The 256,391-nt window shown below is 44.4% G+C and overlaps 10 protein-coding genes and 2 pseudogenes across 14 annotated transcripts; 4 read left to right on the plus strand and 8 right to left on the minus strand.

Annotated features, from left to right (window-relative positions):
* Positions 1–450: 450 nt before the first annotated feature.
* Derpc (DERPC proline and glycine rich nuclear protein) lies at positions 451–2,886 on the minus strand. The gene has a single exon (XM_057754407.1). The coding sequence runs from the start codon at positions 2,884–2,886 to the stop codon at positions 1,261–1,263; it is 1,626 nt and encodes a 541-aa protein (XP_057610390.1). The 3' UTR covers positions 451–1,260.
* Positions 2,883–10,644, minus strand: Chtf8 (chromosome transmission fidelity factor 8). Its single transcript, XM_057754408.1, has 4 exons — positions 10,533–10,644; positions 3,887–3,942; positions 3,504–3,621; positions 2,883–3,107 (listed from the first exon to the last, which is right to left on the minus strand). Exons 2-4 carry the CDS (start codon positions 3,907–3,909, stop codon positions 2,883–2,885), a joined length of 366 nt encoding a protein of 121 aa, XP_057610391.1. The 5' UTR covers positions 3,910–3,942; positions 10,533–10,644.
* A 15-nt stretch (positions 10,645–10,659) lies between these two features.
* On the plus strand, positions 10,660–42,582 carry Utp4 (UTP4 small subunit processome component). The gene is made up of 17 exons (XM_057754403.1): positions 10,660–10,736; positions 11,403–11,563; positions 15,526–15,717; positions 17,343–17,427; positions 19,554–19,643; positions 23,066–23,277; positions 25,435–25,606; positions 25,677–25,768; positions 28,529–28,625; positions 30,088–30,152; positions 30,928–31,050; positions 32,811–32,967; positions 34,918–35,024; positions 36,550–36,645; positions 38,333–38,518; positions 41,621–41,731; positions 42,339–42,582. Exons 2-17 carry the CDS (start codon positions 11,405–11,407, stop codon positions 42,453–42,455), a joined length of 2,061 nt encoding a protein of 686 aa, XP_057610386.1. The 5' UTR covers positions 10,660–10,736; positions 11,403–11,404; the 3' UTR covers positions 42,456–42,582.
* Positions 42,583–53,286: 10,704 nt separating this feature from the next.
* Positions 53,287–136,791, plus strand: Sntb2 (syntrophin beta 2). The gene is made up of 7 exons (XM_057753549.1): positions 53,287–53,866; positions 97,876–98,089; positions 110,076–110,286; positions 114,502–114,644; positions 120,064–120,260; positions 127,730–127,914; positions 129,245–136,791. The coding sequence occupies exons 1-7, from the start codon at positions 53,347–53,349 to the stop codon at positions 129,335–129,337; spliced, it is 1,563 nt and encodes a 520-aa protein (XP_057609532.1). The 5' UTR covers positions 53,287–53,346; the 3' UTR covers positions 129,338–136,791.
* Positions 127,463–127,562, minus strand: LOC130864225 (U6 spliceosomal RNA; annotated as a pseudogene).
* A 5,340-nt stretch (positions 136,792–142,131) lies between the features above and the next one.
* Vps4a (vacuolar protein sorting 4 homolog A) lies at positions 142,132–157,907 on the plus strand. The gene is made up of 11 exons (XM_057753473.1): positions 142,132–142,322; positions 148,835–148,946; positions 149,269–149,416; positions 150,465–150,526; positions 150,619–150,738; positions 152,923–153,079; positions 153,988–154,136; positions 154,433–154,514; positions 154,727–154,946; positions 156,609–156,749; positions 157,243–157,907. Exons 1-11 carry the CDS (start codon positions 142,302–142,304, stop codon positions 157,342–157,344), a joined length of 1,314 nt encoding a protein of 437 aa, XP_057609456.1. The 5' UTR covers positions 142,132–142,301; the 3' UTR covers positions 157,345–157,907.
* Positions 157,908–158,200: 293 nt separating this feature from the next.
* Cog8 (component of oligomeric golgi complex 8) lies at positions 158,201–168,757 on the minus strand. Of its 4 annotated transcripts, XM_057753472.1 has the most exons (6): positions 168,331–168,757; positions 165,771–165,978; positions 163,682–164,509; positions 162,609–162,777; positions 160,679–160,855; positions 158,295–159,131 (listed from the first exon to the last, which is right to left on the minus strand). In XM_057753472.1, the coding sequence occupies exons 1-6, from the start codon at positions 168,723–168,725 to the stop codon at positions 158,974–158,976; spliced, it is 1,935 nt and encodes a 644-aa protein (XP_057609455.1). In that variant the 5' UTR covers positions 168,726–168,757; the 3' UTR covers positions 158,295–158,973. The 4 variants fall into 4 exon arrangements, with proteins under 4 accessions (XP_057609454.1, XP_057609452.1, XP_057609455.1 ...); XM_057753468.1 differs by lacking the exon at positions 158,295–159,131 and having other exon boundaries at positions 160,373–160,855; XM_057753471.1 differs by lacking the exons at positions 160,679–160,855; positions 162,609–162,777; positions 163,682–164,509; positions 165,771–165,978; positions 168,331–168,757 and adding exons at positions 158,201–158,260; positions 159,739–160,355 and having other exon boundaries at positions 158,945–159,131.
* A 190-nt stretch (positions 168,758–168,947) lies between these two features.
* Positions 168,948–171,500, plus strand: Nip7 (nucleolar pre-rRNA processing protein NIP7). The gene is made up of 5 exons (XM_057753846.1): positions 168,948–169,072; positions 169,179–169,265; positions 169,361–169,499; positions 169,995–170,135; positions 170,310–171,500. Exons 1-5 carry the CDS (start codon positions 169,017–169,019, stop codon positions 170,427–170,429), a joined length of 543 nt encoding a protein of 180 aa, XP_057609829.1. The 5' UTR covers positions 168,948–169,016; the 3' UTR covers positions 170,430–171,500.
* A 2,205-nt stretch (positions 171,501–173,705) lies between these two features.
* Positions 173,706–180,024, minus strand: Tmed6 (transmembrane p24 trafficking protein 6). Its single transcript, XM_057754434.1, has 4 exons — positions 179,812–180,024; positions 178,037–178,163; positions 176,972–177,120; positions 173,706–173,933 (listed from the first exon to the last, which is right to left on the minus strand). Exons 1-4 carry the CDS (start codon positions 180,022–180,024, stop codon positions 173,706–173,708), a joined length of 717 nt encoding a protein of 238 aa, XP_057610417.1.
* Positions 180,025–184,647: 4,623 nt separating this feature from the next.
* On the minus strand, positions 184,648–211,381 carry Terf2 (telomeric repeat binding factor 2). 2 transcript variants are annotated; one of them, XM_057754259.1, is made up of 10 exons: positions 211,003–211,381; positions 210,810–210,905; positions 209,614–209,744; positions 200,638–200,724; positions 198,616–198,762; positions 195,990–196,096; positions 193,171–193,563; positions 189,329–189,414; positions 187,459–187,499; positions 184,648–185,900 (listed from the first exon to the last, which is right to left on the minus strand). In XM_057754259.1, the coding sequence occupies exons 1-10, from the start codon at positions 211,379–211,381 to the stop codon at positions 185,742–185,744; spliced, it is 1,626 nt and encodes a 541-aa protein (XP_057610242.1). In that variant the 3' UTR covers positions 184,648–185,741. The 2 variants fall into 2 exon arrangements, with proteins under 2 accessions (XP_057610242.1, XP_057610243.1); XM_057754260.1 differs by having other exon boundaries at positions 211,041–211,170.
* LOC130864203 (U2 spliceosomal RNA) lies at positions 202,666–202,843 on the minus strand (annotated as a pseudogene).
* A 29,723-nt stretch (positions 211,382–241,104) lies between the features above and the next one.
* On the minus strand, positions 241,105–241,579 carry LOC130863903 (60S ribosomal protein L32-like). Its single transcript, XM_057754240.1, has one exon. The coding sequence runs from the start codon at positions 241,510–241,512 to the stop codon at positions 241,105–241,107; it is 408 nt and encodes a 135-aa protein (XP_057610223.1). The 5' UTR covers positions 241,513–241,579.
* Between the last annotated feature and the right edge of the window lie 14,812 nt (positions 241,580–256,391).

Below are 256,391 nucleotides of genomic sequence, written 5' to 3' on the forward strand. Positions count from 1 at the left end.
TCCCAGCAACTCCATGGTGGCTCACAACCACCTATAATGAGATCTGGTGCCCTCTTCTGGCCTATAGTCAGGACACTGTATAAATAAACAAATCTTTTAAAAAAAGGAAGCGGGAAGATATTAACAACTAAAATGCTGATTTAAAAAAAAATTCAAAAATCGGGCAAGTTGTCACACTTGCATCAATTTCGGGAATTAAGTCTCTTAGGCCACCCTAACACGGCACATGCATGAATGCTCATGCATACGCAGTGTCAGTGAATCTCAGTCTCCCAACCAAAAAATGCCAGCACTCCTCCAATTACTCCACAAAACAGAAACAGAAGAGTGACGGCTAAACCAAAGCTTACCGGGATACAAGGTTGTTGTCGCACCAAAACAAAGACAAGCAGAGGTTAAACGTGCCCACCGTGGAAGAGAGAACAAAATGGAATGACCGCAACAGCCCTCTCATCCCATTTATTAAAGAAACAGTAAGAAAAGAGACAATGCAGGAAAAACACCAACCATCCTTCACATCAGGCCGAACAAAGCACAGTGATTCTCCCTTTCATCCCTCCACCCCCACCCTAATTCCCCAATTCCCATCCACATCAGTTTAAGTTTTGAGGTTCTTTGATCGGGAGTACCAGTGGAGAGGGAGCTGGATGATCAGAGGAGCCTTAAATCTGGCACCTAAGTCCCAGGAGAAAGGAGCTGCAGGTCCAGTCAAGCAGAAATGTGTGGGTCTGTGACGTGAGTGTCCACCTCCCCGTTCTGTGTTCAAGCCCTCAGGGAAAGGTCTGGCAGTAGAACATGACCAGGTCCAGGGTGACCAGGCCAGAGTTACTGAAGCATGGTCCGCTCACCAATGCAGCATCACTAGACAGCAAGTGAGCCAATTCTCCAGTGGTGAGCGGGGGAATTAGGACCTGCAGGCCAGTGTATCCCTGAGGAAAAGTCCACAAGAACAAGTCAAGAAACTAGTTAAGAAACAAGGGGCAGAAAGCTGTGGGACAAAAGCACAGCAGGCGTCCAGAAGGCCAGAGATCCTTTTTCTTGAGGTCAGGATCATTCGATCTGCCAAAGTCCGTGTCTCACAAATAATAGTTTGCCTTCAGTCAAGAGAAAAAGCAGAGGAAAAAGAAGGCTCATTTGATCTTGAGCCCCAGCTATGTTCTTCAGACTGTAACTCCAGATCTACTCCTGTATCTAAGAGAGAGTCCCAGACCAGAACCACAGTATTTGAAAAACGAAGTGGCCCTGGAAGAAAAATGGTATTTAAGGGGGTAACATTCCATTTGGGTACATCGCAGCCATGGGACCCCCAGGTCTGGGGAAAGCAGCTGGATTTGAACCAGGGAGGCTGCCTACCCTAGGAAATGGGACCAAAGTCTTGGTTACAGGGCCATTCATCCTTGGAAAGGAAGCTGGGTTAAGACCCAGGGTTCCTGCTGGCCTTGCAAAAGGAGCTGGGTTGACACCCACAGGGCCTGCTGGAGAAGAGCCCAGGTGCCCAGCAGCTGACCTTGGGAAAGCAACCTGACCCGGGCCTAATGGGCCAGCAGACCTTGGGAAGGCAGCTGGACTTGGACCCTGCGGACCAGTGGCCCTTGGAAAGTTAGCTTGGTTGGGACCTAGTGGCCCAGAGGCTCTAGGGAAAATTGCTGGATTTGAGCCCTGGAGACCAGCAGACCTCTGAAAGGTACCTGGATTTGAAGCCAGTGAGCCAGAAGACTGAGAAAAGGCAGCTGGGTTCAGTCCTCCTGATCCTGTCCCTCTTGGAAAGGCTCCAGCATTTACCCCCATTGGGCCACCTGGCCTTGAGAAATGAGCTGAATTAGGGCCCATGGGGCCAGGAGCCCTTGATATGGCAGAGGGATTTGGCCCCGGAAGGCCAATTCCTCGAGAGCTAGGACCTGTGTTTGGTCCTATGGGGCCAGGTACTCTTGTCATGGTAGGTGGGTTTGTGCCCATGTTTCCAGAAGCCTGTGAGAAAGAAGCTGAATTTGCTCCTAAAAGACCTGCTGCCCTTAGAATGGGAGCAAGATCTAAGCCTTGAGGTCCAGCCATTCTTAAGTTAAGACCAGATCCTGTACCCAAGAGGCCACCTGCTCTGGTATCCAGATTTGGGCCTGGGCCTAGGCCCCCAGCTCTCGGGTTGGGTCCAAGGCCTGGACCTAAGCCACCTGCTCGCGGATTGGGTCCCAGACCTGGGCCTGGAAACATACCCGACCTAGGAGCCGGGTTTGTACCTAAAAAGCTTGATCTCAGATTAGGACTTGGTCCAGGGCCCAGGCCAACTGGCCTAGGATTGGGAGGACCAGTACCAGAGGCTAAAACACCTGCCCTCAGGTTCGGTGCACATCCAGGGCCCATAGGGCCACCACTTCTGGGGTCAGGACTTGTTCCCAGGAGCCCACCTGCCCTTGGGTTGGCCATATGACCAGGGCCGGAAAGGCCTCCTAATCTGGGGTTAGACATAGGTCCTGGGCCTGGAAGACCCCCTGTTCTAGGGTTTAAACCTGGTCCTGGTCCCGGTCCTGGTCCCAAAAGGCCACCTGGCCTTGGGAAGGAAACTGCACCTGTACCAGTGGGATTCATCCCTCTTGGAAAAGAAGCCATGCTTGGGTCACGAGCACCAGCAGGAAAATGTGCTGGATTTGAAGCCAATGAGCCTGATGAACTTGGAAAAGAAGCTGGATTCCTTGGAAATGGAGCCAGGTTCCCCCCAAGAGAACCTGCTGCCATAAGGAAAGGATCTGAGTTCACGCCCATTGGGTGGCCTGTGTTCATAACAGGTCCTCCCTGTGGTCCCAGGGAACCGTCCAGCCGTCCTCGAGGTGGCAATGGAGCACGAGTCCAAGGAGTTGGCCGCTCTCTAAGGAAAATCCGGGGTTCTTTCATACTTTCTTGGGGACGTTGGTGATAATAGGCTTAGGGCGAGTTTTGAAGAGGATCTTGTTTTTGATGAGTGCTGTCACCAAATACCGAGTGCCAGTCTCTCGGCCAAGCTCATCACAGTCCTGCTCCCCCGGAGTGTGTTTGACAAGGACTGCAAAAGGTTTCTCCAGGCGGATGATTTTCCCATACAGGATGTGGTGCCCCACGATCAGCACAGGGATTCCCTTTGGCAGAAGAAAGAGATGCCTGAGGTTGAGGGCAAGGCCATTCCTCTCAGGTGCCTTGTAAAGCTGCTCTTGGCAGCAATGCTGGCACCTCACAGTCCCTAATCTGGCTCTATCACTGTTAAAAAACTGCACTGGACAATCCACCCTTGTGCCCTTTTTATTCTTTCTAGCCCTAAGTAAAGAGCATTTCTATTTTTAGGACCCTTGCGGATTCCCCAAGGCTCCACTGGCCTGCTACTGCGAAAGTGGTGGGACAGCAAGCAGACAGTTCTACAGACTGGCTAAACCTCGAGCAACAAACCTGAGGACAGTCCTCACACTGGGTCCTGGGAGCACCACCTTGGTGTAGCTTGCTTTACTGAGGCATAAGGTAGGGAATAAAAGCCCCCTCACCTCAGTGGTGTAATGTAGGTCTCCCAGGAGGTTTCCAGCTAATCCGGTGCTGTAGCGAGCCTCGATCTCCCCCTGTAGTTCCATCAGCACCCATTCTGCCAGGCCTCCAGCCCCCGCACTGCAAGCAAAGGGCTGGTGGTTACAATATTTTTGAGTGGTGAAGGATGAGTAGTGTCCTACAACTACACCACCATTAGAGGCCCAAAGAAACTCTGGGATGAATACAAGTGCTTGGGAAATTGGGCAGTGCTGAGAACTGAAATAGAGATCTTAATGCAAATAGTTATATAAGATTTACCTGAGGACCCTAATGCTTCCAGAACAGTGTGAAACCAGTACAGCCCTTGGCACTCAAGCTAAGTAAAATCTTAAAACATACTCACCTAGAAATAACAATTTGCACCATGAGCCTTCCTTCTTTAAAAAAGCGACTGAAAAACTGGAGGAAAAAAAAAAAGAAAAAAAATACCTTTAGGGCAATAATAATTATAGCTAATATTTATCACTTAATTGTGTGATAAGTACCTTTTCCCTTTGAGAAGGGATCTCTAGACTAGGTTGTTCCTGAGGTAGGCGAGGATGACCTTGAATTTCTGATTCTCCTGCCTCTACCTCCTGCTATGTGTTGCTAGAGACCTCACCCAGGGCTTCATACATGCTAGGCAACACTCTGCAAAATGAGTTGTATACCCCCGTCCAGTGTGTGGCAGGCACTTTTCTTTTCTATTGTTTTTATTGAGCTATATATCCCCCTCCCACTACCCTTTTGCCCTCTCCCAGTCCCCATGCTCCCAATTTACTCAGATCTTGTCCTTTTCTACTTCCCATGTAGTTAGATCCATGTATCTTAGGGTCCTCTTTATCTAGGTTCTCTGAGATTGTGAACTGTAGGCTGGTTTTTCTTTGCTTTTATGTCTAAAAGCCACTTATGAGTGAGTACATATGATATTTGTCTTTCTGGGTCTGAGTTACCTCACTCAATATGTTTTCTAGATCCATCCATTTGGCAGGCACTTTTCTAAGTGCTTTTAGGTATGTTCTCTACTGCTTAGCAAGGCCTAAAGGGCTAGGTTTTCTTGTTGATTCTGAACACATAGAGTACAGTTGCTATTGACAACAGTGAGACTGATGATACACTCAGGTGTATTCCAGCAAATCACAAGGTTATTTCTTTTCTCTCTTTTGAGATAGGGTTTCACTATATAACTCAGGCTATCCTGGTATTGTAAAGAGCATACTGGCTTCAGGATCCATCTGTTTCTGTCTCCTGAGTCATGGAATTAAAGGCATGTGCTCTTCTAATATGACTCTCAACTAGTGACCACCTTCCACTTAGATCAGGAAAACACTCTATACTTTTACATTATCTAAGAGTGCCACCTGGTGGCAATTCTGCGTACCCTAAAAGCTGATGCTATCTAGCTTCATTTGCTCTTGTGACTGCCATTCAGGGAGAGAGGAGACTGGATTGGGGGGGCCAAAGCTACAACTTCTGGTTGTCTTTCGAATGAGACAATATATAGTGTTACCAACTGTGATATAATTGGTCAACATGTTTTATAATTGTATTCAAACTTGGCAAAAACACACCAAAATTTTTTTCCTGTTTTTTTGTTTTTTCCTGTTCAAGCTAAGGACTTGCAACACAACCAAGGCTGGCTTAGGACTCCAGGTATACTCTTGCCTCAGCCTCCAGATAGTTAGGACTATAGCTGATTCCAGCATGTCATTTAATAGGCTTCTGACTGGTTATCATCACTCTGGACCTCCAGTAGGATGACAGAACCTCTTTCCAGAGCACCAAAAACACTGGGTCAGCAGCTAACATATTCTGAATTTTCACTATGGACCGTATGCTATCTACATGTGAACATGGCATCTTCAATCAACATGGCAACTCTAGTAAGAGGTACTTATTCCGATTTTGAAGTTGAGGCTATTGGGTCATACACAGATAAAACCACTTATTCATACGTGGTACATATTCAGCTGGAGTAAAGATAGTAACGCTGAGACAGGAAACTGGGTCATCTAGTTACTTAAAAGTCACTACCTAACTTTCCCTTCCCAGAGGACAAAACCAAGAGCCAGCAGGAATGAAAAAATTAGGCAGCCAGTGACAATATATTTAAATGCTGTTCACAACAGCAAAAGGGCATCAAGACTTGTACCACCTTGAATAAGTTAGGTCTCTGGACCAAAACAGGTTGTGGTCCCACCCAAGAAAAGGCAATTTATCAACTTCAAAGGCAAAGATCTTTGTACATATAACAAGACTAGTCACAGGCCCTAACCTGAGTGGTTTTTGAGACAAGGTCCATCTTTGAACTGGCAATCCTGTTTGAACCTCCTGAGTACCGTACGTATCAAAGGCATGTGGCATTAAGTCCGGCCTCCAAAGCACTTCTGAAGTGAAAGGATACCAATCCCAATTCAAAAGGCCGAGATTCAGGTTCTAGCTTGAAAGTGGAAAGCTACTGCATGATCATAGTAAGTGACTACAGGCTAACACGTAGATTATGACTCACTTGTATCATGACTAAATATAACACATGCAAGATTGTTTAGACTCATAACCTATTGAGAACAGCTAATTTTTTAGATTAATGTAAAGAAAGAAGTTCTGCATTTTGAAAGTCTCTGACTATAGTTCATCAAGTATGTAGTATACGGATTGTAAATGGCCAATGCTGCACAGGTGAAGTTCTTTCAAATAAGCTTTAATGACTGAAGATGCAGCTAGTATATGATGATGAGTGCAAGGTATAACAAAATAAGATGGTCTAAGGAAACTGACATGTAAGTCATATAAGTGAACATCATAGTCTAAGCATAGGTTAGAAGATAAAACCTACTTCCTGGAACTAGTGAGATGGTACAGTAGGTTTAGCCATGCAAGTATGAGCACCTGAGTTCAAGTCTCTAGAACCCATGAAAACGGCAAACATGTAGCATTAGCACCTGTAACAGCAGTGGCCTCATGAGAAGGAAGAAAAAGGAAAATCCTTAAAAAGTCTGAAGGTATACAGTGGAATAACCACCAAGACATGGACTCAAGGCAGAAGGCATGAACTGCATCTAAGGTTGTCCTCCATATTTATATATGCATATATGCATCATACATACGTACCAAAATACCATACTTCAATTTTTATGTGCTTTTATCTGCAGGAATGAGATAGACAATGTGGATGTAAGGTATTTTCAGTGCATGCTCTGTTTCCTGGATAGTCTCCTATCAAACAAAAATTCACAACAATGGACTAAGAAGTGGCACTTGAATACCTACCTACCAATGGGACTTCAGTTGAAGACATACATTTTTACACAAATGCAGGAGGCCTTGCCTGAACTATTTCTATTAATACTGGCAAACATCTGGCAATCCCCTGGAAAATAGTAATTCTACGGGCTGCAGCTTGGACATTCTGTTACTATGCCCCACCAAGCCTGTAAAAACTTACGCTAAATCTACTTAGGTGTTTTACCTATGTATAAAAAGAATGAAAGCTCTATGGGTCAGTCTAGTTTAGATGCACCTATGTATTGATATGATTATGTTTGTATAATTTGTGTATATGAGGGTATATTTGCCAAATAAGAAACACTGGGGATGTTTAAATTCTTTTTAGTAAATTTTAAAATTATACTTTCATGCCTTAAAATTTCCTGTAGCATCTAAATTCTATTATTCCTTTGCTTGCTCCTTGAGCTCACTAGAGAACTAGCCAAGGGCTAAACTAAGTGCTGAACTGAGGACACAACCCATGGGGGCGACAGGAGAAAGAGCGTGGATTTTACTCAAAAGGACATAAAAAGCCAGGTGTGCTGGTATACACCTGGAATCCCTGCATTTGGGAGGCTGAGGCAAGAAGACTGAGTTCCTGCCCAGCTACACAGAAAGATCCTGTTTCTAAAAACAAAAATGGGTAAGAAAATGATCATCTTAATCTGTACCTATCTCCTTGAGACTAGGCAGGAGGAAAAAAAACTATAAGATGAGGAGGCCAAGTATAACACCTCTAAAACATGAAATGCTTTCAAATATGAAAAATTTAATTTATATTAGGTAACTTACTAGTATAAAATTTTAAGTTTTTCAGTTTCATCAGTTTAAATGTGCTCATCTGCTAAGTCAATGCAAATATTCCAAAATCTGAAGCCCTTCTTGTGTGAACTGAGTAACGCTTAACCTGTAACAAGCCAAATTCTGTTAGTAGTAACAAAGAACAAAAACACCACAAAGAAATTTTTCTGTAAGGCATCAATTTCTGAGTCTTCAGTCTCACTTCATTCTAACACTAAGAGACAACTACCATTTCTAGGTTGGCCTAAGATTTGGCTTGTTTAGAAAAGCAGCAGTGTTACCAACACAAAAAGAGTTTATGTTGCTAATCTTCAGAATGTTTACTGCATTATCTCATTTTATCCTGACATGGTCATCACACTCTTTATGATAAGGAAACAGGTTTAGAAAGGCTAAAGGTTAAGCAACTGATCACATAGCTGTAAGAAGCAGAGGTAATGCGACACTGACCACTGCACAGTACGGTCCTTCGCATACAGTACTTCTGAGATATGCAATTGGCCTTATTCTCCTACAAAACTGCTAGCAACCTTGTAACTTGTCTCGAAAGTAGCTAATAATTCAACCTAATACATCAAAGTAGTTAACAATTAAGCTAGCTATTATCCATGTCTAGCTTTTTGAAACCTTTAAAAGTCAAATTCAATGACACCTTCAGGATTCAAAATTATACCCTAATCTCTGCCCCTCATTGAGGAAGAGAGGTCATGAGGACTGAGAACATTTCATTTTAATATCTGACCAAACTCAATTCTCATCCTCTGCTTTCTATATCATTACATATTACAGGGTTACTAATATCTTAGAGATCAGTGACCCTCACAATGGTAACTTCCCAAAATAATGTGGTATGATATATACCTAATCATACAAAGAGAAAAACAAAGGTTTGTGATTCAACAACATACAAAATTTTCTAGGACTAAACAATGTTTTATAAATGTCCACTTTACCAGCCTGGTCTAGATCATGTTCCAGGACAGCCAGGGCTACATAAAGAAACCCTGTCTGGAAAAAAGTTCATTATAACATATCCAAACAGCTAGTGTTGTCTTTTGCTTTTTCTGCTGGATTAAACCAATGTACAAGTTAGGCACTAGTTCTTCCAATATTTTTGGTTTTCCCTGTTTCAAACGGAATCTCTTGTAATTTTCCAAAACTACACTTTAAAATTCACTTCTTTAAAGTATAAAAAAGTTAAACATATTTCTTAGTATATGTCAAGTAGAATATCACTAATACCACATTGCCAATGTTTACAATGAATAAAAATAGCCAATAAAAACAGGAGATCATCAAGTCAACTTTCTAACTGGAGAACAGTTCAAACACTAAAATCAGGGTTTACCAAATTGCCTCAGAATTAAGCTGTTCTAGGTCATTTCTCTAAACATGCCAACTACTTCTCTATGTGTCTTTCTGCCAAATGAACAGCCGAGGACGTTTTATATATGACTGAATACAAATCACTTTTATTACCAGTGTCATGGTGGTTCTGTGACTGGAGGGAATGTTTGATCCTAACTTCTAAGGGTGCCTTGTCTCTTGACGGGGTTAAAGACTAAACTACTTTAAATGAGACACTTGTTCCCCTGCAAAAGGGGCTGTGGAGGGAAGATGGAACTGAATGCTTCCGAACTTTAATTAGTGAAGAATGTTTTCCAAACGTGTTTAGACACTATGCACACACGTGGTACGTTCCCATCACGTGGTAGGCTTCCTCCATTGGAGGGAATCAATTACTGTTATTTGTAGACAATGGGTAGAAAAGATGGCTTCGGTCGATTTGAGTTATTCCGGTTTTCTCCATCTTCTGCTACTCTGCCACCCCATTTCAACCTTTCCTCCACTTCCTGGCATCACTGCCTCTTCCTCCCAACCCTTTCTGGCGGAGCGCGCGAGTGCGCGCTGCAGTTGGGAGGGAGGTCCCCTCTCGGCTGGATTCTTCTCCCATTTTCTTCTATCTTCTCCACCCTTGGTCCCCCTCCCACTCTTTCGCCTAGACAGACTCTACTTGAAGTAAGCCCACCCATTTCCTGGAAACCCCCACCCCCTGCTTCTCCAACTCCCTTCAAACTATCCAAGACTACTATTGGAACTGTTTTACCACGGTGTCTAAACCACCATCCACCTCCCTAAGAAACTACCCCGACTCTTATTTAAATTGCTTTTCCTTCCACGTGGGGCCCCCACCGGTCTTCAAACCCTCCTCCCCCAAAAAATCCTCTTTCAACTACCTTCCTCTACCATTCAATTCAGCTATCTAAAATTGTTCCTAGTCCCGCTCTCTAGGCCACCACCCTCTCCTCGACCCTAGGCTCCACTCCACCCACAAAGCCCCCGAGATCACTTTGCAACCACCTTCCTAATATTGTCTCCCAGAAGATACCCCCCACACACACACACCATGATTTAAAATAAATGTCCCCTGGAACAAGCCTCACATTTCTGTCAGCTCCGCCCAACCCCCCATTTAAGCCTCCTTCTGACATTCCCGCTACTTTCTGGGTTCCAGGTCCATTCGACTCCAGCAGGCCTCCCGACCGGGGACTGAGCCCCTTTCCCCGCACATACCTCGAAGATCCGGCCCGCGCCGCCCCCTGCTCCGTCCTCCGCCCGCGCTCCGCCAGTCTTTCCACCTTTCTCCCACTCCGCCCAGCTCGCTCGCTGCCTTCCTTCCGTCCCTGTCCAAGCTCAGCGTCCCCAAGCTCCCCCAGCCCGCTGCGGGCTAGCCTCGGCCCCCGCGGCCCTCAAGCTCCCTGGCCCCGCATGCGCCCCTCCCCCGCCCGCTCCCCGCCCCTCCGCTCGCCATTCTTCTCCCCGAGCCGCGCGCCCCGCCCGGCCCCGGCTCCCTAGCTGGCCGCTCCTCCGCACTCTCGCCCCGGTTCCCGCCTCCGGCCTCATTCCCCGCGGCCTCCCGCGCCCCCCACCCGCGGCCTGACCTGCAATGGCGGCCGCCGAGCGCGGCGCCGCGCGGCCAACGGGCGACAACCGAACCTCCCGCCGCCGTCGCCGCCGCCGCGAGCATTGCCTGCGCACTTCCGGCCTCGCTCCGCCGAGTACTTCCGGGGTAGAGCTGGAGGGCGCGCGCGCACGTGGGGGCCGGGGCGGAGAGAGGTGAGGTCCGGGCTAGCGAGTGCCGGGCGGTAAGTTCGGGAAGAACCTCCGGAGGCAGCTGGGACAGTGGGTTCTGAGGGGGTGAAGCTCGCCCGGGGTCGGGGACCCGCGAACATTGTCAGATAGCCGGTTCCAGGGGGTGGAAGTCACTCCTGGGACCTAGCATCGGGCAGGGGGTGGCGAAGCCTCTCGCTCTTCAAAACGTGCTCTCTCTGCTTGTGGCTTCTTAATCTTGAGGGTAGACGAGTGAGGGGCAGATAAGTTCCACTCAGTAGGTGTGTGCGGGGTAACTGCTAGACGAGGCAGTCGGGAAAAATCACCAAGTCTTGTCGCTGCTCACTTGTGCTCTGGGTGTCTCCCCCCCCCCATCAGCCTCACGTCCCTGTCTTAGAGTGGATCTGTCATTTGCAAACTTAGTAAAGTTAAGAGTTTAGCATTCTTGCTAAAATGCCGATTTTCAAACTCTCCTCCTCCAGCAGGCTAAAAAGACAAGGACTGGAGTAGGCCTTTGGGGGTTAATTTGTTGAAGCATCCGTGTTGAGGGGAGGTCGAGCCTTGCTGGGACATGATATCATTATTAGAAATGAACGTTAGTGAGAGATCGTTGGAATCTCTCATCCAGCAGTGGTGATAATAAATTGAATGCCTGTGAGATTCTCCAGTTAACGTTTAACGATGTCTTTTTGTCCCCCCAGGAATGGGTGAATTTAAGGTCCATCGAGTACGTTTCTTTAATTATGTTCCATCAGGCATCCGCTGCGTGGCTTACAATAACAAGTCAAACAGATTGGCTGTCTCACGAACAGATGGCACGGTGGAAATTTATAACTTGTCAGCAAACTACTTTCAGGAGAAAGTAAGTCTTTAGGGAGCTTGGTGTGGTGGTCCTGATGTTAATTCCAAGTTCCAAATCTACAGCTTACATGTCCTATCTTAAGATAGATGGAGTGAGTGCACCTGCGATGGAATTGCCTAGAACTACGGAGCTTCTGTAGCATATATGAAATCCTTTGGTTGACGAAAGCAGGTCAGGGTTTGTCTAGCTGAAGTTGTGTAGAAAGATCCTACCTCGGAATCCTGTGTCGTGCCATTTGGGGACTGAAGTGTGCTGGGTCTCTTTTTGGCCCCTAGAAGAAAGGAAATTGTTGAGATCGTTGTGATTTTGGTAAAATAACATTTCCTGTTGTATGCATTCTATTGCCAATCAAAGGTCTTCAAACGTTGTAATACCAGAAAACTCTGGAACATGATAGCAGGTAGCATGATAACAAGTTCACCGGTCTCCAAGGATGTGGACTAATTGTCTATATTTGGGAGTAGAGGAAAATTTTAATTAGATGAAATGTCTTTGGGCACACATCAGGTATCATTTATTTTGTGTGCAGCAGTATTCTGCCTACGTGCATATATGTACACCTCAGTTGTGCCTAATGCCCATGGTGGTCCAGGGAGAGCACTGGATCCCCTAGAACTGGAGTTGGAAGGTTATGAGCTACCATTGGGTGCTGGGAACCCTTTGCAGGAACAAATGCTCTTAACTGTTGAGCCATCTCTCAAACTCCGAAGACTTTCCCTCCAAGGACATTGGTTACTAATTTTCTTCAGATGCAAATTCCGCTCAGTTCAAGAGAGAAGAGCCGGGTAAATGAGTATCCAGTGTCCAGCAGCCTGGCATTTGAGATCAGGCATTCTGTAAATGTTTCTAAGAGACTGAGTACGTGTCCGGTACCGATGTTAAAACAAGAATCAGAGCTTTTTACATTCGTGAAGAACGATTTCTGAGCTGTGTAATAAAGCAGCGAGAAGCAGTCTCAACAGGAAGCTTTAGGGACCATCCGTGGAGTTGAAGTGCTGAAGAACAAATGTGTGTTTAACAGTTGGAGTTCCTTGCCCACAACAAATGGGTCATTGCCAGAAACAGGACAAGAATGCTTGCTTGGGTGTACACTTGTTGCATGTTGTGACTTTTCTGTTTGTCATTTCTAACCACTGTATTCGGCATAATTTGTATATTTGCTTAATGGCCTCTTCACTACTTAACTTCAAATTCTGTGAGATGGGGACTACTAGGTCAGCAATGCTGGTGACTATTTCAGCTCCTTGCTGCTGAGTAACGTTGAGTGATAAGGCCTCCATTTCTTACCTGCCCTCCCTCATTTTCTTCTGTCACTCTCCTGTAGGTATTTTTAACAGCTAACTAATTCAGTCTCATCTTCTGTTTTCCCCATGTCTCCTTTCCTATTCATTAAAATTTGGTCAGGATGGCCAGGCGGTGGTGGCATACACCTTTAATCCCAGAGGCAAGGAGATCTCTGAGTTCAGGGACAGCCTGGTCTACAGAGTGAGTTCCAGGACAGCCAGGGATACACAGAGAAACTCATCTCAAAAAAAAAAAAAAAAAAAAGCAAAAAAAGATTACTAAACCCTGGCTGGGTAAGCCTGACAACCTGAGTTTGTTCTCTGCCACCCATGTGGTAGAAGGAGAGGCCAATCCCTACCAGTTGTCCTTTGATCTTCATATATACACGTGCATGCACATATACATACACATTGTCTTTGAGAATTAAGAGTTACTGACCTTAGTCATGTCATTAGAGAAAGACATGCTTAGTGAATCAGAATGAAGAGCCTGGGAGTAAGGAGACCTGTGTTCTCTTCAGTCCATTGACTTCAGCCCTTTGGACATAGCCATTTAACCCATATGTCTCTTGGTCTTGCAAGTTCAGATAGGAAACATAGTCTGTTTGTGTCAAACAGGCATAAAATTAAAATACTTTGACATATATGAAAATATTGAATATCCAAGAAAAATACTTAAAAATTTGAGGCTATAGCCATGTGGCTGTGGTGCTGGTAGTGCACACCTTTAATCCCAGCACTCAGAAGACAGAAGCAGTTTATCACTATGAGCCCTGGGCCAATCTGGTCCATATAAAGAGTTCTATGGCAGCCAGAGCTACATGGTGTAAGGCCCTGCCTCAAAAAGGAAAGAGGGAAGGAAGGAAGGGAAACTTGAGACTTGAACAAAAAGCTGGAGTGAACTGTATCGTAGACAACTCTTTACAGGTAAAGTGGATACACTGGCCTTCAGCATGTGTACAGTCATGCATCTCTTCTGTTTGTCATCATGTTGTATCTCTTGATAGAGGTATGTTTTGAGATATGTATTAGTGGATATCATTAGAAAGTTGGTTTATGCAACCCAGCCATTGTATAGCCTTATTCCTAAGCTATAGACGTCAAAAACATGTCACTGTATTGGAATGCCCAGGCAGTTGTAACATAGTGTTTAAACACAGAAAAGGCACGGTAGAAATAACTAGAAAAGATTAGCAATCATAGGCCTGCATAAAGGCATTTAGTTTGAATGGACCTTGCAAGACTTAAAAGTTACTGTTGGTTAGTAAGCAAGTGATCAGTGATTTCTGGGGTCTAGGATAGTGCAGCACACTGTTTCAAATCTTCTTAACACTGTACATTAGGCTGCACTAAATTGACTGGCATTTTTCCTTTGGGTGTGTATGTGTCATACGTCCCTGTATAAACTAGAGGACAGCCTGGGGGAGTCAGTTCTTTCCCACCATATGGGTCCTGGGTGTTGAATTTGGGTCCTCAGACTTGGTAGCAGGCACCTTTACAAATTAAACCATTTCCATTCCCTTTGTCCTTTATGTCCTGTTCCATATACTGTTGTATTTTACTTTTAAAACCTAGTTGGTTTTGTTGTTAAAAACTAAGTCATCCATTGTACAACATAGCTGTGGCTGCTTAGTTAAATAACAAGATAGAAAAATTGGTTTTGTGGGGCAGGATTGGGAATGACCGTCAATTCTGGGACTCTCTGTGATTTTCACAGGCCTACAGAGAGATTGTTTTATGGGGTTTTTTTGGGGGGGAGGGGGGTTATTTTTTATTTTTTGGTTTTTCGAGACAGGGTTTCTTTGTAGCTTTGGAGCCTGTCCTGGAACTAGCTTTTGTAGACCAGGCTGGCCTCGAACTCACAGAGATCCGCCTGCCTCTGCCTCCCAAGTGCTGGGATTAAAGGCGTGCGCCACCACCGCCCAGAGAGATGGTTTTTGAATAGCAAGAAGAAGGCAGTTTGGTTTGATACAGCTCCATCTGATGTTAGCTCAGACTTCTGGAGTCTAACCCCCAAGTAGTTTATTTTTGGCATATTTTAGCACGGCACAATTTGGTGATGATTAACTCATTCTGCATATACAACAAAGCATACATAAATCCCCCTGAGGAACATGCAGATCAAACGTGACTACACAGAAACTCCTTGTAAAATCCATAAAAATGGGTTCTATAGATTGACTGAGAGAAACAAGCTTATGAAAGGGTCTGGGGCAAGATCAGATGCCTAAAAATGTCTAGCCACACGGCTAGCACAAAGGCTTGTAAGCTCCCTTTCTGGGTGGATAACAGAGTGTGTATTCCTTCCCTTGAAGGAACAGCCATGTGTACTAACATTCCCGGTTTCTCTAATGCACATCTGTGAGCACAGAGACCTCTGTGCTTCCTATAACCAACAGTCAAGAAGTTTGCAATAGTTTTAAGAAATTATATATCTCATATCCAATTAGAAAGAGAGAATCAAGCATATAACTTAAAGTACAGTAATATTAAGTAACTAAAATTTGAAGCTGAAAGAAATAAAAGTGTCTAGTAGGCACAAATGTTTGATAGTGAAAACCTATACTAGCTGTCTGTGGGGAAATACTCGTCAAGTGTTGATGGTTGCAAGTTGGGGTGTTACAGCGTTTCTGTAGTTTTGAATTCATGGCAGGTTGGAAAGTTATGATGTTTCTTTAGTTTTTCCCAGGTCATGAGTCTCGGGCTACAGAAGCCCTATGTTGGGCAGAAGGACAGCGGCTCTTTAGTGCTGGACTCAACGGAGAAATTCTCGAGTATGACCTACAGGCACTAAACATAAAGTATGCTCTGGATGCCTTCGGAGGACCTATTTGGAGTATGACCGCCAGCCCCAGTGGCTCTCAGCTTTTGGTCAGTAAGCAACTATTGGTTATTCCAAATAGAGTAGTTTTATGCCCACTCAAATTTCCTTCCTCATGTTTATAGCATATAGAAATTCCAAGCTTAGCTAGGTATCAAGACTCATAAGACAAAATATTAGAATTGGCAATGAAGGTTAAAAATCCCTGGTCATAGCCGGGCGGTGGTGGCACATGCCTTTAATCCCAGCACTTGGGAGGCAGGGGCAGGCGGATCTCTGTGAGTTCGAGTCCAGCCTGGTCTACAAGAGCTAGTTCCAGGACAGACTCCAAAACCACAGAGAAACCCTGTCTCGAAAAATCAAAAAAAAAAAAAACCCCTGGTCATAGGCTGGAGGGATGACTCATCGGTTGAGTACTGACTGCTCTTGCACAGATCTTGGATTGATTCCCAGCATCCACATGGTGGCTCACAACTCCAGTTCCCAGTAGCCAGACACCCTGTTGTAGCCTCTGTGGGCACTACACAAAAGTGGTGCACACGTATACATAGAGTCAAAGCTCATACAAGCAGACAATAATAGATCACTGCTCACTTTGCCCTTATGCTATTAGCTTGGTTTTATGGAAGATTTGTACACTGTGAAGATGTGTTGCTGTGATTGGTGTAATGAAAAGCTAAATAGCCAATAGCTAGTCAGAAGGAATAGGCAGGACTTCCGGGCAGAGAGAGAAAGTCAGAGGAGACACAGAAGCAGGATGGGCAAAACATAGATTAATAGAAATGGGTTCATTTAAGTTGTAAGAGCTAGGTAAAATCAAGTCTAAAGTAAGGCCAAGTTTTCATAATTACTAATAAGTCTTTGTGTCATTATTTGGGAGCTGGCTGGTGGGACAGAAGAAGACTTACTACATCTTGGACCTTGTTTATTCCTTTGTGAAATGTCAGGGTTAATTAATTTCAGAATTTTCTAAACTTCTTTGGAACTAAGAGATGTGGAGACTAATTTTGTTTTGATATAGTTTGTATTTTAATAGTAACTTTTGTTTCAGAAATATGGGGTGTTAAGTCCTTCTGTAGATTCACTGCACTTGCATGTGTGTGTGTGTGAAGTCACACTTATTATTTGGGATGGGGTGAGCATCTGTGCTGCGGAGTGCTTGTGATGGTCAGAGGACGACTGTGCAAGTTGGTTTTCTCCTTCCATCTTGTACGTCTTTGGGACCAAACTTAAGTTATCCAGGCTTGGCAGCTAGCCTTTTCCCAGTGAGCCATTTTTCTACCCTGACATTTAATTTTTTGCGATGTCTTTTTTTTTTTTTTTTTTTTTTAATTTTGCTTGTACTAACTTGTATACTATCTTATGTTTCCATCTGGGTTTAAAGATCAGTAGATCTTTTATTAGGTCATGGGTCTCTGGCAGATATGTGTGAAATCCTACTTTTATTCTATGTCATATGCAGAAAGTTGGCCACTTCTGACTAGACTGTGTAGTCAACAGGAGTATACATACCAATTTCTTGAGCATAGGTCCCCTACCCCCTCTGACAAGGTGTTTGGTTGGTTTAGTTTTAGGGTAAGTGATAGCTTTTAGAGAAGAAACAATGTATATATTTGTGTGAATAGTAGTCCTATAGCAGACTCATTTAGTCTGTTTTCTCTCTTTCTCTCAATAGGTCGGTTGTGAAGATGGCTCTGTGAAACTATTTGAGGTCACTCCAGACAAAATCCAGTTTGCAAGAAATTTTGATCGGCAGAAAAGTAAGGGTTGTTTTTGGTGAGGTGACGAGTAGTCTCAACAAGAAGTTATGTTATGTTTTTGCGCCACTAGGGAGAGGGTGTTTTCCTGCTGCTATAAATAATGTTTTGTATATATACTTCTTGTGTGTGTACAAGGAAAAGTTCTGGGAGTTCAACATCTCATTATGTTGCTTAGTTGTGATTGCCTGGTTAAGCAAAGTACAGAAAATCAAAGTAGAAAACTAGTGTTTGTGTGGAAGTCAGTGTTATAGTGTACATCTTGTGGTTTCTGTTGTGATAAACGCCATGTTTGTGTGAAAGTCAGCGTTAGTTATAGTGTACATCTTATGGTTTCTGTTGTGATAAATACCATGACCAAAAGCAATGCAGAGAGGAAATACTTTATATCAGCTTATAGCTCCACAGACAGTCCATCGTCAAAGGTAATCAGGGCAGAAACTCAAGCAGGTCAGGAACCTGGAGGCAGGAGCTGGTGCAGAGGCCATGGAGGGGTGCTGCCTTGTTCGGTCGGCTTTCTTATAGCATCCAGGACCTCTCATCCTGGGTGGGCCCCTTCCACGTTAATTATCAATCAAGAAAATGTACCACAGCTTTCTTACAGGCCAGCCTGGTTGGGGCTTTTTTTTTTTTTTTTTTTTTTTTTTCAGTTGAGGGTCTCTCTTCCAAAATGACTAGCTTTGTTAAGTTGACATAAAATTAGGCAATGCATCCCTACAAAAACTCCTGTTTTGTGAAATTTAAATATTTGTATGGAGAGTCTTAACTGATTTTGTTTTGTTTTTTATCATTAAATGATGTTGCCCTTGAGGCTGGTTCTGCTGTATAGGCCTGCCTCTACTTCCTGAGTACTGAGATTACAGATCTGCACAAGAACTGTGATTTCTTTTTCCCTTTTCTTCTGGTTTTTATGAGACAGCTTCTCACGCTGTAGCCCGCACTTGCCTGTTACTCTGTGTAGCCCTGACTGCCCTTAAACTCCTGCAATCCTGCCTTAGCAGTGTTATTACAGGCATGCACCTCTAAGCTTTGCTGGCCGTGATTTGTTTTTATTGTTTGCTTGTTTTTCAAGACAAGGTTTCTCTGTGTAGCCCTCGCTGTCCTGGAACTCACTCTCTTGACCAGGCTGGCTTCATACTTAGAGATCCACCTACTTCTGCCTCTCAAGTGGTAGATTAAAGGCTAGCTGTGGTTCTTAACCCTACTAGCCAATTTAAATGTCTTGATGAGTGTCATGAGCAACTGCTGCTGCTTGGGCTCTGGGTTGTAAAGTACTGAGCATCATGGTACTTGAGGCTTTGAAGGTAAAATAGTCCCTGCTATCTCTACTTGTAGCACAGAAACCGTCAAACACAGTGCATGAACAGAGATTTGTGATTGTGTGCTGGTAAAACCTGATTTACAAACCAACAGCAGACTGTAGACTGCCGATGCCTGTGCCTGTTTTGGAGAGTAGTGAGCATGCTGTGTGTTCTGGGTCCTTTAGTAATAGCTATCCACTGGAACCAGATTTCTGTTGTTTCTTAATTGGAAAGGTGGTACAGTACTTTTCGGTAGATGTCATAGAATTAGTCTAGTCAAGTTGACAAAAAAACTAATCAGCACGACCACCAAAGAAAGAAAGACAGAAAGACATGCTTAATTATGGTTGATTAACAGCAGGGATCTGTTCTGAAAATACAGTGTTAAATCATCCCATCGTATGAACATCATCAGGTATGCTTACACAAACTCAGATGGCTAATGTCACTAGATGATATGGTCTTAGTCCATCATCCTGTAGTCAGTGCATCCTTGTTTGTAATCTTAATACTTGTGCATGACCATGCATGTATTTGGGCATCCGTGCAAGTATGTCTCTTTAATCTGAAGTCAGTGTCTGTGCACATTGAAATTCTTTTAGGTCACCACCAAATCGTTTTCAAAAGGATGCATTTATTTTACATATTTTCTTCAACTATTTATACATTAGTAAAACAAGTTGTCAGATACTCCATTGTGGGACCCAGGACAGTACATCTGCTGCGGGGAATGAGAAACTAACACTGAATTGCAGAAGCCATGTAGGTCGCTGTGGGAGGAGAGCTCAGTTTATATGTCACCTTTTTTCTTGTTTTATTACTCCTAAGGTCGGATCCTAAGTCTCAGTTGGCATCCTGCTGGTACCCACATTGCAGCTGGCTCCATAGACTACGTTAGCGTGTTTGATGTCAAATCAGGTGACTGTTTTCTATTTGGTACATTTGTGTTGTGGGATCTACATTTCTCAGTTACTAAGAGCTCGACTTTGTCACGTTTTCAATGAATGTGATGACCTAACTTCTCATTAATCTCTCCACATGTCCACCACAAATTTTGCCCGTTTTCCATGTGTACTCTGTATATAACTGTGTGTAAGTCTGTCTATCTCTGTCTATTCTGTGTTATATGTATATATGTATACATGCCTTCATAGGTAGTGACAAGAGAAGAACTTTAGAAGGACTCGGGCTCTTTCTGAGGCACAGTCTCTTGTGAACCCAGGGCAGGGGTGAGTCTGGTTTTTGTTTTGTTTTATTTTGTTTTTAGAATAGGCCAACAAGAAGCTAGTTCCGGTGATCCTCCAGGCCCCAGGTCCTCCATGCTGGGATGACAGGCCTTAAGGGACCATGTCCAACCTTTACACGTGTCCTGGGATCCAGATTCTCTCTATTTTTTTTAAACCTGTGTAGTAAGCACTCTTAACCACTGAGCCATCTCTTCAGCCTCTCATTCCTGTTTTTGATTAGCACTGCTGTATTTGGGGGAATCTTCATTCTTCCGTAGGATACGGCACATTCTTCGTAAGAGGATATTACAGTCCCATTTACTCTCAAGTAATACAGCATTTAATGTGAGTGTTAACTAGGATGTCTATGTATCTGGGAAAAATGGAATATAAGGTAGAGAACCATGACTTCCTTTTTCTGTTCTTGGCCTAGAAAATTGGCTATTAGACCCCTTCAGTGGTGACGTTCCCTTTAACCTCATATTTGTACATGTTTTTGTACAGAGACAAGCCAGTGATGGTGCACACCTTTAATCTCAGCACTTGAGAGCCAGAGGCAGGTGGATCTCTAAGTGTAAGGCCAGCCTGGTCTACAGAGTGAGTTCCAGGACAGCCAGAACTAAACACAGAAACCCTATCTCAAAAAAACAAAAACAAAAAAACTTGGGTAGTAGTTTGAGGCCAGCCTGGTCTACAAAGTGAGTTCCAGGACTGTAACACAGAGAAACCCTGTCCCAAAAAAAGCAAAGAGAGTGTGGTGGTGATGGGGGGGGGGGGGATTGGTGTGTCTCTGTTTTTCTTTTTCCTCAATACCTGGTTTGTATGTTTCTTTGTTTTGTTTGCCTTTAGTTACACATGCCTATAGCCACAGAGTTCCTTAGGGCTTATTACCAAAAGAGGAATCTCCTATGCCCTTCTCCTGATCCCCAAAATAAACCACTTCAACCCTCAGCTGATTCTTTTGGGATTTATCTCTGCTGTACATGGCATATTTATAATTCTACATTGTGACTTTTTTTAAAATTGTAGACATTATTGAATTCAACATCAGCGTCTTCCCTGTGTGCATTCTGCTGTCGTGTCCGTCACACTGTCTCCTGGTCTTTGTGCTTATTTGTAGCTGGGTCCCTACCATCATGGCCAAGTGAACTGCTCTCAGAGGAAGTTACTTTCCTTCCTGCCTGCTTCCTGTCGAATATTCCCATTCTCCCTACATCTCTGCCACTTCATCCATAAAGTCTTTCAGTTGTATAAATTGATACAAACACATCTGAGTATTTCGATGTTTTTTCGTGCTATTTCTATGTCCTTAGAAATGAATCTCCTTGTTTTAACTTCTTCTGATCTGGCTTAGCCACTTGGGTCGTGCTGCACAAGGTGAGAAAAACTTGTGTTTCAGTCTTTCTGGGGTCCCTTTTGCTGCTGTATTGTTTAGGATTCTTCCTTTCCCTGTTGGGAAGTGTGGTGCCATTCTGATTATTGACCCTTTGGCCATACAGAGAGTTAATCTTTTGTTTGGTTTCTAGAACCTTTGAGCATGTGCCTTTTTTTCCTTTCCTTTTCCTTTGTGGGAGTTTTCTTTGCTTCTCTGCTGGAGCTTTAACCCAGGCCTTTAGGCACTAGGTGAGCCTCTGCTCCTGAGCCCTGTTAGACATTAGCTAAAATTTTGGTTATTCTTGTTGTATTAGTCTGTTTGTTGTAGATGTGGTTGTTTTTTTGTTTTTTTCTCGTGTCAGTCAGTTGTGCTAGATATGTAGGAGATTGCTTTAATTCAAGCCCTCTGTTTGGGGGAAATTCTTTTAATTACTTTGTAGATCAGTTTCTGTTTTCTCTTTCTCGAATTTTATTACTTCAGTGTTGGGTCTTCTTTCTTAGCCACTCTTATTTTTCATCTTTTTTACTTTATTTTATTTATTGTTCGCTAATATAAATTTGTCATCTTCATATCTTAATGTTTGTAGTGAAATTTTCACTTAGCCACCTCCAAAGGTCTTTTCTGTTTTTAGCTGCTGGAGCCTGTGCTAAGTTTGTGTTCTGTGTTTAGACCTGCAGCCTCTGAGGCTGTTCATTTCTTTCTAAGAGTTGGGGTTTTGGTTTTTGGTTTTTTGTAGCTTTGGTGCCTGTCTTGGAACTAGCTTAGCTCTTGTAGACCAGGCAGGCCTGGAATTCACAGATCCATCTGGCGGGGGGGGGGGGGGGGGGTTGATTGTGTGCATGTGCAGGAATCTGCTAGAGCTGTAGTTAAGTGCTGTGTGGGTGCTAGGAACCAAACTCCAGTCCTGCAAGAGCAGAAAGTGCTCAACAGCTGACCATCTCTCCAGCCCCCCACTCTGAAGCTGTTAGTGATAACATTCTGCAACTGTTTTGCACCCTTCCTGGCCCACTGTTCATTTGTTTGACGTTTCTGTTAGTATCTTTGGCTTTTCTTGTTAGAGGAAGCTTTCTCCGTCCACGTGTGTACTGTTTGTTCTTGTTCCATCAGTGGAACTCTTGAGCATGGTCTTCACTGAAGAGTCATCTGGGTTGCCTGTTTGGGGAATCTTAAAAATAATTTTTTCTGTCTTGTGTGCCTTGGTTTCCAGAAATCAATCAGTCAGTTGGTTTTTGGTGCTGGGAATTAGACAACCCTGGCATTGGCATTACACATCTCTGCCCTGAGCTGCATTCTCTTTTTCCAGTCTCCTACCTGGTTAAGTGCAGGCCTCGCTGTCCCTGCTCTGAGGAGAAGAAATCTTTGTTCTCCGTGTTCTTACCAGTTTTAACTTGACCCTGTTTTCCCTCTAGACACCCTGTCCCATACCTAGTTCTCCATACCTTTTACCTAAGATTCTTCAGTTGAGACGGTGTTTGCGTACTATCCGCTGCTTACTCAGGAGATTGCTACTTCAAGGGTTCACAGCCTCATAGAGTAACTTTCAACTGTCCCACCTTGGGGCCCCCTCATCCTCTCGTTTCCTCCTCAGGTCCCCATTCAGGAGTTTTAAAGCACAGCTGTCATTCACTGACTATGGATGTCCGGACCTCTGACTCATCACCTTAAGCTTGTCCGGGCAGCTTTGGGAAACTGAAACTGAACTGAACACCTTCTACATGTGTGCCTTTCTTATTTTTCAGGGAGCATTACTCGTAAGATGGTTTTAGATAGGCAGCACCTGGGAGTGACGAAGTCAAGGTGTGTTGTGTGGGGCGTTGCCTTCTTGTCTGACGGAACTGTCATAAGTGTGGACTCTGTTGGAAAGGTGCAGTTATGGGACTCAGCTACGGGGACACTTGTTAAGAGCCATGTCATCGCAAATGCGGACGTGCAGTCTATTGCTGTCGCTGATGTGAGTATGCTCCCAGCCCAAGTGGTCCTTGGACTTATGGTCCTCCTGCTGAGCCTCCTGAGTAGCCAGGAATATGACCTTATATCCTCAAGCCCAGCTTTCAAGTCAGCCTTAGGGTCTGGTCTGTCTTTTCTCATATATTGCCTATGTAGTTTAGAAGGATTCAGTTTTTTCTCACAACTAACATGTTCCTTATTTAAATCTATTTTAGATATTTTATTTCTTGTACTGAGCATAGTTTGTATATAGTTATGTCACCTAATGGCAGGAGCACATTCTGAGAAATATATCAGTAGGTGATTTGAACATTGTGTGAGCATCAGCATATACTTAGGCAAACAGGTAGCAGGAAAGCTACTATGTTGCACAACTAATGTACCAATTGTATGTGCTGTTCTTTTACACAGCCAGCAGCAGAGAAATCTGATTCCTTCTAAACCACATAAACAATGACCTAGCACCTACCATGTTCTTTAATAGAAATGTTTAGTTCTAGGACAGGCTCCAAAGCTACACAGAGAAACAGTGTCTCAAAAAAATAAAAAACAAAACAAATTTAACTTCATAAAGATGTTATTGCTAGGCTATAGCTCAGCAGATGATGACATTTGTCACCAAGTAAGGAGATTAGAACAGCCAGGACTACAAAAACAAAGAAACAAAGAAACAAACAAAAAACCCAATAATACTAAGGAAATTTATGTTTTATACAATCAAATAAAAATACTAAGTGCCTTACTTGAAACTGTAAGTTTTTATTTTTGTTTTTTTTTTTTAAGAATTAGAACCAGGCAAAGAGAAACCCTGACACAAAAAGAAAAAAGTATAAATTTAATGTTTGTGAGGGTTTTTTTTTTTTTTTTTTTTTTTTTTTAAGACAGTTTCTTTGTGTAGTCTTGTCTATCCTGGAACTTGTTCTGTAAACCAGGCTGGCCTCAAACTCGGAGAGATCTGCCTATCTCTGCCTCCTGAGTGCTGGGATTAAAGGCGTGAGGCGCCACTGCCCAGCTTTTTTTTTTTTTTTTTTTTTAATATTTATTTATTTATTATGTATACAATATTCTGCCTGTGTGTATCTCTGCAAGCCAGAAGAGGGCACCAGACCTCATTACAGATGGTTGTGAGCCACCATGTGGTTGCTGGGAATTGAACTCAGGACCTTTGGAAGGGCAAGCAATGCTCTTAACCATTGAGCCATCTCTCCAACCCCTGCCCATCTTTTTTTAAAAATGTGCGTTGTGTTTTTTACCTGCATGTGTGTCTGTTGGATCCCCTGGAACTAGGGTTACAGTTGTGAGCTGCCTTGTGGGTGCTGGTTGAACCTGGGTCCTCTGGAAGAGCAGCCAGTGCCCTTTTAACTGCTGAGTCATCTCTCCAGCCTTTTTCTTTTAAAGTTGGGTGTGGGTATGGATAGTGCACTGGAGTGTAAACGTCAGAGGCTTCAGATCCCTTTGGAACAGAAGTTATTGGAGGTTGTAAACTGCATTCTGTGTGCACTAGAAACCGAGCTCATGCCCTCTGAATGAACAGTAGTGCCTAACTGCTTAGCCATCCCTCCAGCCCTTAAGATCTTAGAGCAAAATAAAAATTTCCAACCAAACCAAACTTAGCGTACAATTAAAGGGTGTGTGATCGTGTGTTCTACAGCAGCAGCATTGTGAATAATGTTTTGTACTACATTTTGGCAGCTATTGTATCACTGGGTAATAGGAACTTTTGGCTCATTAGACTTTTATGGACCATGTTTGGTTTGTCATTGAATGTGTAGCATGTGACTGTATAACACATTGGCAATACTAAGTGTTAACTTTGTCAGCAGGGGACAATTGCTGCCTATGTCTGAGCTTGTTCCTCTGATGGAACTGCCTTCCCTGGAAACTTCCTTCTTTCTTCCCCTTCACCAGATATGGTTTCTCTTTGTAGCCTTGACTGCCCTGGAACTCACTCTGTAGACCAGGGTGATCTCAGTCTCACAGAGTTCCACCTGCGGACTGGGATTAAAGGCATGCAGCACCTCGCCAGGCAGGAACCTCCTTTCTAATTCAGGGCATGAGTTTTCTTTTCCCCTGAGCTGCCCAGATAGAAAACCGGAAAGAATATTTTTTCCATCTGTACTTGTTATTTTGACATCTACCCTGTCCTGATTTAATTTCTCAGCAAGAAGACAGTTTTGTGGTGGGCACAGCCGAGGGCACAGTATTCCATTTTCAGCTGGTCCCCATGACTTCCAGCAGCAGTGAAAAGCAGTGGGTGCGGACAAAGCCGTTCCAGCATCACACTCACGATGTGCGCACTGTGGCCCACAGCCCGACAGCTCTGATATCAGGAGGTAGGTCCTCCCCCAGCTCTGGCTGTTTCTCTTCGGGTAGCATTTCTCTCATTGCGTACCTTTGTTTCAGGCACAGACACCCACCTAGTTATTCGTCCTCTCATGGAGAAAGTGGAGGTAAAGAATTATGATGCTGCCCTCCGGAAGATCACTTTTCCCCATGTGAGTACCCCCTCTCGCCTTTAGTATCTCCCCATCCCTCTGTCCAGTCAGACTGAACAGAGCTTACACTTCCTAAAGCTGTCTTCATTCTTTTCTGAGGCAAGCTTCCTTAAAAACAACAACTTGCTATGTATATATGTGCATGCATACTGTGACAATGAGGTAGACCCAGTTTAGATGTTAGGGGAGGTCTGCTCAACTGTGGGGGATGATACCATTTACCTTGAAAGGAACACTACAAGCCTAGCTTCTCCACCTGAATAATAGAGCCCACCCTTAAAAACAAGTTCATGTACAAGAGCTAGTTCCAGGACAGGCTCCAAAGCTACAGAGAAACCCTGTCTCAAAAAACCAAAAAACAACAACAACAACAAAAAACAAAAACAAGTTCATGACATTTCTATAAAGTATAGTTAATAGGAGAGGGAGGGGTCAGAGATTCCTTCATATGACCTGGGCTCATCTGGCAGCTAGTACCACCAGTTCAAGAAGAGCCGACACTCTGTTCTGGCCTCCTCAGACTGCATGAATGTGATGCCCGGAAGTTCATGCAGGCACAACATCTATATACATACATTTAAAAATATTTTTATGAATTACCCACATATTTCATACATGTGCTTTAATGACGTTGGAGACATAGTCCTCATTCCTCCCCCACCTCTCTTTAAGACAGGATTTCACTTTGTAGCACTGACTGACTTTGAACTCCCTGTGAGGCCAGACTATTTGAGTCACTTCTGTGCCGCCATTATACTACCTTGGATCAGTGTCTTTTCTCCTGAATTCCTTTTCAGCGATTTCCTCTTTTTTTCGTTTGTGAGGCAGGGTTTTTCTGTGTAGCTCTAGCTGTCCTGGAACTCACTATGTAGACCACACTGGCCCAGAACTCGCCTGCCTCTGCCTCCTGAGTGCTGGGGTTAAAGTTGTGCACCACTCTGACCAGGTTTATTGTCTCCTTATACTAACATCTGTGTCATTGCAATGTGTTCTCCATTGGAGCTCTTTGTTAGGGCTGGAGAGATTGCTCAGTGGTTAAAAACACTGACAGCTCTTCCAGAGGTCCTGAGCTCAATTCCCAACACCCACATGGTGGCTCACAATCTGTAATGAGATCTGGCACCCTCTTCTGGCCTACAGCCATACATGCAGACAGAACACTATACATAATAAATAAATATTTATTTATTTTTAGTGATCTTTTCTCATTTTACATACCTACCCCAGTTCCTACTCCTTCCCCTCCTCCCATTCTCCCTACCTTCTCTCTATCCTACCCCCCATCCACTCCTCAGAGAGGGTAAGACTTCCCATGGGGAGTCTACAAAGTCTGACATATCATTTTGAGGCAGTACTGAAGCCCTCCACCCATATCTAGGCTGAGCAAGGTATCCCTCCAAAAAGAATGGGATCAAAAAAGCCAGTTCAAGCACTAGGGATAAATCCTGGTCCCACTGAAGTGGGAGCCCCCAGACTGCCCAAGCCACACCACTGCCACCCACATTCAGAGGGCCTAGTTTCATCCTACGCAGGTTTCCCGCTATTAATCCAGAGTCAGCTCCCACTAGCTCGGGTCAGCTGTTTCTGTGGGTATCCCCATCGTGGTCTTGACTCTTTGTTCATATTATTGCTCCTTCCTCTCTTGGACTGGTCTCCAGTAGCTCAGCCCAGTGCTTAGCTGTGGATCTCTGCATCTGCTTCCATCAGTTGCTGGATGAAGGTTCTATGATGACATTTAAGATAGTCATCAATCTGATTGCAGAGGAAGGGCAGTTTAGACACCCTCTCCACTGTTGCTTAGGGTCTTAGCTGGGGCCATCCTTGTGGATTCCGGGGAATTTCTCTAGTGCCAGGTTTAACACTAGCTCCCTAATGGCTCCCTTAATCAAGATGTCTCTTTAAGAAGAAAAGAAAAAGAACTTTGATTATTCCTCTTATTTAAAAAGCCTTTGGTTATTGTCTTCAACTTAAAGCCCCAATTGTTTTTCTTTCTTTCTTTCTTTCTTTCTTTCTTTCTTTTTTTTTTTTTTTTTTTTTTTTTGAGACAGGGTTTCTGTGTAGCTTTGGAGCCTGTCCTGCCTCTGACTCCTGAGTGCTGGGAGCTCTAAATTCTTAACATGGCTCTAGATCCTGTGTTGATCTTGGACTGGCCCATTCCCCCAGCCTGTCAATTCTAAAAGTTACTCTCCTCAGTGTTTTTGCATCTGACCTGTTCTGCGTGTTCTTTCTTCCCTGCAACTTCTTACCCTGCCTTCTCTGCTTGACTAATCTTTGCCAGTGAGCTTCATCTGTGTTTGTTCCACAAGGCTAGGGTAGGCGTCCTTTCTGCTCATCCTGTGTTTATCCATGTTAAATCTTGTGGCATACTTGTCACTTTTTTAGAACCATCTTGAGATGAGTGGCTATTTCAGTCACCATTGTGTTCTCAAATCCTAGTACAGTGGCTAGACTGCGATAGGACTTGGGATATATCTACCAAAATGGGTTTGGAGGGGTTGTTTGTTTTTGTTTTGCGGGAGGTGGGGGGGTAGGCCTGGGTCTCACTATTGTAACCCAGTCTACCTTGGAACTCACTATGTAGACTGGCCTTGAACTCACAGAGATATACCTGCCTCTGCCTGGGGGGTGGGGGGGTGGGGGGTGGCCACAATGGATTTCAGCAATAGAGAAGAGGCTGTTAGGATGCTGCTCTTGCCTTTGGAACTGAAGCAGCAGATGACCACATTGGCCCATTTATGAGATTTCAATTCTTGAATGCAGCGTCGTCTCATTTCCTGTTCAAAAAGAAGGCAGCTTCTCCTCTTCCAGTTTGCTCATCACTTGGAGCTTTGGAGACTAGGATCTACAGCTGCAACAGGTAAATTGGCAGAAAGGTTTGTGGGAGTTTTTTGGTGTTTGTTTTTTGTTTTTGTTACTGACTGGCAAATTTTTAAAAACAGTAAAAGGGGGGGGGAATACCAAGATGGGCTGGTATCTACCTCAGAAGTAAAGTGGGCTGGTGCCTGCCTCAGAAGTAAAGTGCCTACCTGGGAAGCACAGGTCTCCAGGTCTAAGCCACAGCGTTATCCAGCGCCTACACAGAAGGAAACTGGGAAGAGAGTGAAACAAGAGAATCAGAAGTTCAGGACCAGGGAAGCAGGGAGAGCCTGTGTCACAAAGTAAAGTGGGACTGGCCATGGTGCGTGCGCCTTTAGTCCCAGTCTCAATACTGGGAGTTTCAGGGCCAGCCTGGTCTACCTAAGGAATTCCAGGCCATCCAGAGCTACATAGTCAGACTTGAACTGTGAAAAAACAAAGTGGAGAGCAATTGAGGAAACACCTAATGCCAGTCTGACCTGCACACACGTGCACACATTTAGAAGGATGGACTTTGTGTCTGGGAAATTACAATTTTTTCCACATACAAGAAAAAAATTATTGAATGTTAAAACTTTGTTTTGGTTTTCTGAAATAGAATCTCATTCTGCAGTTGAGATTGGCCTTGAACTCAGCAATCCTAAATGATGAGATAACCATGAACCATTGTGACTATCTAAAATCTTAAGATAGATATCAGTTTTTTTCTTTCTGTCCTAGAACTCAGTCTATAGACCAGGCTGAGTTCAACTAGGCCTTGAGCTCACAGAGATCTGTCTTCATGCACAACCACACCACCTGGCCTTTTGTTGTTTTTCCTTTTTTTTTTCTTTCTTTCTTTTTTTTTTTCTGAGACAGGGTTTCTCTGTAGCTTTGGAGCCTGTCCCTGGAACTCACTCAAACTCACAGAGATCTGCCTGCCTCTGCCACAGCCTGGCTAAACTCTTAAGAGACAACAGCCACGCCGGATTTGAGGCCAGCCTGGTCAACAGAATGAGTTCCAGGATACGAGGACTACACAGAGAACCCCATCTCAACCCCCATCCCCCCAAACAGAGTTTAAGCTTCTATTAGACGTGTGTAAGAGCTAGTTGAAGTGATGGTTGTGGAGTCATACTCTGCCCTGGCCTGACTTCTGTTGAAAGCTGAGAAGGTGGAGTGATGTACAGAATGGAAACAAAGGCCCCACGACCTGGGGAAGACTAGCCAGTTTAGGAAGGGTTTAGAGTGTACTAAAACCTGCCTCTGCCCACTGCGAGACGGGGAGAAGCTATGGCAGACTGCCTTAGAGTCAAAGTCTCTTTGCTGCTCCTCACTTGGCTCTTCAGATTGTGATTGCGCATGTGGGTAATGTGGGTAAACCTGACCTCCTGGTGGCAAATTCTGTTACTCAGGCTTGGCTTTAAAATGAAAAAAGTACAAATTTTCTTTGGTGAGAGAAAGCTCAAAGTTTCTGTTTTTAGGCAAGAACGGAGATACTCTTCCACTCTCTAAAAACGCAGACCATCTGCTGCACCTCAAGACAAAGGTGAGGAAGGTTCATGCTCCGCACAGGCCCAGAGCCCTTCTCCATTCTGAATCTGAGCAGCATTCAGTCTGAAGCCCAGACTTTGTCATTTTATCTGAAGGATTGTGTCAGTGGTGTTTATAAGTTAGATACTGAGAATTTGAGAAGTGAGTACAGGAAATTGGGTTTTCGTTTTATATTATAGAAATAGCATGTGTGTTTCTAGTAATTAAGGCAGTGAAAAGTTGTGTGATCAAGTGGAGCTTCAAGCTCACCCCACATTTTACTCTTTTGCTGTTCACAGATAAGCAGTTCCACAGTTTCTTGTATATTCTCCCAGAAAGACAAAGAATTTGTGCTCATTTGTATGTATATGTTTCCTTTTTATGTTAGTAACATACCATGTAAATTGCTTTAATCATATTATCTTTTATAGACATGTCTTAGGTGCTTATGGTAATCCTACTGGTAATCCCAGTACTTGGGGTGCAGAGGCAAAAAGTTTAGGAGTTCAAGGCTGTTTTGATTAGTAGGGAATTTGACTAGCCTTCAAATTAACACACCTTGGGCTGAGTTAAATCCTGTCTCAAAAATGCATTTGTGAGAATGTGAGAGCACCGTGAGCGCAGAGTCCTGTCATGGGAACCTGGTCACAAGAAGCTTTCCCAGGCCTGACGGCTCACTCCTGTGAGCCCAGTTTGCCATCTACTGTAGGGAGATTGTAGTGAGACAGAGTGAGACTTTGCCTAAAAAACAGTTGGGTTTTTTCACTCATGTTGCTTCCTCCGATTGCCAGGGCCCTGAGAACATTAGCTGCAGTTGTGTCTCCCCGTGTGGAGGTTGGATAGCCTATTCTACAGCCTCTCGGTTCTTTCTCTATCGGGTGAAATATGAACGTGACAACATCAGCCTCCAAAGAGTAAGTGAGGACAGGGTGGATTTCCGTAAAAGAGTGAACTTCCTAAATGTGTGCTTTGGTTTGAAGTGGAAATGAATTAGATAAGAATCCTTAGGGCTGCACAGAGGGCTCAGCAGTAAAGAGCACTGGCTGCTCTTGCAGAAGACCTGGGTTCAGTTCCCAGCACCCACATGGCAGCTCACAACAGTCTGTAATCTAGCTCAAAGTGATTTGTCACCCGTATACAGACAAATGCAGGGAAAACACCAATGCACATAAAGTAAAAATAAATGAATCATTTAAAATCATTTTAAAAATAAGAATCCTTAGTGAAAAGGATTTTTCTTTAGCTGTTACAGAGCAGTCTATCAGGGACCGCTACGTTTGACAACCCGAGTTCCATCTTCAGGACCTACATGGTGGAAGGAGAGACTCCCACAGGTTAACCTCTGACCTCTACACACACACACATTTTTAAAAATGTTTTATTTACACGTGTGTATTAATGTTTTGCATGTATGTGTGTGTGTATATATATATCTGTTTACCGTGTGTGTGTGGTGCTTCCAGAGTCCAGAAGGGGACAGGTCCCTAGGAATAGAATTACAGGAGGTTGTGAGCTGCCATATAGGTACTGGGAATCAAATCGCTGTCCTCTGGAGAGCAGCCAGTGCTCTTAACCACTGAGCCATCTCTCAAGCCCCTACACACGGTTTTTATTTGTTTGGTTTTTGCTTTGTTTTTAAATCTTTTTTGTTTTTTGTTATTTTCGAGATAGGGTTCCTCTGCATAATCCTAGCTATCCTTTTTTTTTTTTGATTATTTACATAGAGCACTTGAGCTGTTCTCGAACCCGGGATCTCGGGAACAGCGGTCCCGGCATTCTTAGCCTCTGAGCCACCTGTGCAGCTGCTAATCCTAGCTTTTCTTAAACTCATTCTGTAGACCAGACAGGCCTTGAACTCACAAAGATATGCCTGTCTCTGCCTCCCAAGTGTTGGATTAATTCCTACCGTTGGTTTTTGTTTTGTTTTGTTTTTTAAGATTTATTTATTGTGTATGCAGTGTTCTATCTGCAGGTATGTCTGCACACCAGAGGAGGGCATCAGGTCTCATTATAGATGATTGTGGACCTCCATGGGGTTCCTGGGAATTGAACTCAGGACCTCTAGAAGAGCAGCCGGTGCTTTTAACCACTGAGCCATCTCTCCAGCCCCCAGCTTTGTTTTTAAATCTTAGAGAAGGTTCTAGATTCAATCTTCAGCACTACAACTGCAATGCTAATTACTTGTTTTTGCTATTTTGTTTACTTTTTATACATTTTTAATTAAAATAGAATTACATTCTTTTCCTCCTTCCATTCCCTCAGGTCTCCTCCCCTAACCCTTCTCATAGCCTCTCCACTCTCAGTAGAGTGTGTGTGTTTGCACAAATATATAAATACAACCTGCTGAGTCTGTTTTTGTTGTTAGTGTGTGTATGGTTTTAGGGCTCATTTAGTTATTAAATACATAAAATGAAAAGAAATAGGGAAATAATCCTAACAAAAAAATGGTATTTCTTCCCATTTTAAGTTATTTCCAAGGTGGAGAATTGAGCATTGCAATCTGGATGAAGAGAAAGCTAGATAGGTTATAGGAAGCATGGCAGTATTCTAGGCCTTTTGTGGGTACTTTCTTGGCAATTCCAAGAGTTAATGTAAGCTAACCTGACTTACAGGTTGTGTCAGGTTGTGGCATGCTGCTTTCTCTCACTTGCTTTCACTGTTGATTTACCCAAAGGTTTCCAAAATGCCAGCATTCCTTCGCTCTGCCCTCCATATTTTGTTTTCTGAAGATTCGACAAAGCTCTTTGTGGCATCAAATCAAGGGTCTCTGCATATCATTCATCTGCTGGAAGGAAACTTCAAGCATTTGCATACTTTCCAGCCTCAATCAGGTGGGATTTCTAACTGAGCAGGGGATTCTCTGTCTCTGGTGACTTTTTCTCTTTAGACCTCAGTGCCAGGGTGCCTGCTACTCTTTCTTACCTTGCAGATACCCTTGCTCACATGTTTGCCATTTGAAGTAGGAGGAGATCTCTGGCAGATGAAGACTCTCGATGAGCTATGAAATGTTCCTCACACCTACTTCTTTCTCACTGGGCTTTTGATTCCTTATTTGGACCAGAGGAGTTTCATCATCCTTAGGTTTGTTGGCAGAGTTAGGAAGAAAGTAAAAGTCGTCTGCAGTCCTGACACCAAATGACTCCCCTTAGTGTTTGGTGTTTTCTGGTGCTACTGTGTAGAGATTTGGGGAACATGCTACCTTTGTTTTTATGAGATGTTTATTTAAGATGAAAATATTGTTAGGCATATAGCTTTATTTGGGGTCTTTTGTGCTTGTGACTTTTTCATGTTCACTAAGAACATAAGATTGCATCAGTAGGGGACTATATATACTAGCCAATGCTGAGTTAACTGTTGGCTTCAACTTCGTATCTAGTTTACATTAGTAGTTGAATACATTCCACGGTCCTCTCCTTTGTTCTTACCCTGGCATATAGCTACTTCATTACTGTTTTAGGTTCCCATCAGCCTGGACTGTAAGTATTTAACATTAACTCATTGAAAAGCTGCTTCATGCCAGGCCTGGTGGTCCACAACTCTAGTCCCAGCCCTTGGAAGGCAGTGTGAGGCCAGCCTGGTCTACATAGTAAGTTTCATGATAGCCAGGACTACATAAAGAGACCCTGTCTCATATTCCCTCCCCCCCAAAAAAAAGACAGAAAAGGTGAAAAAAATAGCTACATCAGGGCTGGAGAGATGGCTCAGCGGTTAAGAGCACTGACTGCTCTTCCAGAGGACCCAGGTTCAATTCCCAGCACCCACATGGCAGCTCACAACTGTCTGAAGATCTAGTTCCAGGGGATCTGACACCTTCACATCAATGCACATAAGATGAAATTAAATAAATCGTTAAAAAATTAAAAAAAAAAATAGCTACATCAGAAGAAGCTGACCATTCAGGAGTCAGATGAGTTAAAACAACAGTATTTTTATTATAAATCTTAGACTATCTTGCCCTTACCTTCTCTTTTCCCTCTTTCAAGAGATGGTTTATGACCTGTTGTAAGGCTTTTCTCATTATTTGGGATTGTTAAATGCAGCACATATTTTAGCATATAATGTCAGTGTCTGATTTTCATTTTGTCTTAATGTTACAGATTGATTCAAAACCCTTTGACAGAGGTGTCTCATCCGTGCCCCATAGTGTTAAACAGAGAGCAGGCACTTAATAAATTAAATATGTGCTTCAAGTCTGTTAAACATGTATCCCTAACTGTAACTTTAAAACATTAAGAAGGAAAAAGTAGTCTGAAATAGTTAACTTAGGGTGTGGTTTTAGTGCTTTACTCGGGTCTGAACCAGTGATGCCTCTAGTTTTACCTTTCTGGACTTTGTTCACACGAGAGACAATAGTATTTATATTTATAACATTTATATTTTCTCACACCACATCTCATGATGTAGACCTAACTGACCTTAAAGTTGCTGTATAGACCATGCTAGCTATTCATATTCTTTGCCTCCTGGGTCCTAGGATTAAAAACTTGTGCTACCATGCCCAACAATCACTAATTAAGTTTAAAAAGTAGGGAAAGCATAGTTACCTAATATTTGGAGGCTGAGGCACATGAATCCTAAATTTAAGGCTGTCTTGGGCTACAAAAGTAATTTCCTGTCTTAAAAAAATATATTAAAAATTGGTTAACATTTAGAACTAATTTGCAAAACGCTAGTAAAGTCTTCTATAAATGATTTATAGCCATGTGGGTTTCTCATTGATTTCTCCAGGGCGGGGCAGGCTGTGGGTTCCTAATTCAAGAACTTGTTTCTTCTGTCCTCAGGGACAGTGGAGGCCATGTGTCTTTTGGCAGTCAGTCCAGATGGGAATTGGCTAGCTGCATCAGGTACCAGTGCTGGAGTCCACGTATACGATCTGAATCATCTAAAGGTGAGCATCAGAGTTCATAGCCATACAGGAAGCTGCTGCTAGTCATGTTAAGATTCAAGGCAGAGCAGAATGACCTGGAAATTTACTAGGCTTTTTTTTTTTTAAGAAAGAATTTTTTCTGCTTTAGATTTCTGTTTTAGAATTCTTTAGAACCGCCAGGCGGTGGTGGCACATGCCATTAATCCCAGCACTCGGGAGGCAGAGGCAGAAGGATCTCTGTGAGTTCGAGGCCAGCCTGATCTACAAGAGCTAGTTCCAGGACAGGCTCCAAAGCCACAGAGAAACCCTGTCTTGAAAAACTGGGGGGGGGGGGGCGTATTCTTTAGAACTGCAACACTGTACTAGCGTAATATTAAAATCACAAAATATTAAAATTGAAAGAATGGTGTAAGCTATACTCAGACTTACATTTAGGGATTTAGGAGTGATGACTCCATTTCCTGGCTAGGGAGATATAGCAGAGTACTTACCTAGCATTCATGGTACCCTAAGGTCAGTCCCCAGTACCATACAGCAGACAAATAACAACAACAAAAGGGACTCAGGTTTCTGCTCTGGGGAGGGAGTTCTGATACATAGATACAGCGCTGGAGGCCATAACAGGTCTTGTGAATTCAGTGTGATTTTAGATCAGATAGAACCAGAAATTTAAGGCGGATATCACAGTTGGGGAATCCTTCTGACAGATGGGTAATAATACATTGAGTCATATATCACGGTTCTGTCCCTAACATTGACAAAAACCATGTTTCTTTCTAATGCTCACAAACATGTTTTATAGTTGAACCCAAATGTCCATTCTTTGGCAATACTTTTTTTTTTTTTAAACCAACCAATGTAGAGCTATGTGTTCTCAGTACAGTGGTATATTTGAGTGATTCATATTGACACATTGACTCAGAGAAAACTGCTCTTGAGTTTTCTGGAAATGCTCTATTTTGTAAGCAGTTGAGCATAATCTGTTTGTTTCTTTGAGAAAGGGACTTCACTGGCCTAGAACTCACTATGTAAGCATGTAAGCCATACTGACCTCAACTCAGATCCACCTGCCTCTGCCTTCCAAAGGAGGATTGAAGGCCTTCGCCACTACACCCAGCCAAAATTTTCTTTTTAATGAAATTAAAGTTCTTTGTTGTTGAAATGTCTGAACTTCCATAGGATGCTTTTGAGTTCCAAAGAACCTTATTTCAAGCACCTGACTTGGGCTTAGGGTTTTGTGTGGTAGTGGAGTTTAGGACTCAAAAGCCTGGTCCAGAAAACAACGAAGGTGCAATAATAAACTACAAAAGTTGCTGACATCTAGCTTCCCTTTGTTCTGCTTTGTCTGTGTGTCTGTGCATTTGTGTGTGTGTGGTGTGGTGGTTGTTTTTGAGATAGGCTCTCACCGTATAGACCTGGAACTGACACCGCCTGCCTGTCTCTGGAGCGCTGCCATTAAAGTTGTCATCACCATGTCCCGCTCATCTAACCTTTCCTGAAGGAAGATGAGATGTCCTATAATCTTGTCCCTTGTCTTTCTCCCCAGCTCCACTGCACAGTACCTGCTTACAACTTTCCAGTGACTGCTCTGGCCATCGCCCCCAACACCAACAACCTTGTCATTGCTCATTCTGACCAACAGGTAAGAGATTCTAGTGCTTTCTTCCAGTTCCCTTCTGCTAGATAGTTTATGTGAGTGAGGCTTCCATGTGTGGCTTGAGCCCGTCATAGGCCAGCTGTACCCACTGGTGTGATGGGCACAGCTTGCATCACCATTCTAGAGCTAAGAAGCACAAAGTGATGGGAGAATTTTGAAGCATTCTGCTAGTCCCTGCCACCGCCGCCACTACCCACACACAAGATTTCTCTGTGTAGCCTTGGCTGTCCTGGAACTAAGCAGGTTGGCCTTGAACAAAGAGATCCACTACCTCTGCCTCCTGGGTGCTGGGATTAAAGACGTGTGCCACCACTATCTGACTACACTCTACTAATTTAAACTAGAGATAACATGGGCCCAGGTATTAAACTAGATATGAGATGTAATAAAATTGTGGAAGTGACCTAAAAATGTTTGGTTTGCCTTCATGAGAAAATCAGACCTTACTAAAATTCAGGTATCTGATCTCAGCCAAAGTGAGAGCTTCCTTCACGGCACTTTTTATGCCAAATTGGGACGAGGTAATCTGCAGATAATTGAGCTGTAGAGCACATTATGAACTAACTCATCAGTGCTTGTGTATCCTCGTCTGTCAACTACACCGCACCGGACTGTTGGAAAGAGTCAGCGTATCTGGGAAGCATATCTGATTAGATTCTTAAGCAGATGAGGCTTACTGTTTTGAAACGGTTTTTACTTTTCGTGCATGCACACGATATCCAAAAAATGCTCTCTCACTTTCATGGGTTTTCATTCTTGACCAAGACTATTCAAAGGCGGCACCTAAGTGTCTTTGTCATTGAAACTGATGCCCTCTGAATTTAGTGGCAGTGACCTATGACCCTATCATGTGGAATGTTGAGGCAGGAGGATCACAAGTTTCAGGCCAGCCAGAGCTGAACTGTAAAGCTGTGTCTCAAACAAAAATTTCAGGTGAGTTGTTGTCTATAACTTTAAAAGAGTCTTTTTAAGTGATGGTAAAATGTAATGCTGAGGCAGGCTGTGGGGCACGCCCTTAATCCCAGCACTGGGGTGGGGGCACGTAGATCTCTGTGAGTTTGAGGCCAGCCTGGTCTACAGCAGTCAAGGCTACACAGAGAAACCTTGTCTTAAAAAAACAAAAACAAGCTGGGCGATGGTGGCATGCACCTTTAATCCCAGCATTTGGGAGGCAGAGGCAGAAGGTTCTCTGTGAGTTCAAGGCCAGCCTGGTCTACAAGAGCTAGTTCCAGGACAGACTCCAAAGCCACAGAGAATCCCTGTCTCGAAAAACCAAAAATAAATAAATAAATAAAAAGAACAATAACAACAAAATGTAATGTTAAAATATGGCGCCTTGAGGTTTGCTAATATTTGTGGTTAGGAAAACCCAGAAGGAGGGCTGGAGAGATGGCTCAGCGGTTAAGAGCATTGCCTGCTCTTTCAAAAGTCCTGAGTTCAATTCCTAGCAACCACATGGTGGCTCACAACCATCTGGAATGAAGTCTGGTGCCCTCTTCTGGCCTGCAGGCATACATGTAGGCAGAATATTTATACATAATAAATAAATAAAATTTAAAAAAAAAAGCTTCTTTAAAAAAAAAAAAGAAAAGAAAAAGAAAATTCAGAAGGAGCAGGAGCCTCTGAACTTCGTGGGTACACATGTGCACTTGCTTGGTATTGTGTTCTTTAGGTATTTGAGTTCAGTATCCCAGACAAGCAGTATACAGAGTGGAGCCGAGCTGTCCAGAAGCAGGGATTTCACCAGCTATGGCTCCAGAGGGATACTCCCATCACACACATCAGCTTCCATCCCAAGAGACCAATGCACATCCTCCTTCATGATACCTACATGTTCTGCATCATTGACAAGTCCTTGGTGAGTTCTGAGACTTCTTTATTTAGGAATCTGTGTGTGTCTGTGTTGCCCACAGAGGCCAGAAGATTGTTTCAGATCCCTTGGAGTTGGAATTAACAGATGGCTGTGAGCATCCTGACGTGGCTATTAGGAGCAGAACCCAGACCCTCTGCAAGAATAGCAAATGCTCTTAACTGCTAGGCTATCTTTTCCAGCCCCGTTTTGTTTTGGTTTTTTTGTGACAGGATGTTATAGCCTGGCCAGCCTGACATTAAATTTGCAGCAGTCCTCCCGCCTCTGCTTCCTGAGTGCTACTGGAGTTAGTAGCACACCCTGCCTTTACTTAGGAGTTTTTAAGTTTAAATAATGACTGATTAGATGGAGGAAGGAGCCTCCGAATGAGAACTGCTAGTGTGTTCTTCAGAGGATAGGATAGGCCCTTCTGTTTGGCGCGCTCCTGGGTAAGGGGCTAGCGTTATGGACTAGATTTTGCTGCTGTAGTTATTTTTCTATCTGGCTATTCAACATAGAAACCTAAGTAGAAAAGTGATTAAGTTGGTATTCAGAAGATGACCCTTGTCAGGGAATACCTTTGAGCTGACTGACTCACTTTTAACTTCCATTGTCGCATTACTGAGTTAAAGTAGTTTCATTAAAGGAGACACCCATGGATGTTTTGTCCACCCTACCCCTTAGCTGAAAAGTCTAGTTGGGAAAACTCTAGCATCAATGACTGTTATTTAGGTAGGGACACAAGTGTTTCCTTTAGTTTAAAATGCTGGCTGCTGTTTTGATTCTTCCCAAATATACATGTCTTTTCTGGGTAGGGCCTTTCTTTCCTAGGAGGCCTGTGGACCACAGCCATGGCTGTACTGCACTATGGGTTTCAGTTATACCCAACAGCAGCTGTTGTGTGGATCTGTGAAGGTGGGGGTGGAACGTGCGTGGTACCGCAGCAGATGGCTCTAAAGGAGGTGTGCACAGGGATGTGTCACTGCAGCTCATCTCATGGGCCCTGTGTCCTGGGATGTGGGAAGCAGAGCTGGTGACAAGTCACTGCTGTGAGTGAGTGGCCCAGGAAGAGCCTCCCACTCCCTCACTTGTCTCTAACTCAGCCCAGAGGCTTTCTCCCAAGTGCTGCTGATGAGTCCCTCATGCCCTTGTGTAAGCAGAGCTGGTTCCCAAGGAAGTGAGAGATGAAATGCATCATTTATTTGGCCATCTCTTGAGGTGTCGGTGACATCAGTGGGGGTGGTTTATGGTATTTTCCCTGGGGGAGAACTGGATATGGCCGTGGGGGGGAGAGTAGAGAGTGCAGTGTCTGTGGGCTAAGATCCTGCACACGTCCATGTGTTCTTGTCTTACAAAGGGCTACTGACAAAACTGGCCCAAAGCTTGTGTGTCTTTAATTTTGCCATGTAGTATGAAGCCCGTTCTTGCTCATTCTGCCCATGCATGACCCCTTTTGCCTGAGACATTTTTACATGACCTTAAGTATATTGAAGAACTATTACCAAAAGTAAATCATTTTTTTAAAATTTGTGTGTGTGTGTTGTGGGGGAGGTTTGAGACAGGTTTCTCCGTGTAACAGCCCTAGAACAGCTGTCCTCTTGTAGATCAGGCTGGCCTTGAACTCACAGAGATTCACTTGCCTCTGACTCCCAGGTGCTGAGATTAAAGGTATGTGCCCCCACCTTATAAAAAAAAGTTTTTTCTTTATACATATAATTTTCCATTTATTAAAGACTAAAGAAGGGGGTTGGAGAGATGGCACAGAGGTTAGGAGCACTGCCTGTTCTTCCAAAGGTCCTGAGTTCAATTCCCAGCAACCACATAGTGGCTCACAACCATCTGTAATGGGATCTGGTGCAGAATATAGTATATGTAATAAATAAATAAATTAAAAAGACTATAAAGAAGTGGGGTTGTGGTCCCAGCACCATTGTGATGGTTTATAACCATCCATAACTCCATTTCCAAGGATCTGACTGCTATGGGCACCAGGTACACACATGGTACAAATACATACATGTAAGCAAAACATTCATAAACATAAATCTGTTTTAAAAGTGGGCTGGTGCCGGGCGGTGGTGGCGCACGCCTTTAATCCCAGCACTTGGGAGGCAGAGGCAGGTGAATCTCTGTGAGTTCGAGACCACCTGGTCTACAAGAGCTAGTTCCAGGACAGGTTCCAAAGCCACAGAGAAACTCTGTCTCGAAAAACCAAAAATAAATAAATAAATAAATAAATATTTAAATAAAAGTGGGCTGGTGAGGTAGCCCTTCGTTAATGGCACTTGCCACCAGACCTAACAACCTAGTTCTGTGCCCCTTGATCCTAAATGGGGGAAAGAGAGAACTGACTCAGTGTGTGTATGCATGACAGGGTTGGGCTGTGTGTGCCCCTGCATGTGTGGAAGTCAGAGGTCAACTTGTGAAGTTGGTTCTCCTTTCAGACCTTTATGTAGATTCTGAGGTTTGAACCTAAGTGTCCAGGCTTGCATGAGAAATACCATGCAATCTTACCAGTTCACATGTTTGATTTTGTATTAAATTTTGGTTATTTTACATTTGGAAACCTTTCCTTTGTCAAGTTTTCATGATCCTACATCCAGTTTATATGGCCCTCCTATGGGATAGTGATCCATGGGTGAAGAACCTGCGGGCCTAAGACATACACAGTTGTGCATGTCTGTAATCCTAGCCCTCAGGAGGATCAAGAGAACTACAGTGATACTTTGTCTCAAACCAAACCAAACAAAGAAACTAGTGAACTGGGTCCATAAAGGCAATGAAAGTATTTGCTCTTCTGTTTTTATGGTGCTAAGGATCAAACACCTGGTCTTAAAAATGCCAGACAATAAAGTAATAGTTCAAGTAGCATGTCTTGTTGGGCCTTGTGGTTCAAGCCTGTAGTCCCAGTCACCACAGAAGACTGGGGCAGGAGCAACACAAATTCAAGGGCAAAGAGTGAATTCGTGGGCAGCCTGGGCACCTTAGTGAAACTCTCATGAAGTAATAAACAACTGAAAGATTGGAGATGTCGTTCAAGTACTCTTGTGTGTGAGTACCTAGGCTTGACCCCTTATACTACCCAAGCAAATAAATATCTTTGTCTTTTAGCCACTACCAAACGACAAAACTGTGCTCTATAATCCACTTCCTCCCAAAAATGAATCCGATGTCTTCCTGAGGCGCACAGCCCATGCATTTAAAATTTCTAAGATATATAAGGTAAATAGTTCTTTTTGTATTTTGGATGGTTGCTTCCCTGGGATGTTATCAAAATATAATAACTAACAATTGAGAAACTAGTGTATTTTCCTTTGCATGTAGAGACCCTGACTTGGTGGAGACTAGTGGCCTTGAAGTTATCTGTATCTGTAGCTATGTTTCATTGTTTTTGACTCAGTAAGTTAGAGGCAGGCAAATCATACTTCCCTATGTAAGAGAAATTTGTAGTAATCTTGGTGCTCATGTGGGGTTTCTTAATATGAATATTGTTCTCGGTGAAACTTCTGATTAAAGAATGTTTTAAGGATTAAAATAAAAGTAATGGAAATTATTGAACTTCCATGATTTTCTTTTTTCTGGTGAATATTCTCAGTGTCTATAAAACCAGTTGTCCATTGAGCTTATGCTACTACGGCTGTCTGGCCCAACTCAGGTTCCGCAGTCATACTCCTTATAAGCCAGCTCCACTAAAGTGCTGAGTCCAAGAGCAGGGAGGATTGGCAGGGATTTTTGTCCTTGGACTCTGGACCAGCACTCCAGTTACTCTGTTGAGCTGGTGGAGAGCGATGATGATGCCATTTGTTGATGTCACTGTTCTCTTCTGCAGCCCTTACTCTTCATGGATCTCTTGGATGAAAGGACACTTGTGGCAGTAGAACGACCCCTGGATGACATCATTGCTCAGCTCCCACCACCCATCAAAAAGAAGAAATTTGGAACTTAAAAATAGGGCATTGTGTGTGTCTTTTCTTGAACTGTCTACCCTGTTGTTGTTGTTGTTTGTTTGTTTGTTTGTTTGTTTGTTTGTCTTCCCCAGAATCATGATAATAAAGCAAACTTATTCTTTAGGACTAGTCACTGTAAACATTATTTTCCAGAATAATGGGCAGGAATGTCCTGTCATTGAGTGAAACAGAATGGAAGGTCTCTATAAATCTCCAAAGTAGGTCCAGCTGCTTGGCTGTCAGTAAAGGCTCTTGCCACCCAAGCCTGATAACACCATTAGATCCCCAGAACCTATGGTTGAAGGAGAGAACCATCTCTGGAAAGTTGTCCTCTGACTTTTAGTGTGTGCTCTACACAGGCGCACAATAGTATTTGTAGCTGCGGTAATGAGCTGAACTGAACTAGCTACAGACTCATACTGCCTTTTTGGAATCTTGTCTGTTCTTGGACTGTAGTTTCAGGAAAGAAGCTAGTCCATGCTGTCTGTTCTGAGGTATCCAAGAACTGGGGTATCACTGTCTACTAGCCTGCAGCCTTCCAGCATCACCCTGGAGGGTGCTAACAGCCATGATCCACTTCATAGTTCAAGGAATAATGTCAACTGCAGCATCATAAATTCTCCATCTGAAAACTAGATGCCATTGGAGTCACAGCTGGGGGTCTACCGTGTACAAGGCAAGGCTCAATCCTTAGTGCCACGTCCAGCAAAAAGATGCTACTAGCCCTTTTGTTAGCCATACGGCAGCTTCAGAAGGTAAGAAAGCATTGGGCAGGGATTTTGCTGGAGAGTAAGAATCAAGGTGGGGACCTGCGAGGCAGCCAGACATGTATGTCACTCTCTCTGCTCTGTCCGCTTTGACATTGTTATTCCCAGGGGTGTTCTCAACTAACCAGTTGTGACTGTGCTCTCTAAATTAGAACGTGAAGAACAGTAGTTAACCTGAGCCAAGCAGACGGATCTCTTCACCATCTCAGTGGTTGTATGTAGAGTTTGTGTTGTTAGGTATGGGCTCTGGCAGCATCACGTAAAGTGCTGGGGGAAAGCATTCTGCTGCAATGAACCCCACTCTCTAGTCTGAAAAGAAAAAAGTGAGAATTTAAGGCAGATCTGTGGGGAGCAGTTTAACAGGTTAGAAGAGATCATGTACAGTCACCAGCTTCTGCTTAGCCTGTTTAGGGCTTACAGTCAGTAGGTTCTCTTTGGTTGGTTGGTTTGGTTTTTTGAAATGGGACAGGGTTTCTCTGTGTAACAGTCTTGGCTGTCATGCAGTAGACAAGACTGACCTCAAACTCACAGAGATCCTGAGACAGAGGCAAGGAGGAGTGCAAATTCAGGGCTAACACAGGCTGAAGGATGAACGCCTATCCCACAAACGAGATACAGAGGTGTTCCAGGCTAGCCAGGGCTATGTAGCGAAACATTGTGTGTGTCCCCCCCCCCAAAAAAAAGTGTGGTTAAGCCAAAGTTCAAAGTGGGTTGTAGTGGCACACACCTTTAATTGGAGGCAGAGACAGATGGATCTGAGTTTGAGCATGGTCTACAGAGTAAGTTCAGGACACTGAGAAATACACAGAGAAACCCCGTCTCAAAAAACAAGACCAGAGTTCAAAGCTGGGTGTGGTAATGCATGCCTTTAATTTTAACATGTATCAAGCATAGTTCTGATTTGAGGCCAGCCTGGTCTACTTAGTGAGTTCCATGATAGCCATGGTTACACAGAAATCCTGCCACAAGAAAGACCAGAGTTGAAGTTACTAGTCGGCACTGAATGTGAAGAGTCAGGCTAGGATGCTGCAAGACTAACCTCACTTGGTTCCCTCTGGCAAGGAGTCCTTGTCAACTGGAAGCTAGTTTATGGTTCAGCCTACTTAACTGTCACTGTGGTGCTGGGGCTGGAACCTAGGGCCTGAACAGCTCGGAATGTGTAGTAAGTACTGCGCCACTGAGCTATACCCCCAGCCCACTGACTCGGACTTGAAACCTCTTGATTGTAGAGGATCTATTTCTGGTGGAGAGGGCTCAGAGTGAAGTAATACTTGTGAAAGTGGCAAGCATTCCTTTGCAAGGTTTCCAGCCAGCGATTTGAACTTCCATAAATGGTATGGGAAATAAGAGCTTTAGGCCTTGAAAGTCTTCCTAAGTAGAGAACTGGATACAAACAAATGAAGCCCAGACGGATTGGGGCAAGTCAGAGAAATTAGGCGAAGGCAAGGTAAACCGGTGTTATATAACATTAGGTGCACATTTCCCACACAGGTTTTGTGTGACCAGCTGTTGGAAGAGTTTCATCTTTGGCATCATTTGTAACTTGCTGTTTTTACTTGAGTTCTACAGAAAAATTTTGACCAGAGACTGGCCTAGACATGATCTTTTTTGCCAACACTACTCAGATGGTTTAATAAAAAATAAATATTTAAAAAAAAAGAAAAAAAAAGAGTTCCACAATAGCCTGAATGGAGTATAACAGGTTTATTCAGGGACAAAACTCACAGCAAGGTAGAGATCCACGGTCCTCATTTCTTCCATATAGTGGCAGGTAATCTGATCTCTTTGCCATGGAAATAACAAAACATAGACTAAGAATAACTAAAACTTTGGAATATGGAATACTGAAAGTTAGAAACCATCCAGTTCTGGAGTTTTAGTAAGCTTATTTTTTGGCATCAAAACTTTGTTCAGGCCAGGCGTGGTTGTCCACCTGAAGGTAGGAAAAAGAAAATCCAGGATTCAAGGCCAGCTTCTGCTGCTCCTAGAGATGGCCTGTTTCTGCCAGTTGGGTGTTAGAATTTTTTCCCTTTAATGTGTCATCATGCAAATGATTCCCCAAAGACATCCATGATCCTGTTTTGTTTTTTTATAAGCTGTAGGGAGAGATGGCTCAGTGGTTAAGAGCATTGCCTGCTCTTCCAAAGGTTCTGAGTTCAATTCCCAGCAACCACATGGTGGCTCACAACCATCGGTAATGAGGTCTGGTGCCCTCCTCTGGCCTGCAGACATACACACAGACAGAATATTGTATACATAATAAAAAATAAATATTTAAAAAAAAAGAAAAAAAAAGAGTTCCACAATAGCCTGAATGGAGTATAACAGGTTTATTCAGGGACAAAACTCACAGCAAGGTAGAGATCCACGGTCCTCTGTGTGCCCTGGAAGCTGAGAACCAAACCCAACAGGAAAAAAAGGGGGCCAAACATGCTTTATATCTGCACTTATAGTGCCTCAGATCACACCTGAAATGGGCCGATATCTAAAAGGCTCTTGGCTGAAGGAGTTCCCACAGCACCAAGTGCTTAAAAATCCAATAAACTTTAGATTTATCTTATGAGTGTCTTGCATGCATGTATGTCTGTGCCACATGCGGTTCAGTGTCTGTGGAAGCCCGAAGAGGGTGTTGGAGGCCCTGGACTAGAATTACAGGCAGCTGTGTGCTGTCATGTAGCTGCTGAGAATTGAATCTGGGTCTTTTGGAAGAGCAGCGGTGCTCTGAATTCTCTCCAGCCCCATGATCCTGTTCTAACTTTATTTTCCCTTGGAAGACAACTTACAGGAGGAAAGGTTTCTTGTGGCCCACAGTTTTCAGTCCTTGGTCCGCTGGCTCCACTGCGGGGGTCCTGTGAGGAGGTAGAGCATCATGCTGGCAAGAGCAGGTTCACGAGCAAAAATATTCACCTCATAATGACCAGGAAGCAAGAAGACAGGGAGAAAGTCAAAGGATGTCATGCCCCAGTGACTTCCATCCCTGTTCACTGAAGAATCTCATTCCCATCACACCATCTCAGAACAGCACCACTAGCTGTTTCCTCTAACTCGGGAACTCTCATGGGACATGCCTATTACGCAAACCGTGACACCCCAACTGCACTAGCTGAGACAACATAGGCACCACTAGCTGTGGTGGCACATGTCTGTGCTTATCCTCCCAGTACTCAGGCGCTGGAGATGAGTCCAAGGTCATCCTCAGCATTGTGGCGAGTTCAAAGCCAGCCAGGACCATTGAGAACCCTGTTTTAAAACACGTTGGGGCTGGCAGGATGACTCAGTAGGTAGAGGTGCTGATGGGCAGACTGGATGACATGAGGAGTTCAACCCCTTGGGCACACGATGGAAGGAGAGAAGCAACTCTCATGTTTGTCCTCTGGCTCCCACATGCGTTCTGTGGTATGCATATGCCCCCCAAATAAACAAGTAAAACTTTAGAGTTGTAAAAAAAACAAAAAGTCCAGTGACAGGCAAATATCACAAGTTCAAGGCCAGGAGGGGGTGGCTACACAGTGAGTGCTAGCTTGATTCTGGTTTTTTTGTTGTTGTTGGATTTTTTTTGTTTGGTTTTGAAATAGGCACCCACTATGTAGCCCAGGCTGGCCTCAGACTTGCTAAGATTCACCTGCTTTGCAGACGCTGAGTTTAAAGGCATGTGTCACTATACCCTCCTGGTTTTCATTTTGGGGTGCATTTTTTTTTTTTAACCAAAAAAATAAGCCATCAAGATAGCTCAAGAGACAGGTGGTGGTGGAGAACGCCTTTAATCCCCTGCAGAGAGGCAGGCAAATCTCTGAGAGGTGGAGGCCAAGCTGGTGTACAGGGCGAGTTCTAGAACAGCCAAGGCTACACAAAGAAACCCTGTCTTGGAAAAAAAATGCCCAGGAGGTAAAATATATATCACACATGTTGACTCAGTGGCTGCTGGGGAGAGAGAACTTCCTGAGTTACGGACTGTGAAGTGTGTGAGGCACTGAAAATGATTAGGACTGATGAGGAGGGGAAAGTGGACATTTATTTTTAGATCTTATTTGAATTTCATGGCAAATTATGTAATTTCCATAATTGTCAATAAAAAGCACTGGTGATTTTCCATAACTAAGTGGATTGAACGAAACTAAATTGCTCAGCCTGTCCTTGCTAATATTTTCCTATAAAGAAAGTCACAGTTACAAAACTGTCCCCAGCTGCTTCCCATTGGGAATGTGGTTAGCAGATGTGGGTTTTCACAGTCCTGAGGCAGGAGATAGTTAATCCATTTTTGTGGGTTTCAGATGGCTAGTGATTTATCTTGGTGGGATGAATCTTTAAAAAATGTGCCTGCATTGGCTAAAGCGCCTTTCTCTTAGTGTGTTTGTATTGGAGAAGAAATAGATTGTAGAACAGTTCTAGCGAGGGCAAAGTAAAATTACCTTAAAGGGGACACTGACCTCACTGTCTTCCGAGGAGGAACAGTTCTGTGTGGATGTTGGGATGATATTTTTATAAGCTTATTTCTCCCTTGGCGACTTCCTTGATAGTACTTAGGTTACTTTCTTGCGGCTTTTGCTTCCCCCCCCCCACACACACACACATTGGGGGAAGTGACCTTCAGGCTTGCTGAAAAGCTGTGATTTCGCCTGGGGCCCTCCTTTCTGGTGAAATTACACAACACTCAAGCCTTGGAAAGCAGCCTCAGATCCACTAATTCTTTTCTTTGACGGCTCTTGGCAAAGTGTGTTTCCTTCCAGCCCGTGTAGCTTTATACCAGATCTCTTTGTCACCAAAATTAATTTGGTCATTTGTCCTTTATGCCTAGAATCAAACGGTGTTATGGCAAACTCATTCCTCAAGAAAGGAGAAACTCCAGGCAGAGCCTTGAGTTTGAGGCCAGCCTGATCTACATAATGAGTGCCAGGACAGGCTTCAAAGTTACACAGAGAGCCGGGTGGTGGTGGCGCACGCCTTTAATTCCAGCACTCGGGAGGCAGAGGCAGGCGGATCTCTGTGAGTTTGAGGCCAGCCTGGTCTACAAGAGCTAGTTCCAGGACAAGAACCAAAAGCTACGGAGAAACCCTGTCTCGAAAAATCAAAAAAAAAAAAAAAAAAAAGTTACACAGAGAAACCCAGTCTCAAAAAAACAAAAGAAGGGCTGGAGAGATGGCTCAGTCGTTAAGAGCACTGGCTCCTCATCCAGGAGATCTGGGTTCAATTCCCAGCACCCAAATGGCAGCTCACAACTGTCTGTAATTCCAAAACCTGATACCCTCATGCAGGCAAAAACACCAATACACGTTAAATAAATATATTTTAAAAAAGAAAGGGAGACTCTTGACTGGAGTTTCTCCACCACAGATTTTATCATTTGCCACTGCTGAAGGCTAATTGGTAACAACAGCCGGTGCTTTTTAATATGGCTCTGTATACTTCACCTCTCAACCCTCCAAGTGCCCCAAGAGGCAGAAGTAATCTGAATTGTTTTGAAAAAGATACTAAGGTTCATGACCTCATCCCTCTTTGACCATTGTACAGTTAGTAAGTGACCAAACTGGGTTTTGGTTTGGGTTTGTTTTTTGAGACAGTCTCGCCATGTAGAGGCTAGTCTGGAACTCGGAAACTAAACTGGTCTTGAACTCAGAGATCTGCCCGTCTTTGCTTCTTGAGTGCTGGGATTAGAGAAATATGTCACCACCCGGTCCAAACTGGTCTTCAAATTCTTAACCATCAAGCTCTGCATAGTCATTAGGTTTTGACGCAGCATCCAATCAGAGCCTGACTTGAATTAGGATGGAATTACAGAACCCGAGGAGCTACTGACATTCCCACATTTTGTAGTAATGAGCGCTGCGTGTTCTGAGAGTAGTCGATAACAGTTGCTAGCAGAGAAGGGCTATTGATATTGGTGACAGGAATGAAAGGCTGCTGGAACTACCTCAGCGTTTCCTCTTTTAGAGGTAGGTAATAGAATAGGCTTGCCAGAAGAATTCTGTCCTTAGGAAGCAAGGGAACAGATGTGTACTCTATGTCAGATTTCATGATCCCCAGTGAGTAGATCTCACCGACTGCTTGAGGTTTCCTAGATGGTAATTTTCACCCTGCAAGGAACCCATAACTTCCATAAGGATTATTCGAAAAGATGACAGCACAGGAAACACGGAGGCCAATCAGTCGCATGTTTAATGAGTTTCCTCTCTCCAAGGCAGTATTTTTCAAATAGTGGGGAGCAAAAATAATTGATAGGTAGTCTTTGCTCTCCTGGAAGATATAACTTAGGCATTCCAACCTAGGCATAGAATTACATTGTTCAAAGGAAAAGTCCCAACGAATTAGGGAGTCACAGAAAGCTGGAATGAGGTCTTGCTGGGCGGGAAAGAAGTTCAAAGGTACCAGAGGTATTCGGAAGGGCCCGGTGGGAATGTGTGAGGCGTGTGGGGCCTCACTGGAAGGTACTGGCTGGGTGAGTGTCTGAGCTGCAGGCAGTGCTAAAAGAATCTGGAAAAGCAGCTATGAAGATGAACTTTATGTTGGAAGCAGGAAACAATTCAAGGTCATTCTTAGCTACACAGCAAATTTGGAGCTAGCTTAGGTTGCATTGTCTGGGGGCAGGGGACATAGGGGCTGGAGAGGTGGCTCAGTAGGTAAAGTTCTTGCTGCATACATATGAGAACATGAGTTTGGATCTCTAGAACCCAAACTAAGCACAGTGGGGTGGCTCATGCCTGTAATCCCAGGGCTCCTATAGCAAGATGGGGGGCAGAAACAAGAACCTCTGGAAGCTCATGGCCAGCTAAGCTAGCTTGGTATACGCAGCAGTGAACAAGAAACCTGTCCCAGAACATGATGGGAAGAAGACTGACAACCTGAGGGTTTTCTCTACTGCTGTGTGTGCCATGTCTTCTGTGTTACCTGCACTCACACATATATGCACATACATACTACACACACACACACTTTACTCAATAGGTAGAGACAAAAGGGTTCAATGCCAAACAGGCCTATGAGGGGAGGTCTAGGCAAAAGACACTGTTTCAAAATAATTTTTTTTAAAGGAAATACTCCCAAGTAATCTCTTACCTTCCCTGTTCCCAGGTTTAAATATTTTGTTATATAACTTGCTATCTTACATAAGTGTCCTCACCAATAATTTGTGACTTCCTCTAACTCTATTGACGAAAAGTCCTTCATACTCTTGGAAAGAATTTCTGGCACTTCCCTTTTGCTAAGAAAGGTGTCCTCGATTGTCTAAGCCCCTGATGATCACGTATGCAAAAGTGTTAAAATTAGTGCTCAGACCCGGAGGAATCAGCTGCCAAATGCTCTCTAACAAGCAAAAATTTCACATAACTCAGGCCTCTGGGGGCTCTGGCGCGGCTGGAGTGAAGCCAGAAATGCCTGTGACTGCAGGTGCACTCGGGCACACTGGGACCTGCTGGAACAACAAGCCACCTTTACTGCAGTTGATTTAGGAGAAGGCCAGGGGCTGAGCTTTCGCTGACATTTGCAGCTTGGAAAATCGTGCCCCATGCACTGCAAAGACCTGTCGGAATGATCTTTTTCTTTTGATAAAAAGATACATTTCTCATTTTGAATTTTTTATTCACGCAGGCTCTGAATGCTTAGCATCTGTGCCAACGACTCATTGGAGTTTGTCTGCACGTGGACATGCTTCGATAGAGTTGTGCGTGGACAACTTCGGCTTGTCAGCACGTTCCCTGAGCAATCCTTTGAACCTCCTCTTTCACGGGAATTGGTGCACATTCCCCCTCTCTGCCCAGATGAAAGCATGGGAACTTTACATCAACTGCTGAAGAAAGTCAGAGGGTATCTTGGTCCCAACGATTTTGTTGAGAACTTACCTTCTCAGTAGCATTGTTTCCGGACATTTTTTTTTTAAGACAGGGTCTTGCTGGGCAGTGGTGGTGCCCACCTTTAATCCCACCACTTGGGAGGCAAAGGCAGGCAAATCTCTGTGAGTTCAAGGCCAGCCTGACCTAAAAAACGAGTTCTAGGACAGCTAGGGCTGCACAGAGAAATCTTGTCTCAAAGGAAAGAGAGAGAGAGAGAGAGACATGGCCTTACTGTGTTTGTTCCAACTCACCTGGAACTTGCTTCTGTCTCAGCATCCTGAGTACCCTGAGTCCCGGGATTTCAGGTGTGAGCCACAATTCCTGGCCAAATCCTCCTTTTTGAGGTATGAGGTGGATAGTAAACCGCACACTGAACCAGATGTGTCTTCTCTCGGTTTTTGGTTGTGTACTCTGTTATGTCAGAGTCTTTAAGCTGGAGTCTTCATTCAGTTCTTCTACCCTATGGAGCTGGAAGAAACAGTGGATTGTAGTCTTTGGTTATTGGCTCCACAATTAGACAAAATCACAAACTTTAAATAACAAATCTTTATACAGTTTCTGGGATGTTCATCTACATATACTCAAAAAAATGGAATCCAGACAATTGGTGAGCCTACAAAATCAAGACCGAACTTTTCAGGATTTGGTTATGTGAAGATTTTCACACATACTATCCCTTCCTAGGGAACGATCATAGATGGTTAATTTTTTTTTTTTTGTGTTCATGAGACTGGGCTACAGATGCCTGGACAGACAGCTGTAAAACATTTTTGGGTGTGTCTGTGGTTTCTGGAAGAAATCATTTGGCTGGTGACCTGAGTAAAGAAGACGGTCCTCACCAGTGTGAACAGGCATTATCCAGTCAGGTGAGAACTACACAGAACAGTAAGGCACAAGGTAAATTCACTCTGAAAACTGGGCCACACTCCTGGTTTTCCACAGGACTGGGCCGGCTGTTTTACTTAGTAGCTTTCCACTCCCGTGCCCTCCTCAGGCCTCCTCCAGTCTTCTGACGTCTTCAGACTCCTACCATTGGCTCCTCTGGTTCTCAGGTCTCTGGATTTGAACCCAAAGGATATCAACTAACTTTTCTGGGACGGCAAATGCCATGTTGTGGAATTTAGACTCCATAATATTGTGGCTAATTCCGCACAATCTACTTTAACTATATATTCATCGGTGTTTCTCTGGGGAACTCTAAAACATCACTATACTGTAAATGTATTTGTTCCTGCACACTGAGGCTTCCCAGGGCTTAAGAAGACATGGTCCCCTCTAATTACAGGCAAGTAAAGAGGTGATTTAAAAAAGGATGCAGACAGCAGGGCCATAGTCTCACAAGCCTTTAATCCCAGCACTTGGGAGGCAGAGGCAGGAGGATCTTCGTGAGTTCGAGGCCAGCCTGGTCTACAAGTTGAGTTCCAGTGCAGCTAGGGGCAGTTACACAGAGAAACTCGGTCTCGAAAAAAGCGAAAACGACAGCATCAAAAAGAACTCTGGCTGCTCTCCCAGAGGACCGGGTTCAACTCCCCTGGTAGCTCACAACTGTCTTAACTCCAGTTCCAGGATCTCTGATGCCCATACACATAAAATAAAATTAATTTTAAAAAGTGACAAAGCCTTGGATTTATGCCTTTGGACCCACGTTCACTTGTGTTGCATCCTCTGTGCTACTCACCCAAGGCTAACCAAATACTCTTCTTATCCTGTCCTAGGGACGTTTGTACAGTACAGTCTTTTAACCACAGAGAATCGCACCTAGTTAGCTGCCTCTATTTTTCTTTCCCACTAGACCACAAGCTCTCTCAGCTGCGGTGCATTTTGTTCAGCCAGTCTCCAGGGCCTTAAAAGGAGCCCCAGCACACCTCTGAGCGCTTAGAGCTTTTGCCAAGAACCAATCAATGCATGAATGAATGAGCCGCCCGGCCCCGCAGGGTCGCAAAGTGCCTCTCCGTCCTGACTTTGCCCTCCGTGCTCGGGCAGCTCTCGTAGAAGAAGTCAGGAGTTCGAGGGGGTCACGGAGAACCCACGCGAAGGACTCTGAGGAGCCTCGCTGCGCTAGCTGCTGTCCACCTATTGAGAGCTTTCCGCGAACCGGGACAACTTCACCTCCCTCCCGGAAGCCGCCTCGCCGGCCTTCCCCCGCCCCTCCGGAAGGTGGGCGTGGCCCTCATGAATAATGAATCGCCGGGGGGAGGGGAGGGGTCCGCCCCCCTCGGGCGGGAAGGGGGAAGCGCCGAGGCTGCCTGACTGGAATCCCGGGAGCTGCAGCGACGGCGGCCGCGGGAGCAGGGCCGGCCATGGCGGTGTGGACGCGGGCCACCAAAGCGGGACTGGTGGAGCTGCTTCTAAGGGAGCGCTGGGTGCGCGTGGTGGCCGAACTCAGCGGCGAGAGCCTGAGCCTGACGGGTGACGCCGCGGCGGGCGAGCCCGAGCCGCCGGCTGCTGCCTTCAACGGTCTCCCGAACGGCGGCGGCAGCGACTCGCTGCCCGGGAGTCCGAACCGCGGCCTGGGGCCGCCCAGCCCTCCCGCACCGCCTCGCGACCCCGCGGGGGAAGCGGGCGCCTCGCCGCCCGTGCGCCGAGTGCGAGTGGTGAAGCAGGAGGCGGGCGGCCTGGGCATCAGCATCAAGGGCGGCCGCGAGAACCGGATGCCGATCCTCATCTCCAAGATCTTCCCGGGGCTGGCGGCCGATCAGAGCCGGGCGCTGCGGCTGGGCGACGCCATCCTGTCGGTGAACGGCACCGACCTGCGCCAGGCCACCCACGACCAGGCCGTGCAGGCGCTGAAGCGCGCGGGCAAGGAGGTGCTGCTGGAGGGTGAGCGGGGCCGGGCGGGCGGCGGCGGGCGGCGGCGGTGGCCTGGGCTCGCCAGCGCGCACTTTGTTTCTGCCACCCTGACGCCTGTGCGGGGCGAGCCGGTTCCCTCCGCTTCAGCCACCAGACCTCTTCTGCTGGGGCTCTGGAGTGTGGAAAAACTGATGCGCGCGCCCTGCGTGGAGAAAGTTGGGCAGTCTCCGAAGTGTGGCTTTGCCGCCCCTCAGCGAGACTTAGCGGAGATTTGGGGGTGGGGGGGAGAGCAGCAGGCGCGTGCGAAGCTCACCCCTCTTGCAGGATAAGCTGACACTAAGTACTAACTACGGGGAGGGCGATCGGGGAGGGGGAGTGCTGTAGTCTCCTTTTTGCCTGCTGAGAAGCGTCGGTTGGGCGCTTTCTCCAGTCACCCCGCGCTCCCGGGGCAGGCGGGTCTATTAAATTCATCCACACCGATGCCAGCAGTTTGCTTGGGCAAACCACCAAAGCACTGGTTAATTTATGGGAATTTAACCCATCATTGGCTCTCAACAATAACCAGAGGAGATCATAGCACTTCATGGAAGGCAGAGAGCTGAAACAGCAAGTTTGTGTGGTTAATGAGCCTTGTTTAACAGTGGAGGCTCACGTGTTGGAGCATTTTACTGCCAACTAGAGTTTCGCCCCTTTTGCAAGAGACTAGTGCCAGCTTCCTACCGCTCGCAGGCGTGCTGCCTCAAGACCAGTAGGCATTTTATAAGAATCCAGAAACCGTACCATCTAACCAGTTATTCTTTACCTTCGATGTAAATGTGATCTGTGTGCTGTGTTTCATATGAACTGATGCAACTGAAATAGAATTAAATCTCATCTCCAAAGACTCTTGCATGTTGAAGATGATGGAGTATTGTAGATGAAAAACCAGTTGCTTGCTTTAGAAATAATTGCACGTCCAGCTTCATTTCCTCTGTTGAGTCAGTCATCCAGGGGCATTTATTGCTGCTAGCTGTATAATAGAGAATATGAAAGGTGCTGTCCCCATTTTATCTCTGTGTGGGGAAATGATAGGGAACGCAAAACAACTTCTTAAGAGGAAAAACATTAAATACTTGATTTCGTAATACAAACTCTGAGGGGCTAAAGGATTACAAATTTAAGAAGTCATGGTAGTTCACACCTTTAATTCCAGCACTCAAGAGGCAGAAGCAGGCAGATCCTCAATGAGTTGGAGGCCAGCCTGGTCTACATAGTGAGTTCCAGGCCAGCTACTTCTACACAGTGGTGCCCCCCCCCAAAAAAAAAACCAACAAGAGAGTATTTGATGGAAATGAGCTTAGTCCAGGCTTCCCGAGGAGCCAGATTTTGAGCCAGATTACAGATTCAAGGAAGTGATGATCTTAAATGTGCAGAGATGAGTCAGAAAGGGGAAGGATTACTGGTAGGAGAACCAAAGGGAAGGATTGGGGTTGGGTAGAAAATCATCAAAGAAGAAGCCCTAAGAATATAACCTGACAAAATCATTTTCATCTTTTTATTTATTGTTGTTGACTTGGAATTCACAGAGATTGGTCTGCTTCTACCTTCCAAGTGCTAAGATTAAAGGCAAGTTACACCATGCCCAGCGTGTGTGTGTGTGTGAGTGTGAGTGAATGGGGGGGGGCCTGGCCTCAAAGAGGTCATCTCACTGACTCAGCCTCATGAGTGTTGGAATTTACAGGCATGTACCTCCATATCCAGTTCAGTTTTCACTTAAAATTGTTTTAGTTTATTATTTTTACATAGAAGTGTTCTGCCTACCTGTCTGTGCCCCATGTACATCCCTTGGAGGCTAGAAGAGAGTGTCAGATCCCCTGGGACTAGAGTTATCCATTGCGGGTAATGGGAATCAAACTTAGGTCCTCTGTAAGAGTGGCCAATGTACTTCGAGGCAGTGGTGGTTCATGCCTTTAATCCCAACACTCGGGAGGCAAGAGCCTAGAGGGATCTCTGAGTTCGAGGCATGCCTGGTCTACAAGACCTAGTTCTAGGACAGGCACCAAAGCAGAGAAAACTCTATCTCAGAAAAAAAAAAAAAAAGAGCGGCCAGTTTACCTGCCGAGCCACCTCTCCATTTATTTATTTATTTTTAGGCAGAGTTTCTCTTTGTAGCATTGGAGCTACGTAGGGAAACCTGTAACTCGCTCTGTAAACCAGGCTGATCTCAAACTCAGAGAGATCCACCCACCTCTGCCTGCTGAGTACTGGCACTAAAGGTGTGTACCACCAGCACCGGCGCCATCTCTCCTTTTTATAAATTTGTGATACTTGGGGAAAAATAGCTTATAAAGAAATAACATGGGCCAGGTGATGGTGGCATACCCTTAAATCCCAGAGGCAGGTGGAAATTTGAGTTCCAGAGCAGCCAGAGCTACACAGAGAAACTGTCTTGAAAAACCAAACAGAAAGAAGTAACATGGGCTGGAGAAATGGCTGAGTGGCTAAGATTCTGTCCTCTTTGTCAGAGAAGCCCAGTTCAGTACCCAGCATGCACATCAGATGGCTCACAACCACCTAGAACTCTAGTTCCAGGGCATCTGACACTTTGTCTTCCAAGGGTACCTGAACACACATGCACATGCCCACACACAGACATGTATACTTAATTGAAGACTGTAAAAACTTTGTGATTTTTAAAAAGTGCTCTAATTGTGAAATTGCAGTGCCTCACTTTTATAATGTCTTATTTATAAGTCTTGTTTAGGTAGGGCCAGACACTGCCCAGACATTAGTGTTGATGAAAGGAGTGAAAATACAGCACAGTGTGCATAGGTTTGTAAGAATAAAGTACCTTGACACTGGTCTAGGTGAGTATTCAGGTGTAAATTTTTAGAGCCAGAATATTGAATTTCATGGTATGCAGTAGTGATGGATAGACAGTTCAAGTCTTCATGCCATATTAAAATGCAAAACAGCCGGGCGGTGGTGGCGCACGCCTTTAATCCCAGCACTTGGGAGGTAGAGGCAGGCGGATCTCTGTGAGTTCGAGGCCAGCCTGGTCTACAAGAGCTAGTTCCAGGACAGGCTCCAAAGCCACAGAGAAACCCTGTCTCGAAAAACCAAAAAAAAAAAAAAAAAATGCAAAACAAAAGGTTTTTGTTTACCAGTGGCTTGAACCTGGTATTATTCATGGCTGTAAAATGACAGCCGTCTAGTAAATTCTTCCCAGTAGTCATTAGTTCAGTCATAGGCCTTATGCGCCTTTAGAAACAGGTTTACAGATGGTGGCTTAGTAACATTTATTGAAAACCTTTTTACCTAGCCTTGTTTTCTCATTTTGTGTAAGACAAGCAGTTTTTGTCTATATAGGTGTGGGTAAGTCAGTATGGTGAGTTTGTGGTGTTCCCTTTTTAAACCAAGGAATGTAAAAATAGAATTGCTCAAATACTACATCCCTAGAAGAGTCATTTAGTGAGCCAGCTAAACTATTTAAAATGGAGAGGAGGTGCCTCCTCCAAACAGGCTTTTCCCTTCCTTAAGCCAGAGTTTCCTGTAGCTGTGCTCTCCTCAGACATATAACCGGTGAGTTTGATCTTGAGTTTGTGTTCCTCCTGCCTCCACTTCCAAACGGCCGCAGTTATAGGCCTGTGCTAACATGCTTGGTCACTCTTCTCAGGGTGCTGCTCCATGTCCATAATCCCCACACTGGACGGGTGGGCCATGACAGCCTAGGGAGTATGGAGTGGGGGACATTACTCCTCCGTTAGATGCCTGAAGCCTTGTCTTGACATAGCATAATAATATTCTTTTCGTGGTGTGGGCAGGAATTTCAGGCATATTTTTGCCACCCACATGTCAACAGCAGCCTTAGTGTCTGGTTGCGTGAGGTTAGAGAATGGAACTAAAGGATTCCTTTTTTAATCTTGAAGAGGTGAAGAGATTGTCCCTCCAGTCTCTTGTCAAACATTTACTCAGCTCCTTTTCTCTTACCCTCCCCAGTCTCAAGGAGAAAGGCCTGTTAGTTATTTTATTTTATTTTGTCAGATCATTATGTAGCTCTGACTGGCCTGGAACTCCCTGTGTAGAACAGGATGGCCTTGGACTTAGATCTGCCTGCCTCTGCATATGCCACCATGCTCAGCTTCATATTTCTTCATTAATCTCTTAAAGAACAACCAAATCAAACAAATTGTCATCAGACACCACTACCACCACCCCTTTCATTCCTGATTTTTGAGTGGGGTCTCCTGTAGCTAGCCTGGCCTTGAATAGCCAAGGATGACCTTGAATTCCTCCTGGTTTATCTTCTACTTTGCAAGACATTTCTGACAGAGGCTCCTTCATGCTAAATATACCCTCTAAAAATTATTATCATTATGTGGGAAAGTAATTAATTATAATAGAACAGTAATTAAAACTTCTTGTTTTTGTTTGTTTGGTTTGGGGGGGCAGCAGACAGGGTTTTTCTCTGTGTCCCTTGCTGTCTTGGAACTCACTCTGTAGAGCAGGCTGACCTCAAACTCCATATTCGCCCCCCTCTGTCTCCCCAGTGCGGGATTAAGGGTGTGGTACACCACTGCTGGGCTCAGTCATGAAACTTCTAAGAACATTTTCCAGGAACCATAACCAAGCTATAATTTAGGTCTCAACTGATAACTTCAACTGCTAACTTTCTACCATACATTACGTTCTGGGTGAAGGTTACTAGACTTTTCCATCAAAATGTGTCTTTTGTTCATGACGGTGAGATGTAGCTCGTGGCTAAGAGAACATTCTGTAGTTTGGAGCTGATGTTAAAGAACCAGTTAGTGTTCTCGACTTGATCAGTACATTGTGCTAACCAAACAAAAAATAATACCCTATGTATGAGGGGCTTTTCACATAGACAGTGTTTTTCTTTGTAGTCCTGGCTGTCTTGGAATTCCCTCTGTAGTCCAGATTTTCCTCTAACTCAGAAGTCCTGCCTGCCTCAACCTCCCGAGTGCTGGGATTAGAGGCGTGCACCAGCACCGCCTGTTTTTCGTTTGTTCTCCCTATGTCCCTTTAAAGTAGGGTGTTTATTTTTGTTGTACAGCTAACTAAACTGAGGTTCACAAAGAATATCTTTTGACTTGGTCGGGGAGTGTTGATGGGGGAGATTTTGTTTTCTTTAGGCAAAATTCCTCCCCTTGAATTGCTGTTGTTTTAATTTATTTTTATTTTATGTGCATTGGTGTTTTGGCATGGGTGTTGGGTTACTTGGAACTAGAGTTATAGACAGTTGTGAACTGCCATGTGGGTGCTGGGAATTGAACCCCAGTCCTCTGGAAGCGCAGTCAGTGCTCTTAACTGCTGAGCCATCTCTTTGGTACACCCCCCCCCCCCGCCAGAATTCTTTTAAAGATTTATTTAAGTGTATTTGTACATGCAGCATGGTACATGTGTAGAGGTCAGATGGCATCTTATGGGAGTTAGTTCTCTTCTTCACCATGTAGGCCAGAGATTGAACTCAGGTTGTCAGGGTTGGTGACAGGCACCCCTACCCACTGAGGTACCTTACTGACTTTTCCCAGGAATTTTAAAAGCTGAAGTCTATTCTGCAAAATAAGGAGCAGGCAGTCCATGACATTAAATGAGATGGTTGAGGATACCTAACAGCCTAGTGGTGGAAAGGGAGTAAAACCTATTCCAGTGCCTTCTCTTCTCTACAGTCCACTTACAAACTGGCTCCTGTGTCTCTGTGTCCTGAGCCGTTTGTGTGCAAAAGTAGCTGAAGATTATTCTTGGCATCAAAGAATGTAATGCAGTTGAGAGAACTAGGTGTGCTGGCACATGCCTAATCCGAGCAATCAGGAGGCTGAGGTGGGGAATTGCAAATATAAGACCTGCCTAAGGCCATATAAGCAAGATTCTGCCTTTAAAGGAAAAATAAGTTGGGGAAGCAGAAGACTATCAGTTAGAGAATAATTGCTAAAATGTGTAATCTGCTGAGGTTTCTCTGAAGTGGGTAATCAGTTGGGGGATGTATACTTGAATGTGACTTGTGGAGGGAAGGGGAATTTGATCTCAGGCTTGACATCCAGACAGCTTCTCTGGAGATGGAAGTCAATCCAAGTTGAGAGAGTAGTTTGAACAAAAGCCAAATGAGCATGACATGTAGTAGGAAACAGAGTAGAGAGCTGACCGGTACAGACCCACGGGAAGAAAGTAAAACCAGTTAGGTTTATGCAAGACTTTGAAAGAGCCAGAGGAACTGGATCTTTTTTGTTTTGTCACTCAGCATTTAACAGGTGCCCATAGCAAACAAGGTAAGTGGTAGATGCTAGGAATTCCGAATTGGGAGTGGTCCCTACCCTTTAGGCTAATAAGGGACAATTATAGCTTGGGATAAATACTTTCACAGGGGCAAGAGTCTGCCATGGAAAGAGATAGATGTGTAAAGGAGACCACATGGAGGTCATAAAAAAGCTGGGGTTGTGCTCATGTGTGCAGACACACATTCCTTCACAAAGCATAACCAAGTGGTCGTTTTGAGACAAGATCTTGTTCAGCCCAGCCTTGATCCTGCTGCTTTAGTCTCCTGACTGAGATTACAGCCTGGAGTTAACACATGAGAAGGATTAGGAAATGTGTGCTAGGAGTCAGCACAAAGTAGGCAGAGACAGATCATCAGGGCTGTGGTTACAGTGCTAATTGGTGGTCTCTAACATAGAAAAGGAAGTTGAGCTTTGTGAATAGTTAATAAAGTAATGTGCCAAGGGAAGAAAGGAAGCTTCATAAAGGAAGAGGGGTTGGTCCTGGTGACCTTACTCATACGCTTGCTGCTGTCAGGTTGGAACTTCTCTTGTTGAGTAGCTTCATCTTCTATCATCTGCCCTGAACTAATCTTCACAAGATGAGCATATGACTTGCAGCAGTTTTCAACCTGTGGATCATGACCACTTTGGGGGATCGAATTACCCTTTCACAGGGGTCTCATATCAGATATATACATTATGAATCATAACAGTAGCAAAGTTACAGTTATGAAGTAGCAATGAAATTATTTTATGGTTAGGGGTCACCACAGCATGAGGAACTGTATTAAAGGGTCGCAGCATTAGGAAGGTTGAGAACCACTGGCTTAGAGGTTTGTATGTAGGGGACCATAGGTTTGGAGATAATTGTAACACTGCAAACTATAACAAAAAGACTGAGCTGACAAGCACCCCCCTTTTTAAATTAAAGACAATTCGGATTTATTTATTTATTTAGGTTTTTTGAGACATGGTTTCACTGTGCATCTTTGGAGCCTGTCCTGGAACTTGCTCTGTAGACCAGGCTAGTCTGAACTCGCAGAGATCCATCTGCCTCTGCCTCCTGAGTGTTGGGATTAAAGGCGTGTGCCACCACCGCCTGGCTATAATTTGAATTTTTATTTGTTTGTTTTGTTTATTTTTGGCCTTTTGAGACAGGATTTCTCTGTGTAGCCCTGACTGTCCTGGAACTCAGATTCGCCTGTCTCCTAAGTCCTGTCTCCCAAGTGCACCACATACCCAGCTTCAGACTTTTATTGTGTATTCATGTTTTACCTGCATGTATACCTGTATACAATGCATGTACAGTGTCCTCAGGAACCAGAAGAGGATATCAGATCCTCTAGAACAGACTTACAGACAGTTGTGAGCCACCATATGGGTGCAAGAAAAGCCAGTGCTCTTTTTTTTTTTAAATTTTTTAAAAAATATCCCCCCCCCCTTTTTTTGAGACAGGGTCTCTGAATATTCCTGTCCTGTCCTGTCCTGTCCTGTCCTGTTCTGTCCTGTCCTGTCCTGTCCTGTCCTGTCCTGTCCTGTAACTTCCTGTGTGGGTAAAGCTGGTGAATGCAGAGATCCTCCTGCCTCTGCCGCCCGAGTGCCTGGATTAAGGGTATACACCACCATGCCTAGACCAATATTCCCATCTTAAAACTTTTTTAATAAATTTACTTTTATTTTGTGTGCATTGATAATTTACCTGCATGTATATCTGTGTGAGGGTTCCAGATCCCCTGGAACTAGAGTTACAAACAGTTGTGAGCTGCCATGTGGATGCTGGGAATTGAGCCAGAGTCCTCTTCAAGAACAACTAGTGCTCTTAACCGCTGAGCTATCTTTCCAGCCCCCAATATTTCCATCCTAATATGAGCTCTTTGCCACATGATGAGGTCATTAGATCTGTCAGGAAGTCTATCAGGAAAGTAAAACAGTCAAGGAAACCATTTGAAATACAGATATTGCTCACATTATCATTAATAATGAACTTCACCCTAATATATATTGCACTCTGAGTCACTTAGCTGCTGATGCTCGAATGACTTCATGTAGTTTTACTTCCTTTTTTACTCATTTGTTCTTGACTTCTGTATTTTATTTATTTATTTTGGTTTTTCGAGACAGGGTTTCTCTGTGGTTTTTGGTTCCTGTCCTGGAACTAGCTCTTGTAGACCAGGCTGGTCTCGAACTCACAGAGATCCACCTGCCTCTGCCTCCCAAGTGCTGGGATTAAAGGCGTGTGCCACCACCACCCGGCTATTTTGTTATTATTTTATGTGATAGGCACTTTGGTTGAATGTATGTCTGTATACCACATGTGTGCCTGGTGCCTACAGAAGCCAGAAGAGGGTGATAGAATTCCCCTGGGACTCCAGTTACAGATGCATGTGAGCTACCACATGGGTACTAGGAGCCATCTCTCCAACCCTATTTTTGTATTTTTATACGCTTTTATAATATATAGCACTAAAAGATACTCTTGAGAGTCTGCTCAAATTGTTACTGATTAGAGATGTATTGTCAAAAAGGCTTAGGCCTGGGAAGCTGCACATGTTCTTTAAATGAGGGAGGGTTGTGGAAGGGTGAGGGCAGCAGATGAAGCTGAGAAGCTCAAGTTCTGAGGCTTTCCCAATACTATTAAGTTAGAGACTAGGTGGGATAGTGTGAACCTGCGGGGTTGATATTGGTCAGGGTGGTGGCACAGCCCGGAAGTCCGAGCTATCTGGGAGGCTGAGGAGGGAGGACACAAGTTCAAGGCCTTCTAGAGCTACCTACAGAGTGGTCAGCCTTGGCCACTTTAGCAACACCCTGTTTGAAAACAAAAGTGAAAAGGAAGAGCTGGTAAGCAGGCCAGTCTCTGTGAGCTAGGGGCCAGCCAGAGCTGTCACACAGAGAAACCCTGTCTTGAAAAACCATAAAGAAAGAAAGAAAAAAGGAAAGAAAAGGGGGAAATCTGGAGATACAGTTTATTGCTAGATCACTTGTCTGGCATGTGTGCTGTAGGTTTAAAAAAAGAAAAAAGTTGAACTGACCAGTTGTGATGGTGTTTCTCCTTAATCCCACCTCGCCAGCCTGGTCTACATAGTGATTTCCAGGACAGCCAGGAATATGTAGAGACCCTGTCTGACAAACACCAATTAAGAAGGAAAAAAAAAAGGTAGAAATAGGAGAGAAAGAAATGGAGCAAAAGTCAAGATTTCTGTCTTGGGAAGCTGGACAGTTGCGAAACCAGCAAGAAGAGGGAGCACGCCTCACATGCTCACATCCTTGGGAGTCAAAGGTGGAAGACTGAGACTTCAGGACCTTGTCTTAAATAACAAAAGAACACATAAAAGGGGGGAAGCCCCATAAAATGAACATGAAAGAACTAGTTTGAGATAACAATAAAGAGCTTCATTTTAGCCCGGCAGTGGTGGTGCAAGCTTTTAATCCCAGCACTCGGGGGATCTGTGAGCTGGTCTACCGAGGGAGTTCCCAGGACACGTAGAGCTGTTTTTTCCTGTCTCGGGGAGATAGGGAGAACTTCATTTTAGGGTATGTTGCACTTGAGTTACCTGTGTGATATCCTGGTGAAAAAGACCAGAAGCTGGTTGGAAGTACATCCAAGTCTGTACTCAAGGGAAATGTCAGAACAGCATTGAATATTTATGAGACATCAGGGTAGAGGTAGTAATTGTGGATGAAGTCATCGAGAGTAATGCAAATGAGAAAGAAGTAGAACGGGGTGGAATCCTGTAGAAACTCTGCCTTTAAAGCCAGGGTAGAGGAAGAATCTAGGAGGTGATGGCACAGGAAGGTGGGGTTGCAGAGAATGGCATAACGGCGTTCTAACAGGCATACACATTTACAAAGGGGAAAATTGTGAAATAGAAAGTCCACTAGGTCTGACAGAGAATAAGATCGTTAGTGTCCTTGTCCCCTGCTTCATCAGGATGCAGGGAGCAGAGGGCAGCAAGTAGGCTATAATTTTTAAAGCTCAGCAAAATGAAAGAAACAAAGGTGGTGACAGAACTGACTGATGTATATAGTTTCACTTTCGGGGTTGTTCCTATATTGTTTTAAGTAGGGAAGCATTGGCATATCTGTGTGAAAGGACAGTAGAGTGAGGGAGAGGTTGCAGAGATGGAGGGGTGGTGCAGTCTGTTTGTGAGCCAGGAAGTGACATGATGGGAACAGAATTTTAGGTTGGCAGCAGTGGATGCACTGGAGGCTGTGCAAAGAGGAAAGAACAGAGCTAGGAGAAACTTCAGCTGTTGCAGGAAAATCATCCAAAACATAGGTGACAGCCATGGAGTGAGAATAGAGGGAGACTCTTGCCAAAGACATAGCAGAACACACTAGGGACCTTCTCCTGCCCAGATAGCCTCTTCCTGGCTGTCTGTGCACCTACGGATTTGACACTTGGGATAAACTCCTGCAGCGAGTTTCTGTTAACTAAGCACTGGCGCTTTGATCCCAGAGATGCTTAGTCAGGAAAATAAAGTCATCATTTCAAAGGAAACTAGGACAGGATATGGTGACAAGTGGACTGTGACTTGCTGTGAGAGTTCCACAGGAACAGTAGAGGAATGGTTTGTTGGCAGTGAAGAAATGGAGGCTATGGCACTCATACTGTTCAGCTGTGTTCTAAAGCAGGCAGGCAGTGTAAGTCTACTGTGTGGCATTTGAGAAGGAAAGTTTCGGTTTACAAATAATACAAAGGGAAGGTGGAAGCAAGTTTACCATTGGCCTGATCCTCACAGTGAGTTCCAGGCCAGTAAGATCCTCTCAGGGAAGAGAAAGAAAGGACCTGGAGAGATGGCTTAGCAGTTAAGAACACTGGCTACTCTTCCAGAGGACCAGGGTTCAATTCCCAGGACTCACGAGGCAGCTCACAACCATCTGCAATTCTAGATCCAGGAGATCTAATGTCTTCTTCTGGTCTACAGAGAGTACTGGGCATGCATGTACTGCACAGACATACACACAGACAAAACATCTATCCATATAAAAGAATTTTGGGGTTTTGTTTTGTTCTTGAGACAGGGTTTTGCTCTGACTGTCCTGGAACTCTCTCTCTGTAGACCAGGCTGGCTTCTAACTCATAGAGATCCGCCTACTTCTGCCTCCCATGTGCTGGGATTAAAATTGTGCATTACCACTACCACCTGGAATAAATTTGTTTTGTTTTGTTTTGTTTTTTTCAGACAGGTTTTTCTCTTTGTGGCTTTGAAACCTGTCCTGGAACTCTGTCTCCAGACTGGCCTCAAACTCAAAGATCCACCTCCCAAGTGCTGCAATTAAAGGCGTGCTCCACCAATGCCTGGCTTAGAATAAAATATTTTTTTAAGTTTATTTTATTATTATTTTATGTTCATTGGTGTGAGGGTCAGATGCCCTGGAACTGGAGTTACAATTGTGAGCTGCCATGTGAGTGCTAGAAATTGAACTCAGGACCTCTGGAAGAGCAGCCAGTACTCCAGTACTCTTAACTGCTGATCCATCTCTCCAGCCCCATAAAGTAATTTTTTTTTTTTTTTTTTTTTTTTTTTTTTTCGAGACAGGGTTTCTCTGTGGTTTTGGAGCCTGTCCTGGAACTAGCTCTTGTAGACCAGGCTGGTCTCAAACTCACAGAGATCCGCCTGCCTCTGCCTCCCGAGTAATTTTTAAAAGGAAAGAAAAGAGTAAAGTTATCTAGCTAAGGAGATGGGAACATTTATTGAGTTTGTTACTGACAGCATCTCACTGTGTAGTCAAAACTGCCTTCTAATTTGCTGTTGTAGCCAGACAGGCCTTTTTGTTACAGAAATGTGGGCTTAAATTTCCTGTGTAGCTGAGGATGACCTTGATATCTGATTCTCTGCCTCCACCTCCTCAGTGCTGGGATTCCAGGTGTGTGCTGCCACGTCAGTTTTTTTCTGGTTTTATTGGTTTGCAGGGACTTTTTTTCTGTCCTCTCCCCTGGGGTTTTTCTGTCTTTTTAGGAGAACTCCTTTGCAGCAGCTTTGTTTCAGGCTTTCTATAGGACTGATACACTGCCAGCTGTGCTAAGGAGGCTGTGTTCTAATCTCTAAAGTTGTTTTGCATTTACATTTATTTACTTCTTGGTTGGTTGATTGTGTATGGTGTTTGTGGGGCGTGTGTGTGCCATGGGGGTGTGATGTGTGTAAGAGTTCATGGGAGTCAGTTCTCTTCTACAATGTATCAAACTTGGGTTTATCAGCTGGTGGCTAGGGCCATTTTACCAGCCCTGGTTTCTTCCTTTTATAGTTTCTTTTCTGTTTTCTTTTGTTTTTCAAGACAGAGTTTCTTTGTGTAACAATCCTGGTTTTCCTGGAACTCAATTTGTAAACCAGGCTAGCCTTCAACAGAGATCCACCTACCTCTGCCAGTGCTAAGATTAAAGATGTGCATCACCACACCCAGCTAAATGGTTTCATTTTTTTATGTTTTAACTTTTAAAAAAAATTGTATTGGTGGAGTGGGGTGGTGCTTGTGGCGGTCATTGGAGAACATAAAGTCAATTTTCTCCTTCTACCTTTAACTTCAGAATGCGAACCAGGTCACCAGCCTTGGGAGACAAGTACCTTTTACCAGTTGAGCCATCTTTGTTGGCTCTGTTTAACTCTTTATGCACACAGTGGAGTGAAAATCTGGAAAGACCTCATTTTTTCAAATAGTCAACTGATTATCTCGGTGTTATTTGTCAGTCCTTATGTAACTAAAGTGTGATAATTGATGGTGGTTACCCCGAGTGCCATGTGGAGAAAGACAGGTCAAAGCCATATTTGTTTAATTAGTTCTGTCACCTGCATTTTTATCATTGATATGACATATATCTTTTATTTAATTTTATCATCATCATTATTATTTTGAAACAGTGTCTCTGTGTAACCCTGGAAGTCTCTGTGTAGACTAGGCTGGTTTAAAACTCTAGAGATTGTCTTACCTCTTCCTGGGATTAAAGGTGTGCTACAGCTACACTGTGCCCAGCTATTGCATCTTTCTTTGTGTATGTGGACTGATTCTGCTGATTCTGGATTTTCTACTCTTTTTCTAATTTTTTTTTCTATTTGAATTTTTAAATTTAGCACATTGTACTGTATGTTGTAATGTAATATTTAATATCTAGCACTTAAAGTACTTTGTAATGGCCAAGAAATTTTGAAAAATAATAATTTTTTATTGTTGTTGAGACAGGATCCCATGTGGCACAGCCTGGGCTGGCTTTGAATTCATGAGGTAGCTAAATCCATTATTTACTTGGAGAAAACAAATTGTTTTGTAATAAACTTTCTATCATATCAACAAATAGTTTGTAATATCCCTTTTCTTTTTCTTTTTTCTTTTTTTTTTTTTTTTTTTTTTTTTGGTTTCTTTTGAGACAAGGTTTCTCTGTAGCTTTGGTGCCTCTCCTGGAACTAGCTCTTGTAGACCAGGCTGGCCTCGAACTCAGATATCCGCCTGCCTCTGCCTCCCAAGTGCTGGGATTGATGGCGTGTGCCACCACCAGTAATATCCCTTTTCAATAAAAAACAAACACTAGGCCTTAATCGTTTATCTCTCCATCAGATGACCAATGAATGTTCTATATGATGATTGACAGGTCAGAAACTTACCTTATATCTGGAAACACATAAGCTGGGGGTGAGAGTTTCTGAAAGGATAAAGGTGGTGCTACCAGAATTGAATGGATGGTTGCAGCTATAAACAGTAGATAGCCATTACGTTGTTCTAGAACCATCAGAAGATGATAGTAGAGATTTAGGAGTCTTTTTTTTTTATGTATACAGAACATGGATACATAATATACATATGTATACTATATGTATGTCTGCAGGTCAATAGAGGCACCAGATCTCATTATAGATAGTTGTGAGCCACCATGTGGTTTCTGGGAATTGAACTCAGAACCTCTGGAAGAGCAGCCAGTGTGTTTAACCTCTGAGCCATCTCTCCAGCCCCGAGATTTAGGAGTCTTATAGGCAGCTGTGAAAGGAAAGTAGAATAGATTTGCTGGAGTACAGCAAATAGAGCTTTTGAAAAAACCCTTACCACTCTAAGTTATTCTCAACATTTATTTTAATTGTACTTTTTTTTTTAATTGTACTTTGAACATGATTTTCTATGGATTTCTAATAACTTTACAAATATTCATTATCTACTTTCCAGCTAGGCCAACCAAAATATATAGCATCTGGGCCAGGGATATAGCTCAGTTGGTAGTACTTGCTTAGCTTGAACAAAACCCTAGTTTTTTCCTAGCATTCCATAAACCTGGTGTGGTGGTACTTGCCTCTAGTTCTAGCACTTGGAGGCAGAGAAAGTTCAGAAATTCCAGCTCATCTTCATCTACATAACAAGTCTGGCCCTGGTATATGAGATCTGGTGGAGTGGGAGGAGCACTCTTAGGCCTTTGAGTCCGAAATAGATTTAGATAGAAATACTTGTTTATCAAAATAGAATATACACGTTTATTTTAGCAAGAACTATTTGGTTACAGAAAACCAAAACACACTAATTTAAGCTGAAGTGGTATGTGTTACCTCAGGTAACTCCTAAGACTGGGGGTGGCACTAGGTTTAGATTCAGAAGAATCCAAAAGCTCAAATTACCTTGTTTGGCCATCATAGTTCCTGTTGTGGAGAGTCTAATTCTGTATAGTCAGCTAAAATGGCACTAGCAGTTCTAGGACTATCTAGCCCTAATTTTTTTTACACAAGATCTCTCACTGGATAGCCAGGTTGGCCTTGAACTCTCTGCCTCCTGAGTGCTGGGATTATAGGCAAGAGACACGACACTCAGTTATATGTCATCCTGATTTAATAACTCCCACCGGATACGTAACTTCCTACTTGTCAGCTTCAGGAAAGGATTCTGATTAGCTTTACTTTGTCTGCTTCTTGGACTATGCCATTGTAACCGAGATGATAGAGACTGGTCTAGGCCTGGGTTGTGTATGTGGAGATTTGAAAAGTCATCAGACTAAAATATTAATGGGGTGGCTGCTATACAGATCTATATACACTGTAACATCACAGACAGTGAAACAAATAGGAAACTAAAATCCTACATTTTATACCTAAATTTTATTTTAAATTTTTTTTGTCTTTTATATTGTAAATTTTTAAAAATTAAAAGATGGGGATGCATGTTGTGTATATAATGAGTGCAGACAAAGCATTCATATATATATATAATAGGTTTTTCTTTTCTTTTTTTTTTTAATTAAAACAGGACCAGTGAGATGCCTCAGCAGGTAAAAGTACTTGCTGCACTAGCCTGATTGAGTTTTTGATCCCTAGATCCCAGTGGAAAGAAACTGACTTCTGAGTTCTTTGATCTCCTTATTTGGGTCATGGCATGTACATTTGCATATATATATCATATATATATATATATATACATACAGTAGTGATATAAATAGAAATTAAATGACTTGCTGAGAACTCCTGTCGTAATTTTATGCATTATAACAACTTTAACAACTCATGGAACAATGGACATCATCCTCTTTTTTTTTTTTTTTAACATACCAACCACTGTTTCCCGTTCCCCTCACCTCCCATATAACCCCCCCCCATTCACTCCTCCTCCATCTCCATTCTGAAGGGGTAAGGCCTCCTGTGGGAGTCAATAAAGCATGGTATGTCGAGTTGAGGCAGGATCAAGCTCCTCCATGCATCAAGGCTGGGCAAGGCAACCCACCATAGGGAATAGGTTCCAAAGTCCCTCATGCATCAGGGACAGGTCCTTGTACTGCTGCCAGGGGCCCCACAAAAGACCAAGCTACATAGCGGTCACCCACATGCAGAGGGCCTAGATTGGTCCTAGGACATCATCCTCTTTAATTATATCATTATTATACGAGACAGGGTCTCCTGTATCCAAAGATTATCACCGTGAACTACTTTCTTCCTCTTCTACCTCCCAAGTGCTGGGATTGCAGACATGTTCAGTTGATGTGTGCTGGGGATCAGTCCAAGGTTTCGTGTGAGTTAGACAAGCACTCTACATCCTCAGCCCTGTTTTTTGTTTTGGTTTGTTGTGGTTTATTTTTGTTGTTGTTGCTGCTTTTTTTTTTTTTTTTTAATTTTGTCTTTCAAGTCAGAGTTTCTCTGTGTAACAGCTCTTCCTGTCCTCTAGCTCACAGAGAGGTTAAAGGCATGTGCCACCATTGTCAGGTCCCAGCCCTGTTTGTTTGAAATGGAGTCTCACAGTGTTGCCCAGCTGGTCCCAAACTCCTTGATTAAAGTGGATCTTCCAGCCTTAGATTCTAAGTAACTAAGATTAAAAAGCACATGGTTAGTTCCAGGACAGGCTCCAAAACCACAGAGAAACCCTGTCTCGAAAAACCCAAAAAAATAAAAAAATAAAAAGCACATGGTACCACCATTCCTAGCTCCATGCACTTTAAATATGAAGAAATTGAGTATTGGAATCTTAAAGTACTTGTCTAAGGTTATAGCACTGGAAGGTGACAGAAACAAGATGCACTAGTTCCATCAGCTCTAACCATTGTAATAGATTGCCTCCGTGGTGGACAAGTGGATCAAGAAACTAATAAATGCCAATGCATTTCCTGTTAGGTAATATTATACCCTTCTGGAGTCTTTGATGGAGTTTAAGAGTAGATAGTAATATAGCTTTCCTTAGTTATAATAAAAGGTAAAATAGATGTAAATATTATAACTAATTCTTGCTTGATAACTGTTTTATGTAATTTTACTCTGTTAAAGTTAAAACTTTCCTTTTTATTTAAACAGAAAAGGGGAGGTGATGGATTCCCCTCTGTATGCTGTGATTACCATTAATGAATAAAGAAACTGCTTTGGACCTATAGCAGGGCAGAACTTAGCTAGGTGGGGCAAACTACACTGAATGCTGGGAGGAAGAAGGTGGAGTCAGGAGAAGCCATGTAGCCCTGTCCGAGACAGATGCCAGAACTTTACCCTGAAAGCAACAGCCACGTGGCGATACACAGGTTACTAGAAATGGGTTAAATTAATTTGTAAGGACTAGCCAATAAGAAACTAGAGCTAATGGACCAAGCAGTGATTTAATTAATACAGTTTCTGTGTGGTTATTTTGGATCTGAGCTGCCAGGCAGCCGGGAACATACTAGCAGCCTCCTACTACAGTACCAGTCTTCGATTTTTAAATAATAATAATAATAATAAAGTAAAAATAATTATTGTGGCCGGGCGGTGGTGGCGCACGCCTTTAATCCCAGCACTTGGGAGGCAGAGGCAGGCGGATCTCTGTGAGTTCGAGACCAGCCTGGTCTACAAGAGCTAGTTCCAGGACAGGCTCCAAAACCACAGAGAAACCCTGTCTCGAAAAACCAAAAAAAAATAAATAAATAAAATAAAATAATTATTGTGTTGAGAGCATGTTTGATATGTATGTACATGTGGAAGTCAGTATGTTATTTAAGTGTTGGAAAGCAAGGTATGCACCATCTGCATGCCTAACACCCAAGGAGGTCAGAAGGTTGTTGAGGGAGCTGTGGGCTGCGTTCCTGCCACCCAGCTCCCAGCTACCTGGCTAGCTTATGCCCCGGAATAACAACACACAAATTGTATTCTTTTAAACACTGCTTGGCCCATTATATCTAGCCTCTTCTTGGCTAATTCTCACGTATTAATTTAGCCCATTTCTAATGATCTGTGTAGCACCCCAAGGTATGCTTACCAGGAAGATTCTAGCCTACATCCATCCTGGGTCGGAGCTTCATCGCATCTGGCTCTGAGAGGAGCTGCCCTGCATCTGAGCTCACTTCCTCTTCCTCCCAGCATTCTGTTCTGTTTACTCCGCCTATCTAAATTCTGCCCTATCAGATGGGCCAAGGCAGTTTCTTTATTAGCCAATGACCTTCCTCCATCAGAAGGTAAAATCAGAGTCCCTGAAACTGATAGACTGTTGTGAGCCACCATGTGGGTGCAGAGACCTGAACCTTGGTCCTCTGCAATAACAGCAAATGTTCTTAACTGCTGAGTTAATCTTTCCAGCCCTGCTTGTTTTTAACTCTGACTGGCCTGGAACTCAGGGATCTACCTTCTTCTGCCTCGTGAGTGTTGGAGTTGAAGGCAAGGATATTATGCCTGGTGAAAATACTGCTTTGTTGTTGTTGTTGTTTGTTTGTTTTTCAAAACAGGATTTCTTTATGTAGTCCTGACCTGACTGTCCTGAACTCATCTGTAGACCAGGCTGGCTTTGAACTCACAGGGATTCACCTGTCTCTGCCTTCCAAGTGCTGGGATTAAAGGTGCAAGCCACCATGCCCAGTGGGGATCATAGTTTTTGGTCTTTTGTTTTGTTTTATTTATTATGTATACAGTGTTCTGCTTGTACGTATGCCTGCGCAGAAGAAGATCTCATTATAGATGGTTGTAGTCCACTATGTGGTTGTTGGGAATTGAACTCAGGAACCTGGAAGAGCAGTCAGTGCTCTTAACCTGTGAGTCATCTCTCTACCCCGAGGATCACAGTTTTAAGGCCCACCTAGGCTATAGAGTAAGTTCAAGGCAAGCCTAGGAAATTTAATGAGACCCTAGGTAAAATAAAGAGCACTGGAAATATAGCTAAGTGGTAAAAATCTTATCTTGTATGTGCCAGACACTAGGTTCAAGCTCCTGTAGTGCAATACATGGAAATCTTTTAATAGTCTTTAGTAAAGTGTTAATTTGTGAGTTTTTTCTATTGTTTCTAATTATGTGTGTGCATGTGTATGTGTGCATGAGTGAGTTTTCTTTCCCCAACGGCCTGAGGAACCAGATCCCCTTGGAGTTGGAGTCATGCTGGGACCCAGATTCAGGTCCTTTACAAGAGCTGTAAACCCTCTTAACCCTGAATCATTTTTCTTGTCCTGAAGTATTAATTTCAGCAATTTGAAAAAAAAAGGAAAATAACCCTAAAATTCTTTATGAAAGGAATGCATTTTTCAACTTGGGGTGGGAGGGGAAGCATTGCTAAATCACTGGGTATTATCCCAGTTTAGATAGAGTACAAACTGAAAGGAATGTTAATCTGTTCACATTGTTGTACTTACTGCCAAAGACAATGAACTTTAAAAATCTGAGGAAAGAGAAGAAAACCAGAAGCACCTGAGAAATTTTTGTTCTTGAGTTGACAGAAAGAAAAGTTTGAACAGTGTTTTGTACTTACCTGTAAAGTAATGATCTTGAATTTGACTAAAATATCTGTGAGCAGTCTTCATCGTTTATGTAATATAATCAATTCTGCAGATAATTTTCCTAAAATATTTTACCTTAGACTTCTCTTGGCCTGTGGAAGATGAGTTGCACACACAGGATATGAGGAAGTAAATGGATGGATGGATTCTGTGTGATGGGAGGACCAGTTTATGATCTGTTCACTAGTCATGAGCCATCAACTAATGATAAAGGGTGACAAAGTCCATAAAATTCCTACCATGTAGGTATTTATTTATTTTTAAGGATTATTATGTATACAGAGGTCTGCCTACATGTATGCCTGCAGGCTAGAAGAAAGGATGTCTCAACTTAAGGCCATCAGCCTAAAGAAGCCCCTTTAGATTTAAGTTTGGGGAATCCTTAAACATATTTGAGAATAGTCTCAAACTGAAGGAAGACTTTTCAGATGATCTGCCAGCATATGGAAGTTTCAACACTGACCCTCTAGTAATCCGTCTCAGTGAAGTGCCCTGTGGCCCAGGCAATTGTTTTCACTCACCCTCCAGATGACATATTAGTTTTGGCCTTCTGTGTCTTCTGTGTAATTTACATGGAGCTTATTTGTCCCAGTGGTGGTTGTGACTGCTCTGACTTTCACAGGAGATCAAATTCTTAGTGTTTTTGTCATTTTGAAATAGGGTCTCATGTATCCTGTGGCCCAGGCTGGCCTCTGTACTCCTGTGTCAGTACTGCCTACCCAGGTCTTCTTATTCTGTAGTGATGATCTTGCTTTGCTTCCATGCTGTTAGTTTTAAGTTGGCTAGGAATACAGTGTAGAAGACTTCAGTAAAAAGAGTCTTCCTATGCATGCACAGTTGAGTACCCTAAAGGTCAAGTGCTTTCTTCACAGTCCACCCTCAGTTCCACCCTGTCCAGAGACCATTTTACTAGAATTTTTATTTGACAGATATGTCTTCTGTCCCCTTCTAACACAGGAAAGGATCTCTTCTTTTATCTTTTTTCCTTCCCTGTCATGTCCACTGATCCTTAGATGTGCCTTCTGGCATCCTGTTTGGTGAGTTTGATATCACAGCCTTTTATTTGTATAATATTCTTTCCATTTCCTATTCCCTGCATCTGAAACAACACATTTCACATGTATGGCCCCTACTGACCCGAATAAAGAATGTTAAAACCTGGTAACATGAGATGGGTTTGAAAGAGGGAAAACTGAACTATAACTTTCTCTTAAATGAAAAAAGAAAACTAACTTTCTAAGGATGCTTACTAGAAATGCTTTAATGCAACCTGCGTGTTGCTAAACACAATTCATTATATACCATAAAATCCTTCTTTTTATATATCCTATAAACAACTCTGCTTCATTTTTTTGTTTTTTGAGACTGAACCTCTGTAGCTTAGAATGGCATTGAACTTACAATGTAACCATGGTGACTGGTTATTTTTTAGCTTGATTGTCTCTTTTGTTTGATTGGAGTTTGTTTGTTTTTTTTTTGTTGTTGTTGTTATTACATTTACTTGTTATTTGAGTGTACATGAATGACTATATGGAGATCAAAGGACAACTTGATTCTCTACTTCTATATAAGTGCTAGGGATTGAACTTAGGTCCCCAGGCTTGGTGGTGTCTTTACCTCACCAGCCCTGTTTTGTTGTTGTTTTCTTTCTGTTTGTTTTGTTATTGTTTGTTTTTTTGTTTTGTTTTGGGGGGTGGGGACAAGGTCCTAACTGTGTAACCCAGGTCAGTCTTGAACTGGAGGTCCTCTTTCCTTAGCCTCCCAGATAGTGAGTTCACAAGCACATGCCACATGTACAGTTAGTTAGCTGCATTACATTTTGTGTTTTGGTGTGTGTTGTTGGGAATAAACCTGGGACAAGTATACATGTTAAGTAAACACTTCTCTACTGAGCTCCATTCAAGCCTTTCTTAAACTGTCTTTGTTTCCAAGTTTAAGTTATTGTGTCATGTAAACCAGTGAATAGGAAAGCAGATTGAGCTCTGAGCAGTTTTGACATGTTCTGAGAGGAATTTCATCCTTGTGGAGTGAATAGAGAAGATCCTGCAGAGTTTACACAGTAGATGGAGCATATTGTTCCCTAGCAGAGCTGAGGTCAGTTCGGAATCTTCCTTAGAAATTGAAATATTATGACAAGTCTCGAGAGCATTAATAAATGCTCTCAGCACTTAGGAGGCAGAGGCAGGCAGATCTCTGTGAGTTTGAGACCAGCCTGGTTTACAGAGAGAGTTCAGGATAGCCAGAGCTACACAGAAAAATCTTTTTATATGTGCGCATGACAGAGAAGAGAGAGAGAGAGAGAGAGAGAGAGAGAGAGAGAGAGAGAGAGAGAGAGAGAGAGAGAGAACACTCTTATGTACCCCACATACAGGATCCTGGGGAGTAGAAGAGACACCAGATCCCCCAGAACATGATACAGACAGGTTTTTTTTTTTGTTTTGTTTTGTTTTTGTTTTTTTTTGTTGTTTTTTTTCTTGGTTTTTTCGAGACAGGGTTTCTCTGTGGTTTTGGAGCCTGTCCTGGAACTAGCTCTTGTAGACCAGGCTGGTCTCGAACTCACAGAGATCCGCCTGCCTCTGCCTCCCAAGTGCTGGGATTAAAGGCGTGCGCCACCACCACCCGGCCGATACAGACAGTTGTAAACTGCTGTGTGGTAGCTGGGAATTGAACTGGGGTCTTCTAAAAGAGCAGCCAGTGCTCTTAACCCCTAAACTACTTTCCAGCCATGGTTTATTTTCTATACAACTAAAGAAGTCAGGAATGCTGAGGGACAGTTTAAAGCTCTGTACTATTTACATGCCTTTGAATGGAGAATCACTGAATGAAAGGAAAAAAGACATAAGAAGTCACTCAGGAAGTTAAGAGTATGTTTGCCAGAATGAGAAGGGATAAAAGGACTACATTGACTGGAGAGTCTAGTTTTTTGTTGCTTTACTACAAAGGATCTAATTTATTTACTTAAGATGAAACCTCCCGAGATGCTCTTTGAACCTTAGTTTTATTTCTTAGACCCAAAATATCTATCGTTTTTCAGAATACTAATATTCTTCAGAAGATGGGTAGTGATTAAAATAGCTAGCATTCATTAAGCATGGAGAGCTTGCTAGGCCCTGTTCCAACTGCTTTACAGCGGATGCTTCTGCCTCTGAAAGAGATATTCTTATTTCCTCCATAAGTAACTTGAGGCTTTGGGTTCTGCCCAAGAAGGAAAGGTCTGAGAGAAATGCAGGCAATATGGCCCAAGAACCTACATTGTTTACTGAGCTAGCTGTGATGAGGATTCATCGCAAATATTGTTGATGCTAAGATTGTCACGTAAGTAAGAATACGTGCAACTTTGAAGAGCAAAAATGTGCAATGTATTACAGGAAAGGGCACAGTGATAAGAGTATATTATTCCACCCTTCTGGATGCATCTGCAGTACGTGATACTTTGTCACAGGGGTAGCTATAGGAGAACATCCTGTATTCTCATACTGTTCATTCACAGTGATTGTTTAGGTAAGTTCTCAAAGCCCTTTCATCTATTATGTTCTGTTACTGTTAAAGCTCAGTTCCTTTACAGTAAAAAGGGATAAGTTAAATGAAATGAAATAGAAAGAATTTTTTTTTTGAGTTTTTTTAGTTTTGGTTTTTTTGAGACAGGGTTTCTCTGTAGCTTTTGGAGCCTGTCCTGGAACTAGCTCTTGTAGACCAGGCTGCCTCGAACTCATAAAGATCTGACTGCCTCTGCCTCCCGAGTGCTGGAATTAAAGGTGTATGCCACCACCACCCGGCCTTAGAAAAAAATGTTATAAGCCGGGCGGTGGTGGCACACGCCTTTAATCCCAGCACTCGGGAGGCAGAGGCAGGCGGATCTCTGTGAGTTCGAGGCCAGCCTGGTCTACAAAGGCAGTTCCAAGACAGGCTCCAAAGCTACAGAGAAACCCTGTCTCGAAAAACCAAAAAAAAAAAAAAAAAATGTTATACCTGGACAGTGATAGCACTCCAGCACTCAGGAGGCAGAGGCAGGTGAATCTCTGTGGGTTTGAGGCCATCCTGGTCTACAAGAACTAGTTCCAGGTCATCCAGGGCTACACAGAGAAACCCAGTCTTGAAACCCCTTACCCCCAAAAAGGAAATGTTATTGAATCAAATCCTAATATAATCTTCCAGGATACTCTAGAGAAACAATGTTTCTTTTAAGGTATATGTCTGTGTGCATGAGTAGTATGTTTATGCATTTTGTGTGTTTGTGTTTGTGTATATATATGTGTGTGTGTGCGCGCGCATGTGTTTGTATGTATTTGTGTGGGGTTTTTTTTTGGATTTCTTTTTTTTGCTTCCTTGCTCCATTTTTGTTTTGCTTTGTTTGTGACAGTGTCTCAATATGTAGCCCAGGCTTCCCTCTATCTTGCTATATAGACCTGACTGGCCTCAAATTTGCATTGATCCTCCTGATTGTGCCTTCTTTGTGCTGGGATTAGAGGCATGAGCTACCACATTCCATTTTCAAGGTGTTTATTGGCCATTTCAAATGTAAAACTATTTGTTAGCTTTCTATTACTGTTAAAAAAATGTAGATAAATTTATGGTTTGTAATGAGCAGAAAAGTTTATTTTTGCTCAGTGTTCCAGAGAGTTCAATCGATTGAACTGTTGGCCTCAATGCTTTGGGACCTGTGAGGCCAAACGTCTGGTGTGAGAATGTGGTGGAACAAAGCTGCTCCTTATTCTGCCAGAAAGCAGAGAGAGAAGGGGCCAGAGAGCCCAACTTTACTTTGAGAATACGTGCCTAATGACCTGACTTCCTGTGACTATAACCCATCTTCTAAAGATTCCATCATCTACCTGTTTTAGACGCTAGGGGCCATGCTTCAACACATAGGCCTTTGAAGTATAATTAATATATACTTAATATATAGCCAGGCATTGGTGTCTCACGCCTTTGATCCCAGAACTTGGGAGACAGAGACAGGCAGATCTCTATGAGTTTGAGGCCAGCCTAGTTTATAAGCTCCAGGACAGCCAAGGCTAAAGAGAGACCCTGTTTGAGAAGACATTCAACCTATAACAAGACCATTTATCATTATCTGTTTAATCATTCTTCCGTTATTCAACAAAAACTGGAGATTTAAGAAACAAACCAAACAAACAAAAAATGCTGAACTGAAAAAGATTTTCTTTGTGGTTGAATGGTTTTACTTGGATTTACGAATTAGGACTAAGCTGCCAGTGTTTTTAGAATGTATGGAAAACTCTTCGTTTTAGTACTGGACAGGGGGAATCTTCAGCATATCTTACACCTCTATTCCTTCAGCAAGACTAATGTGGTATAAATGAGTGAGACTTGTTTCTTTTTTTTTTTTCCTCCTTTTCCAAGATGGGGTTTCTCTGTGTAACAGCCCTGACTGTCCTGGAACTTTGTAGACTAGGCTGGTCTCAAACTCACAAAGGTGTGTCTGCCTCTGCCTTCCAAGTGATGGGATTAAAGGCCTGCACCACCAAACCCAGCTGTCTATTATCTTCTAAAGTTGATGAAGTCTCTGTTGTAGAGGTGACTTCAAACTCTGCTCTGAAGGAACTGGTTTTTGATGTTTGAGGAAATACTTCATTATTTTTACCTTTGTATTTCCTTAAAGAGGAAGACCCACAACAGGCAAGGCTTTCTTTCAATCTGATAACGCTTCAACTGGTGACTCAGCAGATGACTTCTTTTGACCTTGAGCCTGTGTCCTAGACTTTCCTAGCTGCTTAATCCTAGCTGCTTAAGTTTCTGTGACTGTGACTTCCTCCTTGTCTGTGCCTCTGCCTTTGTGCTGTAAGCCTGCGTGCGCTAGTTCATGTCTGTCTTTTCTGCTTGGGCACATGTATTGTCTTTCCATGACCAAGATTTGACAAGAAAGATTTTTTTAATTTTATGTGTTTGGGTCTTTTGCCTGCATGTAAGTAAGTGCCCATTGAGGCCAGAAAAGTGCCTAGATTCCCTGGAACTGGGACAAAAGAAAGTTTAGAGACAACTTGTGGGTGCTGGGATTCAAAACCTGGTGGTCCTCTGGAAGAGCAGCCAATTAAGTCCATCTCTTCAGCACCATTGTTGTTTTGTTTTTTTTAAGGTTTATTTTTAATTATGCATATGTGGGGGATGAGGGATGTGCTTGTGAGTGGAGGTTCCCACAGAAGTCAGAAGAAGGTATTGAATCTTCTGGAATTGGAGTTCCAGGCACTTGTGAGTCACCTTATATGAATGCTGAGAGCTGAACTTGGGTGCTCTTAACTCTTCAGTCCCAGACAATACTTCTTGGAAGGAGTTCCTGACTAGTGGTGCACAAATTCATACAAGAAACACTATCTGAGCACATGCTCTTTGCTGTGCACTATGCTAATTTCTGAGCATGTAAAAATGTCAAGATTAGCCAGGCAGTAGTGGTGCACACCTCTAATTCCATCACTTGGGAGGCAGAGGCAGGTGGACTGCTGTGAGTTCGAGGCTGTCCTAGTCTACAAAGTGAATTCCTGGTCAACCAGGACTGTTTCACAGAGAAACTCTGTCTAGAAACAAAAACAAACAAACAAAAAATCAAGTCCAGATTGCTGCATTGGGAAAAAAGTAATGATATCCCACATCTTTATAGCTTTACAGTTTCTGAAAATCTCTCTCCATACATTATTTAATCATTGTAATGACTATTTTAAGAAAGCTATCATAATTTTACACACAGAAAAACTGAAACCCAAAGATCTAGGATGGATATGTGGGATGCATAATTTCTTCGACAACCTTTCGAGAAGTAGGTTGGCAGGGGTTTCCACGCTGCTTTCTCAGCCAGTCTCTCCCTGCATCATTACCTGGATGTCTTTGACAAGGAAAAGGTGCCAGTGACTATTCAGGCTCCTCTGTACTGCTTTTGGTGACTCATAAACCATTTGGTGCTTTTATAGTGGACAGCCTGATAAATATTGAGCCTGGTTTTAAGTCTTATGTCTGATAGTCATAAGATGCATTGCCATAGGATGAAAAAGCTCTGACTAAAGGGGTCTGTTTATAGAAACAGATGAAAGGGTTAGGCCTTTGACAGGCCTGGTGGCAGCATGCTAAAGGTTGAGGCAGCCTGAATGACACACGCGACAGATCCCAGCAAAAATGTACCCTTGTCAGATCATTATCTTAGATACGTGTTTGCTGTTTGATCCTCATTCTTTTCTTAAATGGTCATTTGTTATATGTGTGTATATATGTAAGTGCAGACATGCATGTATGTATGAGATCGGATTACAGTATGCTGGAGTTGTTTCTTTCCATCGTGTGAGTGTGTAAGTGCAGACATGCATGTATCACACTGTATGTATGAGTACAGTATGCTGGAGTTGTCTCTTTCCATCGTGTGAGTGTGTGTAAGTGCAGACATGAATGCATCACACTGTGTGTATGAGTACAGTATGCTGGAGTTGATTCTCTCCATAATGTGCATTCTGGAGAGTAAACTCAGGTCGTCACCCTTGGCACCAAAGTATCTGCTAAGCTACCTCACAGGCTCCTCTCAGAGAGAGAGAGAAAGAGAGAGAGGTGGTGGTGGATGTTCATACCACTTTTTTTGGATTCCAGAGATTGAACTCAGGTTTTCAGTCTTGCTTGCGTAAGCATCTCTACTCACTGAGTCCATCTCCACGACTTTTCTTTCTCTTTTCTTTTCAAGACAGGCTGTTACTGTGTATTTCAGGGTGGCCTTGAATTTACTACATAACCCAGGCTGACCTTGAACTCTCTAATCTACATGCTTTAGTCTTTGAAGCACTAGGGTTACAGGTGCCACCATGCCTGGCTTATAGTCAGACAGAATCTTTTTTTTTTTTTTTTTGTCCAATTCATTAATCAGTTGGTTTTTTGAGTCACAGTATCAGGTTGCCTGCCATCAGACATTCAAGAATCCTCTTGCTTCAACTTTCTGGGTGCTAAGTTACAGACATGAGCCCCTTCTCCTAGCTGGCTGCTTATTTGTTTTTGTGGCTAGCCTAACTTGCCATCCTCCTGTTGTAACCGCCAAAGTGCTGGGGTGACAAATGAGTGTCATCACAACTGGCTTTTTTCTCACATTCCAAAGTAGGAGTTAGATGAAATGTTCACTTGCTCTCATACTGGTAAGATTATTAAGATAATCTTAGATAAGACCTGACTACTTCTGTTTTTAGTTATAAAGACCCCAGGAGCAAATGTTTTGGTGCTGGCTGCTGAATAATCTTTACATATGGTAACTGCATGTATCTTAAAGATCAGAAACAATTAAGAAAAGAAGATTAAAGGCTGAGCTTTGTGTGCCCAAGGCCTTGAATTCGGTCCAGGGGAGGATAATAAGAGAGGACAGGGGAAAATGACAAGGGTTTTCTGATTTTTGGGGGGCTTCAGTTTTCTTGGATTATACTTGTGTGTGTGTGTGTATGTGTGTGTGTGTGTGTGTGTGTGTGTGTATGAGAGAGAGTGAGAGAGAGAGAGAGACTCCACATAGTATACCCTTCTTAGTACTGGGCATGAAAACCAGGGCCTTTCACATGGTAGACAAGCCTACTAATTACCACTACATCTTTAACTCCACAGTGAGTGGTGGCACACACCTTTAATCCCAGTACTCAGGAGGCAGAGGCAGATGGATCTCTGTGAGTTCAAGGCCAGCCTGCTGCTCTACAGAGTAAGTTCTAGGACAGCCAAGGCTACAAAGAAACCTTGTCTCAAAAAACAAAAGAACATTTTTTTTTTTTTTTTGAGCCTGCCCTGGAACTCGCTCTGTAGACCAAACTAGCCTCGAACTCAGAGAGCATTTCATTAATCTTATAAAATGCGATCATTTATAGGGCTATATGGAGTTTAGATATGTGCTTAACTACAGTAATGAATCTTTCTCCTTTCCTAGAATAATCTCCTGGAAGCAGAGGAGGACTTGCCATGCACAAAGATAAATATAATCTCTGGATAAGCACTCTTACTGATTTGTAAGATGCTGTTATTAACACGTGGGCTGTCACTTCCAAGGACAAACTCGCACACATCCAGAGCTGTTCCAGAGCTGGGCATAATGATGCATGTCTGTAGTCCCAACACTTGGGAAACTGAGGCAGGAAGCTAGAAAATCAAGCCCAGTTTTTATTACATAGTGAATTTGAGGTCATCCTCAGCTACTTAGTGAGACTCTTCTCAACCAAATAGGGACTGGAGAAATGACTCAGCTGAGTTCTTGCACAGGTTGTCCTGACTTCCCCAAAGATGCTGTGGCATGTGTATATACACAAGTGTATAGGCAGGTGAATAAATAAAGTGTCATTGTTTGTTATTCTAACATCTCTAATTTACCCTGGCTCTGTAAGAATGAGGTGAGAGGAGCTGGACAGAAGTGGTGGGTCCTTGTAATGCCGCTGTTCTGAAGGTGGAAGCAGGAAGATTGCAAGTGAAAAGCCAGACAGAAATACCATGAGGAAGCTGGTTCAAAGAACAAGAAAGCCAGGCAGGTGGTGCAGCCCTTCATCCCAGCACTCAGGAGGTGGAGGACCAAGGTTTGATTCTTAGAACCCACATGACAGCTCACAGCTGTTTGTAATTCCAGTTCTAGGGATTCTGATGTCCTCTAAGGACTTCTATTGGTACACAAGAACACACATAGTACATTCAAGCAAACGTGCACTTAAAGGGGGGAAAAGAGTAATATTTTCTGTCTCCCTTTTTTTTTTGAGATGGGGTTTCTCTGTAGCTTTGGTGCCTATCCTGGAACTAGCTTTTGTAGACCAGGCTGGCCTCGAACTCACAGAGATCCGCCTGCCTCTGCCTCCCGAGTGCTGGGACTAAAGGCGTGCACCACCACCACCCAGCTTTAAATAAGTCTTTAAAGATTTACTATGATTTATGTGTAAATGTGTTTGTGTGTGTAACTGCAGAGGCCAGAAAAGGTTGTTCGTCCTTGAAGCTGGAGTTACAGGCAGTTGTAAGCCACTTTACAAGGGTGCTGGGAACTCAATTTTGGTCCTCTGGAAAAGGTAACAAGTCTTTTTGGTTTTTCTAGACAGGGTTTGTCTGTATAACTTTGGAACCTATCCTGGAACTCGCTCCGTAGACCAGTCCAGCTTTAAACTCACAAGAGATCCACATGCCTCTGCCTCCTGAGTGCTGGGATTAAAAGTGTGTGCCACCATTGCCCAAATTTATGAAAACACTTTTTAAATTTTTATTTATATATATTTTAGGTATGAGTGCTCTGTCTGCACATATGCCTGCCCGCAGACCAGAAGAGGGCATCCGATCCTATTATAGGTCTGGGAAAGCAGCCAGTGCTTTTAACCATTGAGTCGTCTCTCTGGCCCACAGTATATCTATTAGCTTCTGATCTCTTTTCCCTTGCTTTCTTTGGGTAGGGTTTCACATATGCTAGACTGGCACCCAACTTTCTATATAGTTGAGGATGACCTTGAACTTCTGATTCTTCTTCCACGTCTAGGATTAAAGAGCCACTTAAGTTACATGCCACTACACATAGCTTTTAAAAAGTATGTGTGTGTGTTTATCACATGTGTGTAGACCATAAGAGGGTGTCAGATCCACTGGAACTGTGGAGTTAAGGCAGTTGTGAGCTCCCAACATGGGTTCAGGAACTGAACTTTGCACCTCTGGAAGAGCAGTTTACACTCTTAGCTGCTGAGCCATCTTTCCAGGCCCAGAGCAAACATTTTGAAAGAAGACTTGATGACTGTTGCTGATCTACTGTCTGTGTGTTTATATATATATATTTTTTTTTTTTTTTTTTTTTTTTTTTTTTTTGGTTTTTCAAGACAGGGTTTCTCTGTGGTTTTGGAGCCTGTCCTGGAACTAGCTCTTGTAGACCAGGCTGGTCTCGACCTCACAGAGATCCGCCTGCCTCTGCCTCCCAAGTGCTGGGATTAAAGGCGTGCGCCACCACCGCCCGGCCTGTGTGTTTATATTTGAAGAGTTGGTGTAGACCGAAGCTAGCATTGGGTTTCTTTTCTTTTGTTTTCTTTCTTTCCTTCTTCTTTCTTTTCCGAGACAGGGTTTCTCTGTAGCTTTGGAGCCTGTCCTGGAACTAGCTCTTGTAGACCAGGCTGGTCTCGAATGCAGAGATCCGCCTGCCTCTGCCTCTGCTAGGATTAAAGGCGTGCGCCTCCACTGCCCAACTAGCATTGGGTTTCTAATTTGGGCAACTAATGATATCACTAACTGTGTCAAGTAATTTAAACATTGGAGGTATGATGTTGGAGAGAAGAGTTGAGTTTGGACATCTTGTAAATTAGGAGTGTACTTAGTTACATGCAAAAGAAGACACAACCAAGAAAGGCGTAAGTGTCAAAGAATGTTTTAAGAGGTCTGAAGTTGGTTCTTAAAGGACTGAAGCAACACCTTATGATGTCATGTTTGTTATTTGTAGTGAGTTTGTTTGTATTATAGTTGTAGAGTCTGACACATCTAAAGCTGCTTTGAGACAGAAGTTCAAAGTAGAAAGAGAGAGAGAGAGAGTTCTGGTGGGATCTGTTCTCTGTATCAAGAGACTAAATGTGGTGACTCGTACCTATAATACGTCATTTGGGAGATGGAGGCAGGAGAATCACCTCAAGTTCAAGGTCAGCTTTCTTTTATATATAGTGAGAGGCCAGGCTGGGTTATAGAATAAGATACTGTCTCTAAACAAAGGAAGGAAGGGAAGGAGTGATGGCTTTCTTAAATGCAGCATGTTTCAGCTGTGAAAAATCTTTTATTGACTAACAGTGAGCCTGCAGCAAAGATTACAGAAGTATGTGATTAATTTTAGCAGAAAGAGCTGAGGATTAGAGAGTCAGGTATCTTCAATGAACTCAAGTTTTTAAGTATCTATAAAACCTCAGATAAGGCTGGACTATGGTGACACACACCTTTAACCCCAGAACTCAGAGACACAGGCCGATGGGTCTCTGAGTTCAAGACCAGCCTGGTCTACAAAGCAAGTTCCAGGACAGCCAAGGCTATAAAGAAACCCTGTGAATGTTGAAGGTAGGGGTGGAGGGGAAACCTCAGATAAGAATAAGAAACTCTTCATTATTTAGCCTTGGGTTCCGTACAGAACTATAGTTGGTTGATAGTGTGAAGGATTAACTGGCTTAATGATAATTAGATTAGTACGTGGAAGGGCCATCATGGAGGAGCTAGGGTGTAAGAATGTGTGTTTGTTTAGTGTCTGATTTTGTACAGATGTCACACCGAGGAGTATTCTTATATACTCCTGGAATTATAAACCTCCCCAAAGGGTGAATGAGTAATGATACTGCAGTGTGTGATTTATATTTAGCTGAGACTCTTAATAGCATGTAATAGCAATATAACAGTCATTACACAGATGATTATAATACAAGCTTAGAGATTAAGTAATTTGTTTATGGTTGGGTAGTGAGTCAGTAATAGAGCTGGGACAGAGTGAGGAGGATTTCAGATCTCTGAGGCAGTGATGTGTGTGTTCCAGGTATATTAGAAAGAGCCCTCCTCATTTGGTTGTATCTTTTTTTTTCTAATATTTAATGGTTTGTATCAACCAGCTGGGTTTGGTAGTGCCTCATGAGGCAGAGGCAGATGGATATCTGAGTTTAGGACAGCCAGGGCTACACAGAGAAACCTTCTTTCAAAAAAGACAAAAAACAAAATTTTACCAACCATAAATAATTCTAAAAAAAACCCATCATTTATTTAAGCTTCTTGGTGGTTTTATGTTAACAAATATATCAAATATATTTTCTTTTTTTTTTTTGTTTGTTTGTTTGTTTGGTTGGTTTTTTTTGAAACAGGGTCTCTCTGTAGCTTTGGAGCCTGTCCTGGAACTAGCTCAACCAGGTTGGTCTCAAACTCACAGAGATCCACCTGCCTCTGCCTGAGATTCTCCTATTTTTATCATTGTGATTATTTTGGGTAGTCTCCTACATCCCAGTCTGGCCTTAAACTCACCAGTAGGCAAGGATGACCTTGAAATTCTAAACCTCCTGCTTCCTCTTCCTGAGTTCTGATATTACAGGTGTGTACTGGAGTTGGAGCTTGGTTTCATATGTACTTGGCAGTCTTTTACCAACTGAGCTATATCCCCACCAACCTCCTCTGGTATTTTTTATTTAGTATTCTTCTGTAAGAAAGAGCTTATTCTTTCCTGTATTTACTTAGTTATTTGTTTATATCAGCATGAACTCGTGGTTTTTATTTTATGGGTTATAATCCCTACCATTCTACTAATAATTTTTTTTTGTTTGTTTGTTTTTTTTTGTTTTTCGAGACAGGGTTTCTCTGTGGTTTTGGAGCCTGTCCTGGAACTAGCTCTGTAGAACAGACTGGTCTCGAACTCACAGAGATCCACCTGCCTCTGCCTCCCAAGTGCTGGGATTAAAGGCGTGCGCCACCACCGCCCGGCTGTCTACTAATAATTTTAATGGTGGAATTGTTCTACTCTTTGTTTTCATTATAATTTAACCAAGGAAACTAGTAAAACATTGTTATTTATTGTTATTGATATATAAATATTACACTATAGCTCAACGTTCAGTGTTGGTCTCAGTGTGCTGCAGCCACAGTCCTCCATTATGTTGTATAAGGAGGAGAGAACACAGTCAAGCACATCTTTGTCTTTAAGATCTCCTCTTCCTGAACTTGGTTATTCCATCAAATTGTTCAGAAAATCTCTAACGACAATAAAAGCCTGGCAGTTACAAATAGCAATTCTTTGTGCAATTTAAAAGTTACAAAGTGATTGCAGATATGGAAACTTGGATGAAGTTCTTATTCCCAGTGGTGGCTCTCCCTGGATGTTCAGGATGGAGTGCTTGCTGACCCCGTGAAGGCAGCTATTGTGCTGGGTTAATACCATGTTTCCGTCCAGTGTATCACTCAGTGTGCTGATCTAAAACAAACCATCCGGTCTATCCAGCTAGTCCAAGATACATCCACTTAGGAGCAAAGAAAGAGATGAATTTCCTTGTACTTTACTGGCTAGAGCTTTTTTTTGTTTAATGGACATTTTGTGTAGTATTTTCCTAAGTATTTTTCATTGTTTTGCTAGCGTTACATTCAGTTATATGTAACATTTTAATTTTATATTTCTATAGCATTTTTATTATGTTTTACATCCCAGTTTCTATTTTATCTGCTGGCCTAAAGTTTTTTGGGGATTGCTTTTTTTTTTGGAGGTGAGACATAGCTTTCCTTTTGTTTATTTTTTTTTAGTTAAGTTTCTGTGAGTCAGGGCCTCATAGCCCAGGCTAGCCTTAAACACCTCATTCTCCTGCCTCTACTTCCTGAGGTGATAGGCATGGACTGTCATATCTGGTCTAATCTTGTGGTGTTTTATTCTTGTGGGTGTGTCATCAGGAAAAGCAGAATAGATGACAAAACACGGACATGACAAGTGCCAGGGTGGTGATCTACGATGATCCGGGAATTATAAATAAAAAAACTGTATGCTGTTAAAAATTGGTCTTTTGTGAAGGGGAAGACAAAGCACAATTAGCTTGCTATTTTTTGGGAGCTGTCTGGAGTCCCATCTCCAGATGTCTTACATGATGATGTCATTCTACAGACCATTTATATTCAGTGCCTGCTGTCATTTACACAGCTCATATATGTAAGTGTATGTATCGGGTAAGTTTCTTAGTTGGTATTAGGGTTAGCATTACATTTTTATATGTTCTCAGTGGGGTTATGAAAAAGTAAGAAAAAGAATCCAGGCAGTGGTGGTGCACACCTTTAATCCCAGCACTTAGGAGGCAGAGGTAGGCAGATCTGTGAGTCAGAGGGCAGCCTGGTCTAAGAGCGAGTTCCAGGACAGTCAGAGCTATACAAAGAAACCTTGTTTTGAAAAACAAAACAAACAAAGTCATCTGCTATAGAGTGCTTGCTAATACGCAGGGTTTCCTGGACTCTGTTCTCAGCAGTGTGGTGCTGTATGTAGTTCATCGTGAGAGACGGTATTATTTCAATAAAAGTTTTTACTTCTTCTTTTCTCAAAGAGGGGAAAACTCTTGAGGATAGTTGTGGTGATTTCTAACATATCTGTAATTCCAGCACTTTGGAATCAAAGCCAAGAAGATCTCAATTTTGAGGTCAGCATGGCCTTGTAAAAAAAGTTTAAAAGGGCCGGGCGGTGGTGGCACACGCCTTTAATCCCAGCACTTGGGAGGCAGAGGCAGGCGGATCTCTGTGAGTTCGAGACCAGCCTGGTCTACAAGAGCTAGTTCCAGGACAGGCTCCAAAACCACAGAGAAACCCTGTCTCGAAAAACCAAAAAAAAAAAAAAAAAAAAAAAAAATGGCCGGGCGGTGGTGGCGCATGCCTTTAATCCCAGCACTTGGGAGGCAGAGGCAGGTGGATTTCTGTGAGTTCGAGACCAGCCTGGTCTACAGAGCTAGTTCCAGGACAGGCTCCAAAACCACAGAGAAACCCTGTCTCGAAAAACCAAAAAAAAAAAAAAAAAAAAAAAAATTTAAAAGAACTTTTTTTTTTTTAAAAAAAAATCTTTTACATGATCAGAACATTTCACTAAGTGTAGTAGCACAGACCTATAATTTCCAATACTCAGAAGGTTGAGGCAGGAGGATGGCAAATTCAAGATCAACATGAGCTATATATATGTCACCCAAAAAGGTAAACGGAAAAAGAAACAATACATTGTTTCATATAAAGCAGTATTTCTTTGTAGATAAAGAAGCAGGAAAAGCATACTTAACTACCAAAAAAAAAAAAAAAATCAGGAAGGCCAAAGAAAATAAGTATAAATTGAGGTAGGTGTGGTGGCCTGTACTTGTGATCCCTGCACTTAACTTGCAGAGACAGGAAGATTATTGCAAGTTCAAGGGCAGCCTGGGCCCTGTCAAAAAAAAAAAAAAGCAGAACTCCAGAGAAGAGGCCAGGAAGATCTGCAGATCTGCAGTGATGAGGAGAACAGCAGATCTGGTGGTGGTCTTCTGCCCTCCTCACCTTCAATCCTCTGAATAAGATGATTTAACTAGAGAGAGGAGGAGGGCAACGAGTAAGTGTGGATCAATATCGAAGGAAAGCGATTTCCTGTTTCTTTATTGCTGTAAGGGTCTTAAATAATCACACTTACTGTGTGGCAGTTTCCAAAGGCGGATTTACGGTGGCTGTCTTCTCACAAAAACACCTAAAAATGCCAACCTAGAATGTTTAAAATACATTCATGTATTCTGTTACAGTTTGAGGGAACTTTTACAGAGAAAAAAAGTTAAAAATCTATTTAAGAAGTATTTATTTTATGAATAGCCCACAGCTACTTAACCCTATTAGATTGGTAGGTAAAAGCCTACCGAGAAGAAATTATACCGTAAAAAGCCCCGATTATTTCAGTATAGTTGGGGTTTGTGTGTTTATATATGTGAAGGTGTGAAAACTGGTGTTTCTGTGCTAATATAATAACCATGTAGAATCGAGCTGAGGACAGTAAAACCTTTTTTGTCAGTTTGCATAAAGTCCTTAAAAAAAAAAAAAAAGCCCTGTTTTGTTTTTCCTTTCTTTGTTTCCCCTTTCCCCAAGCAGGGTTTCTTTGTGTAGCCTTGGTTTTCCTGGAACTCACTCTGTAGACCAGACTGGCCTCAAATTCAAAACAGATCTGCCTGCCTCTATTTCCCAGTGCATGCACAACCACTACCTGGCCCTTGTTTGGTTTTGAGACAAAGTCTCATTATGTAGCTCTGGTCGGCCTGCAACTCACTATGTGGACCAGGCTGGGTTGGAATTCACAGAAATCTACCTACCTCTGCCACCCTGGTGGTGCTGGTATTTGCTACCATGCCTGAATTTTAATTCCTGGGGGCAAATTTCCTCTCTTTCTTACTTCTGGTTTATTTTTACGTATTCCACCATAGCCCACAGATTTAAAAGAAAACCTAAATTCTTTGTCTTCCTAGTAGTAATTTGAGATCTTTAGAGAATAGTTGTGGCCTGTCTGGCACATGCCTTTAATCCCAGCACTCGGGAGGCAGAGGCAGGCGGATCTCTGAGTTTGAGACCAGCCAGAACTATATAAAGACTGTGGAGGGTGAGAGTAGTTCTCCATTGATGTGCATAGGGCTTTGGTTGCACTAGAAAGGAAGCGTGTATAATAAACTGAATGGAGAATTCTAGGACCCAATAGACCGCATTTGCTTCCCCCACCCACCTTCTTCCATGATTAAGTAGATCCCTGGGTTTGCACATGCTAGGCAAGTATTCTACCACTGAGCCAGAGACACATCACGTTCCAGAAAGTGTTGCGATCCTGTCTTATATGGGTAAGTGCACATCCTGCTTCTCAAGACAGTCTCTTTTTCTCACTAGCTCTTCCCCTGTAGGGGTCTGGCATGAACAGGTCTGTAAGTTACTTCCTCATGCTAGGACAGAGTCTGTGACTACAGCAGCCTAAGGAAGGAAAGGTTTATTTGGATTGTAGTTTAGGCACAGTACATCGGGGTATGTCATGGCAGCAGGAGCTTGAGGCAGGTGGTTGTGTGCGCACACTCAGGAAGCACAAGATGAACACTAGTCCTCAGTTCAGTTTCTCCTTTTTATTCTCGGGCCCCTGTCCCACAGAAAGCTGCTGCCTAAGGTGGGTCTTCTTATCTCAGTTAACCTAGATAGCCCCTCACATGCATGCCCAGATCTTGTTTACCAAACCCTGTCAAGTTGACAGTTTTAACTGTCACGCCAGACTATATGATAAAATGATAAGGTAATAGGACATTTAGGAGAAAACAGGGTACACCAAGAAATATAATTCAGTGAGAGAGTGTGAGATACGAAAATAAAGGAGGGATTCTATGGAGGGAGGCAGGGAGGGTGGAATTACAAATGGGGTTAAAGACAACATTATATTTTCTGTCATGCAGAGTCTGCATTTAATAATAATAAAGAGCCGGGCGGTGGTGGCTCACACCTTTAATCCCAGCACTCATGAAGCAGAGGCAGGTGGATCTCTGTGAGTCTGAGGCCAGCCTAGTTTGCAGAGCAAGTTCCGGGACAGGCTCCAAAGCTCCACAGAGAAATCCTGTCTCGAAAAACCAAAAAAAAAAAAAAAAAGAAGAAGAAGAAAAAGAAAAAAATGTAAACATCTGTAAGTCACGGGTCTGGCGAGATGCTCTTGCAGAGGACCTGAGTTTTAGTCCATGCACCCACCCATATGGTGGCTCACAATCATCTATATAATGAGATTTGATGATGTGGGATTCCCCTCTGTATGCTGTGAATATGTTTTATTACCACTGGTTAATAAAGAAGCTTCTTTGGCCTATGGCAGAGCAGAATAGAGCTAGGTTAGAAAACTAAACTGAGTACAGGGAGAAAGAAAGCAGAGTCAGGGAGATGCCATGTAGCTGCCGAAGGAGAAAGACTCCGGAACCTTACTGGTAGGCTACACCCTCATGGTGATACATAGATTAACAGATGTGGGTTAATTTAAGATGTAAGAGCTAGCTAGGAATATGCCTAGGTCACTGGCCAAACAGTATTGTAATTAATATAGTTTTTGTGTGATTTTTCTGGTCTGGGCACCTGGGAAATGAATGTCTCCACTTACAATCTGGTGTCCTCTTCTGGCTTGTGACACACATGCAGACAAAACAATGTATATGTAATTCATAAATAAATCTTAAAAAATAACTTTTATCTTGAAGATAATGGATGACTCAAGATTGTATTAGATATTGTCATTAATCTGCCTCTTAAAAACAAAACAAAACATGAATTTCCTGCTTGCTTTTTTTGTTGTTGCTGTTTTTCAAGGCAGGGTTTCTCTGTGTAACAGCCCTATCTGACCTGGAACTCACTCAGTAGACCGGGCTGGCCACGAACTCACAGATAATCCACCTGCTTCTGACTCCCAAGTGCTGGGATTAAAGGCATGTGCCACCATCACCAGGCTAGAAGATAATGTTTTTTGTTGAGTTTCAGTGGGCATATATATAGTTTTTTCTTTTTTCTTTTTTTTTGGTTTTTTCAAGACAGGGTTTCTCTGTGGCTTTGGAGCCTGTCCTGGAACTAGCTCTTGTAGACCAGGCTGGTCTCGAACTCACAGAGATCCGCCTGCCTCTGACTCCCAAGTGCTGGGATTAAAGGCATGTGCCACCATCACCAGGCTAGAAGATAATGTTTTTTGTTGAGTTTCAGTGGGCATATATATAGTTTTTTCTTTTTTCTTTTTTTTTGGTTTTTTCAAGACAGGGTTTCTCTGTGGCTTTGGAGCCTGTCCTGGAACTAGCTCTTGTAGACCAGGCTGGTCTCGAACTCACAGAGATCCGCCTGCCTCTGCCTCCTGAGTGCTGGGATTAAAGGCGTGCGCCACCACCGCCCGGCCATATATAGTTTTTTCATCTATTAAAACATCAGGTGGAATCAAACAGCTTTCTTCTCATATCTGGGCATAGGAAAGATCTCCTCTCTGCCAATCCTTCCAAGAAAATACACTCACATACCCACTAGAAGCATGTCTGTCTTTTACCTTACTCCAGATCCAATTAAAGTTGACAATCATGATTAGCCATAACATATCACTTTGGACATGCTCAGAGTATAAAATAGCAAAATCTGGCTTTGGGGAAAACAATTTATCCATGTTTATTTAGGAATCTTGAAAATTTCTTTGACCCAGTAATTAATTTCTCCCAAAAAATGTTCATTGCAGCTCATTAAAGCTAAATACCCAATAATTAGGGAATAGCTTAGTAAATTATGATGAACACAATGGAATGTGATATGGTGATTCTTGAATAATACTTAAGAATTGATGTGGAAAATCTAATACCAGAAAGTTTGGAAAATATAACACTAGAAAGTTTAGAAGATAAAGTAAAATTGGGATTTTATTTCCTTTCAGCATTTTTTATTTAATTATCTTGGATGGAAGAAAAGGGATTGGACTTAGTGGTTAAGAGCACTACTGGCTGCTTTTGCAGAGAACCTGAGTTTGGTTCCCAGCATCCACTTTGTTGGTTCACAGCCACATATAACTCCAGTTCTAGGGGATCTGAGGCCCTCTTTTGGCCTTTGTGGGTATTGAATGCTAGGGGTACACATACAGACAAATAGGTACACATGAATAAATAAAAATAAACATTTTACAGGAACTGGAGAGATGGCCCAGTGGTTAAGAGCATTGACTTCTCTTCCAGAAGACCTGGGTTCAGTTCTTAGTGCCCACATGACAGCTCACAACTGTCTGTAATTCCAGTTCTAGGGAATTACACCCTCACACAGACATAAATGCAAGCAGAACACCAATGTACACAAAAATCATTTTATTAACGTTTATTAATTACAATTATTTTGTGTGTGTGCAGAGGTCAGAAGACAACTTGCTGGAGTCCTTTCTCTCCTTCCTCTGTGGAGTCCCTGAGAATGAGGTCCTCAGGCTTGGTGGCAAGCACCTTTACCAGCTGAACCGTCTCATAACAGCTGTGTTTTTGGTCATTTGAAAAGGAGAAGGGGCAAGTGGTGTTGGCACACGCCTTTAATTCCAGCACTAGGGGGACAAAAGCAGGCGAATCTATGTGAAATAGTGGCCAACCTGGTCCACAGATCCAGTCCCAGAACAGCCAGGACTGCACAGAGAAACCCTACCTCAAAAGACCAGAAAAAGGAGAAGGCATTAGACTGATACTTTTCAGTATGGATGGGAGCGCTTTCACTTTGGTTTTTTCTTCTCATGTTTTTCTGGATGGAACCTAAAGCCTCAAGGCCTAGACAAGAATTCTAAGACTACGTAGAGACTTACCCTTGTTTTTAATAAGTGATCAACACAGGTAAGATAGAACATTAGCTCTAACGTCTGAGCACTTAGAGCAGTGACAAACAGGGGTGTGTGGTTATTCTGAGGATGACTCCACCCTATCCATATAAAGGGATTTTCTGTGTAGCCTGGCTGTCTAGACCAGGCTGGCCTCAAATTCAGAGATCTGCCTGCCTCTGCCTCCTGAGTGCTGGGATTAAGGGCATGCACCGCTATTGCCCATGAATTTTTTGTTTGTTTGTTTGTTTGTTTTTCGAGACAGGGTTTCTCTGTGGCTTTGGAGCCTGTCCTGGAACTAGCTCTTGTAGACCAGGCTTGCCTCAAACTTACAGAGATCCGCCTGCCTCTGCCTCCCAAGTGCTGGGATTAAAGGCATATGCTACCACCACTCGGCATCGCCCATGAATTTTTAATCCTCTTCTTTCCACTACTTGAGTGCTGGGATTACAGGCATAAATCACCATGCTTGGTTTGTGAGGTGCAGAATGTCAGACCAGGGGCTGTATGCATGCTAGGAAAGCAGTCTACTACCTGGGCTGCTCTTTCAATACAGTGGCCATTAGGTGTGTGTCTGCTTTGCTTTTGTTTTAGCATGTTTGTAGTAATCATAGTATAGATGGTAATCCTGAGTAGATCATTAAGGACTCTTCTAATCATTGTACTTTTCAAGGGTACTCGTTTAGAATGGCTTTGTTTCCCCCATTTGGTAGCCCAGTAACTGGCATGGTGCTGTAAGTGTTCAAAAGCATGGCTCTGCCATTGGCATTGATTGAAACCCTTAGGAATTTCTACCAAGTTCTCGTGACCTAATCCTCTCCTAAAAGCACAGAGCTCAAGTGTGTATTGAAATGCCTGAGTCAGCTGCACAAGAGATATACTGGCTACACTCCTGCTCATTCTTTCAGGATGAAAAGTCTCCCTGGTGACCCAGGCAGCAAGCGTTTACTCTCTCCACCCAGAAGTGCATTTATAAAAACATGCAGGAAAAATACACACATATGCAAGTATCTGCACTATATCTATATGGCAGCATTAGAATTATTTTCCTCCGTATGCTTGGTTTCAGCAGATATCGGTGTGGTGTTTTTTGCTTGTTTCATTTGTTTGAGACAGGGTCTCACTTTGTAGCTTTGGCTGTCCTGGAACTCTCTAGACCCACCCATCTGGCCCTGAACTCACAGAAATACACCTGCATCCAGATCAAGCCATCTGGCCCTGAACTCACAGAAATACACCTGTCTCTGTATCCCAAATGCTTAGATTAATAACATATGACAATGGCTTCATCTCTTCTACTGATTAGGGTTAATTTTTAAAACTTTCTCCGGGTTTCTAAGTCAGGAAGGCAAAGAAAGGCACCTGCTGTTTATCGTATATTCACCGTGTGCCTGGAGCTTGCACTTGTGTAGAATCACTCTTGTTTTTAGGTGAGGACCTTAGAAGTAGCAGGTAAAACCAGAGAGCTTTGAAGCTGTAAGAACTGAACCAGGCAAGGCCACAGCTGTCTGAATCGGCAACTGCAAGTCCACCACCATCAGCAGGTTTAGGTTGCAAGAGCCGAAGTCTGAGGGAATTCGGAGCCACTAAGGGAACTTGTATAAATCTCTGTCCATCTAAAGAACTCAAGAGTCAAAGGTTGAGATGGAATTTTGCTCCTCAGAGAGGCTGCATAGCAAGTACCTCACCTCCTCTCCTTGCATCTCTCCAGGCCTCCCACTTCTCGCCCCTCCTTAAAAGCCCTTCTCCACCTGGGTCCTCCCCACCACTTCCTGTCAGCTACTTGCTAATGCAACCTCCTGACTGCAGGGGAATTTTATTTAATCAAACACATCTTTGCATCATTAAACAAATGTTCCACAGCATAAGCAAAAGTAACACCTAGCCAGGTGGTGGTGGCACAGTCTTTAATTCCAGCACTTGGGAGGCAGAGGCAGGCCTATCTCTGTGAGTCCGAGGCCAGCCTGGACTACAAGAGCTAGTTCCAGGCCAGGCCTCAAAAGTAACACGCCTTAAAATAATATTCTCCAACAAAGGTATCTCCATTGTGTTGTAGAAGTGTTGGGTGTTCATAAAAAACCATTATTGAATGGCCTAGAGGGGGTGGAAGATAATGACCAGCTGAGTGCTGACACATTATTAAAGAAAATACAAGTAGTAAATACAGTAAGCATAATATACTGCCATTGTGCAAAATTGGTGGATAGACGTACAAATGTGGCTGTTCTTTCATTGTGCTTTTTTTTTTTTTTTTTTGGGGGGGGGGTTTTCGAGACAGGGTTTCTCTGTGGCTTTGGAGCCTGTCCTGGAACTAGCTCTGTAGACCAGGCTGGTCTCGAACTCACAGAGATCCGCCTGCCTCTGCCTCCCGAGTGCTGGGATTAAAGGCGTGCGCCACCATCGCCCGGCGTTCTTTTATTGTGCTTAACACATGTAGTACCTTTCCATGATCACACAGTAGTTACCTTTAGTGATGGAAATCTATCATTATTATAAAACCTAGTACTCCTGAGTTTTGTTTTATGTGAAAGTGTATCAATTATACTTCATTCAAAACCTAAAACCTGGGGCTGGAGAGATGGCTCAGCGGTTAAGAGCATTGCCTGCTCTTCCAAAGGTCCTGTGTTCAATTCCCAGCAACCACATGGTGGCTCACAACCATCTGTAATGAGATCTGGTGCCCTTTCTGGCCTATAGGCACACATATAGACAGAATATTGTATACATAATAAATAAATAAATATTTTTAAAAAACCAAACCTAAAACCTGAAGCTTTTTGAGCACAACTATGACACAAGTGGAAAATTCCATACCTGACTTAATATAGCCATCTAGATGAAGATGCTCTTGCCTAAGTCGCCTTCAAGCATATGTATACTGTTTATATGAAAATGGATTTCTTGTTCATCCTCTCGTGTATATACAAATATTTTTATCTCTGTGTATATACGGATACTTCAAAATTTGTAAGGCTTCTAGTGGCTAGCATATCAGATATGGGATACTCAACCTATATTATGTATTTAAATGAGAATTTAGTGGGAGTAGACTATTTTGAAAAAGCAAGGGGTTTCTCTTTAGTTGACAATGTGCTTATATGTACTTTGACACATTTCTTTTAAACACAGTAATAATGTTTATATAACTTCCCGTACCCCATCCAGGTCAAGCATTCCTTTAGGACAGGATGCAACCCTTATTTGCCCTTGTATCAATTGAGCTTTTTTTTTCCTCAAAATTTGTTTATTTTTAGCCGGGCGATGGTGGCGCACGCCTTTAATCCCAGCACTTGGGAGGCAGAGGCAGGCGGATCTCTGTGAGTTCGAGACCAGCCTGGTCTACAGAGCTAGTTCCAGGACAGGCTCCAAAGCCACAGAGAAACCCTGTCTCGAAAAAACAAAAAAAAAAACAAAACAAACAAAAAAAAATTTGTTTATTTTTATTTTATGTGCATTGGTGTTTTTCTCTGCATGTATGTCTGTGAGGTGTCAGATCTTGGAGTTACAGACAGTTGTGAGCTACCATGTGGGTGTTGGGAATTGAACCCAGGTTCTCTGAAAGAATGATCAGTGCTCTTGACCTCTGAGCCATTCCTCCAGCCCCATCAATTGAGCTTTAATACTTTCCTTTGTATTGGGAAGAAAGAGATATATTTTTCTGATGTTTGAAAGGTTCTCGTCTACAAAAGAGATGAATATTGTTAGGTTTCTCAATGGGTGGAGATGTGGAGTTAAGCTCAAGGATATCAATAGCATTTGAAGTTTGCTTTTCACTTTGCTCCAGATGTTGCCTGTATGTGAATAGTCTGGTTTTCATTACATCAGAAACAAAAATGGTAACCTCTTTTGCTTTTTGTTTTTTTCATAGTCAAATTCATCCGAGAAGTAACACCGTATATCAAGAAGCCATCTTTAGTATCAGATCTGCCATGGGAAGGTGCCACTCCCCAGTCACCAAACTTTAGTGGCAGTGAAGACTCTGGTTCTCCAAAGCATCAGAACAGCACCAAGGACAGGAAGGTCATCCCTCTCAAAATGTGCTTTGCTGCCAGAAACCTAAGCATGCCAGATCTGGAGAACAGGTGAGCAGTGACTGTCATCATGCTCTCAGCATCACAGACTCAGGGACATACCACAGTATCAGTGCCTTCTGTTGAGTAAATGATTCTGAGATCAGAGGTCTGTCTTTATTTTTGAAACCCTGGATGGTCTCAAACCCACCAGACTTCCAAGTCTTTTTATAAGGAAATTGTCTGTCTGTCTGTCTGTCTGTCTGTCTGTCTGTCTATCTATCTATCTATCTATCTATCTATCTATCTATCTATCTATCTATCTATCTATTTTTGGTTTTCCAGGGCAAGGTTTCTCTGGAAAAACCTTAGCTGTCCTGGAACTCACTCTGTAGACCAGGCTGGCCTTAAACTCACAGAGATTTGCCTGGCCCTGCCTCCCGAGTCTTGAGATTAAAGGTGTGTGCCACCACTGCCTACCTATAAGGAAATTTCTTAATTGTGAGTAATGTTTTAGCTCAGAGACCATATGATAGGTAGATATGGGACATCACCTGATAATGTGACTCTGACAAGTTGGCTTCACAGACCCTCCCCCTTCTATAAAATGCAAGCAATGGAATGAATAATTTATAATTTTCCTTCTTGTTCTATAGTCATTTGTGTTCTATAATGACTTTAATTTTTGAAAAAGTACTGTTAGACTCAGTGTTAGGCCAGGGTTTTGGCAGAGTGGGGTGACTTTTCATTCTTGTGGTCTCTGATCTGAATGCACCCATATGCCTAAGCAGAATAGGACAGAACTTGGAAAACAGCACGAAACTGAAGCCAGGATTTTCTCGTCAGGCATAGACGCACATACCTTAAATTACAGCACTAGGGAGGAGGAAGCAGGCAAACTGGTCTACATAGTGAGTTCCAGACCAGCCAAGAATCACCTTCTTGAACATGTAAGGCTTTTATGTGATTAAAACTTCTTGGGAGCCAGGCAGTGGTGGCGCACACCTTTAATCCCAGCACTCTGGAGGCAGAGGCAGGTGAATCTCTGTGATCTACCACAAAGGCGAGCCTGGTCTACAGAGCGAGTTCCAGGACAGGCTCCAAAGGTACAGAGAAACCCTGTCTCAAAAGACCAAATAGAAGCAAACAAACAAACAAACAAATAAATAAGCTTTTTGGAGTGTTTTTTGTAGTATCTCAAGATTGTAGCTTATTTTAAAGTCTATTATTTTTTTATTCCTGTGTATGTGTGTGTTTATGTAAATATATGCTATGGTGTGTGGGTGCCTGCAGAGGTCAAAACTGGAGTTACAGGCAGTTGTAAGGTGTCTAGCATGCTACTGAGAATCAAACTCAGGTTCTTTGCAAGAACATCGGGTGCTCTTAACCTTGAGCCATGTCTTCATTCCATAAAATTGTAGCATAAAGTGTCATAACTAAGACAGTTGTGGTAGCTCTTATGTAGAATCCCAGCTCTTGGGAAGCTGAGGAAGAAAGATCACTGTGAATTTAAGGCCTGCTTGGGCTACATAGTCAGTTCCAAATTAGTTTAGGTTATAAAAAAATTGAATAAACCAGTTACATAAAAATCACAAAGTGGAGCTGGAGAGATGGCTCAGTGGTTAAGTGTACTGACTGCTTTTCTAGAGGACGTGGGTTCAGTTCCAACACCCACATGGCAGCTCACAACTGTCTGTAATTAAACTTCCAGGGCACTTGACACCCATGGCAAACCACTAATGCACATAAAATAAAAGTAAATACATTTTTTAAAAATCACAAAGGGCCAAAAAGCCTTAATTCATCTAGTAGTCTCAGTCTCTCTCTCTCTCTCTCTCTCTCTCTCTCTCTCTCTCTCTCTCTCTCTCTCTCTCTCTCTCTCTCTCTCTCTCCTCTCTCTGTCTGTCTCACACATGCGCAAACACACAGATACACACACACAACCTCAGGCCAAGGAGGGCAGAAATGCTAAGTCCATTCATTATAAATCACTTCTAGAATAGATGCCCATGGTGTTACTGCTGCAGCTAGAAACTGGAGAAAAGAGCAAAAACAATAGAATTTTGTAGAACAGGGGTGTGGGGATAGGGAAAGAAGGAAGGATGAAGGTGATTATTATATAAATTAAGGGTTCTGCTACCTTTATCATTTACCAAGACATCTTTTAGAACCCAGTCACCTTGACTTTCTTTAAAACTCAAGGATTGCATTCTTGGTTCAGTCATATGCTGCAAACTTTTTTTGTGTGGGTGGCTGGAGAGACAGCGTGGGTGCTGGGAACCGAACTCTTATATTTTTGGTTTTGAGCCTAGCCTTTAACGGCTGAGCCATCTCTCCAACCCACTGCAAACATTTTTTTTTTTTTGGATTTTTCGAGACAGGGTTTCTCCGTAGCTTTAGGTTCCTGTCCTGGAACTAGCTCTTGTAGACCAGGCTGGCCTCGAACTCACAGAGATCCGCCTGCCTCTGCCTCCCAAGTGCACTGCAAACATTTTTAAAGATTTATTATATGTGTGTGAGTGTTTTGCCTGCATGTATGTCTGTGTCCACGTAAATACTTACTGCTCATAGAAGTCAGAAGAGGGCATCATATCTCCTTGAAACTGGAGTTGCAGACATTTTAAACCACTTGTAAGTCATCATATGGGTAATGGGAATCGAACTTGTTTTTTTTTTTTTTGTCCTGGAAACTCATTCTATGGAGTACACTGGCCTCGAACTCAGGATCTGCCTGCCTCTGCCTCCCAAGTGCTGGGACAAAAGGCATGCACACCAGTGCCTGGTATGAGCCTGGTCCTTCTGCAAAATCAACAAGTGCTCATAACCACTGAGCTATCTCTCTCTCTCTAGCCCCAAATGCTGGAAACATTTGTTAACTGTCAGGTTTGAAAGAAATCCTAGGAACCAAGTGTAGAGAGCAATGTGAAACCACTAAAATTGTAGCAGGCTGTCTGTATGTTTGCAGGTGAGGAGTCTAGGACAGGGATTACAAGAGGAAGAAAGGGATCTTACTGGAGATATGAGATGGTAATGGATTGCATGTAAAAGAAAGCAAAAAGGAGGGCTCAGTGGGGCAGAAAGGGAGCCAGCTGGAGGAGGGAATGACTGAGAACAAAGTATGAGGATAACACATATAAGGATGCGATGATGAAACCCAGTACTTTCAGCTTCACAAAAGTCAAAACTGCATAATATTTGGGGTGGGGGCATGTGCCACACCCTTCATTCCAGTCAGATGATCCTCATAGTTGGCCATGACGTGCTGTACAAGGCTCGGTCTCAGGTGGCTGAGGCTAGTATAAAAATTCTCAGTCTTACTACTGAAAAGGGATTTGTTCCTACTTGAAATACCACATTTGAAAATGTCCATCTTTTTGTAAGATGCAAATGAAAAGAGACTGAAGGTTATTCTGTGGGGGCGAAGCTCGACTTGCATTGCAGTGTTCTCTAGAGAAAAGCAGGTAGGAGAATGACAAGTAGCTGGTGGGGATTGCACGCAGCTTTGCTTATTTCCAGGTTGTGAGCATCTGTCCTTTGTGTCTTGGCAGGAAAAAAAAAACATACAAAATTATCACCTAAGCACACTTCTGTTTTAAGACCTAGAAAACAGAGCTAAGCAAATGGACTCTGGCACCTTGGCCAAACTATTTGTCTTCTATAAACCTCAGTTTCCTATGGAACAAGATAAAAATTATGAGGGTTGAATAAGAAAATGGTTATAAAATTGGCACGGTAATTTCTTAAAAGTGTGTGAGTGTTGTCAGTTTCCCTTGGCCAAAATGTTTACATAATTTTTCTATCTATTTTCTGTCTATAAAATGAAAATACAGCCTGTTTGTATCTTTTAGAGCCATATCAGGAAAGTCGAGAAGATGGTTCTGTGGGTAAAGTTTTTGTTGTGCAAGCATGAAGACCTAAGCACATGTAAAAAGGCAGATTTGGCATGCACCAGGAATCCCAGTGCTTAGAGACAGGAAGATTCTGGGGTTTGCTGACCAGCCAGCCTAGCCAAGCCAGTGAGCTCCAAAGAGTACTAGGGGAAGACAACCACCACTGACCTGGCCTACACACACAGCATGCACACGTGTATATACCACACGCACACACACATATTAAGATAAAGGAGATAATACCTGTAAAATCACTTGGAGCTCTTTAGTTCTTAAATTTATCTAAGCCCTGCCGGGCGGTGGTGGCACACACCTTTAATCCCAGCACTCGGGAGGCAGAGGCAGGCGGATCTCTGTAAGTTCGAGGCCAGCCTGGTCTACAAAGGGAGTTCCAGGAAAGGCTCCAAAGCTACAGAGAAACCCTGTCTCGAAAAACAAAAACAAAACAAAACAAAAAAAATTTATCTAAGCCCTGTCAAAATGCATGTCAATTTATTTATTTGTGGGTTTTTAAAAATTATTTTTATGTGTGTTTCACCTATATGTAAGCCTGTACCCCACATGCATGCCTGCTACCCATAGGGGCCTGAAGAGGTCAACGTATCCTCTTCTGGCCTGGAACTGGTCTGGAGAATCCTCTGGGCCTGGAGTTGCAAGTGGTTGTAAACCACCATGTGGGTGCCAGGAACCAAATCCAAGTCTTCTGGGAAAGCAAGCAGTGCTCTTAACTGTTGTGTACAATGTTTTACTCCTTTACTCTTTTGACTTTACTACATGGCTGGCTGTGTGGCTGGCCCCTAGCGTCCTCCAAAAAACCCTTGTGCTTCTCCTCGCCCCTCCTTAAAATTCCTTCTCCACCCGGCTTCTCCCTGCCACTTCCTGTCTGCTAGTTGCTGACTCAGCCACCTGACCGCAGGTGAATTTTATATAATCAGACACATTTTTGCACCTTTACACAGATGTTCCACAGCCTAAACAAGAGTAACACATCATAAAATCATATTCCCCGGGGGCTGGAGAGATGACTCAGGTTAAGAGCACACTAGCTGCTCTTTCAGAGGTCCTGAGTTCAATTCCCAGCACCCACATGGCAGCTCACAACCATCTGTAGTGAGATCTGATGCCCTCTTCTAGTGTGTGTATACATAATAAATACAGAAATCTTTAAATCATAATGTGGTCACCTGATGATGGCTACCTGAGCAATTTTCAGTTTGGAGTTAGTTGTCATGACTGTTATGTACATCTTTTTTGGTCATGCATTTTCATTTTACTTGTGTGAACTTGGTGGAGTGGAGTTGATATATGTGGCAGGGAATGGTGGTGTATGCCTTTAATTTCGACAGTAATCCCGGTACTCAAAAGCAGAGGCAGGTGGCTTTCTGTGAGTTCTAGGCCAACCCAGGCTAAAGACCTCCCTCAAAAAAACGAACAAAATGCTGGGCGGTGGTGGCGCACGCCTTTAATCCCAGCACTTAGGAGGCAGTGGCAGGCGGATCTCTGTGAGTTCGAGACCAGCCTGGTCTATAAGAGCTAGTTCCAGGACAGGCTCCAAAACCACAGAGAAACCCTGTCTCAAAAAAAAAAAAAAAACAAACAAACCAAACAAGCAAATGGTAGATGTGTGTTTTATTTTAGAAGGAACTTCCAAGGCTAAAGAATGGCTCAGCTGTTAGACTTCTCTTCCAGTAGACTGTTCATTCCAGCACCAAATGGCTCTCAACTGTCTCCAGTCCCAAGGGGTCAAATTCCTTCTGACCTCCACAGACACCAGGAACACACATAGTACACATACATATATGGAGGCAAAACACTCAACACGTTAAGTAAATAAAATAAATCTAAGAAAGAAAGATTTCCAGGCATTCTTCCAAAGTGACTATACCATTTTATACTAATACCAATAAGAGTCAACAGTGTGAGAGTTTCCTTTGCTCCATGTTCTTCCCAGCATTGTAAGTAGTAACTTCTCTGAAGGGTATGTGGTAGAATCTCATTATGGTTCATCTTTCATTTTTTACAATATTTATTTATTTATTATGTATACAATGTTCTGTCTGCATGTATGCCTGTACACCAGAAGAGGGCACCAGATCTCATTACAGATGGTTGTGAGCTACCATGTGGTTGCTGGGAATTGAACTCAGGACCTCTGGAAGAGCAGGTAGTGTTCTTAACCTCTGAGCCATCTCTCCAGCCCCATCCTTCATTTTTATGTGAAGGTTTCACTAAAACCGAAAGGGAAACAGCTTGGTTTTTTTTTTGTTTTTTGTTTTTTTTAATATTTATTTATTATGTATACAATATTCTGTCTATGTATATGCCTGCAAGCCAGAAGAGGGCACCAGACCTCATTACAGATGGTTGTGAGCCACCATGTGGTTGCTGGGAATTGAACTCAGGACCTTTGGAAGAGCAGGCAATGCTCTTAACCACTGAGCCATCTCTCCAGCCCCCGGAAACAGCTTGTTTTATTGTCATTATTTTACTACTTTGATTAGGTTCTGTATTAAAGCTGGTGGGTGTTCTGTGAGTAAATGCAGGTTACTGCCTTTGTCCACCTGAGCTTCTGCTGCCTCGCTAGATGCTTCTGATAATGTGTTGTGTTATGAAACCTGAAACTAATTAATGATGAAGTCCAGTGAGAGAGAACGTGAGCCTATTCCTTAGCAAGCAGCAGTGTCCTGTAGGAATGTGGCGGTTTTAAGTCTGTCTTTTGCATTGGCTCACACCTTCCCATCTTCATTCTGACTGTTTTTTAGTAAAAGGCATACTTGAGATTTGTGACAAAAATTTCATGATTATTACTAAATTTAACTCATAAGTTATGTCAAAGACATAACCAAGCAGATAAAGTAATATAAGCTGAACTTACAATTCCATGCTTCTGTCTACCTAAATATTGATTTGACTGGAAACCCTCAGTGGTTTGACTACAGTCCAAAACCTTTAACCTTGTAGCTGCCTCCTATCTCCTATGGGCTCAATTACTGGCAGACTGCCTCCGTGTTTGCTGTTAGCCGGGTTTTTATTTTAATTTTTCCTTTTAAATAGCTAATTTTGAGCATTATTATGTTGCCTTTGTTGGTTTTGAGGACTGATCCAAGACAGACTCTTCTGATCCTAGACTCAGTTCTGGTTGGGAGTTTTTTTTGTTGATTAACTTTTCCCCAACCCCTTTCCAAGAAGCTACAAGATTTCTCTTTCCATAAATGCTAGTGATCCCACCGGAAAATCAACTTCGTGACCCTTTCATCGTTTGAGCCCTGTTGTCCTGGTGCTCACTCCTGACTAGTCAGGTTTAGCTTTATTCTATAACAGGCTTATTTTCATTCTTCCAATAATTTATAATTAGGATCTAATACCAAGATTTTTAGAAGTTATTCTGTCTTAATAAGATATTCAGTGTCCAGTGGCTGCCATGACCTGAGAGACTGTTTTTAGGACTGTATACAGTGTAAAGGTTTTTTGTTTTTTCACCAGAAAAGAATTGGTTTTTGCCTAAAGAATATAAACTGATTTCTATCTTTAGTGCTAACTAGGTCAGTAGGAGGAGTGAAGGAAATTTCTTGTCGGGTTCTTGCCAGTGATTTTAGCATGTTTAAAGAATGTTAATGCTGGCTTCAGTGACAGAGCAACAGGGTGGAAATAAACAAGCTCTTCTAGAAGATGGTCAGCCTAGAGACATGCAGTTTGAACTACGAATTGCTTCTCCCAGCCAGTTTGGTGGGGATGAGAATGGCTCTGACTCTTTGGCTAGGGTAAGGTCATGGAAGTCATTGGCCACTTAGGTCATGTATCCTATCCTTATAGTATGGAGAATTCTTTCTATTTGTTCATTTGAGACAGTTTCATGTTATATTTTAGGCTGCTCCAAAATTTACTATATGGCCCAGGCTGACCTCAGATTTATTGAAATTTTGCCTTAGCTGCCTGAGCACAGGAGCCACGATGCTCAGCTAGGTGCATTTTTGTTTAGAGGTGGATTTTGTTTGTTTGGCCTTTTTGGTTTTGTCTTTGCAGCGGTGGGAATTGAACTTTAGGGTCAAAAACTCAACTGAGGCACATTCCCAGTTCCTGTTTTTATCTTTTGAGATCTAACTCACTAAGCAGGCCAGGCTGGTGTGGAACTCAAGTCCTCCTCCTTGTGGTGCATGTTTTAGTCTCGCTCTCAGAACTAACCTTGCTGCCAATCCACTGTCCGTTTAGTGATTATGTAGTAGAGTGGCTGGGCTTTGGCCCTTCCATCTCATTTTAGTTAGGGTTACTATTACTGTGATGCAAAACTATGACCAAAAGCAATTTGGGGAGGAAAGACTTTATGAGGTGAGTCAGGGCAATTCAAGGCAGAAACTGAAGCAGATGCCATAGAGGAATGCTGCCTATAGGCTTGCTCCTTATGACTTTCTCAGAACCCTGACCACCTGCTGAGTCCTATGGCTGTTTGCCAGCTTCCCATATTTTGTTGTAATGAGCTCTCTGGGTTTATAGGGTTATTCTTTAAATTTTTTGTTAACTATGTGAGTTTGTGCATGCCACAGTGTATGTGTAGAAGTCAGAGGACAACTTGTAGGTGCCTGTTCTTTGTACCAGATGGGTTCTTCAGACCATTAGGCTTGGCAACAAATATCATTACATGCTAAGCCATCTCATCAGCCCTCAAATTAGCTTTTTAAAAAGCCTCCTTAGGCCTTGCAGTGGTGGTACAACCCTTTAATCCCAGCATTTGGGAGGCAGAGGCAGATGGATCTCTGTGAGTTTGAGGCTAGGCTGGTCTACTGTAGACAGAAGTTTGTGTTGCAGCCATTCAGTCTCAAAGAAACACACAGAGGCTTATATTAAATATAAACTGTTTGACCTATTAGCTCAGGCTTCTTATTAATTAGCTCTTTTTTTAAAACTTAAATTAACCCATAATTCTTGTCTATGTTTAGCCACGTAGCTTGGTACCTTTTCTCAGTAAGGCATTCTCATCTTGCTTACTTTGCATTGGTGACTACATCTCTTTCCTCTTTCCAGAATTCTCCTAGTCTGGTCACCCTGCCTATACTTTCTGCCTGGCCACTGGCCAGTTAGCATTTTGTTAAACTAATAGGAGTGACAAATATTTACAGTGTACAAGAGCGTTATCGCACAGCAATCCATCTACAGATTGAGTATGTGAACAGCCAGGGCTACAAAAAAAAAGAAAGAAAGAAAAAAGAAAAGAAAGAAAAGCTTCTTAGGGGACGTACCGAGTTTGTAATGAGCTCACCACATAGAGCCAGTTTGGTAATTGTGCCTAGAGGTGTAAAGCATCCCCTGCGGTCCTACTTTGCCTTTACTACCACAGAAGTATCTGGGTTTTGTTTTTGTTTTGTTTTTTGTGATATTTCAAGACAGGGTTTCTCTGTAGCCTTGGCTGTACTGGAACTTGCTTTGTAGACCAGGCTGGTCTGAAATGCACAGAGATCCGCCCATCTCTGTCATTTATTTATTTATTTTTAATATTTATTTATTATGTATACAATATTCTATGTGTATGCCTGCAGGCCAGAAGAAGGTACCAGACCCCATTACAGATGGTTGTGAGCCACCATGTGGTTGCTGGAAATTGAACTCAGGACCTTTGGAAGAGCAGGCAGTGCTCTTAACCTCTGAGCCATCTCTCCAGCCCCCGTCTCTGTCTTTTAAAGCACAGTCTTCATAATAGCCAGGACTAACTGTCCTCTATAAGATCTTTTGTGACCTATAATTAATTGTGATTTATCATCTGTTCATTTTCTGCCTTCCCTGATAGACTTAGGCTTAGTTAGGGTAGAGACTGGATTTTTTTTTCCCCATTGATCTGTGTTTCTGCAGTGACAATACTTGTCATTTAGTAGGGACTCAATTAATAATGTATCTAAGGAGGATTGATTGGGGGCCAGAGAGGTGTCTCAGTGTTTGAGAATGATTGCTTTTCTCCCAGAGGTCCCAAGTTCAGGTCCCAGCCCACACCTGTGACTCTAATTCCAGCGCACCTGATGACCTCTTCTGGCATCTGTGGGTACTTACACACACCATAAATACAAATAAAATAAATCTTAGAAAAAAGTATAGACTCAGTAGAATTTGAGGATAAACATTTGCAATATAAAATAACAACTTAAAGTATTTGGAGCTGGCATCCTAGCATTTAGGAGGATTATCATGAATTTGAGGCCAACCAGTGCTATATAGTGAGACCTATCAAAAAAATAAAAAGTTGCCGGGCGGTGGTGGCGCACGCCTTTAATCCCAGCACTTGGGAGGCAGAGGCAGGCGGATCTCTGTGAGTTCGAGACCAGCCTGGTCTACAAGAGCTAGTTCCAGGACAGGCTCCAAAACCACAGAGAAACCCTGTCTCGAAAAAACCAAAAAAAATAAAAAATAAAAAATAAAAAAAATAAATAAATAAAAAAATAAAAAGTAAGGCTAGCAAGATGGGTCAGCAGGTAGAGCTGCCTGTCACCAAGCCTGACAACCTCCATTTGTTCCTGGGACCCATGTCATGGAAGGAGAAAAATGAGTCCCACACTCAAGACTGTGACACACTCACACACATACACACACAAAATAATTGAACAACAAAAACCCCCTGAAAAATTTTAATACGAAATGAAAAGAGCAAAAACAAAAATAAATAAATAAAAGACTTGTAAAAGTACTCGCTGCATAAACCTAATGACCTTAATTTGACCCCATCTCACTGTAGAACTAGAAGAGTAGGGCAAGGATGCCTAATGCACGGCTGGTAGAAGCTGGAGGCAGCCTTGGAACTGCTGATCTAAAGGTAACTTTAGCCAAGTGCAGCAGCAGCAGCAGTACATGTCTTTAGTCCCAGCACTTGGGAGGCAGAAGCAGGGGGAATCTCTGTGAGTTTGCAGCCAGCCGAATCTATACAGCGAGTTCTAGACCAGTCAAGACTACATAGTGAGATTCGGTCTCAAACAAATTAATAAAATTCCAATTTTTATAAAGAATAATATTCATAAAGAAAAACAATATCCTGCTAATATCCCTTTATTTCAAATAAAAGAATTTTAGTTCATTGTTAGGCTTTTATACGTTATACCAGTATTACCTAACTAAAAAAAAAAATTTTAATGTGTTTTTCGAGACAGACTTTCTCTTTGTAACAGCTCTGGCTGTTCTGGAACTCTGTAGACCAGGCTGGCCTCAAACTCACAGAGATCCAACTGCCTCTGCCTCCTGAGTGCTGGAATTAAAGGCGTGCACCACTGCCTAGGTTTTTCTTTTTAGTTATGTATGTGTTTTTGTGTGTGTGTGTGTCCACATAAGTATAGGTGTCCACAGAGGCCAAAGAACTTGACTCTCCTGGAGCTGAAGCTATAGTCGGTCTATATTATTATAATTTGGGTGCTGAGGGCCAGACCTGGGTCCACTAGCCGAGCAGCAAGTGCTCCTAACCCCTGAGCCGTCTCATCTCCTCCGCTCCTAATCGTTTTTAAAATATTTTAAAAAATTAAATATAAAGTTCTTCTAGCTTTGTGTGGTGAAATTCACCTGTAATTCCAGCACTTGAAAAGTGAAAGCCAGAGGAGCAGTTCAGGGTCATCCTCAAGTACATAGCAAGTGTGATGCCAGCCTAGAGTGCATGGTATACATATAACCCTGACTTTTTTTTTTTTTTTTTTTTTTTTTTGGATTTTTCGAGACGGGGTTTCTCCGTAGCTTTTGGTTCCTGTCCTGGAACTAGCTCTTGTAGACCAGGCTGGCCTCGAACTCCCAGAGATCCGCCTGCCTCTGCCTCCCGAGTGCTGGGATTAAAGGCGTGCGCCACCACCGCCCGCCTAACCCTGACTTTTATATACTTAATATACGTATTTGTGCCCATGTGTGAGTGTTGATGTTGGTGTTCCTGCCTGCAATGCCCAACAGACTTGTGTTTCTTTGACATAGAAATTAAGGAAAAGTGAAGTGTCCCACTATTGGCCATCCCATAGGCACAGTACATCAACAGATCTAGTTGTTAGTCCCGATTATTGTCCATCCATTTGTGTTTTCTCTGGTATTGGACTCTGAGAAATTAAAGTATCTCTACTTGAAAATCACATTCCTATACTAGATTTGCAGTTAGCGAGTTAACTCTGGTAGTGTGATGACTTGAAACCCAGCTCATTTTTCTCCTTTCTCTCTTCATACAGATTGATAGAGCTACATTCTCCTGATAGCAGGAACACCTTGATCCTACGCTGCAAAGATACGGCCACAGCACACTCCTGGTTCGTAGCTATCCACACCAACATAATGGCTCTCCTCCCACAGGTATTGGCTGAACTCAATGCCATGCTTGGTGCAACCAGTACAGCGGGAGGCAGCAAGGAAGTCAAGCATATTGCCTGGCTGGCAGAACAGGTAGGTGGAAGGCAGAACAGGGGTTTTACTCATCCCCACTCAGACTTAGAATGCTTCCCTTATGACATATATCTAGACTATTTATATCTGTACCCACCTACATAATCTCTCTCTCACTTTTTCTCCGTCTCTCCAATGTGTGTGTGTGTGTGTGTGTGTGTGTATACAGTGTCTCACCATTTAAACCAGGCTGGCCTTGAACTCACAGAGAACCTCCTGCCTCTGCTGCTCCAGTGCTGGATTAAAGGCGTGGATTAAACTCAGGTCACCAGGCTTGCCCATCAAGAACTTTACCCACTGAGCTATCTTGTGCCCTCCCCCCCCTTTTCTCATACATAGAACTTTTATCTTGTTTTTTATTTATTTAAATAGTCTGGCGAGGTTTTCATACAAAATACATCGAGAGCTAGGCGGATCTCTGTGAGTTCGAGACCAGCCTGGTCTACAAGAGCTAGTTCCAGGACAGGCTCCAAAACCACAGACAAACCCTGTCTCGAAAAACCAAAAAAAAAAAAAAAAAAAAAAGATATTCTGTCTGTAGCTAATAAGAATGTTCCCAGCTTTGTTGTCCTAATATTTTATCATTACAGACAATACTGTAGTAAACTTTTATAGCTTAGCTTGTCATACATACATTATCTAAACTTTTTGGTCCTTGTTCACACGGATCAGATAACAAGGGTACTTATTATTTTAATATATTTGGGCCTTAAAATTATTTCTGGGAGGGCCCGGCAGTGGTGGCGCACGCCTTTAATCCCAGCACTCAGGAGGCAGAGGCAGGTGGATCTCTGAGAGTTTGAGGCCAGCCTGGTCTACAGAGTGAGTCCCAGGACCGGTTCCCAGGACTGGTTCCTTAGCTACTGAGAAACCCTGTCTCCAAAATCAAAACAAAACAAACAAAGAAACAAAAGGCTGGGTGGCGATGGTGTACACCTTTAATCCCAGCACTTGGGAAGCAGAGGCAGGTAAGATCTCTGTGAGTAAGAGGCCAGCATAGTCTACAAGAGCTAGTTCCAGGACAGTTAGGGCTGTTACACAGAGAAACCCTGTCTCAAAAAACAAAACCAGACCAAAAAGATTATTTCTGGGAGCAGGATGTAATGGGATATCTTTCCATCTGTAGGATAATCTCCAGAAATGACTGGTCATAAGGAATGCTAGTTATCTGCCTCTAGACCTCAAATATTTCCACGATTTACTACAGACTTAAAATAACAGACATTGACTTCATACAGTTTCTAGGGTTCATGGCCTTAGCTGGATAGTTCTAGCCAAGGCTTTCTCATGAAGAGTCAAGCCATCAGCTAGCATGGCATTCATCTGGAGTCTTCAAGACCCCATCTCAGAGATTGATTGATAGGATCATGGGGTTTCAGAAATATTAATAATATATTAGTAATATTTAGTGTTGCCTGTTTATTAGAAAATAAATTTAGAAAAAGATGATATTTGGCCAGGTGTACATGTGTGGGTGTAGAAGTACAAGCACACTGAAACCCTCACATTGTTATCCCCTTTTTCTCTAGCCAGGAACTTAGTAATAGTGCCTCAAGGCTGTTTGTGCTGATGCCACAACTGAAAACGCATACTACATATATAGGCAACATTTTGACTCTACTGAAAATAAACAATATCCGTAAACAGTAAGGCAAATAAGCAAACAGAAGAGAGAAAAGGTGTTCTTTGAAAACCAAGGGCTTCGTGGGCTGGAGAGATGGCTCAGCGGTTAAGAGCATTGACTGCTCTTCCAAAGGTCCTGAGTTCAATTCCCAGCAACCACATGGTGGCTCACAACCATCTGTAATGAGATCTGGTGCCCTCTTCTGGCCTGCAGGCATACATGCATTCAGAACACTGCCACCTCTTCAGCCCCAAGAATGACTTTTAATAGCTGATCTCATCCTCCTGCCTTCATTCTCAAGTGCTGGCTGGTCTTATAGACATGTACCACTATGCCTGTAACTGATATTCTTCTACCAGATTGCAGCTAGCAAGAAATGACAACTTAGAAAACTAGGGTGCATTGGTCCTCTCACAGGCTAGACTTCATTCCTCACTTCTGGGATCAGCCTGTAGTTGAGAGACACAGAGGTGTGTGGTGGCATATATCTTTAATCCCAACACTCAGTAGGCAGAGGTAGGCAGATCTCTTGAGTTCAAAGTCAGCCAGGGCTACAGAGTGAGACCCTGTCTCAAAAGAATCTGAGACTCTGGGTTAAAGGTTTTCAGTAAATGCCAGGCATTGTGGCACACATCTTTGATCCTGGCACTCAGGAGGCTGAGGCATGTGGTTCTCTAGGAATTGGAGGCCAGCCTGGTCTACATAGTGACCAAGGCTCTTTACCACTGCACCATCTCGTCAACCCTTTCAGAAGTCTTAAAGAAAAGAAGAAATTGTGATTCTGAAGACAGCTATCAATGAGACAAATGATTAGCTTGAGTTCTCCTGGAGGCAGTCAGGGGTGGCTTGGAGGGGGAGGGTAGAATACATTGCTTTTCAGCAGCCTGATCTGCAGGAGGCCAGGGTTTGATGATACATTGCTTTTCAGCAGCCTGATCTGCAGGAGGCCAGGGTTTGATGATGGCAGGGCTTTTCTTGAGCACAGTCCTTTCCATTTTTGCCCCGATCCTTGACATGAATAAGTAGTAGGTGGCTGTTTCCTAGATTTTTAAACTTCCTAGGTAACTGAGCTTTATGTAGATAAAAATATGTGTATTTGAAGCCAAAACATGTACTTTGTAAATAAAATGAAAAACTCCTGAATTTGTGTTTTCCAGAATAACAGTGTAGCACTGGGAGCTAGTTCAGCAGGTTAGCCATTGCCTAGAATGAGGCCCCTGTTTAAATCAGAGCATCAGAAAAACAAAGTACATCATGGTCAACATTTTTTATTGCTTATTATTGTGTATGTATTTGGGGTGTGTGTGTGGGTGTGTGTGTGAGTAGTGCAGGCTTGTACATTTCATGGTGCAGATGTGGAAGAAAACTTCTGGGAGTCAGTTTTTTTCTATCCACTGTGGGCTCCAGGGATCAAACTTGGGTTGTCAGACAAGTACTAAAAAGTGATGAACTATCTCATTGACCCATGGTCAAGATTTTTTTAAAACAAAATAGGCTATAATTTACTATAGGAAATTCTACAACATACAGAGTTGTGTTATTTTGGAAGATATTATCATAAATATTCAAAATACTAATTAATACAACAATGTCTTTCTCCTTTTCTCTCTTTTTGTCTCTCTTTTTCTTCCTTTCTTCCTAATGTGCTTTGGTGCTTTGCCTACATGTATATCTGTATAAGGGTATCAGATCCCCTGGAACTGGAGTTACAGACAACTGAGAACTGCCATGTGGGTGCTGGGAATTGAACCAAGAGAAGCTAGTGCTCTTAACCGCTGAGCCATCTCCCCAGCCCCAAACAATGTATTTCTTAATTGTAGGTTGAATTTTTTGTTTTGTTTTGTTGAGGCAAGGCCTCACTATATAACTCTAGCTAGACTTGAGATCTGCCTGCTGCTGCCTCCTGAGTGCTGAAATTATAGGCATACACCACTACCCCTGGCTTCCTTACTGTAGCTGTTAGTCAAGATATTGCTTAGTCAAGATTCTGCAGTTGAAGACATGAGTTTCCATCATGTTCTCTTTTCTTTCTTTCTTTCTTTCTTTCTTTCTTTCTTTCTTTCTTTCTTTCTTTCTTTCTTTCTTCTCCTCCTCCTCCTCCTCCTCCTCCTCCTCCTCCTCTTCTTCTTCTTCTTTTTGATTTTCGAGAAAGGGTTTCTCTGTGTAGCTTGGTGCCTGTCTTGGAACTTGTTCTGTAGATCAGGACTCACAGAGATCTGCCTGCTTCTGCCTCCCAAATGCTAGAAATTAAAGGTATGCACCACCATCACCTGGCTTCCATCCTGTTCTTTATATACTAGGCATACACATTTTGAAAATAACAGTGTATATTAGAATTGTGATGGTCAGTTTTTAAGGAATGGGGTAAAATTGTCATGTCACTAGATAATGCCTGTGACTTGTTAGCTTTTCAAATATGCCCCTCTACACACTTCCGATGGGGAATCCTGACCTGTGGGAGTAAACTCAAGTCTGTTAGGGTGGGGGAACAAAACAAAGATCCTCAATGTTAACCCAGTACTCAAGTCACTTCTGCTAAAGGCTCATCGTGATCATAGTTAGCTCTGATTCTGATCTCACCATTGTGACAGGCAAAACTAGATGGTGGAAGACAACAATGGAGGCCTGTTCTCATGGCTGTGACCGAGAAGGATTTGCTCCTTTATGATTGTATGCCATGGACAAGAGATGCCTGGGCATCACCATGTCATAGCTACCCTCTTGTTGCCACAAGGTAAGACAAAAGGAAAAAAATACTCTTAAGTCTACTATAAAATGAATTCTACTGCCTTTGGTGCCTAAAATAACATTTGAGAGACTAACAGACAAAATCTATTTTTTTCCCAACTTATCATTTTGCAGCTCCTAACTCTTAACAGAATAAATTGCTTCAATCACTTGTGGGTGTTTGTGTGTGTGTGTGCACGTGCAAGCGTAAATTGTTGAGGGAGTGGCTGTTCCTTTTAGAACTTGCTTAGTCATGGAGATAATAGGGGTTTGGGGTGGTTTGGTTTTTCTTTATTATTGACTGTGACTAAAACCACTGAAATCGTAGTAGCCTTTTGAGTAGGTGATGAAATCATTTAAACCAGACTGTGGTACAGTAGATAAACCGCTCAATTTAGCCAAAATATCTTTGCAGTGCTCTTTGCAGCAAAAGAGCACATAGCAACAATGATGGCTTTGTCCTGGAGCCACAGAATGTTCCCAGTGTCACAGGTATATGGACTTGGGCAGGAGAACGATTGAGAAATGTAAATTTGAGGTGTCTTAAGAGATACAACTAGAAGTGTATTCTAATTCTGTTTCCCTTGGATCTTAAAGAGTCAGATTTTGGCATGACTGAAAAGCCCCACAAGACTGCTTTTAGGAATCATTAAGAAGTTTCTCTCAGGGCTGGAGAGATGGCTCAGTGGTTAAGAGCATTGCCTGCTCTTCCAAAGGTCATGAGTTCAATTCCCAGCAACCACATGGTGGCTCACAACCATCTGTAACGAGGTCTGCTGCCCTCTTCTGGTCTGCAGACACACAAAGACAGAATATTGTATACATAATAAATAAATAAATATTTAAAAAAAAAAAAAAAGAAGTTTCTCTCAGTGCAGTAAACCAGAATAAGTGCGTGTTCTCTGCTGTGCTGAAGTTCCCTTTTGGCAGTGTTTTGCTGTAACTGCCATTTGCCCTTGATGCATAAAAGGAATGGAAGATAATCTAGTGGTTTCATTAAGTGCTCAGAAAAATACTTGGTAGTGAAAGAGGAAAGTGTTGGAACCATCTCCTATGCCCCATAGAGGACACTGGCTGTTTCCTGTTGTGAACAACAAAAACATTGCTTTTGTGACAGGGTTTCACTATGTAGACCTAACTGGCCTACAACTTAATGTAACCCATCTAGCCGTTAACTCAGAGAGATCCACCTCCCTTTGCCTTCCAAGAACTATAAGTAAAGGTGTGTGCCTCCACGTGCAGTCTGGTATCAATCTTTTCATGTAAATAGAGTTAAAGTTGTCATATAGCTTTACTGGGTTGCTCTCAGTCACCGGAATAGAGTTAAAGCACCTCCTGAGTTTGAGAACCAGGAAAATGTGCACGCCTTAATTCCCTCCGGGGAGAAGCATCTTGTAGAAGACAGTTTAAGTGTCATTCCCAGGCCCTCACCGAAGTAAAGAAAGCTACCTTGACATCAAGAACTATGATGTCATCCAAGAACGTCCCACTGTGCTTGTGTACAGTGTCCCTGGAAATCCTGAGTTAGTGTCACTTATTTTGTCTCACGTTCACTGAGAGCAGGACAGGACTCCTACAACACTAAGAATATTTCTGCAGTTAAGGTTAGACCAATTAACTTGTATTCCAAAGATTTAGAACACTCTAAATAAACCTTCATTCTGTAAAGCTAGAAGTTACTGTCACCTCATAAACAAGCAGTTTCTGTCCGTTGGATGTTGCTTGTCAAAGGACTTTAGTAGTAAATAAAATGGGGCAGTTGTTTATTTAAGGAGTAGGTCTGCTCAGACCCTAGGTATGACATCAAAATCAAATATAAAATCAAACATGGCAGCACATAACTGTGATCCCAGCCCTTGAGAGTTAAAGGCAATAAAACCAGGAGTTCAGGATTGGGCTGGGCTATGTGGGAGCCTCTGTGAAAAAAAGAAAAGAAAAGAAAAGAAAAGAAAACATGCCATATGAGGAAAAAGAAGTAAGACTCCATGTTTGCATTTCAAGTAGCATCAAGAAAATGAAGCCAAGAGGAACTGGTGTACAACTCAGTTGGTCCAGTACTTACTGTATGAACATTGAGAACTGAGTTCAGATACCAAGAACCCCTGCAAAAAACCAGGTATAGATATAACTCCAGTCCTGGGGGTGTGGAGACAGATAGGTCATGGAGCTCACTACCTGCCAATGAAGCCGAATCAGTAGGCTCCAGGTTCAAATGAATAGACTAACAAATATATAGGAAAGACAAAGCAATATCTTGATTATCTACAAAACTAAGTAATCCCAGGTAAATTAAGAATTAATTATCCTTCAGACTTTAAGATCAAGTAACATTGTTAGATTTGTATAAAGTAATAGCTATTATTTATGTTGGATTACATACACATTTAGGGTTTGGAGGGTTTTTTTGTTTGTTTGTTTTTGGTTTTTTGCTTTTTGTTTGTTTGGTTTGGTTTTGGTTTTTTGATACAGGGTTTCTCTGTGTAGCTGTGACTGTTCTGGAACTTGATGTGCCGACCAGGCTGGCCTTGAACTCATAGAGATCGGCCTGCCTCTGCCTCCTGAGTGCTGGGATTAAAGGTGTGCACCACCATGCCCAGCTCACATTTAGAAATCAAAACTGTGTGTGCATGTACATGTTTTCTCTCAATACATGATATTTTTGGCAATGAGGATGAAGGGATTTTTTTTTTTTTTACTTCTTTACTAAGATCAAGACTGTCCTAGGTACTGTGGGTTTTGCAGTCTTTTCCTATCAGCTTTCTCTTTAACCAGGAGAGACAGAACCCAAGGACAACACGGCTACTGTACCATGTGGAAAATTGAATGGTATTGAGTTTGTGGGACTAATACAGCCCAAACTGCTAAAGCTCATCTTTTTGTGAGTTTATTTGGCCTTCCCACAAAAGTGGGGGTGGGAAGCATTTGGCAATGTGTCCTAACCAATGGCTGCTCCCCAAGTCCAGCAGCTGGTTTGAATTAGAGTCCCTCTGCTAAATATTTCAAAATCAAATTTAGGGGAAAAATACCTCCTAGACTGATATTTTGTAATGTCTGACATGGGATTAGCAATCAAACTGAATGTGGTAGAATAACCCTGTCACTTTCCTCCGTACTCCATCTTACTTGGGTCATGTTGAGTAATTCTAAAACTTAACTCTTTCTGAGCTGGCTCGTGTTCATCTGGCATGTAAGATCTTCAGGAGTCAGGTTAGTAACACAGTTCTCAGAGGTGACTCCATAGGGCAAGTCTGTAAATTCAAACGTATCTCATAGTAATATCATGTAATCATAAAATGTTTCTTGTGGTTTTCACTGTGCTGACAGTTGCCCTGGGGGTAAGTTAAACTGCTGATAATCTTTACAGGTTTCAGGGCAACTGGCAACCAGTCACATGCACAGGCTGTCCATAGGCACTGTATTCTCTAAATGGCCTGTGGGGGTAGGGAGTCAGTTTAATTTAAATGTCTTATTGAAGCAGTAAAAACTCAGTTTGGGGTAGAGAGGTTGCTCAGTGGGTGAGAGTGCATTCTGATCCCAGCACCCAGGAGAAAGCCAGGCATCCCACACATGTGCCTGTAGGCCCAGTGCAATGGCAGCTGAGGCAGGAGGATTGGTAGGACTTTGTGGCTATCAGGTTCGCTCCAGATTCAGTAAGAGACCCTGTCTCAAGGAAGGCTCTAAGGTCACAGAACAGGGAGGACACCTGATGTGACTTGTGGCCTCCACATAGGGACAGGTGTTCACACCCACACATGCCACATTGACAGCACAAATTATCAGTTTTCTTTCATCTTAACCTGTGAGTATTCATCTTTTTAAAATTCGACATGATGAAATAGGAACTATTGAGCTGAGAAAAGAGCTGTACTTCTGAAGTCCCTGAAGAGTTTCCACCCTGAAGAGGGCTGATTAGCAAACCACCGTGCTCAGATCCATGCTTGTAAGGAGCCTGCTCTAAAAGACCCAAGGAGAGTACTAACTGTCGCCCTGATAAAATTCTGGTTTTCAAGAAAGATACTAATTTTGATCAGAAATAGAAGTAGAACCATGTGCTGCATGGTGGAGTTTTGTGACCTGTTCATTTCATTTAACAAGAAGTCCTCAAAGTTCATCCATGTGGTAGATGACCATAGGACTTCCTTTTCTAATTCACTGGTTGGTATGTTGTGTGGTGTTTTGTTTCTTTTTGAGAGGTCACTGTCTGTACCCCAGTGTCGCGGCCCCCCTCGTCCAGCAAGGAGGACGCGCAACACCCGGAGCTCTTCTCACTGCAGTTTTATTCAGGACCTTTTGGCAATTGTAAAATCTCTCTCTCTCTCTCCCTCTGGGCAAACCTCTCCCAGCCCTTAAGTAGGCCTGGGCTGCCAACCTCAGATTGCCAGGTGGGCACTGCTCATAGGTCCACGCATATGCAAGCAGCTGACAATCATTGCGTGATAATAGCATAAGTCAGGCCTAGTTAATATTAGAAGTTGATTATCACAGAGAGCACTCGCTTTCGGGATCGCGGAGGGCGGGAGCCAGCACCATCAGGTGCGACTCCACGCAGCTCTCTACACATAGCCATCAGGTGTGACTCCACACGGCTCTCTACACCCCAGGCTGGTTTAAAATTTAGAATCCTCCTGCCTCAACTCCCTAAATGTTGGGATTACAGGCATGCATCACTACATTTGGCTGTTCTCTCTCTCTCTCTCTCTCTCTCTCTCTCTCTCTCTCTCTCTCTCTCTCTCTCTCTCTCTCTCTCTCCCCTTCCCTCCCTCCCTCCCTTTTCCTCTCTCCCTTCCTTTCTTTTTCTTTTGAGACTGTGTTTCTCTGTAGCTTTGGTGACTGGCCTGAAACTAGCTTATCTCTTGTAGACCAGACTGACCTTGAACTCACAGAGTTCCTCCTTCCTCTGCCTCCTGAGTGCTGGGATTAAAGGGTGGGCCACAACCGCCCAGCTTCTTTCTTTTTTTCTTGTTCTTTGGGCTTTGATTTTCTTTATATGAATGTTTTGCCTGCTTGTATATCCATGCACCATCTGTGTACCTGATGCCTGTGGAGGCCGCCAGGTGAGGGGTCTTGGAGATGGTGTGAACGGCAGTGTGTCAAACCTAGGTCCTCTAGAAGAGCAGCAAATGCTCCTAACCCGAGTTGTCTCTCCATCCCCTGGCAGGACTTCTGTATCCCTTTTCCTGTTAGTGGGTAATTTTTTTTATAAAGAGAGTAAGTAGTATTCTGCCTCTTGGGACACCAGGGATTATTCTGTGGGATTAAAGAATAGTATCACCTTCAAAATATCACAGTCTGGTTTTGAAATGTATTCATCTAAAAACTGCTGAAGGTTTTTATAAGTTTCTGCTTACCAGTGAGTATACATTTCTGGCATTTTCTTCCAGTAATACAGTAATTGCTTTAGCTCTCTGTTCTGTTTGTGGTCCTAGGTTGGTTCATTCAGGTTCTGGATGTCGGTCACCCTCCCTTGGATCTGACCTTACCTTTGCTACAAGGACGGGCTCTCGGCAGGGCATTGAGATGCATCTCTTCAGGGTTGAAACTCATCGGGATTTGTCCACCTGGACCAGAATACTTGTTCAGGGTTGTCACGCTGCTGCCGAACTGGTCAAGGAAGTCTCCCTAGGTAGAGATACGTTTGTTTGTTTCTGTCTGTCCGTCTGTCTATCTGCAACAGGTTCTCACATAGCCTCTCCTGGCCTGGAATTTAGTTTGTACCAAGGATGAGAGGATGGCCTTGAACTCTTGATCCTCCTGCTCTACTCCCCAGTGCTATAATCACAGGTATACACTATCATTCCTGGCACTGATGCTAGATTTTTAACAGCAATTAAAGTATTTTTTCAAGATTTATTTTTAGTGATGTGTGTGGGTGTATATTTGTCTGTTTGTGTCACGTGTGTGCAGGTGTCCTTGGAGACCAAAAGAGGGAAGCTGAAGAGACAGGATTTGCTTATGTGCCATCTCTCCTACCCTCTAACATTAAGTGAAACTGCTCAGCTTTAAAGTAAACCACCATTGTTGTGTGTGCCCACTATAAACTGCCTTAAAACTCAAATGGTGAGCTCAAATGGTGATGGCAGGAAGAAATCCGGTATCTGTCTCACTGGCGAAGCTTTACCATGCTTGCCACATGGCATTAACCACGTGGCTTTTTTACTGTTCATCTTTTAAAATCTACATTTAATAGTATAAGGTACTGGGCAGTAAAAGTTAGAACCACTGACTACAGTTAAGAAGATTTTAGGGTCAGGCGTGGTGGTGCACACCTTTGATCCCAGCACTCAAGAGACAGAAGCAGGAGGATCTCTGTGAGTCTGAGGACAGCCTGCTCTACAGAGAGAGTTCCAGGGCTACACAGAGAAGAAACCCTTTCTCAAAAAAAAAAGAAGATTTAGCATCTAAGATATGTCTAGACACCCTTAAATACAAGCATCTGACAATATTGTAGTTACAGAGAATAAAGTGTTTGGAATATGAATTTCTCTTCAAAGGTTTGAAAATATTCTGTCCAACACTGTTAGTGCTTGAAGGAGCTGGTTGCCATAGTCACTATGGAAGCTCCTTCTAGTGCCTAGTCCCTGCTGGTTGTTGTGTTGCACTGTGGAAGTGCCCCCTGGTGGCTAGTCCCTGTGAATTTGGGGTTTCACTTATGCTCTACAAGTATACAGGTATTTCAATTGGCCTTTCAGTTTCACAAAAGCTAGGGCTAGTGTGGCTGGGACTTGAGCTGCAGTTCTCATGTGGAGCCAGTGCGTTATGCCCCTCCTTCTCTCTCCAGATGACTCATGCTTATGACTGGATTAAATGCCTGAAGGATACACGGTGTCAATCCCCTTCATCCATTACATCAGCAAATATTTGCTGTGTACTTTAGTGTTTACCCAGAGCTGTGCTTTATAATGAGAGAGATAGAAGTAACTAAGACCTTATTTCCTGTCCTTGACTAAGCTGTGAAAAGAGCACAGGGTCCTATTGTCCTCTGTGATTAGCTTGTCACAGACTTGGTCTGTCTGTCTCTCTCTCTTTCTCTCCCTCTTCCCTCTCCCTTTCTTCCCCTCTCACTCTCACTCTGCCTCCTGTTCTGCTGTAGGGTAAGGCCAAAGAACTTTTTCCAGAAACACCCAAACTCCCTAGAACTACGAGGTAATGAAGTAACGGATCCCAGAGTAGTAGAAGCAGGATTTGTGGCATAAAACATGTGTGTCATGCTGGGCGACGGTGGTGCACGTCACACGTCTTTAATCCCAGCACCCAGGAGGCAGAGACAGGCGGATCTCCTGTGAGTTCGAGGCCAGCCTGGTCTACAAGAGCTAGTTCCAGGACAGGCTCCAAAGCTACAGAGAAACCCTGTCTTGAAAAATGAGGAAAAAAATCTATATCAGTAGGTCTTCACCAGTATTTGGATTTAAGAAATACAAAAGTTAGGCCTTTAATCCCCGCACTTGGGAGGCAGAGGCAGACGGATCTGTGAGTTCAAGGCCAGCCTGGTCTACAGAGCCAGTGCCAGGACAGTTACACAAGGAAACCCTGTCTCAAAAAAATCAAAAAAGGGGGGGGGGATACAGAGTAGGGATAAGAAGTGGAGCTCAGTGGTCCATGCAGAGACTGAGATTCAGTCTTCAGCACTCCAGACAGACTAAATAAAAAAGATATTGGCAGAGAAAATAAAGTGCTTGCCACACCGCATGAAGGCTGAAGTTCGTTTCCCAGAACCCATGTCTACAACTGAATCCAGCTGTGCTGGCTCATGTGTGTCATTCCAGTTTCTCCCAGAAAGGTAAAGGTTACCTGGGAGTCCATGGCCAGACCAGCAAGAGAACTTGCTTGTTTCTAAAAATATAAGATGGATAACAACTAGGGAGGAACAATCCCAAGGTCTGGCCTCTGACCTCTACACACATGCACACATAGACAACATGATAACATCCATTTCAGTATAGCACCGGTGGATGCCATAGTGAATCTCGTCTCCCTCTGGGTTTACTAAGTGTGTTAATATTAGGGACTTCTTCAGAAGTTACCTGTAAGACAGGTGGTGGTGGTACATCCCTTTAGTCAAAGGCAGAGGCAGGCAAATCTCTGAGTTCAAGGCTAGCATGGTGTACAGAGCTAGTTCCAAGACAACCAGGACTACACAGAGAAACCCTGTCTCAGAAAAAAGAAAAAGAAGTTGTTTTTGGTGGTGGTGGTGGTTTTCTGTGACAGGGTTTCTCTGTGTGACAGCCCTGCCATCACTATTGCTGTGATGGACACCAGGACCCAAAGCACCTTGGGGAAGAAAGAGTTTATTTCACTCACAGTTCTGTATAACAGTTCATCATTAAAATCAGTGAGGGCAGGAATTGAAGCAAGGCAGGAACTGGAGGCAGGAGCTGATGCAGAGGCATAGATGGGTGCTGCTTACTGGCTTGCTCCCATGTTTTGCTCAGCCTGCCTTTTTTTTTTTTTTTTTGGTTTCCCGAGACAGGGTTTCTCTATAGCTTTGGAGCCTGTCCTGGAACTCACTCTGTAGACCAGGCTGGTCTCAAACTCACCTCTGCCTCCGGAATGCTGGGATTAAAGGTGTGCACCCTTCCCACCCTCCCTCCCCCACCCCCCGCCCTCAGCCTGCCTTCTTATAGAGCCCAGGACCACTAGCCTAGGGATGGTGCCATTCACAGTGGGCTGGGTCCTCCCCCATCAGTCACTAAGAAAAATCCCTACAGGCTTGCTTAAGCCTGATCTTATGGAGCCATTTTCTGAATGAGGTTCCTTCCTCTCTGATGACTCTAACTTGTGTCAAGCCTGGCCCCACAATGTCTTTTTTGTTTTCTTTAATTAAAATACTTCGTTTTGTTTTTTGAGATAGGTTGTCTTAAAACCAGGCTGATCTCATACTTGGTAAATATCCAGGATGATGGCAGGATATGCCTGATCCTTCTCCCTCTGCGTCCCAAGCACTGGGATTATAGGCATGTACCATCACGCCCTCTTCAGCCAAATACTAGAAATATAGGAAGACGTGCATGGTCTGCAGGCGCCGAGGGAGGAAAGACTTGTGTCCCAATCACAGTTTATTTTATCCACTGGACCATAGGCTCCCCTGGACAAAGCCATGCTCCAGGGTTGGGTTGGCCTTCCATGAAACACAAGAGGACACAGCAGAAACCTAAGTTCCCGTAAAGGAAAAATGGGGACATGGAAATGGGCACAGTCAATGTTTAATATAATTCGGTTGATTTAGAACTTGGAGATTATCAGTGTCCATGGAGAGAGAGAGATGCTTAATGGTGTGATGACAGAAACAAGTGTTGCAAAAGGCCGAGGGCTGATGGGACAGTAAGACAGGCATGTGTAGAGTTCTTCCAGGAAGTTTGCTGTGGAGAAGAGAAGAGAAAGGAGCAGTATAAAATACTTGATTTTTGTTTTTTTGAGACAGGATTTCTCTAGCCTTGGAACCTGTCCTGATACTTGCTTTGTAGACCAGGCTGGCCTCAAACTCACAGAGATCCGCCTGCCTCTGCCTCCCAAGTGCTGGGATTAAAGGCGTGCGCCACCACCACCCAGCTGAAAGGACTTATTTGGTTTACATTTCCAGAGAAGTCAGGACAGGAAGTCAAGGCAAGAATTATAGAATTATAGAACACTGCTTTCTGGCTTGCTCCTGGGTTTGTACTCAGCTAGCTTCCGTATACAGCCTGAACCCATCCACGTCAATTATGAATCACATCCTTCACAGACATGCTCGCAGGTCAGTCTGATCTGGGCAAATCCTTAATTGATACTTCTTCAGATGACTCTAGACTAAAGTTAACTAGGACACCGCGTTTAAGGGTAGACAGAGGAGAGTCTGAAGCTGGCTATACAGACCAGCCTGCGCTACACTAAGATTGTCTCTAAAATAAAACAAAATAAGGGGCTGGAGAGATGGCTCAATGGTTAAGAGCACTTCCAGAAATCATAAATTTGATTCCCAGTACCCTCAAGGAATCACAACTATCTGTAATTCTAGTCCCCAGGGATCCAGTGACACCTTCTGGGCAGCAGGCATATCCATGGTACACAGACATAAATGTAGACTTTATCTACATAATTTAAAAATAAATAAAGCAAAAAATGTAAAATAGGTTTAGTGAGATGGCTCAGTGTATATAATCCCTAACAGCCTAATGCAATCTCAATATCTACAGAGTGAGGCAACCAACTCCCAGACTTGTCATGTGACTTGCACATGCCCACGGTAGCGTGTGTGTGTGAGTATGCACATGTGTGTGTCCCACATACAGTAAAATAAATGCCCAGTGTCTAGACCTAAACATATTCAGTATGATCTTTCCTGCTCCTTTTCAAGGTTGAAGTTCCATAAACAAGATTTTCAGTCAGGCGCCAGTGGCTCAGCAGGTAGTGGGAGGCAGAGGTAGTCGGATCTCTGAGTTCAAGGCCAGCCTGGTCTACAAAGTGAATTCTAGGACAGCCAGGGCTACATAGAGAAACCCTGTCTTGGGGGTCAGGAGGATTCTGTTTTTCCAAGTACCTCTTCTCACAGACGTATTTGCTTTCCTTTCCTTCCCTCCTGAGGCAACACAGGTCAAAACAACATGTGAGAAATCTTAGGGCCTGGGAATGTAGCTCAGTGCTTGCCTACCACATGAGACAACTCTCACACAAGCCCAGTGTTGGGCTGATTGCTTGCCTTTCTTGGCTGTGACTGTCTGGCCCTCACTCACCTGTGTGACACCTTCTACAACCAGGACTGTAAGAACTTGGGCCATCTTTGAACTGTTCTAGATTAGAGCTAACCGGCTCCCCTTTAGAGCCCGGTCCCTCCTGCACACTGGCTTTAGAGATGTTAGGACTGTAATCTGGGTACGTACTTTGGTTAGGGTGTGAGTCACCCCCACCTCTCCCGCAGCCATTCATTTAGAGAAAGTGCATGGGCTACTTCTACAGGAAGCTGATTGCATCCGTGTTTACTCCTTACCCAGTAGGTTCCTCCTCTATGAGGATAACTACTAATTTGTTGTCCGAAGCTTGCTTCAAATAGTGCAGAGGACACCAATATTTATCTGTTTTCCTTCTTCCCAGTTTCCTAAACATACAGCTGCATTGACTAATTTGAGCTTTTGCATACCCAGTGAAAGACTATGTTGGTTACACATGATGACTGTTGGGGTCCACGAGAAGACACGATGGAATCAGCAGGAACGTTTTTATTACACCACACGCATGTGGGATCACAGACCTGTAGAAAAGGGCGATGACCTTGAGAGGGACCTGTAAGCTCCTTTTAAGCTCAGCTGCAGGAATTTTAAAAGCAGTTGACCATTCTATTTAGGATTGGCTTGCGCAGGTAGCGATCATATTAGTACATTGCTAATTGGTAGGGCTAGCAGGGGTGGGCTAAGGCTATAGCTTTTCTATTGTTGGGCAAATCTGGACAAGTCCTTATTTGATTATCACCTGTGGTGGGGGTTGGGAGATGGCCCAGGTCTGGTGTGTGCAGGCACTGAGGCCTGGCTAAGTTATTAGGGGCCTGGCCCTCTCAATTACTTCCTTGCATGTCATTCTTGTTAAAATAGAGAAGCAAAGCTCAGCTTTAATCTTTAGGTGTAACTCTGTAGCCCAGGCTAGACTTAGATTGTTGATGCTCCAGTTTCAGCCATTTAGCTAAGTGCTGAGATTATAGGCATGTGTCCCCATACCCAGTGACCAGAGTTTCTGTGTTTCTGTCAATTCAGATGTATTTTTGGTTGAGCTTTTAATTTTTTTTTATTATGTTAGCTTGTGAGTGTGTGCATGCATGTGCTGCATATAGAGGTCAGAGGACAATTTATGAGGATCTATCCTCTCCTTTCCACCTTGTGGATGGGGTTAGAACAGGCTTGGTGGCAAGCACCATTTACCTGCACACTCTTGCAACCAATGTTTGTTTGTGGGGGTGGGCCTGACAGTGTTTGTTTTGTTCTATTCTCATAGAAAATTGAGTGCTCTACCACTGGGCTGATCCCCAACCCTAGATGTTGAAAGGATTGACCTCATGACTCTTGCTGAGCATAAACTTTTGATAGGCATTATCTCCTTCCCAGATCCCAGCCAAAGCCTGTTACAACCCTGGAGGCTCCTTCTTTCTTGCCCACATGAACACTTCCGTCCACATCTCCTGTCTGTCTAGTTTTATCTCTTCTTTTTGTTTGGGTGTTTGATTGGTTTTTCTTTTTCTTTCTTTCTTTCTTTTTTTTTTTTTTTTGTTGGTTTTTGTTTTGTTTTTTCAAAACAAGGTTTCTCTGTAGCTTTGGAGCCTGGAACTAGCTCTGTAGACCTGGCTGGCCTCGAACTCACAGAATCTGCCTGCCTCTCCCTCCCAAGTGCTGGGATTAAAGGCGTGTGCCACCACCACCCGGCTTGATTGGTTTTTCGAGACAGGGTTTAGGTGGGTAACAGCTCTGGCTGTTTCAGAACTCACTCCGTAGATCAGGCTAGCCTGGAACTCAGAGATCCACCTGCCTCTGCTTTCAAGTGCTGGGATTAAAGGTGTGCGCCACCACCACCTGGCTAGTTTTATCTTTTCTTTGGGGCCTATCTGAATTTCCATTCTAGAAATCTTTTCCTGACTTCAGCCTTAGCTCAGTCTCAAGTGTAATTATGACTTATAGATTCTACCTTGTACGGTTAGGGCTTCAGAGGAAGATCCTGTCTTAAAAAGAAAACTTAGACTGGCTTTGTAGTCAATCTTATAATTCCAGCAGTCAGGATACACAAACAAGAAGATCAGAAGCACATAATTACAGTTCAGCCCGGGGTACACTGAACCTTGTCTGAAAAGAAATATGATAAGAATAGGTCTTTAAAAAATATGTACTCCTAATGAATGTTCTTCCTTCATGAGGTCATGCTAATCTTCCCTGTTTTGTTCCAATTTTAGTATTTGTGCTATCAAAGTGAGTGCAAAATAATAAATCTTTTAAAATTTATATTTTAGGAAATTTTAAGCAGCTTAGGCCTCATATTCTCAAGAAAAGATTGTTTTTCCTGTTTGAAATTAGAGGAATTCTTTTCTACTTGATAACTAAAATAGAATCTTTATTATATGTGAGTTTTTCTTGTCTTTGATAGGCTGCACCTTAAGTGGCCAAGAGGTAAGATTCACTGTCCACTATGAGCATGGGTTCACCATCTCCAGAGACAATGGCGGCTCCAGCAGCATATTGTACCGCTATCCTTTTGAACGGCTGAAGATGTCTGCTGATGATGGTATCAGAAATCTCTATCTGGATTTTGGTGGTCCTGAGGGAGAACTGGTAAGATGTTCTGAAAACTATGAACGTGCCTATTGGATGCCACCCTGAATGACGTGAACCTGTCTGCACTAGTCATTTCTGTCTTTCACATTGCTTCTGGTTTGCTTGCTTGCTTGTTTGCTTTCCTTTATGTTGCTGGATATTGAATGCAAGGCCACTGCATGCCGAGCGGTCCTTTACCACTGAGCTATATCCCCAACCTTCTCACTGTTTCTTACCTCCTGTGGCCTAACATTTGACATTCCATTACTGCTAAGACATTGTTCATTGATTTTCAGGATGGCACTGGGATTGTCTTGGTTTTATTTTTTGTTTATTTCTATTTGTTAGTTTTCAAGACAGGGTTCCTCTGTGTCGCCCTCTGACTGTCCTGTAACTTGCTCTGTAGATCAGTCTGGCCCCGAAGGCAGGATTAGGCTTTTGTTGTTTCATTTCTCCACATTAGGGAGTGATTCTGTTTTTCTAAAGTTTCGTCTGAGAAGTGGAGAAAAAGTAATGTGTTTGTTCTACGTGTTTGAAGACCTGAGTTCAATCCCCTTAAAAAAAAAAATCTACATTAAAGAAGCTGGGTACGTAGCACACTTGTAATTCCAGCATTGGGGAGGCAAAGATGGATAAATCCCTGGGCCTTGTTGGCCATGCGGCCTAGCTTAAGTGGCAAATTCCAGGCCAATGAGAAACCCTCTCTCAAAAAAGGATGTGGAAAGAGCCATAGAGGTGGCTCAGCAAGTAAAGACAATTGCCACCAAACCTCATGACCTATGATGGGTCCCAGGATCCACATGGTAGCACAAGAGAAGCAACTTCCATAAGCCGTCTTCCATGTACCGTCACCCCTGTGCTCCCTGCACACAACTCGAGTTGTATACACACAATAAAGAAACGTGACTTAGGCATTGAAATGCAGCTCACTTAATAGAGTGCTTGCCTTGCATGCACAAAGCTCTGTTTGATCCCTTGCACCACATAAATCTGGGCATGGTGATGCGTCCCTATAATCTCAGAACCTTGAAAATACAGGCAGGCAGATCAGAAATTCAGGGTTTCCCCAAGAAGAAAAGGAAATTTTCTGAGGAACCTGAAGCTGCTGCTAGCTCTACAAAAACCACAAAGAAAAAGAAAAAGTTAATCCCAGCACTCAGGAGGCAGAGGCAAGTGGATCTTGGTGAGCTCAAGGCCAGTCTGATCTACAGAGAGAGTTTCCAGCCGGGGATGTACAAAGAAACCCTGTCTCAAAAAACCAAAAAAAAAAAAAAAAAAAAAAGTGGAACACCATATCTAAATTTGTCTCGTGCCTTTGTTTATTAAAGTGTGTGTCCTTTCTCCACAGACCATGGACCTGCACTCCTGTCCAAAGCCGATTGTATTTGTGTTGCACACGTTCTTGTCTGCCAAAGTCACTCGAATGGGGCTGCTTGTATGAGCAACGCAAGAGTCCAGAAAGACCTTCGACTATCACAAGAAGTATTTCCACCTCAAAAAAATAAAAATCAAAAGAAAGCAACAACAACAAAGAAGCACAAAAAGAAGCCCTGCTCTCCTCCATCACAGTGCCTTCCCACAAACCTCAGCTCACTGCTGAAACCACAGGGTTAAAGAAGGGCCGGCCTTTCCCACGCAGCCTTGGTCAGGAGTTCTGGAACTGTAATAAGCTCCAAATTGAAGCTGTTGATTTTTCGTCTCATATTGTGATCGCTAAGTAATTGTGTTTATTTCTCCTGTTAGGAAGGCTGGCTCTTTGGTTATAAACAGTCAGAGAAGTTCTCCTTTTCTTCCTGCAGGGTTTGTGTGGGGCTTAGCCCTGAGCTCTTGTTAGGGTAACTGTGGCTCCCCAGATGCTAGTGTCCAGCAGCCCATCATCCCTCCGGCATCCCACACAGGTCGATTGCACACAGCATTCCTGTCTTTACCTGTAATTCCCCAATGGTTTTTCCATCCACCTGGCTCTCACTGACCTCACCCTGCCCCACACACCAGCTCTGCCACTCGTGAGTGCTACCTTTGCCTTCACTCCCCTTTTTGGTGTTTGGCCAAGTTGAAAATCTAGTTGGAAACCGCTTCTCTAAAAAAGGAGTTTACTTCCTTAGTTTTTATTGTGTTTATATTTGGTAGGAGCCTGGGGACGGTCTAAAGTTTATTTTGCAAAAAAGATTCTTATTCTAAGCTAAGCCATTTCTTATTGCTTACCAAATGTGCCTTTGTTTAGGGTCTTTGGAGCTTTACTCGTGACTGTTTGGGTGACTGGATCTCACTGCCATTCTAGGAAGACCATCTAGCTCTGAGGAGTCTTCCTTTAGGTCGCTTCCTTAATAGCATCTTTCGGTGGTGACTTTGTGGGTCGTTAGCTTTGCAGCACATATGCCATGTCAAGTCGCACTGTGAGGCCAGGAAAGATTCTGGCACTGGACTTTTGTGGTCCCAAAGTAGTAAGGACAAGTCGCCTCCAGCTCTTCCCCACCCAACCTGAGTGGGTGGAGTGATGAGACACGCGGCGGCAACCGCCTGCTTTGGTTCAGGCTCAGTGTCATCAGGACTCAGCCTCAGGGTGCTCTCTGATGTTGTGGCCTGGATAAACCATATCCAGCTTATTTTTCCTGGCTTGGAAGAAAATAGATGTGTGTAAAAACATTTCAAATAGTCTTGCTACATAAAATACCCAGATTAGCACAATCCCTAACTCAGAACAAAAAGAAATATTGACTTAGAATTTTCTATGTTCTCTGAAAAAGTGTCTAGAAATAGCTCTCATTTTCTAGATTTCTCTGGAGTGTGATACACAGGCATGTAATGCTTCAGATGGCATAGGGGAGAAAAGGAAAGAAAACACAGCTGTTCATGCAGAGCCTGAGGTGTGAAGTTTGGGTGCCTTGACTGACGAGTGGTCTAGAGGAAAGGACAGATACCCAAGTAGAGGAGGTGCCCACTGTCCTTCGCCTTCTCGGCGATAGGCCTCCTCCTGCTCTCTGCAGTCAGACAGATGGTACACAAAGGCTGAGGGGAATGGCTCCCCCACCCCAGCTTCAGACAGGTATTGGCGCACCAAAAATGAATGTTGAGATCCACTTTAAACTAGAAACTAAGATCTAAAGGACATCTTTCTAGAACTTTTTATATTTTAAGTAGCTGTAATCCTGAGATTGGATCCATCCATGATACATCTTCTACTCCAAAAAAGAAAGAAAAAACCGTATTTCAAAGGTCCAGCCGAGTTCAGAAAGCAGAACTACAACAGATAACCTCAGGCGGAGGCTCAGATGCCCTTGTTATTAGGAGTTACCAATGGCACCCGCTTCAGTGGTAGAGTTGAAGTCTTCCATATTGGTGGGAAAGGCTAAGCCACCAAGAAGATTGATGGGAGCTTCTGCCACCTTGTCCCTTAGAAGAGCTGTGAGTGTTGTGATGACTGGGCAGGTAAGGTGAGCATCTGCTTGTCTGAGTCTGCGGCCCATGGGGTTCTTAACTCTACCATTCAGTCCTGGTAGAAAATGAAGGCTTATGGGTGATTTTGTGTCAATAACAGCCCGGAGAACCAGGGCTCTAAGCCGCTTGGTTCAGAAGCTGTCGCAGCTCTCCCCGGCATATGTTCAACTAATTGTGTCACATTTTTCAAACCACAAGTGAAATGCTTTTTGTGAGTGTTAGACACCTTGATACATACCTGCATTATCAATTTTGTATTCAAATGCCAAAATATAAAATATTTTCAATATTATATAATTATAATAACTAAAAATGGACATCCCTGTTAATTCACCTCTTTTATAGAATCAGCTAAATTGTCTTTTTTCTTTTGACTATTGTTGGGGATGTTGTGGGATCCTGGGTGTCGAGTGGAAAGGAAGCTGCAGAGTGCGCCGTTCAGGTGGACCATTTCCTAGGTGTCTTTGCATTCCATACCTGGATTGCTAGCCCTGGGCAGAGAAGTCTCTCCCCTCAAGAAAGAGGACTAAAGGAAGCTGATGTTATCTACAAGCCTTGCCCAGAAATTGGTATCAAATATTTTATACAAGAAATGCTCATGTGTGTTTGCTGTACCTATTAGATGATTACAAGTAAAGGCACCAACTTGTAAACAGTTTCAGGTTAAATTCCGGGATATTATGGGCAATCAGAAATGTTACTTTAATTACCATCTGCCTATTTTGAAGCCATGTTTAGCACTTTTCAGACCAGGGTAAGTCTGATCGTGCCTGGTGGGGTTTCTTGTTTTTTGTTTTTGTCTGAACTCTTAGTTTGTTACTGGAAATTATTTGCATGGTAGGAGAGATTGAATTATTTATTTTTTTATATGTAGAAAAATCTCTCTAGCCAACAGAAAGCTAACATCGTTTCTGATTTATTTGTTTTACTAACATCCTCCTGAAAGAATAGTAGCAAAGCTTTTGTTCAACTGAATAAATGCACTTAGCTAATAAACCAAAATTTATTCTTTCAAAAGAAGAAATTATTATCACCAAAAAATATTAAACTTGAACTTTGAACATGCTTATGCTCCCCCCCAAAAAAAAGTTTTACTATGAATGGTTTGGATAAACAAAAATATGTGGAGAGGATTCCTGATTTCTTAAAATTTTGTAAGAAACTCAGTCTTCTTGTTTAATTTAAATTCGTGTGGATTTGTTTTCAAATTCATTGAAGACTCTGCCTGTGTGTTAATGCAAATCACCTTCCAAGCTGCTATGCAAACTTGTATTGAAGCCTCACCTGCTGAGAGGGTTCAGCAGTTTTGAAGTGTTCAGGAAAGAGACTCCAGCACTTTCTCTGTTCTTTTGTATCTTTGTTGGACACTTACCTGGATCATAATTTATTATTCTCACTGGTTCAAGCTATTGATTGTATATTATATTTAAACTGTCCAAACATTCTGCTTTTATTCCCAAGTAGCTGCCAGCAGCTCTAGGTACCAAGAATGAACTCAGTCCTTAGAAAGCTGGGCTTGGGGCAGTGGTTGTGCATACCTTTAATCCCAGGACTCAGGAGGCAGAGGCAGGCAAATCTCTGTGAGTTTGAGGCCAACCTGGTTTACAGCGTGAGTTCTCAGACAGACAGAGCTACAAAGAGAAGATAAACAAAACAACAACAACAAAAAAGAAATCTGAGCTCAGTGGTTAAGAGGGCTTACTACTGAACCATGAGGACTGGAGCTCAGATCCCAGCACCCATGTCCAACGACCCAGGAAAGCAAAGAAGCAAACAAGCTCTTCATCTCTAATGAGAAGTCAAATGCCAGTCACTTAGTTCTTAAAAGAACACTGCTCTGGATGTATTTAATATGTAGCACTACAGTGGGAATCTGAGTACTTGGGAAGCTAAACTAGGTTTGCCAGGCACCAGGGCTACACAGCAAGACTGTTTCAAAATAATGATAAAATTCTAGTACCTGGTAGCTGCAGGCAGAGAATTAAAGATTAGCTCTATAGCCAGTTCACGGCCAACTGGATTATATATGATACTATTTGAAAAAATAAAATAGATAAATTTGAAATTGCAAGAACTTTAGTTGAATATTACTTTAGTTGAATTCTACAAAAATCATACTCATTCCTTCAAATGTTTGGGTCAGGCACATGAACCAGGTGGTGCTATGGTCTGCTGTGAGCTCAGGAAGCTTTCTGTGCGGCACGGTTGTGGTGGCTCTTCCTGTACTGAAGACAAGAGAAACTGTGTTCCCATTGTTCCTTCTCCGTGCCCTTTTTAAAGTACTTAATAATCTAGAAATGATTTTTAGTTTCTACATAGAATCCTTAAAAGCTGATAGCAGTTACCCTGAACCGTCTTTAAACTCCACTTTCCTCTGTGCTGGACATCTAAACGTCCACTAAGAGTGTAACGGTAGACAGAAGCCATGCTGCATGTCAGGGCCATATGTATCCGAGCAACATAGCTGTCCCACGCTATAGTGTCTTAAGTAGAAGTTACTCATTCTAGCGATAGACTACCCAAGTAGCTGATCTGAAGCCTGTTCTCTCTTTGAAAAATGAAATGGCCTGGAGGTGTAGCTCAGTAGTAGAATGCCTGCCCAGCATGTGCTAGGCCCTAGGGCCCTCTGGAACACTGCTCAAAACAAAAACCCTATCTGGATGATCAGTAATACAGGTTTATCAAAGGCAAGATTTCAGACTGGGGTTCAGGGAATAGCCACAGGGGCACATTATTTTCTTGTCTTATCCAGCAGTAGCCAAATCAACTAGAAAAATGGTTGTTATATTGACTCAGAAAAACATGAGTTCTTTTTTACTGCTAGACATTGGCATTGACCCCAGGCAGGGCCTTGGTCATGCTAAGCATACAGTCAGTACTACCATGTGATATACTCTTATATTCCCAGCCCCTTTGATTTCAGAATAACAAGTTTTGGTTTTCTTCTTGGTTTGTAGATATACTCTCTCATATGACCTAGGTCAGCCTCCAATTGCTGGTCCTCCTGCCTCCAACTTAGTGCCAGGAATCACGCTGTGCACCAGCTTCAAGCTAAACTTGAACATCATTTCTTGCCACCTCTATTTTCCCATCCCACTTTGGGTGACTGGATCAAAGCATTTTCTAAGATTTATTTTTCTTTTATGTGTGAGTGGTTGCCTACATGTGAATCATGCACGCCTGGTTGGTGCTGAGAACGAAAACCCAGGTCTTCTGCAGGTGCAGCCAGTGCTCTAACCACTGAGCTATCTCCAACCAGTTTGTGAGGTGTAATTCCGCACTTGGGAGGTGTAAGGCAAGGAAGATCAAAGTCATTCTTAGCTACATAGAGAATTTGAGGCTAACCTGGAATACATGAAACCCAGCTCAACAATTTTGTATATGTAAATTTAATGTAATATCGAAATCTGCCTTTTTGCAAATTATTCTTTGCTGTCAAATATCGGTGTGTGTGTGTTGATGGTTTTGTTTGGTTTTTTTATTTGTTTGGTTGGCTTTTCAAGACAGAGTTCCTTTGTATAATATCCCTAGTTGTCTTGAGATTTGACCTGTAGACCAGGCTGGCCTCAATTTTGCAGGGATCAGCCTACCTCTGCCTCCCAAGTACTGAGATTAAAGGTGTGCGCCATTACACACAGCTGATTTTATTTATTATTATTTTAAATAGGCACCAAAGCTTCTTTCTAAACATTGCTGACGTACTCATTTTCATACATACTATTTAAGCATTTTATTTTTTTTAAGGTTCTTATACACATCATAGCTGGACTGTTTCTCCATTAGTAAGCAACCTAATTGCATTAAAAATTAGCGAGATTCCAGGGCTGGAGAGATGGCTCAGCAGTTAAGAGCACAGGCTGCTCTTCTAGAGGTCCTGAGTTTAATTCCCACAACCCTCTATAACTATAGTCACATGGGATCCAGTGCCCTCTTCTGGTGTGTGGTGTACATGCAGACAACACTCATATACATACAATACAGAAACAAATAAGTCCTAAAAATTAGGAAGATTCCACTTATTCTAGAACACTGGCATTCAAACTCAGTGGAAAGAGACCTAGAAAAAGTGAGAGAGGTTTGCTGAATTTTCCTCAATGACATTCCCTTTTAATCATCTTGCCTTCTATTAACCTTTCAGGTCAACTTCTCAAACATGTTTAATCCTTCGCAGACAGCACCTGAGCTCTCTGTGGTGGGGGTGGCATAAGGATGCAGTTACATGGACTTCTTACCCTTGTTTTCAAGTGTATTGGAGTCATGTGTGAAAATGAGGCCATACCTTCAGTGTCTTGCTCTTTTTTTTTTTTTTTTTTTTTTTTTTTCGAGACAGGGTTTCTCTGTGGCTTTGGAGCCTGTCCTGGAACTAGCTCTGTAGACCATGCTGGTCTCGAACTCACAGAGATCCGCCTGCCTCTGCCTCCCGAGTGTCCCGAGTGCTGGGATTAAAGACGTGCGCCACCACCGCCCGGCTAGTGTCTTGCTCTTTAAACCTGCCCTTTGACAATCAGGTGCTAATGATTGTTTTTATAAAAACCAGCACATAGTATTGCTGCCTGTCAGGATAAGTCCTGCTAGCAGTGGGTATTTGCTCCATCTTGCTGATGGTTTCTGAGTTAGTAGGACTGGAGATAGAAAAGTTCAGGTTTGACAGTCTCCGAGATCCTCACTTATATCCTAGGGACTGGGTTCAGATCTTCAGTACAGGATGCCCATGTCACGCTTACAGTCTGTTGCGAGTTCAGCTTGAAGATCTCAGTGCCCGAGCAATCACTTTTCTTTTTGGTGCCAGATCTGAAATCTTATGGAGCAGAACCTATTTTTTTCTCCTATGCACACTCTGATATTTCCCACATGTATGTCTTATTTCCCATGCTGCTCTTTTTTCGCTAAGTGTAAAGACTTGAAAGCTAGCTTAGGTGAGGCTGGTGATATAGCTCAGTTGGAAGAAGGCTTGCCTCACATGCAGGAAGCCCTGAGTTCGATCCCTATGCCATAGAAAGCCAGGTGTGGTAGCCACATTTGTGAACCCAGCAGTCGTTTGGAAGGTGGAGGCAGGAAGAAGCTATCCTTAGTCACAGTGAATATCGAGCCAGCTCGAATTGTGAAACTCTCAAAAAAGAATAAATTTCTACCAATTGGTTGTTTCGGGTTTCATTTGTTTTCTCTTTTTAGAATCTTGTATTTAAATAAGACCTCTGTTCAAGTCTTATCTAAAATGTCTCAAGTTTTCTGGCTACCAAATCAAAGACCCATGACATAAAACAGAGCAGTATGTGTTCTTAATTTTTAAAAAAGCTTTATGTATACTCTTATTAATATAGATGCTTAGACAACACTTCCCTTGGGTTGCACATCATCATTTAGCATTGTATATTACAATGAAAACTTGTAACTTAAGGATATTATATATATAAGTATATATGCCTTTGTAACCTTTATATTGTAAATAAAAAGTTGCTTTTAGACATCGCTTTGTTTTTTAGAATGTGCACATAGTTTCTGACTTACAGCAAAGTTTCAAAAACATTGAAGGAACCGCTTGGTGGCTGCAACTCCAGCACTCGGGAGCCTGAGGCTTGAGACTGCGAGACCTGCCTAATGTGTATTTCCAAAGCTTGTCTCCCCTCGGCCACCTTTCCACACTTACTCCATTGCCTTTACGTGTCTGTTTCTAGCAGGCATTCTGTTACTCTTAACTTGCTCATAAATGCCTGTCATGATGCAGGGCACTTTGGGTGGCCACTGTCTGGCCTTCCTTGCCAGTTAATCAACACGAGATCAAGACCAAAACCTCCAAGCAAATGCAGGTGTTGCCATGCATCCCTGCAGGCCTCCCTTTGCTTCCGGGCCTCTTATGCCCAGGACTGTGTGTTACCTTTGGTTGCCCTGTCTCTTCGTTCTGGGACATTCTTTAGCCCTCCCTAATCAAATGCCTGAGTTAGTAAACACAGGTGTTTGGACCCATGGGAGGCTCTGCAGGTACCTCCAATCTGATGAGTTGGGTTCCCAGCCTGTGCACAGAGGCACACCCCACACACAGAAATGCACATGATGCATTTTACATAAATGTAAAAAAGAATATAATAGTCAGGTGCCTTTCACAGCTGTTATCAGATCATTGAAACAATGGCCTCCAAGGAAGATTCCCTAGGGATCTCATGCTGCAAGAAGGACAAGGCTGGCACTAACCAGAGGGAAGTTTGTCTCCCAGGGAGAGATGTCACACAGTTCTGACAATTGGCTAGCCAGTGTTAGCAGTGATGGGCTGAGCCTCCTGTGGACCTGGACTACTTAGCTATACATAACTCTACCCTTTTTTTAAACCTAAGCCTAATGTCAGTACCCAGGGGGTCATCCACGCGGTGCCTGACTTGGGCTCCCTCTAGTGGCATGGGTCTCAAATTAGACCAGACAGTGATTGGCCACTCCCACATGTTCTGTGCCTCCACGGCCCCAGCACATCTGCGGGCAGGACAGATTTAGGTCGAAGTTTCTGTGTCTGGGCTGGTGTCCCAGTTCCACCAGTGGAAATTCCCTGGGTACAGAAGATGGCAGTTCAGGCTCTGTATTCTCCCTGACGAGGAGTTCTCGCTAGGGTCACCCTTGTAGACTCCTGGGGGGGTTCCACGGCACTAGGTTTCCACATCGTCCCAAACGCCCTCCGATTCCAGTCATTTCTCCCCGCATGCTCTCCCTCCGTCCCTCCAAAAATATTCGTTAAAAAAATATATATATGTATCTTTATTGAGCCTTAAATTTGTTTCAGAAACTGACTAGCTTTAAATTCTTTTTTGCATTGATGCCACAATCCCAGCTTGGTCTGCATCAAAAGGAATAAAATTCTAGGGGACCCCCTAAGGCTGCTGAGGGTGACAGTGGGAAGCTGTGCCTATTGCCTCTGCCACCCCAAAATTCTTTTTTTTTTTTTTTTTTTTTTTTTTTTTGGTTTTTCGAGACAGGGTTTCTCTGTGGTTTTGGAGCCTGTCCTGGAACTAGCTCTTGTAGACCAGGCTGGTCTCAAACTCACAGAGATCCGCCTGCCTCTGCCTCCCGAGTGCTGGGATTAAAGGCGTGCGCCACCACCGTCCGGCTACCACCCCAAAATTCTGACAGCAACATCGGATGTTTCTTTTCTTTCTTTCTTTTTTGTTTTTTATTTTTTGTGGGTTTTTTTTGTTGTTGTTTGTTTGTTTCTTGTTTGTTTTTTTTGGAGACAGGGTTTTTCCATGTAACAGCCCTGGCTGTTCTGGAACTCACTCTGTAGACCAGGCTGGTCTCCAACTCACCTGTCTCTGCTTCCTGATTGCTGGGATTAAAGATGTGTGCCATCATTCCCAGCCAACCCACTGGCCATTTTTTATAGCGGTATTTCAAAGGTGCCTCAAACTAAAAGCCTCCTCATTCTCTGCTGCAGTGCACCCCATCTCTATCCAGCATCTGCATCTAAGTAGCCCAGCCACCCTGGGGACCAGTCATCCCTGCCAGCTTATATTCAATTCATTACCAAGTCCTAGGGTCAGGTCCAAAAGAAACTTGGGACAAATGGCAACTGTGGTGTTATTAGCATACCAAATCAAATGTGGTCTCAGACTCTCTCAGTATTGGAAAACACCTGCACAGAGTCCATCCTGGCTGGCTCTTCTCACCCTGCCCCCACCCTAAACTTCTCCATCTCACGGGCTTCCCTTCCCCCAGCTTCTCGTTCCTATGTAACCCTGCCATTTCAGCCATGTGCTCTCTTGACTTCCTCTCTTGGTGCCCCACAAACACCTCCTCCGATGGCCCTGTCCACCCTGCCGGCCTTGTTCAGCCCACTTCTTTCCCTTCCACTCTGGATTTTTCCAGATGCCTCTGGCTGTGCTCTCCCTCATAACTACAATAAAAGCCTTCCCCTCAACCCTACCCTGGAGCGCTCATATCTCGCCTTATACACTTAGAGTTCACCTTCTCAAACCTCTCTCTCTGTGTTCTTCCATGCTGCCCAAACCACAGCCATCCCTGCAGCTGTTTCCTAAATCAAGGCTAGATTCGTCTATTTAAAATCCACACAAAACAAACCAAACTCACATCTGTGAGATGGTGGTAGGAGGATCAGGAATTCCAGGCCGGAAGAAGAAAAAAAAATAGCCTTGCCTTTTCTCTTCTTTTTAATAATTTAAAAATATTATTTTATTTATTTATTTTTTTTTTTTGCACCTGGCTATTTTGACTGCATGCATGTCTGTGTGCCTGGTGCTCACAGCAGCCAGAAGGCAGCCTTGGATCCCCTTGGAACTCTAGTTATAGACAGTTGTTAGCTACCGTATGGGTGACTCAGGCTCTCTGGGAGAACTTACACACTAAGACATCTCTTCAGCTCCTGACCTTGCTTTTTCAAGTTTCATGACATTTTTAGCTACATAGGAAGATCAAGGACAAACCTGGACTATAAAAAATATGAGAGCTTTGGACGAGCAAGATGGCACAGCAGATAAAGGTGCTTGCCATGTTATGTCCAGATTGCGGGGTTTCCCTCCAGAACCACCATGGAGTCCACACTTGTATGTAAAAGCAAAGAGCCTTTATTCAAGCTTAAACTTGGATTTTCCATCTGTCCAAGCAGTGGTTGAGAGCAGAGAGTGCCCAGTCCCGTTGGGATGGGGTTTTTTATCATAGTAGAGGTTGGGGTGAGGTCATTTCCAGGGTTCAGGACCCTGATTGGCTGACATTTGTCCAGCAGTCATGGCCAAAGGGGAATAGGTGAGTCCTGGGCTCAGGGACCTCTGGTGACCTTATCTAATGGTTGGACTGGCAGGTCCTTCCCTTTAGATGCTGGCTCTCCCTGGGTGGTGTCAGCTTATGGCTTTTCCTGCAACGCGGTGCTGCCAGCTGTGTGGCCTGGGCCCCATGTGTGTGACCAGGCTGCCCCGGGCCCCACAGTCACCAAGCCTGCCAAGCTGGGTCTGATCCCCAGGATCTATAGGTAGGAGGGAACTGACTCCACTGTCCTACACACAGGCACATACACGTGTGCGCCATGTGAAGCAGGGTCTCTCTATGTAGTTCTGTCAGTCGTGGAGCTGGCTATGTAGACCAGGATGACCTCGAGTTCACAGAGCCCCTTTTTTGGCTTCTCAGTGCTGGGATTAAGAGTGTGCACCACCCTCCATGGTACGGTTAAGGGGAAGGTTTTTTATTATAGCTATGAGGGAGGGACCAGCCAGAGGCATCTGGAAGAGTTCAGAGCAGAGAGAGAAAGTGGCAGACTGAACCAGCCCACGAGAGAAGCAGGAGCAGAGCAGAGGGAGAGAGGAGACAAAAAGAAAACAAGAGTGCACATAGCCGAAATCAGGAGAAGGAGTAACCGGGGGAAGGAAGCCCATGAGCTGGGGAGTTTAGGGGAGGAAAGGGCCTTGATGTCAGGATAAGATTGGCTATGCTAGCTGGGTGGTGGTGGCACACACCTTTAATCCCAGGCTGTCACTTCCAGGACAGCCAAGGCTACAAGATTATATATAGAGGGGAGCGGGGGGAGGGGGCAATATGTGGGAGGAGGGGGAGGGAAATGGGAAACGGGGAGCAGTTGGAAATTTTAAGTAAAAAAGAATAAAAAAAAATAGGGCTAAGGATGTTTTACAGCTGTATGTAATGGTATTAAAAGGAAAAGCTTAGCCATGTTTATAAAATTGTAAACAGAAATAAAAATCCATGTTGCTTTTTAAAAAAAAAGATTATATATATATATATATATATATATATATATATATATATCTCAACATGTGTGGGAGAGAGAGAATAAAGGAATACATTTTCACTACTGTGGGTTGACTTGGTGGTACTGCTGAGAGGTCCTGAGTTCAAGGACCATGAAAAAAAAATGAACACAATACCAGTTTCCTAAGAGAACGGTAGGAAGGTTAACACTGAAATAAAGATTTACATTTATTTATTTGGGTGAGCCGGGAGAACTCTAAGAAGTCACCTCTCCTTCTGCCCTGGTGGGAACTAGAGACGGTACTGGGTCACTGGGCCTGTGCACAAGTGCTTTTACGTGCCGAGCCATCTCTCTGGCCAGAAAGGTTAACATTTAAGAACTAGCACAAGCCTGGCAGTGATGGTCACGTCTGTAATCCCGGTACTTGAGAGGCAGAGGTAGGTAGGTCTCTGAATTTGAGGCCAGTCTGGTCTAAAGCAAAACAAAACAAAAATTAAACAAAAATAAAAACTATCACAAAACTGGCGGAATCATTGTATCATAACAGTTACCAGGGATAGAGCCCAAAGTGTAGCATTCATCGAGTGTATGCTAGTTTTTCCATCGCCCCCTAAAGCCAGACTAAATAAATATTAACTAAATAAATATTAATTATCATAACCTATTGAATAGCCAGAAAACAGAGCTCCAGGAAGTTAGATTTACTCTTCTGGTGACGTTAACTCAAGTGGGACCCTAATCTACCTGATCCCTCCTCCTCGCCCCTCACTTCCCGTCCTCCAAGCCCCGCCCTGTTCGGTTCCGCCCCACTCGGATCCTCGAACACCGCCCAAAGACTCCAGCATCACCCCCGTCCGGCCCCGCCTCTCACCTGGATCCACCAGGCCCCACCCCCTTTTGCCTCCCCGCCCCCTTTTGCCTCCCTCCCTTTCATCCGGGTTCCCCCTCCTCCCCGCCTCACCCTCGCTCGGCCCCGCCTCTCACCCAGAGCCCACCAGGCCACTCCCCCGACAGGCCACGCCCCGCTTGGAGGACAGATGCCTGCAGTTCCGGACCATGGCCGCTGGGTGGCAGCCGCGTGGCTCGGGCTGGGCCGCTCTGGGCCGCGCTCCTCGCTCACCTTCGGACTAGGCTCCGGCTGCTAGTGGCAGTCCTGCCCGCGCCGAACGCCGCCTCGCCCGGCTCCCTGGCCGGACCCACCACCTCGGCTCCTCCGGGCCGGACCGAGGCCGCAAGCAGCGCCGCGGAGTGTGGGGCGGACCCAGGAGATGAAATGACAACGTCAACCCTCCAGGTACCTGGGCGCGGCGCGACCGCGGAGGCCGAAGGCGGCAGGGCCTGCGGGCCGCTGAGCGGGCGGGCGGCGGCCTTCTCGGAGCCCGGCCTGGCGGTCCCGATGGGGCCGGTTCATCCCACCCGTGCTGCAGCCTCTCCCATGCTCGGAGCCCAAGAGATGTCTGCGCCGAGCCCCGGCCCAGGCCGAAGCGGCGTGGCCCCGAGCCCGCTACGCGCGCCGGTGCTAAACTGCCGCCTTGCAGCGGCGCTGCCACCCCGCGAGAGCGCCCGGGTCCGGCCGGTCGCTCCGGGAATGCCGCTCACTCGCTCCTGCAAACGCGCCCTGACCTGACCGTCTGCCAGCGAGCCCCCGATTTCTTGGCCAGCCACCCTTCATTCATTCCCTAGATCGTGCGGGGTGATGCTGAGGTGGCGCCGCCCAAAGAAGGAAGGGCTCATTCTAAGCTGTCAGAAAGCGAAAACAGGTTCAGGCCTCAGGCTTGAGACCACTCAATAGTGTGCCTAGGTTTTTGGGTCTAGTAATGTTGGGTTTCCTCGTCAGGAAAATGGGCAGTGCCCTTGTAGGGTGGTTGTCAGACGACCCGAAACTGAATAATTCAGGAAGAGCGTTTGTAACATAGGTTCTCATCATGTTCTCGATAAGCCTTTGCAAATAAAAGTCAGTGCTTGGGCGGAACCAAGTAAGACTTCATGAAGGAAGGGACTTTAGCCAGAGCATCAAAAAAATGGGTGACTTTCACCTACCTGCTGGGGGGGGGGGCGTGAAATGGCTGCTCCATATGGAAATACAGGAGTTGGAATCCATTGGAGTACAAGGTTTGGAATGAGATGGAATCCAGAGCCAGAACCCATCATCTACCTGCAGAATTCCGGTTTGTTTGTTTACTAGGAATTAAGCCAACTTCAGCCCAAGCCCACCTGCTTGGCCACAGTTAGCACACCTGAGGACCAGGAATGTGGGTTTTTTTTCTTCTTCTTTTCTGGCTTTTTAAACACAGTTTTATGTAGAGCATTGGTGCTGTGCAGGTCACCCATTTGAAGTGTGTGCATCACTCAGTGCTTTTAGAGGTTTGTATCATCCCCAAAGAAACTACGTTGTCAACCATAGTTCCCCAGCCTTTCTGTCCGTGTAGCACACCCTGTGGAGTTGCCTGTTCTTAGACCCTTTATGTGTGTCTGTGTGTGTGGTGTGTGTATTGTGTACTGTTACACCACTGCCGGCACACCCGTTCCACTGCCTGTGTAGGGAGGTCAGGGGTGACTTTCAGAAGTCAGTTCTCTCCTTCCAGATGTTGAACTTGGTAGGAAGCAGTTTTGTTTGTTTTCTTTCTAGGATTTCCTCTATTCTTTGGCATTTCATAAATGTAAGCAATGCCTCTTGGTCCTGTGCACTTCCAGGTCTCACCAGGACCCCCCAGCCCTTCCCCACTCCCCTCCACCAGGACCCCCAGCCCTTCCCCACTCCCCTCCACCAGGACCCCCAGCCCTTCCCCACTCCCCTCCACCAGGACCCCCAGCCCTTCCCCACTCCCCTCCACCAGGACCCCCAGCCCTTCCCCACACCCCTCCACCAGGACCCCCAGCCCTTCCCCACTCCCCTCCACCAGGACCCCCCTCAGGCCCTGCCAGCACATCTCCTACCCCTTCTGTGGCCTCTGCTCTCCCTTATTAATAACCCACTGAAGTGCCCAGTGCTCTCGGGCAGGTACCCGTAGCTTCAGTGGCCATGTTGGGCCAAGGACAGTGCTCCACAGCGCTCCTCCACACCCTCCGGCTCTCTCTCCTTCCTCCTCCCGAGTTCTTCCTTGAGCCATGGGGACAAGTGATGATATAGATGTCCCCTCGGACTGAGCCCTCTGTTAGGAATCTCTGCACTAACTGCTGACCACTGCGGAGAGAGAAGCTTCTCTGGCCTAGGTTAAACCTATGGATACAAGCATAAATATTTAGAAGACAGTTCAAGACAGCAGCAGTAGGTTCTCCTGAGGAGCTGTGATTCCCGAGCTGGGTGCTTCTGTCCAGGTTTTCAGTACCAGGCCTGAATTCCCTCCTATGAAGCAGGCCTCAGATTTGAACCAAACATAGTTGAGCACCCCATAACCTTTGTTCCGCTGTCGCACCAGTGAACGCAGCCTGCCTAGAACGTCAGTGCTGTAGCAATCATGGCTGACTTCAGGGATACTGCTGGTGTTTTTCCTCCCCCAGGAACTGGCCCTGCACCTTCTAGGGCTGTGGAAGCTAGTCAGCAGGTCAGTTTCACCTTGGTTTCTATTTTATTTTAGATAGGCTCTCAGGATGTAGTCTTGGCTGGAACTAGATATGTAGCAGCCTGGCCTCAGATCACAAATACTTACCTGCCTCTGTCTTCCCAGACCTGGACTTAAAATCGTGTACCACCACACCCAGCTCAAGTTCAGTTTGTCTTTATCCTGAAATTAGTCAAGCACTTTTTTTTTTTTTCCGAGACAGGGTTTCTCTGTAGCTTTGGTGCCCGTCCCGGAACTAGCTCTTGTAGACCAGGCTGGCCTCGAACTCCCAGAGATCCGCCTGCCTCTGCCTCCCGAGTGCTGGGATTAAAGGCGTACACCACCATCGCCCGACTAGTCAAGCACTTTTACCTGCTGAGCTGTCTTGCTGGCCCAGGATTTTGTTTGTTTGTTTGTTTGTTTTGTTTTTAAATTGGTTTTTCTGTTTCTCTGTGTAACCCTGGCTGACTTGAAACTCACTTTGTAGACCAGGGTGGCCTTGATTTCAGAGATCTGCATGCCTAGATCTCACAAGTGCTAGGATTAAAGGTGCATACCACCACCCAACTGAGATTTTCTTTAAATAGAATTATACAGTTTGGTTCTCTGTGACTGACTTGCTTGACTTAACTTAATGTCACAATCTTTTACATTATTTAAATGGCTTGGGGGGACTTTCATGACAAAATTTGAAATTCAGATTTTGGTGTCTATAAAGTTTTATTGGATGACATCCCAGCTCATTCTTTTTTTTTTCCTCTATATATGTAATCCTTTATTGATTCTTTGGGAGTTTCACATCATACATCCCAATCTCGCTCATCTCCCAGTTCCTCTTTCCATATCTTCTCCTCACCCCTACAGCATCCCCCTCACAAATCAATTAAAAACAAAACAACACAAACAACAACAACAACTTCACTCCTCCATCTTTCCCATCTTTCCCACCTCTTCAGCCTAGTGGTGCTGGGTGCTGTGGTGTGCCACTCAGCATGCCCTTTTGTCCAGTCAGGCCCCCACAAAAATGTTTATTGCAAAGAGTCATTGGTATGGTTCAAGACCTCTGGCACACATCTCGCCAAAACTCTTGTTGAATATCCTGCCTTTGGACCGAGTCAGGAAGATCCTGTGGTTATTCTGCAGGACCAGTCTGTTCACATTCCAGCAGGCCATAGATGGGGTAGACGCTAGGGTGGGCCAACCCAATGTTCAGGTGAGGGGCAGGACCAGCTCTCCCATACCCATGGTGAGGAGTAGGGTTACTCTTCACTCATTCTTTTATATGCTGTCTGTAGCTACTTTTGTGCTGCAGAGATTATATGGCCCACACAGCCTAACATACCTGCTGACTGGGCTTTCATAGAAAGTCTGTCAGCCCCTGCTTGGCTCCTCCTTCACCTCAGCCCTTTCCATGCTGTTACTAGAGAGGTGGCAGGGCTGGCAATTTCATTTGTCACCTCACCCTCCTGTTACGTGCTTGTGTGCGTGCGGAGCTGTTTCTTTCCTTTGAAATTAAGATCTGCTCTGACAGACAGCATTGGGGGGTGCCCTGATAGTGCTTAGCAGAGAGGAGACAGACCGGCTCTGCTCTGAGCACAGAGGAACCTCACATACTGTTCTGAGCCTCCATCTTATGTATTTATTTAGGTTTTTTTGAGACAGAGTTTCTCTATGTAACAGTTCTGGCTGTCCTGGAACTCACTTTGTAGACCAGGTTGGCCTCAAACTCACCTGCCTTTGCCTCCCTTGTGCTGGGATTCAAGGCGTGCGTCACCACTGCCCAGCTATTTATTTTATTATTATTTTTTTTTTTTTTTTGTTTTTTGTTTTTTGTTTTTTGTTTTTCGAGACAGGGTTTCTCTGTGGCTTTGGTGCCTGTCCTGGAACTAGCTCTGTAGACCAGGCTGGTCTCGAACTCACAGAGATCCACCTGCCTCTGCCTCCCAAGTGCTGGGATTAAAGGCGTGCGCCACCACCACCCGGCTATTATTTTTATGCACGTGTTTTACCTGCATGTACCTTGTTGCATGCTTGGTGCCCTCAGTGTCCAGAACTGGAGTTACAGACAGTTGAGCCACCATATGGCTGGGACTCAAACCCAGGTCCTCTGCAAGAGGGCAAGTGCAGCCAGGCTTGGTGGCATACAGTGTTATCTTGGCTCCTCTCGTTTACATCCAAAGTTCTAAAGCAGGCAGAGCCACATAGAAAAACCCTGTCTCAAAACAAAATAAGAGCAACAAGTACCTTTAAATGCTGAGCCATCTTTCCAGATTATTTATTTTGTGTAGGGATGTTTTGCCTGCATGTATGTCTGTGCACCACTTATGTGCCTGGTACCTAAGGAGCCCAGAAGAGGGCATCTGATCCTCTAGAACTGGAAACAGTTGTGAGCCGACATGCAGGTGCTGGGACTCAAACCAGAGTTCTCTCCAAGAGCAGCAAATGCTCGTAACTGCTGAGCTATCTTTGTTACTTCCTCCTCCTCCTTATTATTATTATTATTATTGGTTTTTCAAGACAGGGTTTCCCTGTGTAACAGCCCTAGCTGTCCTGGAACTAGCTCTGTACTCCAGGCTGGCTCGAACTCACAGAGGTCCACCTGCCTCTGCCTCCCAAGTGCTGGGATTAAAGATGTGCACTACCATCACCTGGCTCTTACCTTAATTAAAAAAAAAATACTATTTTATTTTTGTTTTTCAAGACAGGGTTTCTCTTGTAGTTCTGTCCTAGAACTAGTTCTGTAGATCAGGCTGTTAAATTTTAATTTTATACATTATTTGTCTGTGGGAAGGTCAGAGGACAACTTAAGGAGTAGTAGATTCTTCTTGCATTTGAGGTCTCCTCAGGCGTTAGGTGTCTCCTTTCTCTATGGCTTCTAGGAATTGAACTCAGGGTTCCGGGTTTTCGGAGCTAGTGATTTTACCCACCGAGCCATCTCACCAGCGCTGATCCTTCCCTCTATCTCCTATTTTAAAAAGGAAGGCCAAGTAAGTCATACTGAGTGGAAAGTCCAACGCACTGAGGGTGTTAACTGTAGAGAAAAGAAACCACCAAGAGGGGGCTGGAGAGATGGCTCAGAGGTTGAGAGCACTGGCTGCTCTTCCAGAGGTCCCAAGTTCAATTCCCAGCAACCACATGGTGGCTCACAACCATCTGTAATGAGACCTGGTGCCTTCCTTGCCAGCAGTACATTGTATGCTTAATAAATAAATAAATCTTTAAAAAAAAAAAAACAAAAACCACCAAGACCAGGGACTGTCTCCATGGTTCCTAAGGAGCCGGCGGGGGATTGGAGGGGAAGACTGTGTTCACCTGCGAGGTATTCCGTGCTGGCCATGCGGTGTCTAGGTAACGCGGTCAAAGCATGACAGTCAACCACACTCTCATTTTTTTGTCTCTTCATTCTAGTAAGTTCCTCTCGTGTAGCCCATCTCCTCACCCCTGCCTGGCCATCTTACAGAGCTGTCTGTGTGCCCTTCTTACAGGATGGTTAAACAAATGCCCTGGCCCTGCCAAGAGCTGGTCAGAAGGTTATTGTTTGCTGTGGCTGAAGCAAGGTCTGCAGTGGGATCTGCCTGCCAAGCGGCTAGTGCCACAGCAGATGGAGAAGCCCGGCCAGGCATTGCCAATTGAGGAAGCTGCAGTTTTTGAAACTGATTGTACAGGGCCTACAGTTCAGCTGGGAGCATGGCCTGCAGAGCCTGTTTGTTCCTGGAGTTCCTGACGTGAAACGGAGTTGAGCCTCCCTCTCAGGCATCAGCTTTAGCAGTTCAGGAAAACACTCTTCTGAGCCTAGAGTGAGCTGGGCACTAGAGAGGGCTAGCGCTGTCTCCAGATCTTTCTATTACATTGAAACTGTCAGGTCCGTCGAGGACTTTCTTAGCTGGCTACATCTTTTTGGCCCATGAGCCAAGTGTGGTTTCTGGTTTTGTAGAGCTACAGGGGGCAGTGAAGTAAAACATGGACTTGTTCCATGGGCCTATCCTTGGAGCCCCGATCACAGACATTAGTCAGTTTCCATTTGCAAAGGTCCAGAACAGAATGAGGAAGGGGTGGCTTCTGACCATTAAACTCCCTGGGAAGGACAGCTGTCTTTTCAAGCCGTTTTAGTTGCTGTCAGGAAAGTAGGGCAACATAATGGCCTGCAACCAGTAAATCCACAGGCATGGCACTAACTCTCTTCTTATCTCATTGTGCTGCTTATGACCCCACAGGCTCTCTGGATCCCTTGGGGAGCACTGAGCTATATGCCTTGCCTTTCCAGAAAGCCATCGATCTGGTGACGAAAGCCACTGAAGAGGACAAAGCCAAGAACTACGAGGAGGCTCTCCGGCTCTACCAGCATGCTGTGGAGTATTTCCTCCATGCCATCAAATGTGAGTCACTCTCGGGTCCCCTGGCTGCAGCACCCTGGAAGAGGAGGGCAACACTTGGGGCTTAGGGGGGCACTGGCTTTGTTTGTTTCTTTGTTTGTTTGTTTGTTTCTTTCTTTCTTTCTTTTTTCTTTCCTTCTTTCTTTCTTTCTTTCTATCACACCTGGCTTGCTTGCATTTCTTTATTTGTTTGAATAACTAGAGACCAAACTTAGGTCCTCAGAGATAAGAATAAGTATTAAGAAAAGAAGGAGGAGGAAAAGGAAAGAGAAAGAAAGGAAGGAAGGAAGAAAACAAGCAATAAGCTGGGTTTCTTACTTTGCAGATGAAGCACACAGCGACAAGGCCAAGGAGAGCATTCGAGCGAAGTGCGTGCAGTACCTAGACCGAGCAGAGAAGCTGAAAGATTATTTACGAAACAAAGAGAAACATGGCAAGAAGCCAGTCAAGGAGAATCAGAGTGAGGGCAAGGGGTGAGTATGTGGAGATACAGCTGTGGGGCCAGAGTCCCCGAGTTCCTACTTCATATGTTGTCATTCTTGATGCTAGCGCTGTCTTGGACTTCTAGTGTACCCTGCTTACAGGGTATCGATCTGCTCACAACAAAACACCAGTCCAGTGTCTGATTTCTAAGTATGAAAGACAGGTTGGGAAGGGACAGGAGCCAGGTCAGCAGGAGGGTTTGCGAATGGGAAAGAAGAGACGCAGGTCTGGGCAGCAGACGGCTGTTGGCACGGGAGCACGTTCCCCTTTAATGTTTTTCTTTAGTTTTGTGGTTTTTTTTTTTTTTTGGTTTTTCGAGACAGGGTTTCTCTGTGGTTTTGGAGCCTGTCCTGGAACTAGCTCTTGTAGACCAGGCTGGTCTCGAACTCACAGAGATCCGCCTGCCTCTGCCTCCCAAGTGCTGGGATTAAAGGCGTGCGCCACCACCGCCCGGCATTTTTTTTTGGTTTTTCAAGACAGGGTTTCTCTGTGGTTTTGGAGCCTGTCCTGGAACTAGCTCTTGTAGACCAGGCTGGTCTCAAACTCACAGAGATCCGCCTGCCTCTGCCTCCCGAGTGCTGGGAGTAAAGGCGTGCGCCACCACCGCCCGGCTTTAGTTTTGTTTTGAGACAAAGTCTCACTATGTAATTTTAAACTTCATGCCTTCTCCGCCCTTGAATTCTCTGGGTCATGACTACATGTTGTCTGTTTTGAGTCTATCTGAAAAGTCTGACCGTTTGCCTTGTTGTTCTTTAAGTCCAGCTGAAGCACATTTTCCTTACCAGCCCTTGGGAAGGAAGCAGCTTCTGTCATTATTCCTTTAGTGAGGAAGCAGGCTAGGTTGTGAGTGTTTCCTGGAGGAGCGTGACCCTCACACTGGGAGAGCTCTGCTTGCCTATCTGAGAACAAACACACACCACACACACACACACTACACACACACACATCACACACACACACACACACACACACTAGCCCTACAGAGCCTCCTTGCTCTCCGAATAGAGAACCAATTTGATCTTCTGTTTCCTTCCTTAGTAGCGACAGTGACAGTGAAGGGGATAATCCAGAGAAAAAGAAATTGCAAGAACAGTTGATGGGTAAGAGGCCTGAGGTCCATGAAGGTAGGGTGTGGCATGGGGCCTCTTCTGGGTCCACTTGTGCTCATGGGTCGGTCTGGTTCTTCTCGCAGGTGCTGTTGTGATGGAGAAGCCCAACATACGGTGGAATGATGTGGCTGGACTCGAGGGAGCTAAAGAGGCTCTCAAAGAAGCTGTCATTTTGCCAATTAAATTCCCACACCTTTTTACAGGTAAGGAAAGAATGCAGCATGGCACACATAACTTTTTTTGTGTGTGTGCGTGTGTGTGTGTGTGTTTTTTTTTTTTTTTTTGAGACAGGGTTTCTCTGTGTAGCTTTGGAGCCAAGGCTGTTACAGAGAAAAATCCTATCTTGAAAAACCAAAAAAGGGCCAGAGAGATGGCTCAGTGGTTAAGAGCATTGCCTGCTCTTCCAAAGGTCATGAGTTCAATTCCCAGCAACCACATGGTGGCTCACAACCATCTGTAACGAGGTCTGCTGCCCTCTTCTGGTCTGCAAACACACACAGACAGAATATTGTATACATAATAAATAAATAAATATAAAAAAAAAAAAGAAAAGAAAAACCAAAAAAGTTTTTGTGGGCTGGGAATACTTTTTTTTTTTTTTTTTGAGACAGGGTTTCTCTGTGGTTTTGGAGCCTGTCCTGGAACTAGCTCTTGTAGACCAGGCTGGTCTCGAACTCACAGAGATCCACCTGCCTCGGCCTCCCAAGTGCTGGAATTTTTAAAGGCGTGCGCCACCACCGCCCAGCTTCCTGGGAATACCTTTTGATTTGTAGTTTTTCCAGCAGCACTTGGGAGGCAAGATGACTGGAAGTTCAGGGCCATTCTTAGCTACATCATGAGTTCTAGGTCAGTTTGAGATACATAAGACTTGAACTTTGTATTCATCTCAGTGAGCAAGCAGGGTCAAGAACCAGGGCTGGCCAGTATTCAAGGACTTAGGGGTCATTAACAAGATGTGGTCTGAGCTCCCAATAGGTGTTCGGTTTTCTTTACTGTAGCACGATTAATAAAAACTCAGAGATAGAAATTGGGGTTCAACCTGAAGGTCAGAAAAGCAAAACAGCCAGCTACTGGCTCTTACTTCTACCTTAGTCCAAAATGGCTATCTTGCCTCACAGAATGAAATTGTATCTGAGAGCTGTCTCCTCCCATTTTATAATCCTCTCTAGGTCTGGGATTAAAGGTGTGCACCACTGAGATTAAAGGGATGTACCGCCCAGTTTCTGTGGCAAACTGGTATGGTTACTGGGATTAAAGGTGTGTGTTACCACTGCCTGGTCTTTAGGGCTGACCAGTGTGGCTGTTTTGCTCTCTGATCTTCAGGCAAGCATTATTATTAAAACACAAATGAAGCCGGGCGGTGGTGGCGCACGCCTTTAATCCCAGCACTCGGGAGGCAGAGGCAGGTGGATCTCTGTGAGTTCAAGACACAAGCCTGGTCTAGAAGAGCTAGACCAGTAAAGGACTCTTTACTTCTAAAACCAGTGGTTTTATAGAACTTTTTCTGTATTGACAGTGACTAAGGCCTTCCATTTTATTTAAGTTTTATAACTTATTTTAATATAAATTTTATAACTTTATTTTAATTTTTTGGTTTTCTTTTTCAAGACAGGATTTCTCTGTGTATCCTTAGCTATCCTGGAACTAGCTTTGTACAACAGGCTGGCCTTGAACTCACAGAGATCTGCCTGCTTTGGCTTCCACGTGCTGGGATTAAAGGCATGTGCCACCACCACCCAGGCAATAACTGTTTTTAGATTTGGTTTTATTTTATGTGTATGGCGTTTTGCCTGCATGTATGTCTGTGCACCATATTCATGCAGTTCCCTTGAAGGCTAGAAGAGGGTGTCAGATCCCCTGGAACTAGAGTTACAGTTGCGAACTAATAATGTGGGTGCTGGGACCAAGCCTAGGTTCTCTGGAAGAACATCCAGTGCTGTTAGCTGAGCCACCTCTCCAACCTCATGACTTTTATTTATTTGTTGTGTATGTATGGTATGTTCATGCATAATTATACATATGTTCCCTATGTGGGGATGCATGTATGGTATGTGTACATATATGGAGGTAAGAGGAGGATGTCAAGTATTTTCCTCAATTGCTGTTGACCTTATATATTGAACCTAAAACTCGATGATTCAGCTAGTATAGCCAGCTTACTCTAGGGATCCCCTAGCTCTCCTTTCCAAACACAGGAGTGACAGGCAGGTCACCATTCTTGCTGGTATTTTCTGTGTGGGGGAGCTGCACTTTGGTCCTCATATGTATAGGGCAAGTGTTCTGTCGCCTGTGCCGGCTTCTCCAGCTCTGCCTTCAACTTGTTACCTTTTCTTTGCTCCTTTCTCCCAATCAGAAAGCAGCTGACTTCTGTCCATTATTTATTACAGGCAAGCGCACCCCTTGGCGAGGTATACTGCTCTTTGGGCCCCCAGGCACAGGCAAGTCCTACCTGGCCAAAGCCGTGGCAACAGAAGCCAACAACTCCACCTTCTTCTCTGTGTCCTCCTCGGATCTGATGTCTAAGTGGTTGGGGGAGAGTGAGAAGTAAGTCAGCCGTCAGCTGTGCTGTGGCAGTCCTGGCAGCTGCTGGTAGTCCAGCTTCCTGGCCCCTTGAGATCACTTCCCAGAGACGGGAAAGGATGTCAGGCAGTCGTGGTACAGGCCTCCAGCACCAGCACTTGGAGGCAGAGGCAGAAGAATCTGAGTTTAAAGCTAGACTGGTCTACAGAGCAAATTCCAGGATTTCTCTGCTACACAGAGAAACCGTCTTCAAAAACCAACAAGAAACACACTCACATGGGCTGGAGAGATGGCTCAGTGGTTAAGAGCATTGCCTGCTCTTCCAGAGGTCCTGAGTTCAATTCCCAGCAACCACATGGTGGCTCACAACCATCTGTAATGAGGTCTGGTGCCCTCTTCCTGACTGTAGGCATCCACAGACTGAATATTGTATACATAATAAATAAATAAATATTTAAAAAAAAAAAAAAGAAACACACTCACACACACACAAAAGGAACATATTGTTTTCTTTTTGGTTTTGTGAGACAGGATCTCATGTACCCCAGGCTAATCACAAATTCCCTCTGTAGCAGAGGCTGGCCTTGAACTTCTGATTCTCCTAGTACTACCTCCTAAGCGTTGGGGTTACAGACGTGCCGCCAAGCCTGTAGAGTCAGTTTCTGTTGTGTATCCTCTTGGGGGCATTCTGTGGGTTTAGTTTATTCCTCAAGCTGATCTCCATTCTTTGATGTGAAGCTGAGGCCTAGAGAAAAGGAAAGGATTCTTCCCGCATCCAGAGCTAATGAATGGGGCGCCAGGACTTGAGGCTGATGCCATAGCAAGTTCTTGGTTCAGTACTATTTGAGGGCTTGTCTGACCTGCTTTCCCTGGATCTCAGGGTGGACATGTTTGGGAGTGTCCAGGTCCTGACTCCTTTCTCACTCTCACAGGCTAGTCAAGAACCTGTTTGAGTTGGCCAGGCAACACAAGCCTTCCATCATCTTCATCGACGAGGTGGATTCCCTCTGCGGGTCACGGAATGAAAATGAGAGCGAGGCTGCCCGAAGGATCAAAACGGAGTTCTTGGTCCAGATGCAGGGTGTGTGCTAGTGCCGTGTCATTCCTTGGCCGCCTTCCACCTAAAGCCAACCCAGAGCTCCATTCTGTAGCTGCACTGGCACGGCAGAGAGGCACTTATGATGCCATCTCTGCCAGCCTTATATAGGCTTGCATCAAAGAGAGGGTTGAGGCCTTTACCATGCCGGCTCTCCATCACTCCCAGAGTATATGGTGTTATATGTCTCTACCCAGGAAAGCCCCAAGACATGGTTTAGTTTCCCATGGGTCCTGGCTGCCTCTGCAGGCATCTTCAGTTGCTTGTCTCATTCTCCACAGGAGTGGGGAATAACAATGATGGGACTCTTGTTCTTGGTGCCACAAACATCCCCTGGGTGTTGGATTCAGCCATTAGGAGGAGGTGAGTATAACCTAGGAGCTTAGGGCTGATATCTTTGTCTGGTCATTTTGTTACTAGCTAATGTCCATCCCATTTCTTTGGAATCCTCCCATGTCTGCGCTTGCCTTGATGAAGTTGGGTATTAGACCTGGGTCACTCATTTTAATATGCATGCTGCCTTTCCCTTCACATCATGTGATCAGCTCTCATTTGATATGTATATATCTCTCCAGGTTTGAGAAGCGAATTTATATCCCATTGCCAGAGGAAGCGGCCCGTGCCCAGATGTTTCGGTTACATCTGGGAAGCACACCTCACAACCTCACGGATGCTAACATTCACGAGCTGGCCCGGAAGACAGAAGGCTACTCAGGAGCAGACATCAGCATCATTGTGCGGGACTCCCTCATGCAGCCAGTTAGAAAAGTGCAGTCAGCAACACACTTCAAGAAGGTGAGTGGCAGCTGTCAGGAGGTAGAGGTGGACTCTTGTGTTTTTGATTTTTTTAGATTCTTGACTGCTAAAGGTCCAGTCTCTGTGAGAGAACCAATAGATTCCTCCCTCCCCCCAGACAGAGTTTCTCTTGTAGTCCTTACTATCTATCCTAGAACTCACTCTGTACACCAGGCTGTCTTTGAACTCAGAGATCTGCCTGCCCATAACCTCTGCCTCCCGAGTGCTGGGATTAAAGATGTGCGCGGCCACCACCCGGCTCCAAGGGTAGATATTATGTGCCCTTTTGCTAACAGCCAGCACCGAGCTGGAGGGCAGGGTGCACACAAACTGAATACTTGCCAAGTACCAGACACACAAGTGGACGGACTTGCCTACTCACTCAGGCACGTCTTTGTTGTGTGTCTGCTGTGGATCCTGCGATGCATCAGCACTGTCCTGGGTGTAGGGAAGACAGTAATACAGACAACCAACAAGAAAAATGCTGGAGGCAGGCGACTCTCTGAGTTCAAGGCCAGACTGGTTTACAGAGCAAGATCCAGGACAGGCTCCAACACTACAAAGAAATCCTGTTTCAAAAAAGAGAAGGAAAAAGAGAAAGAAATGCTGATTCTTCTTTAGCAAATAGTGACTGCCCATCAGAGCATGTTGGAGACTGGGAGTCCCAGAAGTTTGGAGGGGTTGGCAGCTTGCTCTGTTAAAAGACACACTGTTGTGACCAGAGCCAGAGCCTGGAGTTGGGGAAAGCAGTGCTGGGGTGCACGGGCTGTTTCCCCATAACAGACTTCAGTGGTGAAACATAGTTGCTGCAGTTACATTTATGGAGATGAGTCTTGGTGGCACTTGAGGAAGAGGAGACCAGCAGCTGGAAGAGCTTGCTGTCCCTGTCTCTCTAAAGCCAGGTCAGCCCACGCCGACCTCTCAGCTGTGTTTGTTGTTTGTGCACATAGAGGGCAAACAATAACTTTAAGGAGTTGGTTCTTTCCTTCCGCCATATGTATGGGACATCAAACTCAGATCAGCAGGCTCCGCTACAGGTGCCTTTCCCATCAATTAGACCAGGCCAACATCAAACTCTCCCTGTAGTTGAAAAGAACCTTAAATATCCTGCCTGTACCTCCTAAGTGCTGGGATCACAGATGCTTGCCACCAGAGGGTTCTTTTTTTTTTTTTTTTTTTGGTTTTTCGAGACAGGGTTTCTCTGTGGTTTTGGAGGCTGTCCTGGAACTAGCTCTGTAGACCAGGCTGGTCTCGAACTCACAGAGATCCACCTGCCTCTGCCTCCCGAGTGCTGGGATTAAAGGCGTGCGCCACCACCGCCCGGCCACCAGAGGGTTCTTATTTGTCTTGTTTTAGATGCTAATGTGGGGTTAGGGACCATATGCATGGATGCCATGACATGTTTTGTAGGTAAAAGGACAGTTTTGTGAACTTGGTTCTCTTCTACTTTCACGTGGGCTCCACAGATGGAACTCTGTTGTCAGGTTTACGTGGCAGGTGCCATTACCATGGAGTCGTCTTTCAGACCTCAGACCTGAGTTTTTAGGGACTTTCAAAGGAGCTCTGCCCTCCTCCAACTTTGGTGACCTAGAGATCCCAATATTCCCTTCAGGCCATCCTTAGGACATCCACGACAGCCTGACAATTTCTGCTTGGTTTCAGGTTTGTGGCCCTTCCCGCACCAACCCTAGTGTTGTGATTGATGATCTTCTGACCCCATGTTCTCCAGGGGACCAAGGGGCCATAGAGATGACTTGGATGGATGTCCCTGGTGATAAACTCTTAGAGCCTGTGGTTTGCATGGTAAGTGACACACTGGGAGAGAAAACTGGGAATGAGTCTAAAAATACAAGTGAGTGTTTTCCTATTGTCCTGGCTCATAGCCCTCCCAGAGTAGCCTTTGGGGTAGTGGGTACTGAGGTTTTTGCTGAGACTCTGGGAACCTTAAGAGGAAGAGTAAAGTCCAGACACTAATTGTCATTCCAAGGCCTGGCTTTTTAATCCATAATGAACCAGTGAAAATATTTTCACTTGGGTCTTACCCAGACAGCCTAGTTCTCTCCTGGCAGCTGTCTGCGCTGTGGGTGAATGTAGTAACGGAAGCTACTGATGGGATGGGGTGGCAGTTATGGGGTGAAGTAGTCTTCCAGAGGAAGAGGTGTGTGGACATGATACGCAGTCTCTGCTGCGGGTGACCTCAGAGGCAGGCCTCTTGTCAGTCTAGCCAGCACAACTAGAGAAGAGGCGCTGAGGACCTGGAGCGCTGGTTTTCAGCTGTATGCTTGTGTCTCTGCAGTCAGACATGCTCCGGTCTTTAGCCACCACCCGGCCCACAGTGAATGCAGAAGATCTCCTGAAAGTAAAGAAATTCTCTGAGGACTTTGGACAGGAGAGCTAAAGCTTCACGTTGGTCATGAAATTGGGAGTTCGACTGGAGCAAATTCATGGGACTTCCTACACCAGTGGCCAGGCTGCCTGGCTGCCAGCCTAGTGGGATGATGGAGGGGCCTCCCCAGCTGCAGAGATGCTTTGCCATGTAGGACACTTGGGACACTGGTTCTGCACACTTCACTCTTGGATGCTCACACTTCTTGCCCTGATCTATATATTTTTTTTAACTTTTGTTCCCCTAAATTAATGCTGCTTTGATTTCTGTCTTGTTTATAAATAAAGAGAAAAACCGTCTGGAAGTGTTAAGGATTGGGAGCCACTAGGCCCTGCTCCCACTCCTTTCCTCTTGAGTCCGACTACTTGAGAGCTGACCATGGGAAAGTAGGAAAAGCCATCCCATCGTCCTGAGTTTGCACCTGGAGCTTCAGGTCGTCCTTGCAGGAGCTGATGGCTTCCGTCAGGAGATGAACAGTCACGCAGGGCTTTATTGATGCCTTCCCTGACTGAGAACTGAGCCAGCCTCTGCTGGTCCTGCCCCGGAGATGTCTAATAAACTCTTTCCCTTCTAGAGCTACTCGAGTCTTCTCATTTTTTATTCTACTATGGGATTCTTTGAGAATGGAGCTTACTTCTAGCAAGGCCCTCTTCACTGTTTTTCCTTAGCAGAACAGGAAGTGGGAGTGTTCTCCAGGCCTTAGCAGTCCAGTCAGGTGATAAGTCCTACATGCCCTAAGGCTCAGAAGTGCAGCAGTAGTTTTTATCTTTTGTTTTGAGACAGGGTTTCCAGTAACTTGAACTTACCCGTAGAGAATGACCTTGCTGGGTGCCTTTAATCCCTGCAGAGAGGCAGGTGGATCTCTGTGGTCAAGGCCAGCCTGGTCTACAGAGCACGTTCCTGGATTGGCTCCAAGCTACTAGGAAACCTATCTCAAAAAACAAAAAAAAAAATAAATAAATAAATAATAAAAAACTCCTGATCCTCCCGCTTCAGGCTCCTAAGTGCTGGGTTAGGAGTGGTAATGTTAGGTTTCCGTTCCCATGAACAACTTAGTAACTGCTGCTGAACAGATGCTGCCCAGTTTAGGTCTCCAGGTAAAGCAGCTCCAAAGATGCTGTGTGTACACAGATCACACTGTAAAGGGATTGTTCTAACCTCCAAAAACTGGTATTATTCCTCTATATTTTACCTTCCTCATGCCAGGAATCAAACCTACATCTCTCTACATTGAGTACTGTTGTACCCATGAGCTTTATATGCCCCCAGCTCTAAGTGCTCTATCTTGAAAACCTGTTTTCTTTGCTGATTGAAAGGGGTTGATAGAAGCTTTGGTTTTTTAGCTCTTAATTGTGTGTTTCGTGTAGTTATTTGTACTGAGAATGTTTGCCTGCCCACTTCTGTTCATGCAAAATTGTCAGGGAATACCCACTCCTTCTTCAAGGGTATATTTCTACCCATGCTGTAACATATTCGGTCAAAATCTGCTTTCAGGACAAGCATTTCTATCATCTTCCCTTATCTCAATCCAGCACACACTGGCAGTCCATTGTTTACTGTCAGACTGCAACCAATTCCAAGTTGAAGCACAAAACGATGTGCCCGTCTTCACCTGAAGACCCTCGATCAGGCAAGAGGGATTCAGTCATTGACCTCCATCCAGTGGAGATTGGTAAATGTCCCGCTGTCCATTTTGTCAATGAACAAGCAGCCCTGCAAATGATCCATCTCGTGCTGGATGATTCGGGCTGTCCACCCACTTGCGGACCACACCACCGGCTCTCCTCTTGGGTCCAGTCCTGCAAAGGAAGTTACAGGCTGGCTGAGGTGAGACTCTTCCCTGACTCCATTTCCTAATTCCTGCCCGGGCTATGCCTATTTATGCTCTATCTACAGAGGCAGCATCCGAAAGTGAATATGGACAAATGCCAACTTTTTTATTCAGCCTGATTCCTAGCTCTACTACAGGGTAAGGATAAGAAACCCCCTCCTCAAAGCTTTCTCAGGTGCTATGTATCAAAGATATTTCAGCTTGGCACAGTAGCAAATAATAACCACATTCTATAAGACAATGTGGACGACAGGCATGGAATGGTTTGTTGCTCTAGCTGGAAAAAGCTGGATCCCGCTTTCTTAGACAAGCCCACCATGACATGTAAACTAGGAAAAACGTGTAATACCGACACATATATATGGGAATCTATATACACACCTATGAGAGAGAAGAGACAGATACAGATTCCCTATCTAAGTCTCCCCGGTTGGGACTCTGCGTCCCATCTACGCGGGGTTTGCCCTGCTCTTCAGGAGTCCTGTCATCAGGACTTCAGGAATCCCGAGTTCCCTGTTCTCTCGGGTCCGGCTAAGGAGAACACGGCCACCCCGCCGCCCCCCCGTCCCTTGCACCTGAGATCTGCACGGTCTGGAAGCGAGGCACACACGCCAGGAAACCGGCAACGCTCTCGCAGCCCTCGGGGAAGGTGACCATGCGGTTGTCCAGCACCCTCAGGCGGGGGTTCACCAGCACGCGAAGCGGGAAGGGCTCCATCTGACGCAGCTCGCGCAAGCGCGGTGAGAAGGTGCGGAAGAGCGCGTCGGGGAACTCGAGCGCCAGCACTTGCAGCGGCACCCCCAGCTGCGGCGCACTCAGACCCAAGCAGCGCCGCCGGCGCATCACCTGCACCAGCCGCCCCACGAGTCGCTGCAGCTCCGGCCCCGCCAGCTGCGCGGGTTCCACCGGGGCCGCCACGGTGCGCAGCACCGGGTCCCCGACCTGGCACACGCGCGAGTATGGCGGCTGCGGCGCGCCCCATACGAGGCGCCTCAAGTACCGCCAGTAGGAGCGCGTGCGCGCGGGGCCTTCTAGGCCGGCAGACGAGCTGCAGCTCCGCACACCGCCCAGCGGGAGCCGCGCCGCTACCAGCAGCCCACCCAGCAGCCCCATGCCGCCGAAACCGCCGCGACCCGTCCTCCCGCTAGCGCCAGGGACGCCGGGAAGCGTAGTTCCCGCGCGACTACCGAGACCAATCATCGGAGACAGCAGCCAGGTGGCGGTAGTCGGTCGGCTTTATTAAAGCTCCCATATACCACCGTGCCCCGCGATATCCTAGGCAAAGCAGTCTCAGCCTCCACACGAGCGGCGACTTTCCCTCTCCAGATGCCGCCGGCAGCGCTGTGCCTTTAGTCCTGCTCCCCAGCCTGGATGCAGGGAACACTGCCTATGGCTCCTCACTGGGCGGCTGCGCGGGCAGCGGCTCCCCCTCCACTGGCTCCCCAGGTAGAGGTTCCTCTGGTTCTCCCTTCTCTGACCCGCCCTCGGGGGCCGCTGAAGTAACTGGTTCCAGGCCAGGCTGCTCCGCAGAAAGCTCTTGAGCTGGGGCCACGAGGTCGGGCACTAGCTCCTGGCCATCTAGACAGAAGACTGTCTCTCTCTTAGGCAGGATAAACGCGAGAGGCTCCTGGATAGCGCTGATGTTCACATGCCCAAGGTTTCCGTGCTTGGAGAGCTGGGTGGGTGAAATGCCTAACCCAGATGGCAGGAAAAATGAAATGGAAAAGAAGTTATTAAATTCAACGCAGAGACCATGGTGGGGGCGCTCAGGGTAAAGAACTGACACAATTACATATTCCAATACTGCAAGAGCATACTTGTAATATATTAAGACTGTTACACTGAGGTCCCACGGTAAGGGTGGTTGGAGCAGAGCCAACCATCAGAGTCCTGGGATAGACACCAAGAGAAAGGGCTTGTGGAGAACAGCCACCCTTAGCCAAGGTCATCACTGACCCCTCTGCCTGAGGAGGAGCTGTGTCTCCCCTCAGCCCTACTCCAGAAGAGATCTATAACTGAGGGAGTTTTTTTATTTTTTTATTTTTTTACTGGTCTTATTTTTTGAGACAGGGTCTCTCCATATAGCAATGGCTCTCCTGGAATTCACTATCTAGACCAGGGGGGTCCCAAATCACAAAGATCCACCTGCCTCCTGTTTCCCAAATCCTGGGATTAAAGGCCTGTGCCACCAAACCTAATGAGAGAGAGAGAAAAAAAGTTTTTTTGTTGTTGTTTTTTTTCAAGTCAGAGTTTCTTTCTGGATAGTCCTGGCTGTGCGGGAACTCACTCTGTAGACCAAGTTGGTCCCAAAGTCAGATCCACCTGCCTCTGTACCATTTCTCTAGGAGGCAGAGGTGTGCAGACTAGGAGTTTAAGGTCATCCTCCAATACACAGCAAGGGCTACAGGAGACTCTTGTCCAAAAAAAAAAAAAAAAAACCCAAGCCGGGCGATGGTGGCGCACGCCTTTAATCCCAGCACTCGGGAGGCAGAGGTAGGCGGATCTCTGTGACTTCAAGACCAGCCTGGTCTACAAGAGCTAGTTCCAGGACAGGCTCCAAAACCACAGAGAAACCCTGTCTCGAAAAACCAAAATAAATAAATAAAATAAACAAACAAACAAACAAAAAACCCAAAACAACAAAACCACTTCTCTGAATATTTTATAAAAAGGGAAGCACACAATAGGTAGTCCTTTTGTGACTGGCTTCTTCCGCTTGCCCAGATAATCCACATAGTGTATGATTCCATTTCTATAAAATGTTCAGAAACGACAGATCAACAGCAAAAGTTTGCCAGGTACAACTGGAGTGTCTACCAATGGGGTCTGAGAGTGACAGACTTCTAAAACAGGTGCTAGTAATGGTTACCCCACCTTTGTATATTTTCTGAAAGGCACTGACTTATGCACACAATACTGTAAAGCAATTTAAAACTTCATACTCTTAAGACAGAAGTGGTGTGTGCCTGTGACCCCAACCCCTGGATGGTAGAGGCAGGATGACCAGAAGTTCAAGAATGGCTTTAACTACAGAGCAAATTCAAGGCCAGCTACATGACTTAAATTAAAAATATTCACATACTCATACCCACACACAGACTTTACATCAATACATAATTAAAAATAATAAAAATAGGCTAGGTGGTGGTGGCACACACCTTTAATCCAAGCCATTCAGAAGGATCTCTGAGTTTAAGGCCAGTCTGGTATACGGATTAAATTCCAGGACATCCAGGGCTACATATGAGACCCTGTCTCAAAACAACCAAAAACAACAATAATAATAAAATCATAGAAGAAAACCAGAGCTAGGTGTTATGGTTCATGCCTTTAATCCCACTCTGGAGAGACAGAGGAAGAGAGAGCTCTGAGTTTCAGGTCAGCCTGGGCTACACAGATCCTGTAACAAAAGGTAAAAAATTTAAAAATCTTTCCTTTTTCTTACCTAGAGTCTGGGCTATCTGAGCTGGCGGGAACAGGACTTGAAGACAGCGGTTCAGATACGGAACAAGGTCTTCCAGGAAGGCAGTGCAGAACTGGACAAAGATTTCAAGTTCACCACTGCTGAACGCAGCCTCTTCAGCACGATGGAATGCCAAGATTGTTTTGGTTACCTACGAGACAAGAATGACAAAAACCTCAGACAAGTCTGCTGCTGCTGACGATGAGGACAGCACAAACGTGCAGCATGAAGAAAGGTCTTTCACAGCGGGGCGGCGGGGGAGCACACCTTTAATCCCAGCACTCAGGAGGAAGAGACAGGCTGATCTCTGTGGGTTCAAGACCAGCCTGGTCTACAGAGCAAGTTTCAGGACAGCTAAGGCTACACAAAGAAACCCTGTCTTGAAAAGCCAAAAAATAAAAAAGTTAATCATTCCCAACACTACATTTCATTGCTATCTTGTCCAAATGAATTCAGCACTGTGGTCAACAGTGACACTATTGTGTCACATCACTGGGGGGTTGATGACCCAACTTGTTACGTTCCGGTACGGTTCCCAGTTCCAGGAGAGGAGCATCATGAAATAACACTGGGGAGATGCTCTCCTGTTCCCTGAGGAAGAAACAGCCATGTTGTGAGCTATCTATGGTAGATAGCCTCTAGAAACTGAGTTCTGTAACTTTTCCAATGGCATGGGGTGACACCTGACAACTGGAATGAACTCCTGATGGAGCCGGAGAACTCCAGCAGACACCTGGACCCAGCTGATGCCTTGAATACAGCCTGTGAGACCCTGAGCAGAGGACCCAGAGACAGTGGACCTGGATGCCTGGCTCACAGATACTGTTTTAAGCTGCTGAGTTAATGGGAATCTGGCTGAATGACTGCCACAGGTACTCTACTTCATAGCTTCTTCCAAGATCATCCCCACAGAGTCATCATGCTCTCCAGAAAACCATTAAGACCACACTAAACCTCTCCAAGTCAGCAGGAACCATGCTTATATGGACTGGTTTAATACAAAAGCCTGGCTGGCTGTTAACAAAGGCAGACCAAGGTAGAAGAAAATTACCCACTTTGGCAAGGGCATCCTCCAAGGTCCGAGTCACATCCTGTGCTAGGGCCACAGGACAGCAGAGACGCAGATCATTGAAAGCAACCAAAATGTTGTTGAGGAAGCAGGCAAGTGGCGGGAAGTCTAGGAGTACCATCGGTGGCTGCAACGTCCCGGGTTGTGTGGTCGGCACTGCAGCAGGCATGTTACTGCTGCCCAGGATGGCTGCAGCTGAGATGAGGGTGTACGAAGTCATTTCATCCTGGAATTTCTCTACTGCTTCCTCAACTGCTTTCTGGAAAGAGTTGAGTGCCACTCTCTGGAAAACAGGAGCCAACTGGCCCCGGAAATCAGCTCCCACCCGGCTAAAGGACAGCCCAAAGTACATGCATTGGCCCAGCAGAGAATCCAAGCGCCCTCCTATTCCCCGGTAAAGATCAGTCTCTAGCACTTGCAGGAACTGTGAGATTTTCTGCAGCACCCAGCCATGGAAGATGGCACCCTCATTCACAGTGTACTCTCCCATGGCAGATGGCAGCAAGGGGTCCTCATCCGAGAAGATGGCACGGTACTGAGTGATGATATCAAAGAGGTGGACCCGGCAGGCCTCAATGGTTTTTGTGATATGGAAATAAGGATCATCATTAGGGATGGCAGTCAGGATGGAGCGAAGCCAAGCATCCCGGGCCTGAAGAAACTTCACCCTCAGCTCAGCCTCAGTGAAGACATCCATGCGCCGGAGATAGCCAATGACACGCAGGCAGGCTGGGAGCTGGATGTTGGTCCTCAGTTGCTGGATCAGCTGGCTCAGCATCAGCTGCATGGACTGGCGCACTTCATTCACGATGCTCTGACAACAGACACCAGGTCACACACTGGGAAAAGTTCTCTGAGACTCATCCTACTAACCTGGACGCCAGGGGCCAACACTCTTACGGCTTTCCCCACGTATAGTGGATTTCTAAAGGTTTACAGAGATCTGCTTGCATAACTAACTCTCTTGCTCAGAAATCCTCCTGCGATTTCCCATCACAGTCAACAAACTACCAACTAGTCATCATGACCTCCAGGCCCTGCCTGATGCTCCAGCCTTTCTCATTATAGTCTAGGAAAAGCGCTGGTTTGGGATTCCTGAAACACTCAATTTCTTTCCACCTCACCCTATCTGCTTCTCCTCCTGGCTGCTGTCTCCCTAGATCTTCAAGCACTGGTTCTTTCTCACCCTGACCATGCTGGCAAAGCAGCACTCCAACAACCCTTCCCAGCCCTTTACCCTAGTCCCCAACTCAGTTTATTTATTTATTTTTTGAGACAGAATCTCAGCAAGCTGGCCTCACGTCACTAAATAGCTAAGGGTGGCCTTGAAGGATTGATCCTCTTGGCTCCACCTTCCAGGGGCTGGGTTTATAGGCATACCCCCACCACGCCTACCTGGCTTTCTCTGGCTTATTTCTTCAGATATTTACCAATATCTGCAATACTATTTTTTTAATTTATTTATTTTTCTTTAACGTGCCTTGGTGTTTGCCATGGGTGTTGGGCCCCCAGGAACTGGAGTTACAGACAGTTGTGAGCTGCCATGTGAGTGCTGGGAAATGAACCTGGGTCCTCTGGAAGAGCAGTCAGTGCTCTTAACCCCTGAGATCTCTCCAGCCCCTGCAATATTATTTGTTAATTATCAGACTTCACTAGAATAGAAACTTCGTGTGAGCCATGGCCTTGACTTTGTTCACCTGGTATTCCTGCTACCTGAGGCAGTGTCTGGCACATGAGCAATATGATCTTTGGCCAGTGGCGCTCGCCTGTAATCCCAGTACTAGGGAGGTAGAAGCAGGCAGATCTCTGTGAGTTTGAGGTTAGCCTAGTCTACAGTGTCAGTTCCAGGATAGCCAAGGCTACACAAAAGACAAAACACTAAACAAAAACAATAAAACCAAAACAACAACAGAAAAGATCCTTGAATGAGTGAGCCAATATCTTCTGTTCAACTTACCTAGCTGGCAGAAATTGATATGAAATATGCAAAGGTTTCTACTTAAAAGCTTAGTCACAACCACAGAACTAATAATTACGAGACATCAGCTTGAGGGCCCTCTGGGCAAGCTGGCTACCTGGATGACAGGGATGGAGGAGTATTTCCTTTCCAGTCGGCGAACATAGGCGGCAAGCTCCAGGGCCTCTTCGTAATAGCTGTTTCGGACACAGGTGTCCATAAGCTGTGGAATCTCTAAAATCTCCAGGATTTCTGTGTGCCGGTTTAGAGTCAGGGTGTTCATCCGGCGGTTCGAGCTGATCTCCTCGGCCTCCTTCACAAAGTTCCTAGAACAAATTAAGAAAATAGATTTCACTGTTTTGCACAGTAGGTAGTTACCAAGCACTTATTGGGCACTGGGCTTGATAGTCTGCCTGGTTTATTTAAAATCTTCCCACAGGGCTGGGGGTGGTGATGTACACCCTCGATTCTAGCCTTCCAGAGGCTGAGGCTGATATGAGTTCATGGCTCTTTTTCTACATAGTAAGTCTCAGGCTAGCCAGGGATAGAGTTAAAACACCGTTTCAGAATCAAACCTATAACTCCTATTATAATTCAAGAAACATTTTTTTGAGACAGGGTTTCAGTTCATAGCCCTGGCTGTCCTGGAACTCTTTCTGTAGACCAGGCTAGCCTCAAACACAGAGATCTGCCTGCCTCTGCCTTGCGAGTGCTAAGATTAATGACATACCGCCACCACCACCTGGCCAAGGAAATTTTTTAATAATTTTTTGTGCCTTGTTGCGAAGGTGTTAGATCCCCTGGAACTGGAGTTACAGACAGTTGTGAACTGCCATGTGGGTGCTGGGAGTTGAACCTGGGTCCTCTGGAAGAGCAGCCAGTGCTCTTAACCACTGAGCCATCTTTCCAAGTTCCTTGAAGAGACTTTTAACTCAAGGCATAAGAAACTTTTCAAGATCGCATCATTAATTGATAGCTTACATAGAGTCATCGAGATGGCTCAGTTGCCCTGAGTTTAATCCCTAGATCCCACATAACGGAAGAAGAGAAGCTGTCTTCTGACTTCCACATGCACGTGGTGGCACCCATCTCCCTCCATGTAATTTAAAATGGCTTGTAGATCTGGATTGCTGACACTTTTGGGGCTGAACTGCTCTAGGCCTCATTAAGGACTAAGTCAAGGCAAGGCACTTGGCCTCACTGGACTTGTCTCTTCACTGGTTAAATAGTAAGAAGACCCATCTCACAAAGGCATGAAAGTTAGAGACAGGTAAGATGACATGTATGGGGTTGGGTGGCAGCAGTGGTGCACCCCTTTAATCTAAGCACTCAGGAGGCAGAGGCAGGCAGATCTCTGAGTCTGAGGCCACCCTGGTCTACAGGGGGATTTTCGGGACAGCAAGGGTTACACAGAGAAACCCTGTCTTGGGGGGGGGAGGCATTCATGAAGTACTCAGGACCTGACAAAAGCAAAGTATAAAAAGACTAAACAATTTCCTTACTGGCTACTGGGGCTGTAGAGCTGGCTCAGCAAGCACTGCTCTTGCAGGGACTCAGGCTCCGGTCCCCACACATACCACCCCAGTGCCAAGGATCTGACACCCCCTTCTGGCATCCTTGGGCACATATGGTGCTCAAACATACGTGAAGGCAAAACATCACACACCTATTTTTTTTTTTTTTGCTTTTTCGAGACAGGGTTTCTCTGTGGTTTTTGGAGCCTGTCCTGGAACTAGCTCTTGTAGACCAGGCTGGTCTCAAACTCACAGAGATCCGCCTGCCTCTGCCTCCCAAGTGCTGGGATTAAAGGCGTGCGCCACCACCGCCCGGCATACACCTATTTTTAATGGCTATTAATATTCTCTCATCAGAGCCCTAACCAGCCTACAAGCCACACTCTTGTCGAGTCCCTCAGGTCTGAATGTGATGTGCGGTTGTTCAGCCTTTATCCTTTCTCTTTAGCTTTCTCCACTTCTCTGTGGTAACTCTAGAAATTGGCTTTTAAGTCCTGAATCTCTTTTCCCATAGAGGGTATATAAGGCTGGATAACTAAGGGTATGAGAGTGGGAACCTACGAGCCATATAGCTCAAAAAGGAAATGTTTTTGACGACCTATGATGTTCCCAAATAGGATTTCCATGCCGGTCTCATTATCAATGGAAGTTTCAAAGCAGACAGCCTCCAACCCAAGCTGTTGAATTCCTAATTATAAAGGTGCATATATAGTAAGCAGACGTTTATACAGTGTTAAGTATGTCGGGCCCAATGTGTTGATACAATGTCTAGACACGTAGCTCAGGATGGCCAGAACTCAATACTCAGACTTGGACTTCAAGACCTTGAGCTTCAAGTGCTGGAATCACAGTTTGTGTCAACAAGACTGGCTGGATTTTTATTATTATTTAATACAACAGCCTATGAGGGAGAGGTGGACTCCTGGCTTCCAATTCTGACTTGGAAACTTACTAGCTGTGTTCTCGGACAAGTCAGTTCACTTCGACTTCCTCGTCTGTAAATTAACAATGACGGTACCTACCTAGGTGGTTGTGGTGAAATTTAAGTGGATTAATAAGGCGACAGGGACAGAGCTCTGCGCTCCACGTAGGGTCAGCTATGTCTAGCATCCTGGCATCCTGTCAGCTACAGATATGGGCCTCTCAGCATTAGGCCAGCCGCACCTGCAGCTCTGCTGAAAGCTGGGCAGACGGTCGAGCAGGTGACCGAGGGACGTCTCCACGTCGCCAAAGAGGCGGTGGATGCGCTCGGTGCACTCGGCACCGCGAATGAACGTCTTGTAATTGGCGAAGGCCAGGTCGCGCGTCTGCTGCAGCAGCTGGGCCCGCTCCTCCGCCAAGCGCTCGGGCTCGCGTCGCAGCCGGTCCAGCCCCGAGCCGCTCAGCTCCCGGAGGTAGCGGCCCACGTCCGGCCGCTCACGCCACTGGGCCTCGGGGAAGCGGTCGCGGAAGAGCGACGCCAGGAGTCCCTCATCTTCCAGCTCCCCCAGCGCGGCTGCTGTGGCCGTCGCCGTGGCCGAAGCGGGAGCAGAGGACTGGAGAGTCACAGCAGTCGCCATCTTCCCAGCCAGCCAGCCAGCCACACGGCCACTTCCTCTCCAGACTCGGGAGGGCGCTGGCTTCGCGCCTGGAACCGGAAACGGTTGGGAAACATTTCCTTTCTCTATGGTTTCTCCGCCCAGCCAGCTTTCCGGTCCCCGGAGGTCCTCCGAGCTAGGTGGCACTAGCACAGAGAACACGTGGCACAGGGCTAGAGAGGCACGCTTTGGTGTTGCCAGGAAGCGGGGTAAGGTGACTTCCGTTTCCGTCTCTCCGGGCACGAGGATACCGGGAGCCGGGCTAGCAGGAAAATGCGGCCGTTGACAGAAGAAGAGACCCGAGTGATGTTTGAGAAGATCGCGAAATAGTAGGCACCCGAGAGGCGGACGGGGAACGGGCGCGCGGGGAGCGGGGACGCGGCCCTGGGGCGGGACGGTTCCGGCGTAGCCTCCAGTCTCCTTTTCTGCCCTCAGCATCGGGGAGAATCTGCAGCTCCTGGTGGACAGGCCCGACGGCACCTACTGCTTCCGACTGCACAATGACCGCGTGTACTATGTGAGGTGAGGTGGGGCTTGGCGCGCACCGTGTAACCGGCCTGGAGGCCCGCGTCCGTCGGTGGCCGTCACCCAGGCACCTTCCTCCCTCGTCCTTGTAGTGAGATGATCCTGAAGCTGGCCGCCAACATCTCCGGGGAGAAGCTGGTTTCACTGGGGACGTGTTTTGGAAAGTTTACCAAGACCCACAAGTTCCGATTGCACGTTACAGCGCTCGATTACCTTGCACCCTATGCCAAGGTATGTGGGGCTGGTCTACTTTCTGCCATCGGGGATGGAGTCGAAGAGGACGGTTAGGTCAGCACAGACTCATTTACATGGAGTGCCTGCCAGTGTCAGCTGCAGATGCTTGCAGGTATTGCTGCTTGGGTATGCCTAGGAAGGGGTGTGGACCTAAGGATGCCGTGTGGCTGCATAGCCTAGAAACCGGCAGGGAAACAGACCTCCCCAGTGTCAGCCGGTGAGCAGAGAGAAGTGGCTGTGCTGAGAAGGATCCTGGGGTCCAAAAAAAAGAAAAGAAACTGTTAAGCTGTCTGTCAGGTAAATTAGCGCGTTGAGATGTAGAGTTGAGGAAGGAACTCCAAGGCGAAAAGTTTGGGGTCCAAACAGTTTAAAGGGAACGTGTCTGCTTGTCTGTTTGTCCATCCCCTCCTCTCCTTTAACACAGAAGCAGCAGCTGCTCTCACTACAGGGCAGAGCTAGCGTTTTGTCTCTTGGTTTTTAACCCTCTTTCAGTATAAAGTGTGGATAAAGCCTGGAGCAGAGCAGTCCTTCCTGTATGGAAACCACGTGTTGAAATCCGGTCTGGGCCGAATCACTGAAAACACTTCTCAGTACCAGGGAGTGGTGGTTTACTCCATGGCGGACATTCCTTTGGTGAGTAGAGATGGGAGCCGTTAGGAAGGGGTGTTGTTTCAGTCTGCACACCTGTGAGAGTTACCTCTCGGCATCCTTTGAATTTCTCAGATACAGCTGTTTTAATAAAGCTTTTTGTTTGATTTCTTTTTTTTTTTTTTTTAAGTCAGTGAATTGGTGTCTGTTCAATTCCAGGGTTTCGGGGTAGCAGCAAAGTCTACTCAAGACTGCAGGAAAGTGGACCCCATGGCAATTGTGGTGTTTCATCAAGCAGACATTGGGGAATACGTGCGGCATGAAGAGACACTGACCTAGGATGGTCATCCCGGGACCTTTTTGCCGTGTGAAAGGACTTGGCTTTGTTTCCTGTGTGCAGACATCATCATGTTAGATTTGGACAGCACTGATATATGCAGCTTGGATTCTTACTCAACGGAAATGGCTAAAAATAGGGTTCCAGAGCCGGGCGTGGTGGCGCACGCCTTTAATCCCAGCACTCGGGAGGCAGAGGCAGGCGGATCTCTGTGAGTTCGAGACCAGCCTGGTCTACAGAGCTAGTTCCAGGACAGGCTCCAAAGCCACAGAGAAACCCTGGCTCGAAAAACCAAAAAAAAAAAAAAAAATAGGGTTCCAGGCCCACTTTGACTACTTGGCAAGTTCAAGGCTAGCCTGGACTATGTGGTGAGACCCTGTCTCAAAAACTGAAAACAAACAAACCAAAAGCTGTCATGTGTTTGAGTAAACAGTGTCTTGTTCTCCATCTGCATCACCTTTGAATCAACAGACTTGTTCTGATAGCGAGTTCTAAGCCACTGCACTAAGGACAGGAGCCGTTTTATTGTTATCTGTGATAACCCTTTTGCAGGCTAGTAAGAGCATCTTGGACTTTCTATTATTTTATTAGTATCATTAAAGATAGAAGCAGTCATATAAGACTAGTAGGCTCTGCTGTGATCTTACAGCTGGGATTTAGTAAAATAATAGATGTGGTTCAGCTGTTTTTCTTTGTGGTAAGCGGTGAATGATGTGGAAGATCCTGTACTCAACCTCGATTCTGCTGCCTGACGGTTGTGTGGTAATGGACAAGTCACTCCACTTAGACACGCTTCATTTTCTTCCTTTGTTAAAAGGGGGGAAAGGCCATGAAACTATTCAGTGTGGTTGTACACACCTTTAATTCCAGCACTGTGGAGGCAGAGGCAGATGGATCTCTATGGATTCGAGGCCAGCCTGGTCTGCATAGGGAATTCCTGACCAGCCTAAAAAACAAACTCAAAACCCACAAAACTGGAAAAACATCTTTAATCACCAGTGTAACAGTCGTATTCGGAATTAAAAATCATGATTGTAAAGCTTCTTGCATAGGATCTGGCGAATAGTTTTGGAATAAATACTAAGATATATTTTTAAGAGAGTTTTAGATTTATTTTTTGTGTATGAATGTTTTGTCTGCGTGTGTGTGTGTGTGTGTGTGTGTATGTATGTGCCTCATGACATGGAGGCAGGAAGAGGGGCTTGGATTCCCTGGAGCTATAATTACAGATGTATGTGAGCCGCTGTGCTAGAATCAAACTGGGTCTTTCCCAAGAGCAGCCCATGCTCTAAACTATCGAACACTCTCTCCGACCGCCATTTTAAAAAATTGTATGTATGCCAGGCATGATGTTGCACACCTTTACTCCCAGCACTCAGGAGACAGAGGCAGGTGGATCTCTGAGTTCAAGGCCAATCAATAGTCTATAGTGAGTTCCAGGACAGCTAGGGTTATGTAGAGAAACCCTGTCTCAAAACAAAAAATTGTGTTTGTGTGAGTATGTTCTACTTGGATACTAGTATCCTCAGAGGCCAGTCTTTGGAGTTGAAGGCAGTTGTAAGCTGCCATATGTTGGTGTGTTAGAAACCAAATTCCTGCCGGGTGGTGGTGGCGCACGCCTTTAATCCCAGCACTTGGGAGGCAGAGGCAGGTGGATCTCTGTGAGTTCGAGACCAGCCTGGTCTACAGAGCTAGTTCCAGGACAGGCTCCAAAACCACAGAGAAACCCTGTCTTGAAAAACCAAAAAAAAAAAAAAAAAAAAAAAAAAAAAGAAACCAAATTCCTGTCCTCTGAAAGAGACTTAACTGCAGAGCCACCTTCCCTGCCTGTGTTGAAACATTTTTGTTATTTTTAATTGAAACTGTGTATTTGAACTCAAAGAAAACCATCTACCTCTGAAGTGCTGGAATAAATGGGTGAATGCTACAGTGGGCTCAGAACATCTTTTTTCTTTTTTTAAAATGATTTGTGTAGCCCTGGCTGTCCTAGAAGTTGCTCCATAGACCAGGCTGGCCTCGAACTCAGAGATCCACCTGCCTCTGCCTCCTGAGTGCTGGGATTAAAGGCGGGCACCACCACCACCCAGCATCTTTGTTCTTTGAGCCAGGGTCTCACATTGTATCTAAGCTGGTCTGAAACACTAAGTAGCCAGGCAGTCTGCCTTAGCCTCTCAAGCGATGGTATTGTAGGTCGGTGTCACTGCACCTAGTTTCCTTTAAAATATTTTCTTTAAATATTTCTATTTAGAGGCAGGCGGATCTCTGTGAGTTCGAGACCAGCCTGGTGTACAAGAGCTAGTTCCAGGACAGGCTCCAAAACCACAGAGAAACCCTGTCTCGAAAAAAAATAAGCAAATAAATAAATAAATATTTCTATTTCCTTTAAAATATTTTCTACCACGGAAAGGCCCTGTAGGGCCAGCAGGATAGCTCAGTGGGTAGACTGGCATGTGCCACCAAGGCTGATGCTGAGTCCAGTCCCTAGGACAAGGTAGGGAATGCTGACCGTCACGGTCCTATCCAATGGATGAAAACTCCGTAAAGCCGCTCAGCAAAGCTCTGCTCTGTCCCTTCGCTTTCAGCTCCCTCTCAGAGCTTTCTAACGTGTTCCGAGATATGGTCCTGAACTGTTGAGGCTCATCTTAGGGCTTCCACCTCTGGGGTGCTAAGGTGCACACCTGTGTGCCCCACTCATTCATCTGGTGCTAGGATTAAAGCCGCTGCCCGCGAAGCAGGGCCCCTGTCAACTGAGCTCCATCTTCAGAACCCCCTTCCAGGGCTTCCATTACCTTCTGAGTGGAGTCCGTGAAGATGAGGGGACAGCTGTGTAGAGGCTGGTATTTTCCAGTGGGGGTGGTGTACACACCTTGCCAGACGCAAGTGGGGAGGCAAGTGAATCTCTTGAGTTTGAGGCCAGCTGGATCTCCACAGTAAATTCTAGGCCAGGCAAGGCTACATACTGAAACTGTCTCAAAAACTGGTATTTTAGCCGGGCGGTGGTGGCACACGCCTTTAATCCCAGCACTTGGGAGGCAGAGACAGGCGGATCTCTGTGAGTTCGAGACCAGCCTGGTCTACAAGAGCTAGTTCCAGGACAGGCTCCAAAAACTGGTATTTCATTTTAGCACATAATACATATTTCAGAATAACCAACATCAGAACTCACTTTTTTATTACCACTTGCATTTATTAATGAACACAAATAGGATTTAAGTTGATTTTTTTTTTCCCCTCCAAAAAAGCTGATTTGATCAAAGCGTTGACAAAGATGCCGTATATCAGCATCTCTGCTTCGTGTCAGCAGCGGAGCCGGTGAAAAGACGTTTCAAGAAGTACAGCTGTAGGACCCCAGAAAGAACAATAGCGAGGCTCTGGGCTGCGGACCACCGGTTCACATAGGTGTAGGTGGACTGGAGAAGGAGAAAGTCAGCCACTTTCCTCATCCTGGCAAAGTTGTAGAAGCGCCACACGTGGAAAACATGGATCTCCATCCTTCGTGTACTGTCCTGTGGGAAAGGAGGAAAGCTGCTCCGGCTGCTGCTGGGCCTCCCCTGACAAGCTAACTTACCTAAGTCATGGTACTCACGACCCTGACATACATAAGGCTCTAGAACTCGGCAGACAGAAGCAGGTAGATCTCTGCGAGTTCCTGGCAAGTTCCAGGGCAGCCAGAGCTGTTACACAGAGAAACCTTATCTTGAAAAAACCAGCTGGGCAGTGGTGGTGCATGCCTTTAATCCCAGAACTCAGGAGGGAGAGACAGGTGGATCTCTGAGTTTGAGACCAGCCTGGTCTACAGAGCAAGTTCCAGGACAGGTTCCAAAGCTACAGAGAAATTGGGAAAACAAAACAAAACCCAAAATATACTTTGATTGTATTTGAAAATTTTTGCGAGGTAGTTTTAAAGTTGGGAGGTATGTATGGGGCCTTAGGCTGTACCTAGGAGGAAGAAGGATTTCCTAGTATCCAGTAGCGTCCGGAAAACCCAGGACCCTTAACACGGAGGCTTGCACATTTTAGGTAAACTCTATTTCTTTCTTTTTCTCTTTCTTTCTTTCTTTTCTTTCTTTCTTCTTTCTTTCTTTCTTTATTTATTTCTTTCTTTCTTCTTTTTTTTTTATTTTCGAGACAGGGTTTCTTCATAGCTTTTGGTTCCTGTCCTGGAACTAGCTCTTCTAGACCAGGCTGGCCTCGAACTCACAGAGATCCGCCTGCCTCTGCCTCCCGAGTGCTGGGATTAAAGGCATGCGCCACCACTGCCCGGCTGATAAACCCTATTTCTATCTTATTTAATTAATTAATTTTTATTTTGGTTTTTTAAGACAGGGTTTCTTTGTGTAACCCTGGTTGTCCTGGAACTTGCTCTGTAGACCAGGCTGGCCTCGAACTCAGAGAGATCCATCTGCCTCTGCCTCTGCCTCTGCCTCCTGAGTGCTGGGATTAAAGGTGTGCGCCACCATCACCCAGCAAGGTAAATACTCTTTTACTGGGCTACTTTTCATGTAGCCCAGGCTGGCCTCAAACTCTGTATAGCCAAGGATAACCTTGAATTCCTGATCTACTCTGTTGAGTTACGGGTATAAGCTGCTGTCATCAGTGCCAGGAATAATTCTAGAAGGATTGCAGATTGAGGTGTGTACTCAGCATGTCATTACCTCTAACTGATGTCTCCGTCCAACTCTGTTAGGCTTATAAACAAATACCTTTGGCAAGATGTCTCTTGCAAGTACCAAATTTTGCCATTTTAGCACAAAAGCAGTCATAAATGATGTGTAACCGTCAATGAACATGGCCCTGTTCCAGTAAGATTCAGGCTTACAGAACAAAAGCTTCTGTGTGCCAAGGAGACAGTGATGGGAGAAGATCCCTGCAGGCCACACGTCTAGTCAGAGGCTCTTACCCAGAATCCAAACGAAACTCTTACATGGAGTTTTTAAGAAAAAGATGACCTCCCCCACACACCTAGCTAGCTAGCACTAATTACATCCCCAGCCCCAAGCAAAAAATCTGAGTAGACATATTCTTAAAGGTCTACAAAATGGTTAATAAGCATATGAAGAGATGTTGGATTTTTTTTTTAATTAACCAAAGCAGGGCAGTGGTGGTGCACACCCTTAAGTCCAGCACTAGGGAGGCAGAGGCAGGTGAATCTCTGAGGTCAAGGCCCACCTGGTCTACAAAGCTAGTTCTGGGACAGCCAGAGCTTTTACATAGAGAAACCCTGTCTCGAAAATAAATAAATAAGCCGGGCGGTGGTGGCGCACGCCTTTAATCCCAGCACTCGGGAGGCAGAGGCAGGCGGATCTCTGTGAGTTCGAGACCAGCTTGGTCTACAAGAGCTAGTTCCAGGACAGGCTCCAAAACCACAGAGAAACCCTGTCTCGAAAAACCAAAAATAAATAAATAAATAAATAAATACCGCACGCCTTTAATCCCAGCACTCGGGAGGCAGAGGCAGGCTGATCTCTGTGAGTTCAAGACCAGCCTGGTCTACAGAGCTAGTTCCAGGACAGGCTCCAAAGCCACAGAGAAACCCTGACTCGAAAATAAATAAATAAATAAATAGATATATGATAGATAGATAGATAGATAGATAGATAGATAGATAGATAAACAGATAAATAAATAATCAAGCTGGGCATGGTGGTACTTGCCTTTAATCTCAGCCCTAGCACTAAAGAGACAGATGAATGTCTGTGAGTTCAAGGCAATCAAGGATGCATAGTAAGAACTTGTCTCGAACGAAGAAAAGCCATGCTACATGCAAGATGCCACCACAACGCGACATGTATGATTCTGTTTGCATAAAATTTCAAACAGAAAGACCTACAGTAACAGCTCAATAGTGACTCTAGTGCTGAGAGATTCTGGAGGGAATGGGGGAAGTCAGGATGAGTTTCTTTCTGGGACATATATTGTTCTGCTTTGGGTACTAGGTGTAGCTGCACAACTTTGTGAGCATGTGTTAAAACAGGCAGTGGGCTGGATGGATGCCAGCCATTGTTTGCCCAGGCCTTCCTTGGCACCAAACAGGAGTGATGTGGGAGGGTCTTCTGTTTTGTGTTGATTTCATTGGTTAATAAAGAAACTGCCTTGGCCATTTGATAGGCCAGCCCTTAGGTGGGTGGAGTAGACAGAACAGAATGCTGGGAGGAAGGGGAAAATGAGGCAATTGCCATGCCTCTCCTCTCTGGGACAGACGCTATGGAGCCAGCCCCCAGGTCAGACATGCTGAATCTTTCCAGGTAAGCCAGAACTTTGTGGTGCTACACAGATTATTAGAAATGGGTTAATCAGGATGTGAGAATTAGCCAATAAGAGGCTGGAACTAATGGGCCAGGCAGTGTTTAAATGAATACAGTTTGTGTGTTGTTATTTTGTGGCATAAGCTAGCCAGGCAGCCGGGTGGCAGGAACGCAGTCCGCCGCCTCTTTCTGGAGGATCCCCCCGCCCCCCGCCGCCCCCCCGCCCCCCCCCCCCGCCCATCTCGTTTCTATCATGAGTCATTGTTCAGGCTCTACCCCATGGATGCCAATCCCGTTACCTCGATCGCGTCCAGAGTGTCGTTCAACTGCTTCCTTTGGTACTGTTTGTGATCCATTTCAAGCCCCTCGTAGAAGACGCCAAGGTTGAGGTACACTTGCACAGAGCTGAAGCGACTCTGGTCATTTCTTAGACAAAGCCGATAGAACCCTATGGGAATTCCTGGATCTCATTATCACAGGTTAGGTGTCCCACCGTCCGAAGGTTCCCTAGACATAGCTGTTCACCAGTTTATTTTTTTGTTGTTGTTGTAGATTTTTCTTGGGGGGGGGGGCGGTTTCCAGACAGGGTTTCTCTGTGCAGCCCTGGCTGTCCTGGAACTCACTCTGTAGACCAGGCTGGCCTCAAACTCAGAGATCCACCTGCTTCTGCCACCAAAGTGCTGGGATTAAAGACCTCTGCCACCACTGTGCAACTTGTTTTATGCTTTTGAGTCAGGTTCTCACTATGTAGTTCAGCCTGGCCTTGAACCCAGAATTCTCCTGCCTCAGCCTTTGTAACACTGAGATAAGTCACTTGCTACCACTTCTAGTTTGTTCCCTGGTTTCAAAATTACTACTGTAGTATCTGTTTAGAAAGTAATAGGACCATTTTTGACACAAAGAGCACTGTTCTTGTTTTTTGTTTTTTTTTGTTTTTTGGTTTTTTTTGGTTTTTGGTTTTTCGAGACTGGGTTTCTCTGTGGCTTTGGAGCCTGTCCTGGAACTAGCTCTGTAGACCAGGCTGGTCTTGAACTCACAGAGATCTGCCTGCCTCTGCTTCCCGAGTGCTGGGATTAAAGGCGTGCGCCACCACCGCCCGGCCTTTGTTTTTTGTTTTTTTTGTTGTTGTTGTTGCTTTATTTATTTATTTATTTATTTATTTGAGACAGGGTTTCTCTGTAGCTTTGGAGCCTGTTGTGGAACTAACTCCTGTAGACCAGGCTGGTCTCGAACTCACAGAGATCCCCCTGACCCTGCTTCCTGAGTGCTGTGATCAAAGGTGTGGGTTACCACTGCCCGACCCTTATTTCTCAGTTCCATAGAGACTTCTGATTACTATCGTAGCCTGGGGAGTGGATACACACCTGTCTCTTGTGTGGCGAAGTTAATCTGGCCCCGGGCATCCTGGGAAGTGTCGATAAGGAAGCCCTGTGGAGTATGTACGGTGGCAGCAATGTGATGGTCATGAGACATCCCGAGTGTGCGCTGAACCTTCCGTCACCATTTAAAAAAAAGAAAAGGACCCTGCTCCATCACTCAGACACCAGCAACATGGTAGGACTGAGGCACCCCGGGGTCAGCACAGCAGCTCACACAGACGGTGCCCCCCTCCCAGCCCTTTTCTAGACGCTCAGAACTGAAGATGGCTTTTCAGTTGCCTCCATGATGTTGCTGTGGACCCACGTCAACACCGAGCGCTCTGCTGTGTCACACACAGAAGGCGGGATAGAGTCACCCAAGCGATTCCTCCACTGAGGGAAAAAGCAGGCCTCCACCACACGGGTACGGATCAGTGCCACACGCCTGGAGTTCCTGGCTGAAGTTGGGGTGATTGGGCTCCCTGGGATGACCAGGATTTGGTGTTTGCTGCTTCAGAGTCCCCTCCCCAAAGCAAGCAGTACCCTCAGACACTTGTCCTCAGTAAGCTCAACAGTAGCTCTGGTCTAGCATAACATAGATCGTAAAAGACTGGTAAATTAGGCCAGGTGGTAGTGATGCACACCTTAAATCCCGGCATTCAGGAGGCAGAGGCAGGCAGATCTCTGAGTTCAAGGCCAACCTGGTCTGCAGAGCTAGTTCCGGGACAGCGAGGGCTACGCAGAGAAACCCTGTCTGGAGAAACAAGACTGGTAAGTTAACTTCGGTGGAGTAAGAGCAATAGAGTTCACTACTGTGTAAATCAGTCTTAGGAAGTTGTGGCTGGGGTGTGGCGGCACACGCTTTGGGAAATGCAGGAACCTTGCACCAGAGAACTAGGTTACGGCTCAGTAGAGCGCTTGCTTAGTGTGCGCTCCGTATCTGGGGCATGCTGCTGCGCACCTGTTGTCCTAGCGCTGGGAAGGTGGAGGCGGGATCTCAAGTGTGAGGCCACCTCCTTGACTGTACCCTGTCTTCCCCGAGAGCCTCCACAACTTAAAAAAAAGAAAGAAAAAGAAAGTACCTCTAACTTTAATATTAACCTCAGAATGCTTAGATGGCATAGCTCCTTTGGGTGTACTTGCCCAAGGTATGGGTGCCTTCCTAAAAGAAATAGATAGCTCGGCAGTTAAAAGCACTGGCTGCTCTTCTGGGGGTCCTGAGTTCAATTCCCAGCAACCACATGGTGGCTCCCAACCATCTCTAGTGGGATCTGATGCCCTCTCCTGGCATAAAGGTGTACATGCAGATAGAGCACTCATACCTTAAATAAATAAATCTAAAAACAGAAGTAGAATTGTCTGGTTGCATAGACAAGCTTTGAGCTAGTTATTCTCTGGTTTGAGGATTAACAGAGGCCCCTCCCCGCTTCGCGCTGACTGAAGTGGTTTCATTTGAAATCTATTACGTGACTCTTTCATCGGCCTCTACTGCAAATGTTACTATTTTAGAAGGCATTGACTCTCCTGTCTCCTCAAATCAGAGGAAAAGTGATGGCTGTCTCCTAAAGAAGCATGGGCTTGTCCCTTAGATTTGCGCACACGTCTGTAGCTGCCAGATCTAGACCAACCCATATGCTTTCTCCCCTGTTGCTGGCTATTCCTCCAGCTCTCATCCAGAGCTGTCCTCTAACTGATGGTCTATTGACTCGCAAGCGGCAACCACAGCATCACACATGACCTGACTCGCTTTAAAGACGGTATGGCCAGAGGCCTCCACGCACCTCATAGCTGAAGTAGAAGTAACCCATCTGTTCTGCAAATTGCCAGAAACATTCCATGTCTCCTGGATGGACCATGATGGCAAAGTCATGCTGTTCAGCTTTACGGAAGAGTGGCTGGTCCTCAGAGCCCACTAGGGTACCTGCTTCCTGGCTCTTAGCAGATGTCACCAGGCTCACAGCCACCAGCCCGGCCACGCAGAGCAAAGCGAACATAGCGATTCCTGTGGATTCTTCTGCAGGTGAGCTGTTCACAGCTCTGTGCGAAGCTTAGACAGCAGCTGGCTAATCATTAACCCCACGAGTCACAGTTAGGACCAGTTTCAGGGCTATCATAGATATTCTGCATGATAGGTGCCCCCCCCCCCGGCCACATCTTGGCACACAGATAGATTTTACTTTCACCTGAAGAAAGTGGCTTGCCAGAGCTACTTAATGGGTTCTAGAAGAACACTGTATTGGAAGAGAGCTTTCCATCCATTCTTTGTGCTGTTTTTTCAGGTCTTGCTTCTTGTAGATTAAATATCCGACAAGTTAATTTATAGCCATTGTGCATACTGACAAAAACTGGCTGAGATGGAGTTTCGCCTATCGAATGGTCAGGTGCCACTGATGTCTACTCAACACTAGGGTGGTATCTGGCCCTCAGATTTTGTGGACTAGGGCAAAAAATCACAGCACATACATGCACACCCAAAGTATTTTTCTCAACATTTGGGGGTGGGGTGCAGGGGTCTCCTATATAGACCAGACTGTTTTTAAAGATGTTTATACATATGGGTGTTATGTCTAGATGTATATCTGCACACCAGAAGGCATTGGATCTCATAGGACTACAGTTATAGAAGGCTGTAAGCCTCCATGTGGGCTTAATTCTCACCTCCAGTAGAGCAGCTTTTTTTTTTTAATATTTATTTTTACTTTATGTGCCGCATTGGTGTTTTGTCTGCACGTGTGTATGAGGATGACAGATTTCCTGGAACTGCAGTTACAGTTGTGAGCTGCCATGAGGGTGCTGAGGATTGAACCCAGGTCCTATGGAAGAGCAGGGAGTGGTCTTAACCACTGCTCCTCCAACCCCCAGAATAGTCTTTTTTTTTTTTTTTTTTTTTTTTTTTTTTTTTTTTTTTTTTTTTTTAAATATTTATTTATTATACATACAATGTTCTGTCTGTGTGTATGTCTGCAAGCCAGAAGAGGGCACCAGACATCATTACAGATGGTTGTGAGCCACCATGTGGTTGCTGGGAATTGAACTCAGGACCTTTGGAAGAGCAGGCAATGCTCTTAACCACTGAGCCATCTCTCCAGCCCCCCAGAATAGTCTTGAACTCCAAGATCTGCCTGCTTCTGAGTGCCCCCACACCCAGCTACATAAAGGTTTTTTTTTTTTTTTTTTTTTTTGGTTTTTCGAGACAGGGTTTTTCTGTGGTTTTGGAGCCTGTCCTGGAACTAGCTCTGTAGACCAGGCTGGTCTCGAACTCACAGAGATCCGCCTGCCTCTGCCTCCCAAGTGCTGGGATTAAAGGCGTGCGCCACCACCGCCCGGCTACATAAAGGTTTTAATATATGAAGAAGAGCTGGCTAGTTTTATGTCAACTTGACACAAGCTATACTCATTTGAGGGACCCTCGATTGAGAAAATGTCACTATATAATCAGGCTACAGACAAGCCTGGAGGACATTCCTTAATTAGTGATTGATGGAGGAGGGCCCAGTCCACAGTCTCTGCATCAGTGCCTGCCTCCAGGATCCTGCACTGCTTGAGTTCCTGTCCTGACTTTCTGAAGATGAACAGTGATGTGGAAGAATAAACCAAGCAAACCCTTCCCTCCCCAAGTTACTCTTGGTCATGGGGTTCATAGAAACCCAGACCAAGACAGTAATAAGTGGTCTACCCCTCCACCAAGTTCTCCTTCTGCTGATTTCCACTTACTGGTCTATCTAAAGCTCTCCAAAACCCTCTGAAAGATGGGCAATGGTGGTGCACGCCTTTAATCCTAGCACTCGGGAGACAGAGACAGGGATCTCTGAGTTCGAGGCCAGCCTGGTCTAAAAGAGGTAGTTCCAGGACAGCTAGGAGTGTTACAGAGAAACCCTATCTCAAAAAACAAAACAAAACAAAAAACAAGAAAGATATCTTGTTTAAACCTTCCTTCTCTTCTTTCATTCATGACTTCTTCAGCACCCACAGGGAGGGAAAGGCTGTGCAAAATCCACTTTAACACCATTATATATTCCAACCCTACAAGTATCACATATCCTGATCTCCAACCTCCTGATTCTGTGACAGGCGCCGTTTCCTCTCATCCTCACAACACTACAACCAAGGCTGTCATCTGCTCCACTGGAGTTGAGGGCAGTGACACAAACCTGGAGACTTCATGGCCCCACCGTAGTGACAGGCATAGCTGGAGCCCTTATGTTCTAAGACAGTTTCTCAAGCTGTTCGTTCCCAAATTCTGACATCTGTAACTTGGGGGCAGGTGAGATAGGATCCCACAGTGTACCCCAAGATGGCCTAGCATTTATAACCCTGCTGCCTCAACCTCCCAAGTATTGGAATCTTAGATGGGTACTGCCCAGCTTCTTAATGTTTTTATTTCAGGGAGTGATTGTAAGTGTTGCCCCCCAATAGTCTTAGGTGTCTAAATACTTGGTTCTCAGTTGGCGGCACTGTTTGGGTAGGTTTATGAGATGGTGTAGCCTTGCTAGAGGAAGTATGTCACTACGGATGAGCCTCCTCTAGTTTTTTTTTTCTTCTTGAAACTGGGTCTATCCTTGAACTTGCTCTGTAGACCAGGCTGGCTCTGCCTCCCAAATACTGGGATCAAAGGATCATGCCCAGCTCTCTCCGGTTTGCAGTTCACGGTGAGTCCTCAGCTTCTGCTTTGGCTGCCACACCTGCTGATTGCTGCAATACCTGCCTGCCATGATGGAGTTTTTTGTTTTGTTTGTTGAGACAGGGTTTTTCTGTGTAGCCCTGGCTGTCCTAGAACTCAATTCACTCCATAGACCAGGCTGTCCTGGAAATCACAGAATTCCACCTGTCTCTCCGTCCCAATCCTGGGATTAAAAGCATGTGCCGCCGCCACCTGGCCGTGATGGCTTCTTTGTCCCTCTAGGACCCTGATATGGAATAATCCTCTTGTGCATCATAAAGATTTGCCATTGGAATTGGTTTAATAAAACACTAATTGGCCAGTAGCCAGGCAGGAAGTATAGGCAGGGTGACCAAACTAAGAATGATGGGAAGGAGAAGAGTAGAGTCAAAGGAGACGCTGACCAGATGCGGAAAGAGCAAGATGGGCACACTGTACTGAGAAAAGGTACCACCATGTGGCAGAGCGTAAATCAGAAATATGGGTTAACTTAAAATGTAAGGGCTAGTTAATAATAAGCCCGTGCTATTTGCTGAACATTTAAAATTAATATAAAGCCTCAGAGTGGTTATTAGGGAACTGGTGGGAAGGAAAGAAGCACCCCAGAGAATGAACATGTGGTCTCCTGGTTACCAGTGGTATCTCCTTTTCCTCTCTGGTTATCATTTCGGCTTTCCTCCCCATCACCTCAGTGTTTTCCCAGGACCACCTGGGAGCGTTGGCACCCAATTATAGCTATCTTTTTTTTTTTTTTTTTTTTTTTTTTTGGTTTTTCGAGACAGGGTTTCTCTGTGGTTTTGGAGCCTGTCCTGGAACTAGCTCTTGTAGACCAGGCTGGTCTCGAACTCACAGATATCCACCTGCCTCTGCCTCCCGAGTGCTGGGATTAAAGGTGTGCACCACCACCGCCCGGCTAGCTAGGTATCTTTTAATTTGATCTGACTGGGATTATTTGCCTCGGTGGAGAAGTTTGTTGGCCAGAAGAAAATACTTAACAGTAATAAGCAGTTCCCCTGAAGCCAGACAGTAAGCATCTTACCACCTGGGAGGCCTGACTGCTCTGGGGCAGTTCTCCCCTGCCCCCACCCCCACAGGGTTTCTCTGTGCATCTTTGGCTGTACTGGAACTTACTATGTAGACCACCAGGCTGGCTTTGAACTAACAAAGATCCTCCTGCCTCTGCCTCCTGAGTGCTGGGATTAAAGGTGTGTACCACCATGCCTGGCTTGCTCTGGGGCAGTTTCTCTCTCTCTCTCTCCTTTCTTCCTGCCTCCCTCCCCCCCCCCAAGACAGGGTTTATCTGTAGCTTTGGAACTAGTTCTTGTAGACCAGGCTGGCCTCAAACTCTCAGATCTGCCTGTCTCTGCCTCCTGAGTGCTGGAATTAAGAGTGTGTGCCACCACCGCCTGACCTGCCAGCACAATCTTAACATAACTTATGTTACAAGCAGTATTCATAGAAAAATTTACAGTTCTATAGAAAGCAAAGCAGTTATTTTAGGAGCCCTGTAGAAACAGTGAAGTCCTGTGGACACGTGACAAATGCTAGCCAGGGTATTCTGTATCTTTAATCCATCAGTCTCACCCTACTCCCTGGAAACAGCTTTCTAAGGATGGGATCTGAGGGCAAGAAATCAGAGGTGGAGAGAGGTCACAACTAACTACAACTACAAAGCACCTTGCTGAGCAGCTCTGGGTCTCACTGTGGCTTCTTGTGTTGGCTGGTAAGAGGGCAGGAGTATCAATGCACACATAGCGACAAGTTCTAAACCTGTACTTTCCACGCTTCAATTAAGCTAAAGACGAAATGGAAACTTCCATACACCTTTAAACTTGCTTAGCATTCACTCAGAAGACAGGAAGTAGGGATGGTTTAGTCCCTAAAGTAGTGCTTGGGAAAGGGAAAAATTGAGAAGACACGTTCACAGCATGGTGACATGGCATCCAAGGCCGCAAAGTGGCTTCACAGCAGCTCAACAACACATACAGCAGCTTGTCAACATCCGCCCCCCCCATGTGAATACACGCTGCACTGCAATCAGCCAGCAATGGAAACTTGAGAGCAGCAAGACTTTAATGGAGAATGCTACAAGTAGGAACAGTTCATTCTCATATTTAAAAAAAGATTACAGAAAACACTTTACTGAATTTTTTTTGTTTTTTGTTTTGCTAAAAAGACAGTTTTCAAGGGTGTCTGAGAGACAGCAAGCACAGCACTGTACAAAGGGAGAAGGGCATGTCGGACTCCGGTGCAAGACACAAACATAGCACGACTAGGGAGTGTGGGTGGGAGCAACCATTCAGAGGGTGAGCTAGGCATTGATTCAACCAGGACTGAATTTGAAGCTTTGTAAGTCCAGCATAATAAAGGGCTCCGAGAAGGGGGAGGATGGGGTAGGGAGGGGAGCTAAGCTTATCTACAATCACCATTTTATCAAAAACCACACTGTTCAACCACATGAGAAAAGCGCAGGACACACCTGCCACGTAGCCCAGCACACGGTAACAGCGAGTGCCCAGGCAGTCAGGTCCACGGCTGACAAAGTGGCTAAATGGTTCTTTACAAGGACTCAGATTCCACAAGAACTGAACATCTCTCATCGGGGCTCAGCACAGAGTGCCTTTCTTCTTGAGTCAGGCGGTCAGAACTCACCGAGGATGAAGTTCATTCCAGATAATGCTCACATTGCTGGATTTAACAGATCAGGGATCGTAAGTACTCACAATGGATTCCATCATTTCTTAGGAGAAGGTTCTATGGATGACTGGGGATTCAAGTTGAAGCAAACCACTAAAGGGAAACGCTAATGAGGTTCTGGCACTGTCTAAGCTGTGTGCCTGCGGCCTCTGCTGCAGACATGGGGCAGACCTGGCTTTGCTTCTCAGCTCCATGATCTCCGACAACAGTGATGGAGTATACGTGAGGCCTGCCTGGACAGAAAGGCCGCCTGCACGTCTCCTCTCAGTCCATCTTCTGAAAGAGACATCAGAGCATCAGCGACTATGGTTCAGAACCACACTCTTGAGCATCCTGTGGAAACGAGAGCCTTTTTCAGTTCATGCCAAGTTTCTTCATGGTCCTCCAGCGGTCTTTAATCATCACAGCTGTTCGGTTGATAAAGGGGTAGTTTTTAGAGATGGCAGCCCAGTTTCCTTCCCCGTACTTCTGCACTCCGGCCTTCACCCACTCGCTCTCTTCCACGGTCCACTTCTGCAGAAGAAAACCACCAGACCCGTCAAAACCTGCTGCCACTTACCTCTTTTCCAATGCACTGACGAGGTAATCGTCAGTACCCAACCTAAGCATGAACCCAACAGCAAGTGTAACAGTATAATCCAGGTGACGGTGGCGCACGCCTTTAATCGCAGCATTTGGGAGGCAGGGGCAGGAGGATTTCTGTTGCAAGGACAGCCAGAGCTACAGAGACAGACACTGTCTAAAAACAAAAACAAACAAACACGTGGTCTAAACAGCTAGAAGCCACCCATGTTCTAATACTGACACGCCACCCTTTATTGATAATCACTGCTGTGAGCGGCGGAGAGGCTCAGTGGTCATGACTACTTGCTGCTCTCACAGAAGACCCTGGTTTGGGCTCCTGCACTCGTATGGCAGATCACAACCATCTGTAAACTCCAATTTCAGGGAATCAGATTTCTCTTCTGGCTTCCTGGGCCACTGGACACACATGAAGGCAAAAAACACACTGAAGAAACAAACAAAAAAACCCTCAAAACGCTAAAAAAACAAACACCCTGAAACATTGGAACTTAAAACTAAGAAGTAAAAGGGCTGGAGAGATGGCTCAGTGGTTAAGGGCACTGGCTGCTCTACCAGACAGAGGTCCTGAGTTCAATTCCCAGCAACCACATGGTGGCTCATAACCATCTGTAATGAGATCTGATGCCTTCTTCTGGCCTCTTCTGGTTCTGCAGGCAGAACACTGTATACATAATAAAATCTTAAAAAAAAGAAAAAGAAAGCTGGGCGGTGGTGGTGCACGCCTTTAATCCCAGCACTCGGGAGGCAGAGGCAGGCGGATCTCTGTGAGTTCGAGGCCAGCCTGGTCTACAAGAGCTAGTTCCAGGACAGGAACCAAAAAGCTATGGTTTTTCAACCCTGTCTTGAAAATCCAAAAAAAAAAAAAAAAAAAAGAAAAGAAAAAAGAAAAAGAAAGCATCTGTGATGCAGCTCAGGGGTACAGTGTTTGCTAAGCACAACAAAACCCACTGTTTGAACTGTCTTAGGGGTATTTTTTTTAATATTTATTTATTATGTATACAGTGTTCTGTCTGCATGTATGCCTGCCTGCCAGAAGAGGGCACCAGATCTTATAGATGGTAGTGAGCCACCATGTGGTTGCTGGGAATTGAACTCAGGACCTCTGGAAGAGCAGCCAGTGCTCTTAACCTCTGAGCCATCTTTCCAGCCCCTGGATGTCCTTGGATGGAGACCTGGTTCCATTTCCAGCACCCACATCGTAGCTCACAACCACCTATAACTCCAGTTCCTGGTGATCCAATGCCCTCTCTGGCCTCTGCACACCCCCCCCCCACACACACACAGATAACCAACTTTGGTTTCCAGCACCATTACCAAGTGGCTCGCGAGCATCTGCTAACTCCAGCTCTGGGGATCTGACACCCTCCTCTAGATTCCACAGGCACTGCAGTCACATGCACAAGCCCACACATGTACAATTAATAATAAACTCTTACATGTAGGCAAAACATCCACACACACAAAGTTTGAACAAGTTCTTAATTACCTGCTTTCTTGCTAAACTGACTGACTTTTCTTCATTTGGTGCTGTTGGAAAACATGAGAGCATATTTAGTTTAGAAGAAAACATAAAACATCCCCAAATGGAAAACTTGATTAAAATTTCACAAGCACTGAAGGCTGGGAAGGCAGGTCAGCAGTAGAGTGACTGCCTAGCTTGAATAAGACGGAACTTGATCCCCAGAATGGCAAAAGCAGAACAAAATAAATTTCACTAATGTTGAGAATTAAAAGAGCATCATTAAAGAATAATTTCCTGTTTTTTATTTGCAGTCACGTCAGGCTCTGAGAACCTGCACAAAGAAGAGTTTGACAAATTTCCAATAAATTCTGTTTGAGTTTGTTTTTTTTTTTTTGAGACAGGGTTTTTCTATGCAGTCCCTGGCAGTCCTGGATCACTCTGTAGACCAGGCTGGCCTCAAACTCAGAGATCCACCTGTCTCTGGCTCCTCAGTGCCAGGATTAAGGATGTGAGCCACCACTGCCCGGTGCATTTCTCTATTTCTATTAGAATACAAAATATGTAGTGGGAAAGATTCTAATACCAATACTAAGAGCTTTAGATGTGCTTACAGAAAGTAAAATTTCCTATCCTATACATGTATGCTCAGCATACACAACAAAGAGAGCCTTTCATTTTAAGAAATACAGAGCTAGGGAGATGGCTCCATTAAAGGCACATGCTGCCAAGTCTGATGACCTGACTCTGTTATCTAGACCTCACAGGGTAGGAGAGAACAGACCCTGCAAACTGTCTTGACTTCTACATGCATACATGCTACCTCCCCATCCATACACAAATAAGGAAGTAAAATAGAAGTAAACATTTTGGTTTATTTTTTCTTTGGTTTTTCGAGACATGGCTTCTCTGTAGCTTTGGAGCCTGTCCTGGAACTCATTCTGTAGACCAGGCTGGCCTCAAACTCACAGAGAGCCACCTGCCTCTGCCTCCCAAGTGCTGGGATTAAAGGTGTGCGCCACCACTGCTTGGCTAAATTTTTCTTTTTAAAATATTTATTTATTTATTATGTATACAATATTCTGTCTGTGTGTATGTCTGAAGGCCAGAAGAGGGCACCAGACCTCATTACAGATGGTTGTGAGCCACCATGTGGTTGCTGGGAATTGAACTCAGGACCTTTGGAAGAACAGGCAATGCTCTTAACCTCTGAGCCATCTCTCCAGCCCCTTGGCTAAAATTTTTTTATTTTTATTTATTTTTTTTTTTGTTTTTTCGAGACAGGGTTTCTCTGTGGTTTTGGAGCCTGTCCTGGAACTAGCTCTTGTACACCAGGCTGGTCTCGAACTCACAGAGATCCGCCTGCCTCTGCCTCCCGAGTGCTGGGATTAAAGGCGTGCGTCACCACCACTCGGCAAAATTTTTTTAATACAGGAGACAAAGGCGGGTGCACAGATCTGTGAGTTTGAGGTCAGCCTAGACTACATAGTGAGATGCTGTCTCCAAAATAAACAGAGAAATAAATGGGTGAGATAGCGGATGGCTGTAATCCAGCGCTCTGAAGCTCATCAGCTGCTCCACAGGTCTACAGACAGACTGCACTACATGAGACCTTTCTCACCCCAGCACCCTACCAAGGAGGAAAAGGAAACACAGGGAGCCAAATGCAGTTACATGCCTGTGATCCCAACCTGGCAGGCAGAGGCAGGAAGATCCTGAATTTAAGAGCAGCTTGGGCAACACAGCAAGAGCCTGTTGCAGTAAAACCAAATGCAGTCTGATTTCTGACGATGCCGCTGTCTCACGGGGACAGAGGGACCCGCAACATGAACGTGACAGTAACAGGCATCACACTTCACCAAACATGCCAAGAGGGCAAGGGCAGTCTGGGGCTTACCCTGAACATCAAACAGCTGGTCTTCTTCCGCCCAAATTTCCTTTTCTTCAAGCCCGTTAGGACTGTTCCACTTGTCTTTGGATACTCTAGGGGAGAGCAATGAGGAGAAGCCATGAGACACTCCCTTCATCACGAGCTCAGTTCTCTCAGGGGTCATCACACAGTGCTCTAGTTCACTGTCACCTTCCCTCGGCCAGCCGGGCATCTCCACGTGACCACCTCCCAGGCTGCAGAGCCATGCCTCAAACTGGGCTCTGGGTAAAGTGCAGCACCATGCTGCCATCTCCTTCAAAAGAGTTTTAATCTCATTTGTCTACTTATTCTTTGTTTTTCGATAGGACTGTACTGTGAACGCAGGCTGGCTCCTGCCTCTCCCTGCTGAGTGTTGGGGTTACAGGTATGCATCAACATACCCAGTCATTCGGTATCCTTTAAAGGTCTCAGCATTTCTCTGACTGAGAAGTGCAGTCTTGCCTCTCCTTCAGGGCCATGCTCTAGTGCATTTACACTGACTTGGGCACCCTCCCTGTTCCTGAGTTAAACTCAGATACCTTGTATCAGTATTACACTAGGCTTTTCTCCTCCAAAAGCCAACATTACAGAAGCATACTGACTGGGCACTGTGGCACATTCCTGTAATAACAGTATTTGGGAGACTAGTGAAAAATCACAAGTTCAAAGCCGCCTGAAATATGAGTCCAGGCCATTTCCTACCTTGGCTCCGCCACACCATTACACCTGCGGCGGTGGTCCTCAACCTTCCTAACGCTCTATCTTTTAATACAGTTCCTGTTGTGCAGGCTCTCAACCATAAACACTTCATTGCTACTTCACAACGGTAAATGTAAGGGTCTGATATGTGACCTCTGTGAAAGGGTCATTTGACCCTCAAGGTTGAGAACAACTGCCCTACCCAGGCTCTCTCTGCTCCTTACCTCTGCCTAGGAGTACCTTCCCTGCTTAGGAACTTGTGGGTCTTTTTCTTTTCTTTTTTCCTTGTGACAGGATTGCCCAGACTGGCCTTGAATGCGCTCTATCACTGAAGCGGACCTTGGTCTTCTGACCCTTCTAGCTCCACACACGTGCCACCACAGGCACGTGCCACCAGGCTGTATGTAGTGCTGAGGGCCAAATCAAGGCCTTCCACACGCTAGGCAAACATTCTACACACTAGGCGGCATCCTCAGCCTAACACTGCCATTCTCAATGACACCTCTAAGTACTGATCGCAAAACAGAAAGCCTCTGCTCCCATCTGCCAGGTTGCGGCCATCCAAACCAGTCAAGGTTTCGCCAAAATCCTCTCTGTAGTTAACAAGTACCGATCCAATATTAGGACAACGTACGCTGTTAATTGGGACTAGATCTTGAGAATAGTTTACTTGAAACTGAGTGGCCCCACAAGCCACCCTTCAGTTCTAACGTGGACTGTTTACAGACAGCTAAGAACTAGGCTACTGTTTTTTTCTATTTTCCCAGTCCTGACAGTGAGTTTGAACCTTGGTTCCTGTGGGCTATCATTTGCTAGTAACCTGTCTTACTGGAACTCTCACCCTGCCCAGGAGGGATTGCTGAGGCCTAAGCACGTGTAGGGTCCTGCTGACTGCGGAAGGAACTGACAGCAGTCTTCCTAGCTGTCAGTGCTGTGACCCTGGGCAAGCCAGGCCACTTCTAGATCCTCCTCCTCCTCACTTACTAAGTCACAGCTTCATAAGCACTGGTCTAGTAAGGACTTGTCAAACAGCCTGCGCTGCTGGGTTTTATCCTGGAAGCTTTGTCCCCTTTCCACTCTCCAAAGGAAACCTTAACCTTTAATGTATACGCGGCCTACATACACTTAGGGGGTGTCATCCTGTACAGAGACCTTCTAAGAGTCCCTTTAACTTGATTAATAAACTCCTAGCAAATACTGTGTTCAAGGTGCTGTAGGGACAGAAAAACCTAGGCATACAGTCTTGCTTTTCAGGCAGTTTCCCCTAACTCTGCCTTTCTATGCTGGATCCTTCTGGTCCTATCTTCCTCACACTCTCCCTGCTTACCTGCAGCTGTCTCCAGCTTCCTCCCCGCCCTCAGTGGTGCCCCACAGGCCTGGGAACTTATACTTAAAAAACAACAACAAAAAAGCCCAAAACAAAACCTTTAAATGTGCCCCCTGCAGTTTGAGGAGCTAGCTGCCTGCCTAACGGACTGCGGACTTAGGACTTGGCCGGCTGGCCTGTCGCTGCTGCTGCTCGGTGACGGAGCCTCAGTGACTAACATCTGGTTCCCGTGCCCACACGAGCTGCAGTACTGTCTAGAACTCCTTTCCACACGGCACCACGACCTTCCTACTCCTCCAAGGCCAGCTCAACACCTCTTCTTGTGCAGGATGCGGTCCACCCAACACTTGTGTAAGCAGGCTCAGGAACTCTCCCCCAGTTCACAGGGCATCCCACACACATTTCCTGGTGCTGGGCTCGCTAGGTTTGCCATCTCTGTCGCCTCTACTGGCTTCACAGCCTGCTGGAAGTAGCTACGCTCCATTGCATTTTATTAACAGAAACAGGCAGCAGGTGATTATACCAACTCTTGCTGCGCAGTTCCCATCAAACTTCAGACCCTGGACATATTATAGCACGGGACACTTCTGCAACGGTCATACATACTCCTATTTCCAATCCTACCGCATCCGCAATGCTCTTGTTTCTTCAGCTGCTCATGGGGGCAGTGTCTACATTTCATAGGGTTTCTGTGAGAAGTGAATGGAGGACGAGGAGTGTAGAGCTGCATTAACTACGTCTGCCTGCGACTCGTTTCTGCATGCAAGAGTGGCGCATACAGTGCAATTCTGTCCGGAGGAAACCACGTTATCACAGGCCATGGCCTTCACATTGCAGGTCAGAGCACGGCTCTCCAAACAGTCACAGCACCCAGCAGTGTACAGAGATGGCAATGGCCTTGGAGAGCAGCGAGGCGGACGACTTAGACAGGGACAGCGGAGAAGAGCTCACGGGGAGCTAAGAGTGTCAAGAGAGGCAACTGATGTACGGGCCCAGCTGTGGTGCCAACACCATATAGATTAAGACCCCGAAAGCCCAGGTTCGCTATTTTCAGCTGTGTGACGTCAGGTGAGCTACTAACTTTTCTGAGCCTTCCTCAACTACACAACAGGGCTAACATCCTCTCACAGAGATAGCACTGGAGAGTCAGCGAGGTAACACATGGAAAGCTGACAGGCAATGATGGAGGAATGACAGTTCACCGTGGAATGAGAGGAAGTGAACGCACAGCAGGAGAAACAAACAGCATGTTCCAGAGAGAGAGAGAGCAGACCAGTGCTGCAGGGTGGATCCACGCAGGGCAGAAAGCAGCCAAACTCAAAACCTGGGCTGGCAGTCACGGTGGGAATAAAATAGAATTAACATATCCTAACCACTGCTCCACAGCAACTGGCAGAACATGAGATTAGGAAATCTTTACTGAATTTGCTGAGTCTCATACGCCCATAAAAAGGTACAAAACTAAGTATTCATTCTTTCATAAATATCAAGTATGATGAGGCCCAACTCAGACAAATTTCACAAATAGACTAATAGTCATTGAAGCACTTAGATTGACAGGCAGAAGGCTCAGAAACCCTCCCTCCCTACTCACGCCCTAGGGCCGTGCTGTGTAGCCTACAGTGGGGCTTGGGAACTCAGGGACTGCTACATTGTCACTCCCTACTCCAGTCTCATTCTAGCAGTCTGAGCAAGCCTTGGTGGAGAGCAACTTAGCTGAAGTAACTTCATTCACGGAAGCAAAACCAGGCCCAACCAGGACCGCCAACCAGCCCCAAAACTGCTACAAAGAAGGTCTTCATACTTGGGATTCTTCTCCCCTGTATGGGGTTGGTTGAGCGCTCTGGACTTGGATGGTGATGCGGACATGGGCTCCGGGGAGGAGTGGAGGCCTGGGCTGGGCTCAGAATTCTGGCTGTCCTCCTCCAAAACCAATCTGCTTATTGTCATGCGATTGTTCTTGGGCTGCAGTTCTGAGCCTCCCTCACCCTCGGTGAGAGCTGAGTTTTCATTTTCATCTTTCCTGGGTCTCTTGTTTTTGTGGGTTGGTGATGACGGGGATGGTAGATTAGGAAGTACCAGATCTTTCTGGTCCAGTTTTGCAAAAGCTGCTTCTGAGTCTTGTGCAGTGGACAGAGCTTTGAAAGCTGCCTTTAGAGTCCTGATTCCGATGGTGGTTGGAGGTTCCCGAGGCTGTCTGTAAGAAAGCATACAGCAGAATCAGTCTCCCCAGGGTGGAAACACATACAAGTAAGCAGGACCTAAGACTCTCCATCAAAACAAAACAAAAATGGGTGGGGTGGGCCTGCTTTCTCTGAACAGCTGTTGTTCATAAAAGCCTTCACTTAATGAACATACATCTAAGTTGTATCAATTTTAAATTCCAAACAAGAGAACCTTACAGAGGTCAAGGCCAATGCAATTCTCTCCAGAGGTCTCCAGTCTGTCTGTAATCAACCCTTTTACAGCCTGTACGATCAAAACAATGTTTCCCATTATGTAAGAGCTCTGAGCAGTGCCTGCCAACCACATCTACCTGGGAAACCAACTGACACCACTACAGTCTCACTGGATCTCCACTCTCACAGCCAATCCCCATCCAGCTCTCATCTGGGGAGCAACTAATGGTCTAGACCCACACTTAGAAACAGTGGCTTGAGACTACGGAGGAAGTGCTGTGCCGTGTGATCTGGAAGCAGTGAGACTGACGAGTACAGAGATTTTATTGATCCTTTGGAACAGCTAATGAGTTTAGAGTAAAATCTGTCAGAAAAGGCCAACCTCCCTGATAAGTATAGCGAACTGTCTAACAAATACAAGGCTGTTTTCTAAAACCAACGTTCAAAAGTCACAGAGGACCCAATTCAGTCACCAGCACATACGTCAGGTGGCTCAGGATCAGCTGTGTATAACCCCAGCTTCAAAGTCCTCTCCTGGATTCCACAGGCACCCATATTCTCCATACATGCTCATGCACAAAATTAAAAAATAAATCTGAAGCCGGGCGGTGGTGGCGCACGCCTTTAATCCCAGCACTTGGGAGGCAGAGGCAGGCGGATCTCTGTGAGTTCGAGACCAGCCTGGTCTACAAGAGCTAGTTCCAGGACAGGCTCCAAAACCACAGAGAAACCCTGTCTCGAAAAACCAAAAACAAAACAAAACAAAAAATAAATCTGTAAAACTTGAGCAATCTAACCACACACACAAAAGGACATCTCGCACACAAAATCTGAACTCAAGCTTTGGAATGTTTAGATATTCTCAGAAAGTAGCAACTGCCAAAACCAGGAAACCTGGCCTCACCTTTCCAGTGTCCTGTTTGGGACTGTCTATTTTAGGACCCATTTGGCCTCTGTATTTCAAACCAGGGTACTATGATCCAGATATTGTTTCAGTGAGTCACGTGTTGACATTTAACTCCTGGTTTGAAGAAGGGGCCCCAGCAAGTAACTAGGATTAGAAAAAGCCATCATGGTAGAGCCCCAAGAGTAAACTACCAATGTGCTCGAGGTCGGGGAGGCAGAAGCGCACGTGTGCACCTCCCCCCCAATCAAATGGCATGCCAGCAAGAAGGTTATCACCACATCACCACACATGGCCCTCAAACCTTTAGTTCTGAGCGCTAAATAAACTTTTTCTCATATGGTTAATAAAAATGTACGAATACATAGGTCCCCACAAGAGTCTACACTTTTGACTTTCATGTTATGTCACCAGACTTAAGATTCCAACTGTCTTTTTTCTTTTCTTATTTTAAGATTGATTTATTTACTATGTATATAGGTTTCTGCCTGCATGTATACCTGCAGGCCAAAAAAGGGCACCAGATCTCATTACACATGGTTATGAGCCATCATGTGGTTGCCAAGAATTGAACTCAGGACCTCTAAAAAAGTGGCCAGTGCTCTTAACTGCTGAGCCATCTCTCCAACCAGGCCTCCCCACCCCCACTTGAGACAGGGTCTCACTATATGTCTGTCTCTGTCTCCCAAATGCTGGTATTAAAGCTATGAACCACCAGAGGCAGGCAATCTCTGAGTTCAAGGCCAGCCTGGTCTACAGAATGAGTTCCAGGACAGCCAGGACGACATAGAGAAACTTTGTTTCCAAAAACCAAAAACAAGCAAACAAACAGAAAGAGCTATGTGCCACCATGCCCAGCTTCACTATCCAGTCGGGCTCAGTGGCTTACGCTGCAGTCCTAGCACATGGGAAGCAGAGGAGGACAGAGTTCCTGCACAAAATGGGCTACAAAGTGAGGCTCTGTCTCCATAAAATGAAAGGAGTGTGCACATTTGTGTGTGTGTGTGTGTGTGAGAGAGAGAGAGAGAGAGAGACAGAGAGAGAGATCCACAAGTTATAGGTGAGATAGAGAAGTAAAAACAGAACCTTTGGGGAAGTGCCAATCAGGATCTTCTCTCGGAGACCCCAGAGGGCTAGTCTCATTTTCCCAGGCCATGTCCTCACAATGGTATGTCACCACTCACAATGGTATGTCACCACTCACAATGGTATGTCACCACTCACAATGGTATGCCAATAACCTGGTGATGTTATCAAGTCTGCTAAGAGAAACTGGCCTTGCTAAATGCTTTCCCTACAATCACGAAAGGACACCCTCACCTTGAAGGCTCTCTTAGTGGTTTGTCCACTGCCTCTGGGACTGGCTGCTTTTCTTCCTTCGCAGCACTTGAAGCAGCAGATTCGGATTTCAAAGCCTTTTTGGCCATCTGGGAAAGGAAGGGTGTCATTAAAAAGAGGAAGCCAGAAGTTCATTTAGTGTCTACGTCTTTCACCAAGAACATACACAACACAAAGCAACCCATTTACAAATCCAACCCAGGCACTGGTAAGAGGACACAGATGGGCACGGCATCATGTGGGAAAACTTTCAACTTTCTCTTCCTTACCATAAAACAACAACAGACCTACCATAGACGGCAAGGTACACGAAGGAGAACTCTCTTACTCTCTTGCATTGACTGAACCTTCCAACCTCAGTCCTATCTAATCCCTGGTTTCCAAGTCTCTTCAGGAGTCAAGTATAAAAGTTAAATTTCTTCTCCTATTTCTTAAAAAATATTTTTTATTTTCTCATGTACCACACCCCATGGAGGTCAGAAGAGGTCATCATCATACTGCCTGGAACTGGAGTTGCACATGGTTGTGAGCCACCTTGTCACCTTGTAGGTGCTTGGGACCTAACTTGGGTCCTTTGCAAGAGCGGTCACGTGCTCTTAACCACTGAGCCATTTTTCCAGCCCCCCCCCACCTTTAAGGCAGGGTCTCAGTATACAGTTCTGGATGCTCTAAACTTGACAGACAGACCAGGTTTGCCTTGGACTTACTGTGATTTTTCTCTTTGTTTTCCAAGTGTGCCACCATGCCTGGTTCAAATTGTTTTTTCAAACCTTAGGATAACTGACAGATAGGAATGATTTTTAGTTTGTGTATGTAATGTTTAACTATATCCCCACCAATGTTTTGTCTTATTGACAACTATTTGAAAATCCTTAATATTACACAGGAAACCCTAGGCAGGTCATTCTTGCCCTAACTCTACTCATCTGCCCCCTCTACTCTTACGTGTAGACTGCTCCATTTATTTCAGGTAATCTGTGACTTGGCGCCTTAAGAGATGAGTTCTATTCTCATGTAATAAACAGCAGAATTTTTCAGTTACCCAGAACGAAAAGGAACGAAACACACCCAGACCAAAGCTCCGCGCCCAGACGCTTCCTGGCTAGCTACGCCAAATCCACCTTTACAAGTGACCGAGACCTGTCCACCGGCTTACAGGACCCCTCACTGCCTCACTAATAGAGGCCTCAGAACCTGCATTATGACAGACTATTGTTGTGTTTGTTTGTTTTTCGAGACAGGGTTTCTCTGTAGCTTTGGGGCCTGTCCTGGAACTAGCTCTGTAGATAAGGTTGGCCTCGAACTCTGACTGCCTCAGTCTCCCAAGCTGGGATTAAAGGTGAGCGCCACCACCCCCAGCCAATCACAGGCTATTTTTAATATTATCAAAATCCTGGGGGCTGAAGAGATGACTCAGTTGTTAAGAACACTGACTGATCTTCCAAAATTCTTGAGTTTAATTCCCAGCAACCACGTGGTGGCTTACAACCATCTGTAATGAGATTTGGTGCCCTTTTCTGGCCTGCAGGCATACATGCAGACAGAACACTGCATGCATAATACATACATACATAAATCTTTTTTTTTTTTTTTTTTTTGGTTTTTTTTCGAGACAGGGCTTCTCTGTGGTTTTGGAGCCTGTCCTGGAACTAGCTCTTGTAGACCAGGCTGGTCTCGAACTCACAGAGATCCGTCTGCCTCTGCCTCCCGAGTGCTGGGATTAAAGGCGACATACATAAATCTTAAAAACAAACAAACAAAAAAACCCCAAAAATACAAAAAACCAAACCCAAACCTGGTTCCTTAACTTTACTCTAGATCAAGTGTTTTAGTATTAAGCTACATCTCCATCCATTAGGTTCTTTGGATAGGGACTGGCTGTGTAGTCTAGGCTAGCCTCAAAACTCATGCTCTTTCTGCCTTACTGTACAGACTGGTGATTGGGCCTCACCACGCAATCTCAAGTCCAACTAAAGGATTATTGCATAAGGCCAGTGGAGCACTGTGGCCCATACCTTTAATCCTAGCACTTAGGAGGCAGAGATAAGTCGACAGTGTGATGCCAGCCTGGTCTACACTTTCCCAGGCTACCACAGTGAGACCCTATCTCAAAAGGGGCAGGGGTAGGCTAGAGAACAGCTCAGCATTTAAGAGCACTGGATACTCTTGTAGAGGACCCAGTTTGATTCTCAGCACCCACATGGTGGCTCAATAACAATCAGTAACTCCCAGTCCCAGGGGATCTGACACCTTCTGGTCTCTATGGTTCCTTTGGATGGTATCATACTTCCAGTCTCTCCTCCCCCAACCTCACGTCCCCATCTACCAACTCCCATCACTCCACGTCTACCTTTCAGCTCAGATTCCACTGCCTGTGGAAACCAGGACTATAAGAGAATGCTCTACTTCAGCTACAAGATTAGTCACACGTAAGAGTCTAAGATGCAAAGGAGAGAGAAACCAGGTATGTTCTGTCTGCCACAGCCAGGAGCTCATCTTAGGGATTTCACAGGCACTTAAGAAAGGTAGTGCATATAACCCAGTCAATGTCACACCATTCTTTTCATGCCAAAACATGGTTATGGGAAGAGAAGAGGCCAAGGCACACCGTGAGGAGGTAGGGCTCTGTGTCATCCAGGTGGCTCTCCAGGAAACGCAACATCTTCTGCTGGAAGGTCTCATAGGAAAAGTTCTGGATAACAGGGTGGGCCAAGTTCTTTTCTCGGATAATGTTCAGGAGATCAGTTCTTAGCTTCTACACGAAAGATTGACGTTTTGCAACAGGAGAAAGGAAGAGAACAGGACAACATCAGGGCTGAGCTGAGACAGAATATCACCAACACATCTGCAATACTGTCAGACAACTCAGAGGATCGGCTGATGAAATCATGGTTCAGCCACAGTGAATGAGTTACTATGCAGCTAGTCACAAAGAGGGACAAATAAGCTCCATTGTATGTTAATAAAAAATCATGGGCTGGAGAGATGGCTCAGTGGTTAAGAGCACTGGCTGCTCTTCCAGAGGTCCTGAGTTCAATTCCCAGCACCCACATGGTGGGTTCTAATGCCCTCTTCTGACGTCAAGTTATCTATGTAGATAGAGCACACACATTCTCTCTCTCTCTCTCTCTCTCTCTCTCTCTCTCTCTCTCTCTCTCTCTCTCTCTCTCTCACACACACACACACACTAAACAAATCTTTAAAAAAAGGGAGAAAAAAGCAAAAGAAAATCCCTTGCTACATTAAGAGGAAAAAAAGGGGGTAAGTGTTCAGAACGGTGTGTCAGTGTGAAGAGCCTGCCGTGTCCCTCAACAGACAGAGGAGGAAAATGTGCTCATGTGTACACAGACAAGACTTGCCCGTAGACAGTAGTGTCTCTGAAACGGTAAGAAGGCTGCTTCTGAGAGTAGGTGAAGGGCAAAGACAAGGGGATTGCCACTTAACTTTTATTATCCCCACTTCATCTTCACGTGTGTGTGACTGCCTGTGGGCATGTGTCTTTGTGTAACAGCACAAGGATGACGGTCAGAGGACAACTTGCAGGTGCTGGGTCTTGGGGATGAAACTCAGGTTGCCAAACACTTTTACTGATTTAACAGGCCATTAAAATATTGTTTTTGAATTTTGTACTATTACCCATTAGCTCTTCAAAGATAAAGGGGCTTTTGCTAGGCATGGTGGTGCATAGTGGTACGTGCTAGGCCTTTATTCCTATCACATGGGAGACAGAGGCAGGCAAAGATCTGTTAGTTTGAGGCCAGCCAGGTCTACATAAGTTAGTTCAACAACTGCCACAGCTACACAGAGGCTCTGCTTCAAAACAACAACAGAAAGGATAAAGTGGTTGTGAGCATGTTTGGTGGCAGGGCTCAAACTTGGCACATTAGGTAAGTGCCCTACCATTAAGAATATCCCCAGCCTAAAACTAAGTTTATAAAATAATACAAGCTGGGGATAGAGAACCCAACTGAGGCTGTAGTTCAAAATGTCTTCCACACTTTTAACAGGAAATGGAGTTATTAAGTCTTTTCCAAAGTAGCCCCCAAAGTTCACAGGGCTAACATTCATATAGACAGAGCTACAAGGGCCATACTTTTTGTTAAGTATCTGGTACTGATTACTTGAATGTTCTATCACAAAACTGACAGAACAGGAAAAACAAGTGGTCTGAAAACCCCGCCTGGGACACTGAAGCCAGAGTCTGTTACTTTAGAAATAAAAGGATGTGGGACATTTCTAAGGCAGTCTCACTGTGTCTTAGGCTGACCTTACACCTCTACATAGCCCAAGGCAGGCCCCAAACTTGCAATCCTCTTGCCTAAGGCCTCAGAAGTTGTGATCAGAGAAAAGATGTTGGGTATTTAAAGGCGAACACTTAGGTGATTTTTATTTTTTTTATTTTTTTTTGGATACAAAGTCTACTCTAGTTCTAGCTAGCCTGGACCCACTATATAGACCAGGCTGGCCTTGCAAAGATCGGCCCGCATCTGCCTCCCCAAGTGCTAGAGTTAATGGTGTGTCCTACCGCACCTGGGATAAGTGACAGTCTTACAAAGAATCCTTTTCTTACTGCTCCACAAAAGGCAGTGAGATGGATTAAGTCACAGAAATAAAAATATATCAAATTTACCTGAGTTGTAGGGTCCTTGGACATGTATTTTTTCAAAATTTTTGAAGCCTTTTCAAATTCTTTGTTTTTGATACAAATAATGACAGCCTATAAAAGGGAGAAAAACTTCAAAGTTTTGTAATGACAGATGTCATTAAAATATCAAATATCAAAATATCAAAACACACTCTGCTGAAAAGCATCAAATTCCTGTACTTAAAAGCCAACATTACTGCTCAAGCACTAAGAACAACCACAAGTGTAGTTTTTCTTGTTTTCAATGCCCAGGAGAGCAAAATTGGATCTCTTGGGTTACAGACACTTAACCAAACTGAGCTGGACTACCTAAGGAAAGTCAGAAGGCCTTCCATTCCAGAGGCTCAGAATTTCAGGAGCACAGAACAATTGATTCCAATCTTGGTGAGAGAGGATATAATATGGGAAAATGGACAAACGCTGTGCTGACCACAGCATTCAGCTGGTTCTAGTTAGAAAAGGGCTGAGGCTAATTCTGTGGAATGGGAACTAAGCCTCTTACACCATAAATGCCAGCTAGTTACTCTCGCTAGAGTGTGCGGGGAATTCCTGAGACTGACAGCTCGCCCACAATGGCAGATTTGAAAACGATCAAGAGTCAGGTTGGACCAGATGTTCCTATCAGCCACAGAGGAATAGGTTTCTGTAAAGAAACCCCGAGAGAACATACACACAGTGAAAGAAAGGGGACTTTTAACATGCTAAGGAATACAGCAACCCAGGGCAGATGAAACTGGTGTCAAATGCTTTTGAACAAGCAGGCATGTCTATAAATTCTTGGAAGATGCAAAATTAACCATCTGTTGGTGTACAAAAGAGCTCAACAATAGCCTGGAATGGAGTTTAACAAAAGTTTATTTATCTAGGTATAAACTCACAGAAAGAGTAGCGATTCGCAGTCTTTTGCATGTGCTGGGAACTGGAACTGAATCCAGCAGCCAAGAGGCCGACACATGCTTTCGTGTGCATTTATAATGCATGAGACCGTGCCCAAAGTAGGCCAGTATCTTAAAGGCTGAAGGGGTTCTCCACAGCACCATCTTTTCAAATGACCATGTTTACTTACACATCATTTTCAGAATAAATACTATTGTACTAACTTTCTTAAAACAACACAGCTTTTAGTTTTTTTTTTTTTAAGATTTATTTATTTATTATGTATACAACATTCTGCCTCCATGTATGCCCGCACACCAGAGGAGGGCGCCAGATCTCAGTACAGATGGTTGTGAGCCACCATGTGGTTGCTGGGAATTGAACTCAGGACTTCTGGAAGAGCAGCCAGTGCTCTTAACCGCTGAGCCATCTCTCCAGCCCCAGCTTTTAGTTTTTATAAAGCCATATCAGTTCTATTAGGTTTAACTGCATTTAACTTGCACACAGCAAAACTGTTTGGGGCATAAATCAACAAATATTAATACGCCCAGACTTCTATAACCACAAATATAAAAGCAATACTCCCTTTTTAAAACTGTTCTTTTTGCTACTCTATCTTTGCAATATTACAGGAGTAAAGGGCACGACTTGCTCTTTTCAGACAGGGTATTATCACATAAAACTCAATCCTCCTGCCTCAGCCTCCCAAGAGCTGGGATTACAGGCATTCACCAGCAGACTGAGCTCCAGCACCAGTTGTATTAAGGACATTTCCTTTACTCAGCACAGTGCCCTCAAGTTCACCCGAGCTGCTGGCTGTCAGCAGTTCAGTTTCTTGCCGCTGAGCACTGCTGTATAGTTTAGGATATAGCATAGTTATCCATTTATGTATGCAACAACATTTGGATGGCTCAGTTTTTGGTCATTATGAACAGAGATGCAAAAACACAGGTTTTTATGTGAACAACTCTTCAACTCTGAGGTAAATACACAAGAGTAGGCTACACAGAGCAAATCCTGTTTCATGGGGTAAGCAACAAACTGTTAAGGTAGAGTAGGTGGACCTCTTAGCATTCCGTCAGCAGTGGGAACTGTTTCAGTTATCCGAATCCTCTCTAACATCTTTTAATATCCCCACAGGAGTCCATAGTTCCTGGAGGTACAATACCAGGCCGATGCATGTAGGGAATAGAGGAAGCTCCTACGCTATCTCCCAGCTCTAAAAATCCACTTACATAATGTTCTTGGATAAAGGAGAATGTATCAGATACTGTTGAGAACAGTGACCTGTTCTTAGCCAAAAGGCTGAGGTGATCCCATAGTACTTAACTGTATAGACGTATCATATCCATGTTCTAAAGTAAAGCAGAATTTCTGGAGCTATTTATAAGCTTGGTCAGGTCATCTAACTGGCTCCTCAGAACAGGCAGGGTTGTCTGCTTTGGTGGCACTGGACACTGAACCTAGGGCTTACACCGACTACAAAAATGAGCTTTAGTCCCAGTCCCTTGTAAATTGAAAAAAGTAATTTTTAGGGCTGGAGAGATGGCTCAGTGGTCAAGAGCATTGCCTGTTCTTCCAAAGGTCCTGAGTTCAATTCCCAGCAACCACATGGTGGCTCACAACCATCTGTAATGAGGTCTGATGCCCTCTTCTGGCCGCAGGCATACACACAGACAGACTATTGTATACATGATAAATAAATAAATATTTTTAAAAAAAAAAGTAATTTTTAGTTACATGCATGTGGACATTGGTGGATTTGTGTGAGCACTGGTGTGGGGAACCAAACCCAGATCCTCTGCAGGAGCTCTAAGTGTTCATAACCACTGAGTCATCTTTCCAGTCCCCACATAGTAAGACAACAAAAACATGTATTAGCCAATTGGAAGGTGGAGGCAGGAGGATCAGTAGTTCAAGGGTCATCTTTCAGCTACTTATTAGCTATGGATCAAGCTCAACAAAGAGCCTTGTTTTATCTCAAAAGAAAACAAAAAGAAGATAATATAGTTTTATTGTTTAAAACTTTACCAAATCACAGGGCTAGAAGCTGGCTCAGTGGTTAAGAATACTTGTTCTTGTAGAAGACCTAGGTTCAATTCCCAGCATCTACATTGCAGCTCACAGCTGTAACTCCAGGTCCAGGGGATTCAATGTTCTTCTGACCTTGGTGGGTACCAGGCATGAACATGGTCCATAGGAACACAAGCAAGCAAAATACTCAAACACAGAAAAATAAAATACATTTCAGAGCTAGCAGTTAAGAAAACTGATTGCTCTCCCAGAGGACCTGGGTTCAATTCCCAACACCCATATGGTAGCTAACAATTGTCTGTAACTCCAAGATCTGAAATCCTCACATAGACATACATGTAGGCAAAATACCAACATAAAATAAAAATAAGTAAATTATTTAAAAAACAAAACCGACTGTCTACAAAGTAAAATTTAAGCCAGAGACAGCTATACAGGTAGATTGCCTTTAAAAAAATTAAGTTTCTAGTGGAGCATGGTGGCTCACAGTTATAATTCCAGCACTCAGGAGGCTGAGGAAGGAGGATTACCAAGAATTCCAGCTACAGACACTATGTCAAAAGAAAAAGCAAGCAAAACAAAGAATTAAAGTTCTATGAATGTATCTAACATACCAGCATTCCTAAACATAACATTTACAATCAACAAATCAATTTAGAAAGCAATAAATAACTTCTAAAATCACACTTATTTTAGAATGCAGGTGTTCATGCATCCCTTAGCTCACATGTGGAAGTTCAAGGACAATGTGCAGGAATACATTGTCTCCTTCCACTATGTGGGCTCTGAGGATGAACTCAGGTTTGGCAACAAGCACCCTCGCTCACTCAGCCATCTTGCTGGCCCAAAAACTAATCCTTTTCAGTCATACAAAGAAACTGCCAGGCATGGTGGCACACACCTTTAATTCCAGCACTTGGGAGGCAGAGGCAGGTGGCTCTCTGTGACCTGGAGGTCAGCCTGGTTTACAAAGCAGTTCTAGAGTAGCCAGGGCTACACAGAGAAACCCTGTGCCGAAAAACCAAAAATAAATAGTAAAAAAAGAAAAAAAGAAGAAACAAAACAACAAAAAAATGGGGGAAGGGGAGACCACTGTGGCTCAATATAAACCAATAATAGGACTTTCTCTTTCCTACCTTTTATGCCCCCAGAGTCTATGTCTGACACTCACTATGTAGGACTAGCCTGGCCCTGAACTCATGTCAGTATGTCAATCCTCCTGCCTCCACCCTTTGATTGCTGGAATTAGAAGTCTGTGTGGCTTCATACCCAATGGAAAAAATGGGTTTGTTTTTTTTCCAAGACAGGGTTTCAATTGTGTATCCCTGGCTGTTGTGGAACTCAGTCTGTAGGCTGCCTGGCCTCCCGAGTTCTGGGACTACAGGTGTGCACCACCTCCGCCCAGGGTGAAGGGACACGTGTTTACCAGGCTCCTCAGAAACTCCTGTTCTTCTTTGACTTCAAACTCTTTCTTGGGTGGTAGTACTGGGAACTGAATCGAGGGTCTGGCAATGGCGGAGCTATCCCACTGACTGTTATTTTTATTAAAATACCTTCATTACATATTTTGTGTGTCCACAGTGCACACAAAGGTCAGAGGAAAACATGTGCTGGTTGTTTCTCTCCTGCTACCATGTGAGGCTGGGGTCTCAGGCTTGGCAGGAAGTGCTCTTACCTGCTGAACCGTTTCACTCTCTCCCTCTTTTTTTAAAAAATAAGATCTGATTAAATTTACCAGCTGACCTTGAACTTGTTCCAGTCTCCTAAACAGTCTGGATTTTCTAAAGGCCCTCGTTAGTCCTGCTCTTACATCAAACATTAACAAGCAAACTCTCATTAAAACAAAACAAAACAAAACAAACCCTTTTTTATTAGCACACACCTTTAATCCCAGCACTTGGGAAACAGAAGCAGGAAGATCTCTTAGTTGAGGCCAGCCTGGTCTACAAAATAAGTTTCAGGATGGTCAGGGCTACATAGTGAAACCTGGTCTTGAAAATAACCCTCAAAGAGCCAGGTGGTGGCACACGCCTCTAACCCCAGCACTAGGAAGGCAGAGGCAGGCGGATCTCTGTGAGTTCAAGGCCAGCCTGGTGTACAAGAGCTAGTTCCAGGATAGGCTCCAAAGCTACAGAGAAACTCTGTCTCGAAAACTAAAAAAAAAAAAAAAAAAAAAAAAAGAAAGAAAGAAAGGAAAATAACCCTCAAAAAACCCATTTTTGTGTGTATGGATGTCTGTGCACCAAGTGTATGCAATGTCCGAGAAGGCCAGAAGGGGGGCATCAGATTCCCCTGGGACAGGATTTACAGCATGCTGTCAGGCACCATGTGGATACTAGGAATAGAACTAGGAGACCCTGGAAGAGAAGTCAGTGCGCTTATCTACTGTGTCCAACAAGCAAAACAAGCAAATCTACCTCTCCCCACCTCCCCAGACATGGTCTCACCATGTAGAGAAGATCCACTTGCTTCTGTCACCTTAGTGCCGGGATTAAATACACACACTACCATGCCTGGCTCATACTCTTCTTAGTCACATTAAAATCCATTGATCTTGGCAATCAAAGTGGCTGGCTCAGTGGGTAAAGAAGTTTGCTGTATAAGCCTGAAGACCTTAGTTCAATTCCTAACCCCATGTAAAAGTGGAATGAGAGAATCTCTTCATGAAGTTATGCTCAGATCACCCTACAATGCACATGCACACACATAGACATACTAGTTAATAAAACAGTTACTAGTGTAATTCACCAAAGCACCAGCACTTCACTCGCCATGCTGTGGCCCTCACTACAAAAGCCACCACACTCAGACGTTCAAAATAGCGTCTGGGTGTTGTTACAAAAGGAGTTCCGGCCTCCCGGGTCTTCTGAAAGACTTTCGGAGACCTCCAGAAATATCTGAACATGAACTGAAGCTCTAACTTATTTGATTAAACTTTTTCACTTTGAATTACCAACAATCCTTCTTCCATCTTACTGTGGCAGGGTCACACAATCAAACCCAGAGCTCTCAGACCAGTTTGTCCTCGAGATTCCATCGTCCCCTTCTGAGGCTGGGTTACAGTGCCACCTGCCCTTCCAGCATTTACATTGGGGGACTCGACTCCAATCTTCACACTCACATATCAAATACTTAACTGCCAGACCCTATTTTAATACGCCTTAAATTATTGTGCCCAGTATGATTTTGAGTGTCTTTAATTTCAATGCTTGGGAGGCAGAGGCAGGAGGCCTCCTCAGTTCCAGACCAGCCTGGTTTACATAGCAAGTTTTAGGTCAGCCAAGGCTACACAGTGAGATCCCGTTCAAAAACAAAAAATAGTAAGTTATTAGAACACTTTCCAAAGCTTAAATGAATCTAGGCAGCCCATAGTATTTTATAAGATGACCATTAAAAGACTCTAGGACACTAAATGAGAAAACCAGAAAGTGTTGTTTAGTAACCAGGAGATGAAAGTAGCTGTGACCAAGGCTCTAAAGCAGCCCTCGGTGATCCTGACCTCCCGAACGGGCCCAAGCACACACTATCTCACAGCTGGTTTAGAGTGCAAGTCCTGAGCCGATTTCTCAGACCTGAGACGGGATCTTAGTAGCTGAGGCCTGCTTGCAAGTCAAGAGCCTTCCACCTTAGCCTCCTGAGTACAGGAATTTCAAGTAAGTATCATCAATCTCTGCAGTAGCTGAGTCTTGAAATGACTGCAATTGTGTTTATTTATTTTTGCAGTGTCGAGGATTGAATCCAGGGCCTCTCACAGGCTAGACAGACACACAGACTACCACTAAGACACACCACCAGCAACTCCAGCTGATGACTATAACCTTATTTAGGTCATCCTGGGCTGGAACCACTCAGTAGGCCACTAGCTTCCAGACCTTTGGAAACTCAAGGCTACTAGTCACTGTTTCAAGCTGCTAAGTCTTAGAGTAATTTGTTATATCAAAGTAACAAATATAGTAAGGTCAGGGCTAGGAATGCAGTTCTGTAGTATAGAGTGCTTGGCTAGCACATGCTCAATAATTGTAGCTGCTGAAGGTGTGCAAACTTCAAAAGGTGTAACAAGAATTTAGTGAAAAAAAACAAACCAACAAACCAGAGGGCAGCCAGGCATGGTGGTGTATGCTTGTAATCTCAGCACCCAGGAGGCAAAGGCAAGAGGCTAAGAGGGTAATAAGTTCCAGGCCAGCCTGAGCTACACAGTGAGACTGCCTCCCCCTTGTCCCCTGTAAACCACAGTAATACAATAAGTATAAGACATAGGCTGGTAAGTCAAAAAGCACATGGAAGTCGACAGAAGAAAATGGCTGACTACTTTAGAGGAGTTTAGATCCCCCCCCACACAGAGTTTCTCTGTAGCTTTGGAGCCTGTCGTGGAACTAGCTCTTGTAGCCCAGGTTGGCCTTGAACTCATAGAGATCCACCTGCTTCTGCCTCCCCAGTGCTGGGATTAAAGGCGTGTGCCACCAGCGCCTGGCTGAGATTAGATTTAAAAAAAAAAATTTACCTGGTGGTGGTGGCGTATGCCTTTAATCCCAACACTCAGAAGCAGAGGCAGGCAGATATGAGTTTGAGACCAGCTTGGTCTACGGAGCTAGTTCAAGGACAGCTAGGGCTGTCGTTATTCCATTCTATGTATATGGGTGGTGTGTGGTCTGCACACTCTCTGAGCACTACAGGATGCCTGACGCTCCAGAGGGCCTGGAACTGGCGCTATAGTTACCAGCTGCTATGCCAGCAGTGGGAACTGAACTTGGGTTCTTAATCACTGAAACCACTGAACCATCTCTCCAGCCCCAGGGAGTTTAGATCTCACTGACAGATGTTACAAACAAATTTTTAAAACACAAACTTTATGACTTAGCTGGCTGTGGTGGTAAATAAAGCCTATATTCCTAGCACTCAGGAGGCTGAGGCAAGAAGACAGAGACTGAGACCACTCTATATATAGCTAAGACCCTATCTCAAAACAAAGTCCCCCAAATAAACAAAAACAAAGGAAGAGACCCATATGCTTAAGTAATAAAATTATATTGTATGCATGCCTTCAAAGACTCCCCGGTAAGATAGACCAGATGACAAACTTATGGTCCTTGTTTCTAAAGGGACTGAACGGGTAACTCTGGACTAGTGACATTTCTTCCCGTCAGAACCTGAGCCGTTCTCAATGTACCCTTGGGTTTCTCCTCCATCGCTAAGGACTTTCCTGCATTTTACTCCTGACACAAACCTGACTTATCTATAGTAAAAATCTATAATGGGCTTATTCTTCCTTGAACTGAATAATAATTATTCAAGCATTCTTTGCAAAACTACCCAGCAGTTCCTGCTCCAGGTCCTTAACTGAGCAGATATGTGTACCCAACACACACTAGACTTTTTTACAAACAGGATATTTGAGTACCCTGTACAAGGTCAATGTCTTCCTTGTAAAATAAGGCTTTCTCCCTCCTCCACCTCTAAGACCTCATCCTTTTCAGGAGTTCTCTTTTCCTCTGTTACCCTTAACTTTCCTTTACCAAGGCAATACGGAGCTGCCGTTCTTCCATCCCCATCCATGCATCTGCTTCCGTGGCCGCAGCCTTGGCTACTAGAGAAAAACCCACCTCCATGCTTCGAGAGTGCTACCTGAAGCCATCTGACCCTGACAAAGTGACAGCCTCAAATCCCTAGACAGTCACTGACTTTGATGTTCTAGAATACCATCTGCGCTGTTCTTCTCTAGCTGACTTTGATTCTAGTCTGATTGCAGGGAATAGCCATTTCCGGCTTGTTCTAGACAATGGTGCCCAAACTCAGGACCAGAAATGCTTGGAGCCTCTTCTCAATGCTCCAATAACTTCCAAAACATAAGTCTTCAAAGTCAATCCCATTCCCAGTACAATGGTCTCTCCTGCCAAAGCCACAGAAGACCAAACCAGAGAAGAGTATTTCCCAAACCTCAGTGTTACCCCCCACCCTGCCTTCCCTCTACCAACACAGAAAAGTTGCTAGAATGTAGCCTCAAAAACTCCCAACTTTGTTACATGAAAAAAAATATTTAAAAAAGTGTCTTACAGCCTTTTTGACCAGTTTCCTACTGGATTCGACCACTGCTTCTGTCAGTGTAAATTCTGTTTTAATCATCTCCAGGACATTGATAGCTGATTCCAGGGGTGTGAGCTCAGCCTCCATATCAAAGGAGCAGTCTAGGACAAAACAACAGTTTTCACTTTAAGCGCCTCCCTAAGGAGCAGCAAACACGTCCAAAAAGTATATACAGTTATCTATGGAAGCATGAAGACATGCAAGACCCTTGTTTATATAAAAGATCATGCAAACCAGGCATTTAATTCTAGTATTCAGGAGGCAGAGGCCAATCTAGTATATACAGTGTGATTGACAGGGCTATGTAGAGAGAGCCTGTTTTAAATAATAATATAAAAGGGCCATGCAAACCCAGGAATACTTGCAATTTGCCAGGTGGTAGTGGTGGCGCATGCTTTTAATCCCAGCGCTCAGGAGGCAGAGGCAGGTGGATCTCTGTGGGTTTGAGGCCAGCCTGGTCTACAGAGCAAGTTCCAAGACAGCCCAGGGCAACACTGAAAACCCCATTTTGAGAAAAATAAATAAATAAACGATTTGCATTTATTTTGCTTATGTGCTTGTGATATGGTCCAAATTCAAATCAACCTATTCTATTCTTGTTTGTTTTTCGAGACAAGGTTTTTCTCTGTGTAGCCTTGGTTGTCCTGGAACTCCTGAACTCGGAGATCTGCTAGTTCCTATGCTACCACACCCAGCTTCAAACCAAGGCATCTCAATACTTTTCAACACAGCTAATTATAACGTAAACATTTACCTCTAAAATCCAGAATAGCACATTTCTCAGATACAAGTGACCAACAATGAAGACAGTTTGTTAAGCAGCTACCATGTTCAACTGGTGTGTGTGTGTGGGGGGGGGGGGTCACGTTCTACTATGGGAAGGAAGGGTAAGGATATATCCTTAAGGATGTAACTTACTTTTAGCAACAAAAATGGGCGTGCAATTAACAGGTGGGAGAAAACAAAAAACACATAAAAATCAGCCAAGGAACCTTAACTGGAGAAACTAGAACTAGACAATTCAACCACCGTTGAATGAAAAAGACCTCTGCGGTGGAAACACTTGTGCACTTTAACCCGGATTCTTTCAGTTCCGGATGTTAAGTTTGAAAATAACAAAACCCTACGTAAGTGAGCCCAGAAAAGAACACAAAAAATAGCCATACCTAAATTTTCCCCTTCTTCAATGCGCGACAGGCACTGCATAACTCGCAGCAACCGGGACACCGTATGCTCCTTCCCCAAGGGCCTGACAAGCAACGCTGGGAAAGAAGACATGGTTGGCTCCGCGAGCCCCGGACCCCAAAGTGTGCCCCACAGACCCTCCTCCTCCCCGCGCGGCCCCGGGCCGGCCCTCACCCTGCATGATGTCCCGGATCTGCCTGAAGTCCCCGTACCGGCTACTCCGAAAGGCCCGCAGCGCCTCGTGGAAGTAGAACTTGAGCACCCAGCGGTTGACCGCCTCCTCCAGCCGCGTTTCCCCCGCGCCCCGCTCCGTCGCGCCTCCCAGCCCCGGCTCGTGCCTCCCCCGTCGAGCCCGCCCGCCACTGCGCGACGCCCGCCGGCCCGCCGCCCGCCCGCCGCTGTCGCTGCTCCCGCCTCCTCCCGCCATCGTGCCCGATCGCCGTGCGCCCTCCCCGCCCTCCCGGCTGGGCCGTTTCCTTGGCTGTGACGCCATCGGGTCACGCACAACGCCCGGGCCGGAAGCAGGGCCCGCTGTCCCGGCTCCCGCGGCCATGATACGGACGGGGCTTCCAAGCCGCCCGCGGGCTTCTGGGAGGGAAAGGACCGAGGAAGGTGTACCCCCTCCTCTTCGGCCTCCGTAGTTCCTGTTGTGTTTGGCGCAATGCCTGCAGGGGATTGAAGTCCACGTAGCCCCGCCAAGCGCGTTGTACGCGGGACACTGTGAAGACTATGAAAATTAAGTGCATGCATATTATTAGACAATTTCACAATTGCAAATTGTGAAAAGCCGTGTAATAGAGAAAAGGTTTCTTTGTTTGAGACGGTCTCACTATGAATCCCTGTTTGGCCTGGAACTCATGATATGGACCAGATGGGCCTGGAACTCTGCCTTTGCCTCTTAGTGCTGAGATTAAAGGCTAGTGCCTTTATTTTTTTGTTTTAATGAAAAAAAAAATTTTTTTTAACTTGGATTTTTTTCTCGGAATAAATTGAGGTCCTCGTGATTGCAGAGCAAGCACTTTATCAACCATGCGTTCTCCCTGACCCCAGTAAAAAGCTATTCTAAGACAGGTCCTGCAAAGTTTCTGGGCTAGCTTTGAACCCACTTCAGAGCCGCTCTGAAGCTGTGGCAATCCAAGCTGCTTGGTGAGTCCAGCCTGCTTGCTTACTTAAAAGGAGCAGGTTAGGCCGGGCGGTGGTGGCGCACGCCTTTAATCCCAGCACTCGGGAGGCAGAGGCAGGCAGATCTCTGGGAGTTCGAGACCAGCCTGGTCTACAAGAGCTAGTTCCGGGAGTGGCACCAAAGCTACAGAGAAACCCTGTCTCGAAAAGCCAAAAAAAAAAAAGAAAAAAAAAAAAGGAGCAGATTATCCAGCTTCACATCCCGACAATTTTGCTTCTTACTGGATAAACCTTGATCAAGTTACTTTCCCTTTTGAGCGTCTGTTCCCCCTTCGTCAAGCATACATAATGTAGGTACCTCATGGGGATTATATTAAAATGAGTTGAGTTACTATTTCTGGTGCCTGTAGCTCAGGGCTTAGCTTGTAAGGGTTCAACAAATATTCTGTGTGTGTATGTGTGTGTACCCAGAGATCCAAGGATAGAAGTTAATTCTATCTCTAGCACTGTAAAAATAGAACTTCCCTTCCTTCCTTTCCCTTTTCTCCATATAACTTATATAAAGCACACCGGTCTCAGCCAGATATGACGGTACATGCCTGTAACCCACCTTTTGGGGTAGTAGGATTTAGAAGATTGAGGTCTCCCTAGTCAGAGCCTGTCTCAGAAACAGGTGAACACAAACAAAAGCCCCTGTAATTCCAGCACTTGGGAGACGGAGGCAGGAGGTCTTGGAGTTCAAGGCCAGCAAGGACTACATGAGACACTGTCTGAAAGAAAGGAGGGAAGGAAGGAAGGAAGAAGGAAGCATCTCACTCAGCTAAATCCAAAATGTGCACTTTCTTGAGGATTCTCGTGTTTCGTTTATTGCTTTATGGTTATGCGTTATGGTCAAACGCAGCCAATCTCCCACTCCCGTGCCTCCATCTCCCAAGACACCTGGTGCTGTTCTAATTTTTTGAAAACCCCAGTTTTACATGGTTGAACCAGTCTATCTACCACAAATACACAGTAAGAGGGAACTCCTTTGTGGTCTCAGGGGTTTCAGGAGCTCTAGTCTTCTCCAGCAGGGGGCAGAGTGGTGCAGGGAGAAGACCTGGCTGGTCCTAGATCTCTCTGTTTTACCGACTTGGGTAAGATTTTAAGCTTTGGGTGAGAGGCCAACTACCAAACGGACAATTTATAGAGCTGTAATTAAGATGTGAACAAGAAATAAGTTAATGCCTGCTGATACTGCCCAATCCCAGTACAATTAACAACATTGTTTTGTTTTGTTTTTTGTTTTTTTTTTTTGGTTTTGCCTGTGTATGTATATGTGGTGTAGGTACTTATGTGTATGTGTTTCTGTGTGTGTGGAAGTGCATGTGCACATGCGTGCACAGTGTATGTGTAAGTCTGAAGTTGATATAGGTATCTTTTACTTTATGTTGTTTTGTTTTGTAGAAGTGTCTTACTATGTAGTCCTGGCAGGCTTGATACTCTCTCTGTAGAGCGGGCTGTATTTGAACTCACAGAGATCCACCTGCCTCTGCCTCTCAAGTGCTTGGGTTCGAGACATAGTAACCCAGCCCCAGCATGGTTTTAAAAAATAATAATATCCATTGTCAAGGAAGGCGCTGTACTATAGGTACTTTCAGCCACTGAATGTGGGAATGTCAATTAATACAACCTTTCCAGAGAGGAATTGAGAAAAAGAACAAGCCGCCATGAAACCATACATATTCCATCTTTAGAAATCCCTCCTGGAGGAAGAGTCGTAAGAGAGCATCACAACTTACAGATTTTTCATTAGTGATTGCTAATAATGTAGAAAAAAAACCCAACCAAAAAGATTCGATAATAGAATTTTTTTAAAATATTTATTTATTATGTATACAATATGCTGTCTGTGTGTATACCTGCTGGCCAGAAGAGGGCACCAGACCCCATTACAGATGGTTGTGAGCCACCATGCGGTTGCTGGGAATTGAACTCAGGACCTTTGGTAGAGCAGGCAATGCTCTTAACCTCTGAGCCATCTCTCCAGCCCGATAATAGAATTTTTTAAATAAATCACGGTGTGTATTATACTTAGGAATCTTATTCTGTGATTTTTTTTAAAGGTACCCCTGTTAAAATAACAAGCTGAATAAAGTGTCCAACCATTATTTCATGCTCAAGATATAAAGAAAGGAAAAGGCATAGAACAATAGAAATATTTACTATATAGAATATTTCTGGATCATGGGCTATTGGTTCATGCTTGTTATCCCAGCTGAGGCTGAGGCAGAAGGATCTCAAGTTCCAGGCTTGTCTGGCTATAGAGAGGGTTCAGCTTGAGCCTGGGCAGAGAGAAGATGAAAGAAAAGGCAAGGCTGGAGAGATGGCCCAGCTGTTCAGAGGGGCAGGCTCATTTTCTATCACCCCATCTGTACAAATGCCTATCACTCCACCGCCAGGGCAGCCAGGCATTTCTTCTGGTCTCTTCTGACTTTGTGCACACAGTACACATAAGATACATTCAGATATCCACACATACACATAAAATTGATAAATAAGAGTGGTAGAAATGACTCAGCCATTAAAGGCTAGGCTCACAAACAAAAATATTAAGAGTTCAGTTCCCAGCACCTATGGCTGTCTCTCCATCCATAAAAATAAATAAATAAATAAAACATAAATCTTTAAAAAGTCAAATAAGTAAATAAGTGAAAACTATGAAAACCAACGAAGGGCTGAGGCCGTAGCTCACCCGTAGCACTTTAACTAGCTCTGTCCCGGGCAGAGGATGGTGGAGGCTGTAGGTCTAATCCCCAGGACTGTGAAAATGAAGTAATAAACTAGAATGCCTTTGAACATTTATTATTCATATTAGCAGGCAACACATACACACACACACACTAAGCAAGCAAGCAAACAAACAAATAAAAGTCTGGGTTGTAGCTCAGTTAATCGAGTGCTTGCACAGCATGTATGATTCCCAGGACTTCAGAAGACTTGACTTGGTATGGCTTGGTTTAAACCTTTGGTCTATTTTTAAATCCAAATTTAATTTAATTATCTTGAGAAGAAAATCACATTATGTAGCCTTTATTTTTAGTTCCTGGGATTAGAACCCTGGACCTCGAACATGCTAAGCATAATCTCCATCAGCGAGTCACATTCCCCACCCTAAGTCTGATTTTAAATTTAAACCTGTTTGAAGACAAAATGCCAAGGGATTTGATTCGTTTCCTATGTTCTTGGAGTTCATGTAAACAGAATCTCACACTGAGCAGTCTTCTGTCCGGCTTCTTTTGCTCATTGTCTCTGAGATCTATCCACGCTTTTCCTTTTATAGCTGAGTATTGTGTTTCATTGTTTGAAAGTCCACAATCTACCCATCCATTCTTCTGCTGATAGACATTTGGATCATTGACAGTTTTGGACAATTAGGAAAAAGGCTGCTATGAAGATTCTAGTTCAAGTTCAAAGGAAAAAGATACACAAGTAAAAGTTTTAGATGTTCACTGTAGATTGCTCATGGGGAGATAGATGTAATTTTTTTAGGCAGCACTTTCTTTTCTTTATTATGGGAGAAGGAAAACAAAGCCAAATTCACTTCCTGAGTATTTACTCCATCCAACGCGTCTCTCTCTCTCTCTATTCTAGCCTAGGGGCAGTGTGGTGAGAATGCAGTTGTGTTGGAAACATCTTCAGTCTGGATCTAGAGGGCTAAGAGCTCTTAACCAGGTTCAGCTCCCTGCACCGACATGGCAGCTCATGTTGGTCTGTAACTCCAATTCTAGGGGATCCAACACCCTCACACTGCAGGCAAAACACCATCCATAAAATAAAGATAAATAAATCACTTAAAATTAGTTTTAAAAAAGAAAGAAAATATCTTCTAGCAATCACTCTGTAGTTTATCTTTTAAACAAACAATTTTTGAAAAAGTTATATTTATGAGTGTGTGCTTTCCATGTAAGTAGGGCTGTCTGTGGAGGTCAGCAGAGGGTGTGGGCTCCCCTGAAGCTGGAATTACAGGTGTCGTGAGCTGCCAAATGAGTCCTTTGCAAGAGCAGTCCATGCTCTTTAACTGTTGAGCATTTCTCCAGGCCTTCTGTGGGTTATTGTTTACAGTCTTTTTAAAATAAGTCTGTAGTCTGTAAGTTGGATGTGGTGATATATATATGTAATTGTTCTGCTCAGTAAGTAGAGACAGAAGGTATGCTAGAAGTTCAAGGTCAGCCTGAACTACACAGTAAGACTGTCTCAAAAGAACAAAATAAATAAAATACATGGCTCAGTGTCTAGAAACACTTGTTTCTCTTTTAGAGGACCTGAGTTCGACTTCCAGAACACCCACATGGTGACTCATGACCTCATGATCTCATGACCATTGGTAACTTCAGTTCCAGGGGCTCCAACACCTTCTTCTAACCTACAAGAGTATCAGGCAAACACAATATATATATATATATATATATATATATATATATATATATATATATATATATGTGTGTGTGTGTGTGTGTGTGTGTGTGTGTGTGTGTGTTTGTGTATATATATACATATATATGTTTGTGTACACACACATAGGCAAAACATTGACACACATAAAAATAAAATAAAATTACAAAAATTAAATAGTGATAATAAGAATAAAATAAATACCGGTCAGGTGTGGTAGCACATGCATTTTTATTTTTTTTAAGGTTTACTCATTACGTAAACAATGTTCTACCTGCATGTATGTCTGCACGGCAGAAGAGGGCACCAGATCTAGATGATTGTGAGTCACCGTGTGGGTGCTGGTAAGTGAACCCGGGACCTCTCGAAGAACAGCCAATGCTCTTAACCTCTGAGCCATCTCTTCAGCCTCCCTTACACTTTTTTTATTAAATTTTTTCATACAATGTATTTTGATCATGTTTTCCCTCAATTCCTCCTATCATCCCCATCTTACCTTTATGTTCTTGTTCTCTCACTTTTTATTTCAAAACCAAACAAACAAATCCTAAGAAAGAAAAACCCCCACAAAAAACAAAAGTCAAAATAAACAAGCCAAAGACCAATAAGACAAAAAAAAGTCCAAATAAAGTAAAAATGAAATAAAAGCTCACAAAATTACTATTGAGTTTGCTTCTCTAGGGCATGGGGCCTGCTCTGGACTATGGTAGATTATAGTGGTATATTATTTGTGCGTTTTAATAAATAGAGCTTGCCTGAAGATCAGAGTGCAAAGCAACCACATTAGCCAGACATACAGACCAGGCAGTGGCGTACACACCTTTAATCCCAGCACTGGAGAGGAATGTAAGACAGGAAGACACAGCTCCCACTCTCCATGTCAGTATTCATGGAAGCAGGTTTGCCCATTTTGGTCTGAGGTAGAGGTAAGAGCCAGTGGCTGGTGGCTTTGGTTTTTATGACCTTCAGCTTGAACCCCAATATCTGTCTCTTGATTTTTATTATTCATGTTATAGTAGATATACCCAAGAAGACTTCATTGGAGAAAACTGGTTTTCCTCTTGTCAGAGGGTATCTATCAATTGCAGGTAGCTTTACTTTTCTTTCATTCTCTCTTCTTTGGTGTGGGAGGTCCTTCTGTCTGTGTGTTGGTTTTTTTAGTTAACGAATAAAGAAACTGCTCTGGGCATATAGCGGGGCAGAACTTAGGTAGGCAGGGAAGATGGAACTGAATGCTGGGAGGAAGAAGGCAGAGTCAGAGGGATGCCATGGAGCCGCTGCCAGAGTAAGACATGCCAAAACTTTGCCGATAAACCACTGCCACACGGCGATACACAGATTAATGGATGGGGTAAATTAAGATGTAAGAGTTAGCCAATAAGAAACTAGAACTGCTGGGCGGTGGTGGTGCACGCCTTTAATCCCAGCACTCGGGAGGCACAGGCAGGTGGATCTCTGTGAGTTCGGGTATATGTGGAAGCTAGAGGACAATTCCAGGAACCCAAAGGATCTCTCACTAGCCTGGAGTTCACCAACTAGACCAGTCTGTGAGCCTCAAAAAATCCACCCGTTTTTACTTTCTCTGCACTGGTATTGGAAAAATCTACCAGATTTTTACAAGGGGTTTTGAAGATCTAATTCAAGTCTTTATATTTGCAAGGCAAGCACTTTACAGACTACTGCCCTTATAGCCCTCAAACTATAAAGTCTGAACTTTCACAGTCTTAAAAAATGATGATGATGCCGGGCGGTGGTGGCGCACGCCTTTAATCCCAGCACTCGGGAGGCAGAGGCAGGCGGATCTCTGTGAGTTTGAGGCCAGCCTGGTCTACAAGAGCTAGTTCCAGGACAGAAACCAAAAGCTACAGAGAAACCCTGTCTCGAAAATAAATAAATAAAAAAAAAAACCCACACAAAGCCCCCTTCTTTTCTGAATTAAGAGCCCTTGTGTGTAGACCTGTTTCTAGGGCTTCAGAAATTTGAAAGTTAATTGAGTTTGCAAGCAAAAAAAAAAAAAAAAAAAAAAAGAAATGTGAAGACCACACGGCTAGACAATTCTTGGGTCTTTGGTCATTTAACTCCCCTTGGCCCCCGGTGAGGTGGGAGATCAAATGGGAAGACACATTAGAGTAGCCAGACGCTCTCACCCAAGAAGCCTCAGGCGCGGTAGTAATAGGTTTTTTTTTCCTTTTGTTGCTATATTTCAAGTGCCATGGAGTACATGGAAACAACACCCACTTGGGGCAGGAAATGCCAGGGAAAAAACCCAGGGGACGTGATATTTGGGTGGGTCATGAGTGACGGTGAAATCTGTCATCTCTTTTTATGACTGCAATCTGCTGTCTACTGCGAATTTCCCACCCGGGTTTCATCTACACTTTGTCTTATCTGATTTAGAAAGGCCCAGAGGGACCGTCCCTTGCCCCATCCCCCACAACCCTTGCTTCAGACGACCTAGAGCTGGTGCTGGTTCTGTGTCTGTCGGACTCAGGTGTTCTTCATGAAGGCCTGGGCTGGGCCTTTAAATCTTCTGTAACTGCAGTACCACAGGATTCCTGAGTTTCACCCACACACGGCTCCCTCCCGGAGCCCCAGCTGGCTGCCAACACCCACACCAGCAAACTCACCCCCAGCACCGCCACCCTTGGCTATGTCGAAATTCACACCACACCCCCCAGGTCTATCTTTGCTCTAGAAGAGGAGCACAGGGTCTTGTGCAGTGCAGATGCCCGATAAACATCTGGAGAATCACCAGTGAGTAACGACGGCAGATCAGGATCCAGGAGCTTCTGTGTAGCAAGACTGGGGAGGGCGGGAGGCTGTTGCCAGGGTTCTCTGTGCATCAGAATCATGGAGGCACTCCACAGCGTTCAGATTCCTGCCCCCTTCCCCATCTGGGAGACGAGAATGGTGTTCACAGAAAGCACCTATAGAAACTCCCTGGGACAGTCTGTTCTCCATGCCCCAGCGGGTTTGGAAATGACAGCATTACTAAACAATGGATTACTGGACCCATTCTTCATGACAAGTATCAGATTGAGCCAGGTGTGGGAGCCCATGCCTTTAATGCCAGCACTTGGGAGGATGAAGCAGGAGGATGGCAGAGTTTGAGGCAATCCAGGGTTACATGTAAAAACCTTTTCTTTAAAAAAAAATAGGAGGGGTGAGCACACTGCAAATATGTGCACATATACCTCACATTCACGTGTACAGAAAAAGAGAGAAAGAAAAGATAGGGTTTCTCTGTGTAACAATTCTGGCCGTCCTAGAACTCACTCTGTAGACCAGGCTGGCCTTGAACCCACAGAGATTTGCCTGCCTTTGCCTCCTGAGTGCTGGGAATAAAGGTGTGTGCCACAGCTGCCTGGCTAAAAAAAAGAAAAGAAAAGAAAATTATTAATGACATTTAGCACAGGAATATATATATATATATATATATATATATATATATATATATATATGGAGGAGTTTGCTTGTATTTTTTTCTTTCCACGGCACTTAAAATTTAGCCTCAGGAATGACTACTTTCATATGTTACAAGCAGAGGTTGTAGCTGGGTCAGCAGAACGTGTATGTAGTGTACATGGGTTTCACCACCAGAACCACACAAACCAGGCATGGCGGCAAACCCTGTGACCCCACCCTCTAGGACCCCACCCTCTAGGGGGCAGAAGGACCATACGTTAAAGGTATTTCTTGGTTGCAAAGTGAGTTTGAGGCCATCCAGAGCTACACAAGAATTTGTCTAAGATAACACACACACACACACACACACACACACACACACACACACACAGAGCCATAGCTAGCTTCTGGATCCTGTGAAATGTTTTCTTTCCAGCAGGGGGCAGCAGTGATTCTCAAATATCCCTGACTGAGTGCTAAACTGGGGTCAGTGTCCACAGGTTTCCAGCTCCAGGCTCAAAGATTGTCCTTGGATCACCAGATCACAAAGGAAGCAGAAGACAACAACCGCAGAGATCTTTAGATACTTTAGGAGTTGTTGAATAAAACATTTTTCCATACGGCTCTTTTATTGATTCCAAAAACCTTTATTGTCCCTGAAGCTCAGTTTTCTCTTTTTTTTTTTTTCTTGAGACTGGGTTTCTCAGTGTATCCCTGGCTATCTTGGAACTCTTTTTGTAGACCATGCTGTCCTGGCACTAACTTGACCTTGAACTCAGAGATCCGCCCGCATCTACCTCCCAAGTGCTGGGATTAAAGGGCGCACCACTACTGCCTGGCTTTTTATTATTTCTTTTCTGGTTTTTAAAGCTCAGTTTTCTCATTTGATAAATTCTACGGATTTGCTGAAATCACTTTTCAAAGCTCTCTTCCCATCTGTTTAGAAACACCACCACACCAACAGGCCTGGCAGTGGTGGTACACGCCTTTAATCCCAGCATTTGGGAGGCAGAGACCAGAGAATCTCTGAGAGTTCGAGGCCAGCCAGAGCTGTTACACAGAGAAACTCTTGTCTCAAAACCCCAACTTCTCCAACCCCCCCAACGCCCCCCCCAAAAAAAAGCCCACAAAACTTTAAGCAGTTGTGGTGGTATGCACCTCTAATCCCAGCACTTGGGAGGCTGAGGCAGGCAGATTGAGCATGAGGCCAGCCTGGTCTACAAAACGAGTTTTAGAACAGCCAGGGATACACAGAAATTATGTCTCAAAAAACCATAAATAAATAAATAAAACTAGCTGGGCATGGTAACACATGCCTCCCAGCGCTCGGAAGGCAAAAGCAGGCAGTTTTCTATGAGTCTGAAGCCAGTCTGGTCTACACCATAAATTCCAGGCCAGTCAGTGCAACATAGTGATAATCTGCCTTAAGAAACAAATGAACTCAGAGGCTGGAGAGATGGCTCAGTGGTTAAGAGCACTGACTGCTCTTCCAGAGCACCCAGGTCCAATCCCCAGCACCCATATGGCAGCTCACAGCTGTCAGTAACTCTAGTTCCAGGGGCTCTGACACCCCCATGCAGATATACATGCAGACAAAACATCAATGCTCATAAAATAAAAATAAATTATAAAAAATAGACTTTACAAATCAAAATCAGCATTAAGAAGAAACAAGCCCCAGTCCTCTCTGAAATTAATTGGCTTATTCAATTATCTGCTTGACAGCCCTCAGCTGATCAGGATGGATCATTACCAGTTTATCTTGAGTGTGGATCAAAGAATACCATTTTTCTTTTGATGGGGGGATTGGCATTTACTCAAAACACTGATGGAGAAAAAGCGCTCTCTTCCACTCTATAAATGCTTAGTGTGTGTGCAAAGGTCATAGGCTCGGGTTCAGAAGTCACACACAGGCTTCCCAAAAGATCTTGAGTGTGGGCTGGCCAAATTACACAGCAAGCAGTTGTAGAAAAATAAACACAAGTTAAAATTTAACCACAACTATCTGTCCTTGCTGTTCTGGCCCTCTGTGGGAGGAGTTGCAAGGGCAAGAGCGAGCTCTGGTCACTCTAGCAAGAACCTGAGCTTGCTGTGACATCAGAAGACACTTTCTATAAAAGCATATTCACTATGTCTATACATCTTTGCATATATGCAACGTTTGAACTTTTCCAGTTTTTTTTTCATGCTTCAACAATAATGCTGTTTTTACAGATTGCTAAAAAAAAAAAATCAAAAAACTATTTTCTGTATGTGTGTGAGATGGTACTAGGAATAGAACTCAGGTCTATTCCATGCTAGGCAAAGGCTCTGTTACTAAGCTACAGCCCCAGTTCTTTTTGAACTTTCTATATTTTTGAGACGAGCCATCACTAAGTTGCCCAGGCTGGCCTTGAACTTGTGGTCATCCAGCCTCAGCCTAACGAGCGCCAGGGTTAAAGGTGTAAACCACCACGCACAGCCCCATAATTATAATTTGACTCTACTGGGTGTCAAAGGAACCCCAACTTCCACGGTCAGACAGGAACTGGGGCCAGATCTCAAGGAAGGAGATCTAAGAATCCAGAACAGTTCTCAGGGTTAGATAATCAAGTCAGGCCTAAGAATCACCTACATTTGTTCCACCATTGCCAGGGTCTGCTCTTCGAGCTTTTCACGCTGATCTGAAATGAACTTCATTACACACTGTACTCTTTAAGAAAGAGAGAGAGAAGGAGATTTATTTTTACTTTTGTGTATATGAGTGTGTTTGCATAACTTGTGTGCACATGCAGGTGCCTGAGGAGAGCAGATGAGGGTGTCAGGTCAGGAATTACTAGTGGTGTGTGGCAGCTGGGAACAGAACTCTGGTCCTTTGCAAGAGCAGGAAACACACTTAACTACCATCTTTCCAGTTCTAGTGTACTGGCTTGTTTTGTTTCTCTCTCTCTCTCTCTCTCTCTCTCTCTCTCTCTCTCTCTCTCTCTCTCTCTCTCTCTCTCTCTCTCTCTCCTAGTCTTTGCTCCTGTTTGAGAGCTCATATGCGTTTATGCACACGCGTTGGAGGACAGCCCGAGTGTCAGTCTTCCCCCACTTCCACCTGGAAACAAAATCTCGTTTTGTTTTGTCTTTGTACCAGCCCAGCTGGCCTTCATGTCCAAGCTGGTGGTGGGGATTTTCCTGTCTTCACCTACACATTGCCGTGGGAGTCCTGCAATTTCAAAGGGGGCACTTCTGTACCCTTCTTTCCCTGGGTTCTCCCTCAAGCAGTTTTACCCATTGAGCCATCTCCTCAGCTCTGAACTGAAGCTGTCATAAAACTTTAGTGCATGAGGGGCCACATGTGACGTTCAGCAGCCATTTCCTTCCCCTGCCAGTTTGTTTTCTCCCAAACACCAACTCGCTTCCTTTATCCTCTGTCAAGGGCACCGCTTTGAAGTACTCCAGTGTTGGGCACCCTTCGGTTGGGTCTTGGCATGAGGGCCCGTGAATTCTTTCATCTGAAAACCTCTTCGGTCTGCCAGCCATGCACAAGTCAACAGTCCGTCTCCATTCTAAAACCTGCTGCGAACTCGCCTCCCCCCTCAGCCTTTCCTGACAACTTTCAACTTGTTGCTCTGTGTCCTGTGTTATGGACGCAAAGGGGTCGGGCGGATATAAGCCGGGAAGGATCCTTAAAACAGCCTTGAGTGTGTGTTAATCGTGGTTCTTTCCATTTGGGGCAGTATGGCTTGATGAAGGAAGCAGGGACTCTTGGAATCTGTGTGAAGTGCACACCCGGGAGTCCTCTAATTCGTTCTGTTGTCCCCGGTCACCCAGGGAAATGATTTTTCCTTCTTGTGGGCTCCGGTTTTCCTCCTCAGCTTCTCCAGGTAGCTGTCTTTTCTTTTCCCCAAGAGTGGAAGAACAGGTTTCTTTTACCTTCGCAAAGCACCATAGAGCCCAAACCATCACCCCATTGTGTCCTCATCTGTCAGTGAGAGATAATTATAGTCTTTTCCTCTTTGCGTTCTTGTAGGAATGAAATGAGATCGGGCACGTTTCCAGACGTGGCACCTGGTAGGTTGCTTTAGACTGGGCTGTTTAAAACCCATCCCAATGCCTTTGTAGTTGGCTCCTTGGACTGCAGAGCCCAGCTTTCTCAGAACTCTCGAAGCTATGCTTCTATTTGTGTTTCTGTTCCCCTTGTGGAGGGAGAAGGAGGCAGGGAAGCACCTGTTTTGTTGGTGCCGAGGGAGGCAGAGGCAATGGTCTTCTGGGATCAGGAGCTGTGGAGCAAGCTTGGCTGTTCTGAAGCTCCTGGTTGGTGGCAAACACTGTCACTTGCTTGTCGGCCAGTTCTACAGGGTTTTGGAAGTCATTCTCGGGTATTTAGCCTGGAGTCTGTTTCTTCAACTTTCCATAATAAATTAGCAAGAAAAAAAAATATCTGTTAACTGTAACTGAGAAAAACAACAACAACAAATCTATCATTGTTTTAAAACTTTGTTGAGGGCTACTGAGATCGCTCGAGGGAGGTAAAGGCACCTGCCGCCAAGCTTGATGACCTGACTCGAGTTGGATCCCTAAGACCCACTGAGCAGTAGGAGAGAACCAACTCTTGAGAGCTGTCTTCTGACCTCCACACCCATGCCACATACATATGCAAAATAAGAAAGTAAATAACTATTTTTAAAATTTCATTGAAGGCTTGGTGATACAGGGCATAATCATATTTCAGGGAAGAAAAAAGTTTTCTTTCTTTCTTTCTTTCTTTCTTTCTTTCTTTCTTTCTTTCTTTCTTTCTTGTCTATGTCCCATGTGCATACGGTGCTTCCAGAGCCAGAAGGGGGTGTCAGATGCCCAGGAACAGGAGTTACAGATAATGGCCAGGCCCCACGTGGGCTCTGGGAGCTCAGCCCAGGTCCTGTGGGAGAGCAGTCAGGGTTCTTCGCAGCAGGGCCATCTCTCTAACTTCTTAATGGTGGCGTTTCAACACTATACTGTAAGTCCTAGAGAATGAAAGAAAAAAGTAAAAGGAAGTGTAAGGTATTGAGATCAAGAAGAGAGAAACCGAACCGCCTGTGTTGGCAGATGCCATAATTACCTATGTGTAGCTTTCGAGAGAGCTGAAAAAGATCTGCCCCAAGAAGTAAGCGATTACAGCAAGATCATAGGAGGGAGATTTTTGTGTTCCTGGGTAGGAAGACTTAAACTGGGAATGGCAGTTCAAGGACAGCATCTGTCCAGCATACCAGAACCCTGGGCTCAATCCTAGAAAAAAAAATAATAAAGACTTATTGTAGATTCTGCCCAACGTGTTCAAAAGAACACCAATCAGAAGTTGTTTGGATGATATTGACAAACTGATTCTAACTCTTTTTTATTATTATTATTTATTTTATTTTTGAGATAGGGTGTCGTGTAGCTTAGGTTGTCCTTAAATGCCTTACGCAGCCAAGGCTAGCCTTGGTCTTCCTGACCTTCCTGCTTCCATCTCCCAAGTGTGTACCACTATGCCTGACTTGATTCCAAAACTGATTTAGGAAAGACAAATGATCCAGAATAATGAACACACTATTAATGGAGGAGAACATGCTGGATGGAAGGCTGACATCATCCAACTTTAAGACATACTATAAAATTACAGTAATCAAGGTGGTAAGGTATAGCGAAAGAATAGTCAGCAGACTAATGGGATAGAGATACCAGAAATAGAAACATATCAATACAGTCAAATAATCTTTGACGAAGCAATAAAGACAATATAATGTAAGAAAGGCAGCATTTTCAGCAAACAGTACCCAGCACATCCAAAATCCATGTGCAACAGAATGAGTTTACACACAGAGCTTAAACAAAATTATCTCAAAATGAGTCACAGAGCCGGGTGATGGTGGCGCACGCCTTTAATCCCAGCACTCGGGAGGCAGAGGCAGGCGGATCTCTGTGAGTTCGAGACCAGTCTAGTCTACAGAGCTAGTTCCAGGACAGGCTCCAAAGCCACAGAGAAACCTTGTCTCGAAAAACAAAACAAAACAAAACAAACAACAACAACAAAAAAAGAGTCACAGATTTGCAGGTAAAATGTAAAATTATAAGACCTTAAATAATAGCCTATGGGAAAATCTAGATGACATTGGCAATGTTACCTTAGATAAAACACTAAAGGCAAAATTTATTTAATGCCCACATTCCCCCAAAATGGATTGTGGATGTTTGTCTTTGTTTAGAGTTTTGGTTACAAGTTGTTAAGGATAATGGTCAGGAAAAAAGCCAAGCAAAGGAGATTAGATTTAGGGTTTTTATTTTGAAAAGAAAAAGGGGGAAATGCTGTGGGATAATGCTCTTGTACACTGTAAATATCTGTCACTCATACTAGTTTAATAAAATACTGATTGGCTAGTAGTCAGGCAGGAAGTATAGTCAGGGCAGCCAGGCTAGGAGAATTCTGGGAAGAGGAAAGACAGAGAATCAGTCACCAGTCAGATGCAGAGGAAGCAAGATGACAGTGCTTCACTGAGAAAAGGTACCAAGCCACATGGCTAAACATAGACAGGAACTATGGTTTAATTTAAGTTGTAAGAGTTGGTTAATAATAAGTCTGAGCTAATCGGCCAAACAGTTTGTAGTTAATATAAGCCTCTGTGTGTTTCTTTGGGACTGAACAGCTGCGGGACCAGGTAGGACAGTCACTTCTGTTTACAATTCTTCATTCAGGACATCTTATTGTTGCTCAGAGTCAGGAGGACTATGCGGTTGGGGAGAGTGTCTGGGGGCAGGACCTGTACAAGCTCCATCCTGCCCTCCTTGCTGCTGGAAACCCTGCCAGGATCCCTGGCATGACCATTGTGTTTACAGCTTGAGAACAATGAGTGGCCTGGTGCTCTCCTACCCTCAGCGCTGTGCGCAGTGTAAGGGATGGAAACACAATATATAATAATATATAATAATATAATAATAGCAGCAACAGTCAGCAGTAGCAGCAGCAGCGGTTCAGTAGCAGCATTGTCCTGCCAGGCAGGGTGAGATGACCCAGTGGTGGCTTGAGCGTCCTGGTGGCCTAAGACCCGCTCTATTCCACAGCAACATGCCCCTTTACCTAGAGGCTGCTTTCCCATCTCCGGACTTTAGGCACCATGGAGGAACTGCCTCTCTAATGTTCTTCTTTCCTTCTCATTTCCTCCTCAACTGTTTGTTCAACTTGGCTTCTCAGTCACCGGATGGTAGAGCTGTAGGCAAGTCTGTAGGGCATTTTCTTGATTTGTGATTGATGTTGGAGGGCCCAGTTCACTATGGGCCCTGCCATCTTCTGAGCAGGTGGTCCTCACCCTACAGAGATGCCTCTGGTGCATCAATGGATTACAGTCTCACACCAGGGATACCATGGTGACAGGAGTCCAGTTACATGGTATCTGCACCCAGTGTCACAAGCTCCGCGGGATTTTCTGTCACTCCACCAATCCACACCTCATCTCCAAGATCCTCCATCACAATCGTTCAGCTGTGATACCAGAGACCTCTGTATAATATTCTTAAAAAGGTGGACACATGCCATTGTACATTTGTCAAAACCCACAGAAAGTGCACCAACAAGCCAGACATGGTAATGCATGCCGGTAGTCACAGCGCTGGGAGTTTGAAATTGGAGGACTAGGAGTTCGTGGCCAACCTTGACTATATATGGAGTTCTATGCTAGCCTGGGCTACGTGAATCCCTATCTCAAAAGAACAAAAGCAAAAACAGAAACAAAAAAGAAGGCAGAACACTAAAAGTAACTCTAATCCAAACTATGGTCTTCGGGTGATAATGGTTTATTAATCTAGGTCCACCAGCTGTAGTAGATGTATTGCTCCAATGTGGGGCATTGATAGTGGGGGGGGCAGCTTCTGAGTGGAGAGGGGCCTATACTTTCTGCTTAATTTTATGTGAGCTAAAATTGCTCCTTTTAGAAGAAAAAAAGGAAAACGAATGGGGGAGGCAGGCGCTAGGGATATAGCTTTATGGCAGGGCACCTATCCAACGTGAGAAGCCCAAAGTTCAATCCCAAGAACCATAAAACAAGTCTACTTAAAAGAGAAAAATTACTTTTGTAAATTGCTTTCTTCTCTGAGGGCTATTAAAATGATTCTGGAAAATAAGTGAATAAACAAACAAAGGCCTAAGAGAGAGGAACAAAAGATGAGGCCTGTAGTGTATTAATTGCTTCTTAGCTCTGAGGGCAAAGGGGTGCTGGCTACAAACAGCTCTCAGAAGTTGCGGAGGAGAACTGCATTTGCCCATCAATATGGTTTAAACACATTCACCGTGAATGGCTTGTAAGAGAGACAGTGTTCAGCACATGCATGAGCAAAATTGACTCTTCCAGGCATAAGATTATCTGTTCGATGAGGCTGGTCAAATCTCTATACAGACAACACATTGACTTCCAGTCTCCAGGACCCACTCAGGCTCATCTGAGGCCCACTGTGCTCCAGGGCACCCGGCTGGCTAGCAGAGGAGAAGCCGTAGAGGAGCTGCCTTTAATAGCTTCTGACTCAGGCAGTCCGAAGACAAAAGGAACTCTTTTTGCAAGCTTAAACGTTCCAGAAGCAGAGCAAAAGTGGAGCTGCGGGTATTGATGCGGATTTGAGAGAAGAGAGCAGGAGGGGTGCGTGGTTCAGAGTCTGAAAGATCTAGCTGGACATGGTGGCTCATGCACCAAATCCCAGCACTTGTAAGGTGGATGCAAGAGGACCAGGAATTTGAGGCCAGCCTAGGCTACAAGAGACTCTGCCTCAAAAGAAAAACAAAATCTACACGTGGTGGTGCAGGCCTGAAGAGACAGAGGTAGCAGGAGAGCTATGAATTCAAGACCAGCTTGATTTATCTATCAAGTTCTAAACCAGCTAGATAGGGATGCATAGTGAGACCCTGACTCAGACAACAATAACAGCAAAAACAAAAACACAACTCTTCCCCCTAGTACTGTCCCCCTAAAACCTGGATGGTAGTGGCACACATCTTTAATTCCTCACTCAGGAGACAGAAGCAGGTGGATCTCTGAGTGTGAGGCCAGCCTGGTCTACAGAGTGAGTTCCAGGACAGCCAGGAATGGAGAAACCCTGTCTCAAAACACCAACCACCTCCCCCTCCCCTGCCAAACCTAAAAGCAAGAGAGAGCTGAATGTGGAGGAATAAGCCTTTAATTTAAGCACTCCGGAAGCAGAGGGAGGTCAGTCTCTAGGAGTTCAAGGCCAACCTGGTCTACATAATGAATGTCAGGTCAGTCAGAGTTCCACAGTGAAACCCCAAAAAAGCAGGCAAGTGACCTGGGTGGGTCCTTGATCCCAATACTTCACTTTTCTGCCTCTCGAGTTCCTTATCTGTATAAGGAGACACTGTACAGCTTAGACATAGGCTTTACAGAGCAGCTGGACATGTCTAGCCCATAGTAGGAATAATGGTTAATCGCTAGTGTCAACTTGACTTAATTAGGAGTTACCTAAGAGACACTCCTGAGGGAGTGTCTTTGAAGGTATCTCACAGGGATTAACAGAGAGGCGGAGCGTTCCCCCTGCGTGTTGGCAGCACCACTAGATGGGCTGGCAGGCTGGCATCAGAGAACACCAGCGTTCACCCAACTCTGTCCTGACTGTGGCCACAACACGCTCTCACTGCCATGCCTGGCTTGGCATCTCTGGCTGTTTCCCCTCAAACCGTGAGTTAAGAGAAGCCACTCTTTCTCAAGCTGCCCTTGTGAGGCATTCTGCCGCAGACGCAGTAGCTAATACGGCAGGTGTCCTGATTCCTGCCGCCGCTATTACCGCTCTTCATGGGCTAAAACACCAAATAACCCTAACTGCAACAAAATCCTGACAAAAGACATTCTTCACTTTTCCTCTTTTTTTTTTTTTCTGTCTGTGATAAGTAGAACAGATTCAGGAAATTCATATGGTATTTGATACCATCTGTAGGATGAATAGTTAGAAAAATCATCTTTTGTCAATTCCCAAGCAGGATGAGTTCCAGGACCACTAAGACACTAGAATCTATGGACGCTCAAGTCTCACGTAAACTGGCAGAGTATGTGCTTGCAATGTGCACCCATCTTCCTGTGTGCAGCCTCCTCAGAAGAGAGGAAGAAGCAGGCACTGTGAGAAGTGACAAAGACTCCAACCTCCGTCTGCAACACTGTAATCTTGGCGAGTCTAGTCCTTTGTTAACCACTAATTACATCAAAAGTTAGTAATAAAAAAAAAATGACAGTATTTTTATTTTATTTTATTTTTTTTTGAGATACAGTTTTTCTCTGTGTAGCCCTGGCTGTCCTGGAACTAACTTTGTAGACCAGGCTGGCCTTGAACTCACAAAGATCTGTCTGTCTTTGCCTCCTGAGCGATAGGATTAAAGTTGCGTGCCACCACCACCCGGTACAATGGCAGGATTTTAAGGAGGGTAATTTATTATGAAACAATAAAATGATTATAAATTTGTTATATAAAGCCATGTGGTTCTTTTTTTATTATTATTTTACTTTGTGTTTTGTTTTTCCATGTTAGTTGACTTGAAACCACAAGAAGACATTAATCCTAGAGCTATCATCTACCAGCTCTGGGAACCTTCTGGAACACAAACATTCACAAAGAATGCAGATTGCACTCAAGCTCCGCTCTCACCATGCACCACTTTCATGAGCTGACAAGAATAAATCGAAATAATAAATCACAGAGGCTCCACAGACCTTCCTTCCCATATAGCTAACCAATGGGCAGCAGAAAGGAAGCTGGGGGAAAAGGCAGAGGTGTCCGAGTTCAGCTTTACTCTGGACCTTGTCTTCCTTTCTTTCCCCACACAGATGTTCCCTATGAATGAACTTGGCTCCACTGTCTGCACACCAGAATAGATTGTCCAAAGTGGCTTGAAAAGAGGAACTCATATTTTCTGGACCGATTCTCTCTTGACACGGATTCAGACTTAGGAAGGAGCTGCCTACCTTTTGATAAGCACTCAAGATACATACGCGATCCCCAAACTGAACTGATTTCCTCCCGTCCTCTTGGTATCTCTTTTATCACAGTAGATGTGCTGTGGCTTTGGTTCGGTTGCAGTGAGTGGCATCTGGGAGTGTGCCCTTTCTTCCTGCCCCAAATCACAAACAACAGTGTGTTTCCCGTAACCTGAAGTCCCAGGTGCTTGGAAATATTGCCAAATGCTTTTTCCAGCTTAAAAAAAAGCAATTGTATCTATTAATTTCAGATTACGACATGCATTCACATAATTTAAAACTTCAGAAAGTGTAGAGCACAAAATGAAATTTGTTCCCCATTCTTGTGACTCAGATTCCCACCTCCCTTCCTTCCCAGTTCTGCTAGTTTCTAGGCTATTGTCTCTGAGATTGAGAGTTTACACACAGCTAAAATGACACATTATAAATAAGAACAAGTTCATCAAGCCTGATCGACTGCATTCGATGCTGGGGCTCCTGTAAGTTGTCCTCTGACCACACGCATACTGTGGAACATGCCCCCCACCCCAGAAAAATAAACAAAAAAATGGAACTAAATGAATAAAAAGCAGTTATGTTCTCCTCCTCCTCCTCCTCCTCCTCCTCCTCCTCCTCCTCCTCCTCCTCCTCCTCCTCTTCTTCTTCTTCTTCTTCTGAGACAGGGTCTCAATATGCAGCCCTGCTTCTGTCTCCCAAGTGCTGGAATTTAAAGGCATGCGCCACCATGCCCAGTGTTCTTCTTCTTGTTATCCTTTTATGTTAATAATACTGCAGTATATGGGAAGAGTTTTTTTTCCCCTTTCCCCACCTCCACTATACAAAAATACTTTTCTGAAGAACAAATTCTTTAAAAAAGATTTATTTAGTGATTCGTGGTCTTGTCTTAAGACCTAGGGAATGCTTAGTGCTTCTGGAGCATCCTCCTGATGCCTACCTGGCATTGGTGTGTCCTCCCTTCCCCCTCCCAGGTGGATCTGCACCTAAAACAAAACAATGAACCACTCTTCTAGGGGCTGGAGAGAAGGCTCTATGGTCAAGAGAATTTCCTGATCTTTCAGAGGACTAGAGTTCACCTCCTAGCACACAAGCTGGGTGGCTCACGGCTGTTATGTGACAAAATTTTTCCTGGGGACATGTCTACTCTTTGGAGGCCGTGGCAAGCCAAAGTATGGATACCACCAAAGTCCAGCTTGGTGAACCTTGAGTTTATTGGGGTTACTCACAGGAATATGGATGAGCAGTTACTTATAGAGGCAGAAGGAACTCAAAGGCAGTTGCATTACCAAAACCCACCCCAGTGTGGGTGACAGTTCACAGAGACTGGGAACTTGGAGCACACTGTGTAGTCTACCAAGTAGGTAACTCTGGTCTAAACTTCTTTCTAGGCAGCTTGTCTAGTGTCCCAGTCTTCTTTGCAACTTGGGTTGCCCTGAGAGCAACTCTCAGGAGCTTTTATTGCTTACTCTGGGAGGGCAGGGACTAGTGAGTCTGATCAGTTTCAGGAACTTTCTAAAGTTATTTTGAGTTACTTTCCTGCTTAAGGAGCTTCTCTGCAGGATAGAATGGTTCAACCTCGGAGAAAACACTTACATAACACAGCTTACTATGACTTCAGCTCCAAGGGATCTGACCCCTTTAGGTACCAACATACATGTGCTCATACACACACACACACACACACACATGTGCTTAGACATAGACATATACACATATACATAAATAAAAATAAATCTTGAAAAGTTTTACAACTCAGGGCTGGAGAGATGGCTCAACCATTAAGAGAACATGCCCCTTGAACAGGCATTGTGGCCCATACCTTTAATTCTTGTACTTTGAAGGCAGAGGCAGATGGAGCTCTGTGAGTTTAAGTCGGACCATCCAGAGCCACAAAATGAGGCCCTGTCTTACAACAACAACAACAACAACAACAACACACACACACACACACAAACCCAAACAAGTCCCCCACTACTCTCTCCAAAGACTAAGAGACCATGTCCTTCTTAGTGAGGACCTAAATTGGGTTCCCAGTACCCACATCAGGTGGCTTACAGCTGCCTGTAACTCCAGATCTAGGGATGTTTGGTGCCTTGTGGCCTCTGTTCATGATAGTACAGATGCCCACAGAGTGGCAATACATATCACTAAAAGAGTTTCTCTGTGTAGCCCTGGCTGTTCTGGAACTAGCTCTGTAGATCACGCTGGCCCCGGACTCAAATATCCACCTGCCTCTGTCTCCTGAGTGCTGGCATTAGAGGCATGTGCTACCACTGCCCAGCAAAATTAATTAAAAAAAAAAAAAAGCCCAAACAAACAAAACCCCAAAACTCTTCTGGTGACCACAAAGTCAGGGGGCTTTGAGGGATTGTTGGTAAGTTCCCGGGTCAAATCCAGCCTTCACTCACACTAATAAAGAATAAAACCAGAGGATGAAGGAGAAAGATGAAGTTTTTCCCTTCCAGCTTCTAACAGAGTTTTGCAAACAATCGAAGTAATTAAAAGTCCTCAGAAGTAGCCGCTGGTGCCCTTTTCACCGAGGGAATGTGGGCCAAGCATGATACATTAAAAGAGAGGGAGCTGCTCCATTGAAGTTAAAAATAAACTCTGTCACACGGCTGATTTGTTGGAATGCGGTGATAAAGGGCTGTGGGCAGAGGGAGAGCTGGATGCAGCTGGGTGGTTTGCATCAGGCCCAGCGCACTTCCCGGGGACTGTGTTTGTGTTTGCAGGGAGAAAAACCCACGATCCCAGCTGACTTAGGGCAGCTAAAACACGCACACCACACACACACACACACACACACACACACACACACACACACAGAAGGCAAGGAAGAAGGGAAAGTGAGTTCAAGTTCAGAGCTGTTGACCTTCGGGCTTATCAGACAGTGAGTGGGTGAGAACTGGTCACCTGTGCCCATTGGATGCTGATTCACTAAACAAAGAAGGCTTTCCAGTTTCTCTGCCTTTGAATCTATTTCAAAGGAATACATGGCCCCAAGGAAACCTTTGATCCTGAATTCCTGGGAAAAGCAATCTATAGTGTCTTGAGAGAAAAAGAGCTCAGCCAATACGAATCATGCTTTGAGAGGTTGGAGACTTAAGTGTGTTTCTCCGCCCTGGGGGACAGAACCTAAGGCGTGTGTGTGTGTTGTGTCTTGTCTTTCTGTGTGTGCTGAGCAAACAGGAGACCCCTGAACCATCGCCTTGGCTTTCTTTTTGCTTTTTATTCTGAGACAAGGTCTTGAAATGTTGTCCAGCTGACCTTGAAATCACTCTAACCCAGCCAGGCCTCCAACTTGGAATTCTCCTATCTCAGCCTCCTAAATAAAAAGAGTTGAGGGAGCTGGAGAGATGGCTTAGCGTTAAGAGCACTGACTGACCTTCCAGAGGATCCGGGTTCAACTCCCAGCTCCTACATGGTGGCTTACAACTGTCTGTAATTCCAGTTCCAGGGGGCCCAACACCCTCATGCAGGCAAAACATCAATGCATATAAAATAAAACTAAAATAAATTATTTTTAAAAAGTATTGAAATAATAGAGTGTTCGCCCAACAAGTGCAAAATTCTGTTTCCTCTCCTGCACTTCATACTTGGTGTGGGGGAGCCTTCCAGCAGCAGGATGAGAAGTTCAAGGTTATCTTTGGCCTCACAGTGAGTTTGAGGCCAGCCTTGGGTGCGAGAGACCTTGTTTCAAAACAATAACAAAATAGGGGCTGGAGAGATGGCTCGGTGGTTAAGAGCTTTGCTTGTTCTTCCGTAGGTCCTGAGTTCAATTCCCAGAAACCACATGGTGGCTCACAACCATCTGTAATGAGATTTGGTGCCCTCTTCTGGCCTGCAGGGATACATGCAGGCAGAACACCATATACATAATTAAATAAATTAAATCTTTTAAAAAAATAACAAAATAGTACAACAACACACAAACAAATCAAAATAGGTTCCATCACCTAGAATGGTTACGGTGCTTATAAAGTGCACAGCGTAACAGCCAACCTAAAAGAAATGCTTAATTAAAGGCTATCGTGGGCTGGCAGGGAGGCTCAACAAGTAAAGACACTTGCCACCAAGTCTGAAGACTCGGTGGGATCCCTAGAACCCATGTGGCTAAAGAGGAAGACATACTTCGGCAAGTTGTTCTTTGGCCTCCAAACATAAGCCTTGGTGCAAATGGGAGCACACACACGCACACACACACGCACACACACACGCACACACACACACACGAATGTAATTAACATAAATAAAAGGTTAGTATGTATTGTCTCACACACTATGTGGCATCAAATTTGTAGTCTTTTTTTTTTTTCAGATTAATTTGCACAAAAACCCTATTTAGTTTGAGTGGGATTCTGTCTCCCCGCCCACCTCCAACAATGGCTGGCCCACTACATAGAAAAGAAGCAGGCCGACTGAATGTTCCCATAGCCTCTCTGTTCTTAGAGCAAACGCCTTCCACAGCGTTTTTCCTGCATTCTGCATCGTCCATGCGCCTGCTTTTCCCTGAAGCCACGAGCCCTTTGGCCTGCATTTTCCAAGGTGCTGACAAGCAGAGACAAGGCCCACATGAAGAAGCTGGTACTTGTACTGGCACAATTTGGCAACCAGATCTGCTTAAATCTTCTAGAAGACTTGATCCATTTCCAAGCCCATAATGGGTACTACTAAAAAGGGGGGCCCTTAATGTCCTAGTGGAAGCTTGGGGTTCGCAATCTGAGCGCCTCTGGGAAGTGGAGGCCACGTTCTCTGGGTGGCATCCAGTACTAAGAGCAGAAATCTCACATGGTAGCTTCTGGAAACCGAAGCAGGTACTGTCTGTCACCGGAGCAGATTTCACTTAGGACGAGATTCGGCATTCCCCAAGGGCCTCAGGACAACTTCTGCTTCGTTAGCCTCCTGCTCGTCCCACCACTCTCCTGTGCCCACTGGGTTTCGCTGACACAAAGCCCTGTGGCAGGAGGAAGACTCCATGTTAGCAGTGTCGTAGGGAACAGGCCAGGAAGGAATGACGTCCGCTTACAAAACCCTCCCCGCCCTGCTGGACAGATGACCTTCAGCGGGAAGGTGCTTCTTTCCGTTCCCGTGTCCCCAACTGAAAGTGTTCATGTTCGGTGCACTTCTTCACCCTTCACTTCTACACATAGAAAAGGGAGGGCACATCAGGAGAAATTGGGGCCTGACCAACATCTTCCTTGTCCTGAGGTCTGAGGATGAAAAGGTGGGGCAGGGGAGAGAGGGGGCAACTCAGTGTCTGAGGGTTTGCTTACCCGTTCAAGGCCCTAGTGCGAAGGAAGAAGGAAGAAGGTTACTGAGGGCGAAGGAGGGTACAACTCCTCTTCACTCTGGTCCGTTATTGCTCAAACTTCTGGGGAGAAACAGTCTGTTTAACTAGGATACGAGGAAGCTACTTAGCCACACACACCACCCTATTCTCCATCCAACAGCCTGCATCAGAAGACACGTGCCTCCTGCTTGTTCTCACCTGACTTAGGGTCTGCTATGTTGTCAAAGCTGTACTTGTAATTAATTAATTATTAATTAATGTGCAAAGGTAGGTGTGTGTGCTTCTGTGTGTGTGTGTTTGGGTGTGTGTGCAGGTGTGTGGAGGTCAGAGGACATCTTCAGGTGTTCTTCAGGCACCAGCCACCTGTTTTGTTTCATTTTTTGTTGCTTGTTTGTGTTTTGAGACGAGGTCTGTCACATAGCTCTGGCTGTCCTGGAACTAACTATTTAGACCAGACTGGCCTTGAACTCACAGAGATCCACCTGCTTCTGCCTCCCAAGTGCGTGCTGGGACTAAAGGCAATGCCATCATTGCTCCTGGCAACCATCTAACCTGTTTTTTCTTTGTTTGTTTGTTTGTTTTGAGACAGGGTCTCTTACTGTCCTGGAACTTGCCAAGTGGGCTAGGTTGGCTAATTAGTCAGCTCCCGGCCTCCACCTCCCCATCACTAGAATTACAAATGCCACCATGATGCTCACTTTTGTATGTAGGACCTGGATCCTACATGTTTGCAAGGCCGGTACTCTACCAACTGAGCCATCTCTCTAGGCATTCTCTCTCTTGTCCCTCTTTTTTGAGATAGAATTTTGATATGTAGCGTTGGTTGGTGGAGAACTCACTATTTACAATAGATTGGCTCCAAACTTTGGGCAATTCCTCTTTCTGCAAGTCAACCAGAAGCATGGCCAGGAGTTCCAAGGACCTACAGGCTCACCCTGGAGCTTTTCCCTCCTTGAAAGTCCCCAGCATAGTAGCAGGAAGCATTTTGCCTTGGGAATTTAAAGAGACAGTGGAGGACTCTGCAGGCTCAGAGGGAAGTCCTGAAGGAGGCAAGAGGACTACAGTTATTCCTAACAGCAGGGGAGAGAACTGGGGTATTTCACGTGGAGGGGACAGGAAAACAAAGGAGAGAGCCTGTGGAGGGTGTGGCATCCCTGGTACTTTTCCACAGAGCTGCTCAGATTGAATCAGGGTCACAGCTGTCCCCCACCTCTCCTGTTCCACCCTCGTGCCCTTACATCTACCTCTGGGAAAGCAATGGTTCCACGTATGTGGAGAAGGGCAGGTGCTTGGGACACAGAGAACAACCTGAAGTCATTTAATAGAAAAGGTTTGCAAAGATATAAAAAACATAGAAAAGTATAAAGATTAAAGTTAAAACCGGACGGCGGTGGCGCATACCTTTGATCCCAGCACTTGAGAGTCTGAAGCAGGCGGATCTCTGAGTTTGGGGATAACATGGTCTACAAAGCGAGTTCCTGGATAATCAGGGCTGTACAGAGAAACGCTGTCTCAAAAATAAAAAAATAAAATAAATAAAAAAAAACAAACAAAAAAGATGGAAAGTTGAAATCAAATACAAACCCTCAGCTCTGAGATAGTACTGTGCAACTTATTTTTTTTTTCTTTCTTAAAAGGTTCGTTTTTATTTTATGTGTAGGAATGCTTTGTCTGTCTGTCTGTACGTACACCACATGCTTGCCTGGTGTCCTTGGAGGCCAGGAGAGGATTCTTTGGAACTCGAGCTCCAGATTGCCGTGAGCCACAATGCGGGTGTTTGGAATGGAACCCAGGTATTCTGCAAATGCTTTTAAGGATGGAGCTGTCTTTCCAGTCCTTATCTCATCTTTTTGAGACGGCGTATCATAAAACCTCCAACTTATGGTGCATCAGAATGTGTCTGTGAACTCCTGACCTTTCTGTCCCCCTTCCCCCAGTGTATTACAAGTGTGTAGCCCCACGGCCAGTCAGCATTTTGATTGATCACTGTCTACCTTTTTTTGCTGTATGTATTTTCAGTGTTTTCATCATTCCTTATTTAGACAAGTAGTTCAAATAATAGAAAAATGTATATAATGTAGAAGATGAACATGGTATATTCTGTAATCTTTCTCTTTTTTTTTGTTTTTGTTTTGTTTTTTTTTTGTTTGTTTGTTTTTGTTTTGAGACATGGTTTCTCTGTAGCTTTGGAGCCTGTTCTGGAACTTGCTGTGCAGAACAGGAGATCCGCCTGTCTCTGTCTTCCGAGTGCTTGGACTAAAGGCATGCACCAGCTCTTCCTGGCCTCTCTTCTTTTTATAAACAGGATGTCATTATGTAGCCCAGGATAGCCTTGATCTTGTGATCCTTCTGCTTCAGTCTCCTGAATGATAGGATTATAGACAGACCCAAGTGTGCCCACAGACTGCCATTTCTCTTAATATTATCATGTATGTGTTATATGAAGAATATTTTTACTTTGCAACTTTCTTCTGTCTGTCGGGCTTTAAAGATAGTTGAAATTACTAGCACTCATTTGAGAAGAAGGTGCTAGCTTTCTGACTCGATGACAGGATATGAAGAACTGAGGTTCTGCTGGACGTGGTGGTGCATGCCTTTAATTCCATTACCCAGGGGACAGATGTGAGCTTGAGGCCTTGAAGCCAGCCTGGTCTACATAGCAGGCAGGACTCCAGAGCTAGAGAGAGAAAGAGAGAGAGAGGAAAGGGAGGCGAGGAGAGCTTCCTCAAATACAATAACACAAGAACTTAGGCTCCCAGCGGTTGCTCTTAACCATTTTTGATCCCTTCCGTGTGGCCAGACCCTGGGAATAGGAACAATTTCTTAACTTAGTAGACAGTTTTGTTAAGAAAAGGTAGAAAGAGAAGTGATAAAAGCCAGGAGTCTAGGATGTCTCTCTTTATCAGAAATACCCATCACATCCACACACCTTTCCAGGGCCCCTCTGACTCCAATAATTCGATCATGGGAACATTAGAAGTGAACAAAGATTAGCAAAAAGTTCTTTATCAGCGGGTAAGTTACTTCATTCAATGTGTTTCCTAATGTGAGTTGGGACAATAAATGGGAAGAAAGGGAAGAAATAAAAGGCCAGTTTCTTTGGCCACTAATAATGAATCACCCCCCATGTCATCACCCATCCCTAGTCAGGAAAAGCTGAGTTTTTTCATGCCAAGAAAAACAGCAGGCAGGAAGAAACAAATTATGACCTTGTTTGTGTTTTGTGTCTTAACTATTTGATTTATAGGCCTTGATCCAGTGATTATGGATGAAAGAAAATATTTCAGTGCCCCAACTGTAACCTGAACTTAACCAGGGCTGGGTCTCATGTCTAAGAAGTTATGAAACTGAGATGCTTTGAGAATAAAGGATTAAAGTTGGAGGCCAACTGCAGGCATTTTCAAGCTACTCGCAAGGTCAAATTCTTTTCTCACACTCCAGCATCACAGAATTCCCTTTAGGAAGCTTGTTGCCTTTCTCTCATTCTAGAAGCTGGGCTATTACTGGCTCAGTAAACGGTAAAACAAAAGACAAAATAAAAACAAACAAATACCTTGTGTGTACCAAGCACCAACTCAGACACGGAGGATCCACATCACAGTAGAAGACATCGTGTGGCCATGGGCTCCGTGGGGGAGAATCAGAAATAGAAGGACGTATTAGAGAAAGACAGGGGAGCTGCCAAGAGGAGGTGGTCAGTTTAGGCCTCACTTGGGTGCTGACATTGGATCTGAGGTGGAACAAATGCAAGTGAGGTTGAGATGGAGGGGGACCTTTCCAGGGAGGGGGAATAGCCTCTAACACAGGCTCAGGAGAGGCCTGATGGCAGTATAGACCAGTAACCCAAGCCCTTGGGAAACTAAGGCAGAAGAATCCTAAATTCAAGACTCGTGTTTGAACGCTTGGTCCATAGGGAGTAGCACTATTAGTAGGCATAGCCTTGTTGGAGGAAGTGTGCCACTGTGGAGGTGGGCTTTGAGGTCTCATATACGCTCAAGCTATTCCTAGTGTGGGTCACTTCCTGTTTCCCACAGATCAAGATATAGAACTCAGGCTGGAGAGATGGCTCAGAGATTAAGAACGTGGGCTGTTCTTTCATAGGTCCTGAGTTCAATTCCCAGCAACCACATGGTGGCTCACTACCATCTGTACTGAGACCTGGTACCCTCTTCTGGCATGTATATACATAATAAATAAATTAATATTAAAAAAAAGATGTAGAACTGTCAGCTATCTCTCTACCACCATGTTTGTTTGCATGCCTCCATGTTTCCCACCATGATGACAATGGACTAACCTCTGAACTGTAAGCCAACCCCAGTTGAATGTTTTCCTTTACAAGAGTTGCTGTGGTCATGGTGTCTCTTCATAGCAATAGAAACCCTAACTAAAACAGCCTGGAATATACAGCAAGACCTTGTTGCAAAAAACAAGTAAACATAAGCCGGGCGGTGGTGACATACACCTTTAATCCCAGCACTCGGGAGGCAGAGGCAGGTGGATCTCTGTGAGTTCGAGGCCAGCCTGGTCTACAAGAGCTAGTTTCAGGACAGGCTCCAAAGCTACAGAGAAACCCTGTCTTGGAAAAAAAACAAAAACAAAAAACCAGAAAACAAGCAAACATACAAAATTCTCAGGAAAATGCTCTATCATGGGCTATGCCCTCAGATGTATCTAATATTTCTCAGAAAAGTTACTATTTTTAAAAAGCATAGCACAGATTGTACATTGTTCACTATATTTCCCTAACAAAAGTCATAAAATGAGTATATTTGTATTTTCTTGCATTTGCATTAAGACACTTAGTGAAGGGCTGGAGAGATGGCTAAGAGCACTCACTGTTCTTCCAAAGCTCCTGAGTTCAATTCCCAATGCCCATGTGGCAGCTCACAACTGTCTGATGCCCTCTTCCGGTCCGCAGATGTATATGGATACAATGAATCCATATACGTAAAATACACAAAACATGTTAAAAAGGAAACACACAAAACTAATATGTGATAATATTCACTTACAACTTTTTTTTTTTTTTTTGCAGTTTTTGTGGTTTTATTTAAACACAAATAAAACGTACACGCAAGCCATCTATTCATTCTCTTCGTTGCGCAGCCTGGCATTGGGATTGGTGACTCTGATGGTCAGCTGCGGGGTTCTTTCCACGATGGCTTTTCGGTTCTTGAAGGAAACATTGTGAGCAATCTCAGCACAGTAAGACTTGTTGCACATCAGCAGCTCCTCCAGCTCCTTGACGTTGTGGATCAGAAACTTCCGGAAGCCGCTAGGCAGCATGTGCTTGGTTTTCTTGTTGCTCCCGTAACCAATGTTGGGCATCAGGATCTGGTCCTTGAATCTTCTCCGCACCCTGTTGTCAATACCTCTGGGTTTCCGCCAGTTTCGCTTAATCTTGACATATCGGTCTGACTGGTGCCGGATGAACTTCTTGGTCCTCTTTTTGACGATCTTGGGCTTCACCAGAGGCCGGAGGGCAGCCATGATGCCGCAAAGGAGATGGCAGCCACCTCGCAGGTAGCGCCGAGGAAGAAGGAAGGGGCGGTGGCGCGCAAGGGGTGATCTCACAACTTTTTAAAGGTGAGATTAGCATAATTCAAAAGGCAGTAGTATTCTGTGTATCAGGCTGGTGAACTTGCTTCAATGTGCGGTCACTGAGCATATCATTTTGGTGATGCCTAACACTGCAAATACTCATGCCTTTGACCTAGAAGTCCCATTTCTGTTTGTGCATTGCATCATGATGTAAGATCAAGGTTACTAATGTCAGTATTGTTCATGCTTGCAAAAGCCTGGAAGAAACCCAAATTGCTATCAGTAGGATGTAAGTTAGGGTATATTTGCAGCTATGAATACTAGAACTATGCACGGCTGTGCCACTGTACCAATGAACTGGGGTGGGGGTTCTCTCTGTATCAGCAGACAAATGTGTGTGTGTGTGTGCGCGCGCGCGTGTGTGTGTGTGCACGTGTGTTGCCAGGAACTGAACTCAAGGTCTCATACAGGCTAGACAAATACTGTGCCATGCTGCTATTACTGCACCTCACCCCATACTGCATGTCTTTCAAATTTTTCCTTTTTCTTTACTTTTCTTTTCTGTTTTCTTTGCCTTTTGGAGCTCACTTAATTATAATTCCCAAAGTCAAAGTTGTGTTACAGCTAGATAAAACAGATGCCTGATTTTTTAATGTGCAGCAATAAGGTTATCTTAAGTATTGATTTGTTTTTAGTTTTGTTTATTTTTTTAAGGTTTATTTATTTATTTATTTATTTATTTATTTATTTATTTATTATATATACAGTGTTCTGCCTGCATGCCAAAAGAGGGCACTGTATCTCATTACAGATGGTTGTGAGACACCATGTGGGTGCTGGGAAGGAATTCAGGCCCTCTGGAAGAAGCAGCCAGTGCTCTTAACCTGAGTCATCTCTCCAGCCCCTTAGTAGCCCCTTAGTTTATAAAGACAAAGATTTTGTTATTTCTTTTTACTAAATAAGACATTTCAAGCCCATTATTAAATTTCCTATTAGGTGAAGCCTTCACTTGATAGATATACTGTCTTTTTTTTCTCTTTCTTTCTTTCTTTCTTTCTTTCTTTCTTTCTTTCTTTCTTTCTTTTTCTTTCTTTTTTTCAAGACAGGGTTTCTCTGTATCTTTGGAGTCTGTCCTGACACTCACTCTGTAGACCAGGCTGGCCTCAAACTCAGAAAGATCTGCTTGCCTCTGCCTCCTAAACTCTGGGATTAAAAGTGTACACCACCATTGCCTGGCTAGATAGATACTGTCTTAATAGTAAAAATAAAAAACCTTGTTTCAAATAATTATTTATGGTTGGAACATTTCTGCAAAATTACATAGTAATTATGGAGTTTATTTTACTGGACAAAAAGTTAAATCTACTTAAAATTTGCCCATCATACAAAATTTTATCATGTCTGTGGTCTCTAGTCCTTCAGATCAAAACATCTGTCACTATGTAAGCTTCAAAAAAGTAAAGACAATCAGGTGATCTCACTATTGAAAAGAAGACCCCATACGGCCTAAAAGGAAAACTTTGTACTTTTATATTTCCTTTGTGTGTATGTATGTGTGTGTGTGTGTGTGTGTGTGTGTGTGTGAGAGAGAGAGAAAGAGAGAGAGAGAGAGAGAGAGAGAGAGAGAGAGAGAGAGAGAGAGAGAGAGAGAGAGAGAGAGAGAGAGAGAGAGAGTGTCTCACTGGCCTGGAACTCGCTATGTAGACCAAGCTGGCCTGAAGCTCACAGACATGTGCACTGCCAGTTGAGGCTCATTTTAATATTTCTTTAATCCTGCTGTACTTAAGAGGTGTGTAGATTTTTACTTGGTATACAGTCCTCAGTGATGGAAAGGATGCTGATTGAGCCTGACGAGACTGCAGTTAGGATAATATAGACGCTGCATTACTTACTCCGTTTAGGGAATGCCTACATTTAAACTTTTCTAGTCTAAGTTAGAGTGCCTCTCCTTTATCTGCTCTTTGCTTCTTTAAAACATTCGATGTCTTTGATAATTTTGATATGAAATATAATGCTTCTGTGCTACAACTGAGTTAAAACTTCAGCAGTTAGTATAGAGAGTTAAAACGTCTCAGGTCTAAGCCCCAAATTACCTTGAAAACTGTTTTAGTTTAAGTGGCCGATCCATTGTCCTCCTCTTTATGTGACTCGATAGTCTTATGATGAGACCTCAAAAACAGTTTAAGAGGGTTGGCTTTAAGGAACTCTGCCATACCCTATGAAAGGGTCTTTGCTCTCCAAGGTCTTGGTCACAGTCTCCCCCAGATTACAAACCTCCAGATTTGTGTGCTCGCTCCTCCAGGGCTTGTTCCAGCATTAACTCTTCTACTTACCCTCTGTTTATCCTCAGAGCGGCTCAGATCACGCCAATCTAAGGTGTCTCCGCCCACGTCTCTGTTGTAGGTTCTGAGTAACAGACAGCTCTGGGCTTTGTTCTACAGCTGTCTGGTTCTCCTCTTCCTTCTTTTTACTGTGCTCTGCCTCCTGGGGTTCTGTCCCCTCTTTGTGGCTTCTTGTCCTAACTAGAACTCTGTTCCTCCTTCCCTTCTCCCTGCTAAGCCTCTGGGTTTTCAGAGACCCCCATTCGCTGGTCCGGAATTCCAGAACTGGGTTGGGTGTTCCTCCAGGCTTGGAACTGAATCCATTGTCTGGATTCCCTTCTTTTCCTACAATGCTAGGATCTCAGCTATAGTCAGGGTCTTCCTCCGTCTCCAGGAGGGTAGATTAAGGTTCACAAAGACGTGTCTGCACTCTCTACCTTTTCCTAGAATCATCTGACTTACCAAACGAACAATTCCTCCCCAGTGGTTGGTGTTCCTGGTTACACTGAATTTTCTTTTCTTTTCTTTTCTTTTCTTTTCTTTCTTTTCTTCTCTTTTTTCTTCCCCCCCCCCCCCCCCCGACAGAGTTTCTCTGTAGCTTTGGAGCCTGTCCTGGAACTAGCTCTTTTTTAAAAAAAAAAAAAATATTTATTTATTTATCATGTATACAATAGTCTTTCTATGTGTATGCCTGCAGGCCAGAAGAGGGCACCAGACCTCATTACAGATGGTTGTGAGCCACCATGTGGTTGCTGGGAATTGAACTCAGGACCTTTGGAAGAGCAGGCAATGCTCTTAACTGCTGAGCCATCTCTCCAGCCCCATTTTTTTTTTTAATGGAACTAGCTCTTGTTGACTAGGTTGGCCTCGAACTCACAGAGATCTGCCTGCGTCTGCCTCCCAAGTGCTGGATTTTCCTCATCTGTCCCGTGACCTGCTTTTCTCCGGTTGACACAGAATGTTCTTCTCCCCTTTAGACAATCCTTTCCCACTACACTTCTTGTCTGCTTTTGCTGGGCACTCTGGGTCCAATCTACTGTCATCAGACCCCGCAGGGAATCTACAAGAAGGCTGGTGACTTCATCTGTTCTGTGTTACCGTGTCTTATAATAGTAAAAAGGAAAATAAAGTACAAGGAAAAGTAGGAAAAGAGAAGGTTAGAAAATGTGAGAATGAAAGCATTTTCTGTGGGGGAGGGAGCGATGGCTCCGTGCCAAGTGAGCTTGCTGCTTTTGCACAGGATCCCTTTGGTTCCCAGCACCTGCGTTGGGTGGCTCTCGGCCACTTGTAACTCTGGTTCTAGGGGATCTGACACCCTCATCTGGTCTCCAACGACACCCACACACATATGCATATCCCCACACATACGTGTTCATAAATAAAAAGTAAAATGTTTAAAAGAGATATTTTTAATAAAGTTCTATATGGTAAGACTGTTCATACTTAAGATGACTTAAGATATAAAGCTAAGGAAGGTCAAACAAGGACAAAAGATCTTAAATTATGTGAGAAATGTAAAAGGTAAAATACTGATGATAAATGTATAATAATTAAAGGTAACTAAAAATATCGAAGGCCAAAGTTCAGTCAAACCTCTGTTTAAATTCATAAACTATCTTAAGAGATAAGACTGGAGATGATATGTTTAATAATTAAATGTCATTAAAAATATCTAAAGTCAAAGTTTAATCAAGCTTCTACTTAAATCAATAGGATTCTCTTAAATTATTGATCTGTTCTTGGTAGCATTAATAAGTTCAAGGTTTTTTGTTTGTTTGTTTCTGTTTTTCGAGACAGGGTTTCTCTGTGGCTTTGGAGCCTGTCCTGGAACTAGCTCTTGTAGTCCAGGCTGGCCTCGAACTCACAGAGATCCACCTGCCTCTGCCTCCCAAGTTTTGGGACTAAAGGTGTGTGCCACCACTGCCTGACCACAAGTTTAAAGAATAAGAATATATGTCTAATCCAGATTTCTTTAAACCTTTTTACTTTTTGCCCAAGCTTTTAGGTATCTAATGTCATATTTGAAGGCTTATACATACGTACGTGGATAGGATGCCTAAAAGAGACATTATTTAATGCTTTTGTTTGTTTGTTTGTTTGTTTTTTAAGACAGGGTTTCTCTGTGTACCCCTGGTTGTCCTGGAACTAGCTCTGTAGACCAGGCTGGCCTTGAACTAACAGAGTCCTCCTGCTTCTGCCTCCCAAGTGCTGGGATTAAAGGAATGAGCCACCACCTCCTGGCTCCTATTTAACTCTTGTTCTTCAAGGTCAACTAACTCCAAGGGGATTTGCCAGAGTTCCAGAACCTCTCAAGATATATCCTACAATCCCCAAACAAACAAAAGCATTAAATAATGTCTCTTTTAGGCATCCTATCCACGTACGTATGTATAAGCCTTCAAATATGACATTCTTATTAAGTATGAAAGCTTGGCCTTGGCTTAGGTTTCTTCCCAACTAGCTCTTATAACTTAAATTAACCCATTTACATTAGCTTGCATTCTGCCACGTGGCTTGTTACCTCTCCTCCATACTGTACATCCAACTTGCTGGACATATTGCTGAGGAATCCTGCCTCTCTTCTTCCTAGAGTTTCTATCTCTGCTCAGAACTCTCACCTATCCTCTCCTGCCTAGCTATGGGCTATTCAGCTCTTTATTAAACCAATCAGAAAGTACCTTAGCAGAGACATATCTTCACGGTGTACAAGAGGATTATTCCACAGTATTTGTATAATCCTGATAATTCTGCTAATGCCCCTTTTGCTTTACAAGGTCTAAAAAATGAGACCAAAACCACACCAAACACCCTTATCTTGTTGGTGAACAATGTTGGAATAGAATCCCTGGATTTTTGCAGTAAAAAGTGGGTTGTGTTAATTAGACTCTTAGTAGTGACATCATTAATCTTTGGACGTGTGCTCTCAACTTTACCTGTTATAATCTTGCTAGTGAGACTATTAATCTGCGGACTTTGTGTACTCAACTGGTTTTTAATTTTATTACCCTTGTCGACAACCAATCCACATTTAGCTGATCTGTGATAATCTAATTCCCTCTATCTGTTTTCCCCTCATTTACCCTCCAATGCCTGCAAGTCAGCAAGAGTGGAGATGTTTGTTTGTTTATTTATTTATTTATTGTTCTATCTGCATATAGCTTACAGGCCACAAGAGGGCACCAGATCTCATTACAGATGATTGTCAGCCACCATGTGGTTGCTGGGAATTGAACTCAGGACCTTTGGAAGAGCAGGCAGTGCTCTTAACCACTGAGCCATCTCTCCAGTCCCAAGAGTGGAGATTCTAAACTCTTAAGTGTCTAAACTTCAGTCTGAAGTTTCCAAGTTGAATTGATCTCCATCTCCTAAGTGATTCTAGGATCTCAGGTCTTTAGGGGAAATGTTGGTAGCAGGACAGATATTGGCGGGCATGGATGGAGGATATTGAGAAAGGACCCCCTCTCATGGACTTTGCATGCTTGCTTCTGACATTTGGATTTTTTCTTTTTAATTTTTAAAAAAATTTTGTGTGCATTGGTGTTTTGCCTGCGTGTATATTTGTGTGAGGGTATTGGATGAGTTACAGATGGCTGTGAGCTGCCATGTGGGTGCTGGGAATTGAACTTGGGTCCTCTGGAAGAGCAGTCACTGCTCAGGCCATCTCTCCAGCCCCTGTTTGGATCTTTTTACTCATGTCTGAAGCTCCCCACCACCAACTTCGGTCATGTGACTGCTCTCCACCTTCATTACTGAAACTGCCTGCTTCCTAATTAAAAGGCATGGTTTTCCACTCTATTTTTTTAATTTTTGTATCTTAGAGACCAAACTTTTCTATCCAGAATATCACTAGAAGACATGTTGACAGCATCCTTTCTGAGAATTTCTGATACCAGAAGCTGCTCTTGGACAGCCATACCCTCCTACTGCCCCTCCCCTCTACCTTTGTCCAAATGGAGATAATTTACATTTCTAGAACTAACTTGTTTCTCTGGGTTCTTGCTGTTCATTCCTTATTAACCCTCAGCAATGGCCCACCAGGAAATGTGTATGGATCACCTAACAATCTTCAACTGGTTACCCTAACAATGTCTAACTGTCCCCTGCAAGGAAATTTCCTCTTTGCCAAGTCTCTTGTTATGAAACTATAAGATGGGCCTGCTGCTCTGCCATGTGGTCTGGGCTGTCTGTAGAGGCCTGGCTATGCTGCTGTCCACCTGTCTTTTCTATGGCACTAGCAACTCTTCCGATAGTCTCTAAGAGGACAGTTTGCCTCGGAGTCTCCTTTGAATCTGAAAGTGCAAATCTTTTACTGGGGATCAAATCAAGAACTCTGCACACGCACAAGAGCTTGGCAGCACTCTCCTACTAAGCTGCGTTCCCGGCCTGCTTTTGGTCGTTTTTAAATTGTCTTTTTGTTTGTTCGTTTGGTTTGGTTTCTCCAGATAGCATTTCTCTATGTAGCCCTTGCAGCCCTGAAACTCAATCTGGTAGACCAGGCTGACCTTGAACTCAGAGAGATCCGCCTACCTCTGTCTCCTGAGTGCTGGGATTAAAGGCGTGCGCCACCACTGCATGACTGCTGTTGGTCTTTTTAAATTTTAAATTTACTGAGCAAGCGAGATGATTTATGGTTACATAGTAAAAGCCCTTGCCGTCAAGTCTGATGTCCTGAGCCAGATTCCCAGAACCCACATGGCCGAAGCACAGCGTTACCTTTTGCAAGTTGTGCGCCTTCCATACGAGCCCATGGCAAGCACACCCCCCCCCCCCCACTAATAATGAATTGAATTACATTTGTTTGTTTGGTGTGTCTTAATGATGCATGTGTGTGAGTGCTCGTGCATGCATGCACAAGATGATGCATGCAGATGGTTTTCTCTTTCTACCCCTCTGGGATCAAACCCAGATCCCCAGGTTTGTGTGGCAAGCATTTTATCTGCTGACCACCTCTCCCTCCCGGTTATTGACCTTCCGTTGAACTAGGAGAGTTCTACACACATTTCTTACAGTATAGTTTTACATAGTCTACCTACAAGTACCTTCTCTTAGATATATGACGTCCCAACATGTCCTCCCCTTTTATGAGCTGGCTTTTAGTTTTCTGGACGGTATTCTTCGAATATACTTTTTCTTAACTTGGACGAAGCTGAGTTGGACAGTGCTTGTGGCACCACTTGCCGGTCATAGTTTGATCCCTAGATCCCATGGTGGAAGAAGAGACCTGACTCACTGAATACATATGCCCACATGCATCTTACATAAATATGTCACTCTCCCGCACAATAATAATAACTAAATGAACACAATTTAATATTGACCAAGTTCGAGCTGTTTATTTTTTGTCTTGCCCCTTGTGCTTTTGTGGCTGTATTTATTTCTCTTGTTTTCAATTGTCACAGTTGTTTTGCTTGAGAGAGAGACAGAGAGAGACAGAGAGATCTGTATTCACCTATCTGTCTGTAGAGGGTAGAGGCCAATGTCAGGTGGCCTCTATTTTTCCCAATTTTATTTATTGAGACAGGGTCTCTTACTGCCCCGGAGCCTCTTGTTTAGTTTAGAAGGGCTGGCCAGGAGTACTCAGAATTTTGTCTCCACGCCTCAGTGCTGGGTTACAGGCAGGTTCTCATAGGGTCTGTCTTTTTACCTGACTCCTCATGCTTGCACAGGACACCACAGAGCCACCTCTGCAGCCCACTGTTTCCGTGATTCCAAACCTTTGCGTCAGCACAGTTGCGCTATTTACTTTCCCTGTGTTATGTTAAATCTTTGACTGTGTTCGGATTTTAGCTTAATTATTTCTTCAGAACAATTCATGGGAAAGCATTTAATTATCATTAGTTTGTCCAAACACCACCTTCTCTAGCTGATTTATTTACTTATTATGGTATTTCAAGTCATGGTTTCCCTGTGTAGCTCTGGCCGTCCTGAAACTCCCCGGACAAGTTCTCAGGGTTGGTTCTGGGAAGGGACAGACCGCGATAGCTTTAGCAATCCGTCTTCCTTCAGGGAAAGGAAGAGACTAGGTTCCTAGGACCTGTTCATTAGATCTTGATGAGGAAAAGAGCAGATTTAAGGACTATGGCAAGGCCACTCTGTTTCACTGTTGGAACCGGAAAGTGTCAGACCATGGGCCTGTGCCTTAAGTTGGAGCCAGATCACACAGCTTTAGAAAAAAAAATCAGGCCACTCCACCCTCCTTCCTCCAGGATATTGAGTTAGAAGTTGGCTGAGCTGGAGTTTTATAGTCCCTAACTTATGGTTCTACCCAATCCCTGGCTCCTCAATGTGATCCCATGCTAAGTCACATGCTGTAAAACCTCCTATAACCTCTGAAAGGGTGAAAGTCAGAGCTTGTCCTTTTGAAGGCTCTGCTCTGGGCCTCCTCCCATTGCTCTGCCCAGGATGGTTCTCTTTTGCTATTACTTTAAGATATTTCTCTTTAAAAAAATAAAATTGGGGGAGGGGGCGGGCAGGATTTCTTTGTGCAGCCCTGGCTGTCCTGGAACTCATCTGTAGACCAATCTGGCCTCAAACTCAGAACTTAGAGATTCACCTGCCTCTGCCTCCCGCCCCCACACCATTGTTGTGAGTAAGGCATGGGTCCCCAGCGCCCAGCTAAGGTATTTATTTCTCTTAATAACATTCCTCGCCAGAGTTTGAAGGGGACCTCCCCTTCTCTGTAAGGCTCCACCTTGCTGCATTTATAGAAAGTACTTTTCTTTTCTATTGCTCTTAATAAGACAAGGCCAGGTCATGACTCCCATGGTTGAGAGGCTCTCTCCCAATAAAGCTCATTCCTGAAGGGTGATTTGGTGTCAGCTCCTGTCTAAAACAGGTCACTTACTGCCTTTTTTTTTTCTTAACAAGAAGGAGAATGTATTTTAACCCCCGGCCCCCGAGATAGGACAGACCCTTTCTTTGCATCTTATTTTTTCGTGAGGAACAGAAGCATGTTGGCCATGGTGGCTTCCTGTTTACATTCCACTTTTTAAAAACAAAACTAGTAAAATAGTCTTGCAAATAAATAATGACTGTCCTAGAGAAGCATCTCACACATAATATATTCTGAAATAAATTACAAAGCATACATGTCAGAACCCAGTAAATGGGATGTAGGGGGAGATATCACCAGCTCTCATCATCTAAGATAGCCTGGAGAGGATTTTCCAGTACATATAAGTATTGGTACTAAAAATTGATGTCGAAAGTGTTTTAAATGGTCCTTTTTCCTAAGATTTCTTTCTGTCTTTTTTCCCCCGAGAGAGAGTTTCAAAGACAGACAGTGTAACAGAACTGGCTGTCCTAGAACTCACTTTGTAGACCATGCAGGCTTTGAACTCACAGAGATCCGCCTGCCGCTGCCCTCAGAGTGCTGGGGTTAAAGGCGTGCACCCATCACCACCTGGCTCTTAACACTCCTTAAGAAGCAGATCTCATTTATCGTGTCTAGACTAAGAACTTGAAGTGACCATCTGTTGTCGATGCTCTTCTACATATTTGTTGGAGAGCTTGAGAAAAAAATGAAAACATTTGCTGGGCAGTGGTGGCGCACGCCTTTAATCCTAGCATTTGGGAGGCAGAGGCAGGTGGATCTCTGTGAGTTTGAGACCAGCCTAGCCTGGTCTATAAGAGCTAGTTCGAAAGTTGATGAGAAACCCTGTCTCGAAAAACAAAAAACAACCCCCCCCCAAAAAAAAGAAAAAAAATGAATTTGAGAAAAGAAAGCTACAGTCCAATATTCTTCATGAACACAGATGCGAAGACTCTTGTAAAATATTAGCAGAACTCTTGGATGGCGCAGCAGATCAAGGTTCTTGCCGTCAGGCCCGAGGACCTGAATTTGATCCCTGGGATTTACAAGGTAGAAGGAGAAAATCGATTCCTCCAAGTTGTCCTCTAACCCCCACACATGTGCTGTGGCATGAACATAATCCTCCCCACCCCAATAAGTAAATAAATGTAATTAAAAAAATCTAGACTACTGTGGCTGGGTGTGGTGGTATCTGCCTTTAATCCCAGCGCCTGGAGGAGTTCAAAATTCAAGGCCTACCTGGGTTATATAGTGAAACTCTGTCCCCAAAAAAGCCAAAAACTCAGGCAGTGAGATTGCTCAGCTGTTGTGAGATATTTGATTAGACCGTGTAAAGATATGTCACTGTGACTGGTTTAATAAAAAGCTAAATGATCAATAGCTAGACAGGAGGTATAGGCAGGACTTCCTTCTGGATTGAGAGCTCTGGGAAGAAGAAAGGGGGAGCAGCCAGATGGGTGCAGAGAAAGCAGGACATGCGGGAGGAGAGGTCAAAGCCACCGTCCACAGGACAGCATGGGGATGAATAGAAATGGATTAAGTTATAAGAGCTAGTTAGAAACAAGCCTGAGCTAAGAATGAGCTTTCATGACTAATAATAAGCCTCTGTGTTCTTATTTGTGAGCTGGCGGCCCAAAGAAAAGTCTGAGTACACTCAGCTGGTAAAGGTGCTCACCACCAAGCTCGACGACCCGAGTTTTATTCCTGGGACCCACTCCGACAAGCTGTCCTCTAGCTGCCTTGGTACCTGCCACACCACCCTTCTCCCCATACAAGAGAAGCAAATAAGCAAATAAATGCTTTCTTAAAAGGGAGAAAGGAACTGGATGTGGAGGCACACACCTTTAATCCCAGCACTAATGAGGCAGAGGCAGGGGGATCTCAGTGAGTTTGAGGCCAGCCTGGTCTACATAGCAAGTTCCAGGATAGCCAGGGCTACATAATAGGGAGAACCCGTGTCTTCGTTACTATTCTATTTCTGTGAAGACACACACACACACACACACACACATTTAATTGAGGTCTTCCTCATAGTTTCAGAGGCTAGTTCATCATGGTGGCAGAGAATATGGCAACAAGCAGACATAGTGCTGGAGAAGTAGCTGTGAGCTATGCATGGGCCTTTGCAACCTTAAAGCCGACCCACAGTGAAGCACTTCCTCTAAGTGCTTCCTCTAAGGCCACACCTCCTAATTCTTCTAATCCTTCAATCCTTCAAATAGTGCCACTCCCTGGTGACTTAGAGGAACCTATGAGAGCCATTCTTATTCAAATTGTCATAACCTGGGGGGGGAGGGAGAGGGAGAGAGAGAGAGAGAGAGAGAGAGAGAGAGAGAGAGAGAGAGAGAGAGAGAGGAGAAAAGCAAATTGAATTAAAAAATGTTTTTAAAAGATTAACATGCTGGCGATGGTGGCGCACGCCTTTAATCCCAGCACTTGGGAGGCAGAGGCAGGCGGATCTCTGTGAGTTCGAGACCAGCCTGGTCTACAAGAGCTAGTTCCAGGACAGGCTCCAAAACCATAGAGAAACCCTGTCTCGAAACCCCCCCCCCCCAAAAAAAAAGATTAACATAACCAAGTAGGATTTATCTCCAAAATGCAGAAAGGTTGTTTTGTTTTTTTTTTTTAATTCACAATATTAACAGAATAAAGAAATATCATATGATTATCCCAACAGAGTAACAAAAAACATTTGGTGGATTCAAGACCCTTTATTGATTTAAAAAGAAAACAAAGACAGATGTGGTGGTCCATCCTTCCTATAACATATCCTATCTCAAAAAAAATGTTATAAAATGATAGAGAGTAATAGGTAATAGATTTGCTGCTGTTGTGTTTGACATTTTGGCTTTTGAAAAACATTTACATTTACTCATTTTATTTCTCCATATGTGTGTACTATGCTTAAGTACCTCTGTGCTGAGGCATCTCACTGGTCCTATATTTATGTTTTGAGACTGGGCCTCACAGTACTACTCAGGCTGTTCTTGAACCCTTAAATTCTTGGGATAAAATGATTCTCCTGCATCAGTCTCCTGAGTAGATAAATTTAAATTGTATATATATGTCTAAATGCACATATAGACACAAATATACATATCCATATTGAGATCAGGTCTTGTTATGACCCTGGATAACCTGGAGCTTTGTATGGAGATCATCTGGGCTTTGAACTCATGGAAATGCACCTGCCTCTGCCTCCAGAGTGCTGGGATTAAAGACGTGCACCCACCACAGCTGCCTAGATAATAGTTTTGTATGATTGTTGAATTTACTAAATTTGAAACTATACTGGGATTATACAGGCTTAGCTAGTATTCTTAGAAGATAATTCAGACTTATTTGGAAGTGAAGATCATGATGTCTAAATTGTTCAGCACTATTTACAAGACTATTAAAAACAGGAGGAGAAATTAAAAATTAAAAAATGATAACAGTTAATGACGCCAGGTGAAAAGTATATGGGGAGTCACTGCACAGCTTTGCAAACTTATCTGCTGGAATTACAAAAAAACCTTTAAATAATAATTTTTATTTTATTTACTTATTTGGGAGAGAGTCTCACTGCGTAGCTTTCATTGGCCTGAAACTTGCTATGTAGACCACTGGTGGTCTTGAATTTACAGAAATCCACCTGCCTCTGCCTCCTGAGTGCAAGGATTAATGGTGGTAGGCACCACCATGCCCCAAACCTTTTTATCTAATAGGTTTACTTAGCAATGGGTGACCAGTTTACTCCCGTCGCTTTTGAATATTCATCTCCAGCTCAGAGATTTTCACTTTGCAACACATTCTAGAAGGCTCCTTTGCCCTCGGTTCACATTGATCATTGTCTGAGAGAGGCCTGAAGCAGAGAGGACAATTTCCACGCTGGGGCTCAGGTCTGTCTGTTAACTTGTCATCCTGCAGAGAGGGTCCAGTCTCCTGGCTTGAAGTCCTCTCATCTATCCACATCCCTTTGAGAAAGATTGTGGGGGTCCCTGTTGCTAGAGGAAGCCCTAACCACTCTCCTACTGACAGCCCTTAAAACCCCAACTCCAGTTCCTAGACTCTAAAGGCATATCTACTTTCTACTTTAATTAATTAATTAATTAATTAATTAATTAATTAATTTTTTGAGACAGGGTTTCTCTCTGTAACAGCCTTAGCTCTCCTGAAACTCCCTCTGTAGACCAGGCTGGCCTTGAACTCACAGAGATCCACCAACCTCTGCTTCCCAGTTTATTAAAGGCATGCACTACCATTGATTGGTCCACTTTTTCTTCAGAAGGACTCCAGGTGAACTCCTTCAACCTCTTGCTTTGCCAGAGGTTCTCCCAATTTATCCTCTCTAGGGCTTTGAAAACACCATTGGACTTACTTCCTGTGTGGAGGTAGAAAGGAAATGATGAGAGTACGTTACTAAGTCACCATGTGAATGATAAAGGTATTTTTATCATGATTTAAAATTCAGTGTTTTTCAGCACTGTTCACAGACAAACTACGTGAGGACCAATGGAAACACTTGCTAAAAACGGTTTCTGGCTCTCTATCTGAACCTACTGGTCTCGCATGTGAGGCAGAGAATCCTCAGAAGAGCCACATGTACTGAGATTCGTTTTGAGCCATTCATTGATCAAATATGGGCAGAGAGCTGGATTTCACTGTTTTTGGCAATAATCTCTTCCAGAAATTAAACAACCCCCCACATGCACCCACACGCGCACATGTGTGCAGCATACTGTATCTGTTGAATCTGTGTGTCTTTGTTTCCGTTTATTTCAGAGCTTTTTTTTTGGATTTTATTTTCCTTTTATTCAGAGCTGGAAATTGAACCCAGGGCCTCAGGTACGCTAATCAATCTCTACACCTCCAGCTTCCAGAGTTTGTTTCTTCCTGGAGATGACAACACACACATTTACTATTAGCATTTGAGAAATGAAGGTAGGTGGATCAGAAATTTGGGTCACCCTTGGCTACATGGTCAGTTTGAGGTCACTCTGGGTTAAATAAGACCCTGAACCAACCAAACAAACCAACCAACCAAACACCCCAAACTCCCAAAACCAAAATAAAAGATAGGGGCCAGAGAGCTGCAGAGAGATGGCTGAGCTTGTAAAAGTGCTTACCACTGAGACTGATGATTTGAGATTGGTCTTTTGAGCCTGCGTGGTAGAAGCAAGAACTGACTACAACTTGTTCTCTGACCGCCACAGGCAGCCCCCACCAATAAGAAAAGTGAAAAAAGTCACAAATGGGGCTCAACGGGTAAGAGGTCTTGCTGAGCAAATGTGAGGGCTTAAGTTGAAGTCCCCATACCCACATTAAAAGCCGGGCAGGCCCCCATACAGCTGCAATTCCAGTTCTGGGTTGGTGCTGGTAGAGGCAGGCCGATCCTGGGAGCTTGCTGACGACAACAAGCTCCAAGTTCAGTAGGAGACCTTCTCTCAAGGGAACATGTAGGGGAATGTAGAAGCAGTCTGTCAAACTCCTCCAGTTTCCGTGTGCATGCATGGGCATGCATGCATGGGTGTACACACACGTTTGTAAACCACCTTCCCACACAAACTAAGAAAAGTAAAATGAAAACACAACAAAGAGCATTGCCTCTTATGTTGACCTTCTCCCTCAAACCCCATTAATTAAAATTTGTGATGTAGTACGTTTTCAGAAAAAAAAAACCAAGCCCTGAAATGCATCTAAATGTTTGAATTTAG

The sequence above is a fragment of the Chionomys nivalis genome, chromosome 21 (assembly GCF_950005125.1).
Source record: "Chionomys nivalis chromosome 21, mChiNiv1.1, whole genome shotgun sequence".
NCBI lineage: Eukaryota > Metazoa > Chordata > Mammalia > Rodentia > Cricetidae > Chionomys > Chionomys nivalis.

What these genes read in the sequence shown, in the direction of transcription:
- Cog8 (XM_057753472.1), bottom strand. Translation starts at nt 168,725, where the DNA reads ATGGCGACTGCTGTGACTCTCCAGTCCTCTGCTCCCGCTTCGGCCACG. An exon ending in TGGAGGATGCCCTTGCCAAA is followed by an intron (nt 162,778 to 163,681) that starts GTGGGTAATTTT and finishes CTTGTCTCGTAG; the next exon opens with GTAACCAAAACAATCTTGGC. An exon ending in GCTTTCTGCGGAGCAGCCTG is followed by an intron (nt 159,132 to 160,678) that starts GCCTGGAACCAG and finishes CTTCCTTTGCAG; the next exon opens with GACTGGACCCAAGAGGAGAG.
- Sntb2 (XM_057753549.1), top strand. Translation starts at nt 53,347, where the DNA reads ATGGCGGTGTGGACGCGGGCCACCAAAGCGGGACTGGTGGAGCTGCTT. An exon ending in TTGCCTGGCTGGCAGAACAG is followed by an intron (nt 110,287 to 114,501) that starts GTAGGTGGAAGG and finishes CCATTGTGACAG; the next exon opens with GCAAAACTAGATGGTGGAAG. An exon ending in GTGGTCCTGAGGGAGAACTG is followed by an intron (nt 127,915 to 129,244) that starts GTAAGATGTTCT and finishes CTTTCTCCACAG; the next exon opens with ACCATGGACCTGCACTCCTG.
- Terf2 (XM_057754259.1), bottom strand. Translation starts at nt 211,381, where the DNA reads ATGGCCGCGGGAGCCGGGACAGCGGGCCCTGCTTCCGGCCCGGGCGTT. An exon ending in TGAAGAAGGGGAAAATTTAG is followed by an intron (nt 209,745 to 210,809) that starts GTATGGCTATTT and finishes GTTTTGTCCTAG; the next exon opens with ACTGCTCCTTTGATATGGAG. An exon ending in CAGAGCCCTACCTCCTCACG is followed by an intron (nt 196,097 to 198,615) that starts GTGTGCCTTGGC and finishes TTCCTTTCCCAG; the next exon opens with ATGGCCAAAAAGGCTTTGAA.
- Vps4a (XM_057753473.1), top strand. Translation starts at nt 142,302, where the DNA reads ATGACAACGTCAACCCTCCAG. An exon ending in TGACAACGTCAACCCTCCAG is followed by an intron (nt 142,323 to 148,834) that starts GTACCTGGGCGC and finishes TTGCCTTTCCAG; the next exon opens with AAAGCCATCGATCTGGTGAC. An exon ending in CAGCAACACACTTCAAGAAG is followed by an intron (nt 154,947 to 156,608) that starts GTGAGTGGCAGC and finishes GCTTGGTTTCAG; the next exon opens with GTTTGTGGCCCTTCCCGCAC.
- LOC130863903 (XM_057754240.1), bottom strand. Translation starts at nt 241,512, where the DNA reads ATGGCTGCCCTCCGGCCTCTGGTGAAGCCCAAGATCGTCAAAAAGAGG.
- Derpc (XM_057754407.1), bottom strand. Translation starts at nt 2,886, where the DNA reads ATGAAAGAACCCCGGATTTTCCTTAGAGAGCGGCCAACTCCTTGGACT.
- Chtf8 (XM_057754408.1), bottom strand. Translation starts at nt 3,909, where the DNA reads ATGGTGCAAATTGTTATTTCTAG. An exon ending in GTGCAAATTGTTATTTCTAG is followed by an intron (nt 3,622 to 3,886) that starts GTGAGTATGTTT and finishes CTTTGCTTGCAG; the next exon opens with TGCGGGGGCTGGAGGCCTGG. An exon ending in ACCTACATTACACCACTGAG is followed by an intron (nt 3,108 to 3,503) that starts GTGAGGGGGCTT and finishes CTTCTGCCAAAG; the next exon opens with GGAATCCCTGTGCTGATCGT.
- Tmed6 (XM_057754434.1), bottom strand. Translation starts at nt 180,024, where the DNA reads ATGTTCGCTTTGCTCTGCGTGGCCGGGCTGGTGGCTGTGAGCCTGGTG. An exon ending in ACTTCTACTTCAGCTATGAG is followed by an intron (nt 178,164 to 179,811) that starts GTGCGTGGAGGC and finishes TGGTGACGGAAG; the next exon opens with GTTCAGCGCACACTCGGGAT. An exon ending in CTTCGCCACACAAGAGACAG is followed by an intron (nt 177,121 to 178,036) that starts GTGTGTATCCAC and finishes GAATTCCCATAG; the next exon opens with GGTTCTATCGGCTTTGTCTA.
- Utp4 (XM_057754403.1), top strand. Translation starts at nt 11,405, where the DNA reads ATGGGTGAATTTAAGGTCCATCGAGTACGTTTCTTTAATTATGTTCCA. An exon ending in AAATTTTGATCGGCAGAAAA is followed by an intron (nt 17,428 to 19,553) that starts GTAAGGGTTGTT and finishes ATTACTCCTAAG; the next exon opens with GTCGGATCCTAAGTCTCAGT. An exon ending in GCATCATTGACAAGTCCTTG is followed by an intron (nt 38,519 to 41,620) that starts GTGAGTTCTGAG and finishes TTTGTCTTTTAG; the next exon opens with CCACTACCAAACGACAAAAC.
- Nip7 (XM_057753846.1), top strand. Translation starts at nt 169,017, where the DNA reads ATGCGGCCGTTGACAGAAGAAGAGACCCGAGTGATGTTTGAGAAGATC. An exon ending in GACCGCGTGTACTATGTGAG is followed by an intron (nt 169,266 to 169,360) that starts GTGAGGTGGGGC and finishes TCGTCCTTGTAG; the next exon opens with TGAGATGATCCTGAAGCTGG. An exon ending in ACCTTGCACCCTATGCCAAG is followed by an intron (nt 169,500 to 169,994) that starts GTATGTGGGGCT and finishes ACCCTCTTTCAG; the next exon opens with TATAAAGTGTGGATAAAGCC.